At 36.2% G+C, this 288,358-nt stretch overlaps 1 protein-coding gene, 1 long non-coding RNA gene and 1 other non-coding gene across 17 annotated transcripts; 2 read left to right on the forward strand and 1 right to left on the reverse strand.

Annotated features, from left to right (window-relative positions):
* Nucleotides 1-32,150: 32,150 nt before the first annotated feature.
* Nucleotides 32,151-195,898, forward strand: IKZF2 (IKAROS family zinc finger 2). 15 transcript variants are annotated; one of them, XM_019446094.2, is made up of 9 exons: nucleotides 32,151-32,255; nucleotides 34,232-34,335; nucleotides 35,838-35,886; nucleotides 36,683-36,790; nucleotides 136,540-136,806; nucleotides 143,333-143,500; nucleotides 173,500-173,637; nucleotides 181,528-181,671; nucleotides 187,532-195,898. In XM_019446094.2, the coding sequence occupies exons 3-9, from the start codon at nucleotides 35,853-35,855 to the stop codon at nucleotides 188,254-188,256; spliced, it is 1,584 nt and encodes a 527-aa protein (XP_019301639.1). In that variant the 5' UTR covers nucleotides 32,151-32,255; nucleotides 34,232-34,335; nucleotides 35,838-35,852; the 3' UTR covers nucleotides 188,257-195,898. The 15 variants fall into 15 exon arrangements, with proteins under 15 accessions (XP_019301639.1, XP_019301635.1, XP_019301641.1 ...); XM_019446090.2 differs by having other exon boundaries at nucleotides 34,232-34,298; XM_019446092.2 differs by lacking the exon at nucleotides 32,151-32,255 and adding an exon at nucleotides 32,804-32,987.
* LOC128772850 (U6 spliceosomal RNA) lies at nucleotides 97,614-97,720 on the reverse strand. The gene has a single exon (XR_008416966.1). It is a non-coding gene; the product is annotated as a U6 spliceosomal RNA (small nuclear RNA).
* A 32,021-nt stretch (nucleotides 195,899-227,919) lies between the features above and the next one.
* Nucleotides 227,920-257,660, forward strand: LOC109265119 (uncharacterized). Its single transcript, XR_002079035.2, has 3 exons — nucleotides 227,920-228,720; nucleotides 230,391-230,470; nucleotides 257,624-257,660. It is a non-coding gene; the product is annotated as an uncharacterized LOC109265119 (long non-coding RNA).
* Nucleotides 257,661-288,358: the final 30,698 nt, after the last annotated feature.

The raw sequence follows: 288,358 nt of genomic DNA on the forward strand, positions 1-288,358 counted from the left end.
CTTCCAAATGGGCTTATTTCCATTTCCTGGTGAGAAAACCTCCAGAGATCTCAGCCGACAGAACTCATGCCTGGGAAAGGAACACAGCTAGGCAAACTCTCCAAAGTAGTTCCTGAATGACTGGTTTCTTTTCATTGAAATTATTTAAAGGGTACACAGCACACCTTTTGGTTTCATCTTCCTGTATTTCCATTTTGCTGCCATAAATCTCAAGTTTTCTATAATTTCTCACACCTTGATAAATTCATTTACTAACTAATCAGTTTTTGGACTACGATTTTACTTTTAGAGGATATTGATAATCTAGGTATAATTTATATTTCGACATTTTGTATTTAAAACACATGTAATATCTTATCTATTCAAAATAAAATAAAATACAGTATGCATTTATATTTTAATATTTTCCATAAATGGGTCTTGATGTCATGTACATCTAATAAACATGGGTAAAATCCTGTATATAAAAGGTGAAATAAGAGCTTGGAGCATTTAAATCAGATAGCAAAGTCACTGGTTTGATTTTAATAATATCGAATAGATCCCTACAAGTCAAATAATGACAACTGAGTATGGAGTAAATAAATGAATGAGTCCTTATATTCTCAATTCTATTGTAGAGAGAGAAATAAAGATGTGTAGAGATGTTAGAGAAATGCATGTGTATTCACAGAAATACATAGAGATGCCTGTTAATGAATGTTTCTCAGGGAAATTTACATCAGAAATGCATGACTATCTGTGAATGAATTTATAATATAGTAGTTTAACTATCATGTGTTGGGTGTTTGATTCATAGGATTGCTTTGTTCTTTTTTTCCCTATTAACTCATTCTTAGTTCCAAAAATAAGTACAGAAAGGAATGGAGAAAGATGGGTGTGGTGTTGCAACTGTTCAGTGTCTTGACCGTGGTGGATACAGGAACGAAGAGAGATGAGAAAATTTACATGTGCATCTGCACGTCCACAAACTCACACATGAGTACAAATAACTGGGAATCTGAATGAGATTTCTGGATTGTATAATTGTCAATATTCTGCTTGTGATATCAGATTACAGTTTTGCAAAATGTTACCATAGGGAGAAAATGAACAAAATGTATAGGGATCTCTCTGTGTTGTATCACACAAATGCACATTGGTATATAATTATCTCAATGAACATTTCAATAAAAGATAATTAATTTTAAATTAGCTTCATTAAGCAATAAAGTAAAATAAAAATCAGATGAACTTTTACAACCTACTTTTTATGAATTAAAAAAAAATTTCATACGTTAAATTCCTTTTTAAGATCACTGTGTTTACTTTATGGAAAAAGTAACTTCTATTTATATGATTATCATATTTTTTATAAGTTTGTTACTCTCTTCCAGGGTACATCTATTTGTTAATATTCTCATAGGTAGACTTATTTGTTGCATGGACACATGACTGAAAAAGAGTCCAACCAGGTTTTATCTATAGCTGGGTACATGGGAAAATTATTTTTTATCATGAAATAGCAAATAAAATGTTTTCTTACACCTGAAAGTAGAATAAATTGTTTTTACATGGAAAAATCCTGCAATTGCTTCCCAACATAGATGGTAGTAACCATAATTTTAGAACAATATTGCAGAAAAATAAGAAGGAGGAGGAGGAGCCAAAGAGGAAGAAGATGAAAAACAGTTATCACCTATAAAGTACTTATTACATCTGACATTAATCTAAGTGCTTTGCTTTACTAATTTATTTGATTCTTATAACAATCTCGTAAGATTGATAATATAATTATCTCCATTTTATATAGATGAGAAAAGTGACCAATAGAAATTAAGTCTGCCAAGGCAAAATATCTGGTAAGAGTCAAGGTTTAAATTAAAAGCAAGGTAGAATTCTTTTGGGCTTTAGCTATCCTCAATGTATCCAAATCCTCATGGAAATCTCTTCTTTACCCAAGATAAGGCTGCATTAGCTAACTAAAATTTCAAGATACTCAGCTTTTGGGTAGAATTACATCAACGGAACTGATAACACTGATTATTTTTTGCTAATCTTTAGAACTTTATATGAACTATCCTGACATTTAAAAAAATTTTGTGGTCTATGGGAAAGAAAATGAAAAACAGAAATTACCGTTACAGCATTTCCAATAGCAAGGAAGAGAAACATGCAAACAAACAAACAAAAAAAAAAATCAAATGACAAAACAATGATGGTTTCATACTTGGTTTAGTCAACAGTTTGAGAATTATTAATATGTGTTTATTACAGCTTTGTGATAATGAAATTAAATGCACAAGTTCATAAATTTGACTTATTCATTTTACAAGTAATTATTAAGAATTATGATATGCAAAGTAGTATTCTGAAAGCTAGGGAAAACATGGAAATATGTAATTTTCAGTCCTTGCCCTCAAAGTGCTAAAAATCTGTGTGAAAAGATAAGAAACATAGGCAAATAAATTCAGGGCAAGTCTGTATGTGCTAAGATTCAAATAAATGGGGACAATAAAATATTTTAGTAGATGAGTATAAATGTAATTCAAAAAGGTGTCTCAGTTATGATACTTAACTAGTCTTGACAATAAAGGTAATTTATTGACTTACAAACTGAAAATATCACTAGTAGTGAAAGTTGCAGGTAAGGTTTGATCCAGCAGCTCTATGGTATTCACCAAGGAGCTATTTTATTTCTCCAGTTTTTTTTTCTAGTGCAGCAAATTAATTCCAAGTCTAGTTAACCTTGTTACAAAATGGTTACCAACAATGACAATAAGTGGGTGGGAGTAAGCAAAAAATAAAGTGAGAAAATTATTGGCTAATATTCTTGCCTCAAATACCAACTAAAGTCTTGAACTTCCTTCTAACTGAACCACTGAAGTCCTCGGCCAACCACACTCGGCCAATCTTTCTGACAGGGGAATCCCATATATGAAGCAGCCTAAAGCCTTGATTGACATGACCCATCATCCATGAGCCAATCTCTACGATGTGGGGTCCCATGGCTGTATCACTCAAATTGGCATCAGCTAACCAGGGTCCAATCTTAGAGAAGCTGAACTGGCTTAATTTCACTCAGAACATGTGGCTTCTAGACAATGAGGGTAGAATACTAGGGGGCAAGCAACTATTTTCACCACAGTCTGTTCCATGCATGCATACACACCCTCCTTCCCATACAAAAGCCTTCTTAGAAGTGGTGGCATTTGAGGTGAACCATTGAAGAACAGAAACATAAATACACAACATTCTTTTCTTGATGATTTCAGGAGGCACTTCAAAATCCTTTATAAGTTAAGGACATCATTATATTCAATTTGCTGGACTGAAGAAATGATGAAATGCCAGTTATTCCAGTCTCCCAAGCAATCATTCCATTTCAGAGAGAGAAAGGTAGATTTGTTTTGGCTTCTATCTTACCAAAAATTTCCCTTTCCTCTCTCCACTTCTCCAAGTAACCACTCAAAGTCAAGGTTTCCAAACCTGAAACCTGATCAGTGGGTGAGGGTGGGTGCTTAATGAACTATGAAACATTCTATTCAAGATATTAAAACTGGCCCTTGTGTGACTGTGTTCATGGACATGCTTGCCTCGTCTGACATGTGACTGCAGTGTCTCTGTTGCTCTTAACCAACTTCTTCCCCATAATTCCTATCCTTTACATGAGCTGCCTGAGGTCCAAACTCCCCACCCCGCCACAACTTCCCAACTTTCAAATTTGATTAAGTCTCCATTTACCACAGAGTCCATTCTTTCTATTATGTCTTATCAATTTCTATTTCACTTATTTAAACTCTTCTTTGCAGTTCCTTATTTACAGTTGTCACCAAAGCATCTTAAAAGTGGAGTCATCATTTTCCTATCTTACTTCATTTCCCACTCTCCTTAAGCAAGACAGAATTTCTTCAGAAAATACCACAACTTTTAACCTCTAGTGACTACACCTTTGTTTTCCCTTCTCATATCACTCAATGGGGAAAAGAGAAATTGATTGATTTTTGAGTCTCCAGATACTTGACACACCATTATTATTCCATTTTCCTTCCTTTGAGGTTTAAAATATCCAAGTAAACCACTTTTTAACTTTTTTGCATTTCTTTTTCTTTCTCTGCCTCCACACTCTCAAAAGACCCTGACCCTTCCTTGTTATTTTCAGAATTATAGAATTGGGCTCATATTTTCCTTCTGGTATTTAAAACTGGGTGCCATCCTCAACAATTCCAACACTTTCTTGAAAGCTCATTTTATATAATTAATTTCAAATTCTTTGCTTTCTTCAAATCTACTAAGCTATGTGTCTTCTCCATAATGGCTCTCCACCATGACCAGCTTTCTATAGGTGGCATTCTCAAAGGTTCAGACTCATCAGGATTTCAGTCTAGATCCTTTCCCTCATTGACCCATAAATTTACCTGCCATCTGTCCTTCTCCCAAATACCTACTCTTCCCCTCCATCCAGAGCTTCGTCATTTGATCCCTTCCACTTCTCTGGGTCCAGTTACCCTTCTTGCTACAACCTTCTTAGTGCCAGTTCCCTCTGTCTGCCCCACAAGGGTGAAGCTTTGGATGGCCCTTCAAGGCTTTCTTTACATGTTTCTAATTTTCACTTACTTTCTCCCTTTTCCCCAGCACAAATTATACATTCTATCTAAACTGGTTAATTACTACCCCACAGACATATCAATGATTATTTATACCTTGCAATCTTTGTGCACCCTCTGTCCTGTAGGAAGAAGTAGGTATAGAAGTAGGTTATTGTCACTTCTTTACTTATGCAAATTTACTCACTCTAAGGAATCATTCAGCTTCCCCTTCCACAAGACTTCCCAGCCCTCTGTCTTCTGAACTCCTATGGCACTTGTCTGTACAACTCACTTAGAACTTTATCATACAGATTTTATGATTATTCAAATTGTTGTATGTATAGATGGGCTCTTATTCTCAACAATATAAGATCCCTGAGGGTAGGGTTTATGTCTTATGTTTGTATCCTCTACCGAGTGCTAAGTGCAAAAGAAGGGCATACTACAGTTCCATTGAATGAAGTAAATGAAGAAAACCATGGTTCTAAGCCAACAAACCCTAATTCAAGTTTCCTATCATATGACTATGCTACATTTGTTTAAACTATATGGGTTAGTAAACAAATAATAGAACAATGTAAGAAGAAAGCACACAAATTATTATATTAGGCTTTCTATGAATGTGATGTAGTAATCAAGCTTACAGGCTCTAGAACTTACAAAATCTGGGTTTGAATCCAAGCCTATTAAATGTGTGAGGGTGGGCAGGGGCACCTGGGGGGCTCAGTCAGTTAAGCGTCCAACTTTGGCTCATGCCATGATCTCACGGTTTGTGGGTTTGAGCCCTCCATCAGGCTCTGTGCTGACAGCTCAGAGACTGGAGCCTGCTTTGGAGCCTGTGTCTCCCTCTCTCTCTCTCTGTCCTTCCCCTGCTCGTGCTCTGTCTCTCTCTCTAAAAAATGAATACGCTTAAAAAAAAATTTTTTTTAATGTGTGAGGATGGGCAAATTTCTTAACATTTCTCTAGGACTCAGTTCCTCATCTTTAAAATGGGGATTGTAATACAACCATAGGTGGTTGTTTTAAAGATTAGAGCAAAGTATTAAGTACTCTGCTGAGCACTTAGTAAGTGCTCAAGAAATATTAAATATTCTCATTATCAGATATCCATAATATAAAGAGGACCTATTACTCTAAGGGATTACTATATGATTATTTGGCTGCTTAAAAGCTGAAAAATACTCTCTAGAGGTACACACTGACCCTGAAGCTTGCCAATTATTATTACATGAAATATTAACATGTATATTTTCCAACAGTTAGTTTGCAAAGACCTGAAGTCTCATGATATAAAGCAGTGAGAATTGTCCAGCATTTTTTGAGAAGCATTTTTTTACATCAAGTTCCGCCACCACATTAAGCGGAACTTGCCATCCTAGGTAAGGAGAAACTTCTGTGGAGGTGACTGCTCACTGTTTTCCCCCACGTGTGGTGAGAACCACTGGTCTCTATTGACAAGACTTTCTATGTTGCATCTTCCTTAGCCAGTGGCCATTCTCAGCTACACAGTAAACCCCATCATTTGGATGCTCTAGATTTCGGTAAGAAACAGTTTTCCATGATCTATGCAGGAGCTAATGACTTCTGTTCAGTTTTTGGACCATGTGTGTATTTTCCCTACAGAGTCCACAGGTTTAAAAATAGGAAGCTAAATCATGAATTTCCTCTTCCTAAAGCTTCTCTCTTCTGCTGAGAATTCAGTGGTCTCTTCTTACTCTTTTACACAGAGTAGGAATTGCCAAATTTTTCTGAGTGCCCACTATGTGGCAGGTACAATTTCTACTTGGAGAATTACGACCTCTGCCCCCAAAGAGCATATTTTCTAAAGGCATGAGGTTTGCGTGGCAAAGGGGCAACCACACTCCCTTATTTTGAGTTCATACTTCTCTTTGGATGATTGGACAGCGAGCTTCTAAAATACTACAAATTAATCCAAAGACTGGTGACCTTTCTAGCCTTTCAAAGAGTGGTCTACTCCTCACAGTGTGTTTTCTTTCTTTTCCTGGTGCTGAAAGACACTCCAGTAGACTCGACCTTCTCTCTCATTAAGCAATAAATAGAAATTGTCTCAGGCGCACCTGAGTAGCTCAGTTGGTTAAACTTCCAACTTTGGCTCAGGTCATGATCTCAAGGTTTGTGGGTTTGAGTCCCACATTGGGCTCTGTGCTGACAGCTAAGAGCCTGGAGCCTGCTTTGGATTCTGTGTGTGTGTGTGTGTGTGTGTGTGTGTGTGTGTGTGTGTCTGCCCCTCCCCCACTCATGTTCTGTCTCTCAAAAATGAATAAATGTTAATAAAAATTAAAAAGGGGTGCCTGAGTGGCTCAGTCGGTTAAGCATCCAACTTTGGCTCAGATCATGATCTCACAGTTCGTGGGTTCAAGCTCCATGCTGGGCTCTGTGCTGACAGCTTAGAGGCTGGAGACTACTTAGATTCTGTGTCTCCCTCTCTCTCTGCCCCTCTCCCACTCACGCTGTGTCTTTCTCTCTCTCAAAAATAAACATTAAAAAAATTTAAAAATGTCAGTCTCTTGGGTATATTGATGACAAGTGGTATTTTAAACAAAGCTGAATGCTCATCGCCTCCTAAAATATTTGCCCAGAGGAGCAAATTTCAACTCTCCTAAATCTACTTAAGGAGGCCAGAGGTCATAGCTCTGAATTCTCATTCTAATTAAATCCTTGGAAAATGGCAGTGGTGTCTTCTTACACAGTTCTTGGAATTATTGTCCTGAAATGTTGAAGTGACATTAAATGCACATGACTTCAAAAAATAAAAAGCAAACCAAATCCAAACAAGTCAACAAATTTTAAACGGATTTGAGAACTATTGAGAATTAAACAGCCCACTTTTTATACTGTCTTTGCAACTATTTTTCCGTAAATTTAAATATATTCTAAAAGAAACCATTTAAAAAAAATAGGTTTGTGGCCCAAAATTATAAAAGAGAGTATAAGTGTCATTTATCTCTCATTTTAGTCTTTCTGTCATTTCAGACCCCCTTCTTACTGTGAAGCCATTGGTTAGGAACCTAAAATCCTATTCACTGTGCAAACTGCCTTATAAGATGTTTTTTCTTTTTCTTTTTAGAACTTCTTAATTGATTTGCTTTGAGTCAAGCAGATAAAAAATAAGTCATTCTAACCTTCATACCCGATAAAGAAAATACTTAAGTGCATTGACATAATGTGTTGTCCCTCATATATAATCATAAGGCTGACATGCTGTCAATAGCACTCAGCTTAGAACTGAGCAGTAGTGACAGGTGGATTCTGGGCTATCCGCAAAGGACCAGAGAACACACTCCCTGGAAGATGGGCATGACACGTGGTTGGGAATGGGACTGGGGCTAAACCTGATTCTGGCACACCTGGATGACAGTCAACATAGTGTGAAAGGCAAACGAAGCACAAGGTATGAAATTCTTCCTGCTTTTGGCCAGGATGCTTAACAGAAACTGAGCTACGACGGTGGTTGCCAACACTCGTCTACTAGCATATTCTTTGGCCAAATGGTTTCGAAGTGGTGCATGTGAACCCTAAGGGGTCTGCAGAAAAGTCTCTAGGGATTAGAGGAAGAAAACATTAGAACTTGTAGTTATATGTATTTTTATCTAAAAAGAAGTACACTGGGGCGCCTGGGTGGCTCAGTCGGTTAAGCGTCCGACTTCAGCGCAGGTCACAATCTCACGGTCCGTGAGTTCGAGCCCCGCGTCGGGCTCTGGGCTGATGGCCCAGAGCCTGGGGCCTGCTTCCGATTCTGTGTCTCCCTCTCTCTCTGCTTCTCCCCCATTCATGCTCTGTCTCTCTCTGTCTCAAACATAAATAAACGTTAAAAAAAAATTAAAAAAAAATAAAAAGAAGTACACTGAATTATACTGATATTGAATATATGGGTTGACCCTGACACCTTCACTAGATCTGTTCAAGTGAAATTTGGTAGAGGAGAACATTGTTTTCTCACACCTTGCTTCTATTAGAAGGGAATTTCCTAGGCAAACTTTAGTCTCTTCACTCCTCTGACTTAATGCTGTCAGTCTTACCTGAGCAGTCTTCTTTCTTAGGGAGGCCTGCCCTGGTCTAGCAATGCCTAGACTGAATGGGTATGCTTCTTCATTCTGGGGCCCTGTTGGCAGGCCCACTAGGCTCTCACATTAAGCTACCTTCTCTAATCTAGGTTTAAAAAATTTTTTTTAATGTTTTATTTACTTTTGAGAGAGAGAGACAGAGTATGAGCAAGGAAGGGGCAGAGAGAGAGGGAGACACAGAATCTGAAGCAGGCTCCAGGTTCTGAGCTGTCAGCACGGAGCCCGATGTGGGGCTCAAACTCCTGAATCACGAGATCACCACCTGAGGAAGTCTGACACTTAACTGACTGAGCCACCTGGGCGCCCCCCTAATCTAGACTTTTAATAATAAAATGATAATTTGTCTTCATATGCCCATGCCATTTTATTTCTCAATTTGTTTAAAGAAGAGGCCCTATTAGAGACTCCGATCAGTCTCTTATCACACGATAATATCAAGTTTTTCTGAGTGAGGTGTAGGGGTTCCACGACTAGAGTTCTTGACCATGGTACTCTTTTTCATTCATTCACTTTCAGTATCTTGCAGTTCACATGTGTATGAGTATGATTTTACGGGTATGCTAGATGTCTTTCATTGGCTCCTCCTGCTCTACTCTTCACCCTCTTTCACTCTCTTCTGTGCCCTGAAAGACTGACCTCAGTGGGCTACACTGTCAGCTTCTGGTTGGTGACATTTTCCATGATAACCAGTGGGGATACTGCCTAACAGACACTTGCAAAAATGTAAATAATCAGTCTTTTCATGGTAGAGGTAATGTTTTAACAAAGACTGAAATAGTAATTACTTTAAAAAATCTCATGCTGTGGAGGGCATATTTTGAAAAGGAACTTTGAAATGATTTCTACTATAGTTTTTTTTTTCTTTCTTCTTTCTTTCTTTCTTTCTTTCTTTCTTTCTTTCTTTCTTTCTTTCTTTTTGTAGCTGAAACAGTATAAGTAAATCTGCCATGTTTAAAAATCTCTCCCATGTCCTGATACCTAGAAAATTTAAAAAACACAATTTTCTGACTTGCTTAAAAATATTTCAGTGACTGTGAAGTCCATTTGTCAAAAGCAAACAGTCAGGGCACCTGGGTGGCTCAGTCGGTTAAGTGTCCAACTTCGGCTCAGGTCATGATCTCATGGTTGGAGCCCTGTACTGACACCTCAGAACCTGGAGTCTGTTTCACATTCTGTGTCTCCCTCTTTCCCTGCTCATTCTCTCTCTCTCTCTCAAAAATAAATAAACACTAAAAATAATTTAAAAAAAGCAAAATAGTCAATCTTTTGATTGCTTTGTAAGAATTACTAATTGACATCAGAGAAGGTGGAAACTTAAATTTCAACAAAATCTTTGTGTAAACTTTTGAATGTGATTGAAAACTATATATGTATATGTATATATTTTAGTGTAGACAAATATTTCTTTCCTTTGGTTCTACCTCTAATTGTGAGTGGTCTTTTTCAGTTGTTAAATGAAAGCATGAATATAAATTGAACTTCTAAACAGATCTTTTGATTGTTTCAAGCAAAGAGTTTTAAACCAAGACTTCAATAAATATAAGTTTTGATCATACAAAATAAAATAAGTTAAGATGGAAGGAGCCTAGTTCTCTTTTAAATTTTTTTAAATGTTTATATTTATTTTTGAGAAGAGAGAGACAGAGCATGAGTGGGGGATGGGCAGAGAGAATGGGAAACACAGTATCCGAAGCAGACTCCAGGCTCTGGGTTGTCAGCACAGAGCCTGATGCAGGGCTCGAACTGACAAACCATGAGATTATGACCTGAGTGGAAATCAGACGCTCAACCGACTGAGCCACCCAGGCGCCCCAAGAGCCTAGTTCTTTTAATCACTTAGTGGCATGTCACTGATCCTGAACCCACAGTAATGTGTAGTGTGACAAAAATAAGCTTTAATATGTTAAGGCACTGAAATTTTAGTGTCTAGTTACAGCAGCTATCTTCCCTTGGTAAGTACAGAAATTAATACTTTGACACGTGTTGCTGTTCTAACAAAACCCCAAGATAAGTGCTATTGGTTTAGAGACCAACCAGCAGAAGGTGAGTGATCAGGTTTTTTGGAGTGGCGGTGGTTCAGAACTGAAGGCCTAGAAGAGTTCTTGAAGATATCTTTGGTGGAAAGGTGATTTTATTAAAGCATGGGGACAGGACCAGTGGGCAGGAAGAGCTTCCCCAGACCCAGTGGAGAGACTGGTTATATACTTGGGAATTGGGGGAGGTAAAGTCAAGGGGAAGTTTCCAAAGAGATTTTCATATGCTAAAGACTCACAGATTACTGGAGGCCTAGCTATCCTCAAGCTAAGGTTGTTTCTTTCTCTAGCAAATCATTAACATTAAAACCCTAGGGAGTTCCTGGAGAAAGTTTTACTTTCCCTGCCTTAAGTAGTTGTCAATGGGTTGCAGGTTATAAGGAAATTTAATTCTATCTGCCATTCACTTCTGCTTTTGTTTGCCACATTAATAAGGATACAATACAGTAGGTTAGTATCTGGAGAGTTCTGCTATGCTTCAAAAGATTTTCAGTTAAGCTGTCATGGGACAACATGGAAGACAGGTCACAAGCTTCCTGAGCCTATAGTTCAAAGGAAGTAGTTAGAACTGTCAGCATGATGGTGTGTTGGCCACCGCTTAAGCAAGAAAGGCATGTACTCAGGTGAGTTTGGGCCAGTTTTCAAGCCGAAAATGGCAGGAGTAGAGAGTTCAGGGATCTAGAGCCTTCTTTGGTTGAAAAATTGATACCTTTGGGACCTGGAATACAAGTGGCCCCAAATGACAAAGGGCCAGTGAGATTTCTGAAACAACTCAGCCCTTCAGTAACCATCAGAAAAGTTAGCATAGGGGTGCCTGGATGGCTCAGTCAGTTAAGCGTCTGACTCTTGATTTTGGCTCAGGTCATGATCTCACAGTTTCATGAGTTTGAGCCCCAGGTCAAGCTCTGTGCTGACAGTATGGAGCCTGCTTAGGATTCTCTGTCTCCCTCTCTCTCTGCCCTTCCCCTGCTCACACTCTCTCTGTCTCTCTCAAAATAAATAAATAAAGTTAAAAAAAAAAAGAAAGAAAGAAAAGTTAGCATATTGTTTCATAGCATATTGTTTTGGATTGCCTTAAGGTACCTGTCATTAAGTTAAAGAAAAAAACATGGGGACCAGGAAACAAGGAATAAACCAAATTTAATAACTGTTAAAAAACCTTGGCACATGGACTTAATTGAAAGCAAATAGATCAGAAACTTACCAAAAAAATTTTTGAAGAAATTGTAGTGGCAATGAAACCATGAGCCAGGGCTAAAAAAAGGCCTTAAAACCACCCTTAGAGAGGAAGAGAGATATGAAAGCTGCACAGTCCACAGGAGAGGAATTCTTCAACAACCATTTCAGATATTTCTGTGGAAGATAATGGTTAAGGAAGAAACTCTCAGAGAGAGGAGAAAAGGGCTGGAGAAAGAAGAATCAGGGACAGAACAAGAAACTATTCCTGTCTTGGTTAGTCACCCTTCACGGGGCCTTTCCAGAAGGATTTAATAATTTTTGTGGGTCATTGACTGATACGTTTATCCTATTCTCCCCCCCCCCCTTTTTTTTGTCTGAAAGCTTTTATTGCAGTTGTACTGGAGAGAGGACATAGAGCACCAGGCCCAGGGAAGGCTACATGATTTGCATGTTTTAGTGCAAAATGAAAATTTGAACTCCTTATTCAATAAGCAGGGAAATATTGCTATTGAAAGTACTAAAATATAAAGCCTTATCCTTTCTTTTACACTATGTTTTGACTTATCATAGTATTTTATATTTGCTACTTAATGTCATTCTAAATAAAAAAATGTTTAATTTTACTATTCATGTTTTTATTGTGCAATACCAGTTTTAAATGCAAATACAAGAGCATTTAACTCAAGTGTGGAATTAATGAAATTATACAATTCTTACTTTGTGGCTCAAACACACATATCCATTTTGTTCTTACCAGAGCAGTGGAAATGTAGCACACAATAACGCAACTATTTTTATTTTGCTTTTCCTTGTGTGCTCATTCTTTCAGTACTATGTGCCTTTGGCTTACTGATGGGTAAGAAAAGAATGCAAGAGGAAGCTATGGTTTCCCAATCTTCCCCTCTCCTTCTACAACATGATGTTAGTGTAGGTGGTTAGCTAATACAGGGAAAGATAGCATAAGGGAAAAAGGATATGATAGAGTTTTTGGATCTTCTGGGTTTCTTAGAATGCCGTTGCCTTCTTTCTGTGTTCAAAGCAAGTTTCCAGTTCAAATGGGAAGCATGGTCAATCCCCTGCTTACTCAACCACAGAAACAGCATGCTTAACTTGTACTCACATTGAGTCTTGCTAAATTCCCAAGCATCATAGGTCCACCAGAATTCTGCACTCATGAGCAACACAAACTGCGCATGAATGGGGTAGCAAGGGACAAAGGACGTACATATTGCACACACCTGCTCTGTTCATGTGCGTGCTCCATTAGCCCATTGGACTTCACTTACAAAACACAAGTTCAATGGTAAAAATATTAGTAATTTCATGAGGTGAGAGCAGAGCGTTAAACCAATTGCAGGGGCCCAGTTGAGGGTGGGGACCTACGTGACTGCACAGGTCACATACTCATGAGACCAAGTCCTTAGTGGGCTTGACAGAGCCACAACTTGACAGAGAGACACGGGCCTGAAAATTCTGGACTTTAAGCAGATTCAGTGACTGGATGGCACTTTGAATGATCTCACCTGGGGAGATGGGGAATAAATTCTTTGTGTGGGATAAAGAGTAGAATGGTTCTCTTTCTTTTCCTTCCTTCCTTCTCCTTCCTTCCTTCCTTCCTTCCTTCCTTCCTTCCTTCCTTCCTTCCTTCCTCTCTATATTTGGTGAATAAAAAGATACACTATTGACTCATCAAATGTACTTCCTTTTTCCTTCAGGGAACACAGTTAGGCTATATTTCCTAGCCTCCTTTGTTGTTAGGCATACCATATGACTGAGTTCTGTCCAATGAAATGTGTCAGAAAGGATGCACAATGTTCTGTGACTGACTGACAGAAATTTCCCTCATGATCTTCTGTTCTTTCCCTTTCCTTGTCTGCCAGGCAGACACAGAAGAGTCAGAAGAGGACTCTGATCCCCTGAAGGGATGATTGAGCAAGGTTGGAAAGGTACTGAATCTCATCAAACATTTGAACAACAGATAAACTTCTAATGTGTTAAGTCACAGAGATATTTGGGATTTTTTTAAATGTTTTTGTTTATTTTTGAGACAGAGAGAAACAGAGCATGAGCAGGGGAGGGGCAGAGAGAGAGGGAGACACAGAACCGGAAGCAGGCTCCAGGCTCTGAGCTGTCAGCACAGAGCCGGACGCGAGGCTTGAATTCACGGACTGTGAGATCATGACCTGAGCTGAAGTTGGACGCTCAACCAACTGAGCCACCCAGGTGCTATTTGGGCTTATTTATTACAAGTGTTAGGCTCTTCTGAACAGAACCAGCTTCCACCCTCACAATAAGCTAGTTTTAACTTAAGGACATATCATCATGAGGGCTTAAGTGGCAACAAGACAAATCAGGCTAAGGATGTCAGTTGATCTTGGAGACTGGACAGACATATGGGATAAATCAAGGATGCAAAGGAGGTATTGGTGGTGGAAATCATTGGGTGTGGGGAGGCCAGTGATTGGTAAAAAAAAAAAAGCTGTGAATAAGGGTGTATATTAAATAGTTGTAAAGTTGGTAGGCCATAAAGGCTGGGGGTAAGAACTGGGGTCAAGAAACTGTTCTAAAACTCAATGTTATATTCAGTGATATCTAAGTAACAACCCTCTAGCCTGACTCCTTTATTCCTTATTGCAACACTTTGACATATAATACACATTTAAGTAATATATTTATTTGCTAAATTAATTATTTATTGTTTTACCCAGTATAATGTTTCATAAGATCAACTTTATCAGTTTTATTAACCCTTGTGTCTAATAGCTCAGTCTTAGCACTGAACAAGAGAATACACAAATACATATATAAATATATACATAAATTATGCCCAATCATGGGGCATTTAATATTTTAGACCATCTTTAATTGGTTCCTGCCTTGGTCGCTGGTCCTACATGAGTGGCTATGCCAGTTTTGAGCTCAGTCTTGCTTGACTGAGTCCCTGATTCATGCAGTTGGACCTCTACAATATTGACTACCCTTCTGCCCAGACCTATTGCATTTGCCTGCCATTTTGACTCTTGCACAACACCTGCCCGGCTTCTGTTTAGATACATCCCCTAGCCTTTCTTCCCTTGATTTGGATGCTTTGCCCTTATGACTTTGGCCCATTTTCCCATTTCTGATCTATCTTCAGATTTACAATTTTGTGTATTTGCTACCAGTTTAGCTGACACTTGCTTCATACTAAGGTCTAGGATCATGAATCCTATTCCTGCCATTCTGAGTCCAAGTGCACTCAGACCACAACTGCCTCTGAGCCCTCTCTCTCCAGATTTCCTTAGCATTCAACATAGAACAGCTGATTTGGGCACAGACCACTGGGTATCCTCAGCTAATGTGGTCTATATGACATAGATACCTTTAAACATAAAATGGGACGGTTTAAATAGAAGGGGAAAGGATTTAATTTAAAAGTATTTTAGTAGTGCCAACAAAAAATAAGATGATACTAATAAGTAGATATTCATCTCAAAGAAGGGCTTGGGAGATATCCATCTCAAAGAAGAGTCAGGGATTGCATGTGTACTGCCTTATATCACACACAATCACCCATACAGTGCTATGCACACAGCAAATATTCAATAAATATTTCTTTATGGATTGCTTGGTTATTGTGAACTAAAACTTCATAGTTTTGAAAAATATTGATGTAGTAGAACATGCCACAAAATCTGATCCTGGTTCCAGTCCTCTTTAGCAGCCTTGGCTTGCTATCCAAATGATTATGTTCTGAGGCCTCTCAAAGCCACATTTTATCACAGTCGTGACAGCATTGAAGTGGCTGAGTGAATGTAGTGCCTGTTCATAAAATCATTCCAAGTAAAAGGCTTCAAGATCCTTCCAGCTGTTATTCAAATCTATATCATTATTTACTGTAGAACATAAAACACCAAGGTCTCATATATTTCCTCCCTCATTGAACTAGCACCAGCCACGCCATGTGACAGGTCATTGAGGTACAATAAAGTTGGTCACCTCAGAATTTGTTTTCTTGAGCATTCTGTTTTTCCTCTAAATTGTGAGTAATGGAATTGACAGTCTCCTGGACTCCGAGGTAATTAAATTCAATAGGCTACAGCTTCCGGGTTTTGAAATAAACAGGCCACATGCAGTAGGTGCAGAAAACTGGGAAGTTATTATGTATATGTTTTGAGATAAACACTTCGCTGCTGCTGACATTTTGTTAACTTTTCATCATATTTTTTTTTTAAAAAAGTGAGCCAAACTGGTTGCCTTGGAAATGATTATGATGTCACAGAGGATGATGACTTCTTGTAATCTAGAAGCAGCAAGAGCAGATGTGCTTGTAAGAAACAAAGATCTTGTTTTCATACAAATGTTCTCAAAATAAAACACAAAGGAAGAAAAATACGCAGAGCACATAATGCAAAGAAAAAGCATTGGTTCTAAATAGAATGTTTTACAAAGTTTTCCATAAAGCCTCAGCTGCTCCTCAAAGCACAACCAGCTTGAACATGGATAACAGACGTGAAATTACAGTACTCACAAAATTAGTATTCAGGTTGTATGATCTCTCCTTACAAAGGCTTCAAGCATACTTTATGCATGCACAATTATGGAAGCAGGTAATGAGAGAGATTCTGACTTTCCCCCTATTGTTGCTATTGTACTTAGCTAGATAAGGCTTGATAAAAATTGCTTTGTTAAGAATAAATCTAAGCAATAATTTATTAATTCTATTGAAAAGAGTTTTCGCCTTTTATTATAAGGTACATTGGATAATTTTTCTAAAACACACATTATTCTGTCCATGGAGATAGGTAGCAACATAATCAACTTTTACTAAAAAATCAGAGCTCAGTAACAATTAATAATCTGCAAGCTACGGTAATTCTTTACAATTTTATTATTTCATATCACAATTAATTTCACTTCAATAATTAGAGATTTTAAAAAAGGATATTCAAAGTTTATGATTATGACCCCCTGAAATATATAGATAGGATAAACAATATATCAAATGAATGGGTTGTGTCAAAATATATTACAATGCTTTCACTATGTCACTTTGAATTTAATTCTCTTCCTTGACGGTCATTGATAACATCCTAAATTAATTCTTCAGATTCTCAAATATCTCCCACAGTAACTTCAAATATTTCTTGGAATTAATCAAAATTTAAATAATAAAATGAATTAATTATGATAAAGGTATCAGTCCCTGCAATTAAAAAAAAAAATCTCTCTATCCAATTTACAATATGAATTTGCCAAAAAGTTGATTTTTTTATTAAAAATTTTTTTGACGTTTATTATTTTGAGAGAGAGATAGGGAATGACTCGAGGAGGGAGAGAAAGAGGAAGACAGAGAATCTGAAGCAGGCTCCAGGTTCTGAGCGGTCACAGCCAGACATGGGGCTTGAACCCATGAACCATGAGATCATGACCTGAGCCGAAGTTAGATGCTTAACCAACTGGGCCACCCAGGTGCCCCTTGCCAAAAGAAGTTTAAATTCTTCTATAGCTAAATGAGAAATAAGAATTGAGTGGAAAGGAGATAAGCTAACAATTCTGACCATTCCTAAAATATATTGCTCCTAAAGAAATCTACTATAGAACAGTCTTTCAAATAAAAACATAAAATATAAGAATGAGATACGTTAGTCCAGAATTCTGCATTAGTATTAAGTAATAGCATATACTATTTGCTTTACTTTCAATTTAATGTCCACATTAATTTTTCATTTCATTCAAATGAAAACTGAATTTGTTAACTTAATCGTGAAATGCAAAAATACCAGAATTACATAAAAGAAAACATACAAATAAAAGAGTAAAAATTAAAAGTTCACTATGTTCTCTAGCCTGGGTTAAAAAAAATTGAGAATAAGTAACAGGTGTTTAATCCTAGTTTTAGTTCTGTGATCATACCGAAGTCATATACTATTTTAAGACATAAGCTCACTTTTTTAAAGTACATAATATGAATACAGTACTCTAAGTGGACACCAATGTTTGAGGTATATAGTGAGAACTGAAATATTATGATAATATAACTTCTAAAGAAGAGGAGTAAAAACACTCCAGAGACAGGCTTTTTATAAACACTGCAAAGAGAAGAAAACAAAGTGACTTTTAATAACTGCAAAAGGCAATAATAGTTTGGTTTGATTTAGCCAATGTGCAAAGACCTAAATCAAAAATAAAATAGCATAGATACTTGAAAATAGCAAAAGAGAAAGGAAATTGCATTAAAGGTGCTTTTTAATGAATGAATGACTAGACAGCTTTGGAATATTTTATACTACTTTACTGATGAAGGATTCAATCTCAATGATAATTTTAACAAAGATTGTACCAAATCTGTGTAGATCATTGTATTAAGACATAAGACCATTATAAAAAATGTTGACCCAGTCTTTCTCTACCATTGCTCCACTATAGTAAGGGAGATAAGATACACATACCTGAAAAACATATATTTTATTGTGAGCTAAACACAAACATTATTAATGTAGATAGTAGATGTTAAGTTAGCCTAAATGCAATTATAAAACATGTATTTATAACATATAGTAGCAAAATAGTTCAGGGGTACAATACAAAATGTGGTTTAATAATTAAACAGAACTAAAGATGCTTATAAATATGATATGTTAGAATATGCTGTCTTTTCATATACAAAAGTTTTTGTCTATAATTAGTTTTTTTTTTTTTTTAATCTTTGATTTCATTAAACAATGCTTATGTCAAATTTTCCATTTTAAAGACTTCCAATGAGGGTGAACAAACAAAAATTGGATAGTGTCTGCACTCTGGGGGAGACATCTTAGTTTGCAAATTGTCAAAAACCTTGCACCCCCTACATGAGCGTGGGTTAATTTAGCTGTTTGTTGCTATGTGAGGTTTTTCTAGGCAATGACACATATGCTCTAATTTATAGTTGGCTGAAATCTGTATTAAAAAAAAAAAACCTAAATCTGACATATTTTATCAGAATTACATTCTGAAGAGCAAGCATGAGAAATATGTATTCTGATCCATGTAGCAGAGACTATGTTTATTTTTCTAATTTTTCTTTTAAAAATGGAAACAAGATTTTTAAAAATTGGGAAGGAAATAAATAGAAACATACGGGACAGAACAACGGTCAGCTTGTATGTCACTATAATCAACTTCTAACTGCAATCACAGTAATTTAAGAATGTCCTTTAGGGGCGCCTGGGTGGCGCAGTCGGTTAAGCGTCCGACTTCAGCCAGGTCACGATCTCACGGTCCGCGGTCCGTGAGTTCGAGCCCCGCGTCAGGCTCTGGGCTGATGGCTCGGAGCCTGGAGCCTGTTTCCGATTCTGTGTCTCCCTCTCTCTCTGCCCCTCCCCTGTTCATGCTCTGTCTCTCTCTGTCCCAAAAATAAATAAAAAAAAAAAAAAAAAAAAAAAAAAAAAAGAGAAAAAAAAAGAATGTCCTTTAAAAACTTCTATTCAGATGATTTGCTTGCTTAATTTATTGAAGAAACACAATATAACTCTTACCAGGGTGTAGGGCTGTTCTCCGCCTTGATTTGATCAGTTACAAACATCAACTCACTTAATCCTATTTAAAAACAAAAAACCTTATGAGGTAAATTCTATTATTACCATCCAGTTTCAATAGATGAGGAGACAGAGATTAAGACATTTGTCTAATTAAGTAACACAGTAAATGGTAGAGCTGAGGTTTGACCCTAGGCTTTCTGATTCAAGATTTTTGATTACCATGCCATCAATGACACTTTTGTCATTATCAGCTGGGTCAATTTCTCTTGGAGCACTGAGCTGGGAAATTTTGTGTGTGTGTTTGGGCTAATGACTTCACAGGCTTCCTAGGTAATTAGAGCAATTAGTGTATTTCCTCTTTTGCTTGGTTGCTATGAGTTCAGAAGCAAGCTTTGTATTCAATTGTGGTTTTTTTATAAACAGAATTTCTTGATTATTTTTCTTTCCCCTTTGCTTCTTAGTTTCTTTCATGTTATACGTAGTTTTTTTATGCTACTGTTCTCCGAATTTACAATGAGTTCAAATTCTTTTTGGAAGTATTGGGGCATCAATCACTAATCAACTTCTAACAATAACTACAAATCAGTCTTGAACAGAACTCCTTCATATTATCTAATTTATAAATCAAAGAACTACAGGGGACCAGTCATTGGCCACCATCAGTTATTTAAGATAAGGTGTAGCTAAACTAAACTGAATGATCACCTGAAACCAGTGATCATAACTGCTTTCAATATGTAACAATAAATACACACACACTAATTAAATTTGACCTTTTCAAAGAATTCAATCTTTCCTTTGGTAGCACCAGAAGAACCTTTGGGTCAGCAAGCCCATTTTATGTGGTGAAGGTGAGGATGACGGTGATCTTTTGACTTTATCATCCTGAATAAAATGATGCCATGTCCTTTTGCCTTTCATCAAAGGCAGTTAAATGGTAGAAAATGAAAGAGTATGATTTTAGACGACTTGTTTCTATTTAGCTTGAGTTCTGCCACTAACTAGCTGGTAACATTGAGAAATCATTTAAATTCTATGGGTTAAATATTATATGATTAAAACAAATCTTTATAACTCAATCCACCTCTCTTTCCAGCTGGACATTTTGATCACTCTTTTGTATTCTTCTTTTTTAAAAATTTTTTAGTGTTTATTTTTGAGACAGAGACAGAGTATGAGCGGGGGAGGGGCAGAGAGAGGGAGACACAGAATCCGAAGCAGGCTCCAGGCTCTGAGCTGTCAGCACAGAGGCTGACATGGGGCTAGAACTGCTGAACTGTGAGATCATGACCTGAGACAAAGTCAGACGCTTAACCGACCGAGCCACCCAGGCGCCCCTCTTTTGTACTATTCTTTCATTTCACATACAAAGAAATAATTATCAGGGAAATGAAGTGAACCAATCAGAGGAAAACAGTACAAAGGTCTCCTGACTTCTGGAATTTTATTAAGAAATCAAACATTGTAGGTACATCCCATCTTAACCCAGAGGTTACTGCTATTCTGGGAGTGGTATCTTTCTTTTCCATTTTATTGTACTTTTGCTACATATATATGTAAATAAATAATACATAATACTGTTTTAAGTGTTGAATGTAAGAATTCTCTTACTATTGGCTTATTTCACCCAACATAATGTTATTTTATCCATGTTGACATATGTGGTAGTATATAACTGCTATATAGTATTTCAATCAAGTGATAGACCTCAACTTGTTCATCTATTTTCTTGAACAGTGGCTTTCAACCTTTTTTTGGTCATGAAATCCATAGAGAGTAAAAATACATTTTATGTGGTGACCCAGTAGATAGATATGTGTATCTGTGAAATCAAACTTTACCTTTTTATTTATCCCTGTTGTATGTGATGTACTCTATTCCATTCTATTTCATTTTTTTTAATGCTGGTTATGACACACTAAATATATAGCCCTCTATTGGGTTTCAACCTGACATTTGAAAAACACTGTTCTAGGAGAATTATTTTCAAACTGCTACAATACTTCCAATACTCTGATACTCCTCTAGGATGGGGTGGGAAGCTACGGGTAGGAGAGTAAGCGCTGATTAGAATTTTTTCAAGCAAGGAAGGATGTGACTAAATAGAAATATGTTAAACCTTTGGATGGTTTAGGTACAGAAAACAAGTTTGTGAACCATGGTTTTAGGCAGTGAAGCTGATTTCTTATCATGAGGTAATTCTGAAAAACTGTATAGATTTTTAAATAAATGACTCATATTTTAAATTGATGTTGCAAGCTTACTGCTTTAAGGATTCCTAAGAACAGTCTATTTGTAAATTGGAATGAATATTTTTAGAAAGTGAATAAAAGCCACTCCCTTTAACTTATATATTTATTTGTCATGGTGAATGAAGAATGTCCATAACTCAGGGAAATGGCTTTATTTATGTTTCCATAAGCTACATCAATAAGCTTTATGCCTCAGTTGCATTACAGTGTATTATTTGCAGACTTAAATACAAATGACTTCATTGACTTAAAGATCTCCCATGAAGATGTTGTAATAGGGATTTCTATGTTGAACCAAAGTGGGACCATTTCTTTTACAAAAGAAAAATATTTAATTCTAATATGGTTACTTGTTATATTGGTCTTTGAAGGTGCATTTTAGCCTATGGCTGTAACTAGAGACATAAGAATATTTTGGTTTCAGCAAGATTGGCCATTACTGTTTGGTTTTTGGCATTATCATCTGACTTAAGTACTCTATTCCTTTTGTCATCAGTTCTCAGTATACAATGTTTGGTAAGATCTAATGACTTTGATGAATAAACCAGTCTTCAGAAGATCCAGAGGTCAGAAGTTGCCTTGTTTCTTTACCCTGATTTTTAAGGAAGTAATGGTGTTGAGTTGGCAGAGAAACCAAATATGCCAAAACCTTGAAGAAAGAAAACTCAAAATGTAAGTGCAGGGGAAGCAAGTGTTAGGAGGCTATCATTCCAATTAGGAGCCATTGTATAGCCATGATCTGCAGCAATTTAGGCCTCTTGAATGTTTCACCTTGTGTTACAGTGCTACAATTTCTGGCCACAAAGTAAAGATATAAATAATAATAGGCATATTTAACTTCTGAAGGCATGGCTGTCAATCTGATTCGAGATCACAGGAGTCAAAAAGTTGATAAGGCAATTGAAATGGAATATGGGAGCTCCAAGTAGGCCAACTCATCATGCCACACTCTCAGTTCAACCACACTATTTGCTGTCTCCTCTGATTCAATATAACTCTGCTCCTTCCCCTCCCAAACCTTTCTTACCATGGTCCCTGAAACTCCTCTCTTAAGCAAAACAAGCAAGAAATTCCATCCTACATCCTCTCACTAATTTAAAAAATATTTGTTTCCTAAATGAAAGAACTCTCCATTGAGGCCACTACTCCCTTTTAAGCTGGGGTGAACATGTAGTTTAACATAGAAATCAGAACTAAAAGAAAGCACTATTAATAGTTATGTCATTACCACAGGTGCAAATTGGGACTATTATTGACAAAGCAGATGTCAAGGTCACTCCACCTATAGTCCTCTCAAGTCAAGGCCACTGATTTTCCTATAATTCACTTAGCTTAGGGTTAGAAAATAGGATCAGCATCTCCTATACAACCCGAACCATTTTTTTTCAGAATATATGTATTCTGAAATATATATATTTTTTCAGAATATATATATACACGTATGTGTATATATGTGTGTATATATATACACGTGTGTGTATATGTGTGTATATATACATACGTATATATATTACAACATTTATACTTTTGTGTAAAACTCCAGTTCCTCTGATGTCCTTCTTCACTGCTACCTCCCCACTATTCTTCCTCCTTGTTCTTATTAGCCTTACAGGGACTAGCTCTCCAAAGACTTAAGCACCTAGTTCAATATCTTCCTCTACTTCCAAGACCCAAGATAACTTCCTGATTATCCTATCCCTTTTCTAATAATCCAGCCCCCAGAAGTCGTGACTTCTCAACCTCCATTCTGGATCCTAGTATCTTGTCATTCAACAGAAATATCAAACTTCCGTTCACAGTCCTGTATACTTTTATATCTCTCACTCAGTATTCCCTTTTAGACAAGCTCTTCAACCCCAATGGGACTCAAGGTCTCTATATCCCTCTACCTTTTGTATTGGTTGGCACCCTTTCTGTTGGCATCCTTCTCTATGTGGCTGACTCAACAGTCCATTAGTTTCTTTCTTTTAATTAAAGTCAACTTTAGTTCAGGGTCTTACAGCTCCCTACTTGTCTAAATTTCTCTACTGGGTCAATCCTGTGGTTCATATTGTCAAAATCATTATACCTGGTCTATGAGCTCACCTATAAGTTATAGCATCAAGTATACGGATGGTTTATTTGTGGTCACCAGACTCAACTGTTTCCTCTATTCTGCCCATCTATTTTCCACATACTTTTTAGTTACCATCTCTCACATTCTTCATAGCAACCATCTCAAGCTTATTCACTTTTGTTAAACTTTCAATCCAGCCACTATTCCCTTCCTTCTCAGTTAATAACACCTTCTTCCAACCCTCCCCAACTTCCTATCATCAACTAACAGACTTATTTGCAAATATTCATCTTTTCTTACTTCTCTTAAGTATAAGGGGTATCTCTTCCCCTATCTGAAGCTAATTATTTCACTTGTGCTCTAGATATTTTTTTTTCCTGTCCCTGAAGGGACCTCACTTTACCAATTTTTTTTTCTATCTCCAATCCCTAAATTGCTATTGGCATCTTCTGATCAGCACGCTGAAGTCTTAAAACAAACAAACAAAAAACAAAAAACTTCCCTGAACCCCATATCCTCCTCCAGCTACTAGCCTCTGTCTTTCTTTTTAAAGCCAAACTCATTGAAATTATTGCTCTATACTCACAGCCTGTATTTCCTCACTTTATGGTCTTCCCAATGACTCTGATCTGTTTTCTGCTGTCATCACTATAGGCAGAATTTGTTGCTGTTTTTCTCTTCCTTCCATCTTCTTAGATCTCCTGGTTTTCCTGTCAGATCTCTGAATGATCCCATTTAGACAGCTTATCTCAAAAATGCTGTTTGTCCCTCATGAATCTCCTTAAGTAGCCTGGCTTGATTGAGGCTGAATAATTCACAGAAGTTCTAAAACAGGAAAAAGGATGAGACCATGATATTCTTGAGGGTCAGGAGAGAGGTCTGGGCAGATGACGATGGTCATGTGCATGTGAGGAATGGAGTAGCTTACTGAGCTTTACTATCTAGGGTCTTGCCTTTAGCCTTGTGCGGTTATAGAAACACAAGTTTATAGATGCACTTAGGACAACTAAAAACATTTAAACTCCTAAGACATGACTATATAAACCCAGAAACATTTATACATAAAGGAAAATAATTTTCAAGCATACTATCTCCACATAGGAAAATCACAAGGAAAGTGCAAACATTACTAAGTTGACAATGTTGGGTTTGGAATTGATCAAAGGGTTCTGTGTATGAAAGACAGTCTAATGGTACCAGGTCTGTAGCCTACAGTGTCCATCTTCACATCAAGAATATTCTCAAAGACTTGGGAGAAGGGTACCCCTCTCTCAGATATATTAAGCTTTGAAGAAAGAGGATTCCTATCTGAGTATTTAACTAGTCTTCTGTTAAGCATTTATTCTTGAACATAAGTATCAGGAGATGTTCAATTATTTTTAAGAATATATTATGAACATACCAGACCCCTCATTCATTTTATTTTGGGGCTATTTCAAGATGTTTTGGGAAGCTCTTCTGCCTTAAGACAGGTTATTCAAAATGTGCTAAAACAAACTTCCCCCAAAGCCATCAATCAGCTTCCTTCATAAATAGAATCTCTGCTATCAAAGTATTATTTCTTTTTGTTTTTAGTAAAAAACCCTGCTGTGAGAGAACAAATACATAACTTCTATACCTATGCAAAGGGGGACAGAAGAACCTAATTAAAATAGCATAGTTTCATGTCTCTACTCCAGTATTCAATTTGTAAATTAAAACAGAAAAAAAATCCTAATCTCACAGGCTTCATTTAATGGATCCTAGCAAAATGCTCAAATTGACCTTTACTATAAACTGAGAGCTGCTCTCCACTAGAAAAAAAAATCTGTTTCTTGAATTCAAAATGTCATTTAAGAATACCAAAACCATTTTAAATCACAATATTCACTACACAAAGTCAGTCACTCATTCTTTGCACACATATGTGAGTTAAGTCTACAAAAGGAAGGAGTTTGATGCTTATGTTTGGGGAAGCAATGAATCAGAAGTGATCACTTTTGAAACAAAAGTGCAAATGTGCTTGGTGATCCAGAATTTAAAGTTAAGATCTTGTCTCTATCTCTTTGTCGCCATTAACTGATACTCAGTTCTTTATGGGGTGATTATCTTTTAATTCACTCTCAGTGGTTCTCTCATGTCATTCACTGGTTCAGAAGAACTCAAGGAAGGTACAGATGAATACCTGATGTTAAAGTATTAGATGTCAAATAGGTTATGTTTCACATAGATAGGCACTGGATTTGGTAGAGTTCTATATTGATAAAACATTCAAATAAACTTCTAAGAATATCGTAGACATTTGGGTTTTCTTCCAAGTGGTTCAATATTAGATAGTAGTTACCTAAAGGGCTGGGGTTAACTGGATCAACAGTTCTGTATGATTGATAAGTATATTTGGCTATTTAGGTGACAGTATATCATGGTGGTTATTACTATTGGCTTTTTAAAACTTAAAACATGTCTTTGAGTCCAGCTCTAACATTGTGGTATCCTGAAAAAGATAGTAATGTATTCATGCTTCAATTTCTGCATGTGAAGAATGGGGCTAACATTATCTCTGTTAAAAATGGCTATGGGGTTAAATGAGATAATGCACGTAACATGCTTATCATGATGTTTGGCATAAAGTAAATGCCTATAATAATGGTAATGATGGTATATAGCTAGTTCCACTGATACTCCAACTTCAAAATATTTTGTTAATGTTTATTTTTGAAGGAGACAGAGAGAGAGAGACAGAGCGTGAGCAGGGGAGGAGCAGAGAGAAAGGGAGACACAGAATCCAAAGAGGGAAACCATGAGACCATGACCTGAGCTGAAGTTGGATGCTCAACCGACTGAGCCACCCAGGTGCCCTGATACTCCAACTTTGAGATCAGTTATATCATCAATCTAAAGTGTTGTAGATTCTGCATAAAGATTTATTTCTCAAAAATGATATATTTCAAAAACATAATCTTCCAATGAAGTATTGCAATGTTCTTACTCTCTGCTAAAAACTGTATCTGCAATATAGTTTATAGGACTTTTGATGATATAGTCTACTAAGTGGGACTTTCCCAGGTGCCTAGTACCTCACCATGACGTCAAGTTTTAAATACCTTTTTGAAGCCTAAACATAGCTGTTAAGGGGAGGGATACTGATGGTGTTATTCTCATCTGCATATATCATGTCTTGAGACAGTTCAGAATGCCACACTAACCTCTATATTAAGCTAACCTTTCTCTAAACCACAAGTCATGAGAATTGGGGGAGGTGACATTTGACTTTACTACCTGTAAATGACCTTTCTTTGATTAATTTCCCTCTTCGAAACCACACACTGTCTTTCAGAGTTATCAAGCAGGAAACGGCTCCCCATTTCTATCCCTGTGTGGCTTTTAATTCCCTAAGTTGTCACCATCTGGCTATAAAAGAGGGGGAAGGTTGAATCCCTGGATTCTTTTCTTCACTATTTGTTGGTAATGTGGTCTTCTATTTTCTTCAGTCTATATGGGGTTGTTTAAACATATGATTAGACTCGGCTGTACTGTGAAAGAATTTTGGTTCACAAGGAGCTGAGGCTTCTCACAAAAACTGGACATGTAATTCCAAAGCTTTTCACGGGATTAAAACAAAACAAAACAAAATGAAACCAAACAAAACTGGATCATATTCCTATTGGCACTGGTTTAACTATGAAGTATTTCCTTGAGATGTAACCTGTCATCACTCTGCTTTCTTTGACTATGGGTATCTCTAGCAGAATCCAACTCTTGGTATGAAAGGTCTCTAGGCTAATCTGCCCTATTTTCACTTCCCAATTCCAAAGTCAGATGATCATTTTTGGTTTTCCTTCTTATCCCCAGAGAGTGTTTATTATATTATATTTAAATTAGGGGCATCTGGGTGGCTCAGTTGGCTGAGCATCTGACTCTTGGTTTTGGCTCAGGTCATTATCTCCTGGTTCAATGAATCGGTTCAAGCCCTGTGTCTGGCTCTGTGCACTGTGCAGGGAGTGTGGAACCTGCTTGGGATTCTCTCTCTCTGTTCTTCCCTCACTCAGGTGCTCTCTCTCCCTCTCTCAAAATAAATGAATATACTTTAAAAATAAATAATTAATACTCACTAGACAATGCATTCTCCTTATTGTTATCCTTTCTATATGTGAGTTGTGTCTTCGGAAAGTTGAATCATTTCTTTCTTCTCTTGTGCTAACACTTTTTTGGAGAGTTCAATAACCTCATTATACTTTTTATGTTCATAAATTTTAAGGTTGTTTTAGAAGAATTTTTTTCCTCCATGCCTTTTACAGTTTTTTGTTTAAGCATCAACTATCTACACTTGACCCAGCTCAAAGTTCTTTCATTTTTGCATTAATAGAATTCATTTCCTCAAATACTGAACACATCTGCATTTTAAAGCAACTATGGTATATTCTGATGACATCTTTAAAAATGTACACTTTCATTTTTATTCAGAAACTTGTCCAGTCCTCACCCCCCTGGCCTTAAGTTTAACTCCCACAATTTATAATTCCCATTTGGGATAGAGACAGCTTATCTTCTGCTCTACATCAAAATGTGTTCTTTAGAAGCAATCTGATATTATTCTATCAAAGTGTGAATTTAAGTCACCCTGTTACCTTTTCTAGGGACATGGGTATTTGCACAAGAACCTTATCTCTAATTGCAAAGTGACACTCTTAAGAATTGTTAAAAGAAACTATTGTTCAAGGCGGATGGAATGAGAAGACCCTTACCATATAGGACTCACATGCCACCCAGCAGACCCCAGATTATCAATGTGGTCAGGAGGTATTAATATGTCTTACTTATGAACTGGATTTGGTATCTTAGAATGTTTTATTTGAAATTATGGTTCTATTTCTGGCTTGCTTGCTTCTTCATAGTGCCAATCTAGGTCGACAGGAGAATATGAGACCATTGTTCCATATCCCGCTTAAAAGAGAACACCACTTCAAAGAGAACAACAACTGACAAAAATAAAACAAGCAATCAGTTTTAAAACATTTTGCCTGTGTGCTTCTTAATCTTAACTTTTTTCAGGGATTTAAGTTACTTTAAGGAACCTACTTTGGGTGATTATGTTCTGTGTCTAGCACAATGAAGCCATCTAAGTAAAAATAATTAATATATAATTATTTTCCAAAAATTTCTCCTTTATTATTAGGAAAGTATTGCAATGTGTAGACTTGTCCCCTCTTACCCTCTTAAAAACATGGAGTAAATTCCTTGAAAAATGAAAAAATTCATTTTTGTTAAAATTCCTTTAAAGGGTACTAGGGTTTTTAAATCAAACACAGATGAAATAAACCATCCAAAGAAAACAAAATACTTCATAATGCACCTTTTAGCTACACTACCTTTTAAAAATTTCTCTTGCTGGGGCACCTAGGTGGCTCAGTTGGTTAAGCATCCAACTTTAGCTCAGGGCATGATCTCACGGATTAGTGGGTTCAAGTCCTGCATCAGACTCTGTGCTGACAGCTCAGAGCCTGGGGCCTGCTTCGAATTTCGCGTCTCCCTCTATCTCTGCCCCTCCCCCACTTGTGTTTTTTCATTTTCAAAAATGAATAAACATTAACAAAAATTAAAAATTTCTTTTGCTACTTGCATTCAGTGATTATAGAATTAAATGTTGCATTCTTTGATAGTCAACTAGGTTCATGAATTATTAGGCAATAACATGAAATAATTTGTTTTTGAAACAGGGGTCACATAAGTGTATTTTACTCAAAATTATATTTATGTACAATTTTAACCATTCTTCCTATTTATATTTGTAAAAGTTATATCGTCTACTCAGGTGTTCACATTCTTCATGTGGACAGAACCCAGAGCTGACTTGTTAATATTTGTAACATGACTTATGAACCAAGACTTGACCAAAATCTTTATGGAATTAGAATGTATCTTTGTTATCATATCCTTTTTGGCCCTTACAACAGTTTAACACATGAAGCTAAGTGAATATGTGATTAGCTCCATAGTTATCCATTCAGTAAAGGTTTATTGAGTACCAACTCTATGCCAAACACTGTGCTATTTCTGAGAAAACAACTGTTAGCAGAACAGACACAATCTCTGCTCTTAAAAAGAAGACATTCTAGTGGGGGGGGGGATACTTTTTTTTTTTTAAACCCAGCAAATTAAAAATATTTACAGACTGTACAATGAAAGAAATGTGCAAGGAGCTAGGATAAGGGTTAGTGCTGGGAAGGAACAGTTTCTGGTAGGATGGGACACAAAGGATGAGAAAGAAGCATCTATTTGAAAAATGGTGGGTGTGGGTTATGTTTTCTCCCCACCTCCTCACTACCTCCCCAAAGTGAAAATTTATATACATACAGTACTGCATTTCCCTAGTGGTATATTTTTATGCATAGTATAACCCTATATGTACTTTAAAAATGTGTGCAGTGTAGTTACAGCAAAGGATGGAAATAAATACATCCTCTAACCACCATATAAATACTGCAGAGAAAAACAGTGAGCAAAGTGAATTACTACAGTTTTTACAAAGGCTCCTTTCTATAAGTACATTTGTGTCTCAGAGCCAGGACTGTTCAACTGCAGAAGGTGAAATAGAACCCTTAGTCTTAGGATGTAAAGATAACTCACTTTTTTGGGGGTGAGTTGGACATACCATAATCTGCAAACAAGAAAGAAACATGTTAAAAACAGGTAAAAATTTCCCCCAAATGGTCTAAGTGGCTATAAGATCTTTGCCATTCTAAAATTTGGGAGCTATTGCTCCCTGCCCCAAATCCCCCATTCTTGGGGAGACAGGGCCACCAAATGTAAAGAGCCTGAATGCTTAGCCACTAGAGGGAGAGAGTGTGCCTCTGGTGATTCTGGAGCCAATGAAAGCAACTCATGAAAAGGATAGGCTTTCAAGGGAGCTAAATTAAGCTCTTATCAGCCAGGGGTAAGGACTATTTCCACTGTGGTAGCTTTGGGAAATTTGAGGATACTTTCTTAAAACTTCACAATGGATCCTCTTCTACTAGTAATTAAATTGGTTAAGCTATCCAGATAGTTCATCTTAATTTTGAATATGTTTTGGTTCAGCTTTTCCAAGGACCTCCATAACTTTGCAGATAAATACAGTCTTAATTTTTAGGAAGGACTTGTGGCAATTCAGGGAAGTTATATTACCCTTTATATATTGGGAATTTATATATTATGAACAACATGCCAATTTTCTAAGATAATTTAGGATTAAAATCTTTGCTCTCTACTGGGATGATTAGAATGATTTGTGGAGTTCTATGTTCACAGCTGTCCCAAATATGACTTCAGGAAAATTACTTTTATTTAGATAACAGGTTAAAAAAAAAACAAAAACACCTGACTTACCAATATAGAAATCACAGGAACTGCAAGTTGTTGCTGACCTGAGCCCAAATAATTTGTTCTCCAATGAAAAATCGGTTAATCTTTGTTGCACTATGGCAGCAACTGCCAATTTCCATAATTAAAAACGAGCCTGTTGGTACAATTGTTTTTAAAAAATACAATCCATAAACTCTTAAGTAATTAACAATGCAACTTAAATACAGCTATTACCCAAGTCCTATGGTATCTGTTACTTGGTGTTTATTAATGTGAATGAATTCCTTCCCTGAAATCTAAAGAAAAGACACGATTCAAAATTTTATAGACATACAGACTAGTGTTTAAGATAGTTGATGATTTTATTTTCAATGTAGCATTTCGCTTTCCTCAGCAGGAAAGAAGAAGAAGAAAAAAAAAAAAAAAACAACCCAACAACTCAGCAACTATTTTTGGGATTCTTGAAAGGAGTAGGAGTATGATGCCTCCTCCTAACTGTTTCAGCATTGATTTTCTTCACAATCTGTGATACGGTTTCTCAGAAATGCTGTTTGGCAGTCCTGATAATTTCATGTGTTTTCAAACTTAAGCCACCCAGACTACACAGTTCAGTATTTTCAGCTCCTTTCATTTTCCTTTTCCCTTTAATTATAGAAGTCTCTATTCCCTCTTTTTTGCAAATGTGGTCAAGTAAGATGCTAAATGCTACTATTTGTAGAAGAAATATGCATTTGCTTTTTCCATGACGGTCCAGACATTTTTCCCAAATAAAAAAGCTGTGCTGTACCTGATGATATTGACGGCCAACACGTCACTGGGACCAACTTTTTGGACCCTCACCCGTTCCTTTGACTTTGGTGAATGCGGCACAGGCCCTGGGCAGTAAAAAGCAAGTAAACACTCTAATTTTAAAATTGCACTGTAAAGCACTTTCAAAATAGTTGAGCTTCATCTCAGACCTGAATTTACTTCTCAAATCCGCTCTCGAGGACCCCTCTATCCTGATTCGTGTCCTGGTCTACCCGGAGCCGTTTTCTGAAATTGTACCGCATAGTTTATTGCGAAGCCTGAGTGGGTGGGTCCACGCGCACACCCGACTCCGGCCAGGACGCCGATGCCTGAGCTCCGCGTCGGGCGCCTGGATCTTCGTTCCGCTCCCTCGGCCCGGCCTCGTCACAAATCCCAGTTTGAAAGAAAACTTCAAGCGGCCGAAATGAACCTCCCCTCACCGCTCCAATTCTTCCTTCCCAGCCGGCTGAAAACGTGAGATTTATTATGGCCTGGGGTGGAGGGAGCGACCTGGGGTCGCCGTGGCACTCTCGGAAGCGGGTTACCTGGTCCCGCTTTGGGGGCGGGGTTCGCCATCTGGGGGCCGCAGGGCCGGGGGCGACGCGGCCGGGCGCGCGGGTGGGCGCGAGGGAGTGCGCGCGTCGCGGAGCCGCCGGGCAGCACTTGTCCTGTAATCGATTGCCGAGCGCGCCGAGCGGCCCAGAGCGCAGACACGCGCACACGCGCCCTCGCCAGCCCGCGCGCACACGCACACACACACATACATACACACAAACACACACACACATACACACACAGACGCACCCGCACTGGCGCCCAGGCCCCGCACACACGCATACACACGCGCGCGCGCGCACGCACGTCCGCCTGCCCGCGCCCCGGGCCCCGCCGCCAGCCGCCGCCAGCCCGCCCTCCGCCCGCGGGCGTCTGCGCGAGCCCGGCCGGCGGGGGAGATGTGCTCGGGCTCCGGCGGATCGGTTTCTCGGGGTTTGACCAGCTGTCCCGGGCTAACCCTGCTCCTCGCTGAAGATGGAGGAAGTAAAAACAGGATTACCCTTAGCTACAGATCCACTGCCTTAGTTTCCACCACCAACTGCAGTGCACAAACACACGTTAGGCACAGGAAAGAAAGAAAGAGAGAGGATACACTAACAGTAAACACAAACAAAAGGGTGATGGGATTATTTTACTGCATGCACTGCTGAGGTAAATCTCCGCTTGGCTTTTGCGTGGTGAAGAACAGCTCTTGTTTTATTTGTCTTCTGATTCATAGATTATATATAAATATGTGTATCTGATTTGCAGGGGGGGAGTGTTTTCAAAGTTAAGTGTAATTATATAGCGTCTCGTTTTGCACTGTGATGTGATCAAATGACTTGTTGCTGTTAACCAGTAATAATGATAATATAGATATTTTTCTCTGGGCGGGATGGATTGTGGTTATGATTAGGATAATGATTTCTGTAAAGGGACGCTCAGGGAATCGGGTTGAAGATGATGTCTTCTGCCTTAATTTATCGTCCCCTTCTTGTAATCTGTTTCGGGGATGTTAATCGATTAATCAGTTTTCATCTCTGTAGCTGTCATGGATTTTGACTTGTTTTGCTTTGTTTTAACTTGAATTCCAAGAAAGATTGAGTAGCCTGGAATAAATTGCAGCTGTCCTGATAGAAGGTAATATCCAGATCCTGTTGGAATTTTTTAAAAAGCAAAAAACCTGGTATGACACATGTGAAAAGGCAGCAGTTAAATCACTTTGACAGGTTCTAGTATGGGCGAAAGAGATGGAATTAAGATTTAATTTTTTTTTCTTTTTCTTTCTTTCTTTTTTTTTTTTTTCTTTTTCTTTTTTTTTTTTTTTTCTTTTTGCCAAGGGCGAAAAACAGTCCTGTGAAGTTGGCCTAGGTTCCTTGCTGGGTTCGGCCTGACTGTCCCTCCCCTCTTACTCCCCCCCCCCCCCCCCCCCCCACCTTTTCTTTCAGTTTTCTTGTCTTAGCTTTTGGTCGATTCTTAAGGAACCGGTGGATCAAGTTTTTTCTCTTCTTGTTAATCGCATTGCTGGAGCACTGACTGACCTCTCTCTCTCTTTCTCTCTCTCTCTCCCTCTTTTTTTTCTCCTCTTTCCTGAAAGTACGTGGTGCCATTCCTGAGTGACTTTTCCTACTAGACCATCCCAAAGGGACGAGGGGGAGGGGTAGAAGGAGGAGGAGGAGGAGGAGGACGAGGAGGAGGAGGAGGAGAGGGGGGTGTTCCTTCTCTCTCATTTCTTGGTTTTGTTTATCAGCCGATCTGTTTGCAGGATTTGGGCTCGGAATGACCCACCTGTAAAGTGCTTTTCCTTCCTCCTCGCCTTGAACTCTGCAGGGGGCTTGGCTTGGAGGGGGCCAGGGAGGGAAAGAGAGAGGGGGAAACACAAAAACTTCTTTCTTTCTTTCTCCGTTTATCTTCAGCCCGACATTGTCACCTCCTCTTTGAGGGGTTAGAAGAAGCTGAGATCTCCCGACAGAGCTGGAAATGGTGATGAATCTTTTTTAATCAAAGGACAATTTCTTTTGTATGTACATTTCGTTTCTCTTTCTCCTTTTCTTTTTCTTTCTCTCCTCTGAGGGTTAATAACCATTTCATTGATGGGGCAGACTTCTTTCGCTTCTCTCTGACGTTTCTTTCTTTTTAATATGTGTGTGTTAAATGTGTACGTTTTTAAAGAGATAAACTCATTTGTAAAATATCCGAAGAAACTGCTCCCCTTTTAAACTTTACGGATGCCTTTCTTGAAAACCTTATGTAATCATAATTTGAAAGAATTTGATAACAGTACAGCAGGTTGAAATTTAAGTGCTATGTAGTGACTGAGTTGGGAATTTGATCTGACTATTCCATAAAGAAAGAAAGAAAAGTTTTTTTTGGGGGGGGGGGGGGGAGTGGGGAGGGTGGTGGTGAAGAAGGGGAGGGGAGGGAGAAGGGAAGTGGTTTTGGAGACAAGAAGTGAAGCTGCCTGTTTTCCAGTAAGTAATGGAGAAATTCCAGGAGCCAGGGCTAAATATACTTGGCGATCAATACAGAAATGGCTCATTGTGAATAATTTAGCTGCTGGTGCAGAGAGAGTTTTGAAACTAAAGGCAAAAAGGACCAGGGCCAAAGGAAAAAAAAATAAGTAAAAATCTCCTCAGGACATGTCAATTCTTTAAACTTTTTCCTTCAAAGAATACAGTTAGCTTATCGATCTTCTCATTATGTGAAATCAAAGCTAGGGGGTGTCATCTCATACAATTTACTTTTGTTTCTGAGAATTAACTTCTTGTTTTGTGTCATTGGTGCATGGAAATAATTCCCCAAACTTTAAAAAAGTGATTCCCTTCCTGAGAGCAAAAAGTTTATGAAATTTTCAAAATCAGAATCTATTAAGTTGGCTTGGCATTTGTATCCAACCATGGTCTGGCAGGAAATTAAGGTTACATTGAACAGGTGCTTCCACAGAACTTAGTGTAGGCTAAAATGTCAATACAAGTCTGGGAGTAAGGTAACTGCTGCAGAAACCTTCCAGACACACTTGGGCACTAAATTTTTGTTTTGTTTTGTTTTGTTATGTTTGTTTGTCCTCCCTCCTCCCTCTTAGAACATGATGAACCAACTGGCAACAATTGTGAATAGAGCTATCTGTATACCAGGGAAGTCCTCAAACTGCAGTGTGATTATGGGAAGTAGTGACTGGTAAAATACTTCTATCCCAGTTAAAGCTGGCACATTTGAGGTGTACCCTCTTGTTTTCTTTCTTTAAGTAAATTCTGATTAAGAGAGTCGTTCCTTTCTTGCTGCAGCCCATCTCACAGCACACTTGTCTTTCCTATCCTATCTCCAGCAGGAATCAGATCATTTGCAGAAAGAGTTCACTGACTTGCAAATGAGCACATACAGTTCACTGTAGTATGTTTCTTGGGCACAGGTTGCAGCAGCACCAACATGGGCTAATTGCTTGGAGCTTCAAATAAGTTAAGCATTTAATGGCAGATACTGAAAGGGATCATTGTGTAAAGGGTATAATCTTTTGTATTGCAGCACTGCACTTTGACTATGGAAACAGAGGCTATTGATGGCTATATAACGTGTAAGTATTCATTTTCATTAATTTGTTATTGGTAATAAAGTTACATTTGTGTTTCTAGTATTTTATTTTCTGAACTATTGTTTGTCAAGAATTCTATACTCTTATTTAATATCTGTTCACAATTTCACCTTTAAATGAGTTGGAGAAAATAACAGCACAGAAGCAAAACGAAGGAAATATAGAAATACACTTTATTCATGATAACATTTTAATCAGTAGTAAGTAGCTTAGCAGATCAACACTTTTCTACTGGGGTTTTTCATTTACTTTAAGTTTAGAATGTCAGGTTACATATATGTCTACTAATATGGCATGTGCTAAATATTTACTACTTTGTAACCTAATTTTTCACACACATAATGTGAAAGCTCCTTAAGTTGACCTTTTTTTAGGAAACTTTCCTTTTAAACATCAAACTCTCCGATAGTATTTTGGAAAAATGCTCATTATAAATGCTCTATGCTTAATGGTTGAATTAGGTGTTCAAAGAAAATTTAGTTTTTCAACTGAAAAATACTTTAGAAATTGACTATTCCACTTGCTCGTGTTTTACAGTTAAGAATACTGTGATAATCAGATTTTGTAGTTTTTTTATTGTGGGCTGGTCATGGCTTTTCCTCATTTCATTCATTTGCTATATATTTCTAAATTATATTTCCTTATAGTTTCTTTTAAGGCAGAAATGGATTACATTAAAATTTCAAAGCTGTGCATGCCTCTGCATGTATGAAGCAAAGTTGGTGATTAGATTTTATGTGACAATGAACAGAGACCAAAAGATTTTATTTTGTGAAAGCAGGTGACAATGAGCTTTCACCTGAAAGGGAGCACTCCACTATGGCAATTGACCTCACCTCAAGCACACCCAATGGACAGCACGCCTCACCAAGTCACATGACAAGCAGTAAGTCTTCATTTTATGATTTTTTTTTTCCTATTTCTCTAGCGACACACTTGAATTTGTTAGGTCTTTGGGGTCCTCTCACATTGTGGTGTAGCTGCTGCTATAGATTTTGCTAAAGAAAGAACAACACAGATTTATTCCTGTCCATTCTAGTATCATAAAACATGAGCCTGCTTACTAGTCTGACCTATCCCAAGGTGGCATTTGGGAGCTGGTGCTTACCTGTATCAGGTAAGAAATGTTAGACTTTGCTGGTTATTGTTTTGACTTGCCAGGTTTGTGACTAGATTTGTTGTTGTTGTTGGATAAAAGAATATGGAAACAAGTCACTTCCAAAGGACTCTTCACAGTAGAAAAATGAAATGATTTTACCATTGCCTTGGTGTAAAGCTAATCCATCAGTGGTAGAATTGCAATGTTACTTTTTTTTTTTTTTAATATGTGAAAGTTTCTCCTCTAAAGCATTGGAAGTGAAGTGTAATGGAAAATTTATGGATCTGATTTAAATCCATTTCTCCAACAAAATGAAAGCGTTTTGTTTTAGACTATCCAGGGAAGAACTGTGAACGTTAGGAAGGATGTTTTGAACTTGCAGGAATAGACCGTTTGGGCCACTATTTTTGATAGAGTCATTCGTTGATGTAGTAAACATTGTTTTTGTGTAATAAAAGAGCAACTTGTATGCTGTCCGTGACAGAAGACAAAATACTTCATTAAGAATATGGCTTGTTTTCTCTTAATTATAATGTTTTATCAGTTTAGTTATTAGGTGCAAATGCTCTATTACGCCTTAAACGTAATTTGACATCTTATGTTTCCCTTATACTTTTGTATGTGTTATATTCTTGTGTAGAAAGGACATCTGGCTTATATGTAAATATAACTTAATTTGAAAATTTTCTATTTGGGTGATGTGTGAAGGAAAGGAAATTTTTTCCCTTTTTTTTTTAAACAAAGATTTAATAACTGAAGGAAACTGAATCAGCTACTAAATTATGAATATATTTTCAAGTTAATTCTGATTATCCAGAGAGAACGAATTTTCCTTTCCAGTTTCCTCTTATAGTTCTCAAAACTTGAGGTTATTATAAAACTACTGGTTTTGTAAATAGTAAAGACTTCTGAATTATAAGCAAAAGTATATAGAGTACTGTTGAATACATTTTGCAGTTCATTAACTTGAAGTGATCTTAGTTATTGGCTTGAAATTTTGATTGAACTATGTGAATTTACTTACATAAAAGTTATCTTTTTATTACTGGGAAGCATTTCCCAGAATATTTCGTTCTGGAAGCAGTCTTTGAAATTCGTTTATCATGTAGAAAGAAAAACTAATAGTGAGTGAGTGAATGTATGTTAAATTATAGTGTTAATCTTTTGTAATGCATCTTGTAGCATTTATTTATTTTTTGGCTAGTTGGCTATAATCTAACAAAAGTTGTACTACTATTACAGTGTAGGTAATACAATTTTTATATTTTAACATTTAATGTTATTAGTTCCTTGGTAGAATAGATTTTTATTTCTCTGATAATTTTTGTTTCATTTCCTAAAGAGTAAAGATAGATTGATACGAAAATTTCTGTTAGCTTAATATTTAGCTGTCAGCTTTAGAAACTTTAGAAACTTTGAATAATCATAGACTCTTAGCTGTCATCCGCTGGCCACCACTAGGATATCAGCAGGAAAATACTTGTTAATTGGCTGCTTTATTTGTGAATTTGATTCTGGTTTTACAAGTACTCTTCAAAAAAGCAGTTCATCCGTTTATTTTAAGTAAACATCGCAGAGTGTGGGTATGATCAATTTGAACAAATAAGAACTATGCTTTTAACATTTGAGCTTTTCTCACCCAACAACAGTAAAATTATGTGGTAAAGAGTTCCCCCCCCCCCCCCACCCAAACTTACTAGCCCGTGGCAATCCCATGTTAATACAATCTTTGGCTAAGCTGCACATGTTTTCGTGTTTTTTCCAAAGAGTTGCAGGTTAAATATTTGGCTCTCACTTCAGAGCTGTGTGTTGCATCCTTTATGTAGCCTCTATTTACAGTATCTAGGTTACCCACTTAGGTGTTAGATGGAGAAGATACCCATTTTTCCTTTCTGTTAGATCTAGGAGAATATCAGCATTTTAGATTGCCAAGGCAAATAGTGGTGAAGAGGGACTCTTGTCTCTTACTTAGAACAAGAGACCTAAAATCGGTCACTCAGATGTTTTTCTGTGATTTGGAATAGTTTTTGTGTGTGTGGGGCCTGTCAGATCACTTGTGTCTGAGATGACCAGTTTTCCTGAATCCTTTTAAATGCAATTGTTGAACTTTATCAAATAAGAATAGCTTATTTATTTTCTGTAATTTTTTTTTTATGTCTTCGAATATACTTACTGAAGGGCTGTTGCATCCAAAAACAATTGCGATTTTGATTGAAAGTGTTCAAGCCCAAAGTAATGGGACTACCTTTGTGACAGAATAAGATAACCTTCAGTAGCAGCAAGGAGAGGACAGGACTATATGTGTAAGAGGAAGAAAGTTATTTTAAAGCAGCTTAGAAAAAAAAAATTAAAAGAATTAAAACCTTTGATTTTTTTAAAAAATAAAATAACATTCTGGCAATAAAGTATCAATAACCAGTGATAGCCCATTTACTTTGGTATTAGGAAAGTGATCAGTTTTAGCACAAAGTACTAGTCCTTAATTTAGGTTATTTGATGACCGTTCTAAGATGAAGGGTGTCTGTACAACTTGCTGCCAGTTATTGTATAAAAAATAATGACAGCAGCTATCATTATTTGACAGTGCTAGAAACGAGCATCGGCAACTTGGGGGAAAACTAAAAATGTTATGATGTCTGACAGTTTGGGGTTTTAAAATTTAGCACGTAAGATAATCTTAAAAATTGAGGGGCGATATGGATCTTACCATTTTACAGTAGCTACTTCCTATGTTTTAGAATGAATTTTCTTAGAGAATTTTAGACTTTTTCTTCTGGAATAAGATCTCTTTGATAAAGAAGATGGGCATTGTTGCCTGAGATCATTAGTGTGCATATTGAGTCTGCTGACAATCTTCAGTGTCAGGGATGACAGTATATGCCTTGATGGCTACTGGAAATACACAGTGTTAAGTGATTTTAAGAATAGAATCTGAAAGTTAAGAATGTGCAACAGACAACTCAGACAGAACAATATAAAAATAATCCATATTGTATTTTGGCCTTTGTGATTCCTTCTGTTTCTGGGTTAGCTCCTCTCCAGTTCTTGCATAGTTGCTTCCATATCGGTTTCAAACTGCTCTATGTATATGTGCTGCCGACTATTTAAAACAAAATTTAAGGTTCAAAAATTTGTAACCTTACACGTTTTATCTTCTACTTTTATAATGCCAATAAGTAGATTTCCCTTGGAGGTAGTTAATGGTATGAAAATACATTGTGACACAGATTTTGTTTCTATTGCTTTAAAACTTTTTACGTGGATCACCTTTGCCGTCAATACTATTTACCAGTCAGTTTGATGGCCAGGTGGCATGTGTGGAATTGGAAGAAGTAGTAATTCTAGTTTTACAAGACTCTGACCAATAATCAGGTCAGGGAATCTAGTTTATTCTTTTCAGAGTGCTTCACATTCATTTTTTTTTCTTAGCTAGTTTCCATTTTTAGAGCCTAGTGAAGCAGAAGTGTATTATGATTTCCATTTTTCTTATGTAGAAATGGAGGTCTGAAGAAATCAGTTGGCCTTTTAGGTCCCTTAACAGAAGGATGGAGTTGTCAGGATTGGGACATAAAACTGTGATTTTACCTTGTGGGTTAGTTACATCACTTAACTGATATCTCTTTATAATGTTATTATCTCAGGGTGCCTGCCATGTCCAATACTGATTCATGTTTTGGTGACAAAACTGTATTATAGAAGTAGAGGAAGGTTATTATGAAGGTAGAGTGATATCAGATGCTCTCATGCACTTTTAAAAATATTGTTTAGGGGCGCCTGGGTGGCTCAGTCGGTTGAGCGGCCGACTTCGGCTCAGGTCATGATCTCACGGTCCGTGAGTTCAAGCCCTGCGTCGGGCTCTGTGCTGACGGCTCGGAGCGTGGAGCCTGTTTCGGATTCTGTGTCTCCCTCTCTCTGACCCTCCCCCGTTCATGCTCTGTCTCTCTCTGTCTCAAAAATAAATAAACGTTAAAAAAAAAAAAAATTTAAAACCTTCCCCCCATTCTCCAAAGCCCACATAAAAAATATATATATATATATATTGTTTATATTATGGGACTGACCAGCTTTCTGAATTGTCTTCTGTGGCTTCGTTTGGCAGTCACTCTTGGTTGGATTTCCATGGGATATACACCCTAATATAACACCAGATGGGCTTGATGTAAGAACTCACTCTGTGCTGAATTATTGTACTTAGATGCGTATGTGTGTATATACATATATATATATCCATCCAGCATACATTTAGTTTTTTACTAGTCTGGAAATGAAGAGAAAAGTGTGATTTTATTTCCTTTTTTAAAAAAAGTTTAAGGGCACCTGGGTGGCTCAGTTGGTTGAGCGTCTGACTTCGGCTCAGGTCATGATCTCATGGTTCGTGAATTCAAGCCCCGCATCAGGCTCTGTGCTGACAGCTCAGAGCCTGGAGCCTGCTTCAGATTCTGTGTCTCCCTCTCTCGCTGCCCCTGTCCTGCTCACACTCTGTCTCTGTCTCTTAAGAAGTGAATAAACATTATGGGGCGCCTGGGTGGCGCAGTCGGTTGAGTGTCCGACTTCAGCCAGGTCACGATCTCGCGGTCCGTGAGTTCGAGCCCCGCGTCAGGCTCTGGGCTGATGGCTCGGAGCCTGGAGCCTGTTTCCGATTCTGTGTCTCCCTCTCTCTCTGCCCCTCCCCCGTTCATGCTCTGTCTCTCTCTGTCCCAAAAATAAAAAACGTTGAAAAAAAAAAAAAAAGAAGTGAATAAACATTAAAAAACATATATACATTAAAAAAATTTTTAAAAAAAGTTTATTTTGAGAGAGAGAGCAGGGAGGGGCAGAAAGAGAGGAAAGAATCTCAAGGAGGCTCCTCACTGTCAGCACAGAGCCCAGTGAGGGGCTGCATCTTATGAACCCTGAGATCATGAGCTGAACTGAAATCAAGAGTAGGACTCTTAACCGACCGAGCTACCCAGGCGCCCCAAGTTTGATTTTATTTCTTTACACCTATCAGAGGTAAGTATCATGGTTATGAACTAAACCAAAAAGAAAAAAAGAAACTATAGGAAGTATGTATGTGTAGGGAATTAACAGTAAAAATGCTGTATATTTTTATTTGCCCCTCATTTCCCCCTCCTGGCAGTTTTAGACTGCTTCAATATAAGCATAAAAGTCTGTCTTCAACAAACAAATCAACTTATTATACAAGTATTATCCTTATTGCCTCTGTCTTTTTCCAAATCTGTCTTCCCTACTGGAAGTACGTTTTGGTTTTTTTTAATGTAACATGATTTATTAGGTTCTTTTGGGAGTCTTCCTTCAAGCTGTAATGAATTGAGATTTCTGGGTCCCATGCTCTTTTCTCCTAACTTTAAATATTGATATATTTTGATCTTATGATGTTCTGAACAATCAATAGCAGGGCGACAGTCATCAAGTTAGGTGGAATGTGTTGGGTTTTTTCTTTGATTTTTTTCCCTTTATATCTGTTTGGATCAAATATATTTATGGACCTGGTAGTATTTTCCTTTTGGAATTAATCAAGACTCAGAATGTCTATGCTTTGAAATAGGTAAGAAGTATTTGGGAACTATATATCCCTTATGATAAATGTTTACACTGGAGTGAGGAAAGGACGGACAGCATAATTTATTGAATATATATAGGATGCCCAACACTATGCTAGATGCGTCCATATTATTTCACTTAGTCTCCATAACAGCTCTGTGAGGGAAGTAATTCTTCCACTTTATAATTACAGAAAACTGAGACACAGAAGCAATAGATTGTAAGTGTTTAAAAATACAGGCTTTGGAGTTATACATGCCTGTGTTAGAATTCCCACTTGCTGTGTGACCTTAGATGTGTTACTTCATGTCTCTGAGCTTCAGTTTCCTTATCTGTAGAACAGGGATAAGCCATACCTACTTCAGTGGACCGCTGTGAGGTTTAAATGAAGTAATACGTACAAAATACTTGCACAGTTGCTGGTGTATGCTTAGATGCAATAAATAATCACTGCTGCTATCACTCAGAAGAGTCTTTGCTTTATCATCGATCAGTGACTCATAATAAAAAGAGTTTGTTTTCAAATCCATTTCTGTTTGAAATTCAGATCATTTGCTCTTTCCTTTTTATTATGTACATCCATGGAACAGAGACAGAGGTTTCTAAGAATTCAGGGTAAAAATTGAAGAAAAGAATTTCTATTATTTAAAGCATGTGTGAAGATTTTGGTTAACAAAGAAGTAGAATTTGTGTGTTGGAAATTCTTTTTATTGGGTTTCAGTGTTCCTGGCTACAGCTTTATGTTTTTGGTTATATGTAACGAAAATCATTGCTTACCTTTGGTGCTTCAAGGATACCAGTCATTAAGAATGGAAAAAGAAAAAGTTCCTTTGATAGAGAAACCTATCTATATATATAATCAATTCTTTCTTAGAAGGTCTGCATCTAGGGGTACCTGGGTGGCTCATTCATTTGAACATGCAACTTTGGATTGGGTCATCATCTCACAGTTCATGAATTCGAGCCCTGCATTGGACTCTGTGCTGAGACTGCAGAGCCTAGAGCCTGTTTTGGGTTCTGTGTCTCCCTGTCTCTCTCTCTCTGCCCCTCCCCTGCTCATGCTCTGTTTCTCTTTCTCTCAAAAAATAAATAAATATTTAAAAAAATTAAAAAGAAGATCTGCGTCTAAAATTTCACCTCCTTTGATGCTTCTGGTGGTACCATAAATTCTTATTTGGTGGTACCTAATCACATTGTAGGCCTGATTGTTGCTAATTGTGCGTTTGGGGATAATAGTTACTTGTTTCACTTTTGAAGTAAGCTTGAAACGTATGATTATCAGTTCTAGGCATTTGCTATGTTGCTGTATTATTCTAATTGATTAATTCAGCAAGTTTATAAGCTACCTTATATGCATCAGGCACTGCAAGGCAAATCCGGAGGTGAATAGTACACTGTTCTCCAGGAGCTCACATTCTAGTTTGAAAGACGTTTAAGCAGAGCATTATACTGTGGTATGCTCAGTGTTCTGATTGTTACGTGGAATGAAAGGTGGTACTAGTTCAGAAAGTCTTCCTAGAAGGCCGCTTGAGCTGAGACTTATCAAAGGAAGAGGATTTAGGAGAGAAGTGGAAGGCTTTTTCAGTAAATGAAGTATCCACTGTGAGAGCTGAGAAATAGCATGGCATGTTCTGGAAAATAAAAGCAGGTTAGTATTTCTAGAGTGTGAGGTTGGTGCCCAGGATTTGAGGCCACAGATGACTCTGCACAATTAATCAGGCAAGATGAAGGAATATCTTGTATAAGAGAAATTTTTGGATTTCATTTTCAAGGGAGCCAAGGCTTTTAACAAAGCAGATGACTTCTGTCTTTTGATTAACATGGATCACACTGGCTTTATTGTGGGGAAAAAAAGATTGTGGATGAGGACCTGTCTAGATGCAGGGGTATTTTTAACAGCTATTGCAATGGTTGAGTGAGAAGTTGTGAGAGCTGGTGATAGTGGGGACAAAAAGGAAGAAAAGGATTTGGGAAATATTTCATAGCTCAAAGTGGATTGGACTTGGATAGTAGGATTAAGGAGAGAAGGAAGTTCATGATGGTGACTCCTAGATTATTGGATAAATGGTAGTAGGTTCCATTAGGGAGGATAGGAAATACTGGAGAGGTTTCCAGGAAAAGATTTAGTTTAGTTTAATTCTGGATCCAGAGAGTTTGAAGCACATGTAGGATTTGGAAGAAGATAGCAATCAGGCATATGGACAGATTATACTGGAAATCTCATAGGTAGCTTGTGATTTTGTTATTTGCTACTGTATTACTTGAACAGTAGTTTAGTATTTTGAAAAAATTATTCCACGAGTCAGTCCCAGCATTTGATCAGTGATTTTATTTTCCTACTTGCCCTGTTAAGTCAAAATTCTATATTGAAATGTATGAATACAGGTTTTAATGAACTCTCTCTGCTTAATGGAGTCTTCTTATGCTAGTCTCAGAATTTGGATTAGTTGAAGCGATTGACTCACCGATTTTTAAACAAAATATGCTGGCCCTTCTCTTTAAGTTTTTGTGGTATATTTAGTATCATATCTATTAGGGTTATTTATATTTAAAAATCATAAATTTAATGTATACCATATACTCCAGTGCTTCTACTGTAATGATTTGTCTTTACTCTGTAACCTGTTTCTTTATAAATATATAATATTTATAAATATAATTTATATAATTATATAATAATATATATAATTAAAAGAGATGAGGAATGATTTGTTAGCTCCTGGCCAGTTCTGCCACATTGATAGATGGATATTTAGTATTTTTGTCCAGGGCTTTTTTTTTTTAAACTTTAAGATAAATATACATACATGATACATATTATTTGAAAATGGTTTAGTACCTATTTAACTTGTTTTTAAGTTTATAATACTGTGCCTGTTGGGGTAAAATTACCTAGGATGTGATATGGAAAACATCTTAATTAATTTATTTATTATCTCAAAATATCCATAATAGAACTCCATCTTAAAAATGTAAGCTTTGATTACCTGAGACACCATAGAATTCCAAATGAATGTTAATGATGGAAATACTTCATCTGAGATTTCCTGTATATGGAGATTCAGAACTCTCTAGAGAGATATTTTTCATCTTTCAATCATTGATCCAGTAAACATTTATTAAGGAGTTACTTTGTGTGATGCACTGCTGATGCTGGGGCACAAAAAATATGTTAAGAGTTTTGTAGAGAGGGATATTGTCTTTCAGGTTCCAAATGAATCCGTATTTTATTTGAGACATTAATAATCCTATTGCATTTAGAAGCAAATAAGTGTGGTATACTTACTGTGAGTTATATCCATTATAAATGAATGAATTGCTTCTCACCTTTTACCCCCAAGAGTTGTTCAAAAGTATATAAATTTGAAGATGCACAGTGAAACAGCGATGAAAATGCAACAAGCTTTCAAGTAGGTTCCCAAAGGTTAACATTTCCCCAAGAAATTTTTTATGATGCAAGATTTGGCCATAAGCCTTACAAGTTCTGAAACTTGATTGGCAGCACACTTAGAGTGGATTCAGATCTCCGGATTGACTTATATAAACAAGTTTATAAAATTGATATTTAAAATCAGAAGGCCAATTTATGTCTGTACATTGATTAAAAATAAAACAAACAAAAACCCCCAACCAAATAATAGAGGATCTGGATGACTCCATTTGGCTTGACCAGAACATTTTGTTCTTGTGAACTGACCTATAGGGGTGATCAGCAAAGGTCACTTGGTAAGCAAAGAATCTGAAGAAAAGGAGTTAGTTATATAATTCAAATGTTTAATGGCTTCAGACTAAGAGAGTCTAATATGTTCAGCATCACGATAGAGATAGCATTGCCATTTGGGTCATTATGGTTAAGTCCATTGTCTAATTTCTTCTTCTCTGGATGGACATGGATTTAGATTGCATAGATATAGGTTCAGCCAAAATACTTGTAGGAGTTATTTTTTTTCTCAGCTTCCTTGGCTAAATCCTCCGGATTCAGTCTTTAACTCATGTTATTACGTGTAATCAGGTTACAACCAATTTTGCTAGCCTAGGTTGGATTCATTTTCTTCAGTGTAATTTTACATTCCTGATTTAGATTTGTTGATTGTTGATTTCATAGCTTAACTCTAAAAATAATCTTACAATGTATACAAGGATACTCCAACTACTATTACCTTAAATTCAAACTTCTATTTTCTCTTCACAGAAACGTTGATAGGTGATATGGTCAGCAATTTAAGACGTCTTAAAATCAGTTTTTTTGTTTGTTTGTTTGTTTTTGAGAGAGAGAGTGAGAGCAGAGAGCACGAGCTGGGGAGGGACAGTGGGAGAGGGAAAGAGAAGAGAATCTTAGGCAGGCTCCATGCCTTGTGAGGAGCCCAACAGGGGACTCAACACAGGGCTCAACATGAGGCTGTATATGGCTCCAACTCATGACTGAAATCAAGAGGAGGGCCCTTAACTGACTGAACCACCTAGGTGCCCCTTAAAGTTTTAAATGAAGATGGGAGATAGCACTGCCACCTGAGAAGGACACCTTAAGTTAGTTGGGGATCTAGAAGTTCTCTTAGTTTATAGGTCAAGAGGAACAAATACTACACCAGTTTCATGAAATCATTGTAGTAGTCTGATGATAGCAAATGAGATTTTATACAAAAGTACGGTATTTTAGTTTAGCTAATAAGGAAGGCTATCTTAATTACTGGATGTGAATTTGAGAATATTTGTCAAAGCATACAGCTTTATTTGGGGGCCAGACATTGATTACAGAAATGCTACTCATAGATTTTCCAGATGTGAATCTTCGAGGAAAATGACCATGCCCTATCTCTTCATTCTCTAGTAGTTATTTGTTGAATTAAGGAAATACTTATGATTATATTCAATATATATATTTAAGTAATGTGTTTCTGACCTATTTGAGGAAGTTTGAAAAGTTAAATTTTTAGGTATTGAAATAATTCTGAAATCCTAACTTGTGATTTTGTCTGTTTGGGAATGTGTTGTTTTTAACCGTGTCTCACTCTAAAAAAAGACTTTGTAATCTTAATGTTTTTGTTTAATGTTCATTTTTGAGAGAGAGAGGGAGAGAGAAAGAACACATATAAGCGGGAGAAGGGTAGAGACAGAGGGAGACAGAAAATCCTAAGCAGGCTCCACACTGTGTCAGTGAGAACCCCTATGTGGGGCTCAAACCCATGAACCTTGAGATCATGACCTGAGCTGAGATGCTCAACCAACTGAGCCACCCAGGCCCCCCCACCCCCAAAATTTTGTAATCTTCAGATCAGCCCCTAAAAGATGGTTTTTGAGATTCTAAACAGCTTTTAAGTTTTCTAATTCTATACAATCATGTTCAGTGGAATCAAGTGAATGTAAATGTTTCCATGAATATTCTCTGGTCACCATAATCATCTTCATTACTATTATCTTTATATAGCACATTTAGAGTTTACAGATTGAATTCCACATACTTATAATTTTGAAATCAGTTCTCTACCACTTATTTAAAACTAATTTTAGTGGCATGTACAAAATGAAATGCTTCAATTAACTTTTCTTATGCACTCCAGATATTTTGTGGAGCATATAATTAATCAGTGTAAAGTCACGTTCTAATAAATTAACATTCTGGGTGTCTACACCTTTGACATTTTTGTCATTGCTCTCTTATTATCATGGAAGTTATAGTTCTTATTACACCTCACTGTATCAACCCTACCTTCTTACTAAGATACAGCATGCAGGACTTGGTCATCTTTTGAAGTGTTAGGATGCTGCATTGCTCTGTTTCTGTTGAATTAGCTTTAAGAATTTCTGGTTGAGTTCTAAAGAGGTGCCATTCATTTCTTCTACAACAATATGAATTTTTTCTTGTGGTGATTTTCATAAAGATCCTTGTTTAAAAAATAAACATTATAACCAATCATACCTGGTCATTTTTAGGTATTGCTTTAAAATCCAAACACTTTAAAAACTGATTCTAATATAGTATTTTGAAATATGAAATGAATTCTATTCTAATGCTGAATGTTTGCAAAATATTTGAAAGCAGTAATAGATATTGTGTGGACATAACTGCAAACTAGAAAAAGGAATATATTTTCTGGGAGTCTGCTGTTTTTAAACTCTCAAAATATGAATTACACACCACGATCTGTCTGAACTATGACACATTAATGACCTAACGACAGTTTTTGGATTCAGTTTTTTGGAAACAAAAACAGACAAAAAAGAAACCTCTTTCTGTGCCCCCCCCCAAAAAAAACCACAATTTAAAATAAATTATTTTTACATAAATTGTTATTACAGTAAGGCTCTTTGCATAAAAAAAACATTTTTATGACTTTGAGTAGTTTTAGTTGGCCCCAAAGTTTTGAGTACAATAGCTGGTAATGAATTTGAAGAGATAATATTTTTTCAGCAAATCAGAGAAGCTTTCATTAACTAAACAATTGCTGCCATACAACTGTATGTACAAGAATGTGCCATATATGTTTTAAAAGCATATGTGTGTTTATGTGCGCATTTGTATATGTGCATACATGTGAATGCAAAGAATAAGGACAAGAAAGAACTATCACACTATTGATAGAATTCATTTTGGAGTCTGGGAGAGTAAATGGGGCATTTTATCATTTATTCCAAATAGTTCTGCATTATTTGGATTTTTCACAAAAGATCTTTTACTTGTGTAATTAAAAAACACCCTAATTCAGTCAGACATCTTCTCAAACAAAAAGTCTGAAACTTTTCTGTAAGAACCAATGATAGCTCTGATCACATGGATTTAACTTTGAAATTTCAATGATGTTATACAGTAATGAAAATAGACTATTGCCATTGATGATAAATACTGAAGTCAGGGGTATTCTCATATACAAATGGTGTCTTCAGACTCCTTCAATACCATTTTAGATTTAGTCTTAGTATAAGGTATTTTCTTAATTGCTATAATACAGTGGAATTTCCAAATAAAGTAATATATGCTGCATTTTTTTTATGAGTGATATTCATTCATACCATGAGATACTGAAGTAATATACATATCAGTGTACTTCCAGAAATGGTAAGGAGACATAGCATTATGATACCAAAATAAATCTGAGTGGAGTAAGTTATCCCCTCCCTCCTGTAAAGGCACCTGGGTGGCTCAGTGGGTTAAGTGTCGGACTCTTGCTTTTATAGCTCAATTCATGATCTCACGGTCATGAGATGAGACCGAACCCTGTGTAGGGAGCTGCGCTGAGCGAGGAGCTTGCTTAAGATTCTCTCTCTCTCTGTCTCTCCCTCTCTCCCTCTCTCCCTCTCTCCCTCTCTCCCTCTCTCCCTCTCTCCCTCTCTCCCTCTCTCCCTCTCTCCCTCTCCCTCTCCCTCTCCCTCTCTCCCTCTCTCCCTCTCCCTCTCCTTCTCCCTCTCCTTCTCCCTCTCCTTCTCCCTCTCCTTCTCCCTCTCCTTCTCCCTCTCCTTCTCCCTCTCCCTCTCCCTCTCCCCTGCCCTGGTCCTCTATTGACACTCTTTCCCTCTAAAAAAAAAAAAAAAAAAAAAAAAAAAAAAAAGGCTGTAACCTGTATATGACAATCATGTTTACTTTTTAAAAAGTGCCTTAGTCTCTTTTTCATGTTCATCAGTTTATTTTTTAAAGTTTTAAAATATTTTTAAATGTTCATTGATTTTTGAGACAGAGAGAAAAAAAAAAGAATGAGTGGGGGAGGGGCAGAGAGAGAGGGGGGTCAGAGGATCCCAAGTGGGCTCTGCACTGACAGCAGAGAGCCTGATGTGGGGCTCGAACTCATGAACCACGAGATCATGACCTGAGCCGAAGTCTGACGTTCAACAGACTGAGCCGCCCAGGCGCCCCTCATGTTCATCAATTTAAAACTCCATTGAGTATTGCTAACTTTTATATTAAATCTTTTAAGGATACACTGTTTTTGGCAAGACAGCTGTGGTATGTTACTAATGGGAGTAGGACCTGTGAAAATAACTTCAATTATATGAACGGGAAGAGCAGAGGTGTGAAGTATAAGGGAACTAAAAAACCAGCTAGCTCAAGAAGAAAGAAAGAATAAATGTGGTGAGTGCAGCAGTGAGGGGTAAGCCACAGAATCCACTAGAGTTCCTGGATCTACCAGAGAGAGGAATAGGACAAAAGAAAAATAGTATCTTTCCTTCCTTTTTTTCTTCTTTCAGAAAGTATAAAGAATTTATTTATGAACTAATTAAAGAAATTACCTGTTTGAATGATGAAGAATGGGCAATAAGGTTGGAATGGTTTCTAGTAGAAGATGAATGATAAATATTGAGATTCAATAGAAAGACGTTTACTTCTTCAGATATCTGAAAGCCAGGCAGTAGGAGATGGGGTGGTTAGAATAACTGGAGTACTCTGGGTATCATTCTAGAAAGATGGGTAGATGGAAGCAGTGAAGTTGTTAGCACCTATAGTAGGTTGCTTGCTATCATAAACAGTGGTATTACTTATGGTCACTTAGGACTAGTCTGTTTCTTTTATCTTTTGCAAAAGTGACTGTGTAATAAATATACTGTGTGTGAGAGGTACCCTAATTGGTTGTATTTCTGAATTATCACCAATACAGTAAACTTTGGTCTTGTCCCTCAGCTGCCTTTTTATTTCACTTCAGTGGGAAAGGGGTTAGGGAGTTAGAGAAAGCCATAGTCCTGACAGAAACAGTAAGAACTTTCTCTGCTTTTTTTTTTTTTTTTTTTTCCCTCTTGGGAGGTGGCAATGAGGAAGGAACTTGATATTGAGCAGATGAGATGGGGTTTTGCATCCAGTTTTTGTTCTCTGATCTGTTGTTTTTCCATTTTCCTCCTGAAGTATCTAAGACACAAGCACTGAGTGTTTTAAAAGACTTTCCTGAGACCATACTCTGTCAGAGACTTAGAATTCCCAGGTTGGCTTTTACCCACTGGAATACTCTTCTAAAATTAACCTGGTGATAATACTGCAGTAAAAATTTATCAGACATGAGACGAACTTTACACATGTATTATTGTTGAATGAAAAGTTTGCTAAGCTCATAAATAATAAAAACAAGATCAGGGTATATGTTTAACTTGCTTAAGAAAACTGTTTTTAAGCCTATTAAAAGTAACATTTTATTTTTAAGATACTTTACACTATTTGAAATGCTTTCACATCTAACGTACAATGTGCTCATTAAAACTTGAACTTAAATATTTATTTAAGCAGTCCCTGAGGAATTTACTCTTCCTGGCAGTACTTAAGCATTTTATTACTAGAAAATAATAAGCATATATATTTTTTAAATTACAGGATTAAATGAATTTTCCCTTCCCCTTCCTCCATAGTGTAAAAAACTGAGTCCTGGTATTGTATGTCAGATCTGTGACCCCTAGGCAGATATTTCATGTCTTGGCATCTCAGTTTGTAAAACAGGGACATTAATATCTGCCTTGTCAGAGGAGTGGCGAGCATTAGGAATAATATACATAAAGTCTCCAGAATGGTGACTGTCACATGGTAAGTAAACCAGAATGGTAGGTATTATTTTGTTAGATACAAAGAATATAAGAAAAAACTTGAATCAAATAGCTAAGAAATAGACTCCACAAACATGTTATATTAAATAGTCTTCTACGAAGGATATGCTTTTACACCAACAACTGTAATAATAGTAAAAAAAAAAAAGAGTGAAAAGCATTGCCAATAAAACACAAGATATCTGCATCAATGACTAGATATTTTCATTCCTCATCTGAGTGCTGTCAGTCCTTGTTTGAAAAGAAACGTCTGTGCAGATATGAGGCAATTATTAATTCTGTTGTATTCAAATCAATTACTAAAGAAATGAAACTAAAATTACCTAATTAAAGCGAATCACAAATAAACCTGCTCTGTTTGTGAGGGATATAATTGAAATGGTAATTGCGCAGTAGTGGTAATGCATTTCATTTGAGGACGGCAGTTCAGAAGATGCATTGGAGGCAGGACTTGACTGTCCGGTGTGCCCTCCTCTTGACCTGGCCCAGAGTGATCTGTTAGCAGGGACTTGTTTACTTATTTACTGGATGTATTGGTGAGTGAATTCCCAGTATGGTTCTGAAATTTCATAAATTCCGTACTCATGGTGCTCTGTGTCCTATATCATAACACATCACCCTGTTGTGTATCTGGGATTCTCAGCTGTGTATCAGACCCTTCTAATGGCCATTTTCCCCCTTTATCTTGTGAGCAATCAGGGAGAAAAGTGGATATTCTTTTAAAAAGATTTTATAGGGCGCCTGGGTGGCTCAGTCGGTTAAGCGTCCCACTGCAGTTCAGGTCATGATCTCACGGTCTGTGAGTTCAAGCCCCGCGTCGGGCTCTGGGCTGATGGCTCAGAGCCTGGAGCCTGCTTCTGATTCTGTGTCTCCCTCTCTCTCTGACCCTCCCCCGTTCATGCTTTGTCTCTCTCTGTCTCAAAAATAAATAAACTTAAAAAAAATAAAAACAAAAGATTTTATAGCAGAGTACATATAAACAGACTACTCATAGGTCATTTGGTTAAAAGGTGCAGAAATCTTTATAAATCCCAATGAGATCATTTAAAGATACATATTTTGTTTTTCATGTCCAAGTTTAGCTTTTCTTGGGTCAGGGTTACTGTTAGCATAGTGACAGTGTAATCAGTCTTTCAAACCAAATGATCTTTTTTTTTTTTTTAAAGTTTATTTATTTTGAGAGAAAGAGAGTGAGCATAGCCTGTGTGCAAGTGTGGGAGGGGCAGAGAGAGAGGAAGAGAGAGAATCCCAAGCAGGGTCCATGCTGTCAGCGCAGAGCCAGAAGTGGGGCTTGAACTCACAAATGATGAGATCGTGACCAGAGCCGAAATCAAGAACTGAGCTACCCAGGTGCGCCTCAAGCTAAATGATCCTTTTTATTCAGGAGTAATTTCTTCTTTAAAAACTAGGAAGCCTCAGGGCATCCTGGTGGCTCAGTAGGTTAAGTGTCCAGCTTCGGCTCAGGTCATGATCTCAAGGTTCGTGCATTCAAACCTTGGGGCAGGATCTGTGCTGCCAGCCTGGAGCCTGCTTCGCATTCTGTGTTTCCCCTGCTCTCTGCCCCTTTCTGGCTCCTGCTCTGTCTCTCTCGTCTCTCTCAAGCAAACATTAAAAAAAATTTAAAAAAAAAGTAGGGAGCCTTTATCACTTCCTATCTTGTTTTACCTTTACTCCCTTATTTGTGTTCATCTTATCTCCCCTGTGTAACTGGAATCTCCTTGAGGGTAGGGGAAATGACTGTAATCTCTTGCCAAAGGATAGCAGACAGAGATGAACAGGCTTGAATTTATATTATTGGCTGTGCTGTGTGTTAGTCTTCACTTCCTCATTTATAAATGAGGGAAAGTTATGCTTGTCTCTTGGGGTTATTGTGAGGATTAATAAAATAACTTTAGTTAAAGCTTCTATCTGTTACACTGCCTAACAGATTTCAAGAAATAATTCAAGAAATATTAGTTACTGTTTTCTATAGAAGCTAGCTAGCACAGTGCCTTATACATAGAAGTCTCTCAATTAAGAAAGTTGCCTGTTAATTTAAATATATTATGAGTTAATATGTGTTGCTTATCTGACTGGATACATTAGAGACAGATCTCAATTATTCTTGTAAGTTATCACCACAGGTTTGGACACTTAAGCACTATCTGTGATGAGGATATCAGTGACTAAATCACCCAGCTAGTCTTTTTACCCACGGAGCAGTTTTAAAATAAATGGTCTAAAGTTAGCACTAGCTTACTCTCTTCTCAACACACATTCAAGCAGAATACTGCAGAATACTACATTGGAGTAAAAGTTTCAAGTACTTACTTAAAAGTTTCACATGGCTTCATAAAATTACATGTTTTCAGGCCAGTGTCACTCTCTAGAATGTAGAGATAGGTGTTTTTTTTTTTTTGTTTTTTTTTTTTTGACGTTTATTTATTTAATTTGAGAGAGAGAGAGAGAGAGAGAGAGAGAGAGTGTGTGTGTGTGTGTGTGTGTGTGTGTGTATGTGTATGCGTGCACACACACAAGAGAGAGAGGGAGAGAGAATCCCAAATGACTCCACGCTTGCTTGCATAGAACCCGATGCAGGGCTCGAACTAATGAACCATAAGAGCATGACCTGAGTCAAAATCAAGAGTCAGACACTTACCTGACTGAACCATCCAGGTGTCCCTAGAAATAGGTTTTATAAAAGACTTTAAAAGACCTGTAGAGAATCTTGACTTTATTTACATATATGTGAAAGTATATATTGCATATACATATATTTATATTCATATAAATAAGCATTATATGTATGTCTAATTTATGTGTATGTGTATATATGTAAATATATGTGTATATATGAGTGTATGTATATCTGTGTAGTTATATATATATTCATACATATGTATATGTGTGTGTGTGTGTGTATATATATATATATATATATATATATATATATATATATATATATAAAAAGAAATGAAATTCACCTGGAGACATTTTGATTATTTGTTGGTATTATTTAGAAAGTCTATACTTTTAAAGTTACTTGTAATAACTTTAAATAATAACAATAACTTTAGATAATAATTATTATTATTTTCAAGATTTTCAATCTTCATGATCTAAACTCTCCCAAATCATTACCTTCCTGTTTACCAGACACATATGAAAAGGGATATCATATTGGTGCTGTTTCAGTGAACTCTCATCCAGTAGCTCAATCCCAAAGATCGTTTAAAAACTTGTGAATCAAATGGCTCTTACTTAAAACTGTACAGTTCTGCTTATGCTAGATTGTGAGGTCAGACTTCAATTCTCTTAGACCAACTGTGTTAATTGTCACATTTGTCCATGATATAGTTATCATAACAGTACCTAGGATCAGTTATACAACCCTTATAAAAGTTTTTCTTTTGCAGTTTTCATCTGAATCCTTTTATGAAATACTGTTTAAATGTGTCCAAGCAATTTTAGATGAGCAATGGTTATCTAGTTTTGCAAACATTGTTTGTAATTATTCCTCTAGCCACAAGAATTAAGGCAGTAATATCTAATAGCTTGGAGAATACCAAGTCTTCTCATTTTTTAATTGTAAAAGATCATCTTCTTTTTATTGCTTCTCTACTTGTGATTTCCCTTTTAAAAAAAATTACAACAAAATTGTATGTCATTTGGAAGCTCATGAAATGTAGTTCTCTTAACATAAGTTTCTATAAATTAATAAGCCTATTATACTTAACTGGCATATATAGGAAAGCAGTGTACTTAATCCTACCTAAAATGAAAGTGTGTGTATTCATCTAGGAGCAATTTAATGGTAACAGGTTATCTGCATTTTTATACTGAAAAAGAACCCTTTGTGGTAATCAATCTGTGATTTTTCTATTTGTTTTTTTTTTCTTGTGTGAGTGGTTGAATTTGAATTGCTGCAAAACATTTTTAGCTGCTAGCTAGTTTGTTTTTAATCAGTTAATGAGCATTGTTACTTTCTTGGGTGGCTCTTCAGGACAGTGACAACCTTCACTCCTCCAGATGCATCCTTTTCAAGTGTGGAGTTCATGGATATTTGGGATATTAATATATTTTCAGGATCATGTATCTAGATGGGCACAAAGCTGGTGATTGATTCCTATTTATTGTATTTATCACTTTATAATAAAGCATTTTGTTGCTTTCGAATGCTCTTATACTTTGAATTTTGAGTTTTTACTTTTCTGCCTATGAGACCCTAGGCTGGGAAATTATATATTATATATTTCCATGTTTCTATTTTTATCATGTGTTTTGATTTTCTAGGTTAGTGGCTATTGAGATAAAGGAAATAATCCAGTTAGTTGAAATCAGAAAGCTAGAAGCTTTTGGTAGAAATGTGAGAAGTGTCTACTGCCTCTAAGAGAACAATATAGAGAAGGACTGGCTTCATTAGAAGTGTCATTATCAGTGGGTGCCAGTGACTCAGTGAACAGGAAACATCTGGTGCTCACCTTCATCCATTAGCAGCACTTCTGCCTCCATCTGCAGGTCCTCTTCTCTATTTATTTTTTAGGTACTGATGGTGCTCTTTCAAATCTACGTTTGGTATTGTTCCTTTTCCTCAAGCTCCAAGTCCAGTCCCTCAGGAAACTTTGGCTTCACATCTAGAATATATCTTGGGGTGCCTGGGGGACTCAGTTGGTTAAGTGTCTGACTCTTCATTTGAGCTCCTGTCATGATCTCATGGTTTCTTGAGATCAAGCCCCACGTCAAGCTCCCCACCCAGCGAGGAGCCTGCTTAAGATTCTCTCTCCCTCTGTCCCTTCCCAGCGCCTGTGTGGGCTCTTGGCATCTGTCTGTCTGTCTGTCTCTCTCTCTTGATAAATAAATAAATAATACATCCTGAATTTGCATGATTCTTACCATGTTCACTTCGACAACTTTGGACTGAGCTACCATCATTTCCCAATCCCCTCAGCCTAAAATATTGTAGAATCTTATACTGGGTCTTCCTGTTACCATTCCTGCTCCTCTGTTCCCCATCATGCACCCAGTAGGCGACAAGTGGACTTTCTGAAACCTAAATCACATCACAACAATCCATCGCTTCAAACACAATATTTTTTTGTTGTCGTTGAAAGTAGAATAAAATTAAAATTTCTTTCTGAAGTCTACAAGATCCTAAAGGTTGTGGCCTTTGCCTCCATCTCTGAACTCCTCTTCCTTCATTCTTCTTGTTCTCTAAACTTTCAAAATACCTTCTATCTTTTTTCTCCTTGGACACGGCAGATTTATTCCCTTGAGGGTCTTTTTCTTACTGTTCCTTCTGTTTGGAACACTGTTGCTTCATAGCTTTGCATGAAAGCCTCCTTCTTTTCTTCTCTCAACTTAATTGTTGCCTCCTTGGAAAGGCACTTCCTGAGCACCCCGGGTAAATAAGCTCCCTCAGGCATTCTATGACATTACTCTATTTTCTTGGTCATATTTGGTAGTATCTGAAATTATTTAATTTATTTATTTGTCACTTCTCCCAACACATAACTTGAGGAACATTTGTATCGGTTACTCACATAGCCCTAGTGCCCAGAGTAGAACCAGGAACATAGTAGGTGATTTGAGGTGGGCTCAGCAGCTAACTGAATTCCTATCCTTTGCCTTCCATAAATAGATTTCTGTGTGTGTGTGTGTGTGTGTGTGTGTGTGTGTATGTGTGTGTGTGCACACATGCACCTTTATCATAAACACAGTATTTTATATTGTAATATCCATTCTGTAGCCTACATTTTAGAAATCTATATATTAGGCCCATGGTCACCTGGGGTTAGAGTAGTAGAACAATGATTTAAAGCCTTGTCTTCTGGCTTTGGCTTGGTGTGCCTGCCCTTACATAAAATTTTCATTCCTTTTTATTAATTTATTTACTCCACTTAGCACAAATACTGGGTACCTGTCTGCACTAAAAGACAGCAGTCTCTGTGGGTGCAGCTGTTCTTGTATTTTGAGGTGAGATCTAGTGGAAGTGGTTGAGTACTGACCTTCAAGTTACATAGACATGGAGTTGATTCCTAGCTCTGCTCCTTACTTTAAAGTTAAGCCTTAGGAATTACTGATATTTGATTGTTTTTCAACTATGTGACCTTGGGAATATTCCTTGGATTTTCTACATTCACTTCCCTCAGCTACAAATAATAGGTTCTAAGGTTTTACCTTAAGAGGTTAAACCTTTCATAAGGTTTAAGAAATAAATGCAGTAACTTACATAAAGCATTTAGCTCATTTTCTGGCACAATTAGCTGTTATTGTTTGTAGATTGTAAATATTTGTTTGTGGTTTTTATACTTATTAGACATGGTTCCTAAGATATTACTTGAGATACAAGTAATGTTATCTTAGTCTTAAGTTATTTCTTGCCTTCTAGAGAATACATTTATTTTTCTGACTTGATTGTTACAACATTTAGAATATTTTCTATTAAATAAAAATTTTGACATCTGTAAATTTCATTGTTTCACAAATCCATTGTTGTTTCATAAATATATTTTTAATGGTAACTTTATTTAGCTTTTCTGTTTGATTTTATATTATACTTAGTGGCATTTTAATTATTATGGTTGATTATCATGGTGATTTAATAGTCTCTGAGTACTTAGGAAAAGGAATGCTTTATAAAAACAATCAAATCTAATTTCTTTAGTTCCTAAGATGCTTTGGAAATACATATTGTTTTGTTAGTTAATTTAGTGAAAAGTTATGTTATAATTTTTCAGAAAATAAAATTAATATATCTAACCAAAAAATTCTGATGGTAGATTAGAATCTAAAGAGAAAATGGAAATGGGGCGCCTGGGTGGCTCATTCAGTTAAGTGTCTGACTTCAGCCTAGGTCACGATCTCAACATTCCTGAGTTCAAGCCCTGTGTTGGGCTCTGTGCTGACCACTGAGAGCCTGGAGCCTGTTTTATTTTATTTTTTTTATTTTAAATTTTTTTTAATTTTTTTTTTAATGTTTATTTATTTTTGAGACAGAGAGAGACAGAGCATGAACGGGGGAGGGGCAGAGAGAGAGGGAGGCACAGAATCGGAAGCAGGCTCCAGACTCTGAGCCATCAGCCCAGAGCCCGACGCGGGGCCGAACTCACAGACCGCGAGATCGTGACCTGAGCTGAAGTCGGACACTTAACCGACTGAGCCACCCAGGCGCCCCGCCTGGAGCCTGTTTTAGATTCATTCTCTCTCTCTCTCTCTCTCTCTGTCTCTCTGTCTCTCTCTCTCTCTCTTTGCCCTTCCCCTGTTCACACTATATCTCTTTCTCAAAAATAAATAAACATTAAAAAAAATATTTAAAGAGAAAATGGAAACAAGTGTACTATTGAGTCCAAATTACCTTTATTTGAGTTCGATTAATTGTCTTCATTCTATGACTGTATATGTATAATATAGATCAGTTAGGTGTTCAGAATGGGATTAACTATCTGGAAGCAAGTGGTGTTATGTAAACCCTACAGCTGGAAAATACGAGAATTAGAAACTTAATTGATTAATAATGGATCACATCATTCTCCAATGATTAAAGACTGCTAGGTGGAACTGACATGTGGGGTTTTCTTTTAGGAAAATAATATCTTAATTGTAATGGTGTTCCACTTGGCATTTAGTAAAAATGTGATTCACTGAGAACACATTTAAAGTTTAGAAAGAGACCTAACCTCTATAGCTTAGTGGTTTAGTGCTTCTGATGCAGAGTTGGGGAGAGGTTTAAAATTGGGATATAAAATCAAAACAACATGACTTTAGTTAATGTGTGCTTGCCCTTGACCCCTTCTCCACAACTCACTGGTAATGATAGGTCTTTGACAAGTGTAGCTGCCTGATGCTCATTTTATTTACAGTTTTCATAGCTAATGAATAATAAGAAAAAAGTCCACTAGGACCTGATTGTTTACCTCTCTAATAGCAATTCACAGATGGTACATACTGTGGCTGTTACAAACCATGTCCTATAATAGCATTTGATGTAAGTAGCTGCTCACCATTCTGTATTGTGGTTGAAGCTGGAGAAGTAGAAAATTGGTCATTTCCCGGCAGATAGCAGTAAGTTTCAGTTCAGTCAGAATGCTGTATGTACTGTGATAGGTTTATAATTATTACCCAAAGATTGATGGTTTTTTGGTGAGTGTAAATTTGTGCAGCCGTAATCCATTAAGAAATCAATAATCATTCCATTCTGATGTGTAGTTCCTACTTACTGTTATAAATGTGTACCCAGAGCTGAAACCAATCCTTTTTTTTTTTTTTTTTTGAAATTGTAGTTGACACTGTTGGAAATGAGGATATTATAACATTTTTTTCTTCAACCAGATTTCTTTTTCTTTGCCTGAGTTATCTTGCCCCATACAGCCTCCTAATGAAGGGCTATATATTATCTAAACATTTAAAAAATTATTTAGACCTATTTACTGTTTCTGTCTTCATCTTTTACTTAGTTGTTTAATGGCAAATTATTTGTAAGTTTGAAGTACCTTAGTGTTTCTTTCTGTAATATGAAGGTGATTTATTACTAGATCTACATGATCAGGGAAGTGACAGGTTCTTCCTTTTAAAATACATTTTAACCTTAGAGCTATAATATTCTCATAAAAACCAAATTTAACATTTATTTATTACTGGCACCTGCTAAACACTGTGCTAGATACTATTGGGGGAAGTGAGGATTAGGACAGCATTGACCCTGTTCTCAAAAGAGCTTATATTTTAGAGAAATAGAGGTTCAAATCAGCACAAAAAAACATAAGGATGTGAAGAAAGAAGAAAAGTGTGGTGGGGGAAATGTCAGCTCTGAAACCATCCATTACGTAAGTTCCGAACTGGAACTTTGGTGTTAGGGCATGATAGTGCTGGGGATGATAGGGTGTGGGTAGTGAGGTTCATCCCGCAGGGGATGTGGCCAGTGTTACAAAATTCTGCCATGCTCTGGGGCTGAAGAGTAGCCTACAAAGATTCTAAAGAAAAGTGATATGGGAATGGAGTATAAAATTTAAAAAGTGGAAAAAGATATAAAATGAAAAGTAAAAGTCCCACAGCCTATGTATGTAATCCCCAACCTCACTTTCTCATGTTACTGATTTACGAATTGTCTTTCCATAGTTTTATCATATATTCTAGCATGTTCAGTATAGTGCTAGTTCAGCTGAAATACAGATTACCACATCTATATATATTTTTTCTTTTAATACAAGTAGGATTACACTGTGCCTATTGACTTATGACTTGATTTTTCATTTAGAGACTTCTTTTTTCATATCAGCACTTAGTTCTTGGGTGCAGGTAATTCTGTTCTACACTGAGGATACACTATGATTTACTTAGCTAGTCCTCACTGATGAATATTTTATTTGTTTTTAGGTTTTTGCTCTTAAATACATAGTGTTACTGCGAATGTCATTGTCCATCCATTTACCTTTACATACATTCTTAGGATAATTTGGCTGTAGATTTGCTGTGTCAGGAAATCTTTGCAATAACCATTTTGGTGGATAAAGTATGGTCAGATTGCCTTTTGAAAAAATTACCAGTTCACAGCACAAGTAGCTTGTGAGTCTGTTTTGTTATCTTTGACAACATTGAATTTTTTTGATCTTGATTAATTTGAAGGGGAGAAAATAGTATGTAGGGATATTTGACATTTTTAATTTGTGATTACTCAAACATTATTTCAAATGTTTTTTGGTAGGGATATCTGTGTTTAATTTCTGTCCCTGAGGCTCAATTCTGTTTTAGCTTCCAGGAGAAATTATAATTAAAATCTTTATTAAGAGCTTTGAGAAAGGAAGAAAAAAGATTTTATTTGGTGTCCATGTTTTGAGGCAGATTTAATGGAAGGATGCCAATCATTTGATGATAAGTAAAAACTTTAGAATGTTAAATACTGTATAGCATAAGTAGCTTTTGTTTTACTGGTCGGTTCATCTTGGCAAATCACATAAGAAGTCCATCCAAGGTATTTAGCATAGTACTTCGATAAAGTTCAGAAGCGAACGAAATATTGTTATATCATGAAACCTGGCTGTCCATGAAGCAGCAATTACTTTAGGAGGAAAGAGTGTGTATCTAAAAAGTAGAAGTGGGAAACATTCAACAAAACTAAAAATCTATGGAATGGGAGAAGATACTAGTAAATGACATATCTGATAAAGGGTTAGTATCCAAAATATATGAAGAACTTATAAAACCCAATACCCAAGAAATAAATAATCCAGTTAAGAAATAGGCAGAAGACATAAGTAGACATTTTTCCAAAGAAGACACACAGATGGCTAATAGACACATGAAAAGATGCTCACCATCACTCATCATCAGGGAAATACAAATCAAAACTACAATGAGATATCACCTAACACCAGTCAAAATGGCTAAAATTAACAACACAGGAAATAACAAGTGTTGGTGAAGATGTGGACAATTGGGAACCCTCTTACATTGTTGGTGGGAATGCAAACTGATGCAGCCACTCTGGAACAGTATGGAGGTTCCTCAAAAAGTTAGAAATAGGGGCATCTGGGTGGTTTAATTGGTTAAGGATCTGACTCTTGATTTCAGCTCAGGCCATGATCTCACAGTTCATGAGATCAAACCCCACATAGTGCTCCATGCTGACAGTGTGGAGCCTGCTTGGGATTCTCTCTCTTTGTTCCTCCCCTGCTCGCTCTCTCTCTCTCTCTCTCTCTCTCTCTCAAAATAAATAAATAAAAACTTAAAAAAAAAAAAGTTAGAATTACCCTATGATCCAGCAATTGTACTACTCAGTATTTACCCAAAGAATACAAAAATACTAATTCACAGGGATACATGCACCCCGATATTTATAGTGGCATTATCAACAATAGGCAAATTATGGAAAGAGCTCACATGTCCATCGGCTGACGAATGGACAAAGAAGATGTTTTATATATACACAATGGGATATTACTCAGCCATAAAAAAAGAATGATGTCTTGCCATTTGCAACAATGTGGATGGAGCTAGAGAGTATTACACTAAGCAAAATAAGCCAGTCATAGAAAGACAAATAATACCATACGATTTCACTCATATGTGAACAAAACAAATGAGCATGGAGGGAGGTGGAAAGAGAGGCAAACCAAGAAACAGATTCTTAACTATAAAGAAACTGATGGTTACTGGAAGGCATGGGTTAGATAGGTGATGGGGATTAAGGAGGGCACTTGTAATGATGAGCACTGGGTGTTATATATAAGTAATGAATCACGAAATTGTACATGTGAGACTAATATTGCACTGTATGTTAAACTTGGAGGAAAAAATAAAAAGTAGCAAGCAAAGAATACAGAATTAAAGTTTTACTTAAAAATTGTTTTATTAATTAAATTTAATTAGTATTAATTTAAGGTATTAGGTAAGGTATAAGGGTGTAAAGAGCTACCTGTGTAGAACCCAAGTTCACCTTCTTTCCTATTTCAAGACTGATGGACATCCCTGAGCCTTCTGTAGATAAGTTGAGTTGCCTGGAAACTCACAGGCTAAGTCTATTCTTGAGTTTAGTATTCTTTTTGTTTCTTGTACACTTTTCCGGGAACTACTAGGTTTAGACTTGCCCTGTGTTTTACTCACGTGGGAAACTGAAATATACATGAGAGCAGAGAAAGTTTATTGTATGACAAATATGTTTTTTCATGAGCATCCAACTGTGTTTTCTAGTTTTGTAGCTCCTAGTCTGTCGTAAGAACTAAAGTGTGGTGGCCTGCTAAGGAATATGCTAGAAGTCACCTGGACCTGGGCTTGTTCTTTTAACTCAAAGAGAATATTAAGGTAGAACAAACTTGGACTTCTTTCCCCTTTTCCCTTCCCTAGAATTGTGGTTTGAGGATATAGCTGATTCAACCTCTGCTTTTTTGCCTACAAAAGTCACATTTAAAAATAGCGGGCTTCCAAGTTTTCTTCTGGGGCTCTGTGTGTGTGTGTGTACCCATGTCATTCATCTGACCACTGAAAATAACCCGGATGAATCAAACACTTACTTGGAAGTGCCCTAGAGGTCATTTAGAACAACTTCCTAAACAAAGCAAGAATATCCTTGACAGCATGCACGACAGGTGGTCTCTGGGATTTTGTTTGCTTCCAGAGCTAGAGGAAGGGAGCTCACTATTGCATTGTTGGTCGGCTCTGATTTGCAGAAACTTCTTCCTTACATTGAGCTCTCATCTGCCTCTCTAGAATGTCACTGCTTTTTGCTAAGACACAAACTAAAAATCTAAGGGGAATTTTAAATGCTTTGTTCTGTATTAGTGCTTGTAGACTAGGTTTTCATGTAGGTTTTTAGAATTTTGCACTGACCCTTGTCTTTAAAAGACCATCTTAATTTCTTCTGAGGGATAATGCCACAGGGGTAACATATATGCCCTGTCTTTCCATCTTCACCCAAACAGCTACAAGTAAACCATCTAAGTATGGTTAAGTAGCAAACAAAACAAAACAAAACAAAAATCCCTGGATTTATTTTCAGTAGCTTACATCTTAATGCTACTTTTAGTTATTTTATCCTTAAATGACTTTTAAGTCTTTTATTTGACAGTTCCGATTAAAGTATAGTTAAGATGATATTTTGCCATAAAACTACTATATGTGTTTTCAAGGCAGAAATCCGCTGATTATGTTTCCATTTCAAATGGAATGAAAAATTTTAGTTTTATGCATAGATGTTTTAGTAGTTACTATGTTACTCTAAATTTTAATGCTTTGAGATTTAAAAGTGGGACTTAAAAGTAAAAAGGCATATAGGGAAATGTTGCAAAATTCATATAAAAGAAATAGGATCATCTTTCAGGGATTCATTTAGCTCAGGATGTGGAAACTTCTCAAAATTTTCCAACTGAAATTTCTTAGGAAAGATTCCTAGGTGAAAAGATAATTTGGAGTCTCCTGACAGGAGTTTTAGGCATCCACGTTTGTTCCTCCAAGAACATTAGCAATATTTGAACTGGCTCATGACTTCCTATTTCTCCCTTGCCTAAGTGACAATTTTACCGTGCCTTTATTGGATTTACTATTGTAATTGGATATGGAATTGTGCCGGGAAGCATATATTTCAATATGTGCACCTTAACAATCTAAATTGTTAGGATGGTGACTCACTCACATTTAATAGGGAAATTAGATGGCTTTGTCTTTGTGTGAACATTTGGGGAGGAGTTGACCCTAGCTACAGAGATGTAAAGTGTTCCAGATCACTTGTGGTAAAACTTAGCCTTGTGGAGGGTGGGGATTTCTCTTGATTAGACAGCTAGGTTTTGTCAGACCTGTCTTTGCTTTATTTTGGAGAATTACCTAAATAGGGCATTTACTGGCAGAGAAATGATTGGATAAACCTTTAGGAAATGTGCTGCCCCATTTAATCCTGCCATTGCTGGTTTGATAGGGGTGCTTCCCAAGTTCACTATTACAGTGGGTCTCCTGTCATGGCAAGGGACATTATGAAATTCTGGGAAAGAATAGTCCTTATAACCAAGTTATTTTAAAAATAGTTTGTCATAGAGCCCTGTTTCTCAAGCTTGCTTGATCATAAGAATCATCTGGGTTGCCTGTAAAAATAGAGAGTCCCATACCTCATGTCAGGTGTACTGAGTCAAAATCTTCAAGGAAGGAACCTGTGACCCTGATCTGGCAAGTTTAGGAAACACTGCCCAGTAGTATACATGCAGGGAATTGGAAAGGACTGTACTTGGAAAGAAGATAGTGGTTGCTCCAAGGAGCAAGGGGATTGTAGCTTGTCACTATCAGACACTAAAATATTTCTTACTTTTCGATGATGGTGCAGGAATTTGACTGAACTGTATCTTTAGGGTTTGCAGGAGGTGGGAGAAAGGTAATAGTGGTTGCTCTTTTCAAGAAAAAACTAAAAATGTAAAGATATGTTAGGTCGTTTTATTGTAATAGGCACAAAAAGTCTTTATTCTTTTTCTCTGCCTGCCTTTGGTCATTTTCTTTTTTCTTGGCCTTTCAGTGAATTTTGTTTTGGGGGCATTTTGTAAAACTATATGCAACGTTTTCACGCCACATTTGATGAGACTGAATATTTTCTCTCTCCACTTCTTTCTCAGTTGTATTCCTTCAGCCTGTTTACGAAAAATAGATACATGTTCCTGTTTCAGCCAGGGAGCTTGTACATCTGTTGACACTTCAGAAATAATCAGTTTAGATTTCAACAGCTGATTAGCGCTCAGTTCTAACCAAACTGAGAAGGAACTCTTAAGAATGGTAACAAATATTATTCTTAGTTGTCTGCACATTAATGATCATTTTAAAGCAATGCTGTGTTTATAAAAGGCCTGTACTGTAGTTATGTTTTTCTTTATTGCACCTCAATGAAGCTGTCAAAACATTTAGTGACCAGTCTGCCAAGAGCAGTTATTAAAAAAGTAATAACAAAATTTTCATGAGTGTCCTTTTACTTATCGACTCTGGTTGTTAGAAAAAATACTGGTGAACAACCAGAAATATCCTATTTGAGCTGCTTAACAGTTTCACGGGGATTCCAGCTTCCACATTGAATTACTACTGAATGTAAGAAATATAGCTAATGGTATCAGTGTGGCACCCAAGTACTGATTTGCCTAAGATAGCAAGCCATATCCCCATGAGCTAGAGCCAAAAGGAAAGAAGAGATGCATGTTTTAAATGCACTTGTGCAAAGACTTACCTGGGTGACCTTATATTTCTTCAGTAGTCTGTAGGAATAGATGAGAAACAGAATCACAGGACAAAATAGAATTGATAAAAATTAAAAAAAATGGGTAGAAATAAAATCAGAAAGTATAAAACTGATTTATAAATAGATCCTATAGGGTAATTATTATGCATATTAATCAATTATTGTTTATTGAATTAAGTAAATAATTTATGAAAATACTGTGTATTGTGTGTGGGACAGAGAAGAAAAACCCATTCTTCCTTTAAGGAGAATGAAACTTTGGGGCGCCTGGGTGGCTCAGTCAGTTGAGTGTCCGACTTTGGCTCAGGTCATGATCTCGTGGTCTGTGAGTTCGAGCCCCGCGTCAGGCTCTGTGCTGACAGCTCAGAGCCTGGAGCCTGCTTCGGATTCTGTGTCTCCCTCTCTCTCTGCCCCTCCCCCTCCCCCGCTCATGCTCTGTCTCTTTCTCTGTCAAAAATAAACATTAAAAAAAAAAAAAGAAAAATTTAAGGAGAATGAAACAGAGAAATCATAAATAAGTAAAAAGTTAATTACCAACTGAATATTTTAGACATGAGTTTGAGATATTCAGGCAAACATAACAGAGTTTCCCAACTATATCCATATAATTAAGGCAGAGGATACACTGATTTTTCAGAAAAAAATGGAGGTCATCTGTTTTCTAGTTGTATTCATAGAATTAATCACCTTTCTGTAATCTTGTCACAGATTTGTATACTGCAAATCTGTTTATCATTATTCTTCCTGAAAACCTCATGGCTGTCCATACCCATGACTGTACCTCATACCTTATGAGCTACAATAGAGCTTATAAGCTCTATTTAGTAGTTTATAGTACTTCCTTTATTAAACAACACAATCTTTTTATCTTCATCTCCTGAAATTCCCTTGCACATACACCATTCTTCAGGCATAGGCATTTCCATGTCTTAAACATAACAAGTTCTTTCATATTGTCTTTTCTTTGCATAAACCCTTCCCTTTTCCTTGAATTTGTCTCTTTTTCTCCACCAGGCAATCCTTAAAGAGCAAATATTACTGCTTCTTTAAAACTTTAGCTACTTCCCCATATTCGTGTAGCACTGAGTGTGTGTATTTCTCCATTATACTGTTTACCACATTCTATTGTTGCTGTTTTATATCTCTCCTGTTTCAGACTAAGCTCCTGCAGGGCAGAGGCTGTGTCTTATTATCTTTGTACCTATAATATTGCCACTCTACATAGTACAGAATGGGTACACACCTCCCCAGTGTTTTGTGAACAAGTGACTAAGGGAGACTGAATGGGCTTTCATGAAGTGAATGGGAGTGGGGGCTGCCTTTGAGGAAAGGCAAGAGGTGGAAAGGCTTCTTTAGCTGAGGGGAAGAAAGATCAAACAGTAGGGGCGAATTTTCACCTGCCCATACGTTAACAGGATGCAGTAAGGATCCATAGGGGATGGTCACCTCTGAACCCAGAGCTCTAGAGATCGTCTTATACTCAGCACTCAAGGCTATTCGCGTCTTGCTGCATGCTTATTCTTGTCATTTGGAGGTGGCTGAGATGGGTCCATCTGTAACTGGGCTACATGGTAGGCTGCAGTATTAATAAGCAAAATTCGAATGGACTTCCTTGTATGTGTCATCTGTAACATGTACACCCTTTCTTCTTTGTCCTTCTCATATTTCTTCTCTCCCACACTTGCATCTCTCCTGTTTGTGCTGGCTCATGGTTTTAGACTTCTGTTGAAACTTCCCCTGGCTAAACCTAAGGAAATTTGTTTCAGCTCGCTTATTTGCCCTTTGTTAAGCTGACCTATTTCATTAAAAAAAAAAAAAAATGAGGTTGTGGTGGGATGAATACTGAGAAGGCAGGAAGGGGCATGCCACTGGTGCCCCAGCAAAGGTTATGTAGATAAGGCTAGCTGTAGTGAAGTACCTGAATTGTCTTTGGGCCCCTTTTGCTCTCCTTTCTTCTTCTTTAGCACTCCTCTTTAAAAACCCACTTCCCTTGTGGTACTTTCTTGCCGCTTCACTGTCCCACTGGGTCCTGCCTTCCTCTCAGGGTGCATGATTCTGATAAGTGTCTTCACAACTCCTTTTCATCCAAATCAAGACCTATCTATGGTTTTGGAAACTCATCTATGGAAAAGGGAACCTTTTTCTGAGCTTTCTGTCCTGTCCTAGAACAATTCAAGTAAACTCATTCAATCTGAGATTTTAGGAAGTGACTTTGTTTAATGGATTATCATTGTTTTATTGTAGGACATATGCTTCTTTAATAGAGGTTTTTTTAGAAACTTGGTCTCAAGTTGTGATAAATTTCTAGTAAGGGGAATTTCAGGCACCAGATCACACTGGAGTGTATTGAGAAGTTCGGGGCCGTGAAAATTATTTTGTTTTCTGCCAAATCGATGTCATCAATGTAACTGTTTTCCCAGCTTGAAGACAGTGTCAGACCTGAATTTAGACTTTTTTTCCCCATGAGTACTAAACATCAGCACTAAAGATTAATTTGTGGTTAAAAAGTGTTAGACAATATTAGAATCTGGAAATGACTCCTTGGCCATTCTTTGACCCTGTGTCAATTAATTTTGGAGGTATGGGGGAGTCTTAGGTGAATGTATCTATAAAGCCATACTAGAGCTTGAGCTAATAAGATTTGAAACTACCTTTTTCAGGTTGTTGAGTTGATATTGTTTACTGTTGTTTCAGTATAAGAAACTTATGGCTATAGTTTTATAAATACAGAACACATTTACAAATGTTTTTGAATATTACATAAATATGCGCTTGATAATCTCAGACCAGAGACCTCCACCCAGCCCTTGTCTTTGGACAAACACTGCTCAGTCATGTGTAGTGTGGAAAAGTTGTGCTCATTTAATACTTTCCACAGTTGTGCAAACTCCGCAATGGAAAAGCATTGCAGCCATTTTGATAGAGCCCCCATAAAACCACAGCTTTAAGTATCTGTAAAGACAAAAGGTATAAAAATATATTTTGCAAAAATACACGAAACCTTTTTATTTTGGTATCCAGGGCATTTTTCCTAGGAAGGAAGGAATACCTGATCAGCTGGAAGACACAGAACAGGAGGGAAAGAAACAGGAGATCTTTAATATAACAGGGATTACCTTTAAGTCCATTTATAAGCCACTTTTCTTTTTTATTAAGAATGTAGTTTTGTTCTGTGTCCTGAATATGGTGGTGGTTATGTGAATCTCTGCACGTTGTAGAACTGGATACTAAAAGGAAAAAAAAAAAACTCAGTTGTTTTTAAATATAATTTTAAAAATAAAATTATGGGGGCGCCTGGGTGGCGCAGTCGGTTAAGCGTCCGACTTCAGCCAGGTCACGATCTCGCGGTCTGTGAGTTCGAGCCCCGCGTCAGGCTCTGGGCTGATGGCTCGGAGCCTGGAGCCTGTTTCCGGTTCTGTGTCTCCCTCTCTCTCTGCCCCTCCCCCGTTCATGCTCTGTCTCTCTCTGTCCCAAAAATAAATAAAAAACGTTGAAAAAAAAAAAATTTTAAAAATAAAATTATGGAATAAAAGAATGCATTTTTTTCATATGAAACCATGGTAAAATCATGGTTAAATTTCCAGAATAGTCCATGAAAGCTTGGTTAATGTGACATTTATCTAAGCAATAGTTTCTTTTTTTTTTTTTTTTTTTTTTTTTTGAGAGAGAGAGAGAGTGCACATGGGGGGGGGGGGCAGAAAGAGAGGGGGACAGAGAATTCAAAGCAGGCTCCACGCTGACTACGGAGAGCCAGATGCAGAACTCCCAACTCACCAACCATGAGATCATGACCTGAGCTGAAGTCAGACGTTCAACCAACTGAGCCTCCCAGGTGCCCCTCAGTAGTTTTAATAGTATTATGCAAACTAATCACTTATGAGGAAATACATTTCAAGTCACAAATCAGAACTTGAGGAATACGTTTTTCCTATATGGTCAGGAATGGCTAACAGAATTATGGCAGTTCTGGTGGTAGTGGTGATAAATGCAGTTATCGTGACTGTGGTGCTAAAGGCGGGGGCTCAGATTGAGAGTTGTTAGAGACCCTGGTCTTATTAGGGCAAGCAACTTGGCAAGTTGCTGGGGCACTCATCAGTTACTTGATGTCCCTAACATTTTGCACATAGTAGATGCTCAATAACTAACTGCGACTAGCAGCTGGGGCCTCGGTTCTGCCTACATCCAATCCTGGCTCCACGTACCAGCTGTATGACCTTGGATAAGTTACTTAACCTCTGTGCTTCATCTCCCTTTGATCTAAAGATTGTGAAGCACGCCTCTCTTGTAGGGCTATTGAAAGGATTAAATGAGATGAAGCATGAAGCTATTAGCAGAGTTTGGGGGCATCTAGTAAGTGATCCCATAAATGTGAAATGCTATTATTAAATAACTGTTGGATGAATGGCAGTAGCTCCTGTCACTTTCTGTGTTAGGGAGGCAGTGTTGAGTAATGATGGCTCATTTGCATGTTGGTTTGTTTATTGGGGTCAGGAGCTTTTGTGAAATTAATTTCTTTACCAGTACAGCACTGAACACTCAGATGTCCAAACTTCTAATGTTTGTGTCTTTCCCTTTCTATATACCTTTAGTTCTGAGCTTATTTCCTACCAAATTCTACTGTAAATGCCATTGAATAAAAATTATTGGGTACTGCAGTTATGTGACAGATTTATAATATGGGTTAATCTTCCTGCATTGTGATTATTGGATGTGAAAATGATGAGTTTAATAACGTATATTTTCATGATACATACATACTTAACTGTAAATTTTTTTTAATAGAATGAATGCAGGTTAATTAAGGGGAAAAGAAATATGCATAAGTGAAAACAGGGAAAAACACTCAATCTCATAATCAGAACCAATTACTATGCAAAACAATAGTAGTAGAAATACTTATATAGCATTTACTGTATATCCGGCATTGTTCTAGGTGCTTTGCATCTTATTTATTTAACAACTCATAGTATATCTATCCAGGTCATTTGCTATAGGAATGGCTGGGATCATATAATAAAAATAACTTATGATACGATTATTTTTCCCTCAACAGTATGCATTCTAAACACTGTCTCATGTTACTGAGCACATATATTCATTATGAGTTTTAACACCCACAGAATATTTCATTCAGTGATAATGAACCTACTCATTCATCTCTTTGTGCTCCTGTAACTAAGGGAGAGTTTACCATTTAAGATGTTAATAACATGACTTTGTTTTTCCTGCAAATAGTGTTATTAACCAGAAAGTTAACAAAGTATCATTTATCATTCATTCATATGCAAAGAGCAGCGCTTCCGTATGTCTAAGAATTTTACCCTGCTTTTGTGTACCTTCTCTACAAAATATATTTTGTAATTTAATTTATTTTTCTAATTTACATCCAAGTTAGTTAGCATGTAGTGCAACAATGATTTGAGGAGTAGATTCCTTAATGCCCCTTCCCCATTTGGTCCACCCCCCTTTCCACAACCCCTCCACCAACCCTCTGTCTGTTCTCCATATTTAAGAATCTCTTATGTTTTTGTCCCCCTCCCTGTTTTTATATTATTTTTGCTTCCCTTCCCTTATGTTCATCTGTTTCCTGAACTACAAAATAGTTGATGTTACACAGCCATTTTTTCCTATCAGACACCCAAATGATGATTCTGAGAGAGCTACTTCTTTTCTAAAATGTCTTAAAATAAGATCTATTATTTTAATTATTAATTATTAATAATTCTGTGTATTAATTATTTTGTGTAAATATTTAGACTTTCTTGGTTTACCGACATTTGGCATACAGCATTTCTATTATTTTCTGGTATTGATGGGAGAAACTTGGTCTAACGCCAAGTATGACTATTCCATGAGAGTAAATGGGACATGTTTGTTGAGACCCACATGGTTTGAGTCATGCAGTGCCTTCACCTATCTCTTTAATATATTTTTAAGGCAGGAGATGAAAGTGATGGATTGGTTTCAGGGTGTGAACCCCAGTCTCTGATTGTAATTCGGGAGATATGTGGATCTGAAGTTGATGGGCAGGCTGCCTGCTTAGCCAGGAGAGCTTCCATTATCTCAAGAACCTGTACTGATTAGTCTGCTATCATTTTGAGAGACCTCACTATGAAAACAGACATTTTTCCTGGGTGGCAGAGAAATAAAAGGAAATATTCCATCTGTGATTGAATTCTTCCATTGTTTCAAGCCTATAGGATTTCATCTAACTAATAAGATAGCATGTTTATTCAGGAGGGGACTAGAAGTCTTATTTTCTTTCTAGTCACTATTATTCCCTTCGCTCCTCCCTCAAATTAGGACCAGTTCATATCTAAGGCATAAAAATGTGTAATTCTATTTTTGTTGGCCTGTGCCTTGCATACACTAAAAGTTCAATACATTTATTGAATATTGAGTGAATGAAATTAGATTAAGACCTATATAACAACATGAAATATGATATAATATATTTGATCATACACATTTATTACCAGCTTTTCCACAGCTACCCTGCCCTGGCATTACCTAATTTAGTTGTGATTTTGTCTTCTTAGAGCGTGGTTGAAACTTCTCTTTTGCAGCTTTTAAGAGTTAATGTGTAGGGACACCTGGGTAGCTCACTCGATTAAATGTCTAACTCTGGATTTCAGCTCAGGTCATGATCTCACAGTTCCTGAGATCAAGCCCTGCTCAGGCTCTGTGAGGCCTGCTTGGCTGGCATTCTGTCTCCCCCTTTTTCTGCCCCTCGCTCTCTGTGTCTTTCAAAATAAATAAATAAAAAAGAGAGTTAATGTGCATTTGGTTTAATTCTAGAAGGCTTTTCCTGCATAGGCTTATATTTTTGTTTCTTAAGAAGTTTATGCTGTAATCAAAGTCGTATTAAATTCGATGCTCTGGAGAATCAGATCTTCATGCATTTGGAGGGAGTCTCTTTTTAAGGAATCTCTTACCTGATTTTCACATTCTTATTCATATACTTTATTTTGTGAATGTGTGTAGTTCATACAGTGTTGTACATCACACATTGACTTAATAAGATCACTAATCTGTTTCTCCAGTCAATCCAATAGTAATCAGTCGGTGAAACATGAAAGGCAAAAAACAAAAACAACAAAAACAAAACAAAACAAAAAACAAAAAACAAAAACCCCAATAATAACAAACAAAAAATAACAAAAGCTAGTCTTTCTTAACATTTTACTTAACCAAAGTACTCGTTTAGGTTTTTCTGTAGTGATTTACATTTAGGATCTATCAAAATAAAACTGTTGGAGCTTTTTATAAAAAAAAAAAAATAAAAACACCTTTGTCTTTATAATACACACAGGTTCACAAATATGAACACTGAAAATTTTCAGCCAGCTGTTATTTGAACTTAAACTTTGGAGTGGATGTCACTATTGAAGGAATTCAGGAAGCCATCTGAGGGCAAAGATCAAGGCTCAAGCAGGTGTATTAGGTAGGGCTGGTTGCTATGTGTCTCTTAGGAGGAGGGTGGTGTCGCAGTTTCAATGGGAGATGGGTGTCCTGCCAGCCTGCTAGCACTTGCTATCCCTGTGATTAGTATAAAAATATCCATTTACCTTTCTTTATTTCTGTCAAACTCATGTACGTTGCCCCTCCTTGATGAATAGGTGCCACATGTAAGAATACAGTCCTACTCAGATTTAGGAACATGTTAAAACTAAACAAATACCTCTCTATCCCTCCAACACAATTAGGAAAAAATGTGTGAAATGTCAATGTGTACAATTGAAAAAAGAGAGGGACAGGGAGAGGAGAGGGAAGGAGAAGGGAAGGAGGGTATAGAGAAAAATTTTCTTAACTTCAAAAGTAAATTAACTTTCAAACATGACTGTCTTTGGTTTTTGGAGAAACAGACACTTGCATAATTAGGGGATTTCTTGAGATTATACTTGAAATTAATGTAGCATATTTACCAGAGGTAGCCTAAATATTAATATCATTTGATATGTATAGAGGATGGATTCTAGCAAGATGACAGAACAGTGAAATTAGGTCTAATAAATACCTCTTCAACATCGGTTCCAAAGTTCATTTTGGAGATGGCCTAGAATACCCTGAATTAAGGAGAGAATAAAGGGACTCTTTCCTGCAGGTTGGATTTAGGATGTTTCTACACCTAAGTACTGTGAAGATTACTCTGCCTACCATTTCAAACTGTGTTAGAATTGTACCATGATTTATCTATCACCTGGATTGTCTCTTGCTAAAGCTGTGCCAGGAGCCAGCATGGGTATGCATTAGGCTTGGTGGATAAAATAGGCTCAATTTTGTTATTGTAGGAATGATAGCTGGATATCTGTACCCTTTTATATAGAATTTTCCCTGTGTCTGTCTCCATTTCATTTTAAATCCCCTAAGAATTAGCATATAAATCTGGAGAGGGCAAGCTCTCTCTACTCCCTAGGAGGATATTTATTCACACCACCTCTCTTAAAGCCACCAACTTCTGTAGAAGTTATCGGTAAGAGACACTGAACCCATGTATTCCAGAAACTTAGTCACTAAATTCCTTTTGACCTACTTGTAGTTACGTTGAAGGTACCATTATCTCTTTCACTACTCAATCAGAAGCAGTAAGGAATAGGGGACAGGCAATAAGCCAGAAGGTTTTCATAAGTATCGTAAGAAACATAGCATAAAAGTGATTTCTTTATCTAGTTTACAGATTGGAAAATCTGGAGCCTAAGATTACGTCTTATAAATATCTGTAAGAGATAGTTATACATTTCTGTGGAATAGTCAAAATGTATATAATTAAGACTCATAATGCTTGGTGACTTCTTTATAATGTACTGGAAAAATATAATTTTTTAGTGTGCATATTGGTTTCATATAGCCCCTAAAAGGACTTATGTGCATTTGTATATAAAGGGAGAATAAAATGGAAACCATAATGCTTATTTAATTCAGCAAATATTTGTTGATTATTTCCAAGGCCTTGGAAAAGAAGACATGGCCCAGATCAGACACTGAGCTCATACTGGAATGCTCATAATTATTTCTAGTAGATGATAGGAAGTCTATGTTTTTAATGATTTTTTTCCTCAGTTTCTATATTTTAGGAGGTTATTTTCCTCAGATGCTGCTTTTCTTTTGGCAGCTGAAAGCTCAAGGAAGTAATTTATCGAACCAGTCAACTTTATTATTGAAATATGTATTTACAAGTATTAACTAATTAAATTTTCATAGAACTCTATGAGGTATATACTTTGTCCTTGTTTTATACATGAGACATAGAATTATACTTAGTTGCCTTTATCTTATAGATGAGATAGAATTATAGTTAAAAGCCATTAAGATGTAAAACTGATTCAAGCCTAGGTTGTCTGGCTCTAGAATCCTTGTTCTAGTAGCCAAGTAGCTAGTTCTAGTAACTAGTGTGACACTATTTCCCAAACTACAGATTGCAACTTATTATGGGTTAGAAAATCAATATAGTGTGTTGCAACTAGCCCTTTAATAAAAATGATAAGGAATAAAAAAATAGAATATAAAGTAACATTTTATATGTTAAGTGTATATTATATATAAGTGTATTGTTTTATTAAACCATTTTTCATATACACAAATATATATTCAGGCACACATAGATACACATGTATATTGGGTTGTAATAAAAATGTATTTCTTATCGTGTATCTAGGTCAAAAAACATTTGCAAGCCATTGAACTATACTATAGGGCCACTCAATGCTTTGAAAATAATAGGTATTCGGTAATTCTTTATTAGTTGAATTAATGTATTATATTAAATTAAAACCCACACAACATTGGAATAAAAGCCTTCTGCTGAACATAAAATTTCCTGTGGAGTAGGACTGAATATGTTAGCCCCATAGTTTCTAACCAGTGGAACTATAACAGTATAATATAATCAATCAGTGTGTATCTGATCTCCAGCTTAAACTTAAGTTCACCTTCCCAGATCTTTTTGGTTGGTTATTTTTTATTACTTTAAGACTTGGCCTCTAGTAGTTTAATGTGGTCAAATAATAATCGTAGCCCAAAATAAGTGGTAATTTCTAAAAAATAATTTAACAGTCTAGATTCCATTAAAGTAGAAACACATTATCAAAAAGTGGAGTTTATTTCAGCAATATACTGATGGTTTAATAGTAGGACAGTTGCTAGTATTTATCATATTAGGAGAAAAATCATATTGACTTTATAGACACTGAAAAGACCTATGATAAAAAGTTAAAAACCATTCTCTGAATTCAATACAATAGGATTAAAAGGAAACTTCTTCAATGTAATAAAATATACTCACCAAAGCTATTATGATTGGTGAGAAAACACATGTGGCATATTCACTAGCATCAGAAAAACAAGAAAAAAATTGGTTTACTTTCTTCACTATTATTTAATATCATGCTAGAGGAGATTGCCAGTGTAGTTAGATAAAAGAAAATAGGTTATAAAAATTAGAAAGAGACAAAGTAATTGCTATTTATAGATGATAAGATTTTATACCCACAAGTTTCAGAGAATCAGTTGAAAAATGATGACAAACAACAAAATAATTGAGTAATAGGGAAGTTCAAAATTAATATACAACTTTCATTGAATTGAATATTATTTATATTAAATAATATACAAAAGAATATTTTAAAATGGGAAGAAATGTGATTTTCTCTGACAAGTAGACTCAATATTATTCCTGTCTTATACTGAACATCAGGATAAGCACTGAATTAGAACAGATATTTAAATGTAAAAGGTGAAAACATAAAAGTAGTGGAAGAAAATATGGATTTCTTATGGCTTTAGTATAAGGAACGCCTTTTTAATAAAACTCAAAATTCAAAAGTCAGTTAAAGATGAAAATATTCAAAATTTTACAAGTTTAAAACTTTACAGCAACAAGATATCATAAACAAAGCAAAAAGATAAATGACAAACTGAAGGTAAAAATTTCAACTCATGAATAAAGATCCAATCTCCCTGATATGTAACATCTCATAATAATTGACAAAGACCTAATGGAAATCTGGTCAAAGTGTCCTTACCCATAGTTCACAGAAAAAAAAACAAAACATGGACTTTTACACTTTTAAGGAATTTTTCCAACTTCATTCAAAATAGGAGAAATCTTAAACTACACTGACAACCTTTTTAATCTAGTACATTAGCAAAATGTATATTAGCAAATGTATATTAGCCTGCTCTATTGGCAAGGCTCCAAGGAAATGAGGGCTTTCCACTGTTGATGCAAATGTAAGTTGTTTCAAATGTAAATGGAACAAATGCATATAAGCTTTGATTTAATATTCTTATTTCTACAAATTTATATTATGATATATTTGTAAAATGTTAAATGTACAAATTTATTCATTGAAGCTTTGTCTTCAATAGCAAAAGGTGGGAATCATTTTGCAGACAGTGTCTTGATCAGTAGAGGAATAGTTAAGTAAATTAGGTACATCCATAATGGAATACCATGCAGGAGTACAGAAAATGAGGAATATTATGAATATTGAAAGCTTTCCAAAATAATATTGCTAAGAACTGAAAATAAATGTAAGAAAACAGTAAGTTGGTTAATTGTTTGGGGGGGGAGTGGTTTGTAGGTTGAGCGATGGGAGCTCAGTAGATAGGGAACTGGGAAGCGAGATTCTTCACTATAACCTTTTTTTTAAACCAAGACATTTCTCTATTTATATGGTTTTAAATTTTGAGCTATGAAAATATAGATCTCTTCAACCAAAAGAAAAAAAAAAAGAGAAAAGACAGACACAAAAAATAACAAACTCATGTGAGTTCATTGAGAACATAATTTTTCTGTGGAATGGAACCAAATGTCAGCCCCACAGTTCCTTGCAAGTGGAACTGTGAAAGACTAGCATAATCCCTTGATTTGCTTTCCCCAGATACAATTTAAATACAGATTCCTCACACTCTTATCATTTGTTGGTAGTATTTTTATGTTTATTTAATAATTTTAATTGCATTTTATGTCTTGTTTCTTATACTTTAATACCATCAAACAATTATTATTCAAAAATGTGTGTAAGTGGCAGTGAAAAAAAATAATATTGAACAAAAGTCAGGGACTGGAATATTTCTTAAAGTTACCAGACATTATTATGTTTAACATGCAACACTGAAAGTTATAATATCATTAAAAATCCTTGCATATATTTTACCTTGCTTATACTTATCTCTCTGAAGTATAACATTGTCAAATTGCCATGCTGTAACATCATAGTAAGAGTGGAGTCTTAGGGCCCTATTTTCATTATCATTAAAATACAGTTAACAAATATAAATATATAGGACATAAACATAAATGAGATCTTTGGACATGTGTTCAATATGGGATTCAAGAGCTACATCCTACTTTTTGGTAGAATTCATTTGTTAGCTGTATGCATGATTTAACCTTTCAGAAAGTTGGTTTCTCACTTTGTAGAAAAGATACCAGTACTTAACTCAGAAGGTTGTAGTCAGGATTAGAGTGAATGTCTTTAAGAAACACTCAGCATAAAAGATACTGCACACAAGCACTTATTATTCCTGTGGTTATATTAATTATGATATGCAGCCCTAAAATTCCAAGATGAATGTTAACGACAATATTTCCAGTTTGCCACTCGCTATAATATTTCATTTATTTGAATAAAATGGAGAGATTGATTACAATATTTTCACTACTATAAGTTTGTGGGTACATGCATTTTTCCTTTACTCAGAGTTTGAGAGGATCAACTGTTAAAATAATCTCAAATTGAATATTTAACATGGAGAATTAACTATTAGATTTCAATTCTTTGAAATATTTTAAATAATGGTAGATTGTTTTAAAATGGCATATTCACTGGATAGAATAAGATTCAACTATCAAAAATCATGTGCTATAAAGATAATTATGGCATAGAAACTTTGCAAAATACAGAAATTTAAAAGACTGCCCAAGTTTAATAGTAGGACCTTAAATTTTTAAACAAAAGCCCACTATGTATAAACATGTATATATATGTTTATTTTATAGAGAAAAGGTGGTAAGAATATATATCAAATGTTAGTAGTGGTCTTTGAGTGTTGGAATTGTGATATTTATTCATTCTAGATTTTCAAATTTTCTACAATGAAGGTGTTGCATATACATGCAGTGTACTTTTACAGATACTTTGAGAATAGATTAAGGATGGGTAGAATCTAAATATATGTACCTCCTTCTAAAGAAAAAGTAGTTCAAACTGTACTAACTTTGTTACTAGAATCTTGTTCCAGAAGAGTGGTAGTTGGCACCTGGAAGCACTGTTGGCACGTTTTTGTATTGGGGAGGGGTTTATTTTGGTAAAGTAACACTACCACTGTAGCCCGGTGGCTACCACAGGGGGATCAGATCTCAGGTCACATCAGTTCAGTAGCTCAGCATGTAGCTCAGCTCTCTGAAATTGTGGGCCACAACTCAGGGTTTTTTAAAATATGATCCCTATGCCTTTTCTTTCAAGTAAATCTGCTTATTGAGATCAAATACAGATCACAGGATATTGGGTAGAGTAAAAGTAGCATATTAAGCTAATTTAAGCAAGGGTATTTTATGCTATGTAAATGTAGGAGAAATTGAAAAGAAAGTATAAAGTTCTGTCATACTTCTGCTTAATTTGAAAAAAAAATCCCTTACTTTCCAGTGAAATAATTTATGTCTTATATAGTTTTTGTTATTTCATTTCTTAGCAGCTGGTGTTGATCTAGTTGACATCATATATAACACCCATTGTGAATACTGTGAAGAATATTTAGTGAGCTAAATACTGAAAAGGATGTCTGGTGGGTTTCCATCGAGTCATTTCAATCATTTTTCCTCAATTTATATTCACTTCATGCTCCTGACAATTCAATTTGGTGTCCCTGTTGTCTTTATGTTACCTTTTGCCTAATTTAGGATCTCATGTCCCTGATTCTTTTCATTTCATTTAATCATAGCTTTTCAGAGATATTCCAATACCCTTCATTTCACATAGAGATGTGAAAACTGAGACACAGAAAAGTTAGTGAATTGCTCAAGGCTACACAGTTAGTAAATAGACAAACGTCAAGTCTTTTAACTTCCAATTCAGAAGGTATTATTCCATGTTCCAGTTATTATTTAAAATTCTCTAAAATATTGTCAAGATCTAGGATTTTTGTGGTATCTCTCCAAGGAATTTAGAAATATAGATGTGTAATGTATGTTTAATTCTTTTCTCCTCCGCTGAGTATTCATAAGAAAGATACATGTATTTATATCAGGGTAAATTATCCAAATTATCACAGAAAACTCTGACACATGAAAGCTCTGGCATTAACTGAACTTGAACCACAGTTCACATACTTTACCTATTAAGTTTAAGTTTTCACTACAGTTGACCGAATCTTCTCTTTAGGGAGAGAAACATTTAGAGACAGTTCTACAGTTCTAGAATTTTAATGAAAACTGGAAAAATGCATGTCTGCACACATACTTAAAATGAGGTATGTGGGGGTGCCTGGGCAGCTTAGTTGGTTAAACATCCTACTTTGGCCCAGGTCATGATCTCGTGGTTCATGAGTTTGAGCCCGCATTGGGCTCTGTGCTGACAGCTCAGAGACTGGAGCCTGCTTCAGATTCTGTGTCTCCCTCTCTCTTTCTGACCCTCCTCCACTCGTGCTCTCTCTCTCTCTCTCTCTTGCTCTCAAAAATAAATAAATGTTAAAAAAATTAAAAGAAAATAAAATGAGGTATACAGTTTGGAGTTCAAAGATTCCCCTCCCTAAAAAGTTACAACCTTGAAGCCATGAGACCTTATAATTATCATCTCTTTCTTGAAATAAATGTAATAAATCTCATTCAAATAAAAAATATTTTTTTTTGTTTTTCTGCCCTGTTAAGCCTTAAAGTTCTCAAGGGCAAGGGATTACAAAGTATCTTCAGAGGTCCATTATTTTGATTGTCCTTTATGAACAGTCCAAGCCCTTTGTGATAGCCCTCTTTTATTATGTATCTAAGGGAGCATTAAGTGTTGTTTCTGGATGTGGACAGGCTAATTTGCTCCCCTTCCATGTGACATAATTAATTTCTATATATATGATTTTTTTCATTAATAGCATGATATATCTGTTCTTTACCATATAATGACTTGATTGATGAAATGATAGAGAATTTTGAGTGAAAATTACAGTAAATTTTTAAAAATCTTTTAGGCTAGAATATCTAAAAATTAGATGCTTTTTAACACATTTATCCAAGTATTACATATTATTGTATCTTAAATACATGCATTATTTAGTGTGTTCATCATAGTGCTATGAACTAGATATAGGAGAGTGAGATTTGGGGACCCTTTACTTTTATATTTTCCACGTGGCAAAGGGCTTTTCAATATTAGGTATCAGAATGGAAAACTGACTAAAAACAAATGTTGTTTCTTAAAAGTAGTTAGACCATCTTTTCACTTGGAGAAAACAAAGATGTCCTAAATTAATCAGGAAGCTTTTGCTCTCCTCTGTCCATAAATCATTGTTTTAGAAACCACAGGAAAAAAAATTATAGGATCTGTGTTAAAAATATTTGAATACTTATTATCTGATTCATTATTTTCAGTCATTATAGTAATGCTTTTTATGTTTTATTTTTAAAGTAGCCAATTATGAAGTTTAACAATTTAAATAAAGAATGTTTAGGTAAATTTATATCTTAAAAGAAAAAATTGGTGTGCTTGGGTGACTCAGTCGGTTGAGGGTCCAACTCTTGATACCAGTTCAGGTCAAGATCCTACGGTCATAGGATTGAGCCCCATGCCAGGCTCTGTGCTGTGCATGGAGACTGCTTAAGACTTTCGATCTCTGTCTCCCTCTCCCTCCTCCCCCAATTGCACTTTCTCTCTCTCTCTCTCTCTCTCTCTCTCTTTCAAAAAAAAAAAAAAAAAAGGAAAAAAATGGAATCATGGAATCATTCAATTTTTATCTCTGTTTCTGGTTATAACAATATATATAGAGATTGAAAAAGGTTCTCAAACAAATTATGCATTTATCTTTTGTCCAGGGATGTTTTATTATCTGAAGTAGGCAAAAATTAAATACTGTAAAAGCAGTTGTTTCAAAACGCTTAAATCTTATTGCAAACATTACAATGAAATAGAGTTTCTGATAGTTTGGTTTAACTGTTAGCTGGAGCATGGCATTCTCAACAGGAGTTTTGAGCATGATGCCAACTATCAGTAGTTTTGGGTGAAGAAGTTTTGTTTCTTTTCAGAATTCTGATTTCCAGTGTTTGACAGGAGGTAAAAAAAGGACCTTTGTACCTAAGTCTTTTGATTTTTGTCACAGTTTTGTAAGTTAGTAAGCTTTCTGTAAGTTGTGTTGTTTTTATTAGAAGACACACATACACACGCACATATATTGCACTTCTTTAGATGTTTTAGATAAAATCATTTCATCAAGCAATTTGGGAAGGTATGACTGTATCAGAGATGGTATGATGTATTACGTATAAGCAAAACTTTCAGGTAAGAGAAAAACCAGTTTAGGAATTAGAATGTCATTCCTTCATTTGTGTGTGTGTGTGTGTGTGTGTGTGGTTTCTTTGCTACAGTGGTATGCTCTCCCCTTCTTCCCAAACCTCTTGTGTATTTTCACTAATAGTGATGTCAGGTTCTTTTGGGAGCAGTTGGAAAGGAAAACAGTAGGGGTGAAGTGGATTGGATCTTCGGGGAATGATTGGGAGGGAAGGCAGTCAAGGGAATTGGTTTCTATGGGTAGCTCATGGGAGAGAGCTCTGCAGTAGAGGAGTCAAATCTTTGAGGAGGTTCAGGGGAATAAAGGGTCAGGAATTGGACATTTCAGGAAATCATTAGAATCGAAAGAAACAGAGTAATGAAGGAATTTTTTTTTTTTTTTGGGGGGGGGATACTCATGAAAGGAGACCAATGAGGGAAAGCATTGAGCTCTTTTGAGAAAGTTCTGGGATTAGGAACAGGGTGGGGAGGAGGGGTGGAGTCTCTCCATTACTCTTGTTGGCCCCACTTAGTCCCTGGTGTGAGGAGGGATCTAGATAGCTGTAGTTACAAATGGGTTGGCAGTGTAAATCTTTTGTGCATGTGAATGTTGTTCTGATTTCCTCTTCTTTTTACTGACTATCTGACTATGGGAATGGCTGAAGGCTTTATTGCTATCTGTGTGTTGCATGCTATGTGGATCTTTTAAGGTGTGACCTTATCAAAGTTGGCATCTAAATGCAAAGGAAAATGCAGGGCAAGCTTGTTCTAGTTGGGGTTCCTGTCACCAGACCATAGCAATGTGGAACAATGGCTACATTACCTGAATTCACTGGGTGCAAACGGAGTCCCTGCTTCCATGCTTGCCCTTATCAGTATTTAAAATAGTGCCCAGTACTATGAGTACTATCTATAAAGAGAACGTCTCCTTTGCATTCTTTTCTTTTTTTATCCTGTATGAATATTTTAGGGGTAAGGCTTTTGTTTGAGCAGTTAGAAAATGTGGAAAAACAAGATTACAAGGTCAGGGTGAAAGTAGTACAAGATTAGAAGAATGAAACTCTTTTTCTTCACTCAGAGTAAAATGATACACTTGGCTCAAGGCCAGAGAAACAGGCGTTAGGATGGTGTAGACAGGACCATCAACAAGTTTGTTAAGGAATGGTCTGAGAGAGCCTTGTCTCTGTCCTCTGGCTTACTGTCGTATTTGAGTTTTCACTCTGTTTTTTGCCCGTTGGAAGCAGTGGTAGGGAGATTACACTAAGATTTAAAACCACAGCAAAGCAAAACTTTTAAAACACTTGTGTGGTAGCTCAAGAGACTAACAGGTTCTGTTTTAACTGTTACTAGTAATGCTTTTCTGAGAGTTGCAGTACTTATGGGTATGGAACAGTTAACTCTTTTTTTCTCCTTGCTTTTTATCTCTATTACAAATAGAATCTGAAGTGTGTGAGCATTAAAATAAAAGGAACAACTCAATTTTTATGCAGAAACTATATACATCATTTATATGACATAATTAGCATTCCTTTTATTCCGTACATTTCAAAATATAATATTCTTTTTTTAGAGAATTCAAAGTAATTTTAACTTTTTTTAATAAATCTGATCACTTTGTGATTAATAAAGAATTCTACAATGTGTATTTCTGTAATAGTTCTATGTGATAAAAATTAACATGTTTAGCAAATCTATATACCTTTAAAATAGCTCATTGTTAAGCTCCCTTCAAATATTATATTTTCTTCTCTTATTTTCCCTAATTGTCCAAAATTTGTAAAACAAACACTTACTAAAGATTGAGATGTAGTTTTATTTTAAGAAGACCTTTCCTTTCAGGGAATGGAAGTAGCAATAGGAAAGGTTAGAGATTTCCTATTCTTTTCCTTGGGAAAAAAAAAAAAAAGCCCATTCATCCTTTGTCATTTTATATTCATTCATTCATTTTTTCATTCTGTCTACATTTTATTAAGTGCCCACTGAGCTTATATTAAGCCTTTCGTTTTTAGTTGCTGATTTGATAAATCAGAGGATTATTTTCTGTAAGCATTAATAAAATATTTTTTGATTAGCCTTTTATGATTTTTTTATTAAGTTGTCAGTCCAGGCTTTGGAGACAGTCACAGGGTTTCCATTAGCTGTGATAAACATGTATACATGTCTGTCTGTCTCTCTGTCATCACTTATCACAATCTATCATTATTTACCCCCAAAAATAGTTAACTACTGAGTGACCTTGTATGAATAAATTAATACTTCTGAGCCTCACTTGACATACCTATATAAAGAAAAGTGGATTATGCTTATTTGTTAAGATTGTTAGAATTAGATTAAATGTATATTTAAACCTCCTGTATAGTATTTGGAACATGATGGGCTCTCAGTAGCTTTTAATTCTTATGTTTATATTACCATTACTGTGATCACTTTATGGATTTAAGCCTCAGGTTATTTCCTTGCCTCCATGCCATGTTACTACTTTTATTTTTCCAGTACTACCTATCCCACAGTATTCTAGAGTAAAAAGGTACTCTTTTCATCTACCTCATTTGTCATACTTGCTTCTGTCTTGGTGCCTTCACACATGCTATTGCACGGTAGCAGAGTATTACTGAGGAAGCACTACTTTCCTCTGTGCCACCTCCCCCTTCCTCTGGTATAGTGTGAATGTGACAAAAGGGGTAAAATATTTCATTATTAGTTAAATAAAGAGTATATTTTTCTATAGATTCAATATAATTGAGACCTTTTCTCTTAAATATTGTACAGTCTTATTAAGACTCATTTTACTGTATACTGTTGGTTCTTATGTATTCTTTTTGTTAGTTTCTGATAATGAGTTATTGAAAACTTAAGAGATTGACATCTTATTTCTTCTTAAAATTTCATATTGCTTCTATGTCAGAAACAAAGAAGAGGTGCAGAAATAACCTCCAGACTTGCCTTGGTGAACTGTGGACTGCTTTGGTGTATTTTTGTTTGTACCGTCAAGCACTATACAGCACTGAGCATTTTAATTCAATATTGGAAATCCAATCTGCAATTTTATCTTTTTCCGCTTTCACTTTATGCTTCAAGAGCTTATCATTACTTTTGTTCCCGCTGGGTAAAAGTTGGGCAAACAGATACCTTGGCAACTCCTACCAGTACCACACCTTGGCTTTCCTGGGTACAGAAAGCAGTCAATTATTTCTGGGAGTATACGTGTGTCCCACCTGAAAGATGCCACTCACAAATTCCAGTTAAAATATATTATAACCGAAAAACTGAAAATTGCTTAACTTTAAAAATATGTATCATATGTGCTTCTTCCCTGGTTCTAACCAACAGAGTGAAAATTCTGTGTATCAGATTCAAGTCTCAGCCTGGAAATCACTTCCTATTGGCTTGCATGGTGACACTGTTCTAACTGTCCGTTTTGAATACTAGTAACCCGTCATGGATCAGTTGTCTGAAATGGCGGGTTTATTTGTTAAGGGAGGAATGACATTATTTTCTGTCCTTTAGACAGAGCTAAGGTGAGAATAAAGCGGTAAGAATGTTCCTTTGCACTTTAGGTGTGAATGTACTATCATTTGTGCTACTGATTTGATTGCCACAGCTACTATCATTAGCATCTTGGACCAAATGTGGAACAAGCTGTACTGTATTTCATGTGTGATGGAGTACAGAGACTGATTAAAAGTACTCTGAAAGGTCCTGGATTATTCATCTGATAGCTATTTGTGGCCTCATGTGTTTGAGTCCTGAAGTTATTTTCATTTTTTGGACGTTAAGCGTTTTTAAACATTGCTTTTTGAAATGAAATATGAATTTAATTTGGGCCTGGGAAATGCTTTTCTCTTGTTGAAACTAATTTGCTTTTGTAATCTCAGAATCCTCTTCATAGTAGGTTGTGTCAGTCACTAGAAAAACCTCACTGTGGAGGAAGCTTGTAGATCACAAGTCCTTTTCCTAGTGCATTCTTAAAGCCGTCTGGAGTGAAGGTGCCTACCCACTCCATCTCTGATACCTTTCCTGGACTGCCTTATGTAAGGAAACTTCTAGTTTGCCGTACAACAGATTAGAGAAATAACAAGTAATGTTGCTTTAGAGACTGCCTCTCACTTTCATCTCCAATCCTCAATACTATGTAGTGTTTTAAATAACTAGTGAAAACATTTCATGGTTTCTGAGTTTTTTTTAAAGGCAGTTTTGAAAGGTATGAAGTAATTTATTGATAAACCAAACTTTGTCATTATAGACACAAGAATGTTTTCTGTCCATCTCATTTTGGTTTGAATGTATTATTAACTTGTTAGGCATATAGGAGATTTTCTTTCATCAATAAAGGGATATAAGTATATAAAAGGTTAACCCTAGTGAAGTTCTGTGTAGGTAGGGTCTATATTGTTAAGTTATTGGCATTAATGTCAAAACTGATAAGAAGTTGTGTTGAAACCATAAAAGAAGAGAAATAGGTATTATATATTCAATTAGGAAAAATAAACAATTTAATGTATTATTGATTTTGTTGGCCTTATATTATTGGGACTTTTCTTTAACTCTATACAGGTACAGTAGCAACAGGTTTTGTTAAAGTTGCCAAACGTCCAAAACATATTGTAATTAGATTAGTATGAGGAACTTCTTTTAATTATTTACATGTGAGGTTACTCTTATTGTTTGTTTCTCATAGTTTATTTAGTGACTGTTCTACGGGATAGAAGTTATTGTGTACTTCTCTGTTCTAAATCAGTATTAAGTTAAAGTGCCGTTTCTTCAATGATGTTTTAAGATCAAAAATTAAATATGTGGAGTTTTTTAATGTTTATTTTTACTTATTTTGAGAAGGGAAAGGGGCAGAGAGAGAGGGAGAGAGAGGATCTCAAGCAGGCTCTGTGCTGACAGTGCAGAGACCAACATGAGGCTCAATCTCACAAACTGTTCGATCTTGACCCAAGCCAAAATCAAGAGTTGGATGCCTCACCAACTGAGCTACCCAGGCGCCCATAAATATGTGTTTTTTATGAAGGGATGAATATAGTATACTGACTATTATACTTCTTAAAAATTGGTACCTGAGTTAAATTGAGATCCATGTGAGTGAAATATCATTCATGAGAAGGATTCTTAAATTCTAATTTTAGTTTATTACAAAACCGTCACTAGCCATCATTTCTAAATTCAAGTATGCATTCTCTGTAACAAAGATATAGGGCCTACTTGATATGTGGTTTGTGGACTGGGAAGTGTTTGTTACCTGTCTGTCTTGAAATAAATACAGAAATTAAATAAGTTGTTTAAAACTTTTGTAAAAACTTGACACAGTAACAAAATTGGGAGATTGTATTTTGTGTTTTTCAAATTTCACTTCTTTGCATTATGTGAAGGTATTTGAGACAAATTGGAAGTTAAAACAAAAATGTCCTTCACAGAGTGTTTGACAAGCACTGCTTTAGATGACATGAGGAGGGTCATCTATGTACCCAGTGTCAATTACCTAAAAATGCCATACATTAAAATGTAAACATATCCCAAACCAACTTATATAACCTACTTGTGTAAATAACCATATAATTTTTATAAAGGAAACTAAAGTGAAAAATGAAAGCTAATTTTTTTATTGCATCTAAACCAGCAGAACTTTTATTCTTATGCCTAAGTATCATTTATTAAGTGCTTATAATGTTCCAGGTATGAGCTTATTTTATCTCAATGTGAAAAAAGCACATTGGAGTGGGTTCCATATTATCCTCATTCTAAAGATGAGGATGAGGGGGAGGGTTGTTAAACATGGTAAATTTTGTATGTTGGGCTAGGAGATGGTGTTTTCTAATTTATATTCCAGAATTTTAGGACTTTCTTTTTTAGTCCTAGAAGCAAAAAAGAGAGTTTTTTATGTTTCAGTAGATTTTAATGTTTTTACTTGTATCATGCTTTAAAATCAGGAGCTGGTTGGAGGTAGAAGAAAGCTCAAGTATTTGGAGATCTTCAGTGGTAAATTGGCCGAGGAGATTAAGATGAGGCTTCACCACACAGGTCGATTTTGACCTCAAAGTCTATTAGTGTAAATTACTAATAACGTAGAATTTTAGGGATAATGTTTTCAAGTTATAGTTGATACTGTTTGTCAAGTAGAATCCTTCTTCCCAAAAAGGAGATGAGAAGTGATTTATCAAAATGACATCCCTACTCTTTTTTTTTTTTAATTTTTTTTTTTAACGTTTATTTATTTTTGAGACAGAGAGAGACAGAGCATGAATGGGGGAGGGTCAGAGAGAGAGGGAGACACAGAATCGGAAGCAGGCTCCAGGCTCCGAGCTGTCAGCACAGAGCCCGACGCGGGGCTCGAACTCACGGACCGTGAGATCATGACCTGAGCTGAAGTCGGACGCTTAACCGACCAAGCCACCCAGGCGCCCCAATATCCCTACTCTTGATGTGGACGTAGATACTCAGCTCTTAAGAAGCATGTATATAATATTTGCATGTAATAAAGTAATGCTTCAGATATTTTTCCCTTTCCCCAGCCTCTTCCATAACCTATATTCTCTTTATCTTTGCAAATGAAAAACAGGAAGGAAGGAAGACAGGCAGGAAGAGAAGGACGAAAGTTAACTTTCCTCATGTAGAGTCCTCAGTGAAATAAGCCTTTGGATCTTAATCAGTAGATGGGTAAATTCAGTTGGTTTACTAGATGTTTTCACTTCTCTAAAAATCTATAATTCAACTAGTTAATACTTAGTTGGATTTATATTTTGTCTTCATTTGGTTAATTCTACCACTGATCATTGATGTGTCCATCTGCCTGATAGCCTTTGGACAGTGCTTAAAGATTGAGGATAAAAACTATCAAGGGCAGAACTAGAAGAGGTGACTGACTCCTGATTCTCTGCTGCCCTTGAAGGCACTGGATAATGGAGAAACAAGTGCCTGCATGTGTTGGATTTTGTTAGTTGGATACAGCTCCAGCAAAGAGAAGATTGAGGTCACGTCAGCACCCTGGAAGGCTGGGAAGCTGGAACTGGAGCAGCTGAGCCAATCCCTAGACAAACAGGTTTTAACCAGGACAGAGTGAGAGAGTGCTTTGCTTTGGGGACTCTTTGCCCATCACCTAAGGCATTGATTCTATTCACATCGTTTCCTTCTGTCTGTTCATTTTTGTATAGAATACATACGTTATGAAGACTTAACTTCTCTTTATATAGCAAAAAGTAATTGCTGATTTTTATGTTAGACTTTGAGTGTTTTTCTTTTTAATTTTTCAGAGTAAAAGCAGAGGAAATATTAGTTCTGTAATTAATGTAGCATAATGAAAAAAATTCATGGAAATAGTAAGGCTGATCTTTTGTTTAGTATTTTGCATAAAGTTAAATGTAGATTAAATGTACTTAATGAAGTGTTTAAATATTTCCAGGTTATGCAGTATCAGATGCACAAACCTCTTTTGACTGTAGAATGAGATTTCCTTATAATTACTGTAAATGGAGACTTGGATTTTAGTCTCAGATTTTTTACTGACTTCCATTATACATTTTTGCAAGTCACTTTATTCCTCTATAACTTATTTCCTCTTAAGTAATATATAGTTCAGTGGTTCTTAACTCTGGCTACACATTAGAATCATCTGGGGATGTTTAAAAAATCCTAATGTTTTGGCCCATTCTAGACCAATTTAATCAAAATCTTTAGGGGTGGGGCTCAGGCGTCAATAATGATTTGTGAATTTCCCTAAATAAATTGATCCACAGTGAAGGTCTAGAACCATTGGTATAGACTCATGTACCTGACCTAACTTGTGGGATTTTCTGAAGTTAATTAATACATATTAACTATTTTAATCACTCTTGCAGAAAGTAATCTTTTGCAAAGTATCTTTTGTTTTTTAATATTGAGTTGGAAAAGGGTTCATTTGATCCTTTCATATGATCCTATACTTTAGTGGATTATATTCAACTGTTAATAGAATATAAAAATGTTTGGCGATGGATATTGTAAATATGTAATTATATCCTATTTTAATCCCACGTCTAATTACAAGTAAATAACTTATTTGTCAACAAGTATATACTGACAGAAAGGTGGGAGAGGGAGGAGTGAAACATAAGGGAATGATATTTATTGAGCACCTCTGTGGGCTATGTGCCAGGTTCTGTAATACAACAACCTCTAATGAAGGAATCACTATTGCCCCTATACATGAAGAAACTGGGACTAGTTTTTTAATTAAAATTATTATATTTTATTAAGACATATAATCTCATGGATATGATTGATCTTAAAAGTTATCTAACTAACTTGTCTACTGGACATGAAAGCTAAATGTGGAGGTTTCTGGATATTTAAAAAATACTAAATCAGGAATGAACCTTGGGATTTAAGTTACTATCAGCAAAAGTAAATATAGTAGAAAAAATAAGCCCAGAGAAATAGAATTGTATTACATTTTACATTACAGATTATATAGTGTAACTATTTGCTTAACTGTACAGAATTTTATTTTTACTTTATTTGGTAATTTAGCAGAGATGAAATTTTATTTTGATTATTTAGATATGATTTTTTAGTAATAAAATGTTTTAAAATATTTATCATTTTACATTATGAGTCTGATTATTTCCAATTATTGCATATTTTTACAAACAATAATGTTTTTAAAATAATTTTTAAAAATTTATTTATTTTGAGAGAATGAAAGAAAGAGAACAAGCTGGGGGGAGGCAGAGAGAGAGAGACAGAGACAGAGAATCCCAAGCAGGCTCTACCCTGCCAGTGTGAAGCCTGGTATGGGGTTCAAATTCAAGGACTGTGAGATCCTGACCTGAGCTGAAACCAAGAGTCGGTGGCTTAACTGACTGAGCCACCCAAGCACGCCAGAAACACAATAGTTAACTTGAATATCTAAAATGATTCCACAGTTGTATTAATTAGCACAGTAAGCCATGTTATTACATAAAGCATACCATTAGCCTTGATTTTACTACCTGTTCAATGTATTATCTCTTAAAATATAAAGACAATAGCTTAGTCTTTCAGTGACTGATATTGGCACATTTCAACATTTTTATCACATGAGTTAATAGCTTGCACAACAAACTCATCTTAAAATGTTTTAAAAATAAGAAAAAAGAAGGAAACGTTCATCCTTCTCCAAGTTCATGTTGCATCATGAAATACACCTTATAACAAGAAATATCATGTTTCACTCATGATATTAGAAAGATGAAAACCAGTGAGATTATTTTACATTGCTAATGTTGCACTGGTTTGATTTGATAACATTATTGGTAATATTGATGTTTTTGAATATTACTCATACTCATAGTAGTATAAATTCATGCCCTATTTTCAAAAGAAATTTTATAGTATATATACAGGACCCCCAATGTCCATGCTGGTTTTTTAACCTACTAATGCTAGTGCCTCTTTTAAACACGCTGATCTTAAGAAACTAGGCAGAAATACGGACAGAAGATTATGGTCACTGAACATTATAATTGGAAATTATTTTTGGAAATAATGCTTAAGTTATCATTATTCTGTTTATGAAATATTATGTAACAGTGGGAAAGGTTTATACCGATTTAGAGGAGTAAAACAGTATATAGCGTATATTATATATGTCTACAACTTGTTTATTAATATTTATTTATTTATTTATTTATTTATTTATTTATTTATTTATTTTCAACTCTCCTTGAAAAGATATGATGGAGAGATGTGCTAAAATGAATGTTAAAAGTAGGGGTAGGTTCGTGGATGTTTCTGTATCTCTGTGTTCACCGATCTTATATAATGAGGGCTTGTTGCTTTGATAATTAGAAAGAAGAATATCTGGGGCACCTGGGTGGTTCAGTCGGTTAAGCGTCTGACTTCAGCTCAGGTCATGATCTCATGATTTGTGAGTTCAAGCCTGGAGCCTGACAGCTCAGAGCTTGGAGCCTGCTTTGGATTCTGTGTCTCCCTCTGTCTCTGCTCCTCCCCTGCTCATGCTGTGTCTCCCTCTCAAAAATAAATAAAACATTTAAAAAATTTAAAAAAATTAAGAAAGAAAAATATCAAACTAATTTTACCTATAATTATCCACAGCTTTATTTTGGGGGCCACGCTAGAGTTGCTGTTCTTAGATATTTTTACATATTCTTAGACATTTTTAGAGTCAGTCTTTTAGCCAGTAAGTTTATTAAATTTGTATCAAGTTTAGAGTATGATGTTCTCTTGATCAAACAACTTATGCTCAGAGAATGGGTGCTGTTTTTAGAGATTTCAGCTATCCATTCTTCTCCAGTTCCTCTTTTATGCTTTTCTGAGCATGTTTTCCAGGTTATCTTCCCAAAGGCATGATGTTAAGTAGTCACTGTAACCCAGACATAGGTTCCTTACAAGTATCAACTGATACTAAGGAAACTGCAAATGGTATTCTTTTACTCCACGTCATAATATTTATATTTTCAATACCTGTAATTCTCTCTTTAGCAAATGGAAACAATTTCCTTAGATGAGCTAGAAATACTAGATTCGAATTTTTTTCCTGAGTTTGCTTTTGCTGAAATACATGCAATAACTTATTTTTCTTTAGATTTAGTGGAATAGCAAAATACACAACTTAGCATAAATTGAAATGTCCACTTGTTCTTCAGCCTTTCATTAATAGACATCTATGGTAAGAAACTTAAGTAGGACTTAAGTAAAACTAGCTCAAAAAGCAATCTCAGGGCTCCTGGGTGGCTCAGTCGGTTGAGCATCCGACTTCAGCTCAGGTCATGATCTCACACTCCATGAGTTCGAGCCCCACGTCAGGCTCTGTGCTGACAGCTCAGAGCCTGGAGCCCGCTTCAGATTCTGTGTCTCCCCCTCTCTTGCCCCTCCCATGCTCATGCTCAGTCTCTCTCTGTCTCAAAAATAAATAAAAACATTAAAAAAATTTTTAAAAAAAGCAATCTCAAAGTTGTATTAGTTTTCATAGAAGTAGTTTTAGAATTGATTGTTGAAATGTTTATTGTGTACCATTCAACAATTAAAGGTGCATGTAATATTAAAATAAGTAATACATGCATGGTTTTAAATTTTTGACTCTTCAGTGTTTAAACTATTTTCATTATCTAGGTAAGCCTTTATTGTTGTGTTCCTCTCCATTGAAGACTAAATTTTTATATTTTTTCAGCTTGTGATGTTTGACTTTTCCCTCATAAGATCATTTTATTGTTAGTCATTCATGCAGTTCTCATTTATCCATTTTGTTCATGTAACAACCATTTATAGAGGGCTTACTATGTGTGGAACACTTTTTTTCCTAGGTCATAGATCTTCTTATCAGAATATTTCAATTAAATTAGTTGGGTGGCTAATTTGGATCTACTTATTTTTGCAGTCTTAGAATATTTTTTTTATTAAAAAATTTTTTTTAACATTTATTCATTTTTGAAAGGCAGAGAGAGACAGAGCACGAATGGTGGTGTGAAGGCAGAGAGAGAGAGGGAGACACAGAAACAGAAGCAGGCTCCAGGCTCCGAGCTATCAGCACAGAGCCCGACTTGGGGCTCGAACTCATGGACCGCAAGATCATGACCTGAATGGAAGTCGGCCACTTAACCGACAGCCACCCAGGTGCCCCCAGTCTTAGAATATTTTTTAATTCAGTGATTCTCATTTAATTGTTCAACCGTCAGTATGTTGACATAGTTTGATCTGGTGAGGACTGTTCCCAGCTTATACACACCTTCTCAGTGCTTTCTCACAAGGCACAGAAAGGGTAGGGATATGGGTGAGAGAGAGAGAGGGAGAGGGAAGCTCTCTGGTATCTCTTCCTAAAAGGTGACTAACCTCATTATGAGGGTCCTATCCTCACGACCTCATCTAAACCTAATGATCTCTCCAAAAAGCCCCATCTTCAACATAAGAATTTTGGAAAGACACAGTTCAGTCCATAGCAATCAGTAGATTTAAAAAAATTACCCAAATGATTCTAGAATGCATCCTGGATTGAGGATCACTGTTTTAAATGGATTTTGGGTTTATTGAATGATTTGTTCAGCTTGCAATATTATATAACATCCTAATTTTTAATTTAATGGTATATTTTGGTCAGTTTTAATTTGTTTTATTCTAAAATCTATCATTCATTATAGTGTTTACTTAAAGAGCTTATCTACAGTTATCACATTTAAACTGTTTTTTCCTTAGTTTTTCTCAAAGTCTTCAACTTTGAGTTCTGAATTTAAGATTTATGTTTCTAGCTGCCTTTATGATGTTTACAAGTAACTATAACATCTCAAGTTCAACACATTAAAAATTCAGATTTTTTCCCTGCCACTGCATTCAAATTTATTCTTTGTAAAATATCTTATCTCTGTCATTAGTATAACCCTGTACTCTATAGGGTTCTTCAGGCTTGAAATCTTGAACTCATTGGTTACTTAATGTTTTTTGTTTCTCATACTTAGTCTTCTAGTTTCTTATTTTGTTTCCCTTGAGATTTCTTTTGATTTGATCCTGTCCTCTCTTATCCTACTGTCCCTTGTCCCATCTAGGCTTTATTTACTTGGGGATGATATTCACCCAGTACTCACAGGTACAGTTATACTGATTGCTAAAATATTAAAATGCTTCTCTACAGGTTTGAGAAATAGCCTTTTCCCCAGTTCCCTTGAGTCATCCCCTACCCTGGCCTCTGCAAGTGCTGAGTACCCCCCCCCCGGGCACCTGCAGCTATCTTTTATGGGAACTGTTGCCTGTTCCTCATGCACCAGTTTATGCAATTGATATGGAAAATATCACCCCTGTCTTTACTTTGAGTTTCATAATTATTATGGTAGATTAGTAGCTTCTTACTGGCCCTTGACCTCTGCCTACTTTTCCCTCTCACGGAGTCATCATATCCAGGTGGCTCTTCCTAATTTCTTTACTCTTCTGATCAAGAGATGGAACTCAGTTCAGACTCTTTATCAACTGACCTTACCATTTCTGCCTAACCTGTTGCTCCATACCTCTCCCAATGAGTCAGATTGATCTTCTAACATAAGATGTTCTCCTTTCCCTTCTTATGTTTGCCTTTGTTCATTTTCACACCTCTGAAATTCTCTCTCTTGTGCGATTCCACGTGAAAGATTTCTGTTAAATTCTATTTCAGTTTTATCTTAGGTAATTCTTCCTTGAAACTTGCACTGACGTCCCAGATTATAATGACCTCCTCTTCTTAGAATCCATACAGCAGACTATATCTTATAAAGTATTAGTTTCAGAACTAGAAAGTTAGAGTTTGTGTAGTTGATGTTGCTTTCTATCTCAGGAGTCCTTTCTGCAAAACCTTTGATGTACACTGAAGATTTTTTCCAAGCCTGTAAAGCTGGTGGTGCTGTTGGGCACTCCTAGTTATTATTCAGTTTTGAAATATTTCCTGATGTTTTATGTGCCAAGCACTGAATTTGCCCTGCAGTAATGAACAAAACAGACGTGGCTCTGGCCTTATACAGCTTACAGTCCAATATATGAGAAGACATTAAAAATTAAGCATACACAGAAATGTATAATACTGATTTATGATAGGTACTGCAAAGTCAAAGAACAGGGAGATAATGAAAAAGAGCATTAGGGCCTTAGTTTACATTGAATATTTAGAACAGGTGAAATTTAAGGTGAAGAGTTGGTAAGGAGGGGGTACACACAGAGCTGTAGTGTGTGAGAGATTAGTGTACACATTGTGTGCAACAACCCTAAGGTAGGCAAGTGTTTTTGTTCATCAAAGAAGTGAAAGAAGACAAGCAGCCCTAGTATTTTTTTTTTAACATTTTTTTTTTAATTTATTTTTGAGACAGAGAGAGACAGAGCATGAACAGGGGAGGGTCAGAGAGAGGGAGACACAGAATCTGAAACAGGCTCCAGGCTCTGAGCTGTCAGCACAGAGCCCGACGCGGGGCTCGAACTCACGGACCGCGAGATCATGACCTGAGCCGAAGTTGGCCGCCCAACCGACTGAGCCACCCAGGCGCCCCAAGCAGCCCTAGTATTTTTGAGCAAGATGAAGGATGGGCCCGGTGGCTGGAAAGGTGGGAAGGAGCCCTATGACATTATACTTTCTTGTAGATCATAGGAAGACGTTTGTATTTTTATCCTAATTCAAATGAGCAGCTACTGAAAGATTTTGAATACTGCCTTGACAGGATTCGATTTATGTTTTTTGGGGATGAGGGGCAGATTTTTAAACTTAGAAAGGCTGATTTTCTGTATTACTTAAATGGCTTCCTTAGTTCTGGAAATGTAGAGCAAGTACACAGTCATTGTTGTAGAGTAGAAAGTTTTCTGATTTCATTAATATAAGACTTCTGCCTCCAGGGAATGCAGGTATGTTCTGCTCTGTAAAGCTGGTTTCTAGGGAGGAGGAGATCAATTTACATAAGATGCTCAGGGTTTTGGTTTTTTTTTTTTTTTTTTTATGGAATGCTTCACGAATTTGCGTGTCATCCTTGCGCAGGGGCCATGCTAATCTTCTCTGTATCGTTCCAATTTTAGTATATGTGCTGCCGAAGCGAGCACTGCTCAGGGTTTTCTGGGAGAGAAAAAACTAATACCTGGTCTCTGTTGGGATGGAGCTATGTGGCCCTATCTCCCCCACAAAAAACAAACAAACAAACAAACAAAAACAAAAAAACAGGGACCCCTGGGTGGCCTCATAGTTCATGAGTTCAAGCTCCGTGTTGGGCTCTGTGCTGACAGCTCGGAACCTAGAGCCCACTTCAGAGTCTATGTCTCCCCCTCTCTCTGCTACAACTCTGCTTGTGCTCTCCCTCTCTGTTTCTTAAAAATAAATGAATATTTCAAAAAAAATTAATTAAAAAAATATCTCAAGAAAGGGCAATAAGAGTCCTGAAATAAAAATACCTTAAGGAAAACATTATTTGAGGACAGTAAAGGGGAACCTAGGTTGGGGACCAAACTCAGAAGAGCTTCTTAGCTTCTGAGGCTAATGCTGGAAAGTAGTATAGATGTCCTGAGGGTAATTGTACACTGAGGAAGAGCAGTTGATAATGGTAAGTGTAAACCACTGTGGCTTGAATAGGGAGCCAGTATTAGACCAGCGTTCATGAGTGATAAAAGACCAGTAGCCTCAGAGGTAGCAAAGTAATCAGTACTTTCTACTCTTCTTTGAAGTATGGTAGGTAGACTGTACTTCTAGGGCAAGTGAGAGCTCTCATCAGTTATATTTAAAGTAAACATTTAATATGACCATAATTGTACCTTGAGATGATAGAGCACGCTATTATGGTTACAGGTTATAAAAGATGGGTTATAATTGTGTTTTAGAACATGGATTAGAAAATTGCAAAAGAAAAATGGGGAAACTAGTGAACATAAGAAAACCAGTAATAGTGATGTAAAATGTATTAATTAGAACTAGAGTGATAGTGGCAGAGAGAAGTGAAGTATTTTTTTATTAAGATCTCAGACCTTTCCTGCAAGAACTTTGTTGATCCTGTATCTTCTATATATCTAGCCTTGAGCTTTCATATCTACCTTTCTGCTCTTTGTCTCCTACTTAAACATCTCTAATTCCTTCAATGTTTCCTCAGTTAGATAATTTCTGGAATCCAGACATAGCCATTCAGGGATCAGGTATCCTTATCAGCTTGTGTCATCCACAGGTTTGCTAAATATGCCTTGCATGCTTTTTTTCATTCCGGTTATAGTAGCCCTGTGGCATAGGACTTGAGACTTCTCATCAAGTTAACATCTTTCCTTAATCAATTCTTTTTGGGTGTGGTTGTTCAGCCTGTTATGAATGTACCTAACTCATGTTATTTCCTGCATATTTCTCTATTTTGACCTCAAGAATATCCTGAGAGGTTTCTTTGATGTGCAGTTAAGTTCAGGATAGACAAAGTTCACGTTTTCTTTATCTACCAGTATAATAAATTGAATCAATAATAAAAATGTTATTTTTAGTGAACCCATAGTGGAACTCTTTTTAAAGTGGTTACATAAACATTTGCCTACTGATTTTAGTGGGTTCATTGCAAGTTTATTTATCTGAGATTTGCAGAATTCGCCTCCTTTGCCTTTCAAAAGGTTCTTACAGTAGTTTCTTGATCACTTGTGCATTTCCTTTGAGGTCCATGGAATGTATCTCATCTGAGCTTGTATTAATTTTATGGGACTGCCATATCAAAGTACCACAGACTGGGTGGCTTAAACCATATAGATTTATTGTTTCAAAGTTCTGGAGGCTAGCTATCTGAGATCCAGGTGTCATCAGTGCTGGTTGCTTCTGGGACATATAAAGGAGAATCTGTTCCGGGCCTCCCTCCTAGATGTTGGTGGTTTGGCATTCCTTGACCTCTTGATGCATCACCCTGATCTTTACCTTCATGTTCACATGGCTTTTTTTCTGAATGCATGTCTATGCCCAGATTTCCTTCCTTTATAAGGTGACCAGTCATACCTTATCTTAACTGATTGCATATGCAATTTTTAGAAAGCTTTAATTTTTAAATTGGTTTATTTCTTGGTGAAAATAAAGTTTGACATAAAATAATTTCATTTGACTATATAATTCCCTCTGTATATGGCCAGAGCATCAAATAAAAGTGTAAGTGTCAAAATAAATGAGTCTAGAGCTGATGACACAAAAAGATGATGTTTGTTTACTCTCCATTAGAAATTTTTTAAAAAAATACAAGAAATAGAGTAAAAGAAAACAACAACAACAACAAGAACTGGGCTTCACCTATAGGTGAACCTAGATGTTACAGACCTCACCAGCCTGTGACTTTCATAAAAAGACACATATACTTTAGTGAACAGATTAAGGGAGTTGAGGTTCTGCAGTAGCAACCCCACTGGCCTGACTCATGGAAATTAGCCCCTTCACAGTGTTCCAAGTTACCTGGGGACCCACTGTCACTTCATAGATGTCTGAAAACCATTCACTTAGTTGTGACTACCACACACTGCCTTGCCATTCCTCCTCTGGCTTCCAGATGTCCACATCTGTAGCTCAACAAGTTCTTGGCAAAGATCCTTTCTTGTCACTACCTGTAAGGAGGAAACCAGGGCTCATATCAAGGATGCCATCTGTGGCTTCTGAGATTTTTTGTGTGTGTGGGGAACCCTTTCCCCAATTCTGCCATACTGTATCATCTCGGCTTTAAGCAAACTCTTCTAAGTGCCCAGAATATCAGTAAGTGCCTCTTGGTCAGTCTCTAGCCATAATCACTTTTCCAGATTTTCATTTCCTATGAAACAGTTCCATCATTTTTTTTGGCCTTCATTTCTCTCTGTAAAAATTTAATCTCAGGAAGGAGTTCCACAGGGAACAGATACCAGGCTGTACTTTTACCTTTTCTCCCCTTTGCAGAATGAAGGTTGTCATGCACATGACTGATTACAAACAGAATTGGGGCTAGAGACTAGAGGCTACTTTTTGGGCAGATCTGAAAGCCAAAATGTTTTGTTACATGAAAGCATTAGATTTACAAAAGGAAGATGTATCAGGATCATTCTGGGGAATTGTAAAGCATTGCTTATTTGGTGTATATGAGGAACGGAAAGACCAGTGTGGTCATAATGGTGTGAATAAGCAGAACAGTAACACCACTTTGGATACTCAGTGGCATGTAGACACAGGGAGCAGTGGTGCAAGCCAGGGGATGTTAAGGGGGCCCATGTGAAAGTGAACTACATGAAGGATGATGGTGGACTCACCAACCGGAGCTCCCACGAACGAGAGTGAGAATGATGAGGTGATGAGAAAAGGTCAGATGTATTGTGTAAGCAGAACCTATTGGACTTGCCTGTAGGTTAGAAATGGCATGTGGGGGAAAAGCGATCTTAGGAATGACTGCTAGTTTTGGGCCCAAGCAACCCTGTGAATAGTGATGTCATTCACAGATACGGGGGAAGTGGTCTGGGAAGAAGAGTGAATTTAGCGATTGGAGTGAAAAATTCTGTTTTGAACAGGTGAATTTGAGATGCATTTCTATAAGACATGCAGATAGAGATCTTGACTCTTAACCAAAAGGTCTTAGCCAAAGGATGGGAGAGCCAGAATGCTCTTATAGCACAGTGCAGTTTTGAAACTACTTTTACAGTGTAATCGAGGTTCAAAGCTGCCAGATATGTGAATATCATGCATGACTTTACTCCTGATATGTATAGCAGATCTTTTATGTGTGATACACTCTTTTTTTTTTTCCTGTCTTTATATCTTTTTGTTTTTCACAGATCTTTATTCTCTAAGATTTTGCTGCTTACTGATTATAAGATTTGGCTAAGCTACTTATTTTTTAAGAATTGGTGTTCTCAATATAAATGGGAGTAATATCACTTATTTCATTATTGTTTTGATGATTACATTAGATAATACTTGTGAAACTCATGGTATAGTGCCTACCATAAAGTTAGTACCTATTAAATATCTTCAGTTTTGACTATTATTTTTGGAAAAGGAATAATTATTTTTATTTTTTATTTTTTTAATGTTTGTTTTTAAGAGAGAGAGAGAGAGAGAGAGAGAGAGAGACAGAGTGTGAGTGGAGAGGCAAAGAAAGACAGAGGGAGACACAGAATCTGAAGCAGGCTCCAGGCTTTGAGCTGTTGGCACAGAGCCCGACTGGGGCTTGAACCCACGAATCATGAGATCATGACCTGAGTTGAAGTTGGCTACTTAACTGACTGAGCCACTCAGGCATGCCAGGAATATTATTTTTAAAGCTGATTTTAAATATGTTGGAATGAAATAGGCTATAAATGAGCAAATAATAATGGATTGTCATTTTCCATATACATCTATAAAGTGATTTTTTCTTATTTAAATGAGGTTGCTTACTATACATTTTAGAATTACAAAATATTAAAATCAGTATTTTGAATTTTATAAGACGTGGGGTTATTTTGAATTGTAAGTATGATTAGTGACTGATAGTTAATCTATGGTGCTTCTTAAGGTTTGCAATACCTTTATGCAAATCAAAATTCCCACAGAAATAGTGAGTCAAAATGAAGCAACAGGCAGTGTTTAAAACACATTTATTTCTCTGCTCTACCAGGATTAATCTCACCATACATTGTATGTCAAGACTTTTGATTTGCTCAGGTTTTCTGTTGATTTGACTTACCCTACTCTTTGCTTTAAAACCTAAGATTACTAATTTAAGTGTCCTGGTGTTATGAGACATGTTTTTTTTTTGTTTTTTTTTTTTAGAACAGAGTAAATGTATACTAGAGAATATAATGTGGAGACACTCCCTATTGCATTAACATGGAGATCTTTAAAGAGCAAAGGGTAGATCACTTAATAAAACCACAGTCTCTTCCTTGGCAATCGTGTTGAACCTGGAGGAAAGCCAGACATGGCCAGTATAAGGTTAGATTCCATTCCATCAGCATAATAGTTAATAATAGTTGACTGACAGGGATGTGAAGGGTGCCCTTTTTCCCTCCCCCTTCTACCCCTGTTCCAGACTAGCCTCTCTAGGGAATACGCCATTCCTTTCCCCATTCCTAAAATTCCTTGCTTGAGCATAGCCAGGGGCTGCTGGACTGGTGTCTGATTGTATAAGGGGTGGGGTGTCTCTTTGAAAGAGTTGTTAGTCCCTGTGGTTCCTGCTGAGGGAATCTAGAAATCTCCAAACATCTTGTAGGGATATGGAAAAAAAAGGTGAGCTGTCCCCACTTTGGCTAGTGTTTATGTGTGAAAAATAAGTGGCCTCCTGTTAATCACCTATACTAACTTCATACCTCATCAAGATCACTTCTGCTTCCCCACAGCCACAGGTGACATTCTTGTCCGTGGAAATTTAGTGCTATTTTAGTCTGATTTTTGTGAATCATACCTTATCTCATATACTATTTTGCACTGTTAAAATTATATTTTCAGGGAGTTTAGCACTAAAAAATTAGTAACACTTGCAACTTTATTCTCTTCCAGCCTGCCCACCCCTTCCTTCCTTCCTTCCTTCCTTCCTTCCTTCCTTCCTTCCTTCCTTCCTTCCTTCTTCCCTCCCTCCCGCCCTAGCCCTCTCCCTCTTTTCTTTCTTTCTCCTTTTCCTTTTCTCTCTTTTCTTTCTTTCTTTCTTTCTTTCTTTCTTTCTTTCTTTCTTTCCTTTTTTCTTTCTTTCCTTCCTTCCTTCTTTCTCTTCTTTTCTTTCTTCTTTTTAGATGCAGGTATTTGCAGGATAGGAACTATTCAAACAGTTACAACATTCCAGAGATTCTTTCCCTGGATTCTACATGTCTACATGCTAAGTTATATTTAAATAGTAAGAAGTATTGCTGAATAGTGAAGAACATAAGGCTCATTAGTGTAATGTTGAGGTGAAAATTCAAATGTTTTCCTAAGTCCAAGTGAAGTGGTGATTCCTATTCTAAGCAGTCTTGAGTTCTGTAATTCGGTGAAGTTAGTATTTGATGTTGCCTGCAGTTTGGGTTAGTGATCATTCTTTACCCCACATCTCACCACAACAGAGACACTTGCTAACTTTTAATCACCACCTTCTCAAGTTTAAGAACTTGGCCAGAGTGATCCCGGAAAGTCTCAACATTTTCCAGTGAGTAAAGTCCATCTCTTTGGGAGATCTTGACACCTATCATTAACAAGGGTGCAACCTCCTTAAGGATAATGGAGAATAAAGACCTGCTCTTCCATACACATAGCAGAACATAATGAGGTTATACATCAGGATAAGGTAATTCTTAAATGGAGTACATTGTATTGACTGGCAGTGTCTCCTCCTTCATTCTACAGATTATGTTGTGGGTTTCAGATGTTTTTCTCAGGTCAGTTTCCCTATCATTAATGCTGCAACACCTTTGCTGAACAGATAGCTACTCTCTCATTCTTTTATTACACCACAGTGAAACCAGCACACTGACTAAACCGAGTCAACTCCAGTTTACAAAAAAACTGGCTTTTGTAAGTAAGCTTTAAAAATAGTTTCTGGAATCAGAATACAGTGAACAAAGACAGACCTAAACCAGATTTAAAAACAAACAAACAAACAAACAAAAACCTCATTTAAGTGAAATCACATTTAAATATGTTAATATTTGATATTAATATGTTATTATACATGCCATTCAATCTGTAAGATATCCATGATGTATCACTTACTTTATTGGCGAATTTGGCTGGTAACATGAGCATGTGTCCAAGAGCTTTTCTATTTGATAGCATACATAATCTGGAAAATATTTAGTTGCTTTTAGCACCTTTTGATAAAAGAGAGATCCCATCTTCTTCTTTAAAAAAATGTTTACTAAAAATTGCATATAACACCTGTTTCTAAGTGTTTTTATAACAAATTAGAAGGGTAACTTGAGAAAGGATTCAATTTGTTTCAGTAAAGATTTTCTGAATATTACTATGTGTGTGTACTGTGTTAAGTACTTGGAATGCAGAGAAGAATAAGATTGTTCTCAGGTCACAGTGCATAGCTTAATAGAAGAGACAGTTAAATCATATCACTCCTCTTATAATCAGGGATCACTGCTCTGATAGAAGACATTAATTTTGCTAAAATTGGTCAGAAAGGGATATGCTTTGAGGCAATAACATTGGGGTTTTACCTGGAATGATGAAAGCAGGAGAATGAGGACAAACAAGGACATCCAGTGAAAAGGAATGTTGCATGAGCAAAGAGCAGTATGTCAGTGTGGTAGGGAAACAGGAAAGCACTGCAAAGTTTGCAAAATACGACTTCAACAAGGGTCATTGTTATTGCAGTTTTTCAGATTAGGAAAGTCATGCTAATATTTTTCATGTATGAAAGACTTTTTAAGTAATACCTATTTAATTTTGGGAGAGTGCAAGCAGAGAAGGAGCAGAGAGATGGGGACAAAGGATCCAAAGCAGGCTTTGTGCTGACAAGATGACAGCAGTGAGTCTGATGTGGGGCTCAAACTCACAAACTGCAAGACCACGACTGAGCAGAAGTCAGATGCTTAACTCACTGAGCCACCAGGTGCCCCTCATGTATGAAAGACTTTCAAATAATACATATCCCAGCAAAAGCATAGGATTGTGTAGCATCTTAGAAAATACTTAAAGAAGAGACAGTTGAGGGAAGTTGTTTTTTTTTTTTTTTTTTAGACTGCAGTCATGGAATGAGTAAGTCATTGGAATAAGAAGCAGAACATAGGAAATACAGTCAGTGATATTATAATAGTGATGTAATGGGACAGATGGTAGCTGTACTTAATGGTGAACATAACATTATGTATAAACTTGTCAAATCATTAAGTTGAACACCTGAAATTAGCGTCACATTATGTGTCAACTATACTCAAATTAATAAATTTTAAAAATTAAAAAAAAAATAAATGATATAGGCTGCAGAGGTTTTTAAATGAGTGATGAAGAGAATTTCCCCCCCGATTGAAATCTCTTAATATTTGATGGTAAAGTGAATCATGTCCTTTGCATATCCATTCATTCATTGATGTGTAGGACAATATTAATGGACTATCCACTACGTATCTAGTACTGTCTTTGGTAGTTGGGAAGACATCAGATGACTAAGATAGACTGATACCTGCCATCACAGAACATTAAGGTTATGGGAAAGTCATGATTTTTTTCAAGTATATTCCTGTTTTAGAGGGACACAGATGATTTTTTATTCATATGTTTTCTCATTTTATGACTTGCAAAAAATACTTTCTGTATGCTTTGTTATTCTACAAGATTGCAGATATTCATTTCTGTGTCCCAAGCTATAGTAAAAATAATTACCAAGCACTTTTCTAACACTGACTGTAGGAACTAAACTAATACTGTGTGAGGAAACTATAGTTTAGGGGAATTCTTTAGAGAAGGAGCAAGGAATCAAACTATTGAGTGCTGCTATGTGCTATGTGCTAGGCCTTATTTGAGATGATTTCATGTACTTTATACCATTTAATATTTAAAGTATCTCTGGGAAGTAACTGTTGTCATCTTATTTTTGTTTTAATCAGGGAAACATTCTAGGAGAGGGAAACTGAAGCCAACTAACTTGCCCTATGATACACAACTGGTAAATGACAGCTTTGGAATTTGAAATTAAGATGAGTGTGTGCTCACTTTATGACGGTTTAGACAGGGATACTTGAATAATTGGTAAATGGTAAGTGTTGTCTTGGGTATTTGAACCAAGGCCTGACTTACTTCAAAATCTGTTCTTTCCATGAGAGCTTATGTAGGTTACTTAAACTTCAAACATTGTAAAAGGCAGAGTATTGTCATTATTTAATTTTGATGTTTCATGTTTTCTATGCTATAGTTTTTAATAGTTTTTCACCTATATGACATATATGAACTGAAGGTTTAAAATTTATTATTTTGTATGAAAGGTATAAAATTACCATCATATAAGCAGACACATGAAGGAAAGTAAATATAAAATGCTTGTTGGGGACTTAAATGAATTGCTAATAACCCTGTAAAGCAAAGCAACATCTCTCCTTTGACATTGTTTTTCAAACATATTTCAGCATGAAGAAGGAAACCTTGAACAGTCAAAGGTAGTGAAAATGACCCTATGGATGTAACAACTTCATTTTCTGAAAATCCCATCCAAAACAATTGTCAGTAAAATTTACAAACCTTTTAGTATTTGTGTAGAGTTGACAGCAGATATATATTTTTTAAGTTTATTTATTTTATTTTGAGAAAGAGTGAGTGAGTAAGGGAGGGGCAGCGAGATGGGGAGAGAGGATCCCAAGCAGGCTCCACAATGTCATCGCAGAGCCTGATGTGGGGCTTGAACACACTAACCGTGAGATCATGACCTGAGCTGAAACCAGGAGTTGTGCACTTAACTGACTGAGCCCCCCAGGTGCCCCTGACAGCAGATGTTTCTTATTCACATACTCCTCAAACTTTGAAGGGGGATGCTTTTAACTCTCAGTTCATAATAGTTCAATTCAGATGGTCCAAATATTCTTTCACATCTCATATACTGAGGGCTCTGAGTAATTTGCATGATGTGGGATACTGACTATATATGTAAGATCAAAACCCATAAACTTTGAGTGTTAGAATTAATTTGTTCAGAAGATTTGTTCACTGCCACCATTAGCACTGATACCATAATGGCTTTTTCTCCTTTTATCACTATTTTGTATTATAAATCTCATCATTTATGGCATGAATATAACATCAGAGGATAAGCCAATGAAAAAGTACATTGGTGAGTAAAAGAAAGCACTTAGCTGACATTGTCCTGCTTTGTATATTTGTTCATATATTTGGGTAGCTGTTTTATTTTCTTAATTTGGTTGTAAGATTCTTGAGTGTAAAGATCATTATTATTTTTTATTTCCTAAAGTTAGCACAATAATTTTTAAATAGCAAGTCTTCATTATATATTCATTGCTGCTGGAGTTCATGGTAAATTGTTTTAATATATAGTAGACAACACTACTGAGTAGAGCAAAACTAGGAAAATGAATTCCCACTTGACATGTTACCAGAAATCTTAAATTTCTCTTCAGTTATTGGTAACTTGTAATCAGCCTCACATTTCACTTGGTCACGTGTTTCGCTAGTTCCTTATAGACTTTTATTAGGTCTATAGTTTAGAGCTAGTTTAGTTCTTATTAAAATATATTTAATGATCTGCCTGACTTTGCAGAACAGCTGGATATCTTTAATGGACTCAGATTCTAGGCCCTAAAGAGGGAGGAAATTAACTGTGTGGTGGCTTCACCAGTTGAATACAGTTATGTTTGATGTTAGTCCTGGCTTACCCTTGGTACCTCAGTTCCTCAGAGCCTGAGTTTGTGGTTTGCTCCCAGGATTTTGCATTTCTTGCCCTTAAATCCCACTTTCCCTGTGATTAGTTTCTCCCAAGGGTGTGCGTTCCATTCTTTCATATTCTACTGCACTTGTACATGTTATTCCCTCTGCCTGGAAGTCCTTCCACCCAGTTTGACCAGCAAACCCCTTCTCATGTTCCAAGATGCATTTTAGTCAGCAAGGGTTTGAGAAGCCTTCCTTAACTTACTCACACTCTTTTGGTCATCCCCTCCTTGATATCTTCCCCTATATCTTAAGTATACACATCTAAAAGTATACTTATCACATCATATTCTCATTATTTGTTGATTTTCTGTCTCCACTAGACTGAGCTCTTTGTAGTTCAATAAATATTTAAAAGAATGGATGCTTCTGCTGCTTCCTTTATGATCATTGCCAGTCACCTTTCATCTGCTCTGAGGATATTGTGGATATTAGAATTAAACTGAATCTAATAATGCCGTACTCATATATCTGTTATTTTTTCCTTCTATTCCAGCTGATATCTTGAGTCCATTGTACCTTTGGGCCAGGCTCCAGTTGGTGGATTGCTAGGATAACCACTGGCCAGCTCTGTAGGCTATAAATTTTCCTGAACCACCTCTTGTGCTCTTCCCCAGCCTGTTATGTCTCCCCTTGAGTTTCAGGGACAATGGTTCTACCTTATTCATCTTTATAGCCTCTAGGTTTATGATTCCACCTAACTTAATAAATGTTGGGCAAATGAATAAAACTTGAATTGCTTTTTATCAGTTTTAATAGATGTATAATAAAAAAATCCTAGCCGAACACTTACAAATTTCTTTATAAAAATTCTTAATAATTTGGACTAATTTAAGAATAGATCAGGACTTTGCCAAACATTCCATTTCCTATTAAATGGATTCTAAAAATAACTTAGTAAGTGGCCTTCCCCCCATACCTACCATGTGTGTTGCAGTTATCAAGCCTATTAGAGTTAGTTAGGATTTTGAGTCAGTGATGTGCTTGGTATCATACAGTTTGTTTCATTACTATAAACCATTTCTTGCCGTGCCTAACTCATATACTTCCTCTTAAATTTGTCATTGTTTTTGAAAACTAATTCTCTTCCTTTCAAAATCATTAATCAGATCTATGAAATTTTACTAGATTTAAGAAATTCTTTAAAGTGTTTTTCCAATATTTAGTTCTCATTTATTTTACACAGTCTTAATCATTTACATTTTATCCTTATTTCTTATTGTCCTACATTGTTAAATATTTTTTTTTTCCTTTTTGATCGCTTTAAAAGATTTTTTTAATGTTTATTTATTTTTGAGAGAGAGAGCTCAAGCAGGTGAAGGGCGGAGAGAGAGAGGGAGACACAGAATCCAAAGCAGGCTCCAGGCTCTGAGCTTTCATCACAGAGCCCAGTGTGGGGCTTAAACTCACACACCACAAGATTGTGACCTGAGCCAAAGTCAGATGCTTGACTGACTGAGCCACCCAGGCGCCCCAACCATTTTTTAAAAATTTAATTTAGTTCATATTTTAGAGAGAGAGCATGATGGGGAGAGGGGCAGAGGGAGAGAGGGAGAGAGAGAGAAAGAGAGAGAAAATCTTATTATGTTTTTTAACACTTATTTGAGAGACAGAGACAGAGTGCAAGCAGGGGAGGGGCACAGAGAGAGACACAGAATCCGTAGCAGGCTCCATGCTCTGAACTGTCAACACAGAGCCCGGTGCAGGGCTCGAACTCATGAACTGTGAACTCATGACCTGAGCCAAAGTCAGACATTTAGCTGACTGAGCCACCCAGGCACCCCTTGAGAGTTTTAAATCTTAAGCAGACTCCACCCTTAACACGGATGCCCATGTGAACTGATCCTGAGATCGTGACCTGGCCCCAAATCAGGAGTCAGATGCTCAACCCACTGAGCCACCCAAGGCGCCTCTATTTCAACCATTTTCAAAGTTCTCAATTACATTGCTCCTTTTCATAACTGTTGCCCCTGGATTGAATAATTGACTGATTGACTAATTCTTCTCTCCCTTTTTTGTGTTTACTTTTAGTATGGAAAATGTGAATAGAGAAATAGATTTTTATTATTATTTTTTTTGAGAGGGAGAGGGAGTGGAGAGGCAGAAGGTGAGAGGAAAATCTTAAGCAGGCTCCACACCCAACACAGAACCCCACACAGAGCTCCATCCCACGACTCTGCGATCATCACCTGAACCAAAATCAAGAGTCAGACCTTCACATACTGTGCCATCCAGGCACCCCTAGAGAAGGAGATTTTTAATGAACTTTCATGTATCCATCAAGCAGCTTCACTAGTTATCAATTCATAGTATTTTTCCTCAGCTATACCAAAGCTACTGTCCCTCAAAGATTATTTTTTTTATTTAAAAAAAAAAAATTTTTTTTAACATTTATTCATTTTTGAGACACAGAGAGACAGAGCATGAATGGGGGAAGGTCAGAGAGAGAGGGAGACACAGAATCTGAAACAGGCTCCAGGCTCTGAGCTGTCAGCACAGAGTCCGACGTGGGGCTCGAACTCACGGACCGCGAGATCATGACCTGAGCCGAAGTCGGATGCCCAACCGACTGAGCCACCCAGGCGCCCCCCTCAAAGATTATTTTAAAGCAAGTCTCCAACTTCTTTAAAAGTTAATGTTTATGGATTACTGGGTGAGCGAAAGACTCTTTCATGTTATCACATCAGAACTGAACATACAGTATGTGTATACTTTTTCCAGGCTATATAGTAGTTCAAGCTTGGTGCTTTTTACTTTTCCTCTTTTTTTTTTTTTTTTTTTAGGTTTATTTATTTATTTTGAGGGGAGTGTGATCGGGGGAGGGGCAGAGAGAATTCCAAGCAGGCTCTGGGCTGATAGCACGGAGCTCAAACATGGGAACCATGAGATCATGACCTGAGCTGAGATCAAGAGTCGGGCACTTAACAGACTGAGCCACCCAGGAGCTCCATTTTTTCCTGTTAAGAGTATTTTTATTCCTGGGGCGACTGGGTGGCTCAGTCGGTTAAGCGTCCGACTTCGGCTCAGGTCATGATCTCACGGTCCGTGAGTTCGAGCCCTGCGTCGGGCTCTGTGCTGACAGCTCAGAGCCTGTAGCCTGTTTCGGATTCTGTGTCTCCCTCTCTCTGACCCTCCCCCATTCAGGCTCTGTCTCTCTCTGTCTCAAAAATAAATTAAAAAAATTTAAAAAAAAAGTATTTTTATTCCTTTTGTTCCTTTGAACTTTCTAGTTGTAAGTTATAGGAAATCTAATTGGGGTACATATGGGTTTTTAAATGTTAATCACATTTTTGCTAGAAATGGCTCATCAGTTTATCAGATTAGGTAATTGGTTTCTTAAAAGCTTTTGCCACAGTTCCAGTGAATGGGTGAAATGATTGGTGAATTTTGATTGGGACAGGTGATAGGAAAGCATATACAGGTATTGTTCATTTAGGATATGTTGTGGAAAGAACAAATTGGATGTTAAAATGGAGCACCATTGGATGTTAAAAGGACAACAATTAGGTGTTAGTACTTTGGAAAAAATAGAAGTAGCTGTAAAAAAAAGTGACAAATTTGCCTATTTTATTCAAAATTTATAGTTTTATGTGGACTGACAAACATAGTCTGCCCAATTGTGGTGGGTGGGGCATTATGAACTTCCCTTCTTAGTAATATGCAAGGAGTCAATGATGGTGGTTTATGTGTGGAGCCTGTTGCTGATAGATACTACTTCACCTCACCCCTCAAAATAAAAAAGAAAATTAAAGACAATAAAAACAGTAAATATAGTATTTGCAGTTTTTTTTAATAGAGTTAATTTCAACTATGATGGGCTTGTTCTTTTATATCAAACTGATATTTCAGAAGTTGGTATTCCCCATGTAAGCTATTTTTGGAAACAGAAAACTCTTAGAGAACAGAGTTTGGCAGTCAGATTGGCACAGAGAAAAACGACCTTGGTATGGCAAGAAATGACAACAGAGTTCCATCCTGTTTGGTAGGTTGTCCGTCTGGCCCATACTTACGGGGCAGATAAAGAACTTACGGTCAAAATTCTGTGGTCATTCACTTTATTTCATCAAAACATAAAATTCCCTTTCTGGCCTCACTTTTTAAAGGGAAACACAGTACATGGAATAAAAACAAAAACAAAAGCAAAAAGCCAACATAATCTAAGCCCAGGCTCTTCAATTTACTAGTTATGTGATTTTACTCAAGTCAGTTGAGTTTTCCGGGATTCAGTTTCCTTGTATGTATTGGAATACATTTACATTATATTGTAAAGATCTAATTACATGGCAGATTTGACAGTACTCTGTGAACTATGTCGAACTATATAAGTATGAATTACATTGTAATATAAACTCAGACAAAGTAGTCTCATAATCTCTGTAAAACAGGTTTTGTTTCTGAAAAGAATGTAATAATTGTTGCGATGGACCAAAGAACTAATGTAACATGAAGAGGGAAAATCCTACATTTTTTTAAAAGTGTATTTTTATTTTAACATTTCAATAGAAGGTAAAATATTGCTATCCATATATTCAAATTTCCTTAAAAGTTTTAGTTGTTTCTAAACTTCTAAAATTCACACAGCTGAACATATATGCATGTATTCGTGATTTTTTTAAAGGTTACATGGCTAATCTGTTTACAGTTGGAGATTTGAGAATGCAAAAATCTGTAGATTCATCAGTGGGATTTCTAGTTCGATCATAAAGCTTTAAAGCTGGAAAGGAATATAAGATCTCTTTATTAAGGAGATCCAGCTTACTTATATAATAGGTTTAAAAACAAAAATAAAAACTAGATTTCAGACAGAAATAAAGATGTAATTCTATCAGTCAAATTAGGTGTGAACATGATTTTTTAAAATAAATACATAGAAGGAAATTTAAAAAACTGAGAAACCGTTTTTGTCATTCATGTTCATTTGTTATTTTCATTCATTTTGTTGTTTGCCAGCATTCACTATAGGTAAGACTTAGTTAATAGCAGTTTAATATAAATTCTTATAAAAAAATTAACTGTGGAAAGTTCTAGAAATTGACTCTCTGTGATGAGAAGAAAACAGCATTATTTTGCTTTTAGCTGTGGAATACTTCAGCTTTATATAACGGAACATTTGTATTTTGGGGAGTACATTTTAAGAACCAACAATATAAACGGATGACAATTAGTATACATATTTGTCCTCCGTTCTGATATTCCTTTGATGTTAGAATTCTTTTTTTTAATTTATTTATTTTGAGAGAGAGAGAAAAAGATGATGCAAGTGGGGAAGGGCCAGAGAGAGAGGGAGAGAATCCCAAGCATGGTCTGCACTGTCAGCACAGAGGCTGATGTGGGGCTTGAATTCACAAACCATTAGATCATGACCTGAGCTGAAATCAAGTCAGAAGCTTAACCAACTGAGCCACCCACACAGCCCTGATACTAGAATTCTTGAAATGGAGAATTAGGTCACTGGCAAATCATTAAAATAACCCTTCTTTAAACCAGATTTGGTTAATCTCACCTATGTAAGATGGCTATTTCTATCATTTTTAAGCAGTCTGCATAAAGATTTTCTACAGTCCTTTTGGTAAAATTGTGCTAATGTGTAACAATCTTATATTCTATAATGATCATATTTTTTCTCGAAGTGATTTGTTCATTAGTTATGTGCCTCCATATACTTTGTTCTAAGTTCATATACCTTTTTTTTTTTTTATAGTGAATTGTAGAATTCAGTTAAAAAGAAGTGGGATATCTCTCAAGCTTCTTCTAATGTAAAACAACATACAGAAATGTTCCTTGGGGCATCTGGGTGGCTCAGTTGGTTAAGTATCTGACTTTGGCTCTGTTCGTGATCTCACGGGTCATGGGTTTGAGCCCCACCTCCGGTTCTGTGCTGAAAGCTCAATCTGGAGCCTGATTTGGATTCCCTCTCTCTATGCCCCTCCCCTGCTCGCACTGTCTCTCTATCAAAAATAAATAAACATTATAAAAAATTTTTTAAAAATATAGAAAGTTCCTGAACAATTGAAAATGAATAACCGTTCCTCAGTGTTGAATACAAGGAAGTCAGTATACAATTGATATATCAAATATTTAATTTCAATATATCCTAATAGCCATAGTTAATACATGCATTTGGCTTTTAAAGTTAAAAAGCAGATCACATACATCATCTCGTTTACTTTAAATAAGGGCGAAATACAAGTGCTATGTCAACATAACTACATTGCAAGCCGTCATATGGAATTTTCATGTATGCATTACATGCCTGATACACATTATTTACCTCCAAATAATTCTGTCTCAGCTCCAGTAGTACAGTTGGGTGGTGTGCAGTCCTTACACAAATACTTGTCTGTCTTATTCATACCTTGTTTATATCTTGTATTTAGGAATTTTATTGTTGTTAATTTATTTTTTAGAAATGGCATTTTATATAAGGAACCCTTTCCTGTCCTAGTGTTTTGGAATAAATGGAATAGCTAGAAGTAGGTTTTTCTGTGTAGGTGAAAAACTATGTGGTAATCCTTGTGACAACTTCATCCTGGACACTATTGAAGTTTTGTAATGGGGTTTTATTAAGCCTCATTCATTTTTTCCTGCCTGTTCACAAAAGTCAAGTTTTAGTTTAAGTGATTTCATGTGTGTGGAAAAAGGGGGGTGGGGACCTTTTTTTTTTTTTTTACAAATAGTTATTTTTTAAAAAACCATAGGTATTAGTGTGTCTGTGTGCTTTAATATCTGTATATGAATTGCTGTGATGCCATTTCTACTTTGCTCTTTGCTGTGTGCCATTAACCTAAATTTGATCAAGTCCAGTGTGTGGATGGTGGCATACACTCAGTGCTTGCTTGTGATTATTTTATGCCCAAAGTCTTTTGATGATATTTATGCCAGGTGAAGAAAGATCACAAATCTTCTTTCCACATACTTTAGGTTGCATATCATCAGTACTTAAATTATACAAAGATAGAAGTCACATGGAAATACTTTATCTGTATTTTTTTCACCCAAATGAGGATGAGTAATATATACTTCTTGTGCTTAATATAGTGAGTGGTTATGATGTTAACATAAAATAGCAGTTAATGAAAAATTAATGAACTGTTTCCCTTGAGGATAACTAGCTGTATTTTTAAAGAAGATTTTTATACTACCTAACAAAAACAGTATTTGTGCTAGAATTCTCAAGTGAGTGTTGATAAATATGTATTTAGATAACATCCACAACAAACTGTCACTTAAAAAATCAACTAAATTAATGATGCTATAATAAAATCTATATTTGAATTCACATATGGCATAAGATATATGTATTTTCTGCTGAGTGCAACACAAACATACTTCGCCTTTTCACATATTTCTTGGTTAATCTTAAATACTTCTGTTGATATGTCTAAGTGTTTAAGTGACCTTTTTGCTAATAAATATAAACACAGCATGTTCCAATAGGTTGCTTCAGTAGTGAATATATGGAAAAACTATTAGGAAACTTTTCCCACTGGGATTTACTATTTTATATTTAATGTTAATGAATGGGAATGAAACATATGTTAAAACACTGATAAGGTGGGGCGCCTAGGTGGCTCAGTTGATTAAGCTTCTGACTTCGGCTCAGGTCATGATCTTGCATTTCATGGGTTTGAGCCCTGCATTGGGCTCTGTGCTGACAGCACAGAGCCTGGAGCCTGCTTCAGATTCTCTCTCTCCCTCTCTGCCCCTCCCCCACTCATGCTGTCTTTCTCTCTCAAAAAAATAAATAAACGTTAAAAAAAATTAAAAATTAAAAAAAATACTGATAAGGCTATATTAAGTGAACAGACAAAATAGGACTTTAATAGAACAAAATTAAGGCAGGATAGACTTAAGTGTTTCTTTTTAGGTGAAACTGCCCAAATCATGTTAATAACAGGGTATCAGTATGGTAGATGGCTGAGAAACAATTAATTTGTACGCCACTTTTTAATTGTTACCTAGAAATCTACACTTATAATTCAAATCACTAAAAGTTAATTTTAAGAAAAAAACTGTTTTATTACATCTTTGTAGTAAAGTTTGTACTTGGAGCTAAAAAAAAAGGCTGAGTAAATTAGGTTTATATTTAGTGATAATAATTTTTAAAGCTTATAGTGATCAATAATTGTCATAATTTTTTACATTACCGTATTAAAGGTAAAATTTTTACAGACTGTATAAAGGGAAGATTTTGGGTATTTTCGGTAATTGTAACAACTTCAGAAAATTTAGCATACTGTTACTGTAGCAAAACTTGGTAAATAATAAAGTACAGCACAGAATCTAAATTCTAAGTGAAACTTAAACCATAACATCTATACATTCATTAATGTTGTGCCAGTCTTAAGTACACACATGCACACACACAAAAAAAACATGAATACGTAATTGGTCTATTGGATTTAAGAGTTTTGCTTTTGTGAATTCTAATGTTAAGTCTGGATTTTAATTTTTGACACAAATATTTGTATATGATATTTACATAAGAATAATATTATTCCTTTGGATTTAGTTTTTTTTGGGTTACTAATGAAGGGAAAGAATAAGAAAATTCTAATATCGTGTTTATATTTTTACTTTGAGATGGATCTGTCTCATCAAAGGTCTTTTTTACTTTTTGGTATTTTGCTATGCTATTAATTGGTCTAATATTTAGATCAATGCTCTGGACATTTGCAACAAAATAATTAAAAAGGCTGTTACCTTTTTAAATTTGAGAGGATAGAAAAATACATATATTCAAGGGACTGGGAAAATAGATTATAGACATTGGGTCAAATAGGTACATGTTTTTGAACCCCAGGGATTAAAAAATGAATTTTACTTTTCCTCAACCTCCAGATTATGTTTGTTTTAGAGACAGTTCTTCACATCATTTTGAATTTCTTTAATTTACATTATTTATAAATTTGTATGGACCTTTGGTTTCTCAGAAATTAATGTGGTTTTTACTTTCCTGACTTGAACTTTGTATATTTAGTATGAAGTTTGCATTTTGGAAAGATATTTATATGTACGTTGATTTTCTGCTACTTTTGATATAAGAGGTACACCCTTCAAGGGTATAACATGCTGTCTATCAGTTGCTCATCAAGTGTTGAATAATTCTCTGTCATAACTGTAAACATTTTTTATGATTGAGAAAATATTTGTATAATACTTCCTTGGATATGTTTTGTTTGGCTTTTATAGAGTTGTTCTGTGGTAAATATGGAGTTAGTTTATCTCCATTTATTCATTGGGAAACTGAGAACCATGTTGACCCGTATTTTTACTCACTGAAGTTCATTATCAACCAACAGTATTGTGTAGGCATCTTCTAGTTAGATGCTTGGTTTATTATGTATCATTTCCTACTACCACATTAATTACATTAATTTTATTAATCTTTATTTGTGATGTTTCTCAAAGAATAGAAAAATAATTTTTATTTCCCTCTTCTCCCCAGATCATGAAGTGTATGCACTTATGATGTATTGTTTAAGTACACTTTAAGGTTTTTAAGGACAGTATTTATACCCATTCCTTTAAAACTTCTGCCTTCTTGCAGCCAGGATAAGCCTTCTCTTATTAGACTTACTTTCAAGAGTATTGAAATTCAGTAAGACCTCAGGGGTTCATAATTAAAGTCAGATATGTAGACAGGTATCTTTGCCTTCTATTTTAGAATGAACTGCCCAGTGGAATACTCCACAACAGTATGTGTTCAATACCCAGTGAGTGGTAATGTGAATAAAACCTGCAGCTGGGTTAGAAATAAATTCTTGACTATCTACTGTGTTATTCCTTACCATTGTATTTTACCCTACCTGCATATTTTTGGCTAGTTTTACTCAATTTACTGGGTGGAGACAGAATGAACTTAAAGGAAGCAGCTGAATGGTAATATTTAAAGAGTTCACCAGTGCAAACAAAAAAAAAAAAAAAAAAAAGGAAAGGAAAGGAATCTGAAAACTAATCTTTTTTGACCAATTAGTGACAGAAATTTCTGGGTTACTTCTTTTTTTCTTATTTTTCATCATTAGCTGATTTGATTAGGAAAAGAAAAGAGATTTTAATTTTACCCTTGTCATGCAGTACAAGCCTTCACTGTTGCAAAATGGAACTGACAAGTGAATTTCATTAAGACTGATAATATGGCAGCATAGTGAAAGCTTGCAACTATTATCAGCACATAGAAACTTTAACCAAGCTATTACTTTTTGACCAAATGTTCTATTACTTGTCAGAGCAATCTTGTAGCTAATGATGGTGAATATAATGGGTTGTAGAGGTTTCATTTTAAATTTTCATTCAAATTTTGTGTGTGTGTATGTTTTTTTCCCCCAGGGTTCATTCACATTGTGCAGCTACCTTCATGGTAGTAAAAACAGGCAATTAGCTAGTTTTATTTATATTTGTGATGGAGACAATCTAGGAATTATTAGTGACAATTGCTAGCTGATACTTACATATATATTTTCAACAGTAAATATTTTGCTTTGTTAGTTGTTTATATACTAAGAACAAAAATTCAGATAAGTAAAACATTAATGAAATGAAGTTATTTCCGATAAAAGGTTATACAGTAGGGCTACAAGTCCTTAATTGTAGAAATTTTAATGAATTGCTCTGGGCCTTTCTTGTTACACATTCTTTGCCTTTATACTAACTACCTCCTCCCTTCACATAAAGACTCATGCAAGGCTGTCATCTCCCTTTGTCTCCACCAGATATGAGCAGAATGTGAAAGCAAAGACTATCTCTGATTTGATTGTCACTATATCTTTATTGCTTAGCACTGTATCTGGTATAAAAGTTGTACCCCAGACATTTTTGTAGAATGAATGAACACTCATACTTTTGCCACCTTAAAATCAAGCATAAAAATCTAGTGCTTAGACACATTCATTGCATTCAGTTCCTTTTCTCTGCCAATTCTTTGCAGTTTTGTATTTATTATGTTGCTTTTCACTCATTTGCATGCTACTTATTAAATGAGTTTGTATTTTGCTTTATATGGTAAATCTTTATCCTATACTATTCTGAGGTCAGTTACCAATAAGATCCGTCTGTATAGTACCTAGTAAAATATTGAACGCCATCAGTTGAAAATGAACTTTGAATTCGCATATTTGTAGAAGTTGGATTTTTTCCCCATTTGGTTCCCTTTGTAGTCAATACATTATGGCTGGTTCAGAGTCATGGTATTATTTAGCATTATCATGTGGTCCAGATCCTCACCTTTCTTTTCTGTAAAACAAAGCTAATACCTACCAGAAAAATTGGGGAATCAAATGGCTAATGTTGAAGGACACCCAACAAAACGGAACCTTGCTAAATGTCAGTACTTCTCCCTATCTTTTCATCTACTCTTTCATTTGCTAGCCATTTTAAACTGGCCCACGTAATGAATATATTCCTTTGGCCCCACTGGTACTGAGTTTAGCCTTTAAGAACCTTGACTCTTTTTTTCTTAGAGGTACTATTTCGAGAGACTTGGATACTATAATTGGTTTTCCTGTCTTTTCCTTCTTCCTCCTCTCAAATTCTATATATTGTGTCACTGAGATATGTGTTCTCCTGGCAGTCTCTATCAGAGAACCACCTGCATTGTTGGGATCATCTTCACCTCAAACCAGACTCTAACCCATGTTTGTCTTGTTCACCTTTGTACCTCTAGGACTTAGCCATGCCCAGTATATAGATTGCACTCTGTGAATGTGGACTGAATCAATTAATGTATTTGCTTATTTATCGAATTTAATGGGAAAGTGATGATGTAAAAATGGCAGCATGAAACCCAGTGAATTCTCTCATCTTGAGGTACAACCGAGTGCCTTCTCAAGCACACACTAAATATTTGATGGAGTGGTAACACGACGTTAATATCTGAAGAGAGAAGCTAAATTTTCTGTTGGTAAAAGTGATTTATCAGGATCCTTTGCCTTAATTTGGTTTTCCTTTATATTGTTGAAGATATGCCATTTAAGCCTTACTTGATCTCCACATGGCTCTTTCTTCTTTTATTTTTTTTAATATTTATTTTGAAATAGAGTGTGTGACTAGGTGAGGGGCAGAGAGGGTTAGGAGGCAGGATCCAAAGTGGGCCCTGCACTGATAGCAGGGAGCCCCATGCATGGCTCCAACTCACGAAACGTGGTATCATGACCTGAGCTGAAGTCAGAAGCTCAACCTACTCATCTACCAAGGCACCCCTACATGGCTCTTTCTTAAATAATGTAACTCTATTTGCCAAAATTGAGCATAGTTAAAACTATGTCATATACTTTCTATATTATTGGAAAAACTATATCAAGATTTTATTATATTCCCATTAACCTGGTAAATCTGTAATTCTGGTGTCAGCTGGGAGTGTAAAGCTTCATTAGTTTAATGAAGTTAGTTCAAAATTTGGAGAGACGACTTTTTTTTCTCTTTGAGTATAACAAGTGAAACCAGATATTTGAAAATAAATTTAATCCTAAAATGCATGAAAGTACTACAGTGTACTGGCTATATATTTCTAACATATTATTGCACAATTAAAGGAAAGCTATCTTGCCATTAGGTAAAATAGTTACGCAACAGTTGTAAACTATTTAGAAATAGCACTATGAGGAAGAAACTAGAATTAATTCAAATGATAGTGTAAAGTAAAATATATATATATATATATATATATATATATATATATATATATATATATATATATATATATACACACACACATACATACATACACACCTTACTCTTGCCAGGCACATATTGTTAACTTTGTTAAGGTGGCAGCTTTTGTGGTTTGTTTTAGTTTCAGCTTGTCCCAGAAGGTGTTGTTACACTGTGAAGGTGTTAGGCACTGTAGTAATGGAAAAGGAGATAAAATGGGAGGCTCGTGAAATGTCTTCTCATTTGGGCCTTCCTGGAGAAACCCAGTTTAAATTTCTGAGTGGTCAGCTTGACATTTTAAAGCAAGGAGAAGTTGTGTCATTATTTCTAGAATACTATGGTAGTTAGAGGAAAAAGATTTAAAGTTCATGGCAGTAATTGCTGACAGCTCCCACAGAATGAAGTGCTTTTAGTAAGCATGTGCTGCTTTGAAAAAAGGCAACGTACTAGGAGTGTGGAAGAGGATAGTGGGCTTTGAGATGGATGTGACAAAAATGTAGATTTGGGTATTCTTGTGTCCCTGAAATAATTTCATTCATTTTGAAGGTAGAAAGAAGTAAAATGACTTGTAATGGTTTGTGTACTTACGGTCTTCAAGCAGAGAAAGACTCTAGGCTTCTGAAACTAGCAACTGGTATGTTTTCAGTAACTGAAATTACAAAACCTTGTGGCTGCTTGTCCCAGAGAGCAAGGTAGCTGGTATCACTGGGCTTGGCACAGTCCATGTGAAGTGCTGAGGCAGTCCCTGCAGGAACTGCATTCCACCTCCCTGGAAACCTGCAATTTGCCTCTTAGTCCCAGATGGGGAGGAAGCTTGCAAACAGCCACAAGCCATGCATAATGGCAGGGTTTACATCCTACAGGGACAAAGCAGAAAAAAGGGAAAATTCAAAAGTGTCTTTATAACATTATTTGATTCAAGGACTTTATGCTTTTTGTGAAGGTTGTAGGACTTTTTTTTTTTTTTTTTTTTGAGTATGTTGTGTTTGTTTTGCTCTTTTTTTTCCTCCTGGATGCCAGCCAGTATTCAACTGAAGGAAATATATGGGATGGCACATTAATCACACTGTGCTTTTGCTTAAATAGCTAACATTTATTGCTTAATAAAGACCAACATCAACACATACCAACTAGGTTTCCAATATATATACTGTGTGTGTGTATATGTGTGTGTGCGTATATGTGTGTGTGTGTTGTGTATGTACATATATGTGTGTGTATATAGATACACACACATATGTAAGTGCACATTAACATTTAAACATGCTCTTACCTATGACCTTCAGAAATACATTAGGACATAGATTTAGGAATGCTGTTTTAAGCTAGAGTTTTTAGTTATATGATTTAAAATGGATCTTGTATGAACCTCAAAGTAGGAAGAGATTTTGTATAAAGAAGAGTATTCATTTTTAAATGCTTCCTGAAATTTTTTCAGCTTCATTGAAGTATAACTGACAAATGAGATTGTAAGATATTTAAAGTGTACATTGTGATGATTTGATATATGTATACGTTGTGAAAGGAGTCCTCCCACCTAGTTAATTAACACATGCATCACCTCACGTGTTTATCTTTTGTGTGTGTGAGAGAACATTTAAGTTCTACACTCTTATTAAATTTATATAATACAGAGTTAACAATAGTCACCATGCTATACATTAGAACCTCAAACCTTATAAAATCTCATAGCTGAAAGTTTGTACCCTTTTACTAATCTCTCCGTCCTTCCCTCATCTTCTAGCCCCTGGCAATGTACTTCTCTGATCTCTGTTTCTGTGAGGTTGACTTGTTTTTAGATTCCCATATAAGTGGTAACATACAGTTGTATTGTCTTTCTCTTGCCAGCTTATGTCATTTGGCATAATGCCTTCAGTGTTTACCCATGTAGTTATAAACAGCAGGGTTGTCTTCTTTCTTATGGCTGAATAATATTCCAGTGTGTGTGTGTGTGTGTGTGTGTGTGTGTGTGTGTTTGTGTGTGTAACACATCTTTATCGATTGATTCATTGCTGGACACCTTAGGTTGTTTCCATATCTTGGCTGTTGTGCATAAATAAATAAATAAATGGCATCAAATTCATAAAGGAAGAAGTAAAACTGAATTTACCTGTAGATGACATATTATATACAGAAAACCCTAAAGACACCCATCAGAAAAACTGTAGAACTAACCAACTCAGGTTGCAGGATACAAAATCATTGTACAAAAATCAGTTGTGTTGCTATATACAAACAACAAACTATCAGAAGAGATATTAAGAAAACAGTAAAAAAAAAAAAAAAAAAGCATGTGGGGGGAAAACAGTCTCATTTGCAGTTGCATCAAAAAGAATAATATACCTAGAGATAAACTAAACCAAGGAGGTAAAAGATCTGTAAGCTGAAAACTGTACAGATTGATGAAAAGAAATTGAAGAAGACATACATAAATGGAAATATATTCCATGCTGATGGTTGGAATGATTAGTATTGTTAAAATGTTATCCTACCCAAAATAGTCCATATAGATGCAATGCAGTCTCTGTCAAAATTCTAATGACATTTTCACAGAAATAGGAAAAAAAAATTGTATGGAACCACAAAAGACCCTGAATAGCCAAAAGAGTTTTTGGGGAAAAAGAACAAAGCTAGAGGCATCACACTTCCTAATTTCAAGCCATGTTACAAAGCTGTAGTAATGAAAACAGTATGGTGTTGGCATAAAAACAGACACATGGATAAATATAACAAGAGAACCGAGAAATCACCCCATGTGTATATGGCCTATTAATTTACATCAAAGGAGCTAAGAATACACATAGGGAAAGTATAGTCTCTTCAGTAAATGATTCTGAGAAAATTGGACAACAACATGCAGAAGAATGAAACTGGACTCATATCATATACCATACACAAAAGTCAACTCAGAATGGGTTAAAGATTTAAATTTAAGGCCTGGAACTGTAAAACTCCTATAAGAAAACTTAGGGGGTAAGCTCCTTGACATCAGTCTTAGCAATGATTTTTTTGTATAAAGAAATTTATATTGAATACTAAATAGCTAACAGTTATTACCAATTACACAAATTATGTTTTTGCATAAAATTTCAAGTATAATCTGGTTGAATCCTAGAATCACAGGTACTACAGACTCCAGGGACCTCAAGAGCCTTGGCCTCAGGCAGATAGGCTTTACCTGCACAAATAAGTCACATTATCTCCATTTCACAGTTAAGGAAACAAAGTCTCTAGAAGGTAACCTGCCCAGTTAGAGGTGACAGAGTTATGGTGTCAGCACTGAATCATAAGCTGAGAGAAGGAGGAATAAAACCCAGTTAGTATAGTCTACTTTTGACCTGACCAGAAAATATCAAGTGTTTTTAAATAAGTATATTTAAATGACTTAGGAATTCTTTTACATTTGAGGCATGTAATAACTTACCTTTACAAGTTTTAAAACTATTTGTATACCCTGTATTTGGCATATCTCACTTGGTCTCTATGATACATAGAACTATGCCATCACTTTAAGAATGTTTCATGTACTTTAGTTACAAGCTTTAAAAAGCTGGCCAAAGGATGATCTGGAAATGGGAGCAGACAACTCATTGAATAATCAAAACTTTGGTTCACAGATTGAGGACATGCTTAAAGTAACCACTTCCAATTCAGAAGAAGCTCTTTTTGAAATAGTGATCTTATGAGAGTGTTTGATTATTTATGTTCTACGTTTTGCACTGAGATTTTGTAGTAGTATTATATTCTGGGAGAGGGCTTACCAGTTATTCTCACCACAGTATTTTACTGTGTGTAGTTGCTCATATATATAAAAAAGGTACACACACACACACACACATATCCATATGTGCATAAATGTCACAAGTGCCATGGAAGCAGGGACTGTATCTGTCTTATTCACTGCTGCATTGCAGGACCTGGTAGAGAGCATACTCTAGTAATTTTGAATAGCTGAATAAGTGAATTCTAAGGAGTTTCCTCCTTCATATTGTGAAACACAGTCTGTTAATAAATTGACAGTAACTGTCTTTGAAATTACTGCTTTACAAGCGTTAATTCTCTTATATCCTATTCCTTTTTAAACTCTCTTATATATTAGACTATTTTTGTTACTCATTGCATGTATGCATTTCAAAAAAAAAATGGTGTCACTCAAACATGTATCAGTGCCTTTTCTTTTCTTTATGATGGCCCCCAATGTTGAGTGCCATCTCTCTTCTCTTTATTGTAGAAAATGTATCCAGGGGTGGTGCCTGGGTGGCTCAGTCGGTTAAGCCTCCAACTTCAGCTCAGGTCACGATCTCATGGTCCGTGGGTTCGAGCCCCGCGTTGGGCTCTGGGCTGATGGCTCAGAGCCTGGAGCCTGCTTCTGATTCTGTGTCTCCCTCTCTCTCTGCCCCTCCCCCGTTCATGCTCTGTCTCTCTCTGTCTCAAAAATAAATAAACGTTAAAAAAAAAAAAAATTAAAAAAAAAAAGAAAAAGAAAGTGTATCCAGCCTGTAAGTCCTATCTTAAATGCCTCTTCCCTCATGGAGCCTTCTGTATCATCCTGTGCTTCCCAATAGTAAACATACCTGTATGTTTATATTTATTTGATGTCCTACATTTTATGATGCACTTTCATATTTTATCTATTAATAAGTAAAATAGCTCTAAAGGTATCTATACACAATTGTATACAGCCCTACAAAGCAGGTATTATCATTATTTTGATTTTACAAAAGAGAAAAATGAGACAGGTTTCTTAAGGTCCCGTGGCTAGTAAATGAAAGAACCTGGCCTTACACCCAAGGGGACTGAATCTAGGTCCACAGGCCATACTGCCCACTCTAAGTGATTGCATGCTTTCCCAGTCTTAGGAATTTTACATAGAGGATATTATCCTCGGTTTGCACAGTAGGAAACAGAGAGACATTAAGTGAGTTAAGGTTCACATGTGTATAGAACTTAAACATGGGTATTTGAATCCAGCATTTCCATTATTCACTTAGTACCTCCTATGTTGCAATTATTTTTTTTTACCTGTTAACATACGTACTTTATATGACTATCTAAAATGTCAACTCGTTAGGGGTATTATTTAAAAAACAAAAACAGGGGCGCCTGGGTGGCGCAGTCGGTTAAGCGTCCGACTTCAGCCAGGTCACGATCTCACGGTCCGTGAGTTCGAGCCCCGCGTCGGGCTCTGGGCTGATGGCTCAGAGCCTGGAGCCTGTTTCCGATTCTGTGTCTCCCTCTCTCTCTGTCCCTCCCCCATTCATGCTCTGTCTCTCTCTGTCCCAAAAATAAAAAAATTAAATAAATAAATAAATAAATAAATAAATAAATAAAAAACAAAAACAAAAAAAATTGCTGCTGCTACATTGTGGAAAATAAGTATCTGATACTGATCTGTTAAAATTTGCTGGGTGGTTGTCCAGATTCAGTTTCCTTAATCACCACTATGAGTTTTCTCCTCTTTGTTACTATTTGTTATATTTTATTGGGTATACATTTTTAACTGACCAGTCCTGCATCTCAAGCGAAATGTTAACTCTGCTTCTTTCACACAAGTTGTGAAGTATTTATGGAAGAACACCAGGGAAAGAGTTTCTGTAGCTTGATGTGAGTATGTATGTTCCAGATTTAAGAAACCAAGGATATGTGAACCCAGAGCATGAATAGCTGTTGAGTTCCTCTGTCACTTCAGTTCGGAGACTAAGTAAAGCTGCTGAAGTACGTCGCATGACTTTGGTTCTTTGCTCTGTTGCTGTTGCCCTGTAATAGAAACCCTGCTCCGTTTCTTATCTGTTTCTCTTTAGCATGCCGGCAGCACTGCCTTCTGACCTGGTTTAAGCGTCCTTAGTGACCTCTGGCAATGCAATGTGTTGGGTCCCTTCTGGAATATGCCCACTCAGCTGGATTTTACAATAATGCTTTTACTTCTTACAGAAGTTTGGTTGAAAATTTGTACTCCCCTTATTAAAGATATTACTTCATAGTATAATTTGCTTCACAAACCTCCCACAGTTATGTTAAGCAGATGGTTGCCAAACACCAGTTCAAAGTAGATTGCTCTTATATGAAATAAAATCCATGCTCAGAAAATCTGGCACCATAAGCTGGTCTTCTTCCAACACAGGCTCTCAGACAAATTTCTCTTTACTCAAAGCTGGCACACTACTACACCTGTATTAGACATGCATAAAAAATGGCACACACACATGTCAGATGGCACACACTAATTCAGAGTTATTTTTCGTTAACATTAACATCCCCCCCCCTTTTTTTTTCTTTACTGGTCACTAGTAACCACTTTGCTTTTGGTAACACAAGGGAAACAGCAAAAATTTGTTCATCAGTGAGTTCTGGGTTCCAGTGTCAGATTTGGCTCTGAATAGTTGTGTCACTTGGACATACTTCACCCATTCTGAGCATCCTCATGTGTAAAATGAGGATAGTATTAGGTACTTCACAGAGTGGCTGTCATGATGAAATCAGGAGACATATTATGCACCTACAGTCTTTCCTGTAATACAGTGGTCTTTTAATCAAGGTTATGTTGATAATGTTTTATGTTTAAAACCAACTCTGTATTGATATATTTGTTTGTCCCCTGTAGTTAATTTATGCATGGTCTGTGTAACTTCAAAAGAGGGGTGCAATATGTAAATTAGCAACAGTCCAACAATTCCTGAGTGTCTGGTGTATGTAAGGGTACAGTGATTTTACAACTGTGAATAAAGATAGCACTTCTTTTCAAGGATCCTATTCTACAGGGAATGTAGAGTGAAGACAAATAAACTAATGAAATCACTAGAATGTGCCTTTATGCTCAGGAAATACTTCATGAAAAAAGGTAGCAGATAAGTAGCTTTGAATGGCATGCTAATATTGATAGAAATAGGGAAAGGATACCAGAAAATAATAATAGGAGCCAGCAAGAAACAAAGAGTAAGTAGAGATGTACAGGATGAGTTCCAGGAAAAATGGCTGGAAAATGACTGGAAAAAGTATGAACAACTAAAGGACTAATAATAGAACATATGGTGGAGAGCTATAGTGGAGCTGTCTTGAGAGTGTCCTTAAATTCCACACCAACACCTTTGTATTTAGTTTGTAGACACTGGACACTCATTGAAGACATTTAGAAAAGTAATACGAGTTCTGCTTTAAGAAGATTAATCGAACAACTGAATATAATGGGGGATGAGTTGGGGGAATGGAAAGTGGCAAGAGACAGAAGAGAGACCAGTGAGAAAGCTGTTCTGGGTGAGATGGCATAGGTGATCTTAAGTTGTTCTGGGTTACATGAAAATGCAAAAAAGGAGTTGGATAGGCAAGACGTGGCAGATATTGAATCTTTAGAACTTGGCTAATGAAGTCATTCATTTAAAGGATGGATAAAGGGACAGACTGTTGTTTGCCTGTGGTATTTCTATTTAAAGTAGGCTTATTTCCTCCACATTGTACATTTCTCATGAACAAGTAGTCTGCCAAAATATTGAAACTTCATCCTTGGGCTACAATGGTACCACTGTGCTGGGCTATGAAGGTATGTGGTTTGATGATGGGCATACTCTATAAGATTTCATGCATTGTGGGAGACCATCAAGGACTCAGATGTCTTGCCTTCCTTTTCCTTTTTTTCATATAGAGAGGGCACTTATTTTGCACTTATTTTGTGGTGAAGACCTCTTTAAATGTAAATGAAATATTACATGAGTTGCTCGTAGGTATGATTTATCTTTATAACAATTGACACAAAACTGTCAAAACTTGACCACAAAGGAAGTCCTAAAATGCCATCCTCCATAAGCTGTTGGTTTAGAGATTAAAACTGATAATATTGACTTATTCCTCAAATGGCTGTCTTTACCTACCACTGATAAGTCATAGCATGTCATGGAATATAGAAAAAAAGGTGTCAGGTGGATAGAGGATTACATATTGACAAATTCTTCAGGAACATGGATCTACCCTTGCCTTATTACCAAAGCAAACGTAAAAACTAGGAGGTAGTTGTTTTGAGTGGACAAATACGTTCCAAACTTGATAGAAAATATTAATTCAGTAGTTTCTTTTATGGAAACTTAATGTATTTTTATTTCATCTCACCATTGTAGACTTGAATCCCTAGTATTTTTCAGCCAGTGGACATAGGTTTAATAGCATCTAAAAGATCTATTTGTCCATGAATGATATTTGTCCTAAATATAATACTAATACTATAATACTAATATTAGTTACTTGTTTAATTGTAGAGCCATTATCATGTCATAGAAAGATGGCTTAGCTAAGAGGCAGAAGATCTGAAGTTGATACTAGGCAACATTTACTAACTTTGTGTTCTTAGAAAAGTCACTTAACAGCCATGCCTCCATTTGTTTTTCTATACCTGCCCTACCTATCATTCCTTGTTGAGTATCAGTTGAAACAGAGTATATATTTTGTAAATAATAAAGAATTGTAATAAGTTGCTGTTTTTCTGTTGCTATTACTATTAAAAGGATTCTGTATCCTTAGTGTAAAGAGATTAGTCTGCAGTTTTCACGAACATCAAATGTCATTTTTCCCATAGTTCAGATGATGCAGATGGGTAAATCAAAGTAAACAAATATCCCAAGGTTCCACAATTAGTTAAGTGACAGAAGGGGATGTAAAGACTCCGGTTTCCTGCCTTCAGGTACTTCAGGTACAGGGAAACTTTCTATGACACTGTTCTTAGAATAAAAGTATTTCAGAAATCAGCACTGTCTTGATTTAGTTCTTGTAGGTTAAAAAAAAAAAAAACATAATCTTACTTTATTAGAAAGAGAAGAGAGGGTGGGGAGGAAGAGAAAATGTGGTGATGTGATGTACATATTGAGAATGCTACCCATAAATGGCTCAGCTGCAGTTTAGCAACACCAGTGTCTGCACTTGTCCAACCATTTATAAAACAAATACTTCAAGGATGTTGTGAGGGGGCTGTTTTGTGAGGCTTACACATTTATTTATTCACAGTTAAAAGAAACAAAAAGTGGATACTGTGTGAAATTTTGTTGAGATTTTTACAAAACGACTGCACCTACCTTAAAATAATTTTTTTTTTGTGATTTTACTTTAGTTGTTTAGACTGTTGGTGAATTCTTAGTAAATAATTGTGCTTTACATCAGAGTTTTGAAGGCAGTTTGTTTTTCTAACACATTATTTAAAGAGCTGCTGGGCTGTTAACATGGATTTAATCATGTTTGGTGTTTGTGTTTCAATAGTTTAAATGAGAGAGAGTTAGCTCAGAAGCAACTTCCATAGACTATTAGATAGACATATTGATTCAATTAGTGTGTATAACACCACTTCAAGTAGCTGGCATAGATGGGGAGAAATTGATGCTTGTAAGTAATAACACCCCTTAAGTGTCCTTTTGAATTCTCACACAACAGAAACCAAGCATATAAAAAGTCCACTTACATATCATACCTATATCCCCCCCCCTCCAAGTTAGTAATTAAAAAATGGCTTTAGTTACCTTTTGTTCATCATTGTGAAACAAATATTTCTTTTAACTCTTAGAGTATTTACTTCCTTTAAAAATTAAAAATTGAAAAAATATTATTGGAAACTAAACAGATATAAATCACTGATTTGACGTTAACTAATCTAGAAAGCCTATTTTACACTCCATTAGATTAATGAATATCATATCCTTTCAAATACAGCAAATAAATCATAATCCCATTGCATTATTTTCCAAACTAGGAATTTTAATAATCTGTTCATGGATTAGTAAAGTCAAGTCATACTAATAATAATATTTTAAGTTGTAGAAAGTTTGAGATATTAAAAATATTTTAATAATGATATTTTAGGTTTTGATTACTATGGTATTTCCCAAACCTGGCATTTTAAAATGATAGGATTATCTGTTACAACCACATAATAAGGATCAGGATAGAATTTATTTATTCAATTTGGTAATACAAAATTAACTGAGTATATTTCACCATTCATATTAAAAATGATCTTTTCCCCCCAAATTGTAAAAGTTGAGAACTTTAGTATTTGAAGACATCAGTTGCCAGACATGGTGAAATCATATACTATCTTACACAAGTGGGTGACTTGAGGAAGGCATGGAGTAAAAAATAGTAAATGTCCAATTTCTAAGGAAGAGACTCTTTCCATTTATGTACTATTCAGGTCAATAAATTTATTATGCAACCAAATTATATATGTTAGTCCTGAACTCTTTCGTGACGTGTTTCTGAGTATGTATTATCCTGTTAATATGGATTTCTTATTTAAGTTAATATTCTTCATATTTTAAACTTTCATAATTTTAGCAAATTATTAGGCAAGCAGCCTATACTTAATATTTGCTAGTTCATTTATTTTATTTAAAATTTTTTTAAATGTTTTATTTATTTTTGTTGAGAGAGAGAGAAAGAGAACAAGTGGGGGAGGGGCATAGAGAGAAAGAGAATCTGAAGCAGGCTCTAAGCTCTGAGCTGTCAGCACAGAGCCTGATGCAGGACTCGAACTCGTGAACTACAAGATCATGACCTGACCTGATGTCAGACACTCAACCAGCTGAGCCCCCCGGGTCCCCTAGTTCATTTATTTTTAAAGAGAATTCAGTTTTGGTCTTTGTTTCATATTGGTTGAGGTGGGTGAGTTCTAGAGGTGTGATATCTATGAGTGTGTGTAACAATGTTGTACATTTTATTTTCCATTTCATTTTTAAATGGTATATATGAAATTTTGAACTCTCTTTTTAAATTTTCATAGTAAAATAATAGTGGTAAGGAAATTTTTGTTATAAAACATACTGAATTAAAATAGTTTTTAAAACAGCTTCACAAAATAACATAATTTTCCCCATTTGATTTTCTGCCTTTTTTCCCGTAGTAATCTGTATCTGTTTACTCTTATTCTTACTCTGAGTTTACTCTTATCTCTTATTCTGAATACTCTTATTCTTCTATCCCTTTATTTAATACCATATTAGTGAATTAAAGGCAAGTTTAGTGTAACTTTGTCATTCACTATTATGTATCTTGAAACAAAGAGAATTATGAAGCTTTTGAGTGTAGAGAGCCTAGTATGGTTACTGAAGAAACTTTTATAATTGAAAATTGTTTAGCCTGGGAGTCACTTATAAGCCCCTGTGTAAGTCTCTTTACTTCTCTGCATTGCTGTGATCATCTGTAATTGGAGGCAATTGTGTGTTTTTGTAGCATCTATAAGCTACATTCTGAAGTTCAGTAGTACTTTAAAATCATAAAGAAGAGGAGGGAGTTTGCATTTTGAAGCAACTTTTTGCATAAAGATATATGTGGTACTTTTAGTCCTGAAATACATTCAGAGCTTCTTCTACATAAAATTGAACATAAAAATATTTTTATTGACTATTGTTTGACCTGTGTTCATAAACCTGAGTCTACTAAAAAAAATCATGATTAACGTTTCATGATCATTAATGCTGTAAAATTTGACATTTCCTTTTTTAAACTGTAAATCATCTCCTTTAACTTAAGAAAAAAAGATGCATATATTAAGCATCTTTATTTTGTTCATTGAATATTTTGAAGTATCTATATATTATAGTTATTTGTGACTACAATATTGAATGACAATGAATGAATTGATCAAATAATTAAAATCTTATTTCACATCCCTTTCATTGCTAATAATTTGTTCTGACAAAATATTGTTCTTACTAAGCAGTTACTATTTGTCATTATAGAACAATGTGTATAAATTCCTATAGATACTAAGAATGTAAAACTCAGGTATAGCAAGGAAATGAGCTTGAAAAATAATTCTTGGTGTTGAGATTTGTAATGAGATATCATTTTGCTCACAGTAACAGATTCTCATCTTCATAGAAATTATCTTCCTGTTACCAAATTATAAAAGAAATACCATATAATGAAGCATAAAAATTTAATTTCAAAGATTTGATAACAAATGTACTATGAATATTATACAATGCTTAATAGTTATAATAGCTTTATATATTATAGCTATAAATAATCATATATCTTTCATTGATACATAAATTGTAATTTAGGGTGTATATAGGTTTACTGAACACATGAATTTAATCATTAATGACTTAAAATATAGTGTCTTGCATTAATTGGAAACATCTTAAATAGAAAAAAAATTGTAGGGAAATTTATTTTATATTCTTTGAGTAAGGAAATTTTTCTATTTAACAATTAAAATTCAAAGCCTATTTTAATTGCTTTTTATCCTAAATTTCAACCTAATTTTAGTAGGGCAGACTAAATATTAGTTAGGATGGGATTTTGTTTGTACTTAGGCCAACATAGGTATATAAAATTTAATCTGATATGTATATATTAAAATGTGCTGCATTTATTGACTTACTATATCAATGAATGTAAATTACTGTATTTACTATAGCAGTAGTGTATACATTCATACATGATATAATCCCTTAGAGTATAAGACTGCTAGAGAAAAGATTGCTAGGGTTTACCATTTCTTCTGTATTTTAGTTCTAACAAATGTATGCTTTTTTGAATATTCAAGTATATTCCTCTGTAGACAAAGTTCTAACTATAACTTTAATATACAATAATTTTTAATGACATTTTATCCATGTTTGGTATTATGTTTTGATGTATGTATTATAATATTATTAAGGGAAAAGATAATATAATATCAAGTCATATTCTTCATAATTCTGTGCTGTTTTGAAATTTAAGAGGCCCATATTTTCAGACTCAGACCTACACTTTTTTTTTTAAAGAAATAGAAATATTTTTTCCATCTCTCATTTTTTTTTTAATGTTTTATTTATTTTTGAGAGAGAGAGAGAGGGAGGCAGGCAGAGTGCAAGCGGGGAGGGGCAGAGAGAGAGGGAGACAGAGCATCCAAAGCAGGCTCCAGGGTCTGAGTGGGGCTCTAACTCACGGACTGTGAGATCATGACCTGAGCCAAAGTCGGCCGCTTAACCAACTGAGCCACCCAGGCGCCCCTCAGACCTACACTTTAAGGTACATTTCTTCAGTCTTGAAATGGAATGTTGGTAGACTTTACACTCATTAAATGTAGCTGATCAGATGTTGACCAGTTCAGGAATATGAATGATGGCATTGCTGTGCAGTTTATAACCTTTAGTACATCACTTAAACATGTGGGACAATTTGCTCACAGATTGGAATATGAAGTCATGCTATATAAAGTCATACTCCTCATTTATTTTCTTAACTTTTTCTTTAAGTGGGAGTTATATGGGACTACATAGGGCAAAAATTAGTGTTTTACTTTGATTAGAATAACCTTTGTTCCCAAGGGGAAAAATCATGGAAAAATTTCTTGAATATGGAAAAACTTATTGAAGCAAAATACAGAATCTAGAAATCATAATTGAAAACTTTAAAAAATCAAAACGTAAAATTAGTGTATATGCTCCCAAGATACCCTTGAGTAATAAGATTAACCAGTATTTTTGCAAAAATATAACACATGGGGCTGAGTTCCTTTGTATATATAAAGCATTTAAATTCAGTGAGCATAGACCAACAACCAAGTAGAAAAATGGGCAAAGAACTTTCATAGACAAATCCCCAAAAAACCCCAAACATTTAAACATGTATGTCTATAGATGCTCAACTCTACCTTTAAAAAAATACAGATTAAAATCTATCGTAAAATACCAGTTTTTATCTATCAGATTGACAGTTCAATGTGATATTATATAATAATGTCTATACTAGCAATAAACCATCTTAAACTTGTAACAGTAGAGCCTAGGAATAAATTATATTGATAAAATAGATTCTATGCAGGCATTAAAAAGAACAGTGTGCATTTCTGTGTACTAATATGGAAAAATTAAACAGATATTATTAAATGAAGAAAGCACAGTTAAGGTTAGGTAAATTGTACACTCCAGTTTGTGTAAAAAGACTATCATCTATAAACACACACACACACACACCCCTATACTTCTGAATTAGAAAATAAGGATAATGGTTGCTTTTGAGAATATAATGGGATGGTGAATTTTGGAGAGAAAAGGATATAATTTTCATTTTTTATCCTTTAATTTTTCTTTATTCATATATTTTTTAAACATATAAAACATTCTAAAAAAAATCTTAATTTACTAAAACATCTCAGTGGATACTGCCTGAAAACCTCCTAGATGCCACACGTTTTTTGAGCATGTTGGGGATATTAAGATGGATGAAATAATGTCTCTACCCTTCTCAAAAACCAGTAAAGTAGTACTGATTTGTAAATAGGGTAAAACTCAATGTAGTAGATTTTCTGTTAGAGATGGGGCCAAGAAGTCTATAAAATCTTTTGTAGATCTCAGAGTAGTTTACATACTATAATTGATCTTCACAAACTTTATGGAATAAACAGAGCATTATCTTTCACCAGAAGAATAATAGTTAAGCCCATTTTCTGCATTTGTTCACTTAATGTTCACATCAGCCTGAGAAAGTGGCTACCATCACCATCCTCATTTTGTAGAGTACATGGAGAATTCAAGTATCATGCAGAAGGCGACACTGCTTATAGTGAGTGCCAGAGCTTGTATTCAAATCCAGGCAGCCTGGTTATAGGATCCGTACTCTTACTAGCTAAACTATTCTACTTAAATTTCATTTTGAAGTTTGAATTCATTTGTAGTTTGCAAACAAAAGACAACGGATTCAGAGGTTAAATATTCAGTTCAAGATTATACTGCTAATAAGTGTCAAAGCCAGTCCTAGAGCTATGGTCTTTGGACTCAACGCAGTGATCTCATTTTGCACCATGCTGCCTCTGTTCTTAGGGGAGTTCCAAGGAGGGGAGCAGGGGAGGAGCCATTTTGGTAGCACTACCTGTTTAAAGTACTAATAACAAATCACAGAATATGTGGTTTCTCTAAGAAAGCTGCAGTAAAAAGAACTTACTTCCTTTTTATGAATGTATTTCCTCCATTCAAGTAGTACCAAATAATTTGTTTTGCTCAGGAACGCTGATATGATTTCTTTAGAAATTTTCAAGATCACTGGATAACAAAACAAAACAAAACAAAACAAAACAAAACTGGTATTCATTTAAAGCCTGTTTCTGCTTTGTGAAAAGACTTTGTCAGCAATCCAGAATGAGGGCTGTGCTAACAAAATTCCAACTTTTCTGTGGGATGATCCAAAAACAGCAAACAGAAGGCATTAAATTTCTTAACAGTCACAAGTGTGTGCATGCACGCTATGCCATTCCTGTCATTCACTGCTTTTTAGTGTGCATAGATTAAAGTTGGAATACTTTGATTTGCAGACTAATATGTTCCACGGAGAACTTTTTTTTACATAAAAAAAAGTAGCCTACAAGCATGTGAGGTCTGTGCACTCTGCCTTACATTTCTATAGCTCCTCATTGAATATGTTTTCAGTCTCATTTTAAGATACTTGCCTTGACAGTATGCCTTCATACATCTAAGACATTTGCTTAAGATCCCAAGTAGTTTCTCTTACTCAGTTCTGAAGCAGGTTTACACAAGTACTCTGATGTGAAACCTAATGTGAAGTATATTCATACAATCATATGATTGTTATATTAAGAAGAGGCTGACTGCATGGCTCAGGGGGTTAAGCAATATCTCATCTTGTTTCTTGCAGAATCCTACCTGAGTCTCAAAAAGTAACAAGCTCAAAAGCCAATACCAGAATTCAAGACTTGCTTAAAAAATATATAAGTTAAAGAAAGAAATATATGCAGAAATAAAGTGTCATTCTGTTTTATGAACCATCTTTACTTTCATGCTAAAGTCACTAAAATATCTTAGAGCACAGTATGTGTGGACATTGCATTGGTGTTGGCACATGCAACATCTCCATCCATGTTAATATAATGGTACTGGGTGGAGAAGCAGTGTAGATAACAACACATAACCTGCATTTTAAATGTCTTCATTTCTCTCTCTCTCTCTCATTACAGCAAATTCAGTAAAACTAGAAATGCAGAGTGATGAAGAGTGTGACAGGAAACCCCTGAGCCGTGAAGATGAGATCAGGGGCCATGATGAAGGTAGCGGCCTAGAAGAACCCCTAATTGAGAGCAGCGAGGTGGCTGACAACAGGAAAGTCCAGGAGCTTCAAGGCGAGGGAGGAATCCGGCTTCCGAATGGTAAACTGAAATGTGACGTCTGTGGCATGGTTTGCATTGGGCCCAATGTGCTTATGGTACATAAAAGGAGTCACACTGGTAAGCAGCTGAAAGAATAACCTGATGACTGCCTGTGACATCTGATGTTGATATTACCTGACATCTATTCTCTTTCCTTTTTATTCAGGGGTGGCAGTGGTGAAACTACCTTTTCAGAATTCTGCTAGTATTGGATTGCTGAAAAGCAGAGAGTAGCCTGGGTCTTGACTTCCAGCCTTCAAATCTGAATAGCATATCAGAAAAGAAGTTTGGGATTCAGTTTCCACAGTTCTTAATATAGCAATAATATGATAAGGGTTCAAAAGGTATAGGAGAATCTCATTGTGTAACTTAATCTTTTTGTATTTCTATACATATTTTACCATACCCATGGGCAGGTAATATAGTTTGCTAGCTAAGAGTTTATACTATAAAATGGTACTCATGCATTTATATAGAGGTGGATCATTTTCACCTTATCTGGTTAACCTCTTGGAATACAATTTCCAATCAATCTTTGCCTACCATGGGTCCCTGTATTAGGGAGATACTTTCCCTGGTTCAAGGTGTTACCATCTTCCTGTGATACTTCTTTTATTATAACTCCTGCGCAGAGATATGTAGGGTGTAGTATAGTATAGCTAGAGTGGTGAGTATGCTGGCAGGAATGTGCAATCATGGAATAGGGTAAGGAAAGAGACCTCGGATTAATTTAATATATACTTTTTGACATTTGTGTAATGTAAAAAACACCTAAATGAGGAGAAGGCTTTATTTAAATCTCTCTATAAATTCTTTGGCAAAATGAAAAAAAAATTTAATTAAAAAAATGAGATTATGTTAAGAAAATCAGACAGTTAACTCTTAAAAAAAGTTTTAAGTTCATATGAAAATTGTTATAAAGATAATGATACCTTTAGCTATAATGCCAAGTAGTATTATATAGCAAAATATTAATCACTAATACTCAGAATTTTTAAATATGGTACTCTCTGGAAGAGACATAAATCATAATGAAGTTGGTTTAAAAGATTTATTTCTAAGTAATCAATTTAATTAGTAGTTGCTTAAAATATGAAAGATACAAGATACACTGAAGTCTTTCTAGTCCAAATCTCTCATTTACACATGAAGAAAGTGAAGCCCCAAATAGTCAAATGATCTGTCCATTATCTCTTATGTGGTTATGACGCTAGAACCAAGGTTTCCTGATGCCCAGACTGGTTTTGTTCAAATATACCAAGCTCAGTATCTTCAATGCACCAACATTTTCTGATGAGATATGACCCTAAGGCTGATACCTTAAAATTTATAGTAAGAAGTTACACATTAAAATCAGTGTTATCTTAATCAGAATCATCAGCTTTGGAACCTGTACCCTTATTCCAACTATACAGTTACATGTTTAGTTTTTGTTTTGATTTTAATTTCCTTTTTAAATGGCATATTTTAAAAATATTTATATTACTAGTGCAAATGTTTTTTACCTTAATTGAAAAAAATTTCTTCCCAGGGCGCCTGTGTGGCCCTGTCAGTTAATCCAACTTTGGCTCAGGTCATGATCTTGCGGTTCATGAGTTCAAGCCCCACATTGGGCTCTGTGCTGATGACTCAGAGCCTGGAGCCTGCTTCAGATTGTGTGTCTCCCTTTCCCTCTGCCCCTCCCCTGCTTGCACTCTGTCTCTCTCTCAAAAATAAATAAACATTCAATTAAAAAAAAATTCTCCTAGGAAAGTTAAAAGATCAGGTTTGATATTTGATAATAAAAATATGAAAAGTCTATAAAATAATGAGTCTTCTTTTCTTCTATGCTCATTAAGTAATGTTAATTGCAGTTCTAAAAGAAGAGTTCTACATAGTTATTATGTATTCATTATCTCACAGTGATTATATTGAGGAAGATAACACCCATTCCAATGTGTAACTTTCCCCTTCTAGCAACATATAAACAAAATTAGTATAATGACTTTTCATTTGAATTGCATATAGTGTGCATTTTAAGGCTGAAAAGTACACTAACAACAACTTTTTTGTAAGATTTCTAATAAGCCTTTTATGGTCTGAGTCAAGGAAATTTGAAGAACCTGAGTATGCTCTATTGAGTATTTGGGTTAATCAATGTTTCACTGTATCTGCAGTGATTGTCATGAGGATTGTTGGTTTGTAAACACAAAAGTAGTTTCATACCTACTCTACTGTTCATTTGATATTTACTACTATAGCAGCATTGAATTATTTTGATTCTGAAAATCCTGAAATTGACATGGAAAATGTTTTTAGTTACACAGATTTCTGGAAGGTCTATGAATATGGGATTCACTCAACTATCAAAGGCAAGGAGAATGGGCAAAATGGCTATTTAAAGTCCTCTTGCAACTCAGTGAACTTTTATTGTTAATAAATGTTTATTGGAGTATTGTAAACATTATACTTCCCTCAGATCTGGAAAGTTTTTGTTAAAGTTAATAGCCATTCTTAGAGGAGCCTGGGATACCTGCCACACATTGTTGACCTTAAAATTGTGATGTATCTTTACATTTACTATGTTTATATGTATTTCTGATGACCCACTTTATACATCTGAATGGGTCATGACATTTTCAACTCCATTTTAATACTATTCAAGAACAGAAAGTCTATTTGTGAATTTTAATTTAAACTAGATTGAAAAAATGTGGTCAGGATCTAGTCATTAACCAAATGTTTTCTCATTAATACCATGAACTACTGTCTTCATTCTAGAACTTCCCCCTGTTACCAATTATTTACAGCTAGTATAAAAGGCGTGGTCTTAAATTTTTAGAAAGCCTTTAGGAAACATGTTTGTGTGTTTAGCTCATAGAATATCTAATATAAAATTGATAGTGAAAAAAGCTACACAACCACCCAGTTTACTAAAATGACATGGAGTATCATATCTAATTCACTTCTTCTTCTTTCTCTTTCATACTCTACTAAAGTACCAATTCCAGTGTCTTACAAATGGCTTTGTGTTATTTCATTGGTATTGCTACTTTAGTAGGTAATCAGGTAATATTGTCATCGGATACTCCAGGCACTCTTCACTGGGATATAGGCAGAAGAAGTAGGGGTAGTAAATCAATTCATGCACAAACATGAATTGATGCGGACATTATAAATACAGTCTATCCTTAACTTTGCCCTTCTTTGGGGTAGAGTATTCCCAACTTTGTAACTTAAGTTTTAAGCACACTATTTTGTACATTGTAGCTTTGTGGAACCATTCTCTTGCTCCAAGGCCCTCTCAACAGGTGCTTGGGATTTTTCATATTTGTAGGTAGTTGTTCCATCCAACACGGAACACCCTCTTTCTGTGATTTACGAAAGCAAATTAATGCATGTATATTTGTATTTCAATTGGATATTTAAACACAGATCTAGAAATATGTGTTTATGAAAGTATATAAAATATTGAAATATAATTTCAATAGATAATAGATAACTTCATTCTGGGAATAACCACAAAAAGGTCCTTGAGTAGATTAAAAAAACAAACAAAAAAACAAAACAAGAAGCAGATTGAGAATGGAAATGAATGATAGCATGGCTACATATTAATTGTTCTCCTGGATTCAGAGTTGTTAATCCAGACTTTTGTGCCCACCCCATGGGGGAATTAGTTATCACAGATACAGTAGCCTACTTGATTTTTTCAATTGAATTACTATATAGTGAATTCAGTAAATTTGTGATGTTTTCCTGAAGTTTGCGTTTATTTATATTTGAAGAACATGATTAATATATTTTCAGACAAAGTCTAAACTAATTCTAAAAGGACTAGTTGATTCAGTCTATTATTACAGAAAGAGCAAATTATTTAAAAAATAATTGAGATGTGTTGTTTCAAGTAATACACAATATGGGTAGCTAAGTGAACCTTTTACTTAAATATCAGATCATTTTCCACATATCTCATAATCCCTATTCAAGACTTAATTCATGTAAAGCGGATTATTTCTAAAAGCTTCATCCAGTTGAAATAAAAGTGAATTATTATCATTGCCCTTTTCCTCTTATCACAAATGGGAACATGACTTGTTGCCTTCATCATGCCTTTCTTTATTTCCCATGGCCATAGAATATAGTTAGCAAATGCCTCCCATGTAAGACTTACATACTCAGCAACAGACAATATTTCCTGATATACCTAGACCTCTTTTTATTTCTCTGACCCCTTTAAGGATGATCATATAAATTCAGAAATAATTCTTACTAAAAATATTTGAAGATATCTGGAATATTTTGTAAATGTAAAAATGAAATTATCCTGTCATGCATTAGTCTCATATACTCAATTAGATGAATTTTAAAATTCTTTTTAAAGATAGTTATTGTTTTATTTATTTTTCTTTTTTGATTAGTATTACTTGGAATGACAAATTCAGTAGTCTAAATTAGGAATTTTTAAATATTTCACTTGTAAGAGGCTTAATGAAAATCTAAGTTAGCATGTTTGAGGAGTATATTCTAAAGGCAAACATGATTTCAAATGTTTTTGTTTACCAAACTAATTTAATTCATTTTAAAGTTATGGCATACTAATTTGTTACTTGCCTGGAAGACCCTACATAGAGAGATTTCAAAAGTAAAATCAAATATTTGGAGTGAAAAGTATAATTTCCATTTGCTATTTTCCTATGGTATAAAAATTTTTACAGAGAAATTGCCTCTTTCTTTTTTATTAGTAATTCCGTGGCAGGGGTGGGTAGTAGAAAATCCTGATTTTAAAAAGCTATGGACTGCTGTTTCATTGAAAAAAATGTCAATGAATTAAATTGTGTGTGTGTGTGTGTGTGTGTGTGTGTGTGCGTGCGCGTGTGTGTAAAGATGTACCAATTTTAGATTTATTTTAAAACTTTTATTAGCGATGTGAGACTTCATACAAGAGGTTTCTTGGTAAAGTATTTCTCCTTTAAGCAGTATTTAGCATTGATTTAATTGTCAGTTTTATCAAATGAACCAAAAAAATGAAATAAGATAAAATTTAAGGTAACCATAACATAAATTATTTTCACTTAACACACCAGCACAAGGACTTTTTCATAAATTAGCTCAGAAGATCTCCAGATTTTGTAAGAAAAACCTTAACCCTTGCTACACAAACACAGATTATATATATATATTTTTTCCCTTGGTATATATCATAAAAAGTTCCAAGATGAGCAAGTAGTAAGGAATTTCAGATAACACCTGATGTATCACTCAATGTCTTTAGGTATTATAACAAATCTATATGATAGAATATGCAGTGGCAGCTGCAAGAAAATGGCCAAAATTTATCTTCTTTATGCCTCCTACCTTTCTTTAATAAAAAGAATCACTGAATTTGCATTAAAGGCCTCACCCAAATATTGAGGTTTCCTTATTCACTATTTACAAATGTTTCAGTTAAAGATATAAAACATGACAATTCAGTATAAATTTTTAGGTATTAAAATTATAATCTTCATCTAACCTCAAATACAGAAATAGTACAGTTAAACCAAAAGTGAATTGTTTTTTTTTTTAACTTTCTGTTCTAAACTTTGAGCTTTACTACTTTGTACTATTTATGTACTAATTTTTATAATTTATTTCATGAATATCTTTAGAGACTGGCAAACTTAAAATAGCATTTTCTTCATGGTTTGACCGTACTTGCCAATTTTACTCCTTCCTCAACTGCATTTTTATGTTCAGTGACATTTGTGACAACCAGTTGACCCAATAGACTAAACTGATAATTCTGGCTTGAACAGTTTTATAGTGGTATTCAGTAATAGGAGAAAAGAGAGAAAAGATTTCTATAAAATTATTTTCACAACAAAATTATACAGGAAATGTCTGGATTAATAATTTTCTTTGGATTTTCACTGTTTATATCAGAAATTTTTCCAAAGCTTTCACTGTTAGTGACTAGGAGAATCGAGAGACCCGGGGCCTGGGTGAAGCTTTAGAGATTTTGTGATAATGAGCTTTGTTAACCTGGTTCATTCATTGAACTTTTTTGGCCCCCTGGTAATAAATCATCAGCTAAATGAAAGAGTTAGACTAAAGATCCCCTCCAGGCCAAACTAAAATTTCTGTAACTTTAAAAGAGATAGTGTGGCACAACAGAGCAAGATTTTGTTGTCCAACTAAGCAAGATTCAGTTATCAGTTTGAGTACTTTTTAGCTCTGTGACTATAATCAGATGCTTTGATACTTGAACTTCAGGTTCTTCATTTGTAAATTGAAATTATAGATACCTAATTAGAAATATAAGGATTGAAACATTCTCTGTAAAGCAACTAGTAAAGTCAGTAAAGTGATGGCACTTAGTTGTTCAATCAGTGGTCAGTGCTATTGCTGATTCTTTTGAGTCAGTGACAGGAATCCTGTAAAATTTATATAAAGAGAGAGAGCGGTGCTTGGCCTGAAGTTTAAGGCTTTGGTATTAGCAAATTTTAGTTAGATAAAGGTTTAGAAGACCTACAGGGGAGAATATTCTCAGCACAGAGAACCTAGCACCAATTAGTAGTCTACAGCAAATTGGTCACTTGCGTATAACCTACTTGATCTTTTCTACCTCTTTTCCTTTTGGCAGGTGAACGTCCCTTCCACTGTAACCAGTGTGGAGCTTCTTTTACTCAGAAGGGAAACCTTTTGAGACACATAAAGTTACACTCTGGAGAGAAGCCGTTCAAATGTCCTTTTTGTAGCTATGCCTGTAGAAGAAGGGACGCCCTCACAGGACACCTCAGGACCCACTCTGGTAAGTGTCACTGACTCTTTGAGAAGAAAGCTAAAATACGAGAATTCAGCAAAGTGTTAAAGAATGATGCAGAGTAATTTATAGCTTTGGTATATGGCTAGGAATTATCTAGACAATATTTTTATTTGTGTACACTGAGTAACTGATAAATCTTGCAAGTTGCATATGGCCCTTCCTTTTTTAGACTCGTAGACTTGGCAAAAAGGAGCACTGTCAACTGAAAAGTCTCTTATTTTAAGCCATTGAAGTAAGGAAACAAGTGTTCTATGGATTTTCTGTGATTTTTAATTTTATAATTATTAAGTCAGTATAATTAATAATTTAATTTATAACATAAATTAATGTATAATTTATTCTGTAATTATGGTTAATCCAGGATAATAGAAAATCTAGTAAAATATCATAGTTACATACTGATATCACCATAGAGGAGATGAAAGCTGTGATATTTTTCAACTGATATAGTGCCCAGTCTGGGAGTGGGAAATCAAACATCACTATTTTTAAACTTGAAAATATTATGCTCATTAGCAAATTGGCTGTGGAGTATTTTATATTTCATTTAAACGCTCCTTGTTTCTTTAACTCTCAAAATACAGTCATTGGATTTTCTCTGAAACATTTCTCTGCTTCATAAATCATCATTAGAAAATCTAGAGTAAGTGTGATATTTTTAAAATGCTAGAATATAGTACATAAAAGAGAAAGAATGATTAGAAATCTGAGTGAATCTCATTTGACTTTTAGCATGAATTGCCATAACCAAGAAGTTAAAGGCGGAAAATTAATATAGAGTACTCTCCAGCCAGTTTTATATCCTTCTGTCCATAATGACATATTAAAATTTAATTTTAATATGAAGATATGATGGAAGTGATATTTTCATCTACATTGACAAATTGTATTAGAGAGTGCTGTGGATTGTGAGGTAATACTTGTATTACCTGTTTTTACATTTTTTCCTATTAATCCTTAAGGCCTTATTTTTTAACATGAATGTGAAATGTATAAAACTAATTTAGATATTAACTTGTCAATGTGGAGCAGTTGTAGAAAAATGAAATTAATTCAAGCATTAAAACAAAATATTTTAAGTATATATAGTTACTTGCCTCCCTGACTCATAGCAATTCCCTTATTTCCAACCATGACATTTTATATTTTAAATTATGCTATGAAAATTACATCTTTATTATAAAAATTATTCTTTATTGAAAGAATGTTAAGATGTGACAGTAACTTCCTTTAGCTAGCCATGTACTCTGGCTTATTAAAGTATTACTGAGCTGACCACAGATTATATAAAACATAGCTTTGCATGAACATTAGCTGTTACATGAAGTTGAAGCAAAAATACAACTTTAAGCATCTATTTCATTCTTAACAAAATTGTGTTGCTTTTAATAATCATGGTTTAATGTACACATGTTACTTTACCTGGGATTGCTATATTATCCTTAGAAGGTTTAATGCCTTCAGCACTCAAGAAGGATTTCAATACTCACCTTAATTTGTGTTGCCTTGATATCCTTTTTGTTCTTTTAACACATCCATCCCTGTGGGTGGTGTTTAAGAAGACACTTTGGTTTTTGTTTCTATTGAGCTGGGCAGTTTCAATCAGCATCTTTTTGCAAATTAGTCATGACTCATCTAGGGGTTCCTGACTGGTGCCTAATGAAGTGAGGGATGAAAAAGGTGTCACTCCAAAAGTAGGCCATTCCAATTGGCTTTTACCAGGCCAGACACGACATTTCTTACATGGTTCTGTGTAATTATAAATTGTGTGTGTGTAAAGTGAAGCTGTTTCTGTGAAATCGTATATTCTGTAAATAAATATATTGCCTCTTTGAGGTTCAAAAAAAATAAAGACATGGACCCATAGCGGCAATCATACTGATTTTACAAATTGGTATACAAAGTCATGATTTTGTAGATATATAAACAGACTCAAAGTGGCTAATTAAGGAGAGCTTAATGGAGTAATGAGGGGGGTGTCATCCAGCTACTGCCTCATCAATGGGTGACATGAATTCAGTTATACTTCCAACTGTAACCTAAAATATTTGCCAATGTTTTTTTATATACAGTGTAAAACATAGCTGCTAAAGTCCATGCTTCTCTAATTGTTCAGAAAGTTCAAATTGATCATTATAGCTTTCTTATTCTACTACCAATTCCACCTTCCCCTTAAGCTTACCCTGTTTTGTAGCACCTGGGCTAGACAGGATTCTTTATCTGATGAATGACCCAAATCTTAATTTCTACAAATACTGAGTATTTGATGGTCCTGTTTTCCTGGGACTACTGCAGTTTTCCAGTAACCAGGATTATTGGGCACATTTCTTAAAAAGAGGTGCCCCACTGAATCTCTTGAGTTCCAAACATAGCAACAACCCCAAATCATCTTGGTAATCTGGAAAAGTTACCAACCAATAGTCCACTTCTCTCCCTGTTACTTTAGCAGCTTGAGATGCCCCAAATAGCCAGGGAGTAGTCCAAGATGACCGACTCAGAGCTCTGATCCATGGTGGAAACATTCTTCCTTTGGGTACCTAGCACATACATCAGAACAATATACCCAAACATGCCTCCTTCTTCATGATGACAGGTGCAAAGTGCAGCCATTTGCATTTATTACAGAAGATCAAATTCAATATGTGTAGACCACTAAACCCATAACATTTCACTAATGCTGCTAGTCTCTGAACTTTCTATGGCAATTATCTATTCTCTAGCATATATCTTACTGAGGCATCTCAGGTATTTACTACTTCCTGCTCACCATGTCCAGTCAGTACCATGAATGTAATGTTCCAACTTGATGTTCTGTGGGATGTCAAGATGAACAAGATTTCTTTGCACTGTATTATAGCAAAGAGGAGAGTTGACCTAGCCTGAAGCTAAGATAATAAAAGTATGCTGTCCCTGCAATGTGAAGGCACATTGCTTCAGATTATCTTTGTTGATAAGGAATTATTTTTCAAAGAAATTGTTAAGTCACTACCTCCATACCTGGTATCAGGGGCTATGTTAATATGCGCCAATAAAGGTATTACAGCTAGAACTGCATCTGTAGTTGGCTCTTGATGTGATTAAGTCTACATTCATCCACAGAACCATCTTACAGTATAAACCATCATTAGCCCAATAAACAGTATAAATGAGTGTGTGTAGGAATCCCTACCCAACATCTTTCAGTTTTAGTTTACTGTCTTGGGAGAGATATAAGTCTAAGGCTATGATCTCCAATGTGGTATCCACCAGCTACTTGTGGCTGTTAAGCACCTAAATATGGTTGTCTAGGTCTTGCAGGCAAATGATGATGAAATGTTGAAATGATTTTTTGATTAAATAAAGTCTTTTAAAATTAATGCCAACTTTTTAAAATGTGGCCACTAGAAAATTTGAAATTACACGTGTGACTCATATTTGCACCATACAGCATTGTTCTCAGCTTTTGGTAATAGCCCTGGGTCAGGGAACCAACATAAGAATCCTGTCCATTGCATGGGGCTTCTGAGTGGCTCAGTTGGTTAAGTGTCTGACTCTGGATTTTGGCTCAGGTCATGATCTCACAGTTCGTGAATTTGAGTCCTACACTTGGGCTCTGTGCTGGCAGTGTGGAGCCTGCTTGCAATTCTTATTCTCTCCCCCTCTTTTTCTGCCCCCTCCCTGATTTCTCTCTCAAAATAAATAAATAAACTTAAAAAAAAAAAACCACAGTTCTTCCTATTGCTTAATTTATTTGTTCTCACAATACTGTAAGATGGACTTGGGTAAAGTCTACATATTTATCTTGACCTCCATATGCACCCCGCTTTGAACTGGTGGACCATAATGGCATTTGGAGTTCTAGAGATTAATGTCAGCTCAGAGCTATTTCTAATAGCACTAACTGATAATATGTGGTAAGACTTGTTATTTCCCTCTTCCTAGTGCATAGTCGCCATCATAAATGGCCATGGTGATTCTGGAATGACTTAGAAGAAGATTCATAGCATATATCCATGGCCGGGTGTCAGGATCTTTTCCAAAAGGGACTGTCTTCATCTAATTATGTGACTTTGGGCTATGAATACAATAGGCTTAGATATAGGCACTGGATAAGAGATCATGAATCCCACCATGGCTATGCAAGTTCAGTTTTTGCCCATAAGACCTAGACATTTTCTGCATAAGTTGGTTAGCAGCTTGGTAGTCTAACCATTTATTTCATTCTTGGTGACTCCATAATTGATTAGCCATTGCCCTAGGACCCTATGGCACAAAACATCATGATTATCACCCCATCCCTATGGTTTGTTAAGGTAATTGCACCTTCCTGATATTTGTTCCTAACATAGAGCCTCGACCACTCTGAGGTCACACATACATTTAAATCAGGGAGCTCAGTTCTATTTACAATATCTATCATTGTTCTCCCCAGACAAGGGAAGACAGTTAACATAAGCTTTTTTTGTTTTAAAGAGATAGAGACAGAGCACGAGCAGGGAAGGGGCAGAGAGAGAGGGAGACACAGAATCTGAAGCAGGCTCTAGGGTCTGAGCTGTCAGCGCAGAGCCCAACACTGGGCTCGAACTCATGAACCATGAGATCGTGACCTGAGCTGAAGTTGGATGCTCAACCAACTGAGCCACCCAGGCTCCCCCGGTTACCATAAGCTTTTGAAGCATGTGGCTTCTTTCCTTACCAGAGTAGTTCTTTGGTGAAGGGAATGCTCCACACGTGCTTTCAGAAGTATGTTAGCAGCACACTGAACAGGGTGGTTCATAATTGATCTTTTCCATTATTCTTACTTATTTGAGCTTTTGTTCTTCTTCCTCTTTGCTATGCCAAGAAAATTGTGGCATTTCAACTTTTTACAAACAAACCATCATTGAATCAAGAATTCAATTAACTAGTCACTCCTCCTTGCTCAAGGCAATGTATTAAGTCCCAAATCCCAGGTGAATACATATATTTGATAAATTTGGCCCTAGATAATCTAGCATTTTGGTTCGTCTTCCTGATATAAAACCTTTAGTATCAATTCATTCCCTTACATGCTAACTGGACTCCTGTTGATACAAATTGGTAGTTTTACAGTTCTTTCAGTATATAGGCTGTCACCTGGATCAAGCCTTGATTTTGGTTATATTAGGATCTAACTTACTATGAGACGAGGGGCAATGAGAGGTAATAGGAATGAGTCCTTAAAAGAATTGCCATTCTCTGATTGGGTCCTTGCCTCCGCTAAAGCAATTAAAAGTCCCTTACTATGGGATAGCTGATTTATAGGAACATTGGTTTCCTTAGAAGGCAGTGTGGGAAGTGAGGATTGTGTCTTCCAGCAAGGATGGTTTGGGAGTGTTTGGGGGTTCAACATTCTGAGCCTTAGTATTTGATCAGATAGTACCATCCCATGTTTCACTAGTCCATTACCAAGACCAAGTTGTATTGGTATTGCCCATTTTACTTACTACAGCAATTCCATAACTATTCAAGTCAGATTCTGGAGTTGGTTTTTAGCCTTATTTGTCCTGAGGCTTAAGTAAATAAGGACTCTTAAAGTCAGCAGAGGACTTTGATATTCCACTTGTGCTCTAACATGAAGTGATCATTCAAGGCCTTCAAACTGTCCTTTCTTCTTTGTATAATCCTTAGGGCCATCAGAAATAGCCATATCACACACCAGTCTTCACTCTAAACACCACCATTGTCACTTCAGCAAGTAAAGGCTACATGCTACCAGCAGTGATAATTTAAGTAGTCACATTGCCAACAAATGCCTAGAAACAGTAGTATCCCATCAGCTTCCCATTAAGGAGGCCTTTCTGTTCTCTTCAAATATGAGCAAGTCAGGGGCGCCTGGGTGGCTCAGTCGGTTAAGCGTCTGACTTCAGCTCAGGTCACGATCTCACAGTTTGTGGGTTCGAGCCCCACATTGGGCTCTGTGCTAACAGCTCAGAGCCTGGAGCCTGCTTCCGATTCTGTGTCTCCCTCTCTCTTTGCCCCTCCCCCATTCATGCTCTGTCTCTCTCTGTCTCAAAAATAAATAAACGTTAAAAAATATATATATATAGAAAAAAAATAACAAATATGAGCAAGTTAATGCCAAAATGCCATTTTGACTCTTTGAAGCCTTGGGCCACTCCTACTAGTAAGGATCCATCAAGGCCATGACAGGAGCAATGAGACACTCAAATGGGGGGAAATTTGGAGACATTCATGATAACATTAACAAGAGAATAGTGAGTCATAAAGGAAACCAACAAAAGATTGTTGAAGCACTCTGAGGCTAGCAATAGTAAGAAGCTATTAGCAGCCCTATGTCTGGAGGGACATTGGGATCAAGGGATCACTAGAATTAAGAGAGGTGGGAGATGGGTCTTGAACACTGACCTTCAGTAGAGGAATGTACCCCCTACTAACCTGTGACTGAGAAATAAACACCTTGACCTCACTTTCTCTACCCTCCAGTCTCTTGATGCCTTACATTAACTGAACCCATCCAGAAGCCAGAGAACAAAGGAGCCTACTGATGAAGCCAATAGGAATTAGCTTTCTGCAGGAGCAAAGAAGGGTGAAAATGGCTATGAAGGTGAAACAGAATAGGCCAGAGATTGACTAAAATTTAGGAACCAGTGCTTAAAATGATCAGTATAGGGTATTAAACATAATATAATGATTTTAATATTAATTTCTGTTTTTTATGAATATAATTAGTACAAAGTATTTTGGTTCCTCCTACTCCCCCCCACTTTGGGTAATGACTGTCCATTGTTTTAGTTACTGTGTTCTATAATATTAATATTGCATCTTTGGTTCCTGTATTTTAGATTTGAAAATTTTCACATCTACTAGTTTGGTAACAAAGAGCCTGATATTGATGTACACTTATATGTTAAATAAAAAAAAAAAAAACACTCAGGAAAAATATAGAGAGAATACAGTATACATTCATTCTCTGTTGTCCCTTTCCTGTTTGAAACTCTACTTGCATACTTTAGAGGACACCAGGTAGTATCTTGGTTTTGATTGTTTAGTCCCAGTAATTACTTACCAGATAATATATGGAATTTCTTGAGACCTTCCTAGATGTTAGGCACTGTATGAAGCACTTCCCAAGGATTATTCCTTTAATTAAAGCCCTTTATCTGACATGAGCAAAGCCAGGCATTTTATCAATTAACAGCAGTAAGTCTAGTAACATGAGAAATTCTTTTGATAAAAGTCTTTACATTTAAAAAATATATAATCTATGTAATCATTTACCTCTTGATATAAGGCCTGTCCCTTTTCTTTCAGTGAGGAATTTGGTTTTGGAATTCCATATAATTTTTCTGTCCTAAACCACAGTCATAATGCATCATCTCTAATTCCATTTTCAGTGTCTTTTGTTTTTAATAATACTCTTTTAATGTTTATTTATTTTTGGGATAGAGAGAGAGAGAGGGGCAGACTACAAGTTGGGGGGTGGGTGGGGGCAGGGTAGCAGTCAGACAGAGACACACACAGAATCCAAAACAGGCTCCAGGCTCTGAGCTGTCAGCACAGAGCTTCATGGAAGGCTCGAACCCACAAACCATGAGATCATGAACGTTGGCTGCTTAACTGACTGAGCCACCCAGGCGACCCTTTTTTCAGTGTCTTTAAGAACTTAAACACCCTTGTTATGCAACAGCTAAATTTTTAAGATTTCTCACTATTTTTTAGGAGTATCCTTGCCCATCTACAATTCTTTAGTATTTTTTAAGTCAACTCACCTTTATTGAATCTTTCCGGAGTGGCAAAGTTAGTTTTCAGAAACAACTTTAGTTTTGTATTTATTTTCTTGAAATATGGAAATTTAAATAATTTATGTAATCATAATAACAGGTTCAGCTGGCAAAGGACTCAGTGACTAGTTCAACCACTGGAGTGTTTACTTGGGCATACAAAGAGGGGCCTACGAGCTCCAGGAATTCAGGGCTTTAGAGAGAGGCAGTTGGTCAAGAGAGCTTTTTGCTGTTATTATTCTTATTTTACAGATGAGGGACTGATGCTCAGAGAGGTCATACAGAGCCTAGATTCATACCAAGGTAGTCAAACTCCAAAATCTATACTTTATGTTCTGGGATAAATGATACAGCCCTATATATTTATCCTATAAAACTTTATTAATTCCAAATGATAAAGAAAAAAATACTAACTATCTAGAGGTCAAAATATCTGGGTTTAGAATGGCTCATTGCAAATTAGTCATATGACTGCATCAAATCGCTTAATTTGATCTTTAAATCTCCCTGTGCTCCCAATATTATATGATGCTAACTAAATACAGTGTGTTTTCTTCTCTGCCAGAAGTTGGCTGCTGATCATTCACTACAGCCAAATCTTAAAGGGTAAAAGACTAGTCCCTACTCCCCACTGTTTTTTTCTTACAGTTTGCTGTGGTTTAACTTTAAAATAGATTTGCATAAAATTGAGTAGGATTTGTTTTCACAAACCTTCATAGCACCACTATTACTTCTCTGCAACTATCTGCTAACCTTTTTTTTTTTTTTTTTAACGTTTATTTATTTTTGAGACAGAGAGCGACAGAGCATGAACGGGGGAGGGTCAGAGAGAGGGAGACACAGAATCTGAAACAGGCTCCAGGCTCTGAGCTGTCAGCACAGAGCCCTATGCAGGGCTTGAACTCACGGACCGTGAGATCATGACCTGAGCTGAAGTCGGACGCTTAACCAACTGAGCCACCCAGGCGCCCCATGCTAACCTATATTTAAGAGGTAGCTTTGGGTGGCTTAGTTGGTTAAGTGTCCAACTCTTGGTTTTGGCTCAGGTCATGATCTCACCATTCGTGTGAGTCTGAGCCCCACATCGGGCTCCACACTGACATTGTGGAGCCTGCTTGGGATTTTCTCTCTCTCCGCACTCTCTGCTCTTCCCCCGCTCACACACATGTTCTCTCTCTCTCTCTCAAAATAAATAAAAACTTAAATAAAACACAATATTTAAAAAAAAAGAGCCTTGATAAAGACATTTTCTTATTTTGTACTCTTAGGTCCAGATATGCAGAAGTTTACTTAAAACACATTCCCACTTGAGAGTATTTTTTTAGGGATGCTTGGGTGGCTCAGTGGGTTAAGCGTCCAACTCTGGATTTTGGCTCAGGTCATGATTTCATGGTTTGTAGGTTCAAGCCCTGCATCTGGCTGTGCACAGTGTGGAGCCTGCTTGGGATTCATTCTTTTTCTTTCTTTCTTTCTTTCTTTCTTTCTTTCTTTCTTTCTTTCTTTCTTTCTTTCTTTTCTTTCTTTCTTTCTTTCTTTCTTTCTTTCTTTCTTCCTTCCTTCCTTCCTTCTTCCTTCCTTCCTTTCTCTCTCTCTCCCTCTCCCTCTCCCTCCCTCCCCTTCTTTCTCTGCCCCTCCTATACTGGTGGACGCTTGTTCTGTCTCACAGTAAATAAACTTAGAAAAAAAAAGTATTTTTTATAAAACTCTTTCTACTGTATTGCTGAACACCAGTAAAATTATAACACAATATTGAATTTTTCCTCCCTCACCTTTGCTAATTAGTACCTAAAAGATATTTTTTACACTGTAATAGAAAATGGGTTTAAGGTTACAAAACCCTGGTTACTTGATTTAATTGCATGCCTTAAATTTTGATTACAGTCATTGATAACATTTTTTTAAAAGTGAAAGGATATCAAGTTTTATAAATAATTAATAAATCAGAACCCCCTAAAGAACAATAATACTTTGGTAGTGTTTACTAGTGTTTGACATGGAAAAGTTTGTTTTCTAACAATAATTTTTGAATAGTATAATTTTATTATTTATGGAAATATATCAGATTAACATGATATTATTTTTTCAGTAGCATATAATTCCTGTGAATAACTCCCATATTTTTTCCCCACTTCTTAAGATTATAACAGAAGAAATCAAAACTTTCTTACTTTGGTTATGACAATGCTGTATCCTTTTTCTGAAATACTCTCCATTCAGAAAAAATGCTTGTACAATAACCATCAGTGTTTGAGGTTTTGTTTTTTTAAAAGTATCTTCACTTATGAGTTATTTAGAGCTTATCTACTTGTCTTGATGCTGGATATTTTTTTAGAATTGCTTTATTTATTGCAATATGTTAGCTAAATTCAAACATCTAGCAATTACACCCTTACTTCTACTTTTGCTTTTTGTCACACTCAAAACAAGATGACTGGCTGAAAAAGGAAAAAAAAAACACATCTTTTTACATGTGGAATTTAAATGATATTCTAAGAGGGAGTAGGAAGAGAGGGGAAGAAGAAGAAGTAAAGAATTGGAATATATCATTAACAGTATACCAGCTGAAGATTACAGCCAAATTTTTAGCCCAGTGATAAAATATCTACACTTCTTTATATAAGAGTACAGGAAAATAAAAGATACTCGTTTATATTTAAAACTCTATCCATTAATCTTAAGATTTACCACACAAATTATCTAATTTGCCTTATAAAAATTTATTACATTTTTATGGGAGTTTTTCATGAGGAATCAGTGAGTCAGTACTCCTGTTACAAAAATGATTTTTATTAGTTTTGTCTTTTAGATTTTTAGTTTAACAAGTAATTATAGTCCTTTCATTCCTAGAAATTTGATTAGTGTGCTTCTTACGTTATATATTGCTCCTTTTAATTGTCTTTATTATACCCAATACACTGGGGAAATAGTGTTTCAATTAAGTCTTGGACCCCTATTAATCAAAGTAATACTTAGCATACTTATTTTTTTTAACTCTAGGAGGAACTAGAATTGCATATTTTTTTCTAATTGCCATTTCAGGTACCTGTCTCCCATACTCTAATGCTGTGTCCAAATTAAATATTTAACACAGAATAGAAGATTATGTATTTTTAATATATGGAAACTTGTATAGTATATATGCATTATAAATTGTAAGGAGGAAAAAGTAAGTAGGAAAGGATTCGTAACAAAAATCATTTATTGCTTAAAAAATGAAATCTTTTAAAACATATGAAAATTAAAAATCCTAGTGTCCCAAGGAAATCTATTGTACTCTAAAAAAGCCATGTAAATATTCCTTACCATTCATATTTTGAAGATGCTTGTTTGTTATAACACTAAAGTATTGTTCAGAGATTTATTAATAAAATATACTTGAGTAAGCAGATCAGTGTAGGAATTATTTGATTTTTTTGTTCATTTTATTTTTCAAAAATAAGTCCTTTGAGTTTTCAATAAGACTTGCTATAGTATTTCAAGGAAAACCTTAGCTTTCAATTAGGCCAATAGTTATTGTATAATTCTTTATTCAGATCACCTAAGAATAAATACTTTGTAAAATTAGGTTATGTGATATAACATAACTCTGGAGTTCTAACTGTTTGAAGAGACCTCCAGAGCCTTGAAGTCTGCATCTTTTTACTTATGGTCATTCTGAACAGTTATCTAGTTTATTTCCAAACACCTTAGGAAGGCTGATTTTTACAATATTACTTTGTAGCCTATTATTCAGTGTTTGACGGTTTTAACCTAAGAACTTTGTGCTTTATGTCGAATTGTCAGTTTAAAACTATTTTGTCCTATAAAAAGCAGCTGGACCAGATGTACCATATAAATATCCATCTGTTAAAACAATAACTTCCCCTCACTGTACATTTTTTTCTAATTCTGTTATATAAGGACTGCCTTTTTATTTTTTTTAGACCCTGGAATCCCAAGGTCTATATTCTATCCATAAAAACAGCTCATAAGTATTGAATAGTTGTAATTAGTTCCCAATACTGATTTTTTTAAACATTATCAGTTATATACTGTACTGTTATAAACTCATTTACATGTTTTCCATTATTTTTAACTCTAATTTCTGTTTTGTTCAGCTGTGCTTTTAACTATTATGAGAAAATACCTATAAAATATTATGACTCAGCCTGCTTTTGAATATATTTGAACATTTACCTTTAGGAGAATGTTCAACCAACCAAGTGGTATTTTTAAGGTATAAACGACATGCTCTCAGAGAAACTGATAAGAAGAGATAGCTCTTCATCTTCAAATTTGTTTAAAGTAAAGCTCAAAAGCAGTATCTGACTTGGAGAGATAGAACTAACTTTTGTCCATATTATTAAAGAAACAACTTACGGTCAAATACTCTAGTTTTAAGTCTTTTCACACGGGATAGTCTATTAATCCATCCTAAGAATGAAATGCCTTCAAACATATTGTCATTTCTTGCCACAGGATTCACTATCACAGGCACATCATCTCCTTTAATTACTGACTGATCAGGAACTCCATAAACTAGAAGGGATTCTAAAGTGCATATTGCTTTTTGTAATCACGATCCATCTTGTATTAAATTATCTTTCCCTCTTGTGTCTCCTTTTGTTTTCTACCTTTTTCCCCCATTCCTTCAACGTTTGCTTCAGTATTACTTCAGCTTTTAAAGTATAGACCTTTGAATATTAACAATTTGATTATTTGTGAAATGAGTGAAGAGTAAAAAATGTCTGAAAATTAGGTACTTGGCTAAAAGAGTATCATTATCAGTTATTTTCATATTGACGTTATTTTGAAACTAGATTATCATGACTTTTCTACCAGATATGCCAAAGAGACACATTTAAAAATTACTAATCCATGGCCTAGTATAATGATAGACATATTGGATTAAATTATTCAGAAATTGAATCCAGTGTGGCTCATTCATAATAGTGATGGTGCATTAAGCGTAGTATAATTTGTCCTGCAGACTTCCCGTGAGAAGGAACTGTTTTCACCTGATTGTAAACTTGGCACCTGGCCCACTTTCTGGGTGATCTCCCAAGTGTGAACTTTCCCCACCCTCCACCCCCCTTTCCTTCCTGGAGGTGCTTGATAGAGGTGGATTACACTGATAGTACACAAGCAGTGTCAGTTGCACACATGATTTGCATAACTGTGCTGTGCTGATTTCACCCAAGTCCTGATAATGATGCCCATGGTACTTCTCTGTATGCTTTGCAATAAACACGGGAGAGAGGGAATGGGATTAGTATTTTCATTCTGGACTCTGAAACACACCCTTAAGGCACTGCCCATTGAAATATGATCAGGAGAGAAAAGCCACTTTCAGTCAAGCTAGCTGGTAAGACAATCCATGTGATTTCTATCCAGTAAGTAGAACACTTTTCTTTTCCAGACCACTAATCATTATATACTCTACCTTATACATCCCTCAGAAATTAAACTTCTTGAAATATTTTTAAATGTTTATTTTTGAGAGAGAGAGCACAAGCTGGGAAGGGGCAGAGAGCAAGGGAAACACAGAATCCGAAGCAGGCTCCAGGCTCTGAGCTGTCAGCACAGAGCCCACCGCAGGGCTCGAACCCACAAACTGTGAGATCATGCATGACCTGAGCTGAAGTCAGATGCTTAACCAACTGAGCCACCCAGGTGCCCCAGAAATTAAATTTTTTGTGTATGTGAGATTAAATTTTTTAATAGCATATATGATCTCATCTTTTTTCAAATAGCAGTTGTCATGCTTCTTTAAATTTCAAACACTTATTTCTAGAAGGAATTATTAAAGAGAAATCTTCTATAACACATACTCATGTGATATAGCACTTAAGTTGTGTGAGGGAGTTTTTAGATCAGTTTACTGCTGGAACCTTTCCTCCTTATCTTTTTCTCTTGTCAGGAATTGTAAAGAAATAGGCAAGAATCATGGAGGCATTTCTCATTCTTCTAAGTCTTCTATAGACATTGGTCTCATTACCAAGTTGACTAGCACAGTTTTGTACCCTGCATGGATGTTGGTGTGGACAGTCTGAATTTGTGGCCATTTCACACTTTCTCTTCCACATGCCTGAGTCTGTGGGCCTAGTACTCTTGGAACTCATGGCAGAAGTGGAAGGGCAGCATGCCAACTTTATTACTCAGTGTCCAAAAGGGCACATCACACTGTTTTTTTTATTTTGTTTTTTTTAAGGATTTTTTTTTTTTTTTTGGTAAGCTAACCTCCACCCTCTCTTATTTTCCTACTTGATCCGTGTATGTGAGTCAAAGAAACCTGTTCATCCACAGCCTGTACTGTCTTGCCAAATCTTGTAAGAAAACTCCCAAATGGTTAAAAAAAAATCTTACAAATGAGGCATATAAAAACCAATATCATTCATTATAATCATATATATTTAGAACATAATTAAATTTTTATTTATTTGTTTTAATGTTTATTTTTGAGAGAGATAGAGTGCGAGCAGGAGAGGGGCAGAGAGAGAGAAACACACAGAATCCGAAGCAGGCTCCAGGATCTGAGTTGTCAGCACAGAGCCCAACACAGGACTCGAACTCACAAACTGTGTGATCATGAGCTGAGCTGAAGTCAGACGCTCAACCGACTGAGCCACCCAGGTGCCCCAAATTTTTTTTTAAAGTATCAGAAATCAATCTATCACAGTAGTAATCCCTTTAATTTGTACAGAAATGTTATGATAATAAGTATATAGATAAGAATACTAGGGGCCCCCTGTGTGGCTCAGTCAGTTAAGCATCTGACTCTTGATTTCCACTCAGGTCATGATCTCACGGTTCATGAGTTTGAGCCCTGCATCGGGCTCTGATTTGTCAGCTTGGTTTTCTGTCTCCCTCTCTGTCTCACTCTCTACCCCTCCCCTGCTTGCTCTCTCTCTCTCTCTTAAAATAAAATTTAAAAAATGAAAGATCCTAAATTCAGCATTTCCAAGAAGAGATCTTACTCTGTTTTGCCTGTGGCTCCCTTATACTGTATCAGATGAATGAATGAATCTGTGGGTGCTTTCAGTTGAACCTTCTTGCGTTAACTACAAAGTTAAAGATTTGTAGAGGTCAGTGGTGATTATATGTATTTCCTAGTAAATGATAAATGTCAGTCCATTACAAAAATAAAAAGTTAATGGCTAATATTTAATGGGCTGTTATCTTGTAAAAAGCACTATTTTAAGGGCCTTATTTTACAGATAAGGAAAATTAAATCTACAGAGGGTGAGCATAGCATAATGTATAAAGAAACTGAATCAGTATGTTGTACATCTAAAACTAATATAACATTGGGTGTTAGCTATACACAAGATTTTTTATAATTGAGTAAATAAATAAATAGGAGAGATGCTACCTAACATCCCCACAATTTGTAGTTTTAAGTATTATATGTATGGTTCTTTATGTAAAGTTTATTATTATACTTTTACCTAATTTTTTTATTCATATTTTACCAACAGTGTATACCTTGGATTAGATTTTAACCATACAACACATATACACACATCCACACACCAAAGTGCTCAATATAACAAAACTAAAGGATATCATACTGAAATAAATATTTCCATAATGTTTGAGGACATACAGAAATTTAGAATAAAATAAATCTAATAGCATTATAAATTATAAATCTCAAAGATTTGTGAGAGTACTTTTTAAAAACTTGGGCTCTGATCTAGTAAAAATCCTGCCATTAAAACCACATACGCATATTTTTTGCAACTTTTACTCAGGAAGAGCTGGGATATAAGCTGTGTTTTACTTGACCCCAAAGCCTATGATCTCAGCTACCATACATACTCCTGCTTTCCAATCTGTTCTCTATATAGCAGCCAGAATTCTCTTTAGTAACTCAGTTTAAATCATGTAATTTCTCTGTTTAAAATCTTTTAATGGGTTTCCATTCTCATAAAATCAAACTGCTTATCATGGCCAGTGGAAGTTCTTCTCACCTTTTCTGTCTAGTTGTATACCACTCTATCCCTCACTCTGTTTTTTTACCACCCTAGGTTCCTTTATTCCTTTATACTCTTGGGATTTTGCAGTGATGATCCTAGAAGTCTCTCCCTTCGGTTCTTTCCCCTATTCTTGGTATGGATGCCTCATTATCCTTGAGATACTTGCTTAAATGGCATCTCCTTGAAGTGACCTTCCATAAGCACCCTACCTAGAGCATCCCCCTAGTTACTCTTGATCTTGCTGTCTCTATCTTAAAGTCTTATAGAGCTTGAATCAGATTCTGTACTTATCTTGGTTTTTTGGTTCAAGTACATGTTGCCCGTCTCTCCCCACTGTCATCTGAAGGTAAGGTCTGTGAGATCGTGGACCTCCTCTGTCTTATTTATTAATGTATCCCCAGCTCTTTGAATGGCGGTTGGCACATAACAGATAACAAAAAGGTTTTGTCAATTAATTGAAAAAATAATATACATAAGTTGAAAGACAAGATAATATTTTTATTTCATTCTTGAACAGCCACAATTTTTTACTGATGGGATTGTGCTCCTTGTTGGATACTGAACAACTTCCCACATCTTAGAATCAGATTGGATACCTCCACTCTCATTTGCTGTTCCACATTTATTTTCACACAGTACTTGCTTTGTGTTGCCGCAGCTCCTGAAACCTAGCTTCACAAAGATATGACGTCATTGAAAAGAATGTAATGTGATATGTTGAAACTGAGCAAGTAGTTTGCATGTCTGAGGAATTTTGAATATTATTATGTCCCTCAAAAATTTTAAATATCCTGTGTTTATCTTACTTTAAAATATCCTTCCCAAGAGTTTGCTTCAGTGTCCCATTATAATTTAAGGATCACAGGCTTAGCACATTAGAGAATTACTGTTTTAACCAGAGTACCGGTTGAGAGTATGGTGAAATGGCTCTCTCGTACACTGGTAGCATGAATATGAATTGGCAAAATCTTTTTTGAGGCAGCAATAGAGCAGTAGGGATCAAGAACATTAGAATTGTTTATATAGAGGGTTCATACAATAAAAATAGACAACTAATTTCAGACAAAGTATAACTTATGGATACTCAAAAAAATGATCAGTTGCATTATATTTCAGTGCCCATCTTTCTTCAGATTAATTTATAATTCTGTAAGCAATTGCCAGGTAAAATCACATTAAAAAGTTCCCATTTTTTGCATTATAAATATTCATAGGACAGTGGGTGCTTTTAATTTTATTGAAGGAAAATGAATGTGATATATGCATAATGCTGTTGCTGATTTTATATGTATCATGACAAATGGTAAATATATTTTCTGTATATAGATGTGGTTTTTTGCATGTTTCTGTATGTGTAAACATACATACATCTATATAAAGAATAAAACATTTACCACATGTATTAGTGCTATTGTAATTTGTTTTATAGGTTTCACTAGGATAACTCTTGAAGTGACATATTTCAAGAAAACATAAGTGAACAAGACTTGATTGTGCTATATACCTTCATAACACCCTATGAATTTATGGTAAACATTCCTATTTCAAAATTATTTATGGCTGTTTGCTTTGGTCTTCCTTTTGGGTAGGTATATGGGGTTTTTAGTACAGGGGCAGGTATTTAGTTCTAATTCCTTATAATGACAGATGGAGAAAATACTAGCAAATTTTTTCTAATTGAAAAGTTGTCAGGATTATCAAATTTTCTTTATTGCATCTTCAATTTATAATTTATTGCTCAGGTTAGTTCAGTAATCTGTATCTATAGCTCTGACAAATTATACTGATAGTTCTCTTTTTGTTAGTGTAGGATTTTTTTGAGGGACAGTGTGTCAAAGACTACATATTAACTTTTGAGATAGTTGGGAACAGTAACCCTGCTCTCTTTTGTCTTAGAATCTTTATTATACTGTATACTATTATTTATTATAACACATATTATAGAATTTTAGACATAAGAAACTTCATTTCACTTACTTGAATTGTATTGGTAACAAAACTTACAAGGTTAGTGTGACTTTCTTGGTATTTAATACAATTACATATATAGCTTTTGGTTTCAAACATGATGAAATATTAGGAACCAGATTTATCCCCTGCTCTGAACAATTAGAATACCAGGCAAAAATATATTAAATGACTTTTAGACATTGAACAATGGGCACTGCAGGACTAGGATTCCAGAGAGTAGAGAAACAAAGGTAGAGAGTCCTCTAATTATCTGAGCCTCCTTCCTTGAAGCAGTTTCCAGGCCATGCTTAGGAACAGGAAACCCAAACAGAGCCAGTCTTGCTGAATTGAGGAGACACATTAGAATCCAGTAAGATCAATGGTCTAAGAGTATACAGGAGTAGCAGGCAGTGTATCAGGAGGAAACTGCACAGAAAAAAAACTCTGGAGTTTTGCAGAATCCTCCTTGACTCTTTGGCTTAATAGTGATCTACCTATGTGTATGAAAAAACTACTTGCATCTGGGAAAAGGAATGGAAGAAAGCAGAAAGCCAAACAATTCCTGGAGCTCATGCAGCAATAGGAATAGTCCCTGCTGTCCGGCCAATGTGGAAGGACTGTAATAGGTCACTGAGTAAAATCCTCAAAAAGCTTATCGCCTTTGTAACTCACCATGCTCTAGAACTGCCTTGAAGCATAAAAGCAAACATCAAAAAGACTGAACCGATTCCAAGTAATGTAACGGCAGACTGGTACACGTGAACCACAGCTTAAAGAAATGCAACAAAATCTAGAATCTATTAAGGTAAAATTCACAACATCTAGAATGCCATTAAAAAATTAACAGATATGCATTGAAAGCAGAAAATATTACCAATAATCAGTAGAAAAACCAGTTAATAGAAACAGACCCATAAATGCCAGATGGAGAAATTAGCAGACAAGGTTGATAAAACAGCTATTATAAATATATGTTCAGAATATAAAGGAAAATGTGAATGTGATGAGAATAGAAGTGGTTCTAAAGGTAAATGTGTTTATATTAGAAAAGAAAAAAAGGTCTCAAATCAATTAATTAAGCTTCCTTAAGAAATTACAAAAGACAAGCAAATTAAATCTAGAGAGTGTAAAAGAAGGAAATAATAGTAATAAAGGCAGAGATCAATGAAAGAAAAAAACAGGAAATGATACAGAAAAATCAATGAAATCAAAGTCTGATTCTGTGAAAAGATCAATAAAATATATAAACCTCTAGCCAAGATCAATCAGTACAAAAACACAACACTCAATTTACCAGCATCAGATATGAAATTGGGATGTCCCTAAACCTCCTATAGCCATTGGAAGTATAATACAGGGATATTATGAGCAAACGTTATGTCAGTAAATTTAAGTGGATGAAATAAATTCCTTGAAATATAAAATTTATCTATGCTCACTCAAAAAGAAATACTTATGAATAGCCTTATATTTATTCCAGGAATTGAAACTATGGGTAAAAACCTTCCCACAAAGAAAACTCCAGATTACTTCACCTGGAAATTCTGTCAAACATTCAAGGAAGAAGTAATTTAAGGAAACATTAGGGAACAAATTCTTCCAGAAAATAGAAGGGGGAAAAATGCTTCCAAACAAATTATTAGTTCAGCGTTACCCTGACACCAAAACCAAAGACAGTGCAATAAAAGAAAACTATATAGTCATATCTCTCATGAACAAAAGATAACCTATCACCACCAACTGGATTGTATGCCAGGAATTCAAAGTTGATTTAGCAGTGGAAAAATATCAGTGTAATTCCCCATATTAACAACAACAACAAAAAAAGACAAGAAAACATATAATCATCTTCACAGATGCAGAAAAAGCATTTGACATAATTCAGTATTTATTCATGAGAAAAAATTCTCAGCAAGAGAACACAAAGAAATTCCTCAACATGGTAAAAAGCTACTTTTGAAAAACTTTGAGCTAACATCATACTACTAATGAATGAAAGTTTACCTTTTAGGAACAAGGCAAGAATGTCTGTTCTCTCTACTTCTATTCAGCGTTGTGCTGGGAATCTTGTTAATGTAGTATGGCAACAGAAAGAAGTAAAGATACACAAATTACATGGGAATAAGTAAACCCGTGTTTAGTTTTAGATGATATAATCACCTATACAGAAGAAAAACAAGGAACTCATGCCCCCCCAAAATTAAAACTAATGAGGGATTTCATTAAGATTGCAAGAAGCAACATAAATATAAGGTAATCAAATTTATTTCTATATGCTAGCAATGGAAAATTGGAAACTGAAATTTAGAAAGCCATGTTATTTACTATAGCAGCCAAAATAAATAAAATTCATAAATTATGAAATATTTAGAGATAAATTTATGTAATTTTATGCAAGAAAAAGAAAAAAATTGCTGAGGGAAACAAAAGATCTAAAGAAATGGAAAGATGTAGTATGATCATGGTTTAAATGATTCAATACTGTTAAAATATTAATTCTCCTGAAATTAAGACTAACAGTTTAATACAATCCCAATCAATATCCCAGCAGGCTTTTTTGTAGAATTTGACAAACTGATTCCAAAATTTGTTTGGAAATGCAGAAGATCTAAAACAGCCAAAATAATTTTGAAAAAGCAAAGGTGTGTGACTTACACTACCTGATTTGAATACTATATTAAAAGTATCTGTTCTTTTGGTTTATGGATAGACATAGGGATGAATGAAATAGAACAGAGAATCAAAAAATATACTCCCAATATATGATCAATTGATTTTTAACAAAGATATTAAGATAATTTAAGGAGGAAAAGATAATATTTTCTATAAATGGAGGTAGAACATTTGGATATCCGTATTTTAAAAAGAATAGCGGGGCACCTGGGTGGCTCAGTTGGTTAAGGACTGACAGCATGGAGCCTGCTTGGGATTCTCACTCTCTCCCCACCTCTCTTTCTGCTCCTCCTCTGTACTTTGTCTATCTCAAAATAAATAAATACTAAGAAAGAAAAAAAAAAAGAATGGCATAGGCTTTACCTTGCATATATACACAAATTAAGTTGAAATGAGTCACAGACCTAAATGTAAGAGTTAAAATGCAACTTCTAGAAGAAAACAGAAGAGCAAATTATTGTGATATTTGGTTAGTGTAAGATCTTTTGGATAAAAAAAAAAAAATAGGGGCTCCTGAGTAGTTCAGTCAGTTGAACATCTGAATTTTAATTTCGGCTCAGGTTATGATCTCATGGTCTTAAGATCAAGCTCAGCATTGAGCTCTGGATGAGCATGGAGCCCACCTAGGATTCTCTCTCTCCCTCTCACTCTGCCCCTCCCCTGCTTGTTCGTTCTCTCTCTCTCTCTCTCTCTCTCTCTCTCTCAGAATATTTAAAAAATAAAGCATAAAATATTGATAAATTGTACTCATCAAAATCAAAAAAACTTTTCATAAGAAACTCCAATAAAAGGCAAGCCACAAATTCAGAGAAAATATCTGCAAAGCATATACAATATCTAATAAAAGACTTGTACCCTGAATATGTCAACAACTCTTACCACTCGATAATAAAAACACAATAAAAAAAAAAAGTGGCAGAAGATTTGAACAGATACTTTAAAGAAAATGTGTCAGTGGCAAACCAAAGGAAATATATGAGTGTCAGATAGGCACATGAAAAGATCAGTCTTGTGAGACAACAGAACAACACAAATTAAAGGCACCATAAAATATCACTACTTACCTATTAGAATGGGTACAATGAAAAACTAACAATACTGTGTAGGCATGGATGTTAGAGCAGTTATTAACTAATATGTTTGTAGTGGAAAATGCAGTGATACAGCCATTTTGGGAAAACATATGAATGGTTTCTTATAAAGCCAATCAGATACCTACCATATGACCCAGCAATCCCTCTTGTAGGTATTTAACCAGGAGAAATGAAAACATTAATCTGCGCAAAGACTTGCTTGCAAATGTTTGTAGAAGCTTTATTCCTAATAGCCACAAACTAGACACAGCCCAAACTAGTGAATGGATAAACAAACTGTGGTACATTCACACAAGGAAATAAACTACCGATACATGCAGTAGCATGGGTGAATCTCAGAATCATTATGCTGACTGGAAGAAACCATACACAAAAGACTACATACAGCATGAATCAGTTTTATATGAAGTCTGAAAAAAGGCAAAACTGTAGTGACAGAAGCAGATCAATGGTTGCCAAGGGATTTGGTGCTAAGGAGGAAGATGAAATTTTTGGAGTGACAGACATGTTTTATAGTTTAATTGTGTTGGTTACACAACTGTATATACTTCCAAACTCCTTGAATTGTATACTTAAAGTGGGTGGATTTTATTTTGTGTAAATTATACCTCAGTAAAGCTGATTTTTAAGAATAAAAATCTACATGTATTATAACTCAGAATTCAGGAGTAACATGTCTTTATTTGTGAAGAAGATGGTTGCTTAGAAGAGCCAGTGAAAAACTGTTACCATGAGATTGAGCCCTGCTTCATCAAGTCAGGAAAGTGAGAACTCTAAAACGACTGCTTTCTGTCCACCTGCCTCTTTGTCTTTTCTCCAGTTGTTTCAAAGTTATAGCTGGGGGAAAAAGAAGATGACTTAATGGCTTTAGCTGTGTCCTGACAACATATTCCTTTTGTCACTTAATGTCATGCTGTGGAAATTGGGAAAGATAGACTCCCACAGTCAACATCCTGTCAAACCATTTGTCTTTTATTAGTGGAGATGATTAATTTCTATGTTGCTTTTTCTAATGTGAAATAACATCATGTAGTCCTCTTAAAAGACAGCAGCACAATTTGCAATTTAGGAGAAATGGATCAATGGAACTTTTTCCTCTTGAATTTTAGAATTCAGACACACAGGTTTATTTGAAGGAGAATTGATGTAAAGTTTACTTTAAACTGCATCATTGTCCTCAAAATATGGAATCAACATTCAGGAGTAAATTTTGATACCAAAATACTTCTTTTTTGGTATTAATACCAGTAACAAAATGATGCCTCATCCAAGGGTTTTCAGATTTTAATCCCAAAATTTCTTAGAAAGCAAAGTTAATTGCAACTCCTTTGATAATACAGTTAAGATCGTTATAGTAACGTTAAAAAAAATATTCTTCACCTTAAAAAGAAATTTTAACTCAACTCCAAACTTAAAGAACATGATGATTTATGATTTTCTATAAAACCACTGTTTTCCAACTTCAGTATGAAAGCAATTACTTAGGTAGTTTGTTAAACATGCAGACCTTCAGGTGGCACCCCCAGAAATACTAGACCCAGCATGGTGCCCAAGAATCTGCATTTTAACAAACACACCAGGGAATTCTAACATGGGTAGCCTGTGGTTCATTTTGAGATCCATTGCAGATGGTTAAGCTAAAATATCTTTGAAAATAGGTAGGGGAGGGGCCGCCTGGGTGGCTCAGTTGGTTGGGCATCTGACTTCGGCTCGGGTCATGATCTCACAGTTCACGGGTTCGAGCCCCACATCGGGCTCTGTGCTGACAGCTGGGAGCCTGGAGTCTGCTTTGTATTCTGTGTCCCTCGCTTTCTGCCCCTCCCCCACTCATGCTGTGTCTCTGTCTCTGTCTCTCTCTCAAAAATAAACATTAAAAAAAACTTTTTTAAAGAAAATAGGGGATTTTGTGTTAGAATACTTAAATAAGTAACAGTAGAAAAGAGGAGATATGCAATTTTACGTTTCCACAAATTCCCTGTTTTACTAATGTGTGATTACTTTTTTGATGGCTAAGCTTTCCTAATATATATCATGCCTTTTTTGTTGTCGTTGTTAGAGAATTACAATACATCTTTACGGAGCCATACTATACCAACAATAAAAGTGATATTGTATATTGCTGTTTAAACATGATGAAATGAAAAGCAACATGTCTCACTCCTTAAAACTCCACGAAAATCACAGTAGACATTTATAGAAATTTAAACTCATAAAATCAAAGACAATGAGAAAGGACAGAATAGCAGCCAAGAGGAAGATGGAAAGCAGATAGAGGAAGAGGTGGTAAGAGGAAGACCAGACTAAAACCTTTAGTGATTATAGAGGGGATTAAGGGATGAGTAGCAAGCTAACTGGCACCATAGAATCCTGAAAAGTGGAAGAAAACAGGACTACTGAAGTCAGGGATGGAGCTGTGGAGTAAATAGAAAGGAATTTAAAAATCTGTGTACAAAATTGTTAGACCATAGAGTTACTCTCATCCAGTACAGCCAGCCAGCTAATCCTCTTCCTCCCCCTTACAGAAAAATAAATGTTTATTTCTTGGAGAAGTTGAATTGGAAATGTTGAGGGTTAGGGGCTCCTGAACAAGGAAAGGGTAAGGGAAAAAACAAAGGATTAATGCAAAAGACCACAGTTGAACATTTAGATTTGTGGCCCCATTTCTTGCCTTTCCAAATGCGGACAGCCAGCTTCTATCACCCTTGGGATTAGAAATTGGAGGCATCTTCTCTAACGAAATTGAAAGAGAAGACATGGGAGTCTAACAATAAAGAGGTTACACTGTAATAGTTCATAAACCTCACCTACGGTTCCTGAACTTCCAGTTAGCTTTTTAGTGCCTCCCTATTTAATATGAAAGAACAATATATATTCAGGCACCATTAATGTAAGAAAGTCCTCCAATACAGAGATCAACATAAAAAGAAAAAAGCTCAGAGAAAACAGACAATATAAAGAGGGAAGAAAATTTCTTTAAGAGAGAAAATGCTCAGAGAGAGAAGTTATTGTGCCCAAGAAAAAACAGAAGAATTCTATTGTTTTTAAAAAAAGAGTAAGAAAACAGGAAAGAGCTCTTAGAAATTAAAATGCATGATAGCTAGAAAACATTTAGCAGAAAGAATCAAAGAAAAAGATGAGAAATTTTTTTTTTTTTGTCAAAAGGGTAAAGTCAAAATATTTGACATGGGGGGAAAGGCGAACAAATTTAAAGAATCAGTCCAGAAGCTCTAACATCAAACTAATAAACTCCAAAAAGAGCACAATAAAGTAGATTTTTATTAGATGAGGGGTAGGGGAGTCTGTGTATCTCAGTAAATGCCCTTTAGTACTATTTGATTTCTTCAAGTATGAGCATATACAATGATAGTAAAGTGAGAAATATTAAATAAGAAAAGGACTAAGAATGCTAACCAAACTAATTCAACATTATCATAATTCTATATACTCTAAGAAAAATCTGTTACCTCACTTCAGCAACTATTATTTCATAACATAGAGAAATGTTTAAAACATATTCATTAAAATAAGCAGAGTATAATGTATAGTGACATGATTTCCTAACAAAATGTGTCTTTGCATGTACAAGAAAAAATGCAAGAAAATGATAAAAATGTTAAAGATAGCTATCTCCAAATTGTATAATTACAAATATTTTTGGTGAATTTTCATATTTTCTATACAGATGCACTGCTTTGAAAGTTGGAAATTTAGGGAAATTTAAGGAAAGCCGGTGAGAAAAAAATATTTAAAGTGTTAAGAAATGATGTTACTAATGAAAACCCCATGTATTCTTGCTGTGAACAAATCACCATACTAAATTTGTTGCAGGTTACAAAAACATATAAGACACTGCTCCAGTTTCTCAAGAAGGTCACAGTCTAACATGGGAGAGATCAAAATGAATGTATATATAAATAACCGCAAATACATGATAAAATGTTTCCTAGGTATGAGGGCCAATACAGTTATGATTCTTTAGTGGGAAAGATCACTTTTAGATGGAATGTGGTTTAAGGAGGTTGGGAATAGAAGGATGAATAGGATTTCAAGAGGGCCAAATTGTATGAAGCCATTCCAGAAAGAACTAAGACTCAAGTGTAAAAGCTCCAGGTGATTTTGGCTGGATCCTAGGGTAGAAGATGGGATGTATGACTTAGGGCCAGTTAGTATAGGGTACTGAATGCCAGGTAAAGGGATTTGGAATATTTGGAATTATTCAATAGAAGTTAAGAGTCAGTAAATGTTGTTAAGGAGAGGACTAAAATAATTATGCAAGAAAACAGCTGGTTTGAAGTCTATTGTGCCAGCCCAGGCTAGTGATAATGAAGAACGGAACTTGCATATTGGTTGTGGGAATGAGAAAGAAGGATAAACTTGAGAAACATCAAAGGAGTTGAGTATATAGAACTTAGCAATTACTGGGATGTGGGAAAAGAGGTAGGAGGCAACAAAAGGGGCTGTCTTGTTGTGAGTCTGGATTATTAAAACATTGGTAACAGCGGCACAAAAGAACAGTCAGAATAAAGAAGTAATTTTGTGGAGGGGCACCTGGGTGGCTCAGTCTTTTAAGCGTCTGACTTCAGCTGAGGTCATGATCTCCCGGTTCACGAGTTCGAGCCCGGCATCAGGCTGTGTGCTGACATCTAGGAGCCTGCTTTGGATTCTGTGTCACCCCCTCTCTCTGCCACTCCCCGCGATCACACTCTGTTTCTCTCTTAAAAAATAAATAAACATTAAAAAAAAGCAATTTTGTGGAGGAAGATAATTTTGGATTTGCTGAATTTTAGATTTCAGAGGAATATACATGAGGCAATACTCAAAAGGCATTTGATAGTATGAGGTTGAAGGGCAGTTACTCAGCAAATACATATTGAGTGTCTTCTATGTTTAATAACCACCACAAGCACTATCAGTTCAAACACTGAGTAAAACACCATCTCTGCCTTTAGGACAAAGCTCATTTTTTGGACTAGGGAGATGAATAGATACCGTATGGATAATTAGAATGCAATTATCTTATGTAATGCATCAACAGAGTATGGACAGAGTGCTGTGATTGCACAGAAAAGAAAACTCCATCTTTTGGTTCACCAACATCATTCTAAAATGGTTTAAATGACCAGTAGCTACTTACAAACATGGGAAATTATTCCAAGCACAGTTTGGACATTTCATTGAAATGAGGGCTTCACCTAGAGGGAACAGAGGGAGACTGTTAATTATAGTGAGAATAAAATCTGAAGTTACATATCTATTTGCCAGGTAGGAAGAGTCATTGAGAAGCCAGTGAGGGGAAACACAAAATATAATCCCAGAAGCTCAAATAGGAGATTCAAGACACATGAAAGTTTGATAGTGGCCAAGAAATTAGGAAGATTTAGAATCAAAGTCCATTGGCTTTAGTGATTCAGAGGCTACTGATGACTTTATAAAAATGTTTTAGTAATATCAGAATGGAAGTGTTTGAGATGGTGAGAATGTATTAATATTTATCAAAATAAATGCAAAATACTGGTCTTCTTCTATGAATGTATATGTTTTACATACTAACTCATGGTTTATAAGCATACAGATGAACTAACTCATCATAGAGGGAGTAAATGTAAACAGTATTTCTGTGAACTTGATTTTTAAGAAATACCAAAGGAGTGACAGGAGGGAAGTGGTCTTCAGGGGCTAGTAGAGCCATTAGGTCTGGCAAGGATTGTTGATGATGTTTGAAAATAATTTTCAAAAAAGTAGTAAGGACATGATCTAGACTTTGAAGGGGCTGAGTACATGAGAATAAACACGAGGACGACAGCAGTTCCTGGAAATTCTCAAACACTGCCTCTCCTCAACCCTGCTCCACCACCCCCATTATCTGATTCACTTTTACTTTTCCTTCAGTTATCAGCCAAAGTGTTCCTACCTCAGGCAGACCTTCCTATCCAACTTCATCCAACTAAATTTGGCTCCCCACATTATGCTAGCACACCATTCTGCTCCGTAGAATCTACCACAATTTGTAAGATATTGCTTATATATTTGTTAAATGTCTGTCTTCCTCACCAGACTACCAGTTGCATGAGGATGATAGGCACCAAGAGAGTGTTCTCCACTTTACATTCCAGCCTCATCACAGTGTTTGTACATGATAGGCTTTTTTCCAATACGTATTAGATGAGAGACAGAGGGATAAGGTGGAGCATTCCCAGAGTACATGTCTTAGAGATAAAACAGAGGATATCAAAGTCCAACATATGTTGCCCAGTATGTGGATTGCTATAGTAGAGCACGGATCAAGATTTGGGGAAATTGAGGTTATACTTCTAGAAGAGTTTGCTCAACTTGGGATGAAGAGGAAAGAGCAATTTTTTTTTAATTTTTTAATGTTTATTTATTTTTGAGAGAGAGAGACAGAGCATGAGCAGGGGAGGGGCAGAGAGAGAGGGAGACAGAATCTGAAGCAGGCTCCAGGCTCTGAGCTGTCAGCACAGAGCCCGACGTGGGGCTTGAACTCACAAACAATGAGATCATGACTTGAGCTGAAGTTGGATGCTTAGCCAACTGTGCCACCCAGGTGCCCCAAGAGTGATGTTTTAAAGTAGATGTCAAAATGGGAGAAGCTTACGTAAAGGAGAATATAGGATAGACTTCAAAAATGAGGCTAGTAAAAAAAAATGAGTTTCAAAAACAGTAAAAAGTATACAGTCTTTTCTTCCTTGTCCGGTGAGTTAAAAGTTCCTAAAGGATTGTGAGCCAAGGGGAGTGTAAGGGAATTATGGTTAAATTAAGTTGAGAGGTCTCAGGTTTGCTTATATAAATAAGGGGAAGAAAGCATAGTAGGTTGATATGTTCATAGTAAAACATAGTATCCTAGGACACAATGCAATAGGAGTGACAAAGGGTAAGACAGAGATGAGGAAACTAGTTTACAGTGAGCTACAGGTAGACTTGTTCAGTGCAAATTCACCTGTTTCTAGAGAAACAGCAATAAGAAACCGCCAAATTAAGTAACCGTAATAGCAAACAAAAGCTTTTTGTAGTATGTAGTCCTGTATCTTAAAATGCAATTATGTATAAATATATTATTTACATGAATGTTTTTGACTAAAAGTATTATAATTTTTAATGCTGTCACACAGCGATAAAGATTTTTCACAATATAGAGATACCTTGGTTCAATGTATAGAAATTCTTGGTTCTGAAAAATAGAAGTTAGTTTGCCTCATATTTTTAGAAATGACTAATCCTGCCTTGGATAGCTTTTATTTAACACCATTTTGAAAAATTATGACCATGAAATAAGTGACTTTATGTGTACCTCAAATACAATTTAAAAAACTGTGTGTGTGTTTTTTTTAGCAGTATAGTGAAATTTCTATGCAGCTATGAACACCTTGCCTTGTTACAGTATTTCAGTTCCTCTTGTGACCAGCGTCATAGCATGGGTTTGTAAGGTGACTGGAGTTAGAGATACTATCTTTGACTATGAAAAAGAGTGGTCTGTTTGTCCTTTGGGCAAAACAAAGTGATTCCTATGTCAGATGAGGGCCACTGACCTGATTCACACTGTGCTTTACTGATGAGGGCTTTGGCACAGACCAGCTGGTGTTTTATGTTTTTTCCTGTATTCGTTCAAAACCAAGAATTAATGTGCTCTCTGATATCCTTGTGACTTAACATACATTAAACATATCTCTTTCCATAAATGTGTTTTCCTTCATCAAAGTTTTTTGTTGTTTTTTTTTAATGTGAGCATTGAAGTATTTTACCAGGTATATTGACATACGGCTCTCTGGTTACTAAGAAAATTCATTTCCTGAATGTGAAATGCATTAGAAAATGCTGCTATCATTGTATAACTAAATATGTTGGGGCTTCAGTGGTTACTGTTAATAATTCTGACTCAAAGCACCTAGTAGGTTAGTTCTTGGTAACCTAAGAACAGGCTGATGTGGGAGAATACACTTCTCTTCTGCAAAGTTTTGCATGTATGAATAGTTATTACCAAGGTGGAAAGAAAAGAGAAACTCTCTGCTTTTATCTTTACTTTTTCTCATCACTTGAATTCTTTTTAGTCTCCTTGGTGCCCATGAATAATCTTTTCATTAAACGATGACATTCAAGTTATTGCATTTTATTTTCTTCAGTAAAAATTTTCTGTCTTTATCCTCCCCCTGCAAAAAAAATTTTAAAAAAATTCTTACCATGTATCTAGGACACTCGTGATTTGTCTTTTGAATGAGTCAAAGCTGAGAGAATTGTGTAAGGGCAAATGTTAGTGTTACGAGTCAGATAATTTGAAGACTGATCATCAGCCCCTCATGATCTAGGATACAGTCAGAGCATGAATTTGATTCAGTATTTCCCCTATCTCCAAAGGTACGATCTACCTTATCTTCTTGCTCGCTTTTAGTCTTGTTAGAAATTTATTAGCTTTTCTCGCCTAAATCAGAGTGTGGAGGAGGAAGAGATTTGAGTCTGAAAGGCATATAAATGCTTCCTCCACACTATCAAAAGTCAGATATTAATTTTGCTTTGGATGAGACTGCTGGCACGCTAACCTCGCGTTCTCTTTGCAGTGGGTAAACCTCACAAGTGCAACTACTGTGGACGAAGCTACAAGCAGCGCAGTTCACTGGAGGAGCACAAGGAACGCTGCCACAACTATCTCCAGAATGTCAGCATGGAGGCTGCTGGGCAGGTCATGAGTCACCATGGTGGGTAGAAATGGCATTCACCATTTTCATTCCCCCTCACTACTTCTGTAGTTCTTTATGGGTTAAACAGTTCCTCTACCCTTGAGCATGAAGATGAAATCTTACTCTTTTTTTCAAACAATTTTAGATCGCGTTAACTTTGCATGGGATTATCTTCTTAAGCACTTGAAATGAGTTGAGCTTTGGGACCCTTGACAAACAACCTATAGTGAGTTTTTAGGATACTCCCAAAGTATTTCTGATAACATGTGTTTGAATTAACATAATAATGGCAGCCGACCTTGAGTACACCAAAGGAAGAGAGCATTTACTCTTTCTCTTTCATTGGCTGTGCCAAGTAGTTAGAAATGGTTCTATGTAAGTCTGTAGGGTTCCTAAAAGAGTTGGTTGGTTGTGTATTTTCATTTCTCTTGGTAACTGATTAGTGATATAATTGATCTTTCTCTAATCAGCTTTGTGATTTATCTTGGGAATTACTCATTTTGCTTCCTACTAGTATAGGGAGCGATCTAGATTAAAATTAGGCACCCACTTCCCTCCACAAAAATCAGAACCCAAGCAAAACATCCTCATCTCCATAATATACAATAGCAGGTAGGAAGGTAGTTTCTAAGGTTTATCAATTAATAACTCTGTGTTACTGAAAAATTAATGTTTGTATATCAGCCTTACAAAGGAAAGTTATGAATTTCAATTCTTTAGATTTGGGGCATCTGTTTTGTCCTAATTATATTTTTATGCTGATTAATTTTATCCTTCATATAAGTACATACGGAAGTCTTATTGTTGCACTTCTATCTTTTATTTTAAAAGATTTAGTCAATATCAAATAGTATAATTGGGGAATGCTATAGTCATTTTTAAAATGTAAATATCTATTTAGCAACTTATATACAGCTCAAGGATTATTTGTGGGGTTTTTTTGTGTTATTTTATGTAGTACATACTGTGGAACTGTGTTTATTGGACAGCAAGTGATTATTTGTTGTCGAATTGGAAATTTAAAATATTTACTTTGCTACCCTGAATAATTGAAGCATTTCTTCTTGAGGGTAGTTTATATAATCTAAAGAATTATATAATTCTATTTGTTGAGAATGAGTACATTTATTTTTATATTATCATTATTAACAGTTTTAAAAACCTGTCTGTGCTTTATGTCTTAGTAAATTTGATAGTGCAAGCTTGCATCACCTGGGCTTGAGGTGTAGCATGGGGTCCAGAGCATGGAACTTAAAATGCTAAATCTCAGAGTCCAGTAAGCCTGGCCTGGCTGTGTGGCATCTGTGTGCGTCACATGCTTGGTATGAGAATTAAGTGGGACTGGATGTGAAATAAACCATTCTTTTCACTATTAGATTTCAGGGCATTAAATATTAAGAAATATTAAATGTTCCATACCCTATAAAGTTATGTTACTTATCAGCATTAACAGGCATTTGAAGTTTCGTTTGCCTACTTGAGCACACTGTTTCTGTTTAAATTGTTTTTAGAGGTGGTTTGAGGCAGGGTAACTGATGGAGGCTTGAGGGCATGCCGAAACTTAAGATACCTTGTGGTACTAATTTTTCCATATAATGTTCTCTCATTGCAATTTTGACATTGGATTGGGTTAATTATATTAATTTATTTTTCATTGAGTTATTTATGAAACTCTGTTGCACACACATCTGAATTAGAAACAGTCTCTTCTAAAACACATTATGTTGTTATGGGAAGGTAAAGTGTACATAAATAGTCAACATTTAACTATGCATTGGCAAATTAACCAGTTATAGAATAAGCGCTGACAAAAAAATTTAAGCAGGTGTATTTGAGGAGGGGAGGAGACATTTAAACAGCTATAGCTTCAACCTCCATTTCTCAGATTGCTTAGCCCTCGACGGTGAAAAGCCTTCTATAGGTTGCTGTAAAACTGGAACTGAATGGGGAAAGTGGGAAAGACAGTCAGGTACTGGGTAGAGCAGGGGGCAAAGTGTATGGTGAGGGTGGGAGAACGACATAGGTTTAGGCCCATTTATAGGCCCAAATACTCGTTTTTCCACCATGTTGGATATAGTTTTAAACATTTAAGGTTATATTAATACCATTTCATACTGTACTTCTAGGTATGTTGTAGTAATACTTTGAGATTATCCTTAATCTCCTTTTCCTTTTGTTAATATTCTTAATACAGAATTGAGTGTATGGGGTAGGAACTGACCAAAAGAGAAAAAAAAAAACATGGACAGAATATTCTCAGAATTCATCATTAACCTTGTCTCATATACATAGCTTGGCATGTGTCTCCTTTGAAAGACGGCCACGGTGAAATTCGTATTTATCCCCATCCCTCTCCTACTATCCTGCTTATCTTGTCTATTTTTTTTATCTTATCTTCAGTGGTAGGGGTGGCCATTACCATCATTGTGGCTGCCATTAACTCTTTGAAATTCATTATTATTCTTTTTTTTGGTTCATATCTGACATAGTTATGTCTCCTAGCCACTCATTCCTAAAACATGTTCTTCCCCATGTTGGCTCTTCCAGGGAGGGACATGTCTGAAGTCAAAGAGGCACTCTTTCACTTCATTCAGGAAACATTTATTGAAGGCTTGCTATGTGCCTATATTTATGAAACATTCTGGGAATATAAAGATACCTGGATGCAACTTCTTTCTTACATTTATAGTCTGATAGGAAAAATGTACTTTTAAAAAAAGATAAATAAAATGAAATAAATGCTGTAATAAAGACATATACATACTTCTGTAGGAGCACAAATGCAGAGCTGACCTAACTCTGTCTAGAGAAAACAAAGAAATCTTATGTGCAGTGTTTGATTTGTACATCAGGTTGAGAAAAATCACACAAATTAGATTCACAGAGAATGTACGTTCCAGGCAGAGCACTTGCCATAGGCTAACACTTGGAAGTATAAAAAAACATTCGCAGGTTCCCGGACATTGAACATAGTTGCATTTAAAGAAGTGATAGGAAATAAGTCTAACATAATTGGTTGCAATGCAAAAATGGAGCCTTTTATGCTAATACAATGTTTGAATTCCACTGGAGTAATCTGATTTTTCTCTTGTAAAGAAAAATGTCACCAGTGTAGAATATAGGAGAGATGACTGACTGAGGGACAAGGAGAGACTAGAATTAAGAATGCCAAGGAAAAGACGAGAAAACAGGAGCAGGAGAAGAGAACTGGATGAAACACTAGAGACATGTTTTGGAGATAGAATAAGAAGTTTTTGACTTTGAGGGAAAAGGAGAAAATTCATGACTTGTAGTTTTGGAAATAAAGATAATAATAATTTTATGGCAGATTATCTTATTTGAAAATTATCTTTATGCTCATTTCTCAAGGCTCTTTAGCTTGAAGAAAAAGCTTTAAAAAGTGAAGTATGTAATTAGCTTTTTCCCCCTTGCCAGGAGACAAAAATGAAAGCATGAACCAAAAGATAGCTAGCTTTAAAGCAAGGACATATATTATTAAGTTTATGCTTTGAATTATTTGAGAAAGGGAAGTTCTTTATTACAAGTCTGGGAACATAATTGAGAACCTGTAAACTCTAGTAAGTTCCTTCAACTTGTTTCCATCCGGTAACATTATTTCCTCCATAAAGTCATTCAGTAAAAAAAACCTTGAATATTGTATTTGTCTTATATCATAAAAGGTACTAGAGACACAAATAAAATGCAATCTGTACCCTATGGTTACTTACCAACTACTGTTAGAAATAGACCAGTAAACCAACACAATAGTCTGATAAGCTTTACAGGGGCATGTAGGATAGATGTCTAAACCAGACGAGGTGTCCAAGAGAAATTTCTGGGGCAAGTTTTGTTTGAGTGAAGATTTGAAAGACAACACAGCCATCCATGAAAGGAGTCTTTTGTGCAGAGAGAACAACATGTGTGAAGATATAGAAGCCTAAAAGATTATGGAGAGTTAAGGACCAACAAGTAACTGTATAATTAGAGCCCAGTTTGTACGGGCAAAAGAAATTGGAAGGTGATAGGCCAGAGAAATAGTCTGTGAACAGAATATCAAAGACTTATTGTGCTAAGCAAAGAATTTTGTATTTTATCCTAAAAAATATTATTGTATTCACATTTTATTTCTAGAGATATAGGAGATAAAAGAATCAAGAGAGAAGCAAGTAGACCATTGCAACAATCTCCTGATTGGTCAAGTAGGGCTTAGTAGCCTGGCATAAACAGTTAGAAATTGAGAGCAACTATACATGTAAAATCTAAAATACACAGTACACTCATGTATGTGTATTAGGAGGAGGTGAGAGAAGGGAAAGGAGACTGAGTGAAAGGAAGAAATCTAGTATTTGTCATAGATATTTAACATGGATGATCAGGTAGATAATGGTGCCGTCTAAGTAGATGGAAATTGGAAAAATAGGAGAAAGTATGGGGTGAGAAATGGAGATTTCGGCTTTTGAACACATTACCTTTTAGGCACTTGTGAGAGACTGCCAAGTGAAACTGTCTAGGAGGAAGTTGAATATATAGATCTCAAATTCTCAAGAGAAGTCTGGGTAGGAAATAAAGATTTGGGAGTCATCATTATATAGGTTGTAACCTGAAGTAATATGTTTTCTAAAGTTATATGGGTAACTATAGAGTGAGACATCTAGAAAGCCAAGAAAACACCAGAAGGAAAAAAAGAAAAAAAAAAAAAAGAAGAGCCATGAAGATAAGTAGGAGCAGAGAATGGAAAATGGAAAGAGTGATTTCAAAGCAAGCCAGTACTGTCAGATGTTATCAAGAAAATAAGATAAACTGATTTTTTTTTTTATTTGGCAACATGGAGAAAGTCTGTGACAATATAGATGACATCCATTATTTTTCCCTGCCCTACAAAACTTCCTTCTTCTTTTGATAACCAAACTTCTATTTTCCTTTAGAGAATTGTCCTCCTATTATATGAAAAGACTATAAGCGTAGCTTCCCTGCCCTTTCCTGGCCAGGGGGTGGACATGTGATCTAATCTAGACTGTCTTTTTGGATTTTGAATTTGAGTGGATTGTTTGGTAAACATGGCTATGTTGGGAACACTCTTAGATGCTTCTGTCTTTAAGATTTATAAATGTGATGAGATAATGAAATAATGCAATTACAAACATATTTTCCTCTTGGCTATAACTTCAAAAATAAGGTCAAGGAAATATCTGGTTATGAAGTTTGCTCTAACAAGTAAGATTAGCTTATTGGTATTTTCTTAGCCTAGATAAATCTCTCACTATGTGATTGATGCATTATTGAGTTAACTTAAGAACTTGTTTTCTGTTTCAAGCCCAAACATTGCACCCAGACCCATGAAAGAAAAAAAAAAAAAAAAAAAACATTCAGATTAGTTATGTAATTGAGAAAATGTATCAGATCTTTTCCCAATGGCAGACCTTAAAAATATGTCAAACTTGTTTATCAAAAGTCAACAGTCTAATTATCTCAACAAAAAAAATAGTATAGTGTACTGGCTAAGGGCCCAGGCTCTAGAGCCGGGCCACCTAGGTTCAACTCAACATATTCCGTATGAACTAGACATAAACAGCAAGGAGTCTCTGGGTTTTTGTTTCCCCATCTACAAAATGGAGATGGGACTGATCTCAAGGGGGTTATTGAAAAGATTAAATAATTTAATGCAGTCTTAAAACAGTACTTAGCACATAGTATATATCAGTTACTATTATTATTGCTAATATGGTAGAAATAGGTTCAATATTTGATATGTGGAGGGCTGATGTTAAATAGAAGCAAGACCAGAGCTCTGACAAAGTCATTGTTTTCAGTTCACATGAGCTTCATTGAACTTGGGACAAATCATCTGAATTGAGGTGGATGTGGTGTGGGACAGTTCGCACACCCAGGTTTCGTTTTGAGTGTTAAATGTGTGCAAATATGAAAATTCAAGGTTAGACTTAGAGCAAAACTGCCAAGTTTTAGATTACTCATTTCAAAACTAATTATTATATTCAATCTGGGGGCAAACCCTGTTAACCAGTTTTGCTGTTTTTTTAACAAAATTTACAACAACAAACTTTTTTTTTCTTTCCTTCTTTCATTTTGGATCCCAGTTTGTGACATATTTTCATCTTCAGTCCATACATAGCCTGTTTTTGAGCTTGACAGTTATGTTAAATAATGTAGTAATTGCCTATGAATCCACCACCCAAAACAAAAATTAAGACTTTGACAATAATCTGTATCTAACTAATGGTTCCAACCACATCCATTCTCGACTGCCATTCCATCCTCCTGGCCACCCTTGTTTGAATTTTTTGGTCAGCCTTTCTTTGCTTTCCTTTTTAAGTATTTGCTTTTACTTTAGTTATTGGCTAAAGAGGACATAATGTTTCGTGTAACATCTTGGGATATAATTTTTTTCCACTTGGTAACATCATGGATTATATCGGTATAGAAAATGACCCGAGTATTTCCTTCTTTCTGAATCTCATAATCTCCTTTTACATTAACATCCAGTAATTGCAGAATCTCTTGCCAATCGTAGCCATATCTTATAAGGTTGAAGATTAAATTCTTCTGGTCTATCCACTAGAATATACTAGGTTAACCCAAAATTTAGATTGGATATAGATTTCTTTAAACATGTCCAAATTAGGAAAAGATTTTTCTGTTGCCATTTTTCATTTCTTCAAAATCAGCAACCTGTATTGGTTATTAAGTAGGTCACCTGAATGGTTCACCAGATTTTCTTAACTTTCATCTCTTGCTTTCTCATTTTACTTTAGTGTCTGGTCTTATAAATGAGAATGTATTGTGTTTCACACAGTGGAACTCTCCTTTACAAATGAAAGGAGCAGAATAAATCATTTTAGAGTGTATGCTGAACAAGTAAACATATTCTAAAATAGGAATCCTGTAGGCTCCCAAACGGCCCTGGCACAGGTACAATTAGAGAAAGTAACGATAATCAAGAATAAGTTATGGTCTTTCCTGTGAACTCTGGCTTCAATCATTGATCTCATCTGTCTCAGATGTTACTCTATCCTTAAACATCCTTTGACAGTATTTCTATGCAAAAACTTTTGTGAAATCCTCTTTCTATACTATGAATGTCAATATGTAATGTCAATATCTGTGAACTACTCTATTAGCCCCTAGCAACTTAGACAAATGTGATGCAGAGGAAGCAGCTTTGGAGAGTTTATGTCAAATGAGTTAGAGCAGTTTAGTGAACAAATATGCCAATTTGGAAATGGAATGTTTTATCCTGCTGAAGAGCTCTTTTTAAAATAAATTGGAGTCATAAAGCTGCCACAGTTTACTGTGTATAGACATGTTCAGAATTGAAACTCCTTCATGAAGGCTGCTTTGTGCAGGTATTTATCTACTACCAGTAGGGCTAATAGCTCACTTGTCTCATCAATAGAAAATCTGCTACAGGAAAATACATGGGTGAAAAAAAAAAAAAACCTGGTTAAATATTGTGCTGTTATTCTGTGTGTCTGTTTAAGCTTTCCTGCAAAACAAGTTGACTTACTTAATTTGTTTTAGAAAAATAAACTCCAAAAGCCTTGAGAATAGTGCAGTCTTAAAGTGGTATTGATTTTAATCAATGTTAAAAACACTTTCAGAGGAGTAAGATGAGAAACAAGATGAACATGTTTGCCACCAATAGTGGCCAACAGTTTGTCATTGATTTGAGAACGACTCGAATAAAAACAAATCCCCTCTGTGTGTGTGTGTGTATGTGTGTGTGTAAAATTAAAGAGTGTACTTTAACACTAAAGGTTATTCTTTCTACTTTTATCCAAGCATACTAGCTTATGTTTATCTAACACATATTGAGATGGCAAATCCAGCTTTGTATCTTTTTAAAATGTTGAAGAAATTATCAGATTGCATTTTTTGTATGGTTTTACATAGTACCTCCTATGGAAGATTGTAAGGAACAAGAGCCTATTATGGACAACAATATTTCTCTGGTGCCTTTTGAGAGACCTGCTGTCATAGAGAAGCTCACAGGGAATATGGGAAAACGTAAAAGCTCCACTCCACAAAAGTTTGTGGGTAAGCATTACAAATGATTTTACTTCAAAGGTGGTTTTAATGAGAAGTATGTTCCCATGTATTAGAACTACAGATGGTATATTTCAGTTCAAGAGATAAATACCCATCTCTTTTGTCCATTATTCATTTCTGCTTTATGCTGTCCCATGTGTACCTCCCTCCCTCTCTCTGTCTCTTTCTCTCTCTCTCTCTCTCTCTCTCTCTCTCTCTCTCTCTCTCTCACACACACACACACACACACACACACACCTTTAGATATATGGGCCTAGGAAATTAAAGAAAGACTGATAGAAGTTGCTACCTCAAAACTAAATTATAAAGTACACTAGTATGTAAAAATGTCCATTTATTTACAAAATAAAGATACTTAAGGAGAATGGTGTCATCTGTTAGCCAGTTTTGTGATGTTTTCCAATTTGCACTAGTTCTAGGTCTTTAAACTGTTTTCTTTACATGAGATTAACGCTTTTACTATTTTATCTAGAATTAAGAGAAATATTTTCCCCCAAAATGCTGCATTAGAAAAATAATGCAGCGACCTACATTCAAGATCTTGCATATTTGGATCTTTGTTTTCATCTGGCCTATGGTTTTGAAACAAAAAGTTAAATATACTGTGCTTAGACTTTTCTTTTTCATTTCCAAGCCCTTAGATGCAAAAAACATCTAAGTTTTTTAAGAATGTATAAAAGATAGTGGGGTGCCTGGGTAGCTCCATTGGTTTTAATCCTCTGACTCTTGTTTTCAGCTCAGGTCAGTATCTCAGAGTTCATGGGATTGAGCCCTGTGTAGGGCTCTGTGCTGACAGTATGGAGCCTGCTTACAATTCTCTCCCTCTCTTTCTGCCCCTCCCTTGCTCGCATTCTCTCTCTCCCTCTCTCTCTGTCTCTCTCAAAATAAATAAAATTTAAAAAGAATATATAAAAATAGTGATTCTATATAAAGAATTGCCATTAATTATATATGTAATATATCTATTCTTATAGATTTTATTACTATAAAGGGTAAAAATTAGAAGAGAAAATATTCAAATAGATTCTCATATTCTATTGTCAAAGAGTATTGTGGAACATCCTGATATGGGTTGAGTGATGACCGGTAGAAAATCTTTGGTTATTTCAGGGAGGGAAGGCTAATAAAATTCTTTTACTCCAATAATCAATCACTTAGAGAAGATATCCTTTCAATCTGAAATCGCAGAACTAACAAATCACCAAAATACCATTTTAAGACAAGCTGGAGAGATTTATTGACAGAGCTCTTTGAAAAAAAGACTAGAGAATGGCCCTAAGGGATCACAGTTGATACTGATAAAGCCCCTGCAAGAATACTCAAAGGCTTGCCTTGGGCCCTAAGTAACTTTTCTTCCAGTCTTTCTTCCTTTATATAAATGTTTTTTTTTTTTTTTTTATGTCTTCTGAATCTATTTAGTTTTGTTCTTTGTAACATTTTCAATGTTTACTATGACTTAGAGATGCTATTCTCAATTTGATTTGATTATGTCCTTAGAAAAGGGGGACAGATTTTTTCCTAATTACATATTGATTTTAAAATAATAACATTAGATTCTTATTAGGAATTTAATGGTATTTTTTTATTTGGATTATCCTTTCGAGTAGTATATAAAAAGCAATCACACATTGTCTCTGTGATGGTTTTTGAAATGAAAATTTCATCACTCCACACTCACTATAAATTCCTTTTTACCATGCCCCTCAGTTAAATACTATTCTTTGACCTTTTCAAGCCCTACAGACCAATGATCCCTGAACTTTCTTTTTGTGTTCTCCTCTCTTTTTATTATCAGCTTAGATTCCATGGTTAATCATGTTTACTACTCTGTTGCCAATATTCTTGACTCTCTTACTTTGTTGTCTTTCTATCACCTTCTCCTAGTGAAACCCCACTAGGAAACCCCACTCTATTGAAAGCAGAGAAACATCTGTCCCATATCTACAGGGCTGCTAGTACTTTTGGAGAAAATCCCACAGCCTTACAAATTGGTCACTATGAATCAGTGAATAAGTGATCTCAAATATCAGTTGTTCCATCCACATTGTAGCAGTCCTACTTTGATCCCATTCCTGCATAGTCCTCTCTCCTGATGAACCCTATAGCCATTTCAACATTTATTCTCCACAAACATGGTATCTCACTTCTTGATGGTATTCTAGCTCAATTTACAGGGAATAAAGTCATTTGCAATGATTTCAATATAATATTACTAATTTTATAAGGATTAAGTGCATTTATAGGAATATTTTCTTTTTTTCCTCCTTGTTTCAATGAAAGAAGTATCCCTCTTTTTAATTAAGGTTAATTCCTCTTCTTGTGCCCTGGAATTCTTCTGTCACAGCCTCCCCCCTGTCCCTCCCGATACATTACATTTTATTATTCCTTTTTCTCACTTGTATTTTCAGTCTTCCCCCTCTATTGGCATTTTCCTTTTAGTATTTAATATGATAAACTCTCATCATTTAAAAAAAAAATTCCCTCAAAACCAAATCTCCTTCCTGCTACTACCTACTTTCTCCTCTTCAAAAAATGGAGTGGTTGAAAGAGTTCTCTATGCTTGCTTTCCATAATTTCTTTCCTTCTACTCATTCCCTAGTCTATGCAACCTGGTTTTCTTCCCCATGAAATGATTCTTATCAACGTCACCAGCTTCCATAGTGTCAAGTGCAGTGGACCCTTTTTAGACTATCTTATATCAGTCAGAGAGAACATTTGCCACTCTTGAATAATTCATTGCTTTTGAAACACTTCTTTCCTTGGTATCCATGACATTGATCTCTTGCATTTCTTCTAGCTTCTCTGCTCCTTCTCAGTCTTCATTATGAATCTACCCTTAACAGCCATGCAGATGGGGCAAAAGTACTAATGAAGGCCTCCATTCATATGCCTAAATGTTTTAATATTTTAAATTAAGCTGAAAAATTATTTTTTTTAAGTTTATTTATTTTGAGGGAGGGAGGAGAAGGGACAGAGAGAAAGAGAGAGAGAATCCCAAGCAGGCTCCGTGCTGACAGCGCAGAGCCTGATGCAGGGCTTGAAATCACAAACCACAAGATCATGACCTGAGCTGAAACCAAGAGTCAGATGTTTAACCACCTGAGAGACCCAGATGCCCCTAAGCTGAAAAACTATTGTTCTACCTTCCTAACTTGGAAGACTGAGTTCAAATAAATATAGAATGCTTTGATCCTTTAGAGTTCCACACCATACCTTGACAGCATGAGCAGAACCACTGCCTGACCTGGAGCCAGCCCTCTCTCTTAGACCCACTTCTGTTTCTTTCTAGTACCAAAAGGGGCCTCATGCATATGCATGTGGACACCTCAGCCTGCACATTCAGTTTCTTTTCACATTGCACCCCACACACAGCACATAAAGAGTAGTGTATTAGCGTCTCCTCAGGCCTAAGTGTGTGCATACCAGGAAGATAGACCATATGAAGAGGACTATGCTAACCCTTAGTGCAAACTCAGTGCCATTTGGGAAAGGAATTCTTCAGTCTTGGGTATCCAGGGTATGGTCTAGGGAGTAATCTCCAGACAGGCATATTCCTTTGGCTCTACACATTCCTCATTCCATGAGGAGCAAGGGACTCTGTAAACATGGGGCCCAGTGCAGGAATCCAACTTGCCTTGGTCTGTGGGCAGGCATAAAAATCTTGGTGTTCTCCCAGGTTCTATTTTTGACCTTCTCATCTTCATACTTTACCAATGCTTGGGTTATACCTTTTATTCTCTTGGCTTCAGAAGTTACTTTCTATCAACTGATGACTTATGTGTCTACATCTCAAGCCCATATCTCTCTTCTAAATTTTAGACTCTACTCAGCAGTTACTGGACCACGACTATTACTCATAGTTTTCCGAAATTGAATTCATCATCTTTTCTATCTGCTATCCACTAAGTTTCCCAGATAAGAAACGGGCTCCATGCTTAACTTCTTTCTCTTTTTCATTCTCTAAGTCTAGATAATCACCAAGCCCTAGAAACTATATTTTCTAAATTTCTCTCCATTTCATCGGGTTTTCTCCATTTCCACTACCACTATACTAATTCAGGCCACCATGATCTTTACAGCAATAACCTCCTAAACCATCTTTATAAATAAATATCTAGTCAAGTCACTTTCCCATTTAACCCTATTAATCTGTATTGCTCTCAGCATGAAATTCAAATTCCTTAGCTGTTGAATGAGCCTTGTTATTATCTTCTCTTTCTCATCTATTTCCACTGTCAGCTATATACTGAAATTTAAGTAATCCCTTGAACAAGTCATACCCTCTTGCCTCTGAGCTTTCCTGCCAGCTGCTCCACCCCCACGTTCCTTTACTTGGCTAATATTTGTCATCACATTCTTATCTCTGATGCTACTTTCTTCAAGAAGTCTTCTTTTACTCCCTTAATATATATTCCTTTTATTTGACCTCATAGCACATATCACACTGTATTATAAATGATTCCTAAATCACTGTCACTCTCTCTAAACTGTAAGCTCTTTGAGAATATAGATTAGGTTTGTCTAGCTTAACTTTTTAAGTCTTAACATTGCAGTATCTTAAATTGGATGCCATGAGATCAGGTCTCATCATTTTTTTCTTCCATTTTCATTACTCCGATTATAACCCTAATCTCACTTTGGAGACCTCTTTTCAAACCTGAAATAATACTAGTGATCCAAAAGTGCTTTTCCAGAATGCAGTTCTGTAGATAAACATTTTTTTATCAACATTACAAATTAGTCATCCATCTATAACAACATACTAAACATTTATAAGAAGTCCACATATATTTTTAAGAAGCCTTTATCTGTAAGATTTACCTATGAAAGTAACCAGGCAATTAGTAGGAGACCACGTTGTTTTAGTGGCAGAATTTTAAAAAGATAAAATACACCGTCCAAAGCTGGAAACATTTAAAGGAGAAAAATTAAAATGACTTCTCCTGCTTTATGCACAAGGCTCTTTTACGGTTAATCTTTAGACACTGTGTTGAAGTAAAATACTGATTTGTTGAAGTAGATATTAAAGGGAAAACTACAAAAATACTTCAATCAAGATAAAGCATGGAAAACTAACAATGGGTGTACATATCAGCACCATTGCCCATATGTCTAAACAAGGAAGGGATGGTGTAAAAATGATGAATTCCCCATTTCAAGAAACAAAACAACAAATATATTATTTTCCAAGTTTGTAAATAAACTACTTGTGGAAATAACTCCTGTTTTTAAATAGTCCTAAATTCCATTCAGTTTATCAAACAATACAACTTTTAACAGTGTTTTAATGGTGTCATCTTTGAATTCTCTAGGGTGACAAATGTCGACTCTATAATTTTTTTTTTCTAATGTAGCAGTTAAATCAACCAAATTAACCGTATATAACAATGAAGTGACAGATGTTATAATCAGATCACTCTCGCTTTTATGCTCTTTGTGGCTTGGTCACTGATGTCTAAAATATGCAAAACAAGCATAGTCTCTGACTTATTTTCACCTGGTATTTCTGCTTTTGCCTACAGTTGCTGAGCTCTAGACAAGTGGAAATTCTAATTGAGAATGAAAATAGGATAACACACTCAATCATACCTTTCTGGCTAGATGCATTTTCATGATGGCATTAAAACAAGTGCAAATGGCTTGTGAAATTCTTATTACTAATCCTTTTTGCAGGCTGAGAGTATTTGAGTCTTAGCAGAATTAAAGAGCACAAATGCTTGATCTAAAGAATATCATATTATAGAAAATGGAGACAATTAACTTTGTACATTTATATTTTAATCCAGTCACTAATTTTGTTGTATTTTGTTTGTTTGTTTTTTTACTTTTCTTGCCCTCCCCCTTTCAGGGGAAAAGCTCATGCGATTCAGCTACCCAGACATTCACTTTGATATGAACTTAACATATGAGAAAGAGGCTGAGCTAATGCAGTCTCATATGATGGACCAAGCCATCAACAATGCAATCACCTACCTTGGAGCTGAGGCCCTTCACCCACTGATGCAGCACCCGCCAAGCACAATCGCTGAGGTGGCCCCGGTTATAAGTTCAGCTTATTCTCAGGTCTATCATCCAAATAGGATAGAAAGACCCATTAGCAGGGAAACCTCCGATAGTCATGAAAACAACATGGATGGTCCTCTCTCTCTCATCAGACCAAAGAGTCGACCCCAGGAAAGAGAGGCCTCTCCCAGCAATAGCTGCCTGGATTCTACAGACTCAGAAAGCAGCCATGATGACCACCAGTCCTACCAAGGAAACCCTGCCTTAAATCCCAAGAGGAAACAAAGCCCAGCTTACATGAAGGAGGATGTCAAGGCTTTGGATACCACCAAGGCTCCTAAGGGCTCTCTGAAGGACATCTACAAGGTCTTCAATGGAGAAGGAGAACAGATTAGGGCCTTCAAGTGTGAGCACTGCCGAGTCCTTTTCCTAGACCATGTCATGTACACCATTCATATGGGTTGCCATGGCTACCGGGACCCACTGGAATGCAACATCTGTGGCTACAGAAGCCAGGACCGTTACGAGTTTTCATCACACATTGTTCGAGGGGAGCACACATTCCACTAGGCCTTTTCATTCCAAAGGGGACCCCTATGAAGTAACAAACTGCACATGAAGAAATACTGCACTTACAATCCCACCTTCCCTCAGATGTCGACATACCTTTTATTTTTGTTTGTTTAATATTATTACTGTCATTAATTCTTATTTTGTGGATGCAGTGTCATTTACTCTGCCTAATTACAATAAGGAAGAAACAGAAGAGAGAAGGGACAGGGGATATTGTTCTTGGTAACGTGGGAATTTAAGAGCGGTTCATTTCTGCCATGCATAAATATAAGGTATATCATGCTTTGGAAAAAAAATCACTTGATTCATATAGGTTCACCTAAGAGATTCTAATTTGCCACTGATGTTCAGGATTATGATTGAAGGCAAGGAAGTTTGGAGTTTTCTGGGTAGAACTTCCACAGTTTAAAGTGGTATAAGTAATTTTACTCTTCAAAGAAGAAACTGTTTCAAAATGTAAACTTTTTTTTTTCCTCTAGAGATCATGGAACACAAACACATGTGTTAATTTCAGTGATAATCCTTGGATGAGTTGTTGTGGGTTCTATGTTTACTTCCCCAATGGAATTTATAATACGGTATGTTATACACTGTACCATATAGCAAAACTTGTAAACTACAGGTAGTTGAGGACACCTACAATACATCTGAGGTCCTGTGATCTTATTTTTCTAAACTTAAGCACTGTTTTCCATAGTTTTGATGACTGGTATTTTATAGACACCCTGGCAGCCTTACTTTTAACACCTTTAATGAGTAGTATTTTTATCTAGTTTTAAGAATAACATATGGTCTAAGAGTGGCTAAGAGGCAGTCAGTAGTTTCCAGAAAGGACCTCTGCTTTTCATAAATTTGTTTTGGAAGTCTTCTTTTAAAGTTGTAATGTGATGGCGGCATAGTGTACATAATTGTTTCTAAAAGTATGCTTACGATTGTCACTTTATCAGCATTTAATCAGTGTTAACCAGTCAGCAGAAACATATAATTAGGCTAACCGTAGGAGTAAAAAAACTACTCAGAAATCCCTTTTCTGGTATTTCTCTTTTCCCACTGATTTTTTCAAGCTGTGACCACCCAGTGTTCTATCCATAGTCCATCATCCTTTACTACTTGAGTAGAAGATCATGAAACTCTTTGCTATAGGTTTTTGCTCTCAAACTCTCGGAGCAATTACTAATTCGACCTGAATATGGTAACTTGAACCCCATAAGGTTATGGAACTAGGGCTATTTATTCTAGTATTTCTTGAATAATAACATTTACCACTTTTGGTGCAAGGAAAAGGGAACTTCTTTGTAACCTGCACATTAGACCACAGATAAAAAAACAGCTTATTTTTTACACTTTTTGGGGTCTAGAATGTAACCTAACCTCCAAGCAAAAGTCACCATGTCCTGCACAGTTTTCCATCTCAAAAACATTCAACTACTTATAAGTCCTTGTCAGAAATGAATCTCAGTACCTTAGTAAAAAACAAAACAAAACAAAAAAACTCTTAATCCATACATATGTTATCATTTTTCATGTGCAAATTTTTTATTTCATTTATAAAAAGGTGCTCTGTTTTTTTATGTGCAGTCCAACAGCATTAGAGGGAAGGGAAAAATGAGATCAATTCAAGTCATTTTGGGGGGACATACCTGGATACAGAAATTGCTGCTTGTGTTGAGGGAGGACAGGCCTGACCATGGCTGGATTATCTGATAGCCATTTATGAGTACTGATTCTGTTAAGCAGTAACTGATAACTGCTCTTAAAAAAATCATTAAATAGGAGGCTGAAACTATGTTTTTAATGCAGAATGATGTGAGAACTAGCAAAATTAGAGACTTAAGGACAGAGAAGCACATCCGGCCCCAATACTGCTCTTGACTCATCTTCTCATTTATCATCTGCTTATTTAAACAGCTTCTGAGCACTAACACAGCTAGAGCTGGGCAAAGATGATTTTAACTCAGCTCTCCTTTACTCGTTCCTCTTATAATTATTTTTGGAGAAATGTCCAAACTAGTCCTTTAAATCTAAGAGAATGCACCAAAACAGAGACATGAAACGTTTTAAATAGAATACTGTTTTTTTTTTTTTTTCCCCTCCTGCATGCTTTGGTACATTGTGAACACACAGTTTATTCAAAGGTAAAGTATGCTTTTGAGACTTCCTTACCTCCCCCTACACTAACCACTCAAAAAATTGGAATTTCATATTTTTTTTCCCTTTTGGAGGAAGGTAAATAATGTAAGGTTACTGATTTTGTGTTTTACTGCAATTTAAGGAAATGTGGATGGCAGTGTGTTCATAACTTTGGCTGTGTATGGATTTCTGCTGGCATCATCTATGAATTTTCTTCCTGTTCACTATTTGTTTTTTTCAGTGTATGAACAATCATGTGTCTACCTACCCTGGGATGAAGCTGAATTTTAGGTGGACCTAAAGAGTTGTGTAGTACCCCCATGAAGACAGTACTCCTTTTCTGATTTCATCTATTTGAGAATCTACTTTATCAAAGGGACAATATTTGTGAGAGTGTATTTGCTACAAGTGTATACTTGTACTTTCTTAGCTACATGATATGAGGAACAGAAAGAGATAAAGATGGCTCAGGGTGTGGCAGGGACAAATGAGGACGAGGTCAATTCAAATGTGCAGGTTAGAATTTTTGTGGGCATGGTGCTTTCTGGGAGACTCTAAATGGCTATATTTGCATGCTTCCTTCTTCACAAAAGGAAATATGCAAGTTGGTAGGGCCTAAAAATAAATATGAGGCTCAGACACCAAATAAATCAAATTTTACATAACAGTTATATGCCCAGTTTATTTAGGTGAGATTTCACATTAGAGTACTGGAGGGGCATAAAAATGGGTTAGCCTCTTTCTTCTGGTTTGGCAAAAATTCAGAAATTCATCACATTGCTTCGCCCTGATTTTGCCCAGAAATTTACCTCCAGCTCCTGTTGGAGGTAAATTAGCTGCCTCTCTCTAATTGTGGTCAATCACTTTTAAAAAGCAATTCTAGCCTGGCTTTTTAGAATGGCGAAGATGACCAATAAGCAGACTGGAAGAGATTTCGAGTCGTTAAAACATTCCGTTGAGAATTTTCTGGAGGGACAGAACGCGAGAGACCAGGATTTAGATTTGGCTACAAAGTAGAAAATGGTTTTCCTCCATGCATACAAGCAATTGTACGTGTGTGTCAGTGCGTGCATGTGTGCGTACGGACATACACACTCCTTTGACGAAAAGTCATGAAAAGAAGCAATTAGAGTCACCACATGTCTTGCAAGAGCACTTAAAGAGTTAAAATTAGAGTTCATACCTGAGAAATTTAGTAAACTTACTTTACCAGATTGTATTAAGAAATATTAAAGAAGTTATTAGTATGTCTTTAGGACTAGTTCAACTATTAAACTAAAACCTTGGGCCTTTACAATCTACTTGCAGAATGAATCTAAACAAACAAGAAAAGGATTTTTAAGCTGATTTGGTATAACTTCCGAAACGAAGGAAACAAAAATAACTTTTGAATAGGAAGATACAAAAAAAATGATTAATGTTTACGTGTTGGCAAATGGAAAAAGACAATATTTTAGTGAGCTTGATGTTTTGGTATATAGTTACCATGTCTCAACTCTACACCTCACAAAACTATGAAGTCTTTATGATATGTTGACATCAGTGAAGGCATTTAGATGAAAATATATTTTAACTGATTTTCCAAATGTTATGTCATCCTATCTCCAAAATGATTCTGTAAAGTAGAAAAAGAACAGAAAAACCTGCAAAAATACAAACAAAAAAAACCTGTATGCCCCTAGTTTCAAGAGAGAACTTAGATTATAAGAGGTACTGACTACATTTTTTTTTTTTTACTTTGAAATGTTCATTGTACAAGAAGAGATACATTACATTTGTGGTCCTCTTTAGTTATATTTTATATATTATTTTTAGTAAGTACTATCTGTATAAGATTATCCAAAAAAATTCCCCAAATGCAAAAGAAAAGAGTAGGGGTGAAATTAAAATTTGTATATATGAGAGTTATCTCAGAAATGTTTTTAAACCTCCAGTTTCTGCAAAATAATTAAAATATACAGTAACTGGTATCTTAAGATCCTGAGTTTAATGTATTAAATACTTATAAAATTTCTTGATATTGGTGCCTTTTTAAAATGCATTGCGAGAGTGTTGGTTAGCTGTTGTAGCTCTACAAACACTTTTATTATGTATTTTTAAAAACCACTTAAATTTGAGTACTATATAATACATCTTCATGTTCTTAGGGCAAAACTGTTAGAGGAAGTTCCAATCAGAGAATTTCAGCTCATCTGTTTAAAGTAAAAGGAAACTTTGCAACCAGATTTTAATCTTATTAGTTTGATAGTATTTCTGAATACCATTACGAGATCATGTAGGTAAAATATGGCATAGAGGGAAATTTCAGCTGTGAACTGCATTATGGTATGTGGTTTTGTTTTGTTTTTAAGGAAGAATCCGTTCTAGTATCACACAGGCTTTATTAGTGGAATTTTGGTCAATAAAATACAGTATTGTTTTGAAATTTCATTTATAGACTAGTGTTGTCCTAGTCTGAGAATCGGTCTCCTAATCTATTAATGTTTTATGGAATAATGTAAAGAAGCAGGTAATTAATTCTCCTTGAACAAAACAAAACTGAATAGTCATATCACATTGCTATTCTCCAAAGCATAATCTCAAATGGTTTCCTGCCATGATTGTGTATTACTTGCAATGGATGTGTTAGGATATGACAGCTTTTAAAAACTAAATAAATAAAAATGAGCTGCTTGTTATACAAAGCAAATGTCATATGACCAAGAAGCTGTGATATGCTAGTGTTTCTTTTTATCATAGTGTATTGCTAGGCCAAATAATGACACCTTGAATATTTTTATTACATTTATTGCAGTAACCTAACGTTTTGGGATTTCCATAAGGTTTTTATGTAACATGATATTTCTAGCTTTTTAGTTTTCTCTTGCTGTACTGTAAGTTTGTGAATATTTTTCACATGCACTCTTAGAAATAAGTTCCTAATTCTGTTTATGGGATTTTTCTCCCATAACATTGCATTTGTATATTTTCTGTATAAATTTGTTGTGAATTAACCTTTACCCCATACAGAGAGTGGTACGTGAATGACTAGTTTTCTAAGATGTCCTTTTTATTGTGAATAAGATATAAAATTTAGAGGCCCTCTGCTAAGCCACATAAAACACAACATATAACTTCATAAAGGTACAGATAAGCCAGTTTGCAGTTAATTGGGCCCTTCAAATTACCTCAAGTGACACACAGTAAGAAAAGCTTCTCAGACGGGTGGAGGTCACTGAATCCCCTACTATGCACTTATCAGGATTCTACTTAATTTACTGGAAGTGGATTTTTGAAAAATGAATACACTGTAACAAGGGAAGGACTCTGGGTTTTGTTTTTTGTTGTATTATTTTGTGTCTTTTTGTTAAGTAGTTCAATTTCTGAAACTGTGATAAAACATTTTGGCTGTCAGGCACTCTCAGATTTTGAACATAAAATCACTTCCCCTTCTGTGTAACTAAGTTCTTTGTTACCTCTTCAATTTTGTTCTCCTCCCCCAACCACCCTTTTCTCCCCGTCCACATCCTTTCCATCACTGCCTCTTGGACATCTCTGCCTCTCTTTCCCCCACTAGTTTGAAGATTAGGTCAACTCTTACTTCCGATTCATTGGTCTCTTAAGTCTTAACTTTTTGTGTGTGATTTTTTGTTGGCTGTATAATTTGCTGACATATTTTTATACTCAAGTGTAGTTTTATATTAAAAAGAGAAGTGGTTGGATTAAAAATAGTAAGGTATATAACCATTGTGCTACTTTCACTTTCAAATATTGGGTACCTAAAATAGGACGCCAGAGATCATGTCATCATAATATGGTATGTTTGCCTTCCTTTTCTGTTGGGTTTTGTGTTCTGATTTGGTTTTCCTCCTAAAATGTATGAGAGATTAAATAATTTTTTTTGCAAGAGTTTAGAAAGATGTTAAAAGTCTAAAGCAAAAAGTCTTAAAAATCTCCCAGTCGGGAGAAGATGCTTTAACATTACTATAATAATATTCCAGGTTTGGAGGGGGCTCTCCAGGCTTCATATTTGCTCTTAATACTTGGACCTTTTAGACCATGTGTTATAATTGCAATCTCCGAATGATTGCTTCTGCTATTTAGTTTAAAAGATATTTTTTCTTTTCTTTCTGTACAAGTGCAATACTTTCCTTGAAGTCTTAAAAACTATGGTTATTTTTTTTTAACTGATCTATTCTTTCTTTAGTTAATGGCAAAAAAGAAATCCTTGAAGATCATGGCATGTTAGTTTAAAGGACACAACAAGCAAAGAAAAAAACACCATATAATAAAAAGATTAGAGGATGTGGAAGCCACTGGTTTATTCTCATGTATCTTTATTTAGGCTAAATTTCCATTAAAATTAGTAATCTTTTGCCTGAGAAATGTGTCCTCAAGTTGAAAAAGTTGCAATTCTTAAAGACTGAATTTTCTTCTTAGGCCCTTGTCCAATGTTTTAAATTAAGAACCTAATATTTTTTATTTCATTTTCCTTCTTTTGGAAATGAACTTTAAAATAAAAGCAAAGCACTTAGCTCAATTTTAAACACCTATCACCTATTGAAGACAATTTTTAAGAAATATTTGGAGCACTGTTTTCATACAAATTTAATTAAGAAGTATTTTTCGTATCATACATATTTATATGTAGAATACTGGTTTTCTTTTTTTATACCTGTGTCCCTGTAGTAAAACTGCTGTAATGTAAATACATGTTTTGTTAAAAGATAACATTTCTTTGGCATTTCTTTTAAAGGCAGTTACTGCATTTGTACAGTATGTGTCTTGGCCATTTTAGATTTTTTTTCTTTAACAATACCAAAGGTAATTAGACTACTTTAAAAACTAATTGCTTGACAGTTTCTAGGATATTTTGAGTTTTAGAAGCAAAAGAAAAAAAAAATAGGTCAAACCAGTAAACCTCATTTTTTTTCAAACTAATAATTTGGGAAAATAAAAACTGTTTTGAAAAGAAATATATAAAAATATATATGTAAAATTAAAATTCCAGACTTGTATGTCAGGTTTGCTCAGTGTAATGTAGTTTTTTTAAAGTTCAAATACAATACCTCAGAAAATGAGGTTTACTATGGAAATACTGAAACAGTCTTTGCAGCTGTGTGACAAGTCAGCTCTGCTATATACCAATTTGGAGACCTCTGCTAAACAGTTTTATCACTGCAGACTAAAATGTGGGACTTGTATTTTGTTTTTAATGCACACACATACATGTTCTGTGCATGTATGTGGGTACTGTGTATACGTGTATGAGTGTTGTATATGCATGTGTGAGTGTGTGTCTGTATGTGTGTACAACTAAAGCTGCAGAAACTTTGTAATACTTTGTGAAAAGGATTATATTATAAAGGTTTGTACTGTCTGAGTGCACAGCTACTGGAATAAATTTAGGGAATCTCAGGAACAAGCATATAATTTGTCCAAGATTTATTTCTTCTCAGAAGTGTAAGTGCAGTTTTTAATTCTGTATATTATTTAATATTTTACCAATAAAATAAACTTCTGACATAAAGTGTTTGCTATAAAAACTTTCTGGTGAAAACTCTGTACACAAACATATCTTCCAAATACAGAAGATTAAACTGTTGAATACTATCAGGCTTATTTAAGTTATTGCTGTTGGGTCTATGTGTCACACTTCCTGACCCAGAGAGGGATACATTTGAGATCAGAAATTTCCATCTTTACTACGTTGTCCACCAGAGCAGGGAACAAAGTATTCCATGACTTGTTAATGATGGCATCTCTTTACTCCACAGTTTTCATATAGATCTCATTTTACCCTTAATCTAAGAGATTTGTATGTCAGAACTTGTCCTCTATAGAAGAACCCTGAGGGCAGAAAGTTGTGACTTGCTCTAAGGTACACAGTTAGTGATCCAACAAGTGGTCAACCATATTGGAATCTAGCATTCCATAGGAGTCAGACCAAGATTAAATAAGAATTAGGTCATAGACATTGTTCAATCACATTGGCAAAAATGTAGCTAGTTGTCTGTTCTGCTTTATGTTACACTATCACTATATGAATCATAAACTTCTCGGATTTTACAAACGCAGCTTATGTTTTACCATGAGAAGTTTGTTCTGTTACCGATGTCTTAGTGACCAGAAATGTAAAAGAGCACATATGACTGCAAACATTTTATTTACATTTAGCTGTTTGCTTATCCCCCAATTTCAAGCCTACTGTATGCTTATGACAATTTCAAGCCTACTGTAACATGTAAGATAGTTGTTAGAACTTTTCTTCACCAATAACTGTTTATAGATCTTCATGGCTATTGATCACATTTCCCAATAATTTCACATAGAATGAAAAGTAGAAATGAAATTTTCCTTCCTTGATGGTCTTTTCATTCAAAATACCTAATTTATAGGGAAAAGGGTAACAAAATAGCAAGGCAAAAAAAAAAAAAAAAAAAAAGATGCACCTAACAAATAATTACTATTATTACATTTATGAAGAATTCCTTGAAAATCAACAAGAAATATTTATCAGATTCACCTGGCTTATAATACTGACAACAGCAAAATGAAAAAGACTTTAAAAAGATGCCATTTGTTTTTGATTTTTCTATTGCAGTAGGGTCTGAGAAATGATAAATAATTGAAATCTTGATATGACTTTTAGATATACCAATATGCTCAAGACAAAGGACCATCTTTAGGATGTGAGCAACTATACCTTTTGCTCTTAGGAGGTCTAAGATGCACCCATTAAACTTCCAGTAACATGTTTTATTAATAGCCCCATTAAAAGTTCCCATTATGATTTTAACTTTTCACTAGAAGTACCAATGAGGATAATATTGGTGAAATTTAATTGTGCTGCTTTTCTTCCATTTGGCACAAAACTTGCTTCCCTAAAGTAGCCTAACAGGCAGATGGGATAAATTGACAAAGGAGATAAAGTATATATAATCCCATAGAAAAATGGGTAAATGTCAGGGTGGGGGGAGATCCTGGAAAATAAAAATAGTCTGAGAAAAAGAAAGATTAACCTTTTTTCTTCCCCTACTGATGTTCTATAATCCTAGAATGTCTTAGATCAGACCAACTGCTTCTAACCTGAAATTTTGTCAAGCACAGGCAAAGTCCCTCAAAATAGTAAAAGCAGATACTGCCCATATTGCTGTTGAGTTGTTTGTTCTAGAAACCCTTAAAAGAGCTGTATGAACCTGATCATCTGACTGATTGGAACATATGCAAAGAAACAAGATTTTTGAGTGCTTCAGGAAGAACCAAAGATGTAAAGGAAGTACAGTAAGGGTGTTGATTGGACTCTACTGGACCTTAGGTAAGCCTATTACTGACAAGGCAGTAATCACTTGTCATTTTATCTCAATTGATGAAGAGTGGACTCAGAGTCCCTGTCTCCATTGGGAGTGCTTCATGAAATCCCTTGATGAGGAAGCAGGAGAATATAACTAAGAGGACATGGGAATACAGTCCCTGTTATATCCATGCCCTGGGCCCACCACGTACTGCTTCAGGTTTGGTGGATATAAAAGCTTAAAAGACTGGCCAACACAGCTTTTATAAATGACGGAGCTTCCAACTCTTAAAATCTCCCATTCAAAATTACAGATGGGGGACCTAGGGCATTTGGCTTTTAGAGCAGTAAACATGGATGTACATCTCGGAAATGGATTCTCCCAGGCCAGGCAGTGAGTGTCCTTTTTTTTTTACCTATTTGTTTTCCCTTAATTTCCTGGTGTTTCCACACATCCCCCTCCCCCATGTCATGTAATTCATCTACATTTCTTTCTAGCTCCTTTCCCACACTTGTCCTCATCTGTGTCTATATCAACTTTTTTGTCATTCCCCTCTTCTCTGTATGACCTGCTGCACCATTTGCTATGTGTTCTTCATCCTGTCACAATTCTGATTAATCTGAAATATAGTCTCTTTCAATACAAGTAATTTAATGCAAACAGAATATATAGGAGTTTAAATTATGACCTTTTCCACAAGTACTTTGCAAATTAGCACAATTGTTACGGGCTTTATCTAATTCACTCTCAATATTCTCATGGCAGTGTAGAGTATTTGATACTTCATGTTACTGATAGGAAACAAGTTCAGATCAGTTGTGATTTTGTTCATAAACACCCCAAGTAAGTGAAAAAACTAAAACTAGACTTTAATTCCAGATATACTTAGCCTAGCATTTTATTTTCTAAAGAAGTTTAGTCAGCATTTGATTGGTAAGCCCCATTAACAAAGGAGAATAGCAAGTCTATAGTAGGAATGTTTGTGCCCCCCTCAAAATTTATATGTTGAAATCTTAATGCCAATTTGATATTAGGAGGTCAGGCCTTTAGCTGGTGACTAGGTTATAAGGGTGGAGCCCTCATTAATGAGATGAATGTTCTTTTAAATGAGACCCACAGAGCTCCCTAGTTCCTTCCACCATGTGGGGACACAGAAAGAAGCCACCAGCTATGACCTGGGAAGAGGGCCTTCACCAGAATATGTCCTTGCTGGCACCTTGATCTTGGACTTCCAGCCTCCAGACCTGTGAGAAATAAATCTCTTATCTTTAAGCTACCACGTCTGTGGCATTTTGTTATGGCAGCCTGAAGGGACTAAGACAGCAAATATTACCAAGTAGGGAACAACAAAAATATTCTTTTAGCAGACATACCTTATAAGTAACATTTTGTTCATTCTAATTTTTAAACAGAATGATCCCAAATGAATTCAAAGAATCAGTAAGGCTGAGAAATACAGCATTAAGTAGAAGGGCACCAATAACCTGGAATTAAAATTTTTCTGCAGGGGTGCCTGGGTGGCTCAGTCGGTTGAGCACCTGACTTCGGCTCAGGTCGTGATCTCATCAGTTGATGAGTTCGAGCCCCGCGTCAGGCTCTGTGCTAACAGCTCAGAGCCTGGAGCCTGCTTCAGATTCTATGTCTCCCTCTCTCTCTGCCCCTCCCCTCCTCATGCTCTGTCTTTCTCTGTCTCAAAAATAAATAAACATTTTTAAAAAATAGTGGCAGTAATTTAAAAAAATTTTTCTGCAGGAAGTTTAAAAGTGGATAAATTAGGAGCACCTGGGTGGCTCAGTGGGTTGAGCATCCAACTTCGGCTCAGGTCATGATCTCACAGTTCATGCGTTTGAACCCCACATCGGGCTCTGTGCTGACAGCTCAGAGCCTAGAGCCTGCTCTGGAATCTTTGACTCCTCTCTCTCTGACCCTCCCCCGCTCATGCTTTGTTTCTGTCTCTCAAAAAATAAATGTTAAAAATTTTTTTAATGCATAAATTATCCTAAATTGGTTTCCTAAAGACTCTTTTACTTAAGTGTGGGCTTTTAGTTATTTACCAAGTATCCTTCATAACTGATGGAATTCTTTACCCATTTCTAAAACTATCTGTACCCTCATACAAAATATTCATTTTCTTTCCTTATTGCAGAATGTAATTTCCAATATTTACACTTTGTTTTCTAATGTCTTCCTATGTAAAAACCTTGAATAATTCATCAAGAGTAATATGAAGTTATCAATACTAGAAGCTCTGGCCATGATATACCAAGGGTTTGCAATGCTATCACTCTATTATATCCTCCAAAGTCAGTGAGCTGCCTGGATATTACGCTTATTCTGTGTAGTGCTAAAACCTATCTACTAACTTACTTTTTTACTGTTAATTCTATAGCATACGGGCATTTCCAAGATTCCCTCCCAGTCTCAACTCTATCTATTGTAAAGTGAGTGATATATTTATAATAAAATCCTACCTCATGTTGTCTGCCCTCAGGAATGAGACATGTACAGCCATTTGGAATTTCTTGGCTTTGACCTGACAAGTTTCTCCAGTCTTCAGCGATGGTTGCTGTACCATCATGTTCTCCTTCTCTTACTTCTACAATGTAAGTAAGTAACCTGATATTTTGGCCTTCCAACAGTCTATCCCTTGTCCCCCCAGCCCATCCCACCTCTCTTCACTGTTTTATTTATTTATTTCCATCAGATTGTAACATGAATATATATTAGTATCATTTGATAACACTCAAGGGAAAAATAAAAACTGGGACAGCAAATGACTCATGATTTTCCAAACTCTTAGCCAAACTAGTTTGTAGTCATTCTAACAAATGGTACTTCGGCTAAACCATAACACTAATATATTGTCAAACCTAAAAGTATAAGCCCAGAGTCTTCTGCTTTCTTATTTAATGTTTCGACAAATCTGATTATAGCTAAGAATGTGATCGCTTGATCACATAATGAGCATGAGAAAAACTGCCTCAAGCATGGGTAAAGGGAGAATAGCACTTTATTTGCAAGATCTCAAGTACCTTCGTTGGGTCTTTGAGATATGACGTGAGTTGTTGCCTAATTCTTATGAAATAAAGGTGAGCGAGCGCTATGGTGTTATATCTCCTTTGTTTTTAATAGAATCTTTTAAAGTGGACACATCTCTCTTTATAATATGCTGAAAAACATTCTCTGCCTTAATTATAAAAAAGTGGCCTTTAAAAAAATTATCTTCAGAGACCATTTTCAATATGGTATCTCTAAGCTTTAATAAAATGTTCATTTGTGCTATTGTATTTTGAATTCTTAGAGTAATTTATCTTGGTTCATAGTTTCACTTTAACAGTGAAGAGTTTGGGTTAGTTACTACAGTTGGTTAGCTAGTACAGTTAGTTACTACAGTTACTAGTTATGTTATACTCCTGTATCTGACTCAGAAAACATGGCAAAATTATCCTCAATAGAAAGAAAGAAAAGAAAAGAAAAGAAAAGAAAAGAAAAGAAAAGAAAAGAAAAGAGAAACAAGCCTCCAGAAATGACCAAGATAATGAAGAATATGTGTTTTCTGTTATGATCATGTGGCTCATATTAATATCAGTAGGCCCTGCCAACTACATTTCTAATGTGTGTATAACTCATCTACGATTATTAGTCACCACATAGAAGTTTATAAGTAGCTTTGGGCAATTGCTGGTGTCCCATGGTAACCCAGCCCATCCAAGCATCATGTATCAGTAATGGCAATCTATCAGCCTGCTATTGGACAATTGTCACCTTTAATAATATACCAGGACAGCGTGAACATACAACCAGTATAATTTATTCGCTTGTTACATTTCAAATGTGTAGATACTCTGGTTTCTGTTTCTCTGCTATTTGTTCTTTAGTTCTCTGGAGGCTGAATTATAAATAATCCTTGTATTTCTCAGAAGCAAAGACTGTTTCCCACTTTTCTTATTTTTAAGTAAGACTTATTTTCACTCTTTTGAGACTGCGTAAATTACAAATGCAGTCGTCTAGGAAAAGAAAAGAGCTTTAGCTTCTTAATTTGTTTTGGTCTATGAGATCTGAATTTATCCCATTTGTCCAGCTATTATGGCATAACTCCATAATAAAACCAATTTGGAGAAACAAGGACAGCTACAGTGTTGACCATCTGAATGACAGTAAGAGTGAATGGCTTATCCCACCCCATTTATCACTATGTACAAAAGCAAGCCTGACTTATATGGAGTAACACTTAATTCATGATACAACAAGGCCTTTTGATATTTTACTGTAAGTAAAGGAAGCTTATGTTTTTATTTAAGTGTGAAAAATATTCTGGATTATTTTATTGAGTAATATTAAGAGCATTTAGAAAACAAAGAATGTACACATTTTTAAACTTATATTTAAACCTGATTCTGTCAAGGTGAAAGAAACAAATTGTTATCATTTAAAGATGGAAAGTTTTTAGTTGTTTTTGAGGACCCTGAAGAAATTCCTAAGTTACTAATTTTAGTAATTGGTACTAAAAGAACAAGCTTGGAGCAACATGGTCACATTTTTATTCTAGGATTCTGGCCCAGTGAACATTATTTATTCTGGGATTCTTGGCAACGTCATTTTGTGTCCTTAGAGTTTAGGGAAATGTCTACAGAATTAGCCTATAGGATGAGACTTTAAGAGGATAGAATATGCAGATGATTTAGTTTTATGGAAAGTTTGAGACCATAAGCTCTCTCCCTTTCCTTTCTGTGCTATCACTTTCTTTCTGTGTGATTGCTTCCTGTTACAGTATTCACTGGTAAAATCATCGATAAGGGATTAGAATGCCTACTGCATGCTGCCATGTTGCTATAGGGAGTTCATTTATTCAGTATTTCTAATGTGCCAGACTGGGTGTTTAGGACATACTATTAAATAAAACACAGTCCCTATATTCAAGTAAATTACAGTGAGAAAGGAAACATTAGGAGTAAAACATGATAGTTATTAATAAAAATCTAAAAGTAAAATTCTATGGGGACAAATGGAAGAAGAACCTAATTTATCCCTGGAGTGAGAAAATGCATCCTGATAGAAGTGACATCTAAGCCGAGTCCAAAAGGATAAATGGAAGTAAAATTGAAGATGACAGAAGTGTGAGAAGGGAAAATGGAACATGTGTTCTAAGCAGAAGGGAGACATCTACCAAGTCCTAGAAGGGAAAGTAGAGAGAGAGGCAGACAGACACGAGGGAAAAGTGAAAAGAGAGTCAGAGACAATGAAAGAAAGAAAATAAATATGACTGGTTACCTTTAGGGGATTGCATATTTGATATGGCTAGAGCATAGGATAAGAAGAGGAATATAGCAAGAGATAAAACTGGAGATAAGTAAAGTCAGGTATTAGGGCTTTGTTTTTCTAACTCAAGGAATTTTATTTTTATACCAAGGGAAATAAGAACCAATAAAGATTCTATTGGGGTGTGACATAATTAGATCTACAAAATTGCTTGGGTTTCAATAGGAGATTAGATTGGACGGATGCCAGACTGGAAGTAGAAGCTGCTGCAGTAAATTCTGGAAACAGATAATGGTGGCTTATGCTATGGGAATGGTCTGAAAATGAAGAGATGTGGTCAGATTCCAAAGATATATAAGAGGTAGAATATATTAGACTGGTCATTGATTGTATGCACATAGTGAGGAAGAGGGACAAATTAAGGCTAATACTCTAGTTTCTGAGTTGGCAAAGCAGGTGCTTGGTGGTGCCATTTACTGACATCAAAATCATGGAGGGAGAAACAGATTTGAGGGGTAGAAAGAGGAGAAACATATCAAACAGGTTAAGTGTGAAATGCTAGTATGATACCCGAATGGAGAAGTCTGATAGGAAATTAAAGATACTGGGTTAATACCAGGAAAGAGATCTGAGCCTAAGTTTTATAAACTCCACTTGAATTTCATATAGTGTGTATTTATACACCATATGGTCACTGAAGCCACAGAGTAGATGAGATCATCTAGGGACAGAGAACAGTAAGAAAGCAAACATTAAAGTCAAACTCAAGGGGTTAAAATGTAAAGTATAAAAGAGTTCTATCAGTAAATGTGTACAACAGGAGAAGGAATGAAACTTATATAAAAAGGACTATAAAGCAAAGATGTCACCAGGGGTTAAGACAGAGGTACAAATGGCCTGGGACTCATAGTGGAAGGTTTAGAAGCCAAGAATAGACTCCTAGAAAAAGTGGTATTTAAGAAATATTTGGAAAATTTTGTTGAAAAGTTTTCAGGAAGATAAAATGTTAGGTTGAAATTACGTTACAGAGGACTTTTAAGGGAAATGTATCTCAATTTTCACTTCCTCTGAATTTGAACATGTCTAAGAAAGAGAAACAAAGAGCAGAACCAGAGATCCTAAACCTGCACAAATGTAGGGCACTGCTTGGCCCGAGTGGGAGTCCCCATACACCTCAGCTGTGGAGGCTGGAACGGGACAGGGAGATGGGGGAAGTCTGGTCATGTGTCTTCCCTCATGAACATTTGAGTAGTTTGTTTTTCTTTGTTATCTATGTGGTGGACTAATATCTAAGATTATTATTTTAAGATCTGTGGCATATATAAATATTTTTAAAAGTAGGTATATGTTTATACTTATTTCAATGTGCTATGTATTATTATCTTATTTTGACATAGAGGTTATTGGAGCTCATCCCAGTTTGGAGAGACAGAAACTGAGGCCCTCATCCTGAGGCCTTTGGTGACTATACTTATAGAAGCCTCTTTTCTTGACAACTATTTAATCACATACTGGGGACTAGGGTTTCATCACAGTCAAATGATGTTCAAGGTCGTAATTAAGAGGCAGGGTATACAGTTGTAGAGCAGCCCTATATCCAGACAAAGCTTTTAGACAATTTCTTTTCCTTACACAGGCTTCTCTAGGACCACTTTTTAACCATAGATCAGGTAACCTGCATAGTTTATAGTAAAATTAAGTTTTCCCATTTATTATCACATGGATCTTCAGTTGCCCACACAGATATAAATTAACTGGGTACATAAATATATGATGCCCATGTAAATCTTTATTATTTTCACAGGCTACATAAGAATATTTGACAAATATAGGACACAGAAAGAATTTCAAATTATAAGTTGATCATTTAAAATCTGTAATCCTAAGAGAGAGCATCTTCTATATATCTTATAATAAAAGGTGTCAAAATATTTTAAATATGTATATATTGTAAGAATTAGTAAACATTTATTATAAATGACAACAATTTTACCTGAGATACAAAGATTATGAAAGGACTTCTAAGTAAAATTAAACCCACTCCTGAGTGTGATTATCATTATCTGTAGTAGTGCTATGCAATAGATATGTAATATGTGCTACAAATATAAGCTATGTATGTAATTTAAAGTTTTTCTCTTAGCCACGTTTAAAAAATTAAAGTGAAATGAATTTTAATAGATTTTATTTAATCTAGTACATTTAAAATATTATCATTTGAACATGTAAACATATGAAAACTTAATGACATGTCTTACCTTCTTTGTTTTTCATAAAGTCTTAGAGATCCAGTTCGTACTTTACATTTACAGTGCATCTCAGTTTGGACTAGCCACATATCCAAGGTCTCAATAGCAAATCTATGATCTATCCTAACAATTAAACTCTATACATATTCCTGTGTTATAATAATGTCCACAGCTACCTTTTAGTAAGTTCTTATGTAGCAGTTGCTGTGCTGATCTTGGTGCTTTTATTTCATTTTCAGAACAATCATATGATGTAGATGCCATTGTCAACCCTATTTTGTAGTTAGAGTAACATCAGACTTAAAAGGACTTAATGGCTTACCTAAATCTGTGTAGTCAACAAATGATGGGCCAGGGACTTAAACATGAAGATAAACAAAGTATACCAAAATGATATTTATATTTTATGTTTTTGGATCATTCTGTATTTTTAATTTTTAGTGAAGATAGCCAATTTAATTTTAGGGGAAGAAAATTCATGGTAAAGTGATTGAAGTAAATTGGTAGTTGGAAAAGTAAGAGACCACTGACCCATCTTGCTGTAGGTGAAGAGAATTTATAAGTAGCCAAGAAAAATAAGAGATGATTATATAGAGAGAATGATATTGAAGAAGGTGACCACAAGGAGGTACATCTTTGCCAAAAAAGCTAAAAATGAGGAGAGGTAGGAAAGATAGTAGTATATCCTAGACATGTTTTAAACAGATGATATGGAAGATAGTTCATCTGTGGTATAACACACAAAAAGTTGAACTTCTACTTTATTAAGTATGCTGAAAGAAAATAAGTTACAGAAATGTTAAAAAAAAACTGGAGAATTGATTTTAGATCGGAACTTTCTAAAACATGAAGTTACTAGTTTGAGAACAAAGAGATTTGGCACAAGGTATGTTGTCTTAAGAACTAAGAGGAGTACTAGGAAAGTCTGATCTGGATAAAATCAAAGATGAACTCAAAGGTCAGTGCTACAGAGTTGGAGGTCCTGGAGAAATCATTAATAAAAAGATTCTACAGATTCTCTACCACTCACTATTGCAATAGCTTCTCACACTACCCACCATTGGGATTTGCCTGTTTTTTGTTTTTGTCAATTCCTTCAATATCACTGGCCTTGCAGTCTGCAGATTAAATACCTTTTTCCAAACACTAAGCTCTATATTTCTCTACCATTCAAGATACTACTTCAAATCAATCTACTCCAGGAAGCCTTCCCAAACCACACATGGGAAATACAGTATCCTCCATGGAGGGAAACAACGGCATGGATAATTTATACAAATGTCTCATTCCATGGGTTAAGTAATGCCATACGGTAAATCTATATCCTTGAGTCTGACTTGCTTTATGCAATCTCTTTCCCACCTCAACCTCCACATTCCTCTAATTCAAACCACATACTTTTCCTTATTGCTCAGGTTTGTACCCTTTTTCCTAAGCATTCTTCATCTGCCCTTCCTCCTTGACGTTTACCTATGAGTCTAATAAAAAAAAAAAAACAACAGAGAGAATATTAATATTCACAAATAGCTGGCAGGTGAGAAGGATTGATTTGGGCCAGGAAATGCTTTACTTCCATTCCTAGAAGAGGTTTTATTGTACTGATTGAAGGAGATATAATAGTGTTAAAAGAACATGAGCTTTGGGATCCACAGGTAAAGGAGACCTCAAGATTCATTTGTTTTGTATTATGACTTATAATGTTCAATTTTTATGGCCTCAGTTTCTTCACCTAAAGTGATGACAAGAATACCTACATGGCAGAACTATTTATTCTTTTAATTAATGCTCTTGAATAAATAGCATGTACCATTCATATATTAAACACAAGTTATAAAAATAACATTTTTCTGCTGTCAGGAGATATGTCACAGATTAAAGAGAAACAGAAACAAAATCAAATGTTAGTAAGAGTATATTTAAGTGGTATATTGGGAGTAAGTGTAGAGTACAGTGGGGCAGAAAAAAAAGTTACACATTGTACTTTGGAGGATGGAAAGGTCAGGAAAGTCAGCATAAATTAAGAAATTGCACTTGAGCTATAGTGGAGAAAGGACAGGCTAGAAGAGGTATGTATTCCACGTGTTTGTTAATATCTTCATTTCTTCAGCAAATATTTGTGTCTAGCACACGGTGGTAGGTGTAGTGGTAGATAAAAAGAGAGATGGTCCCTTTCTAAGACATGCATGCTTCTCCTGACCTCACAGTGCCTAAGTCAATGTGGAAAAGAGACAACTATGATAACAAAGCACTCTTAACAGACCCTCACTTAACTGATTTGGCAAATTAACTAATATTTTCAATCGCCTTTGCTAAGCAAACCGATTAATATTCAGGACTCAGTGAAAGCTCACAGGCAGTTGGCTATGCTCCAGTAAGCCTACACACTTCTCTCATTGGTTGAGTTGCATCCTTGCCAAGAATTAGTTGTGTTTGTGCCCAAACTATTTATGACAGTTAACTTATTATTGTAACCACATAATATAATTAAACACTGCTTACATAATTCAGTGAGATAGAGTGTAAAATGAAAGAGTTGTTCCTTTCAAAATTAAGTTGAATATTTTGGAAAGACTCAGTAAAGAAGAATCAGTAAAAACTTTTCTATCAAAAGTAGATATAGGATTGGGGCACCTTAGTAGCTCAAGTCAGTTTAGCATCCAACTTTGGCTTACGTCATGATCTCACCATTCCCAAATTCGAGCTCCGCTGTGCTGACAGCTCAGAGCCTAGAACCTGTTTCGAATCTGTGTCTCCCTCTCTGTCTGTCCCTCCCCCACTCACACTCTCTCTCTCTCTCTCAAAAATAAACATTTAAAACAAACAAACACACACAACTAGGTATAGGATAGACTACCACGAAAATCTCAGAAGAAAGTCTTAATAATCCAGAGAATTCTACATTCAGGTTGGCTGGCAAACATCTAAGTTTTCATTTCACCTGAAGTTATAACTCCACTTTAAATACAATAAAACTTGGGGCTCCTGGGTGGCTCAGTCGGTTAAGCATCCGACTTCGGCTCAGGTCATGATCTCGCGGTTTGTGAGTTCGAGCTCTGTGTCAGGCTCTGTGCTGACAGCTCGGAGACTGGAGCCTGCTTCGGATTCTGTGTCTCCTTCTCTCTCTGCCCCTTCCCCACTTGTGCTCTCTATCAAAAATAAATAAATGTAAAAAAAAAATTAATAAAACTAGAACTTACACATGGTAAAGAAAGACAAAGAACTTCCAGTCAATGGACCCATCTCCAAATTAAAAGCCATAGCCCTACATCAAAAAAAAAAATCCAAAAACAAACAAACAAAACCCAAAACTGGTGAGTAATGGTGCATTTAAATGTATTAGGCTAAAATAAATGTTTAATATATGTAGATAACATTTTTATAGCTCTCCAATTAGAATCTAATTATTGACAGTCATACAGGATGAGAGCTTCTAGTAAAGAAATGTGATGCATGATATGGAAAGTACTGGGAACTTAGAAATCTACAGTGGGGAGACAGACATTATCAATCCTAGAGGATAGGAACTCTAAAGTAGGAATAAACCAGGCAAAGGAAGGGAATAGGGAGAGGAGAGCATCTCATGCAGGCAAAACAGAGACAAAAACAAATAGGAGGACCTAAAAAAAGTGCAGTGTAGCTTATGGACCCCATAAGCATGAGAGTGGAGTTGGAAAGTAGTCTGGGCTGGTAGGCAGGACCAGATCCGGGTCTTGGAAAGCCTTATCAGTCTTATTAAATCTTTGTATCTAGAATTAAATAGGGGGATATATTATCAGATTTGCATTGAGGTAAAAGAGCCAGTTGAGTGTGGAGAACGGGTTGGTGAGGAACTAAGTTGGACGAAGGAGATAAGTTAATCTAAATAAGAGACAATGGCAGCCTGCATTAAGGTAGTAGCTATGAATCTGGAGATATGTGGCAGATTTTAGAGACATTTGTGAGGCATAAGCAATAAAAAATGTAACTGGTTGAAATAGAGGGGTCAAAAAAGAATGGGAGAGGTTAAATATATATTATCATAGATTTCTGACTTAAGAGATTGGGTAAATGGGTGGTGCCATTTACAGAAGTATGCAGCTTTAATGAGAAAAGTTTTGTTGAGGGAGGTGGGGGGGATGATGAAGAGCCTTCTGGAAACACTGTGCTTATTATGTCACTTATAAGACCACCAGGTGGTCTTATATATATCTGTATACATCTGTATACAAATAGTATTTGGAACCAGAGCAGAGATAATCTCCCAAAGATGGTTAATAGAATATAAAGAACAGAAGGACAAAGAGAAAACTGCATAGGGAAGAGTCCTGGAGGCAGAATATTAAAGTATGGGCAGGAAAATTTTTAAAAAGCCAAAAATGTGATTTAATAAGGGAATAGCCCAAGAATTAGGAGGAGGGGGAGTGTTCAAAGTGCCCATTGTTGCGGAATGGAAAAATACCCAGTACATTTAGCAGTATAGTTTGTGGGTGGCCAGGATGAAAGGCACATTTGAGGGAGCATCTGGAGCCTAAAGCAGACTACAGTGGGATGAGGAGTAAGGCAGGGGGCGGGGGGTGGGGGGCATAGAGTGAAGAAAGAGATGACAATTATTTTGTTGTTTTAAGAGTCCACATGCAAGGTGAAGTACAGAAATTTTAAAAGGCTGAAGAAGCTAAAAAGGGCCACATTTGGAGTCCTCTGTATGCCGAACTAAAGGGAGTTGAATTTCATCCCATAGAAAATGCAGGGCGCATAGTAAAGTCTACATAATAGAAACTAGCACACTTTGGCAATAGTGTGGAGGATGGGATTAGTGTGGTGCAAGAGAATTGGTAAAGGCAGCTGGTTAACACAAAGCTTTAGACCATGAAGTAGCAGCATACAGAAGTGCCACGAGCAGTTTGCTACTAAAAATCTAGTACTCAGATTTGCACCAGACTTAAAAAATAAATTGGAACTGATCCAAGTAAAAACCCCTTTAATGATGTTACTCTTTCTTTCAGTTTAATGTGCTCGCTCTTGGCGAGGGAAAGAAAAGGGTGGAGTTACAGCCTCAACTTCTAGAATTGTACTTAACATTGACTGCCTGAGGGAATGAATCCCACATGTGAACATCACCCATCCTGCTTTTTGATGACAGGAAAAAAGGTTGAGGACCGCCAAGTTAGAGAAAACTTCAACAGGGAGCAGAGATGACTAGATCCTAATTAGACATTATTAGCAGGGATGGTAAAGAGAGAAAGGATTGTTGGAGTGAAGTTACAGAATTGGAAACAACACGCTTTAGAAACTGATTGGATGTGAGAAGTGAGACATTATCCCCAAAGAAGCAATACTCTTTAGTGAGTGCTTTTAGTATAGGAGCAACTCTGAAAAGAACACATGTAACATACATCATCCCATTTTGTCTTCTCAACAGCCTTGTAAAGTATGTATTTTTATCCTTGTTTTATAGATAATAAAACTGAAGTTTAGAGAGTTTAGGCAACTTTTCCAAGGTCATCAAGATCTTAAGTCGCATGGGTGAGGTTCAAACCCAGCTTTACCTAATTCACAGTTGTTGCTATTTGTCATTACTGTAAATACAGCATCTAAAATCTAGAATGAGTCTCACATTAGGTGTTTGGTTGTATGGTGGTAAATATGAGATGAGAAGCAGGTTTAGAGGCAAAAAGGTAAGTTTAATTTTAAGCATACTCTGCTTTAAAAAGCCTGGAGAATATCCCTGGTGAAGATGTCTAATGGATAGTTACATTATATAAGTCTAGAATTTACGGGAGATGTCTGAGAAGAGATAAAGATTTGTGAGGCATTAGCATTTAAATTGTTAAAGTCATGGGAATGGATGAGATTTCCCAGGGAGACTGCAACATGAGAAGAGAATCAAGTGGAGAGCTAAGAAACACTAAAATTAAAAAGGAGGTCAGAGAGAAGTATCAGTGAAGGGACAGAGAAGGAATGTTAATACAACTTAGAAGGGAGTAGTAGAGGTGATATCACACAGAAGCAGGAGAGAGTTGCATGAGAAGGGAGTGATCAAATATTATCAAATGCTATGGAATGCTCAAGGAACAGGACTGAAAAAAGTCCACTAGATTGAGAGGATTGTGAATGAGAAATACAAGTTAAAACAGCATGAGATTTAACTTTAAATTATAACACCCAGTATGGTCTATATTCTGCAAATATACAGCTGTGGTAAAGAAAAGTGTCAATCTTATGAAGGTCAGCTGCCAATGCATTTGAAAAACCAGCATTCTCATTTTAGAGATTTTTCTATGGAAAAATAAGAAATGAGGACATTCAATGCAGCATTGTGTATGAGAGCAGCCATATCACAGTTGTTTACTAGCTCTGTGATCTGGGGAAGCTTCTTAAGCATTCTGTGCCTCAGTCTCTTTATCCATAAAATAGTAAAAGGATTGCCATTATCAGTAAGGTTTTTGCAGCCGAATTGGATTTTACAAGAATTAAGTAAGTGCTATAAAGTATTTATATTGTTTGCTAAATCAATACAGACAAAAGTAACCAAAATATTCAATGGTAATATGTATTTAAAAAGTTATATATCCATGCCTTCTGATAACTACATAATTTTTCATGGTTACAAGTTAACTATTTAACATTATGGAAATACATCAATGGATTATTAGAAAAAAATTACTAACCAAATGACTAAAATGATTTCATTTGTAAATAATGTGTACATATGTATTGATATGAATGACAATTTTTAGAAAATTATGTATCAAAATGTTTATGTGGGGTGGTTAGATTATTAATACATTTTACTTTTTAATTTTTACACACTTATAAATTTGTGTATATAAACATTATTTTAATAAGAAAAAAACAAAAGCATCCTGGACTGTCCCCCTCAAACTAAATAAATAAAATTAAAAAAAAAAAAAAAAAAAAAAGCATCCTGGAGGTCAGGAGATAGAATAGCAAGTAGTAATTATTCTTTGGCAAAACTTGTCTGTGAAAGGAAGTTGAGTTAGGGCCAAGTAGCTAGAGCGTATTTATAACCAATGGAGAATCAGCATGTGTAAATTGCTTTATAGAGTCCTGCCACCTGGGAGGTTTCCTATAAATAAAGGCTGTTATCATCATCATCATTAAAATTTCTTCAGGTCTCAAGCTTTCAGTACCAGTACAACTCTGAGTAGCCAAGGGCAAAAGATAATAGCAGAAAAATTTTAAGTAGGGAGCATTTTAGAAAGAGAACTCTCTTGGTGGAGCCTTCTGGACATTGTTCCCAGTGGTGAAGGGAGTGTCCACAGCTAATTATCTATAGGGATTGCCTTAGGATGAGAGAAGATAAGACTCAAGGTGCTAGACAATCTGTAAAGTAGCCAAGATAACTAAGAATACATTGTTTTAAGATCTTCCCTCTGACCTGTCATCTATACAGACTTGTTTTAGTATCTAACCATTTGGACTACAGATGTTCTGCTTTCTCTCTTGAGTCGTATAGATTATAAAAACTCCAACACATTTATAGATTGTTTCTATCCTGCAATGCTTTATCCTGTGCTAATCATCTTATTCAATCAATTGTACATGAGCAATTAATGGCATTAATGCATGAGCAGCATAAGCCCAGCATAATTAAAATCATTTCAATTAGCCATTAAAATAATTGCAAAGGCCTATTTAAAAAAAAAATGGAAACAACTCATTTCATTTTGAATTTCTAGTTTCTTAGTTTTATGATGGACCAAGATACTAAAAGTAACAGCAAATAAAATCCCAGGAAACGTACCACTTGGCTCTTATCCAACAACACCAAGAACAAAACTAAGTGATCTTAGAACTTTGTCAGTTTTAATAATTTTAAAAACCACTTCTGAACCAGTTAGATCATCAGATTAGAACAGTATGAAAAGAGAAGCCCCTATAATTATAATCTGTTTTACAAAAAGGAATTGAAGTGAAATGAAAACAGAGTTTTAAAAAGAAATTCAGAGTATACTGTGCATATGCTTCAGAATAAAGATAAATATACCATTTAAAGAGGAATTAAGTTCAGATGTCATTTTCTTCAAGTTTTGAGTCAGTGGCCTAGCTGGTCAGCCATTGTCTTAAAATTTTAGACTTCGATAACAAACCTGCTCGGGTCACCTAAACCTTCTGTATATTTTAAGTCTTCACACTGGAAAGAAACACAGCCATGCTATCTAAACAGACAAGTCTAACAATTTCAAAGTTCAGGTAGACGGGTAACACAAAAGAGGCACTTATCACTACATTAGTGGTTCGCCACAACTCCATAGCTAAGCCCCTGGCTTCCCTATCCCCCTCCTTCAGCCCTGCCGCCCCATCCTAGTCCATGGACAAACAAGCTCTCCCATCTACTTCTTATCAAGATGGAAACAAGGCCAGACCTGCTCTTCTAGATAAAATGCTTTGGCTTCTAACTGCCTGGCTGCTTATCTTTCATCTTGCAGTGTTAACCATAACCCCTTTCCTGACCTGCTCTACTTCTTGTTTTCAGATGAGCAGTAAGGACTGGGGGGAAAAACATGCTTAAATGGACAAGTTCACGCTCTTACATCCCTCCCCTTTTCCTTTTCAAGTCTCTTCAAACCTCTTCATGTTCAAATTGTCTTTTAAAATCATCAGAAATCACATTGCATGCACATTTATTTCTAAGTCTCTCTTTTTCAACTTTTACTCTGCTGACTCTATTAAATGACATATATATATATATATATATATATATATATATATATATATATATATATATATATATATATATATATAAAGTAAACTTTCCTGCTGATTTCTAGGGGGAAGGAGTTTTGGTTTTCTGAGGAAGAATAGAGTTCCCTCCCTGCCTTCCTCTCCTTTTTTCCCCCATTTGCCTGCCGAAGTCCTAATAAGCTGAATCATCTTCTTGGCTAAGCTGTTTGATTTGGCTTACCTGAATTCTTGAGTTTTCATCCAAACAAAGCATTGCACTTTCCTGCTCTTTCCTGAACAGGTAAAAAGTTAATGCAATATAGACCTCGAGTAGTCAGCCAATGTTTGAGCAAGCTCGGTATGTGATGTTAACTGTGGCACTACCCCTTCTTGAACCCTTATTCCTCATACATGAAGAAGATGAAACATAAACTAGACACCTTCTGTTCATGAGAGTTCTAGGAAACTTAATATTCTCTCATACTTTGAAGCAACTATGAAGTTGCACTGCAGGAGATTCTACAGGCCCTAGTGTTGTAAACACCATGTTCTGGTTATGACACCTTTACCCCACACACAGTCACGTACCTGAACCTGCACGTCCTTGAAAATATGGAGGCTTTCCAAAAAGAACTTGCACTCTTTGGAAGAAAATCATTCTACAAACACAGTGTGCTGTTGTGTTTTTTTTGTTTGTTTTTAATTTTTACTTTTTAGGCTTTAAATTTTTTTTTTAATGTTTATTTATTTTTGAGAGACAGAGAGAGGAAGAGTGTGAGCAGGGGAGGGGCAGAGAGACAAGGAGACACAGAATCTGAAGCAGGATCCAGGCCAGATCTGAGCTGTCAGCACAGAGCCCAGTGCGGGGCTTGAACTCATGAGCTGTGAGATCATGGCCTGAGCTGAAGTCGGATGCTCTACCAACTGAGCAACCCAGGCTCCCCTAAGTTTTACTTTTTAGCCTTTAAAAATAAACCTACATAATCCATCAGAAAATTGTATCATTAGGTGCCCTGCTCTGATTCAGGTTGTCCATTTTATTTTCTTAGCTTTTATAAGATTAAATCTGAATTATACTGTGTCTTTTCATTTTTCATTTTATTCCTGCCAATTAGGAATCTATTTTATCCTTTGAAGTGGGTTGTTTAACTATGTTGGTATTATTACTATTGGGGAAATTGTATCACTGAACTCAATTTTTAAATACATATTGTAATGCTTATTACTATGTATAAGGTGTTTTGTTAGGTGCTAATTGGAAACAGATAAATACCTGCCTCTAGAGAATTTTATGCCAGAATAATCAACATTGATATTTTCCCAAACTATGGTACTTTCATAATATTAATAATTCTATTCAAGATACCACAGTCTTGAAAACCAGCAGAAGATACATTTCCTAGTTCATGTCTCTCTGTATCCACAAACAAGGCTCTAAGATTTATTTTCAAAATAATTGATCTTCAAATATTATTTTCCTTTACAGGAGAATCAAACTTATTAGAAAATGTTCTATGTGTTATCTCTTCTACAAAATATCATAAGGAAGGAAACTTCTAAAGTTTGTTTTGGTTATGATAAATGTTACTTTCCCATGACTTTCAATTAGGGCTGGGAAATCTAAAGAGTAATGGGCATTTACTGAAGTTGAACTTAACTACATTTATTGAACTCTTCATTGAGGAAAGGGGAACTTTATTAACCTGTCATTTCTGCAAATTCTCCTTTAGTTACCTATAGTCACAGGAATTTGTCCTCTTCACTACAGAACACTAGTCCAACTGGTCTACTTGTCTTAGAGACTTCAGAGAATTTTCATTAGATCTTATTTTTTATTGTGTTTTTTATTATAGGATGTATATTCTTGTATGGCTGTAGGACAAAGGACAAGTTTGTTTGTTTCAAGTTTATTTATTTGAAGTTTGTCTGTTTCAGAGAAAGAGAGAGAACGAGCAGAAAGGGGAGGAGCAGAGAGAGATGGAGAGAGACAGAATCCCAAGCAGGCTCTGCATTGTCAGCACAGATCTTGACACAGGGCTCAAACCCACGAACCCGTGAGATCATGACCTGAGCTGAAATCAAGAGTCAGACACTTAACCAGCTGAGCCACCCAGGTGCTCTAACAAGGGACAAATTTAAATAAAATAAAATTATTCATGTCAGATGACTGGGTGTCTTTGAGTTCACTGAAAACTCTAAAAGTACAGCTTAAATAGAGTAGTAGGGCTGGGAAACAAAGCCTGTGATAGTCCTGGATATCACAGCCTTTCTACAAAGTCTTTAAATAAATGTTACTTAAAATCCCCTACTACTGAGAAAATACTTTCTGAGAAAACCAATCAGTTTCGTGAGTATAATAAGAGTTCAAAAAGTAGCTATCTGGAGCAAGTTAGAAGAGAGTTAGAGGGAAACAAAGCTAGAAAGGAAAACTTCTGGACGGGGTGTGATTGGGAGTAAATTTGCTTTAGAAATATAAATCCAATGGGGCACCTGGATAGCTCAATCAGTTAAGCATCTGACTTCAGCTCAGGTCATGATCTTGTGGTTCACTTCATGAGTTCAAGCCCTGCATCTGGCTCTGTGCTGTCAGCACAGAGCCTACTTCAGATCCTCTATCTCCCTCTTTCTCTGTCCTCCCCTGCTCTCTCTCTCAAAATAAATAAACATATAAAAGAAAGAGAAACATAAATATGAGAAAATAGTTTGGGCAGCAAGAGTCTGGAAATGGGATAGTCAGTTGGGCTTTCAGTCAGCCAAGTGTGGGCGTGAGAAAATGAGCATATGAACTAACAATGAGAATAGAGAAGAGAAAACATACATAAGAGGCATTTTGAATGAAAAAAAAAATGGCTAGGGTATAGTGATTCATTGGAGAAGGGAAAGTAAGACAGAGCTAAGTCAAAGATGAAGATCTGAGCAACAGAGAGAAGAATGGTGGGAGGGACATAATGAAGCTGGGAAGGGAAGGGAAGGGAAGTAGGGAATGTCAGAGAAGTGCAGAAAGTTCAGAGCTTGAAGAATGGGATTTCCAAATATACTTGTCTATTTATTGGCAGAACTGCAGGCCTGGAACTCAAAGGAGAAGCTGGGGCTAGTGGTTCTGCTTTTTTATGAAGAGGCTTTAGCAAAAAAGGGTCTATGAAAATCATGAGAATGTTTCCAGAATTCACTAAGTCCGGTCATGCTTGGAGAGAAAAGCTCATGTCAATAGCATTACCTACAGGAATAGGCACAGTAGGGAATTTAAAAAGGAAGGGGAAGGGGCACCTGGGTGGCTCAGTTGGTTAAGCGGCCGACTTCAGCTCAGGTCATGGTCTCACGGTCCGTGGGTTCGAGCCCCGCATCAGGCTCTGTGCTGAAAGCTCAGAGCCTGGAGCCTGTTTCGGATTCTGTGTCTCCCTCTCTCTGACCCTCCCCATTCATGTTCTGTCTCTCTCTGTCTCAAAAATAAATAAATGTTAAAAAAAAAAAAAAAAGGAAGGGGAAGAACAACAAAGTTGGAGGGCTAACACTACCTGATTTCAAGACTTATTAGAAAGCTACAGTAATGAAGACATAAAGATGTTGGTATAATAATAGACAAATAACCCAGTGGAATGAATTAAAGAAACCCAAACACATACGGACAAATGACTTTTGACACAGCTTTGAGGGCAATTCAGTGGTGGAAGGATAGTCTTTTTGACAAATGGTGCTAGAACTACTGGACCCCCAAAATGCCATAAAATGAAAATTGATTAATATTTCATATTATATATAATAATTACTTAAAAATGGATCACAAGCCTTAATGTAAGACTTAAAACTAAAACTTTTAAAATAAAATGTAAAATTTTTGTGACCTTAGGCAAGGCAGATTTCTTAGATATGACAACAAAAATATTAAAAAAAATTGATCAATTGGATTTTGTCAAAATTTAAAACTATTTGAAACTATTAAAAAGAAAGCCACAGGCTGGGTGAAACATATTTGAAAACCTGAAAATATCTACTAAAGAATCTGTATCCAGAATATGTAAAGAATCTCAAACGCAACATAAAAAAATCAAAATTAAAAAAAAAAATGGCAGAAGGATGGAAAAGACACTTCGCCAAAGAAAATATACCGATTGCAAACACATGACAAAAATGTTCACTATCATTAGGTATTTGATAAATACAAATTAAAGCCACAATGAGATACTATTACACATGTATTAGAATAACTAAAATTAAAATATAGAGCATACCAAGTGTTAGGGAGGATTTGGAAGAGCTAACACTCTCATATACTACAGGTGGGAATGTAAGGTGTACAGGTCTCTGGAGATCAGTTTACCAGTTTTTTAAAAGGCTAAATATACTATCATGTGATTTTTGCATCCCACTCTAAGAGATTTATCCCATAGAAATGAAAGCATATATTGAGAAGAAAAGCTGTACATAAATGTTCATAGAAGCTTTATGTGTAATAACCAAAAATCAGAAATAATTCAAATGTCTACCAAAGACTAGATAGAATTGAAATGAGTAGATAAATTCTAGTGTATTTATACAACAAATTTAAACTTGACAATAAGGAATGAACTACTGATACACGCAACAGCAATTCAAAGTCATTATGAAGACTGAAAAAAGCCAGCCCAAAAAAGAATGGTGTATCATTCTCTTTATAAAAATTCTAGAAAATGAAAACTAATCTATTGTGGCAGAAACCAGATTAGTGGTTGCTTGGGGATGAAGTTGGGCAGGGCATGGGGGCGGTTAGAGAGGGAGGAGAGAGTGATTCCAAAGGGTCATGAAGAAGTGGTTGGGCTGATGGTTTCCTATCTTGATTGTAGTGATTGTTTCATGGGTGTATAAGAATATCAAAACATCAAGCTGTACACTTTAAATATGTTCTGTTTATTGTATGTCAATTACCTCTCAATAAAGCTAAGGAAGATGAATAAGCTCATTAAGTCATCATTACATAGAAGCTTTAAAACAGAAGAAAAAAAAATAAAAATACAAAAGAAAAAAAAGAAAAGGAAGCTACTGAAAGTTGTAGGGAGAGACTAAGCATGAAGCCAGTGTTTCAAGGAGGGAGCAGTTAATATGGCACTGAGATAGCCAGAAGGAAGCCTGGCCAATGTGTCTGGCAAACAGAAAACCACTGAGCCTCTGTGAAAGGGTAGTGGGGCAGCCAGAATGTCAGAAGCCACAGGGAGACTGTGTGAAACAAAGGTGAGGCAGCACATAGAATCCACTTGTTTCAAAAGCTTGGCAATGAGAATGAGAAAAATAAGATGGTAGCTAGAGGGGACAGCAGAACAAACTAAAAGTTTTTCTAGTGAAGTTTGAAGGCAAAAAAAAAAAAAAAAGAAAGAAATGAAGAAGAAACTGAAGACTCTAGAGATGAAGGTAAAACATGTAGAAACAAGTTTCTTGAGGAATTTGGAAGTGATGGGATCTAAGGCCCAGGTGCCAGAATGAGCCTTGGAAAAGGAGACATCTGTAATTGTTCATTCCTGACAGTCTCCCCAAAGCATGGGCTACAGAGCACCTAAGTGGATTATTTCAAACTCTGAGAAAAAGAATTATTTTGTCAGATTTCTTAGAAAACCTGGATGACTAGACATTCTGACATTTCTTAAAACTCTTGATAAAAGAAGACATCATATTAATCATCACCTCTGACCCCCAAATTGTGACCTTTCCAGGCTGTAATCTGCTGACCACAGCCCATAGGTCGTTGTCCCAAATGACATAATAGTACTTCTGCTTCATTCATCTCAGTGTCTTGCTTCAGAAAGATTACTCTGAGTCAGATGTTTAAGAAGGAACAAAGGTCAGAAGAAGAGTCAGGAGTAAGCTGTGGGTTTGTGTGTACAAGATAATGGGGAACTCTCCATGGAGAAAAAAACCCAACTGTAACTGGAATGCTGAAACGCATTGCCAAGGTTTACAGAAAAGTAGAAAGGATATGAGGTTTAGAACTAGACAGACTTGGTCTCAATCCCAGGCTCTTCCTCCTATATATGCAACGATACGTGGGATAAATGTTTCTGCTTCCATTTAGTGTCTGTTACTTCATGTATATAGTGGGTATATGGTTTAGTTCACATGCTTGTTCAAATAATAACCTGACGGATTTAAACATATAGTAGAAAATAGGCAAACAATATAGGGCAGCTATGTTCCCTACATTATTATATAGTAAGTGTTCTCAACTCATAAAAAATACCCTCAGCTGTCTTATTTGCATCATTTGTTTACCATGGTCAGTTAATGCCTGTTGGCATTTAAGTGATTAATTTAGCAGTCTTCACTGTACAGCAGGCAGACTGTCTAAAGGTCAAATAACACAACAGCATGCAAGGATGAAGTCGAAATGCAAACAACCGGTCTTTCTCCACATCCACCATGTTGCTTCTCTTGGTACATACTGGGACTTAATGCAACCATTCTCTCCCTCTTACCACAAGTGAAGGCCTGCAATGAGGAGATAGTAACTTTGAGAGGTCTCATGAGACCCTAGAAAATTAATCCCCATGGAGGAGAGAATCCCTGAAGATCTTGATATTTTGGGAGTCCATGAAATATGGCCCATGTTTCAGCAGATGCTCAAACTGTTGAATTTCTGAGTATAGATCCTTATCCAGAAGTGAAGCAAAGTAACCATTTACTGCGATGAAAGGAACATCTCTTTAAAGCAAATTAATTCTTTAAATGAGTAACACATAGTATCTTGAGCCTATTCTAATTACAGGGTCAGTCTCACTGCTGAATATGGCTTTTTGATAGAATTAAACTGTGTCTTTTTAGAACAACTTGTAATGTATTTCAGGCATTCTCTGTCTGGCAATGTAAAATATCTAGAATTTGTGGACTATACGTATTCTCTGTTTATCAAGGCAAAATAATTTTTTTTTGCGGGGGGCGCCTGGGTGGCTCAGTCATTTGGGCGTCCGACTTCAGCTCAGGTCATGATCTCACAGTCCGTGAGTTCGAGCCCCGCGTGGGGCTCCGTGCTGACTGCTCAGAGCCTGGAACTTGCTTCAGATTCTGTGTCTCCTTCTCTCTCTGCCCCTCCCCAACTCATGCTCTGTCTCAAAAATAAATAAAAGAATAAAAAAGAAATTTTTGTTTGATAAGTGCTTAGAATGAATGCATACACTCAGTAATCAGTCTTTACTGGAAATGTAAATATGTGGTACTAACACATCTTGGTAACCTTAACCGTTGGTGTTTGAGGGCAAGTCAGCTTGTCTCCAGTTTTAAGGTACAATCAAAAATTAGTTCAAGCACAAAAATGGAATATGGTCTTAGTGATCAGGATACATTTGCTAAAATTAGCACACCCCTTGCCCATCTGATCCTGCTGATGCCAATTCACTGCATACTGAGTCCTATGACTTAAGAGCTATAAAGGGTCTGGCAGGAGCTTTTCCCTGCTTTATATCATGGCTGGAATTAGGTGATAACCCAATCCTGGGCTTTGGTTTGGCTCTAAGTACTATTAAATTAAGTCATATTACTGCTAGAAGATATGCCGCATTTTTTTTTTTTTCAGTTTTTCTCAGTCTCTGGAAATCACATGATCAGGCAGAATATCATTGAGGCAAATGTTTTATTTGAGTTAAAAGAAAGAACATCTACATGAGTCAAAACCTACAAAAACTGTCCAAACTTGAGCTGAGCTAATTGTTTAAAGTTAACATTGCAAAGTCAGTAAAGTGACTTTGACACATGTTTAATGATACACATTATTGTGCTACATGGTAATTAGGCATAAATGGTACGCAATTAATATATATGGCTGAAATTACTAGACGTTTTGCATAGCCAAGTTCAAATCGATCTTTTTTCTTCTTTGTTAATTTCCTATTTTCTATAAACGTGATTGACAGCTTCTCTGACACCTTGCCTTAGGAACCTTAGAATATAATAGTGCCGTTTTCAAAATGCAATGTAAATCAATCATCCATCAAGAGTTTGCACTGCTCAACCAACATACACAGAGTGGCATAGATGCCAATGATAAAATTTTAAAGAGGTGCTGAATAGCATCGCCTCTGCATTTATGCTCCATCCTCTGCGGCTCTGTGGCCTGGGTGGCTGAAGTGTGTGTATGCCAATAAATTAGGCCCTTCACTCTGACTTTTGCTCAAGCATAAGAGGGAGTGCTGGAGAGTGGGGGGCTTTGGATCTCTCAAGGCCCCAGTCCCATGGATTTCAAAGATTTCAGATCTGTCCAGCTGCTTCTTCACAAGCAACTTTTCTGCCTCCAAATTCCGATAACTCCTCGTTCTCCACTGCCTCTGCAAGCCTAAGGCTTGTGCAGGCCCTGCTCTCACACTGGTGTACCACACTGCCCATCGTTTCCTTCCACCCAGTTCATAAAAGGGACAACATGCTGTTCTCAAACTTTCCTAATTTGAATGTGCTGTTTCCTGTTTGGACTCTGACTGATTCAAAAGGTAGGATTTTACCTGTAAGCATTAATTTTGTCGTGCCTAACACAAAACAAGATTCTCATAACAGCCCAGTATTTGACTTAACTTCTGTTGTACTTTATCAGTCTTGGCATGTGGAATATAGTAGGTACTGAAAATCTACTTGTTGATGGATTAAATGAATCTATGTAATGTAGACTATTTCCTAAATTACAGTTTCTAACCTCAGTATTATTCCATTAAGACAATTAATGATCAAACTGAATACTGTATACAGAGTCATGTAATGAAAAATTATTTTGCCATGGTTGCTGAAAGAGCAAAGAACAAGCAACAAGCTCTAGTTAGCAGTCATCTTTGTGAATTTAGAAACAATGCATACATTGTACTAAAACCTTGTTTTCTAAGTTGAGGTTCTTATACTTTTTAAATTGACAAAGTTTTCCCTTTTCCCTTACAGCCTTAGATTGATATAATTGTTTGGATCACTGAGGTAACTTTTTCCTTGGACAAAACATATGCTTAGTGAATTCTGTTAAACAACTGATTATTGGGTGCCCAGCATAAGATCATTTGAGGAGTTGTGTGGAGAACAGATTGGACAGGGGAGATTGGAGGCAAGAAGATTAGTTAGGAATCTATTGCGGTAGTCTAAGACAAGCTAAATATTTACTGAGCTTTGTTATGGCTTTGCTTTGGCCATTTCAGTCCTGCTTAGTTTTGGGGTGGGGCTTATGGAGCAAAGCTGGTATTTGAGTTGTTCTGGCAAATTCCTCTGAGTTACAGTGTTTACTTTTCTTTTTTTGTATTACCTTTCCTTTTCTTTCCTTGGTCAACCAATTGAAAAAGACAAAGCTACCTTCCAGAAACTTCAAGTTCCTTACAACCTAGTTGGGAAACAAAACATTAGCCCAGGAAAAGTAAGAATACAATTATTAAAGCAGCAGAAGAGCTCTCAGAGTGTGGCTTGGAATTAATATCCAAATGAATGGAACAACAACAAATGCCAGAACTTCATGAAACTAAGAGGTGACTGTGGGCTGGGTATCTTGGGAAATTTTCATGAAGATTTTGGCCTTGACTGATAGGCAGAGAGCTAGAAAGAGAAAGGAAGATGTTCACAAAAAGAGAAATTCTAAAAAAAGGCAGAGTTGCAAGAAAAGTCTTACTTTTCTTATCTTTTTATCCGTCTCCTCTTCAAAGTGCAGATCTGTCTGAGTTATGAGTAGCATGGGGAAGTACTATCTCTGAATGGGGGAGGCTTTCCACTTCCTTTTTTCCCATTCCTCAAGGCTTAGCCAGGCCTGAAATGCTTGTTCAACATGTTGAGTTACTACAGGTTTTCAAGTCTGGCCTAAGTTCATGCTAGAGACCACTTAAACTTCTAACAAGAACTAAAACATATTTTAATTCTAAACTTCATAGGGATGCTATTTCTTTCTGGAATGTTGTATAAATGGGAGAGATCTCAATATTCTTTAAATTAGTCTAAAAGTCACGAGGAAAAATGAAAATGCCTCACACTGAAGGAGAGTTGAAGAAGTTATCCTTTATTGAGTGCATATCAGTTACAAGTATGGGTTTGAAAGGTTTAAACATATGAGTAGATTCATTTATTCCTTGTGATAACTTTATGAGGTAGTACTACAAAATCATCCCAATTCTGTAGACAGACAACTATGGCAAAGAGAGCTAAAGTAACGTGCTTCATGCCCCACAACTGGAAAATGCTGGAGCTAGTAATCAAACTGAAGTCATCTGACTCCCCAGCTTTTGCCACGAAATGCCTTGAAAAGTTATGTAACTGAGCTGGTTCTTTGTCTATAAAATCTGAGAGGCTGAATTAGATAATCTTGACATTTGCCTTCATGTTAAAAATTAAGTATTGGATTCACATCCTCAATTCCTACTCTTCTCACATGACTCAAGTTTGAAACTCTCTGTCCTCACTTCCAAAGGAATTAATTCTCCCTTCATAGAAATTGTGACATTAATTGTTCTGAATGACTTAAAGATCAGATTCCACATCAATGATGAGCAACTCCTAACTCAGTTTTATAATCTTCCTGACTTTTCCATGTAATAGAGGACCTATTTTCAGGATGCAGTTAGAAAATTGTCCTGTATTATGAAAAATCTCAACATGTTAAGTAATTAAGAAGTGGCTCCAGTTTTTTCTACTGACATTAAATGGGTAATCTAAGTGGAGTGAGTATACTTCTCACAAAAGACCAAATGAAGCTATACTGAATGTTGAATTTTTTTAAATGGCTTATAAATTTTTCCTGAATTGGTCTAAATGAAAAAGAAAATCATTCTCCCTTGAGAAACTCATGACCTATGCTTGTAGGACACATGCATATTACACATGTTCCCAGCTGCTTTTGTATCTGAAGGACACTGGGCACCATGACAAGAAGAGAGGGAAGCCATGATTTAGCAGCAGAAGACCCTGCTTATTCACCAGGAGTTCTCGGTCTCAATTTTGACTAGAAGAATATCAAACCACCTCTAAGTCCCATTATTATCTACAACCTCCTGGAAAAGAGTGTGCTGCAGCTGCCATTGGAGCAGCCTCTTGACTATCCCCAGTGCAAAAAAAAAGAGCATGGTGATGAGCACAAAATTCCTACCACTTCCTCCATCACAAATTTAATGAAGTTTACTTTCAGAGCCTGTCTCTTAAGAAAAACATAGTATTAATAACCGAAATGTCACAGGGACAAAGCTTTACATTCCCGGGTCAGAAGGATGTGTTTAATTGCAAACCCCCTGAAGAAAGTAGCACAGGGATAGCACAGCTCACAGAAAAGTATAAAGGAGAGAGGGAGGGACAGAAAGTTTTTTAGTTGAGATCCCAGAAGAGGATAGAATTGAGGATGAGATCTAAAGACAAATTTTGTGTTCTTAGTTGTTTTTGTTTACTGAACTAAAAAGATTCAATGCATTTAGTATTTTCAGTCTTAAATAACAAAAGGAACCACTGATTAAATCTGCAAGAAGCCTAGGGATTATTCTTCACTGCATTGTCCAAGTTCCCCACAATAAATATGAAGCATCTAAATTTAGAAAAAGGTCCCAATATGCTGTCTCTTATGATACACAATAAATCATAGGAAAATAGTCTATCGGAAAGAAAACTTGAGATGGGGGTGAGTATTTGGGGGATAGGAGGTCTAATTCCGGGATTCAGCCCCTCATTTCGTCCTAGCAACCATGTTGACAACATAATCTGGCAACACAAGCAAGCAACCTACAAAAATTCTAAACTATTCCCATCACCTTTATACTTCCACGTGTATGGCTTAGCCTTCAGTATTTAAAGGCAGTTCTTTTACATTGTATTAGTTGTATTAGTTTTACATTGTATTAGTTCTGAAACACATATTTTTGCCCTCCTCCCCCACCTCCAGTTTAGTTAAATATCAGTCTGGGCATAAGCTCTTTAACACCGGATGATGCCTGTGGTCCTGCAGGGAGAAATGCTGCTTGCAGTTGTATTTTGGAAAATGTCAGGGTATTTCTGCCAGTGTGAAAAACTGAGTCATTCAATAGTTTGTCCGGGAGGCTTCTAGGTGGTGCACGAGCATTTGGCAACAAGTTTTGACTTTGCTAAAAGGCCAAGAAGCAAGGTACGAATACATTGGTGAAATGTAAATTTGTGCTAAATGTTCACACAAGGATAGTAGTCACTTTTTAAAATTTTTTTTTTCTTTTTTTTTTGAGAGAGAGACGGAGCATGTGAGCATGAGCGGGGGGAGGGGCAGAGAGGGAGACACAGGATCTGAAGCAGTCTCCAGGCTCTGAACTGTCAGCACAGAGCCTGATGCGGGGCTCAAACCCACGTACTGTAAGATCATGACCTGAGCTGAAGTCGGACACTTAACTGCACCCAGGCACCCCAATCACATCTTTAATAAAGAAACGGGAAAGGAGCAAAGAAACACTTAAGTTGATTTTATTAAATGTAGGCACTGGAGGAGAGAATTCAAGTTCCAAAACAATTCATTAAAGAGGCTGGATTTAGTTCTCATTTATTTGTGTTCTAAGTATTTTAAGTTGCAGCCAGAAGAACAGCGACCTTTAAGGAGTTAAATCCAAAATAAAAATATATCTGTGCCCATCATGCACATTTGGTCTTTTAGCTAATGTTACATGATGACTATCTTCCTGTTCATGCATTAGCATACACTACGATTCCACTGTGGTCTTTTCTCCAGAAGCTTACTTTCTAGGGATAAATATAAATAGATGTCATATTTGTTTATTTGGCATTTCGTGTTCTCTTTTCAAAGACATGACATGTATTTCTAGTTTTCTAAATTGCTAATAGTTTCATCTTGGCTAAATTTCTGCATTTTAATCCCAAATCAGACCCAAACGGATAATTGAAGAAGAATTTCCAGTTCAGTGGTAGCAACTTGTTTGGAGTAAATAAATCACTGGAAAGTCCATTATGTTTCCTCAGCTAAGATTGGAAAGAGTCAGAATCTAACATACCACTTGTCTCAGTAGGAACACAAAGAAATTCAGTTAAGCGTCCCATGGATTCAGACAAATACATGTCAAAGGAGTCTAAGGGCAATTCCAGATTGTTCTACAGGGAAGATAGGTCTACCCTAATCTTGAAGTTAGTTTTAGTCAATGTACATGATGTGGGACTGACATGAATCAACCTTTTCTAAATCTTGAATGATGAGGAAAATGAACAAGTTGGGTGGAGCGCAAACAGAAAATGAACAGAAAATACAAAGCATGTACAAGCATGTTTTAGACTGGTATCAGTTAATAAATATGAGCTTTAAGGGATGAGGGGACATATTTGCAGACAATCTGTGAACCAAGTGGAACAAGAGGTATGTTATAAGCGTACAATAAGCTGCACAGAATTAGCATTTTTGTGTTAACAGAAAAAAAAAAGCAGAATTGCTTGATTTCCTGCGACTTTTCAGTTCTCTCTCATCTCTAGAGTAATTATCTATCCACCCCAGAATTCTGTATACTAAGGGTGTAGTGTGGGCTTTCTGCTCTGCAGAGTCCCGTACTGGGCTTTCTTCTTGACATGATATTTTGACTCACTATGTGAATTCTGACTAATTGCTAGTACCTCCAGGCCACTGGTTTCCCCCAGCAGCATCATAAAAGCTTACTTGCAAAAATGTTCATGTATGAAAATTTGTGTGAAAGACCCACTGAAAGATAGTTCTAAAGTGTAACAATTCTCTATGTTAAGAAATGCATTTAGAGGTTTCAGTTTTCACATGGACTTAAAGTGTCTTCGTGCCCGGGCCCGCCCCCCCTCTTCCAGCCTTTGTTCCCTCCTCTTCTTCCTGGGGGTTAAATTTATGATAATTATATGTAGCGTTGCATTCAGAATTTGAATAGATTTCTGCAGACTCTCCACTGGTTCCTACAGGATCAGCTCACTCTCACATTAACACTATGATGTTTTCACTGATCTGTTTGGTGATTCCAGATTTATTACCCTAATTATGAGCTAATGAGCGCTGAATTTTACAAGGAAATTTGCATTTACTTGCTTAAGTAGGACAAATTATCAGCTTATCCAAGATAAAACATCTCTTGTATTTTGAGACCCTTTAACTCACCAAAAGAGATGCTTATCCTCTAGCCAAGTTAAATCAGTTTCAGAGAAAAGGCACTGACTGCTATCTTGAAAACAATTAACTCTACTCCAATTTTAAGGTTTGCTTGGCAAGGCCCAAAAGTCTTTGGAATCCTTTTCAATTAGTGTTCTTTTTTAGTCACTTCTTTTTCTTTTTCTTTTTTTTTTTTTAACGCTTATTTATTTTTGAGAGACAGAGAGACAGAGCACAAGCAGGGGAGGGGCCGGGAGAGAAAGGGAGACAGAATCTGAAGCAGGCTCCAGGCTCTGAGCTGTCAGCACAGAGCCTGATGCGGGGCTCAAACTCACAAACCAGGGGATCATGAGCTGAGCTGAAGTCCACTGAGCCACCCAGGCGCCCTCTCTTTTAGTCACCTCTACACCTGCACCCACTATTTCCAAAACAGAAGAAAGCAAAAGAAGCTATTGAGAAGTCTCCTTCCAACCAAAACAGGAGTCTGGGAATGATTTAACATAAAGAGAAGATAGCACAAATGCAGACCTTTCACATTAGATAAGATGCTTTCTTCTCTTAACAGAGTACAAATTACCACATTTCAATTAGTTCTTTTGGAGCCAGAAAAGGTACAGGTGCATATTTTACTTTCATTTCTCTGTCCTGTGTATTTTCTCCAACAGAAAAGCAACTTCGGGAATTCTTTTGGAGTTAGAGGATTATCACGTTAATAAGGAACTTAAAGGCCTTATTTCAACATTTACTTCTTTTTTTTCAAGGGTAACCTTTCTAATATTAATCATCATGTTGAGGATTCTGTGAGAAATGATACAAAATATAATAGAAGAGGACCATCATGGTGTTCCTTAGAGATTAACTAGAAAAGGTGAGTAAGCAAATTAGTCAGCTAAATTAACTAGTTGTTTTAGAAGACATGAGATCTTTAGTGCCATCGCGTTGTGCCTCATTAGATCCATTAGTTGCTTGACATTGTCATTATTCTACCCACTTCTTTCTGTGCAGTTTCACCGTGTCAGCTTTGATTTCCCCTGTACTTTTTTTTTTTTTTTTTTTTTTTCCAGCTCAGAGCTATTATATCACCTTCCAGGAGCATTGATTTTTAGTCAGGTGTCACAAATTTCCCACTCATCATTTCCTCACAAGCGTAAAACTGACTGTTGCTGTTCCTGCTACACCCTTTCATTATTTCAGAATTAACACTTATTCTTATTGGCCAGTTCTGGCATCTTCCTTTCCTCTGAAACTCAATGTTTAATTTTTAAATGTTTTAATTGACAAACACTGAAATAATTTCCCATCAGAGTGCTTTGGCAAAATAAACCATTTAAGAAGACAAGGACGAGGTAAATGATACAAGCATGTGTTTTTAAAACAGTCAGACATTGGTAGAACATCTATTATTTTGTCTGGTATTGTAATAAATGATATTGGAGGACTGACGAAAATATAAGGTATCACACTACCCCTTACACTTCAAGTACTTAAAATCTTGCTGTGGATAATAATTTTGAAAGGTGGTTTAGAACTCAACTGTAAGGTTCACTGTCTTTATGCTTAGCTTAGTTTTAACTCACCTGGGTTACTTTAAAAATTGAGGAAAATTCAGTAAGTCAGTAACTGGTTAAGGAGGGTTTACTTGTTTAACATCTTAAGCAATAATTGTTCGATCTTAAACAATGAATTGATGCTTTAGTAACAGAAATAACAAGTTTTGCCATTGAAATTTTAGTATAACTCTCACTAGGGGGGCTTATATACCTATATGCAAAATATAGCATATCTCTTAAAAATTGGTAAGATACACTATGCCTCACCAGTTTTTTTAAGGTTTATTTATTTATTTTTAGTCATCTCACTCAACATGGGGCTCAAACTCATGGCCCCAACATCAAGAGTCACATGCTCTTCCCACTGAGCCAGCCAGGGGACTCAGCCTCACCAATTTTTGAGGGTAAAACATATATTTTTTTTTTAATGAACAAGCCATTTTTTTTTCCTCTACAGAAATAAAGACTGAGAGGAGCTATAGCAAAAATTCCTAGGAAAGAACTCTTTTACAATAGCATCCATCTTAACTGGCATAATGATCATTGCTTTATAAAAGATAGTATAAAATCACAGGACACAGCCATTTAGAAGTTGTGGCATACACAGGCAATATTTCTAAGGACAGAGGAGATATTACAAATATAGCCACCTTATTTTGTCAAATGCTATACACCTCCAGATTGGAAGTGATAAAAATGGTGATTTTAGGGAAAAAGAGCAGGGTAGGAGTCAGGAGCAATTTGTATCATAATCCATTGCAATTCAAATTATTTTAAAGCTTCTTTTTGATATAGTATGGTAAAGAATACTTTTGAAAGCAGATAATATGTACAAAAATACCATAAGAGAAAATGTTATTTCTCCAAAACATCAGTGAGGGGTTAGATTACAAATGCTGGCCAAACCAACCCAAAGGATTATGAAACTGCACTATCTTCACTTGCCAAGCCACCTATCTCTCTTTTTAAGATAATTTCTTCTTTTCAGGGTCATCTCCAACTTTTGGTTGAAGTCCATCCTGCTTCTACTTCTGAAAGGCAGCAAGTTTTCCTGGAAAGAACATCAAGGTGATAGGGTTGTAGTCTGAATACAAATTCTATATTACTCTCCTTGGGCGGGTAGTAAGCTCATTTTCTACAGTAAAATGTGAATAATGCTAAAGGCCAAATTACCCATATTCTAGGAATGTTGTTAAAATAAAACAGGGTAATGGATTTGAAAGTACACTGAGGGAAAACATTTCATCTAAATGCCAAGTGATATTCTATTCTCTCCATAATTTGTGAACTTCTGCTTCTCTGCATTTCTAAATCATGAATTATATGCTTACATATGGTATATTTAAGCTCAATTAAACTTGAAAGCACTATGAGAAATATCACTGAAAAGATAATAAGATGCATTATAGTAAGGAAAAACTTAAAGGACTTTCCATCCAACTGCTAAGCATTAATAATGCTTGATCAGGTTTTTCAGAAATTTTCTACAGAGCCATTTTCCTGTTTCAGATGCCATTTGTAGTTTTGAGTATTCTCAGTTTAGGGTTTTATTTTTGACAGAATTATATTGGTTGCATAAATATGCCTTGAGATTCTCAACACAATATATCATTTGATGTTACTAGAAATAACTACAGAATTTCCTTACGTTTTTTCCCACTGATTCTAACACAGAATGTAGAATACTTTGGTAAACACCTATTCCTCTGCAGCCTTCCTTTCAGGGAATTTCCTGCTTACACACTCATTACCGTAGTATTTATTCTGTTATAAAAAAAAAATGGGCAATATATAAAAACTGCTCTACAAAGAGTAAAACACCATCACATACTTAATTTTTTCTCTTTTCCTTTTTTTGTAACTTTACTTAGCAATCTAAGAAATTCTAATTCAGTTTATTACTGAAGACAAAATAAAATGTAATATTAGGTAGAAATTGATTTTTTTTTCGGGTGCAATACCTGACAATGTTGGGCTCACGTTTAATTTGAAAAACAGCAAACATTTCTTACTCACTTAACACAACTTGAAATTGCTGTCTTATCTAATCGCAGGTGCTCCATAAACAGACCCCCACAAAAAGGGCTAAAAAAGAGTGGAATTAACACACTAGCATTTCTCATTTGCGGTAACTATCTTCAATCTTAATGCAAAAACATCTCAGAGAAAATGCATTTTCGCGTTTTCAACTTGAGGCACCTTTGGGAATGTGCATAGTGACCTACACACCTATGCACTTAATATTTGTGGACTGAAAATTCCTTTGTAACTAGTGAGTCTTCCAATCAAGATGTCTTAAGATAAAGACCTAGCTTTTCCAGTTATTACAGAAATATGGGTCTTGCTTAAGATTATCTTGCATCTATACTAATATTGCTCAAGATTCCTAATCGTCTACAAACTTTGCTCATCACCCCATGGAAATAGGATTAGATTAAAATTGCAGTAATGTTTCAGAACTGTAGCAAATGATTCAAAATCCTAGCTTTTCTGTCCGAATCTTTCTTCTAAAATCTAACCATGTATGTCTGGAACTTTCTAGTTATAACAGTATAAGATTCTTCCTTTGCTAGATCCTTTTTTTTTCTTTTTTGTTGTAAAATCACTATCTAGATATCCACCTATATAGCTTAGTGTTAAACTTGTCAAAAAAAACCCCCAAATTCCTAATTTTTTCTTAAAACTGCCATTCCCATGCAGCTGCCATTTCACACTGGGTTTTGTCCTGAATCATTCCTTCCTTTAATAAGTGGATGAATATTATATATAATATGCAGTATTTCTTTTAAAAAAAAGAAGATATAAACTGGAATATCTACACAGAATTAAATATACAGGAAGACATATATAAAGCCCCTTGCATGGTTCCCAACACTGAAGATACTGTATAATTGTTAATCATTCTTCTGCACTCTCCCTGCTCATCCCTATTAACATTTTTAACAATAATAGACATTCCAAGAAATTGAAGTTCTTCTGGCATCAGAAAAAAATAGGACATATTCCATATCATTATTTTGCATGTCATATTTTACTTATTTAAAATCAGAATAAAATCCATTTCCAAATATGTAGGGGAGAAAAGGAAAAAGAGGGGAAGAACACTTCATTTAGTTAACTGTAGACAAAGCCAGCCTTTGACCCCTAGCAGCTGTCTTTCCTAGTCCTAGAATATTCAGAGATGTCAGGCTCCAGCAAATTCCATTCCCTAATAATGTCAGAGTTATTGTATTTACCCTATTTTGTTATTTTATGCTGATTGTGGTTTTAGTTACTGTTTATTGGTTCACCATTAATATTCAAGATCCTCTTCTCTGGAGGTATGTTCATCTCAATGCTACTTACTGGTTTCCATTGCCGGAATCATATAATTCTTCTCTGAAAATCCCTCAAGTGCCTGAATTGGGTTTTTGAGGTCATCTATCAATATTCCCATTGTCATACCTAGCTATTGTTCCATTTCTCCCTGTTTTTCCTACTTGCTTCTCCATGACTTGGCTATAAACCTTTAACCATGTTCTCATCTACATGCATTTCTAAACTTTCTTCAATACTCAGATAAAAATCTACTTTATTCATAGAGCCTTTCTCATTTTAGTAAAGGCAAATGGATCCCTCGGGCCATTTTCAAAGATAACATTGTACATTTGGTTCCAACTTAACCAATGCACTCTTTTCCCTAGCTTAAAAGGAGTTGAGATATGTTACATACAAACGTGTGAATATGACCATGTTTTGAGTTTTATCAGACTATCTCAGACTTCCCTATAACACATACTGTAGGCTTCTCCCCATAGCTCAAATGCATGAATATGAGCAACATTTCAACCTATTTTATGTGAGTCATAAATATAACCTACGTTGACCTATGACCAGGTGCATAGGTCCACAGTTAAGATGGCCAACACTAACCTTCTATTTGTCGCAGCTCTCTTGTCACCACCTCCACTAATTTGGTCTCCTATCTTTCTAACAGAGGGGTACAGATTACCAAATGTATAGGAATAGGATACTCAGCATTATTGTATGTACTCTATTTTGTTATCCTGTGTTGTTTTAGGTGCATTTTTCTTCTGGGTTCTGATTATCTTTGGCAAGTAGGGCAGTGAAAATACAATCTTTGGGAGAATTGTGTTTTACGTTTTTTGTTTTTTGTTTTTTTGTATTCTTTTAGCCTCTTAGTTGTTATTTCTGTACTAGGCAGTAGCGTTATATCTTGTAGTGTTTGGTTTGCTTTTTTCATAGCCTTCTTAATCTTCAGTAATAAAATCAGATCTGTTTGATCACCAGTTTATTAGTTTAGCCAAAGGCATTTTGGCACCAGAGCCCAACTTAGGATAAAATCACACGTCTAAAGTCTTATTAGAAGATATCACTTGATTCACAGAGAGTCATGCTAGTCACGAGCTACTAATAGAGATGACATCTTGTTACCAGTTTGTCTTTGCACTCAAGGCACTTTCTCTATATCCTTGCACACCACAAGATGAGTGCTTTGAATTCCCAGTTAATTTGTTGAGGTGAGAACTTGAAATACAGTGACTTCACGTGTTTAAATAAACCAACCAAGATGACTGTAGAATTGTGAAACAGAATGCCAAAATGGAGTAACTTAAAATGGCATGAAGTCCCTGGATAAGATCAAAGAAAGTTCCCTTTTCAGTTGACACCACTTCTGGGATGGGAAATGGCACCTTGCTGTGGTCAGTATTTATTGTCTGTGCAAGCTCAAGACAATTCTTATCTCTGGTTCCACAGTGTGAAAGGCTTTGAAACAGACTTGGGTTACTCAAGAGAGTGCTGGAACACAGCAGATGGCAGAGAATAGTGGCATCCCTGGCAGTTGGATAGCTCCATTTAGGGGTATTTCAAGATTATGTAGAGATGGCATTACTCTATAGTAAGAAAGGTGGGTGCAGTTCATGCTTCAGAATTGGAAAATTATTTCTAATATTCTCTAATTATAAACTCAGAGAAAGATTTATTATCCTTTGATGTAAAACCGGGATCCAAGGAGTTAGCAGAAGTCAAAAGTCTCCTCACCAAATACAGTTCAGAGCTTCATGTTCACAAACTCATTCATTCATCCAATTGCAGTTGCTAAAAATGTAATTCTCTTACTTTGGAGATTTTATATACAATGTCCTAACTAAAAAACCCATCCATCCTCCTCCTTGTCTCCACCATAGGTCCATTTTGTGCTTTGCAAAATTTCCATATAACTCACTCCGTAATTTTCTTTCCTATTCTCATGTCTTTATTCCTTAAAAATAGACACTGAGCAAACAAATACACACTGAAGGCAAGTAAGTACCTTTCACCCGTGAAGATAAAGAGCTATATGCAAGAAATAGGAGACACAGAGCTTGAATATTCACAGAGAGGAGGTAATGCCCTCCTTAAAAGACATTCACTGTGACGTTCATCAAAAATCCACAGAACAGTATCAACAACAGATATGGGTGATGGCTATGTCATGGGCTTAGATTTCATAAAAACCCAGTGTCCCTTAGATTTCAGAGCTAGAAGGGACCTTGGATATCAAGTAGACCCATTTCTTCACTTTCCAAATCAGAGAACTGAGGCTCAGAAATGCCCCAGGATTGCCCCTAGGCTACTCAGCTAGTGAGTTCTGCCTCTTCATCCTGCTCTTTAGTTTTCTTTCTAAACAATCATGATGTCTTCCACAGAAGAGGCAAAGAATGCAAAGAAATAGTTGCGCTGCAAAGGTATACATAGAAGCTGGTTATTTAGGAATGAAAAAGGACAAAAAATCGTAAGATAAAAATTTAGAGGATATAGATCGGTTTGATAATTTGACCTACATTCTAGTTACCCCAATCATATCACCTTTTAAAAGATCATTGTAGACTGTTTAAATATATATATATATATATATATATATATATATATATATATAGTTTTTTAATAGACCCATTGTTCTGATTGACCACAATCACATACCCCTAGGAATGCATTAGAAATTAGAAACTACTTAGACAGTTTTCCAGTATACACTTTTTTTTCCACGTAGGATTGTTCCCAAATGATCATTTTTCAGTGCTCATAATCTACTTTAATTTTAGGCCATTTGAAATTTAGGGCTTCATTCTTTTCTTTGTAAACACAATTCCAATGTAATCTGTTTTGGGAATCAAGATAGGATACTTAGGAAACGGATGTGCCTCACAGAAACCTTTTTCATGGGATCTGATAAGGTGGCCACCAATCACAATCTTATGATGTGAAATCACCTGGAATCTCTCAACATCACTTAACAAGTGACATATAACCAGGGTAAGGAACACTGCTGAATTCCTTATTAACCAATCAGGGCCATTTGGTAATTTGGATATCATCTGGAAGGGATTGGCATTCAGGATGCCTGAAATGGAAAGTACACTCAGGCTTGCTTGTCTGAACAAATCCCCAGTAGAAGAAAATGTGTAGTGCAGCTAGTTGGATGGCATGTAAGAAATTATTAGCCAGCTGAGCAGAGTGAGTGACACTTGGTTGAGGCGTGGTATGGGCACAGTACCCCGGGCAATCTGGCTTTCATCTCCTCTAGTATTTATCTGATAAATTCAGCCATCGTTCCTCACTACTCCCTCTCATATCTGAAGCAGTCATCTTGGGGTAAGATGATTTATTATAAATTTCACATAGTATTACTTAAAGAGCTTTCCAAGGGAAACAGATCCTCCTGGAAAACCTGGCTAGGTCAAAGAGGAATGGGGGATTGAAGCACCAACTCTGTCTTGGCCTGATTAACCCCCAGAAGTTCTGGCTTCCTTGTGTTCCTGAGACCTTTCTGCTTTCAGATGTGCCCTAGTCAAGCTGCAACCTCTTTAGAAAGGGGAGAGAGAACACACTGGGAGGCAGAGCTCCATTTTCTTTACTAAGATGAGCAAGCTATGAGGGCTCAAAGGAAGAAAGTCATTCAGTCACCTTGTTTTGTTCCCTGCTTCTACTTACAGGAAGGTCAGGGTTTCCTCATCCCAAGGAATGGTGGTAAGGAGAGTGCCCATTCCCAAATAACTCTGGTTTTTAACTTGCTTTGTTTCTCCCATGTCTGACTGCTTACTCAGGTCCAAGTAGGGAATCGTGTATAAGGAATTCTGCAGTGCAACAGAGTTCAGAGGGGGAAAGATGCATGCATGCACACACACGTACATATGTACATACACACACAGGAGGAGGCTGTTTTGTTCCCCCAGTGTCAGTCAGCCTTTTGATTTCCTTTGTGCTTTACTCAGGACCATAAGTAGGGCATGTGACTAGGACAAGGAGGTTACACTTTGAAGGTGGGAAGGGAATGAGTTACATTTGTTCCATTTCCTATGCTCTTTACATTCATGAGATGATTATCATGCAAACGGATTTGTGCTGTGCCATTTCCTGTTCTTGTTACAATCTTTATCATGACAAAAAGGTACCAGGTTTTAACGCCTGGTGTTATATTTAACTGTTTTCAATAACTGCTGTGTAGTGTGACTTTTCTTCCCATATCATGTTGTTTTCACAGAAAGTAAAGGTAGTGCTGTTAGGGTATTTGAATGATGTATACCAGGTTGTCTTGAGGCTCTAAAATATCAGGGTAGGAACACACATCATCTTCTTTCTATATCCCCAAACTAACCAATGGGAGAACTTTCCCAAGAAGCTCTGACTTACTTGCTACAGTACCCTCCACATAGACTTCAGAAGCCCACTTTTCTTATCCCTAGCTCTTTGTAGCCCAAATGACACTCCTAGTGACAGTCAGATTGTATAACTTACGGGGTAAGGCAGTGCAGTTTCCAATTATCATCAAAGAATTTCCCCAGCATTACCATGCTGAGACTTCAGGCTGTTGATAGGGATTAGATCAAAAATAGAACATGGTATAATAAGAACCTTTGCTTCCTGGCATGGACTAGAATCAGAATAGCTAATGGTACATAACACTTTCAAGCTCTTCTCTCTCTCTCTCTCTTTAAAGCAGGTTTAGTTCTTGTGAAAGATGCTGAATTGACAGCCCAGGATACTATGGATAGAAAAATGATAAACTTTCCTTTTCTCCTTTTCCCAGTACACCTTCGGCCTGCCCTGGAGGGAATGTCTCAAGAAGGAAGAAGTTAGTTCTTTCTCCAGATAATTTTAATCTTTGAATTCAGGAGTAGGAGTATTATCTAAGCTGCTTATTATGGAGAATGTATCAAGATGTGGCTATGTTTTCCCTAAGATCGAAACTAAAATTGACAGAACATTTCATAGAGGCAACTGCAAAACCACCCAGCTAGGGACAGTTTTGAAATCATGTGTGTCTTCTCATAAGTGAACTCCTGAGTGCTCTATGTGAGTTTTGCAACGCATTGTTTGTGGTTGAAGTTTTAAGAATTCAACCTTTAGAAAAAGATAGGGTAAAACATTTGCTTTATAACCAGTACATATGAAGAATGCAGTCATTGCTAGTAACCACCCAGCTATATTTCTTGATGGCAGAGCTCAGAGCAATGGAGCTAAGTAGGAAGATCCAAAGACTTCAGCCATAGGTTGAGGTACGGTGGAGTATCCAAAGTCTTCCAAAACTTGATAAAGACCTTCCACCCATTCATTATACAGGGCTTATATTTATAAACTTTGTGGTGAGGGTCCATTGATGCATATCAAAGGGGTCCTGAAATTCCCAAGATTCTATGTAAGTTTTTATGAGCATATAAAGTTTTTTTCTCCCAAGAGTGTATCTTTCTAGTTGTTATCTAATTTTCAAGGAGATCTGTGACGTCTCACATTTATTTTTTTAATAAAAAAAATTTTTTTAATGTTTATTTTTGAGAGAGAACGAGGGAGACAAGTGGGGGAGGGGCAGAGAGAGAGGGGGGAGACACCGAATCTGAAGCAGGCTCCAGGCGCTGAGATGTCAGCACACACCCCAACGTGGGGCTTGAACTCATGGACCGCAAAAGTATGACCTGAGCCAAAGTTGGAACTTAACAGTCTGAGCCACCCAGGCACCCACCCCTGTGACATCTCATTTAAAGAGCCACTACTTTGGATGGTCAGTTTCTCACTTTTTTCCAGTTCTGGAGACAATTGTCACCAGTCCCACTCAGAAAGCACTTAGAAAATGCAATGGATCACTAACAAATTAACATCTTCTTAAAAATAAACTATTAGGGTACATCTACAATAATGTACATGTTCACCTACAAGCACCACTCATTTTAAGCAAAGAAAGGATTTCCTTAATGCATACCATCATTTTAAAAAAGGGAAATGAAAAATATCATCCAACTTGTAAAGAATGAAAGTCTATTATCAAATATAATGATTCCCTCTGAGAAATAATCTGTGAGTGCCAATACAAACATAACCACATTGCCTGCTCTAATTAAGAGAGAGAGAAGCTAAAGAGAACAGCTCCTCCTTTTTCCACCTAATATTGTTCTGAGGAGTTCATAAGGTCAGGAACTTGACACTGGTTTCGAGTGGAAGCCAGTCAAGCAGGATTTCTTTGCCCTCTGGTCAAATGGTTGGCCTACTTCAGGAATTTTGAATAATTATTGCTGTTCTCTTCAGCCAGGAGAAGTTTACCTTTCACAAAAAGACCTTATGGCATTAACTTAATCCTGTTGCCTGAATACACAAAATCAGTTTTGCTCTGCAGAGTTATTGTCCCTAATTTACTAGTCTGAGACTTATTTTATCTTGCTTCACACTCATGGTGTTGCTTAGAGCTTGACAGAATGCCTAGCTCCCTGCACTTCCTGGAAGGAAATCCCCTCACAAATACAAAGTAGTAAAAGGAGAATATTGCTGTCCCAAGTGTGTGCAATGTCAATTTTCTCTAAGGGGCACAGAGGCAGAAATTTTGTGTCTGCAACCATGATACCCAAGAATTTTTCCTCCTTGTTTCCCCATTAAAACTACTACTAATAATTCCAATACATGGTAGCAGCTAAACAATCTGTAGCAACACAGAGAGTCAGGAGTCAGTCATCTGTACTGGGATCATTATTGTGTTGTTAGGAAACAAGCAGTTGAATCAACTTAAACTCCTCCATCGTCAGGTTCTTAAACAAAAGTAGCATCTGAATTGGTTTGATGAGGACTTGGTATTGGCAACCATTGATCAAGATTGCCAACATCTCTATTTTCATCAGAAAAGCAAGGTTCTCTTCATTTTTAACTCCCTCTTAATATTCCTTGGTGATTTCTATTGTTTTGGAATCATCCTCTACCGTACATAACAAGTACTATTAATCATATGGGATTAGCCATCTAAATTCCCAGGGAACAGAGAGTAGCTGTGAATATTTTTGTATACCTGCCATATTATTGCCTTAATGCTGCCTCAGATTACTAGAGTAATTTTCACCAACAATTCCCAAGCAACTGGTACATCAAACATTATTCTACTTCAATAGCTCTGAGAGAGAATAGATTATTGTTTCACAAGCACTGTATGGACTTAAAAATGTATAGATACTTTGATCTACTATAGAAAAATCTTGTCTGCTTTGTGGTAATCTGTGAAGGTCTTTAAATTTTGCAGTGTGTATGTGTGTGTTTCATAACATCAATCTAAGGCACTTGGTTTTTCAGCCCAGTGAAAAAATACACAGTACGAATCCCTAACTTGTTTTTTTTTGTTTTTTTTTTGTTTTTTTGTTTTTTTTGCAGCCCATGCAATTGACCTTATATCCAATAAGCCAGGCAACAAGATTAGTGCTTTGCACAGAATTAAAGCCTCAATTTGTTTTGACTTGTATTTGTTGCTTGCTTTATCATTTCACTATGAAAAAGTATTTCTAGATTTTTTTAATGTTTATTTTTCTTTTTTTTTTTAGAGGGATGGGGGAGGGGCAGAGAGAGAGAGAGAGAGAGAGAGAGAGAGAGAGAGAATCCCAAGCAGGCCCTGTACTGCCAGCACAGAGGCCAATGCAGGGCTCCATCTCACCAACTGTGAGATCATGACTTGAGCCGAAATCAAGAGTCAGACACTTAACTGACTGAGCCACCCAGATGCCCCAAGGGTTTCTAGATTTTTAAGAACAGTTTAATTGAGTAACCTCTTAAACAATTTGCCTTGGTGTCTTGTCACTGAAGCTTTTCAGTATATCATCATTTCATGGGCACAGTAAGAAAAATCTTTTGATGATAGTTACTTATTTACAACTTGTTTTTGCGCTTAGATATAATTAAATCCTCATAAGGAACATCAAGTTAGTGTTTGATTATGTGATGAGGCCAAACATTTGAGATGTGAGAATTAAGGTTGTGAGCATGCTCTACTTCAGAACTTTGTTTCTCATAGCCTGTGTCTTAGGCCACGTGGATTCAGGTGGTCCCAAACTGAGGAACCCTGATTTATAAACCTTCACTCTGCTTGTTCAAGAGTATCCAGATTTTTAAAAATACTTTAAACCTGTAGTTTAAAGTAAGAACACTTAACATGAGATCTACCCTCTTAAATTTTTAAATACAATATGGTTTTGTTGACTATAGATTCTATACTGTACAGATCTTTAAATGTTTTATACAATGGACACTTTATAGCCATTAAAAAGCAACTCCTTATTTTCCCCCTCTCTTGCCTTAGCAGCCACCATTCTACTCCCTGTTTCTATAAATTTGACTATTTAGGATTTCTCATATGAATGGAACCATAAAGTATTTGTCTTTCTATGACTGGATTATTTCACTTAGCATAAGGTCCTTCCCTCAAAATTTACCTGTACTGTCCCATATAGCAGGATTTAAGGCTGAGTAATATTCCAAAGTATATACTGCATTTTATCCACTCATCTGTTGATGGTCATTTAGATTGATTCCACATCTTAACTATAATGAATAATGCTGCAGTGAATATAGAAATACAAGTATCTCTTTAAGATTTTTATTTTTATTATTTTGAATAACTAAGTTTTAATTTTTTGAGAAAATTCCATACTGTTTCCCATAGTGACTGCACAAGTTTTACATTCCTACCAATAGTATATAAGGGTTCTGATTTCTCCACATCTTTGCCAACATTTTTATTTTTGATAATAGCCATTTTAACAGGTATAAAGTGATAGTTCATCATGGCTTTCCTTTGCGTATCTCAGATTCATGTTCTCAAACATATTAAACATATTTTTACATAGTTGGACATTTATGTCTTTTTGGAGGACTATGTTCAGGTCCTTTGCCTTTTTTTTTTTTTTTTTTTTTTTTTGCTATTGAGTTGTAGGAGTTGAATGACCAGATTTGATATTCATTGAGATGGTTCCTAGGATAATGATTTTTATATGCTTAAAAATACTTTTATCAGTACCATTTAATGAATACTGGGATAAACTTTTCTTTTATCCAGAATGTTGGTGTTAGAGGTATCAATATGCAAAGTTAAGTCCCATTCTACTTTTTATAAATTTTAAGTAGTTATCTGTTATACTTGGATTTCCACCAGTACAAAAATATCATAAAGCCCATACACAAAACAACCTAATGTGATGGCCATGGAGGTTTGCCACTAAGGTTTGTCTTTAAGAAAGGTCTTACTGATCATCTATAAGAAGCTCAATTAGCTGACCACCTACAGCTGTAGCACTTTTTTTGGGACTCACCACATATAGGCCAAGGCAAGCCTCTTCTCAGATAATGCTACCCAATGACTGAGCACCACAGGTCTCCTAAATCCTTGCCATTCTGCTTCATGACTCTATGGGTAATCTTTCTGACTGAGCCCTCCAACTAGGCTAACTGAGGCTCCTCAGAGCTGCACCTACAGTCTCTTCCCACTTAATCCCTCTTTCCTTTCCCCTCTCCTTTCACATGAGTGAGACCCATGTCATTATCTAGATAGAGGCTTTCCTCACTTACCTGCTCCCTCCTCATTATCCTTCAGAGGGCTTATCCCCATAAATCTCTAGTGTTTTTATCTCCACCTTGTAGTCTGCTTTCTAGACCACCTAGCCAGCACACCTCCCTTGAGTTCCAAATCCCTTTCTATCTGCAGCCCCAATTTTTGTTCTGCTTTGCAACAGAACTTTGCATAAGAGACATCGAACACTGTGGTTTCCACTTCCTACTTTCTGGGAAAGCCCCATCTATCCATCTTCCATTACCAATGTTCCACTGAAAAAGCTATCTCCACTGAAACAACTTATCTCTGTGTTACAAATCCAACTTTCCTGTAGTCTTGCATCCCAGTGACATTTGACATATACATAATTTTAAAGAAGATAGGAAAGCGAGTTTTCGTGTGCAAGTCAAAGAGCCAATATCAGGTCCTAGTTAAGAATATGGCCTTTGGAATTAGATAGCTTTGAGTCCTAGATCTAGGCCTTATGAGCTGTGTGAATTTGGGTAAAATGATAACCCCACTGTGCCTTGGTTTCTCTGCCTCTAAATAGGTAATAACAGCATCTACCTCTTGAAATTGAGGATTAAATTAGATTAAGGAAATTTAAAAAGTATTTGGCACAGGAATTGCTAGCAATCATTTTTATTATACAAAGACATTTCTTTGGTTTTTCTCCTACTTCTTAGTGCTCCCTCCCCATTCTTTGCTAGTTCTCTCTTTCAAGAGAGACCTCTAAATATTGCAGTGCTCCAGAGGTTGATCAGACATCCACTCTTAGCTATACTTTCTCCTAGCCCAGGAAATTCACATTCCACCTAGATGCCAATAGCTCCTAAATGGGTCTTTATCCTTGACCCATATTCAACAATGTAGTTTACATTTCTACTTGTATATTATAAACAAACGTAACAGAAAGAGAACTCCTGGTAACTTCCCATCTTGTTAAAACATGTTCTTACCTTCCCACCTCCACCAATTTCTCATTTGCTCAAGTTGAAAATCTAGGTAGGAGTCTGTGCTTTCTCCCTTTATCTCTACTATTATTACTATGGTGAAACTATCATCACCTCTAGCCTGGATTATGGAAATAGTCACCAACGTGGGCTCCTAGCTTTCACTTTTGTTCTCTGCAGCAGATTAAGCACAAAATTACCAAACTTATCATTTTAATGTGTGGTAAAATATGTCACTTCTCTCCTTCTTAAAAATCTTTTTTGGCTTCTGGTTGAATTTTAACAAAATCTAGATTATATAACCCTATTTTATCTGGTTCCTGCATACTCACCCATCTTTCCCACCCAAATTACTCATTATGCTCCCAACTCCTCTGGTCTACTCATCGGCCTTTGAACATGCTAAACTCTTCTTATCTACTGTCCAAGATCTTAGGTTTGCTCTACCCCTCAATGCGGTCCTCTTCTTTGGCTTTTTACCTGACCTGTTACTTCAGTTCAAATTTTGGCTCAGACGACACCACCTTCTGGGAAGCTTCCCCTGACCAACTATCTAAAGGATTATAGGGCCACCTGGGTGGCTCAATCAGTTAAGTGTCCAACTCCTGATTTTATCTCAGGTCATGATCTCATGGTTCAGGAGTTTGAGCCCTGAGTAGGGCTCTGTGCTGACAGGTTGGAGCCTGCTTGAGATTCTCTCTCTGCCCCTCCATCTCTCTAAACAAACACACACACAAACATTACAAACAAAGGAATCTATACTACCCTTTTTTATTATTCTTTAGTCTTGGTTTCTAACACTCTTGAAAATCTGAAGTTGTCTTGGTTGTTTGTGTGCTTACTATCTGTCATTCCACACTAGAGTTTAATTTGCTTTCGGGGAAGAGACCTCATCTGTCTTATTTCTATATGTCCACCACCTAGAGCAGTGCCTGGTACACAGCAGTTGCTTAATAATATTGCCCTAATTAATAAATGACTGAATCATGGCAGAAAGTGAACATTTATTTTGGCAAAAGAGTGACAGAACAGTGATTAACAATTTAAAGGGACCATTGTGGGTAACAACGTACATAATCATAGTTCTTACTGTCTGACTTAGAAATTGTAGAAGTCAGGCAAATGAACAAAGTGGTAATATTAATGTTAAAACTAGAAACTAATATTAAAAAAATTAAAATGCTAACTTGTTTGTTATGGACTTTATGTTGAAGTTTACATAGATACTGGGGGGAGATAAAGTCAACATTTCTTAATCCTCTACCATATGCCTAGAACCTAGCTAGGCTCTTCACATAAGAGAAAAAAATATATTTGTCAGAACATACTCACTCTCTACTTTCATGTTAGAGTGATAAAAATAAACTATAGTATTTAAGTGTAAAGTAGAATTTTTACACTAATATTTCTTTTTATAAGATAATACTTGCTAAATTTCCTATGTAATATGAAAATTAGCACTTTAAAAGAAGAACTTAGAAACCGATAAAGCCATTTTCCTTTGGGAGATGATGTATTTTACATTTTAATACATTATAAATCAGAAATAAAAACTATGGGTTATTTCACTGTAAGCAGAATACTTTCCTGAATATTTTCAGTGATTACAGAAGGTAAAGGGAGGTATTTAAAAGTTAAAAATGATAACTACCATCTGAACTTTTACTCTATAGAGACAATTTGCTAAGTACTATACCAATACGACTTCACTGAAGTAGTTGACTATCCATTTTACAGATTAAAAAACAAAAAAACAAAACAGAAACAACTATGGCTTAGAAAAGTTGAATTACTGGTCTAAATACAATTTGTTAGTAATTATGTCAACAAGATTTGAATCCAGATTACTGGCTTTAAAGCTCTTAGCCATGGGTATGAACTAAATGTTCATAACCACCTCCCCTTCATTCATGTATTGAAGCCCTAACCCCAAATATGATGGTATTTGGAGGTAAGACCTTTGGGAAGAAATTAGAGTTAGATTTGGTCATGAATATGGGGACCCTCATGACGAGATTAGTGCTTTTTCAAGATGACAGATCTCTTCTCCTCTCTTTCAACTGGCATGCAGTGAGGAAAAGCCCTATGAACACACAGTCAGAAGGTGGCTATCTGCAAGCCAGGAAGCAGGGTCTCACCAGGAACCAAATCTATGGGGACCTAGACCTTGGACTACCTAGGCTTTAGAATAATGAGAAATAAATTCTCTTCTTTAAGCCACCCAATCTATGGTATGTGTTACAGTAGCCTGAGCAGACTAAGACCACCACATTGCTAGGTAATCATTATATTGGTTCTAAAGCATGAATAATCACATTAATGAGAGGAAAAAAAAAAAGGAGTTCTTTACTGCTCCAGCGCGAACAGTAAAACTCACAAGGGATTTTTCTCTTGGTTCAAATAATATTTTATTAGAAATTAAGTTGTAAAAGTCTATGATGAGGTTCGTCACCAGAGAGACCAAGTTCTCTCTCTGCAGAGTTGCGGTTGAAGCTCTGTGGGAATCCTTCAGTGTATTTGATGCAAACCCTCTGGGGTGTGTTGCTTTCATGAGCACTAAAAAAATCCATGTGAGTATTGAAGGGAAGACTTGAAAGGCCCTCTGAGCTGACCCAGAGTCAGAATGTTCCTTGCCTATGTTCCCTTATAGGGGATTCTGGCTTGATCAATCTCAGATTTTCACTCATAGCCAGCAGCAACTGTACATGCTGCATAGGCAGTATCTTAAGCTCCCAGAGGGATGAAATGCCTCATCACTCAGCAACCACTTTGGCAGACTAAAGGGTGACATTGATTGGCTCTGAACAAGTGAGTAAGAGAAACAGTGTCCAAATCTCCAAAGGAAGCTGGGGGAAAGAAGAAGAAGAAGAAGAAAAAAAAAAAGCAAACCCCTTTTTAACACAATCTTAAAATCTTCCAGACTCATAAAATAAATGCAAATCCATCTGCAGTGGGAAATCCAGCCACTCAAATGAGGGTCCCAACAAAGTCATCCTTAGAAAGTGACACATTATTTTATTCATTTATTCAATGTTTACTGAGCCCCTGTTATGTGCCAAATACTGTTCTAGGCTCTGGGGATACAGCCTGTACAAAAAGTCCCAGGTCTTAAGGAGAAAGACAAATAGATAATTTATCAGGTGTTGATAAGTGCAAGGGAGAAAAGGAAAGTGAAGCAAGAATGTACAGGGAGGCAGGAAATGAATGCTGTTTCCACACTGGGGTCAGGGAAGGCAAGTCTATTTGATAAGAGACCTGAAGGAAATAAAGGGGCCAGCCATCCTGATATTCGTCAGAAGAGAGACTAGCAAGAGTAGGATGATACTTGAGCCACTTACTTGAAGAAGTCAAAGTGGCTGAAGCAGAGTGAAAAGGGGAAGGAAGAGAAGCAAGCTGGAGTGTCGGGCCGGATCAGGTGCCAATGATAAGCTGTGCTAGGACTGAAGCATAACTTGGAGTAGACGGGAAATGATTGGGGGTCTTTGGCAAAGGAGAAACATGACAATAGGTCACAATTTAAAGGGACCGCTCTGGATAAAGAGTATAGGAAATAAGAAGGAAGGTGAGAAGTCAGCAGAAAGTTAATCCAGTTGTTCAAGAAAGCATTTATGATAGTTTGAACCAGAGTAAGTGCAGTGGAGGTCATGAGAAATGGTCATATTTGAACATATTTGGAAGGTAGAACTGACAGGTTTTACCAACAGTTTGCATATAGATGTGACAGACCAAGAGAGTGATTAAAAAGATAATCTAGGACCATTTATGGAGACTGGGAAAATCAGAGGAGGAACAATTTTGACTAAGGTTAAGAAATAATGGGGCGCCTGGGTGGCGCAGTCGGTTAAGCGTCCGACTTCAGCCAGGTCACGATCTCGCGGTCTGTGAGTTCGAGCCCCGCGTCAGGCTCTGAGCTGATGGCTCGGAGCCTGGAGCCTGTTTCCGATTCTGTGTCTCCATCTCTCTCTGCCCCTCCCCCGTTCATGCTCTGTCTCTCTCTGTCCCAAAAATAAATAAAAAATGTTGAAAAAAAAAAATTTAAAAAAAATAAAAAAATAAAAAAAAGAAATATTGTGAGTGCTTTTGTAGACCTCTTAATTTTTAGATACCTTTAGATATCCTAGTGGAGTAAACAGTTGGATATAGACATCTGGAGTTTAGAGGAAAGGCTCACACTTAACATATAATTTTGAGAGTTGTCCAAATAAGGGGCATAGTTAAACACATGGACCTGGAGAGAAAGAAGACACAGGAAAGTAAGGAAGTAAAATACAATGGTAACAGCTAATAATTGGGAGGTGAGTGCCAGGCATTATTCTAAGTGCTTTACTTACATTAAACTCTCTTAACCCTCAGAATGCTATGAAGTAGATACCATTATTCACCACTTGAGGAAACTTGTGACTTGTGACTTGACTCTGTGTCACAAGAAGTTGTGACTTGACTTGAGTCACAGAGAAGTTGAAGTACTATATCCCAAATCACACATCTAGACAGGGTGAAGAGGCAAGGTTCAAACACAGGCAGATAAGTTCCAGAATCTTCCACAGAAAAGGCTCAGGTACAAATTACTATTTTCAGACCTTTTTTCTGCTTCAGTGCCTATACCCCCCAATGATGGTCAGAACAAAGAATAAAAATAAAGGTCAGAGTTTTGCACCATTTAAATTCTAGGCTCATACAATCATTAAGCACTAGCAAATGGAAGACTTATAAACAAGTTCTTAGAAACATAGCACCAATAAACCAAACAAAAAACATCAAACAAACCTTCCCTTAAAAGAAAGGTAAACTACCACAGGAAATAAGAATAATTTATTCTATTTACCCAATTTCATCTATAGGTAATAAGGTACCTTTTGATTTTAGAGCTCTAAAAGGAGAAAAAAGTATAGGTCTTACAACTGAGGAAGTACTCTAACTTTTTACAGCAGCCTGGCTTTTGTGTTGACTGGGTTCTAAGCACAGTTTAGCCAGAAATATATTGTTCTTAATATACTCTCAACTATATTAAACCACAATGCTTCCTCTTTAATAAAAATGACTCTCTTCTCTAGGAACAGTATTCATGGAGAACACCAGTAAAACCTTTATTTTTTACTCTTCAGTTATCTTTTTGCATATATCACCTCAGAATGAGCTTCATAATGATGGCTGATGATAGGTATAAGAGCACAAATTTTCACATTGCTCTTATTGATGACAGGATCTTTACCTCCTTCTCTTGATATCTCTAATATAGTAGGAGCTTGGTAAATCTTTGCTAAACAAATAAATAAGTTTTAAGTTTAATGCTTGTTCCTCATGTCAAAATATTGCCATGTACATCTGCAGAAGGGATCTACAAAACTCTGTCCCTTTGGATTTTGCTGATCTACTCAAGTGCCAAGGTTTATGAAAACAGACTATTTTGCTTGGTTAATCTGCATATTTATCACATTCATCCAACTCAAGTACCCCTGGACAGGACCAAACTGAGCATTTCACCCTAGAGAAGTTGCTGCCATTATCTACTGGCAGCAAAGAGGAGCTAAACAGTAAGGCAGACCTTGAAGACATTGTGCTAAGCAAAACAAGCCCAACATACATGGACAAACACTGTATGATTTCAGTTATACGAAACAGAACGTGGAATAGGGGTGACCAGGGGCTGAAAGGTGGGGGGAATGAAGAGTTACTTTTGTAAGTACAGAATTTCAGTCGGGGAGGATGAAAAAGTCCTCGATGGCTAGTGGTGATGGTTGTACAGCAATGTGTATACACTTAATGCCACTGAATTGTACATTTAAAGATGTACATCTTCCCTAAAGATGGTTAAGAGGGTAAATTTTAGGTTATGTATATTTCACCACAAAATACTTATACACAAACAGTTGGGCAGCTATAATGGTACATTCTTCCATTCTTAAGTGGTTTTCTGAAGTCATGGCAGGAAGAGTGGATTTGTCTGTATCTACTTATAGATGCATGTGTGTGTACACATTTACCACCAGACCATGCCCCTTGTCTCCAAATAAGTTATACTTTCATCTGCTCCAAACTTATCAATCCAAAAATTTAATTTTCAGTTTATTTCAAATATGTAATTTTCCAATTGACTTTAGGATCTTTTCTTAACTGCGTACTAACTTACTGACTCCTGAAATGGATGCCTGAATTTGCCTCAGGTTGGGACCTGGATAGAATCCTTTGGACTCAGGCTATTTGCCCCTGGGCAATTTACAATGAGATCTTATAACTTGCTGGGAGAATCTGAGAGGCTGAGAAAGACTCTGGAACAAAGTTCTCCAGCGGAGGGGTCAAATAATTTGGAAACTACAGTTTAACATCTTTTTTCTCCTACTACTAGGATATTATGGGAGGGCACACATTTTTGCAGGCCAGAAGATCTGGGCCTCATCACTGGCCTTGCCCCCAGTGCCCATGTGATCTTGTACAACTTATTTCTCTGATATTAGGCTCCTTATCTATAAAATTAGAAACACCAGTACCTATTTTGCTCAGTTTTTGTGAATCTATCATGTTGGGCATAGAGCGGATGCTTAAGAAATTCTATTTCTTTCCCTTCCCTAATTAGAGTATCTTGGCATGATCGGTAAGAGTTTGGATCTTGAAATTATAATTATGGGCAACCCATAACTGGTCCACAAGCCAATCTGTATGAAGAAGGCTTTGTCTGTGATCCTATGACATAAAAAAATGAAATCTCTAAAACTAAAGACCATCTAATATAATGGAGAAAAAAAACAAAAACAAAAACAAAAACAAATGGTTACTTAAAACCCAAACTATAACTACTTTGGCTCAAATGGGGAATGACAAATCTCCTATCAGTAGAAATTAATTAACACTGTTCCCTTCTTCGAAGGGTCTATTGTGGGTAGGAGGAGAAAGCAGAATAAAGCAAAGTCTAAAACTTCAATGAAATTCTGTAGTACTGGTTGAAGGAAAGAATAGGAATAGATAGCCCATTGCTTAGGCTGGCATATTGATGGGCTCTTGGTTATGCAAGGGTAGAGAGTGTAATAAAGTGAGGGGAATAAAAATTTGGTGAAAGTTTAGTAAAAGAGACACAACAAGGCTATTACATCAATGTCCTTGTTATCCCCAAACCTTTAATGAAAAGTTCTACATACTCCTTTGATTTGTGAGAATGCTATTTTAAGGGAGAAATCAAGGAGGAAGTTCTGTATTTTGCTTCAGGGATGATGTGGGAGGGTACAGATACAACTTGGGGAAAGGATCCCAATCTAACAAATTTATGATGAGCAGTTCAGAGCCAGAGTTGACCAGGAAAAACATACACCATCCTTTCCCTCTCTTCATTTCTCCTTCCTTTCTTCTCTTCCTTTCTGGAAGAATTGTGAGGAATGTGAAGTTCTCACTGTATATGGGATAAGGTTCAAATGCATTCCATTTGAATCTAAAAACATACCTTAACTATGCCTGGGATACTCTAGCCGTAACAGGCTGGAATAGAAGTAGGAAGGCTGCCCATGCAAGCTCAGATATGGTCAGAGTTCCCTGAGCAAAACTCAGGGATGGCAAATCAGAGATGTCACCCTCCAGTCCATTTCTCATAAAGGAAATATCAAGTCATCTCTGGAGAACATATTCTGTAGAACTTGTCATGTACTTACACATAAAACACAATTTTGGTTTCTTAAAGGGAACTGGCTTTACTAGAGAAAATTCATCAAAACTTCCTCTCAAAGTATCTGTCAACTGCCAAGATATGTATTTGAGACTCCAAGCTCCCAGTTTGGATAAGAGTGATACAGAACTTCATTAGAGACCCTGTCTTATTTCTTGGAAACAAAGAAAAGGTATGTGAAGAGACAGGCTTTCTTTTAGGTAGAGTTTCAAAGTAAAGGTAGTAGATACAGTATACTTATTCATTGTATTCTCTTCCACAGTTTGCTTTTTTTTAACCTGCCTAGAAGCTTGGTCCTATGCTACAATTTCATCACTAACAATGCTAAGAGACCTCCAGATGGATATCTAGTTTAGACAGTATTTTTTCCAGTATTCATTTTCTTATTTTTTTTAAAACAGGTTAATATTTTGATATTAGTGAAACTCAAGCATATTTGAGTTATTTCCTCTATAGATTATAGGAACTAATTTTCTGGCTTGCTAGTTAGTATTTAAAAGGAGACTAGCTGGGGGCACATGGGTGGCTCAGTCAGTTGAGCGTCCGACTTCAGCTCAGGTCACGATCTCACAGTTCTCAAATTCGAGCCCCGCATCTGGCTCTGTGCTGACAGCTCAGAGCCTGGAGCCTGCTTCTGTTTCTGTGTCTCCCCCTCTCTCTGCCCCTAACGCACTTGCATTCTGTCTCTCTCTCAAAAATAAATAAACATTAAAAAATTTTTTTGGGGGGCGCCTGGGTGGCTTGGTCGGTTAAGCGTCCGACTTCGGCTCAGGTCATGATCTCACGGTCCGTGAGTTGGAGCCCCGCATTGGGCTCTGTGCTGACGGCTCGGAGCCTGGAGCCTGTTTCAGATTCTGTGTCTCCCTCTCTCTCTGACCCTCCCCCGCTCATGCTCTGTCTCTCTCTGTCTCAAAAATAAATAAACGTTAAAAAAAAAAAAATTAAAAAAAAATTTTTTTAAATAAAAGGAGACTAGCTGTACTAAAGGCAATGCTTGAAACATAGTAGGTTCTCAGTAAATACTTCAAAGAAAATAAAGATTGAATAAAATCAAATGAACCAATGAATTAATGAACTAGTGAATATATCAAGAGTTGGCCATATTTCAAAGGAACTGGCCAAATACTCTCAATTTACATAGGTAACAATTTCACTCTCTGCTTACCTTTTGTACCATCTCTCCATCAACAGCATCCCCAATAACAGGATGCAGTCATACACACAAAGGCAACAATGTGTTTATATGTTTGTCTAGGGGAGTGGGCACCTAAATTTTTATTTATTTATTTATTTTTTTAGGTGTTTAGTCTTAGATTTACAGGTTGAAATCGGAGGAAGAAAAAGGAAATGCTCTTACCCTCCCGGTGCCTCCCCCTTTAGGGAGTATTTATTAATTAAATGAAAGAATAAATAAGTGACTACTCCATTCTGGCTATTTGTCTCCTCCATCCGAACTCTCTTGACTTTTGTAAGTGAGTGTAAAATAGAGATTTTGATTTTTTAATAAGACCTGTGCTTTTAACGAGGTTATTTTTTTTTCCACAAAAGTCATGGTAAAAGATTCTGTGAAACTTTTTTTAGACATCAAATGGAATTTCTTTCCTTCCTCCCTTTTTCAACAATTTTCTCCATCGGTTTGTGTTTGTGATTAGATAATTACAGCACTCCATCCAGACCTTGAATTTATATTGCATTGTGAATGTGTAATAGTTATTCATTCTTATGGTTAGAAAAATTATTATTAATTATAATTATAGTATGCACTAACAGAATTATAATTAATCTTCATTGTATTACCTGAATAAAATATTAAGGTTATCAACACCTGGAAATTATGGAGATTTCTGGCAAGGTGTATACTTTCAACTCTGAGCAGATTAATCCTTTTTCTTTCAATCTCTTGGTGCAATAGAAATATATGCAGTTATGGGGCGCCTGGGTGGCGCAGTCGGTTAAGCGTCCGACTTCAGCCGGGTCACGATCTCGCGGTCCGTGAGTTCGAGCCCCGCGTCAGGCTCTGGGCTGATGGCTCGGAGCCTGGAGCCTGTTTCCGATTCTGTCTCCCTCTCTCTCTGCCCCTCCCCCGTTCATGCTCTGTCTCTCTCTGTCCCAATTAAAAAAACGTTGAAAAAAAAAAAAAAAAGAAATATATGCAGTTAGATGGGGTTGCCATCAAGGTACAAAATAGCAGAGGAAGGCAGAAGCTTCAGCTACACAGACAGGCACAGGAGAAGACTCAAAGAAGCCCATATTCTGTGGGACCACAGCGAATACCAGATATAAGCCAGAAATTGAGAATTTCAGGAACTGATTTAAACAAAAATCCTACATATTTGTGTTAGCTTAAAAAGACTCAACCTATTTATGATCAAACGATTAGTATAGATTAATAGAAAGGAGAAGAGAGAAAAGGTATTGACAATTGTAGACTGGCTCCAATAAGTTCCAAAGGCCAGCAGCAGAATGTGAACCCTGATTCTTTCCTGGCCTGTCTGTATTATTTGGAGTTAGAATTGTCTAAATACCATGAGTAATATGGAACTTCTCTGAAGGGTAAGTTAGTGCCCTGATTAACACTTTCTGATAATTCAACTGGAAACATAATTGAGAAGCTTTGTCCTGACAGTTTCTCAGTGATGGGAGTGATATGCACAGTCACTCTGCTTGGAACTTTATCAGTTTATTCCTAAATCCTGGCAGAACAAATTCAACACTTGCTTGGTCATTGCTGTTGCCTTTTTCATGCTTAAGAAAAAGGGCCTGGTCCTTAACACCACAATACACCTTCTTTCTCCCTCTCTTTTCAAACTCTACAAGTAGAGTTTGAAGTATTTCCACAATATTCTATCCACAATATTTCTAAAAGATAAGTGATATAGTATGCTTGCTATTCTCTGAAAATACTCTTGCAGTGTTTAGTTTCTAGCTTATAAAGTTTCCATTGATATTGCTGTACATCCTATCTCTTACAAAGTTTGTGTTTGGATTAGGTTTTATCCTTTTGTGATTAACACTAATATAAATTATATTGATGTAACCCTTGCTATTTATCATATTCCTCTCAGAGGAGTTTAAAATGCTTTAGACATTCCATGTCAAAATGCTTTCATGTTCTACGCTGGCTTATATCCAATTAATTTATTTCATTATTCAAATACCTAGATACTCATGTAAAATTAATTTATCTTATAAAAAGAAATTTAAGAAAATGAAAAGGACAGGGTTCACTTCTGTCATACGTTCTCTTCAGAGTCATTTAATAGAATGTTTAAGCTCCAGGTAATTCTATTGTGGCCATACATCACCACATTGGATGGTCAGGTGGATATTGTGTTTTAATCTAAGGCTAAGATAAACATAAACTGTAGATAAACAACAATTGAAGAGACAACAGTTAAAAAGGACACCAAATTGTCACCAGGTATTAAAACTAATTCTATAGTTCTTCAGTTTCTTGAGTTAGTATTCACATTTTTTAAAAGTACATGTTAATCATTCTTGTGTCCAGAGCACCAAAAACAGTAGTTATAGCAAAAGCATGTTACTATAAATTTCAAGAAAACAACATCTGGGATAATGATTTAAAGTGAATTTTGAATGTAGAGAAGAGAGACCTTTTAGATACTCCAGAAAGTTCCATTTTTCCTGATCTATAATAAATTCCAATAAACAGAGTTCCTTCATAAACTGCAGAAAACTTCCTAGAAATCTCTTCCCTACTTTTGCATGATAGGATATTAAAAAGCCTTGGAAAAGGTTCTGCTTGAGTTTAAAAAAAATAATAATTAAAACAATAAAGTCCAGGTGTCCTTCCTTTTTTACTCCAGGTTCTTAGACCTTCAGTTCCTTAGATAAAGTTCATGTGGATATTAGAATCTAATAATCTGCCTAAGTTAAAATTTGTTCTCAATTTATTGCCAGAAATAATTAGAAGTCCTCATTTTAAAATCAGTCAAGATAGGGACAAATTGTTGAATGACATTTCTAAGAACTGTCTATTAAATAAGAGGAACAGTATAGATCATTTTCTTGACATTTGTAGTGGTAAAACCCCTGCACTATATTGCTTTTGGTTTCCTGTAGGCATGGTTGCAGAAAGAATGAAAAGAATGTGCTTTTTAAAAATAAGGATTCTAGGGGTACCTGGGTGGCTCCTTTGGTTAAGCATCCGATTTTGGCTCAGGTCATGATCTCATGGTTTGTGAGTTCAAGCCCTCCATAGGGCTCTGTGCTGGCAGTGGGGAGCCTGCTTGGGATTCTCTCTTTCTCTGCCCCTCCCCTGCTCCATACCTGCTCTCTAAATAAATAAATAAGTAAATAAATAAACAAACATACATTAAAACAAAAATAAGGATTCTAACCCAAGAAAGTTAAAAAGAACCCTAAAAAGGCACCAAAATTCATTTTAAATCTGCTAATACCTGGTTATAATGTGGCGACTTCTCACTAATTTGTAACTTCAAGTGTTGTTACTTTACAATTGGCTTTCCATTGCAATACCCCTTACATCCATTTCTCTATTTCCAGGGTCCCTGAATAGCCCTCAGGGACTCCGGAGCCTCTGAGGTTTGCCACTAGCCACAGGTAAGTCATACTGTGACAAGAAGCTCTGTGAACCCCCTCAAATATATGAATGTAATGGGGGAATTCAATTATGTATAACATATATTATGTTCCTAAAAACTTCATTATACAATGCTAACTCTGGGTCCTTTTACCTTGTACCAGAGCAGGTCCTAGATGATCCATCTACCTTCAATCTGAGCTCTGGCATTTAGGTTTGTTTCTAGCAATTTAATTACTTCTGACTTTGGGAAATATTTTGTTGTTTTTATTTGCTGTTTAAAGTAAAAACTGTCACCTGACTTCTCCCCCCCCCCCCCCCAAATATTCCCACTTTTTTGCAAACTTGAGTAAAACCACCGTGAATGCTGGAACTGTTCTCAGACTTCTTGGCATATTACTATACAGGCAACTGGTCTTGTTGGCCCTAGGTTTCTTAGTCACAGCCGCTGGTAATCCGTTTCCTTCTTGGCTGTTAGGGAAGGGCCTGATTAACCAATCCAACAAATTCCATGCCCCACCCCCTGCTTCCTTTGGTTAGTTCTCTGCTTTAGCCTCAGGCTTCTTGCCAGGTTGGACTGAGAGTGATCAAATTGCCTTTGCATTGGAGCCAGCAACCAGCAAGGGCACAATGCTGTTTATCTGCCCTCCACTCCACACTTGTCTTTTCTACATCAAAAGTCCTGCTTCCTTTTAACTGTTGGTCATTCTTTTTCTTCCTAAGGAAACCCACCACTTCTCCTATTTGTTTTATATAATCAATCAATGATTTTGTTACAATTTTACCTCCTTGTTCCACGTAACACATGACTGAATTTCACTTAACTTGGTGAGAGACTTCACTTTAGCAGTAAATGAAGTAAGCAAAAACAAAATCTTTTCACCTCTCGAGAAGGTCATGCGCTAAACCTATTAGAGCAATACAAACTGGAATCATTCAGAAATGTTAGATATTTGCAATTTTCACAAATATGAAAATGTTTTAGTCATAGAGTTTCACTTAAAGCAGATTCCTTCTTGGAATCGTCTTTGCCAAGATTAGTACATGAAAAGATCTCAAGAAGAAGTAAAATTTTTAACATGTCAAGGTACATTTGGCAAAGAGAATGACTCATCTTCATGAATTCTGTGTGCATTAAAGGTTCAGTTGGGCAGCCAGGTGATCGGTAGGAGTGGGTTATTTACCTGGGAGGACCTGGAAAGCTTTTTACACAGAGTCAACAGGATTGTTGTTAAGCAGCAAGTCGGCAAACATGGGAAGGTTGTCATTAAACAATGTTGGGATTCAGAACTGTTGACGTTTATTTGCTTTTCAACTCCTCAACTGCTCATGGAGAGATCCAAGCTATCTAAAAAGAAAAGCCACATGCATCATTGCTCTCCTTCTCTCCCTTTTTAAAGCCCTTGGCAACCTTAAGACAGGGTGAAACAATTCTTTACCACCAGGACTTTTTCACATGGACTTCCATAACGGGCTTTGGAGGGGTTCATGAACTCCTGCAAATATAGGTGGCATTTGATGTATAATTATGTGCATATGGAGAGTCTGTTTGGGTGTGGTGAGAGAGTTACGTGTTTTTTTGTTTTTTTGTTTTTTTTTTTAATTACATTTTTAAAGGGATCTGTGAAACAAACAGTTTTCAAACCACTACTCTGGGGTCTAAATTGAGTGTTTTTGCTAATGTGGGTGGGAAGGGGAAAAAGAACATGGGTGTGATGCATACTGTTCCCATACACGAGTTTTAAAAGTCTGGCCAGCTAGGTAGACGTGGAAGTAAGACAGAGAACCCTGGTTACTGCTGCAAAATAAGAATAGTATGTCGGGAGCAACTGAATGGAAAGAGAGAAAATTAATGTAGCCCCTCCAGGAAAGGGCATCAGGACACCTTCATCTTATTCAATCAGATAGGGGTTTCAGGCTTTTGTACTTATTGGAAAACTGACAGCTTTTCTAAGGGTCTCACATACCGATTCCACCCCAGGTATAAATGGGTCCAGGACCTACTTGCTATTGCACTTGGCTTACCATACAGTTCTGAGACTTATATCCAGAGACCTCTACACAGCCCTCTATTTGCTAAATAAAGAGAAACTGACAGATCAGGATTTATGCTGCTCCATCTCCAAATCTGGGTAGTTTCCCCAAATCCCATCAAGGTAGATTTCAGAAACGGTAATCTAACTTCTAAGATTCTGGTATCTTATTTCTGCTTATTTCACAGCCAGTCAACATCAGAGATGCCCCCCCCCCCCCCCCCCCCCCCCCACCGAAGGGATCACCACCTTTGACTATTCCTTCCTCATTCACTCAAGGGATCCAGATCCATATCCACCATATGAAAACAATAAAAACAACAAATTTTGCTCCAGTTTGCTGGCCCCTGCTTCCAAGGTAGGCCTCCTGCCCATAGAAGATCTGTTTGTTTTGTCATAGTTTTTCAGAGAAAAGTCAGTTAAAAACCTATATTCTTTTTTGGGGTTTATGGTTCATTTGAAGTATTGTGCCTCATTTGCCTGGTCTCTTCAAGAAATTGCTCTGCTGGTGCCTTATCAGCTTCACTCCTCACAGCATGTAAACCAATGACTGTTGGGCTATTACCACCTGCAAGGCATCTCCCCCCACCAACTTTTTTCTTTTCTTTTGGAAGGGGATCAGGGGGAGTGGTGGTGGAAATCAAATTTAGACTCCCCTTGAAGTTTTAGAGAACACTCTTAAAATGGACTCTTTTGCTTCCTACAATCCTTCCAGGTAACTGCATGCACACAAACTCCATTTCCACAGAATGTGAGATTTTACTCATCAAAAAGTCTTCATAATCAACTGACAACCTATCTGCTTCAACAGTGTTGAATCTCTTTCAGTATTTCAAATATGTCTGTGTCTACTGATGCTATGTTAGTTCTTAAGTCTCAAAATTATCCTTTAGCATTAAAATAAAACCTGCATTGTTGAAACCTAAGTACCTTGGGTATAAAAATCTGAATAGTTATTTGCATATGATGGTGACAAGTGATAGTGTGGGGTGAAGCATAAACATATGGTTTCTAATTTCGTGGACTTCAAATACAATTTACCCCCTAAAAGCTAAGGAGATGTTTAACTAAAAGTTAACGAGATTAGTTTCCTATAATTGCTAATCGCAAGTTAGTGGTTTAAAACAACGCAAGCGTATTCTCTTACAGTTCTGGAGACCCAAAGTCTGAAATGGCTTCCACCAATGCTGCATTCCTCCTGGAGACTGGAGGGAAGAATCCATTTCCTTGTCTTTTCCAGCTTGCAGAGGCTAACTATAGTCCTTGGCACTTGACCCCTTGCTCTATCTTCAAAGACAACAACACAGCATACAAATCTCTCTGACCTTCCCCCCACCACCACTCTCCCTCTTATATGGACCCTGTGATTACAGTGGGCCCATGTGAATTACCCAGAATGCTCTTCCCAATTTAAGAGCCTGAACTTAGTCACACCTGCAAAGTCCCTTTAACCATGGCACATCACATATTCACAGGTTCTGAACATTAGCATGTGGACATCCGGGGTGTGGGGGTTGGGGGAGGCATTATTAAGCCTAACAACAGTAAACTGTCTACAATATAATGCTTACTCTAAAGAAGATAGTTATTCTTTAAAATTTCATTAGAAATCAAGGTATTTACTTTTCATTAGACAAGTTAATCATAGTCAGGTCAGAACTGTTAAAGTAAATTCGAATGAGAAACTTTCTAATTCCACTCCACAAATGTGTTTTTAGAGCAAGTATAGACTAGAACATTGAGAAAATACTACACAGCTCTTTCGGTGAAAGTTGTCAAGGTAATTTCTTTCTGGTCTGTGGTTTTCTCCACAGATGTTGCAAATAAATCAGAACAAGGATGGAGGAATGGCATGGGAGTTTAATATTCTCGAAACTGCTGACAAACCATAAAAACTGTCTTCAGTCCTTATTCCCAGTAAAGGAATTACGTAGCTGGTGTGTCCTGTAGTTCTGACTTCCCCAAATTTTGTAACTTTTTGCCTTCGGACACAGAACAGCCGAGCTCCGCCAGGTTCTTCAGGTGGCTGATGATCATGAGGCTCATTCTTTCGCTGTTCCCTCTCAGTGCCTTTCGTCCCCACTGATGCTGAGTGACAGGCGGTGAAGGTGAAGCAGGTGTGCAGTGTCGGCCTTTGGCGTGTTGACACAGGACTTGAAGGAGACTTGAATTTTTAAAAATTTCTTTCAGGAGAGGGGAACCAAAGGCATGACAGACTCCCAGAGGAAATCACACACACCTGTTTTTTGTTTTGTTTTGTTTTTGTTTTTTGGTTTGTTTGTTTGTTTTTGGATTTGCCGCTCTAGGCAGTTTCAGAAAACAAACCCTAGGATAAAACCATCAATATGAGCACACCTTTGTGCTGTTCAACATTATTCCAACAAGGTAAGTAGCACTTTCTGACCAGGCTCAGGGTATTCCTCCCCCCACCCCCCCCCCCTTCTTTTTATTCTAAACACAGAACTAATTTACCTTTCTGGGGAACAAGTCATTCTTTTAAGATCACATTTGGATAAAGTAATCTGGGAGATAACACTGACAATGTTTAATTACTGATAGTTCTCATTTTTAACCCTTGAAGACAAAAATCTAAAGTATCTTTGCACAAAAATATATTGGAATAAGATTTAAATACAAGAATATAATTTATACTTGTGTGTGTAATAAACATGTACCCTACTCAGAAATTAGCATTATTAAGTTAGATATTTTTACGATCTGATATTTTTGCCCACTTTGGGCCTAGGTACAATTGTATACTGGTAAATTCATAACAAAAGGTTCTCTAGGGAAAGACAAACCCTGATTTGCAGCGTTTGCTGATTTCTCTGGTGTTAAAATATACTCCCACTAACGCCAATTTCAAGCAACCATCCTGAAGTCACTGAAGTAGGGATGGGGAATGATGGCCATAGTTGGTTCTCCTGAGCTGGTATAGGAGAGAGTTTCCTGGGCTGGTGTAAGTATCTACAGATAATATGCCTGAGAGGATTCAGGTAGTTAACAACAGGATACATTCAGAATGATTGAACCCTGGTTCTGAAAAGGAGAACTACATACATTTTGCTATCAGTAAACTATAAGGATATATAAGAGGATCTGTAACCAAGAACATAATATCTGACTTCAGATGGTCTGGATTCTTCTTCTAAATTCTGGAAATTCTCTTCTCTGTGTCCTATCCTGCTTGTTCTGGAAAACTGAATCTTGCTTCAGGGCTTTAGTAAAAATCACAGGAAGGCCTGACGTCTTACATATACATTTGACACCAAGCATACTTTATATATGGAGTTTTCCCCAATCGCTCTGTGTGAAGAATTTGAGTTCTTCCTGATATCAGCTGAAAATATCAGATGCCTATTCCTTTGTGTGGAAGTTTCCTGAAACTAAAGCTTTAGACTCCCTGACCTGATAGAGTGTGTGAGTTTTCCACCAGGCTGTCTTCTCTGTATCTTCTCTACTGTGCAGTGGCAAAAGTTCTGAACTAATGTACAAGAGACACTTGTCTGCCTCCCACTCCTAGCCTCAGTACTGCCTTAGAGAACACTGTTCTGGGCCACTGCATTAGAGATTTGACTCTAGCTGTCTGTTAACTGTGTCCCTTTCCATTGAATCTATGGCCCCAATTCTAGGACCACTGTCTGGATTCCAGAGTCCCCAGAATTCCCTGCCCAACACAGACACTGGGCACATTGGGCCTGCACTGGGCTCTTTGTCTCGAGGGTTGATGGTGCCATCTGCCAAGATTTTGCTTAAGGTCAACTGTTCTTATTGAAGACAGAACTGTGCCTGAAGGGCTACGATGCATCTTAAATTTGAACCTGGATTTCTAGGTCGAGGACATAGATAGGAACATATTTCATTCAAGCGTTGGCTTAAACTTTTAAGTATTTAGACATAGTATACGGGCCCTCGTTTGTACTCTCTATCGTACTCCCTTTTCTCCTTTAAGTATGACAATGTAGCTAAGAAAGGATAAGTTTTGCAAGAAGGAAAAGTTCCAGGAAAAGAGGCATGAGCATGGGAATCAGTTTATCAAAGAATGAAAAGCCAATGCCCAGGTGTCGTCGCCAGAGAGAATGTGATTAACCTAGCCCTGGGAGCTGCTGTGAGGACATACGTCAATGCCTAGGCTAGCAGCAAGACCAGTCGACAGCAACAGTCTGATATTGGACAGAGACCCACTTGCTCTGCCTCACTGACCTCCTGACTCTCCCTCTACAGGCCACCACTCTCCTCTAGGTGTGCCAAGGAGAACTAATGATTGATTGTCCTGGGATAAAAGGACACAGGAGTTATCAGCTCAGAGTTGTGGACTCTCATGCCACCCTTGTCTCATTTCTTCTACCATGGTCAGACTGTGACTTGCTGGAGTGATCCAACCAGTGGACGTTTTAAACTCCTTTGGGAGGGAAGAGTTCATTTCTGCATGGACTCTGGGCTGAAAAAATAAACTTTCTCACTATGCAGCACACGGTCTTTCCTGTACCATGTCACTAACCGCTTTTCCAAACTTCTGAGCTGCAGTACCTCTAGGACATTACTATAAAACTGCTGCCTGCTCAATATTATTTAGGCTACATGTATGAACACACTATTTCCCAAGGCTCATTCAGCAAATCCTATGTCAGTTAGGAATCCAAGTTAAGACAACATCTAAATTGATGTCATTTTATGGACTCAAAAAATGATACTGTACAAATTCCACAACATGGTTATTTCCAAGAAGGTCCCAGTTAGTGCACATGTAATAATAATGCTTATTTCAGGAGTAAGTCCTTCTTGTAGAAAGGATATTCAAGTAATCTTCTAAAACACTTAGATTAACACTTTTATGAACTGAACTGGGAAAATAAATAAAAAATCAATTACCTAGGATTTGGGGATAATCTAAGTACTGTGAAGTCTGCAGCAAAAGTATGACAATGTTCCTACCTTTATGATGCTACCAGTTTGGTAGAGACAAATCTAATACACCAAAACAAGAGTAGAAAATGAAAGATAGTAAATTGCCCTGAACTGGCAAGTGGTATTAACTCCTTAAGTGCTATAGGCAATTGAGAGCAGGAGGAAATTCACAAAGGAAAGTTAAGGAAAGCTTCTCAGAAAACATTGGCTTTGATGTACGCAACAGACGTGTGGTAGAAGGGGGAGAATCCCAGGGTATAGAAATGAGTTAAGTGCGATGGATAATTTTATGTGTCATCTTGACTGAGCCATGGCGTGCCCAGATATTTGGTCAAACATTATTCTGGGTATTTCTGTGAAACTGTTTTTTTGGATGAGATTAACATTTAAATCAATAGACTGAGTAAAGAAGGTGTCCTCTCAAATGTGGATGGGCCTCATCCAACCCCTTGAAAGCCTGAATAAAACAAAAAAGACTGACCCTTCCCTAGAGTAAGAAAGAGTTCTTCCTGCCTGACTGCTTTCAAACTGAGACACAGGGTTTTGTTTTGGTTTGGTTTTTGTTTTTTTCCCTGATTGTGAACTCAGACTGCAACTTTGGTTCTTTCTGGGTCTTGAGCCTGCCAGCATTTGGACTAGAACTTACACCATCAGCTCTCCTGATTCTCAGGCCTTCAGACTCAGACTGGAACTAAACCATCAGCTCTCTAGGGTCTCTAGCATATTAACTCACCCTGCAGATCTTGGGAGATTTGCCAGCCTCCATGATTTCGCAATCCACTTCCTTATTATCTATCTATCTATCTATCTATCTCCATCCTTTTGGTTCTGTTTCCCTAGAGAACTCTGACTGAGACAATAAGTAAAGACACACAACATTTGCAGGATAATGTAAATGCCAAGTTTGACCTGACCAAATTAGAAAATATGTGTGGTGAGGAAATTCAAGATAAAGTTGTTTTGATAGAGTAGAAAATGATGGAAAGCTAAGAAGAAGGGTGTAGACTGGCAATGTAGTCAAGGTATCCCACTTCTAAGGAAATCACATTCTCACTTGTCACTTCTGTTACTCTTTTCCACTCAGCCCAAATTTGAGGATTTAATCTCAATATTGCATCCCCAAGTACTCACTGCCAATCATGTAGCATTAAGTGTGCTAGATTAAACCTTTTAAAAATCACCTGCAGATCTGGATAGAATGTACTCAGATTCTGGTTCAGTGGGCTCAGGTAGAACCTGAGTTTTGCATTCCCAAGAAATGCAGATGCTGCTTTGAGGACCATACTTTGAGTAGGGGACATCCCTTGTTTAGTTAATGCTGCTTGAATCAAGGAGCCCCTGAAGAAATACTACCTGGCCTCTGGACAAATAAGGCTTGGCCTGGGAAAAAGACGGAACCTGGCTGCAGGTAACCTCCTACATATTGTCCTGGGAACAGACTGGTAAAAATTTGCGAAATCATAGAACAAAATTTAAGAGGAAATAAAAATTCATCTGGAATATGTCATTTGAGGTAAGCCTCATGATTCTGTGAGAAACAATGTGAACATCCATTTTACTAACAGTAAAGGACATGGCATTCTAAAATCTGAATTCTGAGAAGCATTTGATGTAATTGTTTATAAATGCTAATATTAGTCGTAGTTGGCCTTGGTAAAAGGTTGATAGGAAGAAGTCAGGGATTTAGGCAATTCAACTGGAAGCTTTTGACTCGGTTTTCTCCAAGGAAAGGTAGCACAAATAACAACAACAAAATAAATTTAGGTATTGTGGTAAAAAAAAAAATAAAACCAAGAAGAAATTAAATGATTAATAGGAGTTTCTGGTAAACAACACACACTTATACACATACCCAGGCATATGCTTTTATCACCCCCTCTATACATTGATGTATTTTGTTGTTGTTGTCAATGTTGAGCTAGGTTAAAGAAGCAATGATGAAGTGTAGTTGTATCTGTGTTTGTGCTGCTGGTTGTTTGGAGTGATGGGTTTCATGGAAAGTACAAATAGGAAGTTAACTTGAATTTCAGTGTTAACACTTAATAAATCGAAGGCATTCTGTCTTGATTTAGTTAAAATGCACTCAACGACAAACTTATGAACATCCAAAATATACCAAACACTGTGCTAGTTGCTTCAGAACAACATGAAGAAAAAGACTGGGTCCTGGTCCCCATGGAGATTAATTATTTAAGAGCCCTATGTTGCATTTGCCTGCAGGATCATATCACCTGCTTGCTCTATGACTGTGAGGAATTTATGTCATCTTCCTAAATTTGGCTAAGATGAGATTAATAACAGTATCTACCTAATAAAATTACTGAGAAGATTAAATGAGAAATCTGGCAAATGCTAGACTACAGTGCCCAGAACTTACTAAATGCTCAATACATGCTACTTTGTCCGATACTCTTGAGCTTAAAGGGGGGGCTTTTAAGTCTTTTCCTGGAAGCAACACCAAGTCTATGTATGTTAACATTATTCTATTCCAATACGTTACTTTTGGAAGGCAGCTATGCTCACCACCATACCACCAACGCCCGCTACTCCAATACATTACTTTTGAAGTTTGTAGCCAGTTATACTGATATACAGTCTCATACTCCTTCACAGACACATAATTTGGCTCCATATATAGAATAAAATGAGCTTTGTTAGAAGTTGTCTTTTATTTCCTGTACCATTCCATTGTTCACACGATATATAGAGGACATAGCAGACATTCTGTACTTCTTAAGTTTAAGCCAACCAACCCTACCACCTGAACACATCTTCCTTCTTTTATTCTCCTGTATATATATTCCACCTATTTTGAGGTCTTGTTTATGAAGATAAACATAGTAGATGTAAAACTTATTTGAAAAGAGGTCACATACAAATTGAATATAATTTATTACAGTGATAATTATGATTTTCTTTTCATAAGCTTACTTTCAAATATATATGTATCATCTCCTAAAACTCAGTTATTTGGCCTTTCCCCCTTTGTAGTTCGTACAGGAGTAACTTGGTTCAAAACTCTTAAACTGTATCCTGGTATAATGAAATCAGTAGTTAGCAAGTGTGTGCCTTGCTTAGTTAGTTAGGTGCAGACAGAACTGTCTCAGAACAATGTTTTTAAATGTTTAAATGCATAAAATAAAATACATATAATTACAAAGGAAGTGGATTATAGAGAAATAGGCATCTAAACATTAAAAAACAAATTTGTAAATATGTATATTAATGTGTATTTATTAAAACATTAAAGATCTCTTACTGCCATATCAAATGAAAAATGAGTGAAAACTGTATTTCAAGATATCTACAACAACTCTGCTATGATATGAAGTTCTGTTATTTGTCTCTCTGACAAAGTCACAGGTGATCACTACTACTTAAGTTGTTTGTCATGTACATTCATATAATCAAAAGAAACACTAAATTTCCATTCGAAGTTAGTGAAATCAGATCTCTTTTCTCATCCAAGTACATGAACCTTCTATATTCTATCTAGGGACCTTTCAGGATCTGCAGAATCTAGATTACAAATCCCTGATTTAGACTGTGTCTTAGTGTCTTTACAGCGTTTCAAGCTACTAAGTCCCTTGCTCCTCCTGCATTTTACTCCTCTGTTGCCTTCTCAACTGCTGACACCCACTCTTCCACTAAGGCTCAGCACACCATTTCCAAGAAGCTGTGGTTGAGATGGGTGCCAATTTCCTGAGTCTCACTGCCTCCTTATCAAAGCACTTAGAAAATTGTATTTAATCGTTATTTTACTAGTTTCTCTCCTCCAGCTGACTTTGGAACTGCTTGAAGACAGTGATGAGTCATTTACTTATTTTCATTCATTTATTATCAGGGATGTACTAAGTGACCAACTCCATGCCTGTCTGTGAGGATACAGTGGTAACAATGTATAATCCAATGTATAGTCCTTAATGAGCTTTATGAGTAAACACTGGTAGGGGTGAGGTCTGGAAAGAGATGAAAAAGCAGGTTAAGTGCTCCGGTAGGGGTAAGGACAAGGACTAGGGGTCATCACATGAGGGGCATGGAACCTGGGCCTCTGGAGTCTTGGAAGCTTTCTTTCGGTGCACAGATATACTAAATATACTGAATGTAAAAACAGTTCTGAATGTGTTCCTTTTATAATTGCTCTTAAAATGTACTTACAAGTTTTGGGGCACCTGGGTGGCTCAGTCGGTTGAGCAGCCGACTTGGGCTCAGGTCATGATCTCGCGGTCCATGAGTTCGAGCCCCGCGTCGGGCTCTGTGCTGACAGGTCGGAGCCTGGAGCCTGTTTCAGATTCTGTGTCTCCTTCTCTCTCTGACCCTCCCCCATTCATGCTCTGTCTCTCTCTGTCCCAAAAATAAATAAAACTTAAAAAAAAAATTTAATAAAAAAAAAATGTACTTACAAGTTTTATGCACTTGTCTGTGTGTACACTTTAGAATTAAAACAAAAACAAAAACAAAAACTTCAGATATGATGGGTGTTGGTTTGGAATATAATAAGAGATCTAGGGTGATCTCAGCCTGGTTAGCACATTTGCTAGTGGCTGGGGGAGGGGGAGAGGCAGTCCCTGTGCCCAGCCTGGTAACTGTAACTCTTCAGTCAGTGGCTGGATCTATGTTCAACTCAACTAATCAATTTAAACCTTACGCCGCTAATTCTTTCAACTCCAAGTGGCCAGATAATAGAGATCTAGGGTGAATATTACCCAAATTGTCTAAAAAAATGCTTTCTTTCTTTATAGTATCTCTTTAGGACATACAATTAGCCTGACAAAAGGTGGTTTCTTACCTGTTTCAATATCTGAAAAGAGGGCCTTCTACAACCTCTTGTTGGCTCCATCAACCTTCTAGAAGGCAGAATTGGAAAAGGCTCACATACAAGAGTTAAACTTTCTGTTTTTTCCAGTGAAGAGACTTCAAAATAATAACGGTTAGAAAAAATGAATGAAGAATGAGAGAGAACTCTTGTTTTTACTATATGTAATTACTCATTATGACACCATTTAGATTCTGGTATGATTCTTTTAATCGAAAAGAGTTCATTGTAACAGAAAATGTCTTATTTGTTAAGACCAAAACACTTTCAGGAAAGGTTTGATCTCATTTAGGAGGTTAAAAAAGAGTAAAAATGTTTAAGATTTTCAGTAAAAGAAGAAAGGACATTGTATTATACCACTTAATGCAAGCAACAGAAATGGACTAACTTAAAGAAGAGTGGAAGTTAGTGCAAGAATGCAGAGTAGCTCCCAATTCCTGAGAAATGGAAGCACAACCAGACCTCCAGAGAGACAGAAGCAGGGCAGTAGCAGGGATCTGGGTGAAGAAATAGTGACAATCTCTTTGGGGAGTTGTACTCGAAAGACTCAGCTGCAACCATATTCTGCCCATGGGTCGAATTCCTAGGACTTCTGATTCGTCTTGGCAAGTGAGAATAGGGATGGTGAGAAGTGCCAACCCACTCTTTGTACATATTTTGAAGGTCCCACCAAGATAGTAATAAAGGGGATGGGCAGATCCCACAGAAAATCAGAGGGACATTATCAAGGGATAATGAAACTTTTGTTTCATTGAGGGGTGGGGGAAAGGTTTCTCTCTAAATTAGTCTATCTGAACAAAGAATTCAATGAAAAAACAAATGGACAAAGGACCTGAATAGACATTTTCCCAAAGAAGACATATAGATAGCCAACAGACACATGAAAAGATGCTCAACATCACTCATCATCAAGGAAATGCAAATCAAAACCATAATGAGATATCACCTCACATCTGTTGAAGTGGCTAAAATCAGGATGACAAGAAACAACAAGTGTTGGTGAGGATATGGAGAAAAAGGAACCCTCGCGCACTGTTGGTGGGGATGTGAACTGGTATAGCCACTGTGGAAAATAGTATGGAGGTTCCTCAAAAAATTCAAAATAGAAATATTATATGACCCAATAATCCCACTATTGGGTATTTACCCAGGAAAAATGAAAACACTAACTCAAAAAGATAAATGTAGCCCTATGTTTATTGCAGCATTATGTAAAATAGCCAAGGCATGGAAGCAACCTAATTGTCCATCAACAGACGAACGAATAAGGAAAATTTGGTATGTATGTACACACACACACACATGCACACACATATGTACCATACATACACAATGGAATACTACACAACCATAAAAAAGGGTGAGATCATGCCATTTGAGAAACATGGATGAGACTAGAGAGTATTATACTAAGTGAAAGAAGTCAGATTGAGAAAGACAAATACCATATTATTCTGCTCATAACTGAACAGAATCTTAAAAAAATGAATAAACAAAAGCCAGAATCAGAACTGTAAATACAGAGAACAACCTGATGGTTGCCAGAGTGGAAGGAGGGTGGGGAGGATGGGCAAACTGGGTGAAGGGGAGATGGAGATACAGGCCTCCAGTTATGGAATGAGTAAGTCATGGGAATAAAAAGCAGAGCATAAGGAATACAGTCAATGATACTGTAATAGTGATGCAATGGGGCAGATGGTTGCTATACCTGTGGTGAACATAGCATAGTGTATAAACTTGTCAAATCACTAAGTTGTACACCTGAAACTAATGTACCATTGGGTGTCAGTCATACTAAAAAGAATGAGATCAGTCTGGGGAAGAAAGTAAATTAGTCTATTTGATCCAGTGTTGCTGACATCTTTCTATATACCTACATCAGGAGTTCAAATACTAACCACTTTTAATTAAAGACCAGAACATACTTTAAAATGCAAACATTACAATTTTAGAAGTCTCAGGTATTCATCATAAGTTATTTTTTTTTTATTTCACAAGGATTTAGAAAGACAGCTTATTTTACTTTATTTTATTTTATTTTACTTTTAATTTTATTTAAATCCAAGTTACTTAACATATAGTGTAATAATGGTTTCAGGAATAGAATTTAGTGATTCATCACTTACATATAATACCCAGTGCTCATCCCAACAAGTGCCCTCCTTAATGCCCATCACCCATTTAGCCCATCCCTCCATCCAAAAACACCCCTCAAGCAACCCTCATTTTGTTCTCTTATTTAAGAATCTCTTATGGTTCACCTCCCTCTTGAAAGTCAGCTAATTTCAAGTAGATGCTTCCTTGTGGATCATTTCACTTCTTAGAATGATCACAGTAAAATTTTTTTTAAACGTAAAAGTACATAATTTGTATCATGCAATTTGTGGACAAAACTAATATCAAACATTAAGGAAAAACACTTAATGTTCTTTTTTATCTTTTGAAATGTAAGAATTATTTTTTTATTTCATGAGATGTTGAAGTTATTAAATTCTCACCTTAAATCACTAATAATCAAAAAGATGGAGATTACACTTTAGGAAAAGAAATAAATCACTAATAGTCAATTATTATTTTAACCATAATCTGAGTTTGGCTGGTCTTATTTTCTCTCTAGTATTCAGTGATGTGAAGAAAGGGTAAAGAATGTGTCAGATGTTAAATATAATTAATGTTAAAAACAGATTGGATGAATCAGGGTGTTATTTCTGAAGAGAATGACTCAACAAAGGCTTGCCGGTCACAATTACTAAAAATTAGTCATTCTGTGAGATCCTTTTGCTGATACTAATAGATGAAACACCCTTGAGGGAAACCCTTTTGAAAGTGCTGCAACGTGACCTCAGAGAAACATGTCTTTCCAGACACAAAACTAGTTGTCAATTCATCCAAGAGGATGTGAGCAAAATTTTCTTAGAATTTAGGTACTGTTGAAAAATACATTAATGAACAACTTCTTTCCCTGGCTGCATTCTGAGTAGGTGATTTTTGCTCTGATGTATTCCATAAAGTCGCTTAAGACTGAGGACTTAACCTTTGCAACCCTCAGCTTCCCAGTCTGTATAATGGAGACAGTATTGGTGCCTATCTCTTAGGGATACAGTATTACCTGAAGGAAAGCGTGTAAAGAACTTAAGCATGGTACTGGACACATACCAGATGGTTAATAAATATTAGTTACTATAATTATTATGAAATAGTTTTGTAATAATCTGAAGATTTCACTAATTTTCCCAGTTCATTTGGGAAGTCTCTTTAATCTTATCACTTCCCAATTTTATCTGAATTTTACCTGCCGCCCAATTTATGTTGCAACTCCTCTTTCCTAAGACTGTCAAGTTCCTTTTCCAAGCCATCTTTAGTGAGCAATCAGCAGAATCCTTCCCTCTCTACTCTTCTTGAGGCAATGACCTGGCACATTCCCCTCACCTTCAGGCCTCAGGATACTAAGAAGATAGACAAATTCCCTTGATATTTTTCCTTGTTCCTCAGGGGCAACTGCTTCCCCTTTCTGCTTCATCACCTTTAGAAAAATCTTCTTTTGTTCTCATGATTGCCAACAAATGCTGTTCTCACAGTCTTCCAGAAGATGTACTGGCATGCCCAGTGATGATGGGTTCCTAAGAAAGGACTAGAAGTCCTTGAAAATACAATTCATACTGATCTGGGCAGAGTAATGATGGGAAAGATGGCCTATTTTGGAAATATTACATAAATTGCAGAGAATCCTGAATTCTCAGCAATATGATACACCTCATACAACAGAATGCTGAGAAATATCCCTGTGGACAGTTTTTTCCACATTACTTGAATTATGTCATCTTTTCATTAGTATTTACTTCCTTAAGATCTTACAACTATACCTAGGTTTGCAGGGAACACTCAGGTCTGAAAGAGAATATTCTTAAATCAGCATATTACGTTGTTGCTTATGTCAGTTGTCATAACTTAACCCCCACCCTCAACAGGGTCTAAGAGATTATGGAGAAGAGTTTAATTAATTAATTAATTAATTAATATAAAGGACAGTGTTTATACCTAGAAAGACAAAAAATATTAAAATATTCTTCAAAATATTTTTAACTGGTATTTGTTGAGTTCATATACCTTATTAAGCACAGTTGAACATTCTTTCATTTAAATCTTGAAACACACACACACACAGAAAACATGAGTTAGGTAGTATTTTTACTTCTATTTTTATAGACCAGGAGCTAAGGTTTAAAGAGTATAGATCACTTGCCTAAGATAACAGGCTACTTAGTGACAAGGGCAGGAATTGAATCAAACTCTTTTTTTTTTTTTTTAATGTTTATTTATTTAGTTTGAGAGAGAGAGGGAGGGAAAGAGAATCCCAAGCAGGCCCTGTGCTGTCAGTGTGGGGCCCATCACCAGGCTCCATCTCATGAATCGTGAGATCATGACCTGAGCCAAAATCAAGAGTCAGTTGTCTAACCGACTGAGCCACCCAGGCACCCCGAAGTCAAACTCTTTTTAATTCAGATTTACTATACTTGATTCTCAAGCCTTGCCATAACACCTTTTTTCTATGAAAGCTAATTTCTCATAGTCCTACAGGTGGTTCTACTCGTTATGTTTGTAAAGTTTTGTTTTGTTTTAGTTTCCTTTCAAGACGGTGCTACGCATCAGCATTTTCATAATGTAAGTGGTTTAGCTTCAGATTGCTCTTCTCCAAATGAAGGGGGTGGACAAATCTCAAGCTGAAGGCAGGGTTGGAATGTCAAAGTCTCAGCTCCCTAAGGGTCCAGAGAAACTTCACTCTCAAGAATGCCATTGCTTCTGGGCTCCTTTCCAGGCTCAGCCTGCTTGCAAGGCTTGATTACTCCATCTTGCCGGTTCTCAAAGGAGAACTCTTTGTTTTGGACCCTGTTCTTCTTGTATTCTGCTCAGTGGACTTGAAAATTGGAAATTTCCTTGCTTCCTGGTCCTTCCTGTGCCTGGGAAACAGACTTGGAATTCTTCTTTTCTTCTCTTCATTGGGGGAAAGGACAGCCCCACCAGTTACTGCTCCTTGTTTCAGCTCTTGGAACCCAGCCTGGGCCAATAGTTAGGCCCCTTGAGAAAAGAAGTTTAACTTCCTTGGCCTATTTCCTTCCTCAATTGACTGAAGAACTGAGGAAAGAAAAGCTTCGCAACATATATTGTAGAATACTGAAATTTACTTAGAAAAAAGACTGAGCTACCATCATTTGAGACAATTTATATGAGCTAATACACAAGATAACTAAAAGAAAATAAACCATTTCTTTCCTTTTTCCCTTCCCTACTGAGATTAAGCATAAATAGTTGTTTGAGAAGAATAAATCCTTACTGTTCACAGGTGTGAATGCTTGTAATAACCTTAAAGGCCCATGATTACTACTTACATAAGTTATCTTTAATTTTGTTGAGGCAGAAATTTGTATGGTGCATATGGCAAAGACTGTAAGCTGTTCACCAAAATCCCTTCCCCTGTTCTTCTCAAGCACACAGCTAAACTCTATTTCCTACTCTTCCTTGCAGCTTGGTGTTGCTAGGAGCTCGAGTTCTTGTAATGGTGTGCTTTTGCATTTTTATCTTCTGGCTTCCTGGGAGGGAGGTGACCACAGCCACCTTGAAAGGATGATGGAAGCTTTGTCATCCTGGTCCCCTGAATGACTGCATAGAGCTGGGCTGTTCCTGACCTGGAACTCCCATCCTGATCTGCTAACTTGTTCTGTGAGACACTGAATTTGGAGGTGTATATGTTATCACAGCATAGCCTTCCCTAACTGAAACATTGCACTTATGGTCTTGAGTTTCTTAGCTAGTGAGAATGCTTTAGTAGAAGCTATGTGCCTGCTTAAAAAAAAAAAAAAAAAAAAAAAAAAGAGTAGAAAGAGTAAAATGACATTGAGTATATCTAAGAAGCCAATGGTTCTTAGCTGAAAGGTGAGTGTTTTTTATAATTTAATGATAAAATTCCAAATTCCTATCAGAGATATGAATAATTCCATCATATACTCTATATAAAGAACAAAAGACCCAATTCTTGAACTGTTTTAGCAAATGCTTCAACCAGGATTTTAAAAATAGGTTTATAGATAACTTTGGTCCTGAATTTACAATGCTAATGATATATGTGGACATCATTTACATTTTTAAGTTTATACTCTACAACACTTCAGAAAGAAAATCACATGGTATGTATTTGAAAATCTGACAATTCATACACATGCACAGAAAACGTGATCACCTTATGATATATTTTTTTCTAAATATCATTTGGGTGGTGCAACTCTAGAATGAATTTACTGTTTTGATTCTCTAAGACTGTAATATTAAATTATGTATTTTAAAATCCTAAATTGTAAAATTTCAGAATATAGAGAAGGGGGAGAAAGAAATGATACTTATCTGTGACTATTGAATTTGTGTGGTAGATAAAAATTGTCCCCCAAAGATACCAGGTCCTAATTCTTAGAATCTACAAATGTTACCTTAGATAGAAAAATGACCTTCGTAAGTGATTAAATCGAGGATTTTGAGATGAAGAGATTTTCCAAGATTATCAGAGTGGGCCCTAAATGCAGTCACATTTATCCTTATAAAAGAGAGACAGAAGGAGATGTGACCCACAAAGAAGAGGAAGAGGCAATGTGATCACGGAGGCAAACTGGAGAGATGAAGCCATGAACAAGGAGAGCCAGCAATCACCAGAAGCTGGAAGAGGCAAGGACCAGATTCTCCCTTGGAGTCTTGCAACGGAGCATGGCCCTGCTGGCTCCCTGCTTTAGATCCAGTGAAACTGATTTTGAACTTCTGTCCTCTAGAGTAATGAGAGGATAAATTTCTGTTGCTTCAAGTCATTGAGTTTGTGGTTATTTGTTATAGTAGCCACAAGAAACTAACCCAATTCTATTTTCTAATGACTGAGTTTAATTTTGCTGAGTTTATATCCACAATACTTTATTCCAAGCCTTTGGAGACCTAGGTTTGTCTTTCTTTCCTTTGACTTAGAAAAGGCAGATGTGTACCACCTCTTGTATTGTGAGTTTGGGGGGGATTTAGGAGACTCAAACAAGGGGTATTTCTCTTCCTCAGCTGAGTCTGAACCACTGAAAAACAATACAGTAAGATGGATGGAAAACAAATTATCAATTTTCTCACTGATAAAGCTGATTTTTTGAAAATGGACTCACTAATCCCGAACTTCAGGTTTAGAAAGACTTACCTGCCCTATTACCAGCTTTGGACAACATAGTCCTCCTCTAAAACTTGGGGTCCAAAATAGCAGAGTGGACTGTATACTTTCACTAGGCACCCAGCTCCTAAGAGAATGGGAAGATAGAGGGGCTCAATAAAATTTGGTGACTCCTTCTTCCCCAAGGGCAGAGTTGTCAGGACCTGCTATGCTAGTGGAGATTCCTTTTATATAGAAGGAAATATCAGGGGTATGGATGAGACATTTCTTATGACTCTATCCCATGATTAATAACTATCCAAGAGCAGGAAAGGCAGCAGTCTAGCCTTTAGAAGCTGATTGGAAGGCAGTCTAAAGACAGATGTTATAAAGTCATAGGTTTTCTCAGTTCAAATTTATATATATATATATATATATATATATATATATATATATATAATTGTAAAATATAAATATAAATATATATATTCATATACTTATATAAATGCAAACATATATATAATATATATTTAATATATCTTTATACATAGTCACATAAAATATAAGTATATATTTAATATGGTAAAACAGGATTTATATCATATACCAATGCAATTATATATCATATATTAATGATATATTAATTAATATGATATATAATATCTTAACATTAATACAATCTATATTAAATAGATTTAAATATTTTATACACACACACACACACACACACACACACATATTTTTGGGCTTTGTCTAAGATCCTAAATGAATCTGCTCAAGTCTAAGTCGTGAGTATTTTCTGAGTTCATACATGCACCTTTCGTTACATATACTTTTCAAAAATATGCTAGAGGAAACTTCTGCTTAATACAGCCTTGAAATGAAAACTTTGTTTATAAATGTATCTATTGGTATGCACCTACAAATGTCACTTTTTCATAAACAGGTACTAATATGTTACCTATTTTCTTCCCCCAAATGATTCTTCTTTGAAAATTAAAAGAACATCGTTTTTAGTGTTAAAAGCTTATAGCCTCGACATGAATTCTCAATAATCCAGTTGATAGCTATTTGTTTTTGGAGATTCATTTATTTTCCCTTTCCTAAGGTTATTATAACAACTTGTGTTATTTGTAACAGAAGTTGTTTTTGTTTCCATGTTGGGCCAGAACAGATTGAGTAATAACATTAACAAATACCTTGAACCCACATAGCACCTTTCACCCTAAATCCTTTTTAAATGCTAACTTATTATATACTCAATATTGTGATGGTTCAGTGACAAGAGGTCTTATTTCCATTTTTTTCAGAGAGAAAAGAAAAAGTGACAAAAAGTCAGGGCACATCTGTATCCAGATACCAGAGCCTTTGACATCACTCATACCTTTTTACTTTTCCTTATATGAGAGCATATTGTTTGTTAAGTAGCGCTCCTGGTTATTCTGAGTAAATTTGCTGAATGTGGCCTCAGGCTGCAGTGAGGTAAACATTAGCTAGATTCTCAAGGTTGGCTTTTCAATTAAAATATAACATTAAAAAAAAAAAAAAAAACATTGGGGGCGCCTGGGTGGCTCAGTCGGTTAAGCGTCCGACTTCAGCTCAGGTCACCATCTCACGGTCCGTGAGTTCGAGTCCCGCGTCGGGCTCCGGGCTGATGGCTCAGAGCCTGGAGCCTGCTTCCGGTTCTGTGTCTCCCTCTCTCTCTGCCCCTCCCCTGTTCATGCTCTGTCTCTCTCTGTCTCAAAAATAAATAAACGTTAAAAAATATATATATATTAAAAAAAAAACAAAAAAAACCATTGAACAGCCTACTATGTGTTCAGGGCACAGTGCATTTATACTCTGAATCATCACCAATTCCCCAAACCTTGAGATTTAAATGAGGGTCAGAGTTGGGTGCCTGGGTGGCTCAGTTGGTTAAGTTCAACTTCAGCTCAGGTCATGATCCCATGGTTTGTGAGTTCCAGCCCTACATCTGACTCTCTGCTGTCAGTGCAGAGCCAGCTTCAGATCCTCTGTCCCCTTCTCTCTCAGCTCCTCCTCTGCTCACTCTCTCCCTCTCTCAAAAGCAAACACTTAAAAACAAGCAAACAAACAAACAAACAAACAAGGGTCAGAGTGATGGCATTAATTTCTCCTATCTTTGCCAGTTTTCTCAGGTAAAGGAGCATTATAAGACTCAGAAAATATGACTGTGTCTTTTTCAGGTTAGTTCAAGACTTCAGGTCCGTATCAGAGAATGCTGGTGCTTTGATCATTTTCAAATTTCCATGAAAATGCTTTCTATCCTCCCCAAGAACTTCCTAAAACTGAGGCCTTCTCTAGATGTTTTTTTTCCAAGAGGTATGAACTAGAGGAATTGTCAGCAAGCAATACCAGTCAGCAAAACACATGGATTTGGTGGTGTATAATACTTGATGATGCACAAAATCTTAATATTCTAAACCTTAACCAGTGTTAAAAACAGTATTATTCTGACTATCTTAACTTCATATTTCTAACACACTGGAGTTTCTTAAGAGGAAAAAAAAAATCTTTACTGACTTTCTCCCTTTCTCATCACATACTGAACAGGGTATTTGCTGTGATTAGTTCAAAGTTATTCAAGCATTCTTTTAAACTTTAGTGGGCTAGTAAGAACCCCACTGATGATCTAGTAACAGAGCAGCATTATTATTATTATTATTATAAATGAATACATTATTACTGTATTTTTTCTTTGTCTTTAAAGGAAACACACTTTACAGAAGCAACTTCTCATAAAGATTGCCAAAGGTAAGTAATTTTGATTTTTTCAGAAGATAGGAAAACTTTGTTTTCCTAATTTAAAATGTGTCATTCACTGTAGTTGGTAAAATAACATACTTGAGTTCCAAATCCTTTAATGGACTAAAAAGTCAGGAACGATTACCTACTTCCTGGGAATGGGCAGACCTGTATTCTTACTTGCTTATTTCTTGTAGAAAGCATCTTCTTAAGCAATATTCATCAAATCAATAGTATTTTGGAAGAATCATTTGTATGTTCAGCTCCATCCTAGAAACCATGAAATCTGTGAAAAGCAAGCTTCTAATTTTAGGGAGAAATTAATACAATTGGGAAATTAGGAAACAGAAAACCCAAGAAAATGGTAAAGGAATAGAGAAAATATATCTCAGATTGTGTAAATGTTGAAGGGCTTCACTAGAAATGGAGGAAGGACCTTTCTCATTGGCCAAGTGCCTTATCTGGGAAGATTGTAAAAGAAGTAAGTCCTGAAGACACATTAAAAGTCAAAGAAAGATAAATACCATATGATATCACTCATGTGGAATTTAAGACACAAAATAAATTTTTTAAAAAAAGGAACAAATTAAAAAGCAGACTCAACTATAGAGGGAGGTGGGAGGGGGATGGGTGAAATAGGTGATGGAGATTAACAGTACATTTATGATAAGCAGTGAGTAATATACAGAATTGTTGAATCACTACATTGTACACTTGAAACTGATATAACACTGTACATTAATTATATGTGAATAAAAAAATGTCATTAGTACATGAGCACTGTAGTACATTCTAGACAGAAAAGCAAAGGAGAAAATTAAAGAAAAAAAACTTAGAGATGCCAAATTCAAATTTTCTTTCCAGTATTTTTTCTCTGTATAAGGATGTATACATGTATTTATTAATTGAAATCATACCATAAATATACTACATATTTTTAAAAATTAAATTTATAAAAATGACCTTTCTATTGATCAAGCCTGTTTCTCCAAAACTGACTTCTTGAAAAAAGAGTATCTTAACCAGTTTTCTGCCAATTTGCAGAATTTCCTTTAATAATTAAGCATTCTGCTTTACCCATATGTTCCTTTCCTATTCAAACAGGGAATGGTAAGGAGGAAAGAAACAGGCTCATATCTTTCTCATGGCTGCCTGAAGTCATGTAACTGCCACATGGGGAAATGGAAACTGGAGACTATCCATTCATTTGTCTACTGACTTATTTAGTGATTGCATAGTATGTGCCAGGCATGTTACTAGGCTACAGTGAAATAAAGGATAGACACAGTTCAGCTCTCAATGAACTCACAGTATGAGGGATATAAACACCTGACTAGGAAATCCTAGAACAGTGTGGTAAGTACTATGACAGAAGAAACACAGGTTGTTGTGGTAATTCATAATCTAGGCTGGTTCAGAAAGTCTACTGACTAAATGAAGCTGAGAGGTGACCAGGAGTTAGCTATAGGCCAAGAAGGAAAAGCATGTTTCAGGCAGAGGGAATAGCATGAAAGAATTTTCTCTGAGCATGATAAAAGAACCACAACAAAGCCCTCAGTATGGTTGGAGCATAGAGCATAATGGAAGGTGTGGGACGGATTAACATGACTGGAGAGGTCAGTAATCAGAACAGGAGGGACACTGTAAGATATATGAAGAAGATTAGAATTTTCAGAACAAGGGGGACTCTTTAAAATTTTAAAGTAGGAAGTGACATGATCAGACTACATATTAAAAATCCTATCAAAGATACTTTCTTAATTGTAGCTATAATTACTTTATGTATTGAATGCCATTATGATGCGAAATATTCCACTTACATTAAATTAGTTATTACTCACAATAACACTGCAAAGTAGATACTATGATGCCTATTATGTAGAGGGGAGACTGAACTCAAGGATGGTAATTTGCCTAAAGCCACATTCCTGGTAAATGGCAGATAATTCAAAGAAAGATCTATTTCGCTAAAAAGTCAATGTGCTTTCCAGTGAACCATATGCTCAGTACTAGCTGTTGGATGAGGATGCCAATATTTATTTGAAACCTAACTAGAACAGGAGGTGCTTCAAAAAAAATAATAAAAAAAAAAGGTAAAAAGGTGCAGCACGTGTAGGAGGTGAACTGGGTGAGAGTGAAAGAGTTGAGTGTATTAATTCCTTTTAGCAATAGACTACTTAGATCTGCTTAAGTGGGTTCCTATACCCAAGAACTTGTCAGCCAGCTGATACAATCCTTTCAGAATATGCAAATTTTCTTTCATAAAGAGGAATTTGATTTCACTGGAACTCTAGTCCCCATTTCTTAGATTTAGTTTCTGGACTCATCTTAATAAGGAAAATAAAAGTGTTCCACTGGAAATAAATGATGATTGTAACCTTTTTATAGGTAATCCATAATACACATATAACAATAGCCATTAAGATAACGATAATAGCCATTAAGAAAGTTCTAGTAAGGTAGGGGGCACCTGGCTGGCTCAGTTGGTGGAGTGTGCGACTTTTGATCTCAGAGTTGTAAGTTCCAGCCCCATGTTGGGTATAGAGATAAGTTTTTTTGAAAAAAGAAAGTTCTAGGGGCACCTGGGTGGTTCAGCCGGTTAAGTGTCCAACTTTGGCTCAGGTCACGATCTCACAGTCTATAAGTTAGAGGCCCACATTGGGCTCTGCCCTGACAGCTCAGAGCCTGAAGCCTGCTTCAGATTCTCTATCTCCCTCTCTCTCTGCCCCTCCCCCACTCATGCTCTGTCTCCATCTCTTAGAAATGAATAAACATTAAAAAAAATTAAAAATAAAAAAGATAGTTCTAGTAAGGCAGGTAGGCAATGTAGGTGTCTATGTTTCATTGCCCATATACCATTTGTGTTTGAGATCCCTTATTCCTATATTCTGTTTACAAGCCAAAAATAGATTCTTAAAGAAGTTTTAGTGAAAAATCAGGGTGCCTAGGTGGCTCAGTCGGTCAAGTGTCCGACTTCAGCTCAGGTCATGATCTCATGGCTTGTGGGTTTCAGCCCCGCATCGGGTTCTGTGCAGACAGCTCAGAGCCTGGAGCCTGCTGTAGATTCTGTGTCTCCCTCTCTCTCTGCCCCTCCCCTGCTCATACTCTGTCTCTCTCTCTCTCAAAAATAAGCAAATAAATAAAGAAAGAAGTTTTGGTGAAAAATAAATAATACTGCTCAACTGCTTTTGTTCATAGTAACTAAGTGCATAGTATATGTTTATGAATTAAGGGATATCCAGATACAGTCAAAGAGTTTTCAGGGCAAGAATTGTTCTTAGAGATAATTTAGTACAGTTCTCTATTTCATAGTTTAGGGAACTGAGACTCAGATTGGCTTAGAATCTATTTACCATTATTAGAGCACCTGGGTAGCTCAGTCAGTAAAGTGTCTGGCTTTAGCTCAGGTCATGATCTCCTGGTTCATGAGTTTGAGCCCCGCATCAGGTTCCACATTGACAGCATGGAAGCCTGCTTAGGATTCTCTCTCTTGTCCAATCTCTCTGCTTCTCCCCCACTTGTGCTTTCTCTCTCTCAAAAATAAACAAATAAACTCAAAAACATTCTATTCAACATCAACACCTTATTTACACAACAGTTGTTTTGCCCCCAAATATGTGGTAGTTGTCTCCACACCACTAATGGTTATTATACCCACCAGATTTTTAAATGTTAAAAGTTCATCCAAGTTATTTCTTTATTAGATCAGGTTACACATGTCTAACTCATTCGAGTAGTGATAGTGTAGTATGAGAGATCTCTTTTATAGAAAACAGAAAATAATATTCTATTTCTTTGCCAATTTCTTTTTTGGAGTTTTTTTTTAATGTTTACTTATTTTTGAGAGAGAGAGCACGAGTGAGGGAGGGTCAGAGAAAGGGAGACAGAGGACCCAAAGCAGGCGCAGAGCCCAATGCAGGGCTCAAACTCAGGAACTGTGAGATCATGACCTGAGCCAAAGTCGATCTGAAGTCAGATGTTTAACCAGGTGAGCCACCCAGGCATCCCTAAAGGTGTTTTGACTACCTCCATATTCCTGTAATTGGTAGTGGCAAAGAATGCTCAAGTCAGGGAATAAGAATTGTTGAGGAAGTGTTTGCTAAGAACACTAGCTCCATGAAGAAGCATATCCAGTTATTTCAGCTCACCTGGCTTGACAGCAGTGTTCCTTCACAGTGAGGAAATGGAGCATTTAACATCTTGCTCACCTTCTACATGACCCCTTCATACCACACCTCTGTTGGGAGACAAAAACAAACACCGTGGAGCTAAGAATTCCCAAGAGCTGAGGGCCAGGTAATCCTTTCAGAACTACTCTGACCGGATACTCCCAGACTAAGGTGGGACTTTGTTAGTTTTTTAGAAAACTAAAATCTCCCTTTCTTTTCTTCCTTGTTTTTCCTATTCCTTTTGCTTACAAGTAACCATCACACAATCCCTAATATTTTATATGCTCTTGTAATAACTTCTTTACCTACTTTCTTTTGGAAATTACTCTTTTCAAAGAAAACAAGTAGCAGTCAAAGATTTTGTCATGGAACAGAGTTGCTGACCTGGGAACAATCAAATGGCTTTAAAATAAAATGACTGCCTTACATTCACAAAGAAGCATCCAACTGAGAATTTCAAAGCACCCAAAAACGATGGAGAGTTTTTCTAATTGCTCCACAAATAGGACATGGGAAATGAGACATGGAGTATGATGCCTTAAAATCTAGGGTGTAAATGAGGGCTCCTGATGGAGTATGAAATCAACCTGCACCTTCCTATCTGAAGAAAACCATATAGACTTTGCCTCACTTTTTTTGTACTGGGAACAAGAGGCCCTCCAGTCTTTAAGAGAATCCCCAACTTTCAGCACTTACATAGAAACACTTTCTGGCTCTCTGGTTTTCTAGAATGCCCAGTCAGATGATAAGAAGATTTAACATATAGTTTTTCTGAATTTGTTTAACGAGTGGCCTTTTGAAGGTCTCTGTAATGGTCAGATCAGATATCTCCATGGTCCTTGGGGATAGAGGACTCCCTTGAATTACTCTCCTAAAATCCTAACCAAAAAAACTCATGCTCAGTCCACCCAACTAGGAAATGTTGCCTCAACTACAATGGCCATGAATACCATGGTGCCCTAGGGCCTGATAAATTAGGTAGTATTGTAGCACCTCAGTCTCTAGAACTGGCCAAATCCATCTGAACCCTAGCTCCACTACTTACTGCTTGCATAACCTTGCCCAAGTTTTCTTTTTGGGGGGGGTGGGGGGTGGGGTGGGGATTGAGTTTCCTCATCTGTAAAATGGGCAAAAGAATACTTATCTAATGGAGTTTTTGTAAAAATAAAATGAGTTAATATGCATGACTGCTTAGACTATGCTGGACACATAGTAAGTACTAAAACATTTTGGTTCTTATCATTTTAAATGTGATTACTCTAGGTAAACAATGAGATACAGAAAAATGAATGAAGTGTCTGTGACCATAAAGTAAATCACTTAAAATTTTAGACACCAAAGGTATTCTTCCAGGCCACCTTTTGAACAATTTGAGGGGATATTTCATATGTTTTGTACAAAGGGTACTCCTGGTATGCTGACTCTCTGTGGTGCCCCAGTGTTGTATTTGTTTTATTTTGTTTTGTTTTGCCTCTTTCTCCTTCACAAATAATGAATATTTTTACTGTTATTGTCTGTATTGATTTTTTTCTGGCACCAATGAAGAGAATACAATTTATCCTAGGACACTTGAAAATGAGAACACGTATACTCTTTTCTCACTGGCTACTCCCAGATCTGGAGCTCCTGTGTGGTTAGAAGTGCAGCAAATTAACATACAAACCCAAGTGATTAAGTCTCTCCAGAATTGGATGGAAAACTTATCTAAATTGCTGTTGTTGCTGCTGCTGCTGCTAAGCCTGTGTGGAAGTTGTCAGTCTTTTCAAACAGGTGTTTAAAACAGGTCTTCCAGTTTTGTTTTGTTTTTTAAAGATGAAAATCACAAACCATAAGAGACTCTTAAAAACTGAGAATAAACTGAAGGTTGATGGGGGGTGGGAGGGAGGGGAGGGTAGATGATGGGTATTGAGGAGGGCACCGTTGGGATTAACACTAGGTGTTGTATGGAAACCAATTTGACAATAAATTTCATATTAAAAAAATAAAGATGAAAATCAAACCAACTGGTAATTACTGAGCATGTACTATATGCAAGGCAGTATAGATATGAGATCATAAGACTGGTGTTCTTCAGAGAGATAGTAAGGAAGACTTCTATTAAGCATATACATTCATGCGTTTTATTTTTTTCTCCAAAGATTTTTGGTTCACTTTGTTCAGAAAATAAAGGATTACTATATGAGAGGTAGGGTCTACCTTCACTCCTAAAGTAAAGCCTTGTTTATAAAAAAAAAAAAAAAAAAAAAAAAAAAAAAAAAAAAAAGCCCAGATGTGAAACTCGGGCTGGGGAGACCCCTAGCTTTTCTTTAGGATTTCAACCTACAAAAGTTTATAGCCAAAGAACCTGCCAACAGGACTAATTCCTGAGTGGAGTTTTCCAAGCTCTTACAATAGTAACATCAACCATCTCTTTTACCTCCCAGGGGAAAACTTCTGCCAAAGGAGCTCTGTTGCTGCTGTCTGTGTTCTGCCCAGCCCTTCCTTAGCCTTTTGTCATTTGTCCAAGTCAAAACAAAATCCGCTCACACTTATAGGTGCCAAGTATTTTTCAAAATGTTCCATACATGTTAATTCATTTAGTCTGTACTACAAGGTGGGTTCTACTATTTTATCGATAGGGAAACTAAGGGACCCAGATATTAAGGAATTGCCCCAGGATGCATAGCTAGAGCGGGGCTGGAATTCATACTTGGACCATGTAGCTGCAGAGCTTCTGATCTCCTGCAACCCCCCTTGTGACATTGCTACAGGACAGTGAGTGCTCTCAGTGGGGATGATTGATGCACTTGTGGGGCAAGTTTTCTTATCCTAATTTTCTCATCTAATTCAACAGAACTTCAAAATTTTAGGAGAAGTCTCGCTCTAACTGAACACCTGAATTTGATGAATAACTTTTCACAAAACTAGTCTTTAAGTAGCATTGCCTCTGAGAGAGAAGAAACAGCAAGTGGCCCTGGGCAAAACTGTGATATGGGTGAAATTCCATCTGTAGAGAGGTGGCCCCAGAATCCTACTGTTCAGGGAAAACCCATCATCAGCTGCTTGGAATAGAAAGTGAGGCTGTGAGGGGGTGGGTGGGCATCTAAGAGAAGGCTCTACCCCTCAGCTTGAGGAAGTGAAAAGTAGTTGTTATTGCTTATGAGAAGGGGGTGGGTAGTAGGGTGAGACTGGTGCAGAAAAGGGAAAGAGTGACACAGTGTCTGGGAACTACAAGGCTAAAAGGGCAAGTGAAAATGCCCTCCTGATTTCCGGGGTGGGGTGGGACTCAGGGGAGAAATATCAAAAGATATTTGAGTATTTAAGAATGGGGCTACTTAAAATTTTATTTGGAAGTATTTGTATTGCTTCAATGTAAACTCTATTAAACCCCTCCCCATCCGCATCCAGATGCTGGGTCCCATCCATACATACATCTCTTATGAGAGGAGGTGTTTGGTGGAAATCTGGGAAGGGTTGATAATCATCTCTGTGCTCAGTAAGGGCCATAGTAGGGTCGCAGGAGCCCAGAAGCAAAGGACCTCTTGGTAGCATTTGCACCATGGAAATTACAGGAGCAGTCCTGGAAGTAGACAAGCCTTGAAATTGTGGGAGTTTGCACAAGCATCATCTAAATTTCAAGGGGAAGAGTTGTCCTAGCTGTCATGGAGATGCTGCCTCTTAATCTCAGTTACTCCCTCTTCCTAAGCACCCAGAATTCTCATGAAGCCACTTATTCAGTGCACCCCAAACTTAGCTTTACAACTTTCTTGACTTAATGGAGAATTAATTCATTGTCTATTTTTGATATTCCGTAATTCCACATTCCCTTTCCCCTTTATCATAGTTGCTTTTTTTCTTTCTCAGAGAGAGAGAGAGAGAGAGAGAGATGGAGAGAGAGAGAGACAGAGAGACAGAGGGCGGTCATTTTCATTGGTGAGACTGTCCTCGGAATCTTTCATTTTTTTCTAGAAATAACCTGGGGCTTCTTATGTGCAAACACCGAAACCAAGTAGTCATATTATCACTGTGTTCCTAACCTAGAGTATCTTAGTATGGGTGTGGGTTTGCATAACAGGGAAACTAGCATTGACCTGGTACAAATGCTAATTGAATGTTTAAAAAAATTCAAGGATAATGCTGCAATGTTTTAAATGTAGGTGTGTGTGTGTGTGTGTGTGTGTGTGTGTGTGTTTCTCTAACTCATCTAAACATATTTGACAATGGATACAAAGTTCACAGCAAAAACAGAAAAGAAAAAAAAGTTTGGGTAATGGATAGAGAAAATGGTTCCTTCTTCCTGGGATGTTGATGACTCACTATGTGACAATGCATAAGTCTCCTCATCTCCATGTTCTATCCTCCAGCTTTAAAATAGGGACTGAAATACTTGAGAATGTCAGTACTCGACTGAAGAGATCTCCAAAATACATGAGACTCATCTTCTTTTTTTCTTTTCTGTAATAAAGTGCATGCATCCTTGGAAGGAAGGGTATGAGTTTGGACGAAGAAAATTTATGTGAAATTGGACTTTTGAGATTCTATGATTCTATGATCCTATCTGAAAAAGTGAAAGCAAAATCATTCTTAACAGCAAAACTAAAAGAGAAACTCCAGTTATTCTCAAAAGGGAGAGCCTGGAGTGGCGGAAGGGGTAGGGAGAAGAAAAACAACACATGCTAATGTGTATGAACTTTATGTACTTTTCTTTTTATTTTTTTAAGAGAATTGCTAGACCACATTCCAGCTTCTGCTACCTAAATTCACTGTTAATTCACATCTCCAGAGACACCTGCCTGGTTGGGCCCATTCAGCATTCAAAGCACAGGGATTGGCAAATAAACATGATAAGCAGATAAAACACATCAACATGTCTTTTTGTCTTTGGCAGATAGTCTTTAAACAGAATATGTAAAAGTGAAGGAAAAGATAATTTAGCTCACTTTTTCTTTTTGCCCCTTATTTGGAGGAAATAGAAGTTTCTGATACTGGTATACCCTGATTCAATTAAACAAATACTTTGTGCTTGCTCACCGTCAAAACGAGGAAGCTGCTTGCCCACAAATTCTATAAAGGAAGATTCAGAAGAAAAAGGAATTGTAGTTAATCCTTTCCCAGGTCACACCTAAACTAGGTCTCTGCAAATAGGGAAGTTAGTTGTATTTAAAATTTAAATATACAGTTTGGAATGTGTTGAAGGAATCACTGATGAAAGTTCAATCCCACCTTAAGGGGATTGAAAACTCAAGTATAAAATATATTTGCCAAACTGTGTCAGAGGGTCTGAGAGATTCTATTAGACATTTCCAGAAAAATAAAAATATAAAAGATGGTCCTTGGTCAAGTGATTCTGAAGAGGGCTGAGTTAAACTTACTGCCTTTGACACAATTTTGGATTATTTAATAGGCTAATGTATATTATGAATTTCCAAGAGGTGTATATGTAGCAAGCAGCAATTCTCAAACATGAAACGTTTTAGCAGTACAAACAATATCTCACACATTTTAAGGAAAACAGGTTGGTAAATACTGGCATGGAACAACATTGCACTTGAAGCTTGGTCTAAGTTTTTTGGGTAAGTTGTATCATGTTAACAACATCTAAACATATTGACAGTGTGCTCAATATACAATGACCATCCATTTTATGGATTTAGTACTTATGGTCAGATATCCATACTTCTGGACACATAAATGTGAACACTAATGACCCTGCTCTGATGTGCAGTGGAGGGCTGTGAAACCAAATTTTCAAAATCCAAATCTAGTTTTACAGAGGAGGTGAGTCACGGTGCACTGAAAGAAACAGCGTTAAATCACAGCTCGATACAAAATCAGAAAATCTTACTTTGTGCAATGGGCACATGATACTTGAGAAAGTCGCTTTTTTTTTTTTTCCCCTCTCAAAGTGTTTACATTTGGAAAAGTCTGTTTTTGTAATGTAAAATCTTAATTATTTTCTAAACAACAGCCTTCTCTCTCTCAACTACTTTTCTTTCATTTCTTTTTTTTTAAATTAATTAATTTATTTTGAGAGACAGAGACAGAACACAAACAGGGGAGGGGCAGAGAGAGAGAGGGAGAGAGAGAGAGAGAGAGAGAGAGAGAGAGAGAGAGAGAGAGAGAGAATCCCAAGCAGGCTCCTCACTGTCAGTGCAGAGACCGATGCGGAGCTCAAACTCATAAACCTGAGCCGAAATCGAGTCAGACACTTAACTAACTGAACCACCCAGGTGTCCCTTCCACTACTTTTCAATTTGAAGCCCGGTTTTTATCAGTTGTGTTTGACAACCCCATTGGCTTTTTTTTTTTTTCCCCATCAATTCTATACCTATTCTATACACCTCTTTTTGGTGTCAATTCCATATCTCTATACAGGAGGACTTTTGTCAGAGTAGAAAGTTAATGAGGTTTGATACTGTCTGCTCATTATCTCTTTGTGGTGATCACTAACATTCTTTATCTAGTTAAGGTATATTGGAATTTCTCACTTAAAGGTAAAACTCCATATAAGCAATAGATGATTAAGAAGAAAAGTTTGAAGGGACACAGGGACTTTAACGAACTGTAGTTACTGCAGGCTGAGAGAATAATGGGTAAAGATATTGGTATGTCAAGCAACAGATACTGGAAGATCCTGAGCTAGCTATCATAAATATCTGTTCTGTAATTTTTTTAAAATTTTATTTTAGAAAGAGAGAGAGCACGAGCAAGGGATGGGGCAAAGGGAGAGAGAGAATCTCAGGCAGGCTCCACACTCAGTGCAGAGCCTGGTGCAGGGCTCAATCCCAAGACCCTGGGATCATGACCTGAGCCTAAATCAAGAGTCAGATGCTCAACTGACGGAGCCACCCTGGTGCCCCAATAACTGTTCTTTAAAAACAAAAGGAAACCAAATTTATAAGCAGGGGAAGAAGAAAATAAGCAAAGCACAAGAGAGGACTTGCACATCTTATTCCTAAATTATGGAATCCAGAATCTGAGGGAAACAGAACAGTTGTATATTATGGCAGGAAGACTGCAAATGAAATTGGCTCATTCATAATTTTAGTTGGTTTTCCAGAATCAAAATTCAAAGAGAAAGTTTATTCCCACAGTATGGATCTTTCTCCTTCTGTTGAGTTTT

The sequence above is a fragment of the Panthera pardus genome, unplaced genomic scaffold (genome assembly GCF_024362965.1).
Source record: "Panthera pardus isolate Hobbes unplaced genomic scaffold, ASM2436296v1 HiC_scaffold_10, whole genome shotgun sequence".
NCBI lineage: Eukaryota > Metazoa > Chordata > Mammalia > Carnivora > Felidae > Panthera > Panthera pardus.

Excerpts from the sequence above, each read along its gene's own strand:
- IKZF2 (XM_019446090.2), top strand. Across the intron at positions 173,638-181,527 it reads GCAGGTCATGAGTCACCATG|TACCTCCTATGGAAGATTGT; the intron begins GTGGGTAGAAAT and ends GGTTTTACATAG. Across the intron at positions 181,672-187,531 it reads CACTCCACAAAAGTTTGTGG|GGGAAAAGCTCATGCGATTC; the intron begins GTAAGCATTACA and ends TCCCCCTTTCAG.